Below are 288358 nucleotides of genomic sequence, written 5' to 3' on the forward strand. Positions count from 1 at the left end.
GCCTCCACATGCGTCATTTTGAAAAATTCATGTTTAAAAAAGAAATCAGGTTTACACCTTTCTTTTGGGGTGCATGCTTTTGTTTCTAAACACTTGGAATAGGAAAACAACCCTAGAGGCAGGAGGTAGGAGAGCTGAGTTCAAGTCTTTGCTCTTCTACTCATTCCTTCTGTGGCTCTGAGGCTCTTTTTCCATCAGCAAAACCATCCCAGTGGCTCCCAAATGGTGCTCCATCAAAGCCTAGGGGTGCCCTCGATAGGCCTAAGGCAGAGCTCCCTTGCTTCCCAGCTAGAAAAACTTGGCTTTGGCCTCTTTTACATGTTGAGTTTCTGTATCAAATTCCATTTGAAGAAAAGACTCTGTGGCTTAAAAAAAAAGTCTGTACCTTGTACTGCAGCAGCTCTGTAATCCCTTCCAACCCAAATATTCCAAGATTCTCCATCAGAATGACAAATGTTCTTCCAACAGCCTTCGTCCTGTTTAGAGGTTGTCACTAAGTGTTCTTTCTGCTGACTGCTTCCTGGAGAGTGGCCTCATGTTTATTCACAGGAGCCTTCATCTTCTGGGGCATGATGCTGCTGAGCACGATCTTCATGCTGGGGCCCTGGGGGACCCTGGGAGAGAGGAGAAAGCAAGCAGGGGGACGAGGTGGTGCTCTTTTGAGAGCCCAGAGGCTTGGCATCCCAAGGCTGGGGAAGAGGCTTCAAGGAGAGCAGGCTGGGATGGGCGGGCAGGGTGGCACAGTGGTAAAGCACAGGCTCTGAAGTCAGATCCCAGCTCTGTCTCTTACAAGCCATGTGACTGTGGGCTAAGCTCTTGTTTTCAGTCCTTTCACCTTAAAATGGGGGCAGTAATAAGGCCTACCTCATAGGGCCACTGTAAGGGTTAAGTGGGCCAAGTTCATAAGGTACTGAGCCAGGGCCTGGTATGAGTGCCCTCCACATACAAGGCATGGGTAATTGGTGGTTATATTTATGTGGAGGCTGCTTGGAGTCTCAAAGCGAATCCAGGGAAGGCAGGAGCATTGGATGGACTGGTGCTGATCACTTCCTATCCCAGACAGGTCCTTTCAGGAACCCTGTGCCAACACATTCCCAGATCTCACTACTGTCTACAGACAATGTATCAGCTAGCTATTCCTACATAACAAACAGCCCCAAAACAACAATAACATCTGATTTGAGTTCACAAAACACATGGCTGAGAATTGGCTGATCTTGGCTGAGTTCACCCACATGTCGGAGTGGGCTGGTGTCAACGGATCTCAGCTGCCCTTGGCTCAGATCCATGTGTCACCTCATCCTGTGTCTCCAGCCGGATACCCTGGGCATTTTCTTCTCATGACAACAACAGAAGCTCAAGGGGGCAAGTGAAATGCACGAGGTCTCTTGAGGCCAAGGCTTGGAGCTGGCACACTGTCCCTTCTGCCACATGACATGGGCCGAAGCCAGTGTCCAGGACAGCCCGGACTCAAAGGGGAGGGAAATTAACCCTGCTTGTTTAGTGACAAGAACTGCAAATGTGTGTGGCAAATGGCATGGAGACGAGGGATGAAGACCCAGGCCATCCCTGCAATTCACCACACACTAGTATGTTAAGGAGGTGCCTGTGAGGAACTTTTGGCCCCCTAGCTGGTTGCTATTCCTGATTCTTTCCTTAGGGAATCTGGGGCTTTGGTGTCAGAACACTGTGCTTGCCTCAGGCTCAAACTCTAGCTCTGTCTGACTGCTATCATACTTGGTACCTAATAAATATTGACTTTATATTTGCTGCCCCAATTTATTCTTTTATTAACATATTTATATTTTTAAATTTTAACATTTTGTTTTTGTTTTCTGTTGTTTTTTTGTTTGTTTTTTGTTTTTTTGAGACAGAGTCTCACTCTGTTGCCCAGGCTGCAGGGCCTTGGCACGATCTCGACTCACTGCAACCTCTGCCTCCTGAGTTCAAGAAATTCTCCTGCTTCAGCCTCTCAGGTAGCTGGGATTACAGGCTCCCACCACTACACCCAGCTAATTTTTGTATTTTTAGTAGAGACAGGGTTTCACCATGGTGGCCTGGCTGGTCTCAAACTCCTGACTTTAGGTGATCCATCCGCCTCGGCCTCCCAAAGTGCTGGAATTACAGGCATGAGCCACCACACTCGGCCAATTTTAACATTTTTAAATTTTAATTTCTTTTTGTAGAGACAGGGTCTCACTATGTTGGCCAGGCTGGTCTCAAACACCTGGCCTCAAGTGATCCTCTCACCTCAGCCACCCAAAGTGCCGGGATTACAGGTGTGAGTTGCTGCACCCAGCCTATTAAGATATTTTTATTGTGAAATAGAACACACGGAGAAAAGTGCATAAAAGTGTACAGCTTAGCAAATTATTACTAAGCAAATACTTTTACAACCATCACCCTAGAGTAAGAACTGAGACTCCTCACTGTCCCCATCCCAGTCAAAACCTCCTCACCCCCTCGAAGTGATAACCACCATCTCAACTTTTATAGTAACCCTTTCTGCTTTTTTTTAATTTCAGGAGTTGTGATGGTTAATTTTATGTCAGCTTAACTGGGCCATGGGATGCCTGGATGTCTGCTTAAACATTATTTCTGGGTATGTCTGCTAGGATAGATTAGCATTGGAGTTGATGCCCAGAGTGTGACAGACGGTCTTCCCCCATGTGAACGGGCATCTTCCAACTCACTGAAGGCCTGTTCGGAACAAAAAAGGCAGAGGACCATTGGATTTGCCTCCTCTCTGATCGCCGAGCTGGAGCCTGGATCTCCTGCTCTTAGCATTCTTGGTTCCCAGGCCTGCAGACCTGGACTAGAGTCTACACTGTCAGCTCGCTGGCTCTCAGGCCTTCAAACTGCACCACCGGCCTTCCTGGGTCTCCAGCTTGCAGATGGCAGATGCTGGGACTTCTCAGCCTCCATAATTCTAGGAGCTCATCGCTTATACTAAATCTCATTATATGCAAATATATAGACATATACTATATGTCCATATCCATATCTATCTCTGCTCTTGGTTCTTTTTCTCCGGAGAACCCTAGTACAGGAGTTTTGCCATCTAAGCAAGCATCCTTCAGCCCTCTGGTTGAGTCCGACCTGCCCTTGGCCTTCAGGAAATGGAACCACACAGGCTGCATCCGTCTGTGTCTGGCTTCTTTCATGCAGTCTCTCGTGAGGTTCATCCACTTCCTTGTGTCCAAGCATAGCTTGTTTCATAACTGCCTCATGTTCCACATAAGAATACCACAAGTCCCTTCTCTGTTTTATGGTTCGCAGACACTTGGGTTGTTTCCAGCTGGGGAACAGTATCAGGAGCGGTTCCTGCTGTGCAGTTGTGGTACATGTCTTTTGGTGAGCATGCTTGCCTATCTGTCTATAGGGTATATTCCTAAGGGCGGCATTGCTGGGTACTTATAGGACAGTTTACGTTCAGCTTTGAGGAACGGTGCCAAATGGTTTTCTTAAGTGGTTGTACCATTTATACTCTAACAAGCAGGGAACGTCATTTCTCTTTTCCTCCCAGCCTCCTTCCATTTTCCTTTCTTTTACTTATTTATCCAACCCACATTACTCACAGTCTCTATAGCCCTGTGTGTCTACTGGTGAATTAAAAGGTCACTAGTGGTGTCCCCTGGGTGTCCTCTTCTCACTCCCCCAGTTCAGTAGGCAGATGGGTGGGGAGCCCCCCACGCCATCTGGGTCCTGAAAAGGTGGGAGATGGGATCTGGGAGGAGCAGGGCATTCAATCTCTCCCCCTGGAAAGCGACGTGGCGAGGGCCTTACTGGGGAAGGGCCTCTCCCCCCAGAGCGAGAGAGGCGCAGTTAGGCCCGTTCTCAGAAGCCATGGCCGGTCCTGCTCCTGGGGGCGCTGATACTGGCTATTTGCAGCGCCCTCTCTTGTGAAACCCTGCGGATTCCGCTTGCGGGAAGTGGAGGGCGGCGGCCTCCGCCTTTTGGGGCCTCTGGGCTGAGGGAAGAGGATGGAGGGGCAGAAAGGGAGAGGTCCCAAACCCCAAGTGGAGGTCGCCCGGGGACCGCCCACCAAAACACTTGCTGGGGAGAGGTTATAGAGGCAGCAAAGCTCTTTCCAGCATGATTTCAAATCCCGTCTAAGGGCTTTCAGAAGCCTGGAGAAAGTTTCGGTTTCCCAGCTGTTTCAGCTTTTTCCGCCCGCACCGCGGCGATGCGTTCGCAGCCGCCGAGGCGGCAGCGCCATCTGCTGTCTACTTTTTAAATTGCAGGATCAGATCCTCTCGGTCTCTCCAGACCTGCCCCGTGGAAAGGGGAAAAGATTAAACCAGTAAAAATAGTTTAGATCACCTGAGGTCAGGAATTCGAGACCAGCCTGGCCAACATGGCGAAACCCCGTCTCTACTAAAAAAAGTACAAAAATTAGCCGGGCGTGGTGGCGGGCGCCTGTAATCCCAGCTACTCAGGAGGCTGAGACAGGAGAATCGCTTGAACCCAGGAGGCGGAGGTTGCAGTGAGCCTGTATCACGCCACTGCACTCCAGGCTGGGAGACAAGAACGAGACTCTGTCTCAAAAAGAAAAAAATAGTTTAAAGGCCAGGCGCGGTGGCTCATGGCTGTAATCCCATCACTTTGGGAGGCTGAGGTGAGTGGATCACAATGTCAGGAGTTCGAGACCAGCCTGGCCAACATGGTAAAACCCCTGTCTCTACTAAAAATACAAAAATTAGCCAGGCGTGGTGGCGGGCGCCTGTAATCCCAGCTGCTTGGGAGGCTGAGGCAGGAGAATCAGTTGAACCCAGGAGGCAGAAGTTGCAGTGAGCCAAGATCGTGCCACTGCACTCCAGCCTGGCCACAGAGCAAGACTCCATCTAAAAAAAAAAAAAAATTTAAAATGCCGACAGCCACTGTTATGCAAAGTTCAAGGGCCTCTCTCACACTTAGCTGGTGGAGGAGTGAATACAGCCTTTCTGAAGAAAGAAAAATTAAGTAATAGCAAAATCATTAAGTGTTTATGATTCATAAATACAATTTTTGTCAACTAAAAAAATAAAATATGTAGAAGTCAAAAAAGTGTCTACGATTCAGAAATGCCACCGTTAGAAGTTGCCATAAGAGTGCACACAAAAAGGACATATGGGTCAAAGTGTTTGCAGCAGTGTTGTCCCAAATAAGGACATTTTGCAACATTGTGGGGTGGTTAAAATAACTATAGAATATGCATTAGAATACAATGAAACCATTAAACATAATGTGGAAGAATATTGTATATTATAGGGGAATGCTCATAATATATAGTGACAATTTAAAAAGCAGATTACAAAACAATATGCCAAGACATGATTTCTGCCCAAGTCTGCCCTGATGGGTGAGCTAACCAAGGTTGCTGCACTGTGAGGGCATAGGGGCTGCCCCTCAGCCCCCAGCCACTGGGCTCCTCAGGAAAGGACATGTGAGTGTTTACTGCACATCCTACAGATGAGGAGCTCACAAGGACCCTGGATGGGGGAGTCCTCTGAGGTTGCTGGAGCTGCTGCAGCCATCTTGTCACTGCCAGGGGAGAGCTCTCTCTGAGAGCGAAGGCACAGTGGAGGAAAGCAGAACTAAGAAGAGACAGAGAAAGCGAAAGTGGGAGAGAGAGAGCGACATGAGATGACAAAGTGTGGGTCCTTGGATCCTGCTTGGTGTAAAGCTAGCCTGCTCCTGGACTTTACAGATAATAAATTCCTTCCTCATCAGATTAACCTGGGTTTTTGTGGCTTGTAACCAAAAGGGTCTGCACAGCCCACACACAGGCTCCCAGCTCATTTCCTTTGCAATGAGTGGTAACTGGAGGCGGGCGGTGCATGGACCTGCCTTGCAAGGCTTCTCTGTTAGTGGTGCCTGGAGCCCACTCTCTCAGCTGGCACAGCCAGTGTGACACATCAGTCTGGGTGTGTCCTGGACCTACCCCCTTTCTGGGTGCAAACCAGAACTGAGGATCCCGAGGGTGGTGGGGGGGGGTAGTTTCCTGCCTCAGGGCTGTGCTCCTGCTACCCCTTTGCCTAAAATTCTCCCCTCTCTGTGCTCCCAGGGCCAGCTCCTCTGTATGCTCTGTGATTCTTTGAACAGCGCCCCCTCTGAGAAGCCTTCCCTGACCACCTGGCTGAGGGCATCATTCTGTCCCAGCTTCCATTTGCTTTGGGAGTGGCCTCCTGACACTTCACTTCCATGAGGCAGGGACCAGTTCTGTCCTGGTCACTGCTGTATCCCCAGCTCTAGGTAAGGCCTGAGACATCGTAGGAGTGCCAGGGATCTTTGGTTACTGAGAAAACGAGCAGCTAGATCAAGGTTCCCAACACCAACACGCTGGGGACATGTTGGGAGTCAACTTAGCCCTACCAGCAGGTGGAACTAGTTTTGCTGCTCCAAAACAGAGTTCTAGCTATGGGGACAGCCACTAGAGAGCAGAGCTAAGGCCATGCTATGCTGAGGGGCCACAGTCTGCCCTGAACTGTGCCTCCCAGCCTGGAGCTAGTGAGGGGGCCGAACCTGGGAGCTGACAGATGGGGGCTCGGCGTGGGGACTTTTGGAGGGGAGGGCATTTTCTTGATCTTACCATGGGGGTGACAGCTAGATGGGTGGGGGGACCCACTCAAGGACATACTGCGGCTTCAGGCTTCGACCAGCCCAGAACGCTCGCTCCATCTGAGGGTCTTGATATCAGGGTGTGGCGTCAGGAGCCGGAGCCTACGGCTTGAAAGCCAAGAGTGGGCAATCAAAGCTGAAATCAGGCCCACGACTTAGGAGCTGGAGAGCACACAGGGCTGAACACTCGACTTGGGGACCAGGAAACCAGGGAGCAAAGTCTCCAGGGTGCTTGGGCAAGACCCCAGATGGTCTGCAGCAACGCACAGGCAACACGGGATGATCAGCGCTACGTGGTGAGAAACTTACCTCCTTTTGCAGGACAACATTTTCCAGTCCTTCTGAGTAAATCAAAGAGAAGTCTCAGCTTGGTGATTGCAGGTCCCTAATGCTTATTTCTCTGTCTCCGTCTCTCTCTCTTTTAACAAAAGTCTACCAGTGGCCTCGGGCTCAGGGCCTGTCTCAGGTAAAAGCGGGTTAGGGTATGATAACAGTGATCGGTTTCATTGTGTTTATTTTTATAGCTACTTTCTAATTATAGCAAGTGATTCTGAGTTTCCATTTAGGATAGTAATAGGAAGTTTCTTTTTCAAGTAAATGTGCATAAGTAAAAGGAGACTGCTCAAAGGAAACCAGCTGGTGATTGATAGAACAGGCTGTGGCATTGTTGGGCCCCAGAGGAAAGGGCAGTGTGAGCATGCAGGAAGTTCTGGGAAGGCAGCTAAATGTAGTTGCTGCACAGGGGCCAGGAAGCATTTGGAGATGTGGCTGGGCACAGCTTGGCTTTTGAGCCCAAGAGAGGCCTGCTGGGGATGTGTTGGGAGCCAACCTACCCCTACCAGCAGGTGGAACTGGTTTTGCCGCTCCAAAACAGAGTTCCAGCTATGGGGACAGCCACTAGAGAGCAGAGCTAAGGGCATTCTAGGCCAAGGGGTCACAGTCCACCCTGAACTGTGCCTCCCAGCCTGAAGCCAGAAAGCTCAGGGAGGCTAGCGGCCCTGCCCAGGCCTCAGCACTGACCCTGCACCCCTAGGCCCAGCTGGATGACCCCTAAGAGCTTCCTGGAATTTGGATGCAGGGTTATTCTGTGTGTGCTGCCTCTCAGAGCATGTCACTTTGACGTGGACATCTCGGGTCTGGTTCTGGTGCTGTTCCTGTCTCGCCACGTGACCCTGGGTAAGTCATCTCTCCAGGCCTTGATTTCCCCATCTGTAAACAGAGGTGAGTGAAATGATCTTTAAAGGCGTGTCAGTCCATTTTGCATTGCTATAAAGGAATACCTGAGGTTGGGTAGCTTATAAAGAAAAGAGGGTTATTTGGCTCACAGTTGTGCAGGTTGTACAGAAGCATGGCACCGGCATTGCTTCTTGTGAAGCTTCAGGAAGCTTCCACTTATGGTGGAAGGGGAAGGGGGAGTTCGTGACTTACATGGCAAGAGAGGGAGCAAGAGCCATGTCAGGCTCTTCTAAACAACCAGCTCTCATGTAAACTAACAGAGTGAGAACTCATTCATTACCACGGGGAGGGCACCAAGCCATCCATGAGGGACCTGCCCCCATGAGCCAAACATCTCCCACCAGGCCACACCTTCAACACTGGGAGTCACATTCAGCATGAGATTTGGAGGTGACCACCGTGCATCCAAACCATATCAAGGACCCATTTCGGTGAGGGGACCAGGAACATATCCCTTCCCCTCTCCTCCACATCCTTTAATGTGGAGCTCAGCAAGGAAAGTAGGGCTTTGGTCAAATTAAAGCCTGGGCTTAATTTCCTGGTCCAGTTATTAGCTGTGTAACCCTGGGCAAGTCACTTAACCCCCTCAGGTTACAATGTTACAAATGATCCCATTTTCCTCAACTGAAAAATGGGATAGGAACATGTTCCAAGCAGAGCTGGAGTGACAGTGCTATCAATGGCCCGGCAGTGCCTGGTCACACAGTAGGCCTGGGGAGCCCTGACTTTTACCGCACAGGGAGCTGCTTGCAGAGCTTGTTTTCAATCGTGGGCTTGGCAGGGAACTGCCAGCATCCCAGGGGACAGGGTCTCGTGAGGATGCCTAATCCCAGCTCAAAGTGGAGACCCCAGGACTCCATCACAGCCAGTGGGGGGGAGTGGCTGCTGCAGCAGGGAGGGCTTCATTGGAATGAACCCCTTTAAGCTCCAGGCCAAATGCCCAGAGTGGTTTTGCAGGTATGGTTGTGAGGCTGGCATGGTAGTCCCATCTGCAGTCCCCTGGGATGAGGCACCTGTATGGTAGAGGGCCCGGGTGGAGAGAAGAAAAGGATGGGGATGAACCCAGGACCACAGATGGCCCAGTTCCATGGATGATTTTCACTGAGGTGCCTTCAAGTCAGTTCAACACTGGGCTTCTCAACCTTTGAGTTATGCAGGTAAGAGTCACCTGTGGCAGTGGGGGATGCTCTTGTTAAAGTGCAGACTCCGATTCAGCAGGTCTAGGGTGGGGCCTGAAATTCTGTGTTCCTAACAAGGCTCCATCCTGGGTATGGAGGTCAGGTACCCCTCACCTCTCCTGTGGACCCAGCTTTTGAGGGGTCAGGAGAAGAATGTTCAGTCCCAGCTGCCACCACTCTAAAGTCCCCTAGAAACAAGGACTAATACAGGTGGTGTGAGAGAGGGCCCAGGCAAACAGGGAGGTGGGGTACCCCGGTGGGGCTGCAGTGGGCCCCGCGGAAAGCTTGCTGGAGGTGGGGGCCTAAGGAATTCAAGGACTTGTTCCAGGAACCCAAGGAACGAGTGGGCTCTAACTGCTGCAGCATATGGGAGATGCCAGGAGGAGCTGGCTGTGGCAGGCCATCCCAGGCCATCAGACAACTTGTAGTGGATGAAGATGCAGTGTCCATGGCCAGAAGAAACTCCCATGGATGCTCAGGCCAAGGCTGCCAGCAGCACGAGGAGGGGCAGCATTGAGTGTCATCGGGAAGAGGCAAGGTGATGGTCCTGAAGCTGCCCCATGTGGCCAGTCCCTTTTTGGGAAGCCTGAATAAATCCATTTCCTGTGCACTGTGTGGGAAGCCAACCCCTCTTCAGAGGTACTGATGGGGAACCCCCCATGTGATTCTATAGGCTCCTTTACTCCCATATAAGTATTTTCTCTCTGTGTGCACCCCCCGCCCCCCCCCACACACCCCACACATATCATCTATCTGTGATTTTGAGATGCACTTTTTTTTTTTCACATTTCAGCACCTCTGAACTCAACGGGATCCTACACTTCTTATAGGCCTGGCTTGATGCTGACATCCTTCAGCCCCAGGGAAGACCTAAAGATCTCCAGGTCTTGAGGCACCTGGAACACCTCCACCTGAGACCACTTTAACATGATTTCTCTGCTTGAGGGATTTTGGACCATGCTGTGTTTTAGGACCAGCCCTAAAACATGGGTGAGTGCCCGCTTGCAGTTCAAATTCTCAGAGGAAGTTCCCTGTACTCCACCCAGTGCCAAGTTTAGTTTGTGCAAATTTCCTTAATGTCCCTTCCTGTACAACAGGCTTCTTTGGTGTTAACCCTCATGTCAGGGGTCTAACTCTTCGGTTTTCCAGCTTTTTTGCTGGAATATCCCATTAAACTGTCCATGTTGGGTATTTTTTCTTTGTTAGTAAACATTTGTTGCATATTGTTGATAGCATTTTAGATTTGAAGAAATAACTGACAAAATCAATATCATCTGTTTCATCATTACAAATAGACTCATAGCTCTTTAATTTTTCCATTTAACACTTTAATTTTCCATAGACCTAGATTTTCAAGAAGTCCAATATCTCTCACTTGAAGTGTCTTTTCCCTGGAGTAGATTGGGAGATTTGAGGGATATCTGTCCAAAGATGAGACAGTCTGTTTCTAGTTTCCCATCCAGCCTGATGGGGCGTCTACAGTTGTTACCACAAGGTGTCGCTGTTGAACAGATTCTGGTGCAGTCTAGTGCATAGCTGTCCACTTCTAGAGTGATCACTTGCTGGGCCAAGTTCCTCTCCTTAAGTGGTGTCTCACATTAAGGTTCCCAAATTACAGACTCATTAATTCACCCTAATAAGCTCATCCAGGCAGTTTAGGTCTTCAGGGGCTTCCAGCCTCCAACACACATTGGGCCAAAACCAGCCTGTACCACCAGCTCCAAGCCCTGTGTTGAATCTAGGTCATTGGTCCAGATGCCCCTTCATTCTGGGCCTGTGGTGTCCTTTCCAGACAGCAGACCTCAGTTAAGGGCATCCCAGTCCATCAGAGAGGTTCCAGGATCACAGACCCTCAAAAGGGGCAGTGTTGAGGATTCAGTCTGTTTTCTGCCCAGAGGCCCCATTAAGTATGTTGTATCACCTCCTCCCCGGGCTGTTTCTACATAACCCAGGGAAGCCATTCAGGGAACAGCTGCCTTATGAATGAAAATCCACCCCTAGACAATGTGCTATGCCATCCCAGCCAGAAAAATTGTTGGCAACTTCCCTTACCAAAAATGCGTGGTATCACAGAATCTTATGCCATTATTGCTTTCTGGCCCAGGGTCCTCCCACCCTTCAAAAGGATGGCATACAACTCCCACCGTGTGTGTGTGTGTGTGTGTGTGTGTCTGTGTGTGTGTGTGTGTAGAGGCTGTTCTTGAGGGCAATAGGTGAGCTTTTGTTTTGCTTTGTCAGGTCTACATGGTAAGGGGGAAGGGCTAGAATACTAAGATAGTATTAGGATAATGGATGGAAATATTTTAAAGCAATTCCGAGGTGGAAGGAACAGAGAGAAAAGCCTTGGAGCAGCTGGAGAGAACTGTCTTCAAGGAAATGGACTAAGTTTTGTCTAGAATGTGTGAGGTAAACTTCTTCTCCAGCTTCCCACAAAGACACTGGTGGGGTGGACACTGCTCTGGATGGTTTTGGCAGTTGGTTTTGTGTTTTGGAGATGAAGTGGCCCTGGCATCAAGAGGACGTGGGACACAAGCAGAGGCTTCCAAGGGGTCCCAGGAGCACCTCTGTCCAATACAGCTGGAGAAATTGAGGACCAGAGGAGGGGCTTGTCCAAAGTCACCCAGCGAGTTAGAGCCCCCAGTGGCTTTTCCCATTAAAAATGAACCCCAGGCCAGGGGTGGTGGCTCACACTTGTAACCCCAGTGTTTTGGGAAGCTGAGGCAGGAAGATCATTTAAGGTCAGAAGTTAGAGACCAGCCTGGGCAACAGAGAGACCCTGTCTCTACAAAAAAATTAAAAATTAGCCTGGTGTGGTGGTGTGCACCTGTAATCCCAGCTACTTGGGAGGCTGAGGTGGGAGGATTGCTTGTGCCCAGGAGTTTGAGGCTGCAGTGAGACATAATTGAGCCACTGCACTTCAGTCTGGGTGACAGAGCAAGACTGTCTCAAATAACAAAAAAGAAAAGGAAAAATAAAAAAAAAAGAACCCCAAACAGCCCACTGTGAGCCATGGTGACCCCAAATCTCCAGCATCCCTGCGGGGTCCCAGGCCGGCTCAGTGCAGGTATTCTCGCACAGTGAGCTCCTTCAGGGTGATGCCTCGGGGCGTGGGCCTCCGGAGCTGGCTCTCCTCCAGCCTCTCCTGCAGAGACACGAAGTCCTTGCCCAGCGCATAGGCCAGGCGGACCATGGCGTCCAGCAGAGGCGCATAGTAGCGATGGCCCTCCCGGGCCTGCAGGCGCTGCAGGGCCCTCTCTCCGGCCGCGAAGGCCTCGGCGGGGCGGTCGAGGTCGCGGTGGCACAGCAGCACGGCGCACAGGGCCGGGACGGCGGCCGCAGGGCAGTGGGCGGTGAGCTTCTCCTGCAGCGGCAGCACGCGCAGCAGCAGCTCCAGGGCGCGCGGGTACTGGCCGGCCCGCAGGCAGCCGAAAGCCTCGCGCAGCTCCGGCCGCGTGAGGAAGTCCAGAAACTCCCGGGAGCGGCGCACGCAGCGGATGGCGTAGAGCAGGCCCAGGTACTCTTGCAGGGCGCGCCGACGCTCACAGATCATCTCCTCAGCGAAGTTCCCCGTCAGGTACTTCCTGGGAAACTCCACGTCTTCGATCTCCTCCCTGAACGTCTTCAGCAGCGCTTTCTGGAGCTTCGCGAAGTCGGAATAGCGCCGTTCCAGGACGGCCTTGTTGTTGTCAAAGCTCCCAGTCTGGATGACGATGATTTGGTACACCTAGGGCGCAACCAGAGAGAGCTGTGGCCACCTCCCGGCGGGGGCTGCGGCGGACGGAGCACACCCAGAGTAAAGTTAACCAGGCCGGTGTAAAGCATGCCCTGAAAACGGGCGATCCTTATATGCAATTGTTAATTAATTAATTAATTAATTTATTTATTTATTTTTAGAGACAGGGTCTCTCACTGTTACCCAGGCTGGAGTACAGTGATGCGATCATACCTCACTGCAACCTTGAACTTCTGGGCTCAATTGACCCGCCCACCTGAGCCTCCTGAGTAGCTGGGACTAAAGGCACACCCACTACCTGGCAGATTTTTTGATTTTTTTTAAAAGATGCGGTCTGGCTGTGTTGCCCAGGCTGGTCTCCAACTCCTGGGCTCAAGCAATCCTCCTACCTGGGCCTCCCAAAGTGCTGGGATTACAGGCATGAGCCACTGCACCTGGCCCAATTCTGTTTTAAATTGCTATTGGCATCAGCTGAGTCAACCCTGGAACAACAACACAGCAAGGTGGGGACATCTGGGAGGAGAAAGGGCAGAGGGTCCTGCCCTGCAGGCTGCTGGGGTCCCTCTTGGCTTTACTTGCTAAAACTGGGCCTCTGTTTTCTGAACTGAGATGCTGTGTTTTCCAAATGTTTCACACTTGGGAATTAGTTTTAGGTACAATATAACATCATTTAGGTACACTGGTGATGCCGTTATATGGTAAGAAAATCAATCCTTTTCAATTATCTTTCAAGAGAATCCTGATTACGGGCAATTATATATTAAGGGCAATTATAACCCATGCATCTGACTCCAGAGCCAGATTGCATGGGTTATAATTATAGCCCTACCATGGTCTAGCTATGTGGTTTTAGATGAGAAATTTAACCTTTCCGAGTCTCACTTTTCTCATGCACAAAACAAGGATAGGCATAGTGCCTACCTCACCCAGTGAAGATTAAATGAGTTAATGCACTGAAACCACATGGAGCCGTGCCCGGCATGCCATTGGCATTCAGTGGTAGCTATGTTATTTATCCTGGTCCCAGGTAAGTGAAGGAGAAGGATGAAGTGTGGCTCTTAGGCAGTCTTTAACATCCCTTAACACAAGCTAAAATTCCATTCTAACAGGGAGAGGAGCAGCTCCCAGGCGCAGGGCTTTCCCGAAGCCACAGTAACCAGCTAGAATTTAATAACAGCACATAGCTTTCCTTGTATTGACCTTCCTTGTATCGACTTTTCTAGTATGTTACTTTTGCTTTGTGCCATGTGATATTGGTTTTCCATTTAAGGTATTTCTCTTTGAAATAAATGTGCTTCATGTTTTTAAAAAGTGATCCAATTTAAAGAAAAAAATAAGTAATAATAATTATAACAGATACAGTGATATGGCAAAATTGGTGAAGAAAGGACACAGGTGACCGACACCTGATAAGATGGGATTAAACTGGGCTATTTCCTTCTTGGGACCAAGAAATATGACTTATATGGTTCGAATCCTCACAGACCCTAGCAGGTGCTGAGCCTGAAATCTTGCTCTTTGGCTGTTTTCTCCAGAAGAACGCTGTGAGTTAGTGTGTTGACCCATTTCATAGTTGGGAAACCTGAGGCTCTACAAGACTTATTCAGGGCCAGGAAGGAAGCAGAGTGAAAGAGGCTCCACCATTTCCCAATCTCTGCTTACCACAAACTTAGAGACTTTTCTCTCCTCGATGCGAGCTGAAGCGATCTCAAAGAGCAGTTTGACGTGCTTCCAGTGGCATTTCTCGTTCTGCCAGTACTGCTGAAGCTCCCGCGTGGTCATGCTGGAGTTGGAGCTCAGGCCGCTGTGTGTGTCTGGAAGGACAACACCCTTAAGGATCTGCACCCGGTCGGTGCACTTTCGAGGCACGGGCTTAGGGAGATGGCTGGGTCTATCTGAGATGGCATATCAGAACTCCTGAAGAGTATTGAATATCCCTCTCTCCCACCCCGCCATTTATAGGCCCAATTGGGGCATCAGACAGACCTCTGTGCCCAGCCTGGCAGAATCCACCCTACCACTGACAATCTCAAATAGCCTATCACCCCCAAGTGGTTTCACAGCTGTGGAATGCGGTGCGGGCACTTTGCATCATCCACTTCTGGTCTGTAGATTGGCAATGGTGAAATCCCTGCTCTGGACAAGCAGAGACGGTGGCTTGTGTGTTTCTGTGCTCCCTGCAGCCCTGACTTCGTGACTGTCGCCACGACTCCTTGAGCACACATCAGTGGGCAGGGGAGGCAGTGAGGAGGATGTTATGTTCCAGCCTCAGCGGGCTGGCCCTTCCTAACCTTCTCATCTAACTGCCCACATGCCGGGCTCTTCTCGGACGTGCACTGCTCTGCCTTGCATCCAACCCTCTATTTCCACGCCTGGAAAACGAACACAGTGTTTCTTAAACCCCACTTGAGCCCTGCGCCACTCTGAGCTTCTTAAGAAGCACAAATAATTGTGCATTTTATTGCAAAGGGCATGGGTCCCAGCTCTTTTCCAGTCTACCCTTCAAGACCCAGCCCCCACATCACTGCAAATGCCCCTTGGCATTAGAGTAAGAGCTTCCCACCTTGTTCCTATAGCTTTTTTATTTTATTTATTTATTTTTCGTGGCACGTCTAACTATTTTTCACTGATCTGTTTCTCTACCAAACCTCAGGACTAGTGCAGTGTTTGATTTGTTCCTCTTTCTGTTTCCCCAGTGCCCTGCATAGGGCCAGGAACAGAGCAGGTATTGAATAGGGCATCTCGAAGGACTGTAAGAAAAGATTTGTTCCAGGAGATGGCACTACAGCAGATGCTGTCCATGCCCCAGGTTGGACCATGCCCTCTTGGCACCCACTTTTCCAGAACATGCCACTGGCTTCCCTGAGGGCTTTCTAGGGCCATAGCAGCAGGCCCAGGAGTGTCCCTTCTCCTATGCAGGGCAGGACTGGTAGATAACAGCCCGGCTTCCTCACCCCTAGGATAGGACAACCCAGAGATATGTTCCAGGGTCTCCCAGAAGACCCCCGCTGGGGTTGAGCTTCAGCCACCTACCGTGCCTATCTGTTCACTGATGTCCTGCCCTGGCCTCTTGCCCTTTCCTTCCATTCCCACTCCCCTGCCATGACTCCTAGGACCGTCTCCCGGATAAACAGCTTGCACTAGATCTGTGTCTCAGTGTCTGCTTTGGGATAACCCAAGTTACAAGAGCTGCCCGGGCCTCTTGCTGCATCCCCCAAAGTGACCCACATTTGTACTTTGAATGTCTTCAGACCTCTCCCCCAGACCGAGTCTCAAGCCTCAAGCCCACCTAAGTGCCTGTCGGGTCCTGGGCACAGGAGGTCGGGGCCAGTGGCTGGTGCTTCCTGCTGGGTCCTTGCCGTGCACTGGGTTATGGGTCCCATGCAGCCAGGGCTCCCAGGGTGCTCTGGACTTGCCATGCTCCAAGGCTGCCAGAGGAACAAGAGAACAGTGAGGACCCACTCCAGCTGTGGTTCCCGGTGGCTCCTGGGGTGCCTAGGAGCTGTGTCATGCCCCCTCCTGTTAGGCAGAGGGAATGACAAGGGCCCCACGGCTCAACCTTCCCCACTCTCCCAGCTGCCAGATCCCAAATCTGGGTCTGCCCCTTTGCTGGGCAGGTTATTCCAAGGCAGAGAAGACCCTTCACCTATTGTGATGATCCATGTGTTATTGAGGTGATCCTTACGTATTGCTCAGAGTTTTAAATGAGATGATTTCAAGTAAAAGTATTGGCTTTAGTGATTACTTGAAAGAAAGATGCTGGCTTGTCTAGATACTCAGTTTTATGTTACACATGCGAATGAAGTCTCAGTGTTCAAGCTGAACATGGCCACTCATACCTGTAATCCCAGCACTTTGGGAGGCTGGGTTAGGAGGATCACTTGAGCCCAGGAATTTGAGACCAGCCTGGGCAATGTAGTGAGACCCCGTCTCTAGAAAAAATAAAAAAAAAATTATCCAGGATGCACGCCTGTGGTCCCAGCTACTTGGGAGGCTGAGACAGGAGGATCCCTTAAGCCCAAGAGACTGAGGCTTCAGTGAGCTATGATGATGCCACTGCACTCCAGTCTGGGTGACAGAACAAGACCATCTCAAAAAGAAAAAAAGAAAGGTCAGTGTTCAGAGCAGGTAGATACTGGTATGAATCTTCTATCGATCAATCAATCAATTATCTATCTATCAGCAAAATTAACTGATAGCTTATTATACCCACTTCATACCCACCTAGGTTCTCCATAGCCCCTAATCTAGTTTAATGCTCACAAAAGTCTATCATTACCACCACATAACAGATGAGAAAACTGAGGTCTAGTCTAAAGTCACGCAGCTCGTGAGTGTGCGCAACAAGCAAAGCTGAATTTGTCTCCAGTGCTTGTGACGTGCTGGCTGTGCACTTCACACCCAACGCACACTCTTGCACTAACCTGAACACTGTCTGCACTCAGGACTGTTTACATCTCCCTTTTATGATAAGGGAACTGAGACTTAGAGTTGCCAAAGATGAGGAGCTGGTGAGTGGTGGGCAGGATACAGACCCAGGCTGGGCTGACTTCAGAATTCTCTCCACCTTACTCAGGGAGGGAGAACAGGCAGCTGGGATCCGGTTTACATAATAACTCTGTCTGTGACCCGGATAAGTGGAAAGGATGACCTGGTAGCTGGCAAGTGACTCAACTTCTCTGTGCTTCTGTTTCCTATAAACTGGGGATAATAACAGAACCCACGTTCACAAGGCTGGGGTGAGGATTCAGTCAGGCAGACTCTGAAGCCTCAGCTCAGGGCCCTGTCCATCCCAGGGACTGTGTAGTACCCCCGCTTTTAGTGTCTGGTAAGTGCTAGATGTTTCCAGAAATATTTGTGAAATAAATGACTAAATTAAGGTGGATTGGAATAGAATTACAAATGTTTGAGACAACTTAGAAAAAGGGACAATTAAAACATTAGCTCAGCTGGAGGGAGTAGCTGGTATACTGGTTAGGCATGGAAATTCAAGACAAGGAAGGTGCAAATGACCTGAGGAAGCTGCCAGTGGAACATAGAGGTAGAGCTGGGACTTGAACTCTGGTCTGTTGGATTCTGGGCTCTTGGTCTGAACCCCTGGGCTGACTATGGCCTAGAGAAAGATAGAGCCAGTGCCTCCCTGGCACCCACTGAGCACAGATGGGGGTGGGAGTCATGCATGTCCCTGAGCACAGCCAGTGCCTGTCCCTTGCTCCAGGGGTGAGAGCCCCTGGCCTGGGAGAGGGGAGGTCAGCTGGGGCCTGGAGCCTGCACTTCAGGGGGAAGTGCTTGCTGTGTCGGGTGAAAGGAACCCTGGGGCCTTCTCCGTATGGCTCTGCACAGCCATCCAGTGGGCGGCCCTCAGGGACCCTCGATCCAACCTCACCTTTTACAGATGGGCAAACAGAGGCACGGAGCAGGGGCCTGGCTGGCCCAGGGCTGCACGTTCTTGAGCATGCCGTCACGGGCACCTCTTGCTTGTCTCTTGTGCCTGTCAGGGAGTCAGGAGACATCGCCTTCCATCCTGACCAACCGTGTGTCCTTAAGCAAGTGCTTTAATATCTCTAGGCTTCAGTTTCCCCACCTGATAAATGTGGCTACAAGCCCCGTCCTGTTGATAAGATGATGGATGACTAGGGGTGCGTTCCCTACATTCTGACAGGTGCCTAAGTGAGACAGCCGATGGTTTACGTGATTCTTGGTGGCTGGGATTCTTGGGGGCCCAGGGCATTCCTATGCTCAGCACCTCTGTAAAATGGGTGATGGCGAGTGGCCTTGGCCTCAGGGGCCCCAGCCTTTGCAGATGTGCTTTCATGACCAGGCAGCTGGCTCCAGGTCAGAAGCAGGGCACTATTGGCCCAGAGACCCTGTAAGACCCTAGAAATGATGCCTCGGCTTGACACTCCAGTAAAGACTGAGAAAGCTGATTATAAAACCAGGCCTTAGAATAAAATCAAATTCAGCAGCCACAGTCAGCTCCCTTATGGTTGTCTCTTACAGGTTTCATTGGGAGTCACCCATTTAAAGAGGAGGGGGAAGGAAAGAGTTGTGCACTGGTGTATCCATGGGGCCTTGGGTAGCTTCCCATCCCTCTCCAGGCCTCAGTTTCCTCATCTGTGAAATGGGAAAGCAATCCTGTCACTCTAAAAGCTCTCTGGGGATAGCCACACAGACGGTTCCATGGCCCTTTCCTCCCCTTGCCTCACCCTCTGTAGCAAAGATTTCTTGACTTTATAACAAAATACTAAAAGTGTTGTTGCTGTTGGCCTGGGGGCCTGTAGTTGGCCCAGGGGACAGAGCAGCTTCCCAGCCCCCTCTACCTTCCAGCCCTGTGTGCACAGACAGTCATTGTCCTCCTCCTGTCCCCAGGTGTCCTAACCACCCCCCTCTCCAAGAGCTGACTGCCAAGTCCAGTCCTTCTTCTGCTGGGCACACAGAGGCCACACTATCTTTCTGAGGGCCTGCAGAGGACTTTTCATGGGGGATGAGCCTCTAGGGGGTGAAATAAAGCACGTGGCCCACTCTGGGAGACAGAGATCCCAGGATGTTGGATGTGTGGCTGCCTCTCTTGGGGAAAGGGTGGGTACCCTCCAACAACTGGACGCTCACCTGAGAAGCCTTGCCAAAGCCAGGGGCTCCCAACCCAGTGTGTGTAAGAATCCCCTGGTGGGGTGGGGGTGGGATCCCAGGGGCTTGTTCAAGAGCAGGTTTCCTGGCTCCTAAGACAGGAAAGTGCCATTGAACAGGCCTGGATTCTGCATTTTCTATGAGTCCTCTAAGGCTATGCTGAGGCAGGGGTTCCCTGACACTGTTTTTTGAGAAACACAGGTGTGGTGACTTATTCTCCAGGCCTAAGATGGGTTGTACAAGCGCCTAGCATTTCAAAAGGAATGGAGGTGATGGAGGGTCCAGGAGCTGTCCCTTCCTCTGCCTCAGTGTGCTAAGGAGAGCTCCAGACACAGCGGCTGTCACTAACTCGCCTCAGTGTGCTAAGGAGAGCTCCAGACACAGCGGCTGTCACTAACTCTTCCCCCTCCCACCCTGCCCCCAGCAGGTGCCAGGCAGGGCCCCAGGAGAAGGGGACTCAGGCCACAGCAGGCAGAGGACAGCTGAGCTTGGGATCAAATACTGACCTCCAGTCTCCAGGGCTGTGTGTGTCCAGGGGTCTGGGAGGAGTGTCATATGGCCCCTTCGAGCTCTTGGTTCTCAGCTCCAGCGACAAGCCGAGGGGCTGCTACTTTCTAAGTTCCCCGTTTGAAAACAGGAAACAGGCTGTGTGACCTGCTTCTGATCGCCCCAGCCCATTGGCTGGTGAAACATGGTATACTGAACTCAACTGCCAGCCTGCCAGCTGTACCCACCTCTTCTTCCGGGTAGCGCAGGGAAGGGCAAGGCGGTGTGGGGCCAGCCCTGTGGGATTTAGCTCAGCCTCACTTTCCCTGCCGCCTTGCAGAGGTCTGGCTGTCCTTCGAGTCCCCGTTGATCTCTGGCATTCAGGCATTAGCTCCCAGAGCCCTTTAACATTCATTATTCTACTCTATGAGCTAGGCATGATGGGGGCCGTCATGCCCCTTGAACAGATGGGAAAACCGAGGCTTGGATCACAGAGCTAGTGGGACACAGAGCCAGTGACTGACATAGAAGAGCAGTGGGGTAGAATTACAGTTCCATCTGGTGCCTTTTCTCTGAGCAAAGCTGTATCCATCACCACCAACAGAAAGTCCCAGGGAAGCGAAACCCCAGGGCAGTGGTGTGATTCATGCCCACCCATCTTTGTGGCCTTGAAGGCAAGATACAGAAATCAGACAAAAAAAATAGAACTTTGCTGGCTCGCCCAGAAGTTTGCCATGTGTTTTTTTCTGAGCCATGATTCCCTTCCTCCCTATTAGAGGCAGTCACAGTCCTGATTCAGATGGGGGTTACTTCTTGGCTTTTCCTTAGAAATTTACCACCTATGAGATCCCCAAACAATTCAGTTTCATTTTACTCATTTGTGAATCTTATATAAATTGAACCATGCATACTGTGTGTATTCTCCAGTGCCTTGCTTCTTTCATGCAACATTTATGGGTATAAGATTCACTGATGCATTTCTGTGTAGATACTTTTGTTTCATTTCCATTGTTGTGTTGCTACATTATTATTATTATTTATTTTACTTTAAGTTCTGGGATACCAGTGTAGAACCTGCAGGTTTGTTACATAGGTATATATGTGCCGTGGTGGTTTGCTGTACCTATCAACCCATCATCTAGGTTTTAAGCCCTGCATGCATTAGGTATTTGTCTTAATGCTCTCCTTCCCCTTGGCCCCCACCCCTGACAGGCCCCAGCGTGTGATGTTCCCCTCCCTGTATCCATGTATCCTCATTGTTCAACTCCCACTTATGAGTGAGAACATGCTGTGTTTGGTTTTCTGTTGCTGCATTATTTAAATACATCACCATTTGTCATTTTTTGTTTTGTCTTTTGATGCACACTTGGGTTGTTCCTAGGATGGCCATCATGATCAATGCCACTGATGATATTCTTACACATTTATCCAAGTCCATGTACTTATCTGAGGTGGAATTGCTGGGTCTCAGAGTATAGATAGCTTCAACTGTGCTAGATTACGCCAAATATTTTCCACAGTGGCTGTGCCATTTTGTATTCCCACCAGCAGTATATGAAAATTCCAGGTGCTCCACCTTCTTACCTGCACTTGATATGGTCATTATTATTATTATTTTAAAGATGGGGTCTTGCTCTATCACCCAGGCTGGAGTGCAATGGTACCATCATAGCTGACTGCAACCTAGAACTCCTGGGCTTAAATGATCCTCCCACCTCAGCCTCCTGAGTAGCTAAGACTACAGTTATGTCACCATGCTTGGCTAATAAATTTTTTTTTTTTTTTCTGGAGGGATAGACCATCATGGCCACTATGTTGCCCAGGCTGGTCTTGAACTCCTGGCCCCAAGCAATCCTCCTGCCTTGGGCCCCCAAAGTACTGAGATTACCAATGTGAGCCACTGTGTCTGGTTTGGTCAGTGTTTTTCAGTGTACCAGTGCATTAATGTGCAGTGGTCTCTCATCATGGTTTTAAGTTGCATTTCCCTAAGGACTAATGATGTTGAGCATCTTTTCATGGGCTTATTTGCCATCCTTATACCTTCTCCAATGAAGTGTCTGTTCAAGGTCAGTGCTCATTATTGACTTGATTATTTTTAATGGTTTGTAGGTGTTCTTTATGTATTCATTTGGGTTTATGTGCTTCTCAATATCCTTTTCCATCCTGCAGTTTGCATTTTGTACTCTCTTAATGGAGTTTTGTGACGAATAGAAGTTGTCAACTTTAAAGAACCATATTAGTCCTTTGATATGGTTGAATTTCAACTTTCCTAATTGCAACATGAAATTTAATGAAGTCCCCCTAGTGCCAAAACATTCCGCCTTGAGCCAGTTGCCATCCTTGGAGGGCATGAAGGTTTCTCCTGTATTTGCTTCTGCAACAACCTCATAGGCTTGTGAACCTCAAGAGGAGTTCAGATGAGCCAAACACTTAGAGCAACACTGTTCCGAGCTGTACAAGTGCTGGCAGTTCTTACTATTCTAAAACCGTTGCTGCTTGTCTTTTTCATTGGAGGCTCTATAATGTCCCTGTTTACCTATTGACCTTGCTTATTGACATGGCCCTGCAATTCCACCTCTCTGCAGTGCCGTCACTGTCATTAAGAACCTCCACATCTGCAAAGGTCTGTCTCTGGGCAGAGCTCACGAGGAGCGCCATGACTGGTGTGCCTCTGGCCTGCTAGCTGGGGCACCCCGTAAGTGCAGGGGCCATAGGTCGGTCATCTCCACCTCCCCCTGCCCAGCAGAGGGCCTGGTGGTGTGGCTCCCTGCATACAGTGAGGCTGGAATGCCCTCTCCTCCCTGGGTTGTGTCCCGTAACTTTCCAGTTTTCTCGCCTACTCTCTGCCCAGGCCTGGAATCTGCAAGACACCAGGGTGGACTCTAAGCCTTTCTCTGCAGCCCTGTGAGCCTCTCATGCTGCAGAAGGCAACCACAGGGGAAAAATGTGTGGTTGCCGCCGCTTCCTCTTATGGGGAAAGGAGACGTTTCTTGGAAACCCCCTGACGGAGAGGGGCCTGGCTTATGTAGGTAGGACCCAGCTGAGCCAGAGTGACCGGAAGATGCCACGCATGGCCACCTGTTGGATGTTGCTTTTTCTCTGCAGCCAGAGTTCTCTGTGGTGGAGGCAGAAGGCATAGGTAGTGTCTTAGCTTGGGCTGCTGTAGCAACACACCGCAGACTGGGCGGCCTAAACAACAGACATCTCTTTCTCACGGTTTTGGAGGCTGGGAAGGCCAAGATCAACGTGTTAACAGATTCAGTGTCTGGGGAGGGTTTGATTCCTGGTTTGCAGATGGCTGCCTTCTTGTTCTATCCTCACATGGCAGAATGAGGGCTAGAGAGTGCTCAGGGATCTCTAACCTCATGGCCTAATTACCTCTTAAAGGCCTCACCTTTTTCATTAGGAATTCAATATATGAACTATATGAACTTGGAGGCCACATACTCAGTTCATAACAGGCAGACAAGGTCCCATCGTCATGCGGGGGACACAGGAGTGGGCATCCTCCATTGCAGCGCTGAAGCCAGATGGCGAGGAGGGTCACCACGAGGCACCAGGAGTGAGAAAGGGGAAATGCTAGTAGTGTCTCAGAATCTGATGCCTCTCCTAGAATTCAAAATCAGAGCACCTCTCCATGTTATTTGGACCCTTCAGTGGCCTCCCACCACATTCAGAGTAAATCCGAACTCTCTGCTGAGGCTTCCATGATCTGCCGCTTGTCTGCCTTACCGTTTGTCACTTGGTCCACTCCCAGTGTCACCTACCACACACCAGCCGACCCAGACTGCTCTCTGTTGCTCAAACGTGCCTTTGTTTTCGCAGTTCCTTCAGCTGGAAATACCCTCCGCTTGGTTTTTCCATCTCTGGCTTATCTCATCTCATCTCATCTCATCTCATCTCATCTCATCTCATCTCATCTCATCTCATCTCATCATCTCATCTCATCTCATGAAGCAGCAGCTTCACTGTCGCTCCTCCATGCAGCCTTCTTCTGACCCCTCTGTCGAGATCTGTCCTTGTTTTGCTTATTCGTATACTTGTGCAGTTCCTGTCTCAAATGCCACAATGGCAGGGACTTTGTCTGTATCATTATCTGTGTCTCTAGCACCCAGCACAGTGCCTGCCACATAGTGGGTGCTCAGTAAGTCATTGTGTGCATGAATGAATGGCGGGGTGAATGCAGAGAAGTGGTCACCCAGGCTGTGGCTGCAGCTCAGCCCTGACTCATTGTGTGATTCTGGGCAGGCCACCACCCTGTCTGATTTTTGGCTTCCCTAATTGCAACATGAAATTAAATGATGTACTTTTACCACCAAAGCATTCTACATTGAGCAAACAATTGAGTACTAGAAGCTACCCCTCACTACCGCTCTGGATGCCTGACATGCTTGGAACTGCAACACTGGTACGCCTTCTTTGAGAAATTCAACAAGAGTGTATCAGTCCCAGGTGTGCCTCTCAGCGCTGGTACAGCAAACCACAACTGGCCAGGTGTTTTTCGCAGGTGACACAAAATTTGATCTTGTCAATCTTGTTTTTCTGCAGCTGGATGTGCCTGTATAGCTTTTTATTAAATTTCAAAGGTTCTTAATATTGCAGGATTTAAAAACTGGGGTTGCGGACAGAATGCACTGTGGGGCACCGCTATGGTTATATTGAGACATGGCAGGGTGGGGCTGGGTACAGGCCCATTTATTTCTACACTGCAGGCCGCGGGAGCTTCAGTCACCATTACTGAACTTCCTGGTCTTTGTCAACCTCAGGACTGTCAGAACTGCTGATTGTGTAAAGATTCATGGCTAAGATTAGGGAAAATCCAATTTTTCTGATCAGGAGAACATACACCTCCCATTCTTGGGACATCCGTTTGGGCAAAGGTGCTGATGAGCAGTTTGGGTGGGGTTAAGGGCCATCAGGGCCATTGTAAATCATTTAAGGTATGTGCCTTGCACAGAGGACCTAAAAAAGGGCAGCAGTGGGCCGGGCACGGTGGCGGATCACGAGGTCAGGTGATCGAGACCATCCTGGCCAACATGGTGAAACCCGGTCTCTACTAAAAATGCAAAAATTAGCTGGGCATGGTGGTGCATGCCTGTAGTCCCAGCTGCTCAGGAGGCTGAGACAGGAGAATTGCTTGAACCCAGGAGGTAGAGGTTGCAGTAAGCTGAGATCATACCACTGCACTCCAGCCTGGGCGACAGAGTGAGACTCTACCTCAAAAAAAAAAAAAAAAAAAAAAGAGGCAGCAGTAATGCTAAAAATCCAGCCCTGGCTCTTCTGTTCCAACCCGGCACTTCTGACCATGCAGATGAAGCTGGCACTTGTGTCCACACATTGGAAAAGAAGAATGATGTGGTCTTCTGTGAGTTAATTAATAATGGAGGAGTGAGAAACTGATTTTCAAAGACAACACCCTCAGCCAATGGAACATTTTATTTTGCTGAAGTGGGGTTTGTAAGCTTGGGGCTAGAATGGCAGGGTTTGAGAACAGAGGGGTGATTCTAGAAACAATATGGCGGAAGGGAAGGAGAGAGAGGAGGCACAGCACGGGGTCTCAGGAGGAGGCTTAGGCAGGGGAGCTGGATTGTGTTTTCAGGTGTCTGATCTTCCTGCCCAATGTACTGATGAGCTTGGAATTGGGTTAGGACCTGAGGTGGGGAAGTGACAAAATGCTGGGTCTGGTCTTGAGGTAGGAATGGGGCAACCTCAGAGGCTGCCCAAGAGATGCAGGCACGTCAGGTTCCCAGGCTGGAGGCTGCTCTGTGGAGAGCTGCCTGCTCCAATGTGTCCTTCTTTCAAGCATTGTCCCTCTGTCAGTAAGTCACCCATGGATAGGGCGCAGTGGCTTACGCCTGTAATCCTAGCCTGGGAGGCTGAGGCAGGCAGATCACCTGAGGTCAAGGGTTTGAGACCAACCTGGCCAACATGCTGAAACCTCGTCTCTACTAAAAATACAAAAATTAGCTGGGCATGATGGCATATGCCTGTAGTCCCAGCTACTTGGGAGGCTGAGACAGGACAATCGCTTGAGCCCAGGGGGCGGAGGTTGCAGTGAGCTGAGATGGCGCCACTGCACTCCAGCCTAGGCAACAGAGTGAGACTCCACCTCGAAAAAAAAAAAAAAGTCACTCTGAAAACAGACTTGGCCAAGCACTGGGCCAGAGGCTGAGGTCCAGCAACAAGGAAGGGACAAGGAAGGGATACCTTGAACCCTCAGAGACTGGTGATACACAGGACGGACACATGGAACTTGGGCCAACAGTGTTGGACCGTCTCGGCTGATGGCCAACAGGAGAACAGGCGGGCTGATCTTTGCAGCTGAGAGGACTGGGAGAGCCCACAGGGACTGTGGGGTCTGGAGAGCTTCCTTGCAGGAGGTGGGCATGGAAGGTCCAGATAAAAGCGGGTAGAGAAGGACATGGACTTGACTCATAGTCCCACCATTCCATAGCTGGGTCATCTTAGGAAATTCATGATCCTCTTGAAACCTCCGTTTCTTCCTCTCAGAGATGGGGATGAGGAATGGAACCTATTCCATAGAGGTGTTGTGAGAGTACAGGGCGTGGCATATGGCAAGTGTTCAATAACATATTCACACTGTGGTGTGCTCACTGTTTACCAGGCACCAAGTCCTAGTGTATGCATCCCTCATGACAAGATCTAAGTGGACTGTCATCCTCACTTAACTGTGAGGGAGACTGAGGTCAAGAGAAATGAAATGACTGGCCAAGAGCATACAGCCGCTAAGGAGCAGGGCTGGAATTCAAATCCAAGTTCGCTGGGGCCAGAGTCCTTGCAGTTGCCACCTGTTGCCTCTGCCTGGGGCACAGAGTGAGCAGAAGCTCACAGGTGGGAGTACTGAGAGCTGCGGGAAGTTGGTGAAGCTAGGGGTGCAGAGATGTGGGGAGGGAAAGCCATTCCTGTCTTCATCCATTTGGGCCAGCTTGTGGAAGTGTTTGGACTTTGGTGAGTGGGCGGGCTGCTTGGAGCAGAGGACCACCAGCGTGGAGACTGCAGCCCACTATGAGGCCGGGTTACCACCACTGTCAGCAGCAGCAGCCGTCGCCGGTCCTGGGCTGAGCTCCTACTATCCAGGCCTGCTGATGGGGGCAGTCCTCGCTCCTGGGGGAAGTGCTCAGGCACAGGCAGCTTCCCGGCCTGGAAGAATTTTGAATGACACAACCCAAGGATTTCTCTCCTCTGAGGCCCGGGGGATTCTGGAAGCATTTTCCCTCCGCCTCTTCTGAGCACTTCCTGGCCGGTGCCCATGTCAGAGCACTCAAGGACAGAAATGTCTCCAGGGCATCCCAATTGCCTGTCTCGGCAGAGGGCCCTGCACACAGGGAGTTTTTAACCAATATCCCTTAACTCATTGGAAAGTTTTACAAAATTATTATTAAACAAGTAAATTATGCTTATTAGGAAATACAGGTTAACACAGAAGAATTTTAAAAGTCCAGTTAAAATCCGATCCTAACTTGTCTTTTAGATGTTTCAATGCATATATTCACACATATCTATTACAGAATTTTTGTATAAAGTATGAGGTAGTAGTCCAAATTCATTTCTTTTGCACGTGGATATCTAGTTTTCCCAGCACCATGTGTTAAAGAGATCATTTTTCCCCTTTGAATTATCTTGGCATCCTTGTTAAAAAACAACCTACTTTTTAAATTTAGCCTTATATTCTTTCTACACAAAGCATTTGGCAGCCCAACTGTTTTTCATTGAGATATAATTCACATACCATAAAACTCACCCTTTTAAGGTGTGTAATTCACTGGTTTTTAGTCCATTCACAAGGTTGTGTAACCATCACCATGATCCAATTCCGGAATATTTTCATCATGCCAAAAAAAAAAACAAAAAACAAAACAAAACAAAAACCAAACCTCACGCCCACTAGCAGTCACTCCTCATTCCTCCCTCCTCCCAGTTCCTGGCAACCACAAATCTACTTTCTGTCTTCATGGGTTTGCCTATTCCGGACATTGCATGTAAACGGACTTATACAATAGATGTCATTTTGTGACTGGCTTCTTTCACTTAGCATAATGTTGTCAAGGTTCATTTATGTTGTAGCATTTATCAGTACTTTGTTTTTTTCACAGCTGAATAATATTCCATTGCACAGGTAGATCACATTTTCTTTATCCATTCATCAGCTGAGGGACATTTAGGTTGCTTCCACTTTTTCCTCTTATGAATAATGTTGCTATGAACATTTGTGTACAAGCATTTGTGTGCATATATGCTTCAATTCTGTTGAGTATACCTAGGAGTAGAATTGCTGGATCATATGGTAACTCCATGTTTAACTTTATGAAGAACCCACAAACTATTTTCCACAGTGGCTTCACCACTTTACGCTCTAACCACCAATGTATGAGGCTTCCAGCTTCTCCACATTATTTCCAGCACTTGTTTTCTGTCCTCTGGACTAAGGGCACCTTTGTGAGTGTAAAGTGGTATCTTATGGTGGCTTTGATTCACATTTCCCTAACAATTAATGATGTTGAGCGTCTTTTCATGTGCTTGTTGGCTACTTACATACGTTCTCTGAACATTTTCAAATCCTTTGCTCATTTGAAAAGTTGTTTGTTATTGAGTTTCAGGAGTCCTTTATATATTCTGGATATGAGTCATGACTATTTTCTTCCATTCCGTTGGTTGTCTTTTTACTTTCTTGATCATGTCTTTCAAAGCACAAAAGCTTGGAATTTTGATAAAGTCCAATTTATCTATTTTTTTCTTTGGTTGTTTGTGCTTTAGGTGTCAAATCTGAGAAATCATTGCTTCATCCAAGGTCACAAAGATTTTCACCTATGTTTTCTTCTAAGATTTTTATATTTTAAATCTTGCATTTGGGACTTTGATCCATTTTGGGTTAATTTTTGTAAAAGGCCTGAAGGAGGAATCCAAATTCAGTTCTTTTGCATGTGGACATCTAGTTTTCCCAGCACCATTTGTTAAAAAGACCACTTTTTTCCCCCTGAATTATCTTGGCATCCTCGTTCAAAAAACAGTCTACTTTCTAAATTTAGCCTTATATATTCTAGGCAGCTTTCTATCTGATAAACATACTTATAGCATCTTTAAAAAATAAATATCTATTGAAATATGACAAGCATAAAGGAAAATGTAAATATCATGTGTTTAACTTGGTCAGTTTCACAATGTATTTGCATCAATGCAACCACTATTCAGAGTAAAAATAGGAGATTACTGGCACCCCAGAAGTCCCCTTCACTCCTCCCCTAGTCACTACCTCCAACTTTCTCCCCAGTGGTAGCCTCTATCTTGGCTCCTACCTGTAATGCAGTTTTGCCTGCTTTTGAACTTTATAGAAAGGATACCATTCCGTATGCATGCTTTTGCACTCAGCCTGTTTCACCCAACATTATGTCTGTGAGGCTGCAGTTCTTGTGGGGGTACAGTGATTCATTTATTTTCATTGGTTATTAGAACCACAGCATTATTTTTAGTATATTCACTCAACAAAGATTTATTGCATGCCAGGTCCTGTTCTAGGCCTTGGGAGAAGGCAAGGAACAAGGCAAAAATTCCCTGTTCCCTTGGAGCTCATGCTGTCTTGGGTGAGAGACCAACAACAAAGACAATAAATAAGTAGAATACAAAATGTGTTGTGTGCAGATAAGCACTACGGAGAAAAATACAAAATAAAGCAGGAGAAGGGATTGGAGGGTGTTGCAGCTGTACACTGAATAGTTAGGGAAGGCCTTGCTGAGAAAGTCATATGGAAGCAAAGACCCAAAGGAGAGGAAGGAGGGAGCCATGTAGATTTCTAAAGAAAGAGCATTCCAGGCACAGCAAAGGCAAAGGCCTGAGTGTAACTGCAGGTTTGGCATATTTGAGGAACAGCCAGGTGGCCAGTGTGGCTGGAGCAGAATGAGTAAGGTGAGAGTGTAAGAGGTGGGCAGAGAGGGTGCCAGGGGCCAAACAGCAATTGTAAGGACCTTGGCTTTTACTTTGGGATGGGAGCCATCAACAGAAGAGTTTCAGCAGAGGAGTGATATAATTTGACTTAAAACAGCAACAACGACAACAACAACAAAACCAACAGACTCACTCTGGCTGCTGGATTGAAGAAGGGCTGTAGATGGAGGCGTGGAGAATGGCCACGAACTCCTGCTATCACCTAGGTGAGAGATGATGGAGATGTGGACCCAGGTGGTAATGGTGCATATGGCAAAAATGGGCTGCATCTTGGAAATATTTGAAGGCCAAGCTGAAAAATTTGCTCCCAGATTGGATAGTGGGGTTGAGAGAAGATGGGTCGGGTTAAGTGTTCTAGGTTCAGATGTTCTGTCAGTTTTCTTAATTAATTTTCTGTTACTGGGCATTAGGGAGGTTTCTAGCTTCTCACTGCTATAGGCAAGATGGTGGTGAACATCCTTGTAGATGGTTCTGTGCACTGCCCAGAATGAGTTTTCTAGGGTAGATTCAGTCCTTCTAATGCAGCATTTTCCAACCTTGGCTGACTGTGCACCACCTGTACAGGTATTTACTTGAAAGCGGTATGGGGTAGTGGTTAGAGCATTCATTTGTGCCAGAGGCCTGGGGCAAATCCCCATCTCTGGTGCCAGAGGAAAGGGGGCATCTCGAGGCTGGGGAGGCCCCTGGCAGGAGTGAGAAGTCCTGAGGAGCCCGGGCTTCAGGTCTCAGAGGGGGCCACTGTTTTTTGAGTACCTTCCTCTCTGTGGGACTCAGTTTCCCCATCTTCACCATGCCAGTGAGTGGGTGGGTGTAAGTGAGCGAGTCTGCCTGGAGGATCCTACTGCTGCTCTCTGCACCTCTTAGGGGAATCTCCTGCCTCCTCCTTCTCCCTTGGTGGGCGTGAGATCCAAGTTCAAATTTGTACCTCAGTTTCTGCATCTATAAGTTAGAGGCAATAATAGTCAATACCCTAGAGGTGGAAGTAACTGAGTTACTGTATGTAAAGACTAGCACTTGGTAAGCACTTTCTAGATGCCAGTTATTTTCGTTATTTTTAAAAATTGACTTCACATTTTTTAAAACAACCAAATATGAGTTTCAAAAGGAACATTTACATTAACACGTTAAATGGAAAACCGGTGTCATTTGCTCCAGAGAACAGAAGAATGTAAAATAAAATATATTTAATGGAAACAAAAACAATGCTATTAAAGCTAATTAGATAGTTTCAGAGCCAAGTAATCTAGGCAGTGCTAGAAAGGTACTCAAACCCTATATAAGTACTAAACTGAGAAATAAACTCCATTCAACATAAACGGAAAAATGGAAAGGAAAATGAAAAAAAAGAACCTTAAATGACCAGTCCACTCTTACCTAACATGTAACCTGTCACACTCTGGAAAAGTTTTCCTAGTTTTGGCTGTGTGTGCGTGTGTGTGTGTTGGGAAGTGAGGCGTGTGTGTGTTGGGAAGTGAGGCGTGTGTGTGTTGGGAAGTGGGGTGTGTGTATATTGGGAAGCATGTTTGTGTGTGTTGGGAAGCGGTGTGTGTGTTGGGAAGTGGGGTGTGTGGGGTGTGGTGTGTGTGTGTTGGGAAGTGGTGTGTGTGTGGGGTGTGTGTTGGGAAGCAGTGTGTGTGGGGTGTGTGTGTGTTGGGAAAGCAGGGTGTGTAGTGTGTGTTTGTGTTGGGAAGTGGTGTGTGGGGGGTGTGTGTGTTGGGAAAGCAGGGTGTGTGTGTGTTGGGAAGTGGTGTGTGTGTGTATGTGTGTTGGGAAGCAGGGTGTGTGTGTTGGAAGTGGGGGGTGTATGTGTATCGGGAAGCATGCTTGTTGGGGGGGGAAGCAGGGTGTGTGTGTGTGTGTGTGTATGTGAGTGTTGGGAAGCAAGGTGTGAGTGTTGGGAAGCAAGGTATGTGTGTTGGGGGAAGCGAGGGCTGTGTGTGTGTATTGGGAAGCATGTTTGTGTGTGGGGGGGAAGCAGGGTGTGTGTGTGTGTTGGGAAGTGTGTCTGTGTGTATGTGTGTATGTGAGTGTTGGGAAGCAGGGTGTATGTATTGGGGGAAGCGAGGGCTGTGTGTGTGTATTGGGAAGCATGTTTGTGTGTGGGGGGAAGCAGGGCGTGTGTGTGTGTTGCGAAGCGGTGTGTGTGTGGTGTGTGTGTGCGCGTGTGTGCTGGGAAGCGGTGTGTGTGGTGTGCGGTGTGTGTGTGTGTGTATGTGTATGTGTTGGGAAGCGGGCTGTTCCGAGGACTCCCCGGTTCCCTCCTGGTTGAAACGTGGCCCAGAAAGAGAGGCACACTGGCTAGGGCACACAGCCAGGGCCGTCCAGCCCCGCAGGAAGCCCCGGTCCTGCCCTGTCCCAGGTAAGCCTGGCTAGCCCTGGAGCCGGCGCTGCGGGGCTGCGGGGCTGCGGGGCCACCGGACAGGAGCGGGTGCTGCGGTCCCGGCAGAGCAGGGGCGGGGTCCGGGCGGGGGCGGAGCCGAGCGCCCGCGCGCCCGGAGCCGCAGCCCGAGCCGGAGCCGGAGCCGGAGCCGGAGCCGGAGCCGGGAGTCGTGGCCCGGAGTGGGCCTTGGAGTCGGCGCGCAGGCGGCTCGCGGTGAGTGCTGTGCCCAGCGCCTGGGGGTGGCCTGGGGGGAGACTGTGGGCGCCGAGGGTCCCACCCCCGGGACTTGAACACTTGGCTTCTGAGCCGTCCTGGCTGCAGGGCTTGGGCAAGGGTTGCCTCGGTTTCTCCTGGGGGAGTCCCAGAATGTAGATGGGAAGTGAGACGGAAAGGGGGCATCTCGAGGTTGGGGAGGCCCCTGGGCCACTCTTTTGATTTCCTTCCTCTCTGTGGGACTCAGTTTCCCCAGCTTCACCATGCCAGTGAGTGGGTGGGTATAAGTGAGAGAGTCTGCCTGGAGGATCCTACTGCTGCTCTCTGTACCTCTTAAGGGAATCTCCTGCCTCCTCCTTCTCCCTTGTTGGGTGTGAGATCTAAGTTCAAATCCATCCCTTCCCAGACAGCCCACACCAGGACCTGCGAGGCCACATCCCCCAGCTGTTTGCTCTCCTCTGCTTCTCAGGTTGATGGAGCAGCCATCTGGTCCCGCTTTCATTCCAACAAACTGAAAAGCCCTCCACCCCAATCCCCCTGGGGAGGACCTCCTGAAGCTGCATGAGGGCTGGGGGCTGGACCCCTGCTTCTGAGTTTGCTCTTTCTGAGCCTCTCCTGCCATGGCCTTGGTTTCCCCATGGGCTGTGACCTAGCCTCCTCCAGGGTCCTTGTTCTACAGAGGGGAAACACCTGCCCTGTCACCCTCCCCTGACCCCTTAGTGAAAAAGACCAGAGTGACATCCCCACCACCTGTACTTGCCTGTCCCGATCACTCAGCCATGGGGCTGCTGGGGCCCCTGAGTTTGTTGGCTGCTCAAGGCCCCTTTGCCTCGCTGCACCCTGGGATCTGAGGCTGGAAGCATCCTCATCCAGCCCACTTCCCTCCTACCCAGTGCAGAGCCCCTCTGTGACACATGCCTAGTGGTGGGGAGCTTATTACTGATGAGGTGGCTTTTTAGTGCCTTGCAGCTCTTGTTTCCTTTAGCTAAAATCTGTGGCTTACAGATTCTACACCTTGGTTCCATGTCTGTCTCCCGGAGCCATGCAGAGCACGTCAATTCTTTCATTGTTTCCAGCAGTCATCATTCATGCACTGGATGAGACACGAGACAGAGCAATAGGAAAATCAGGCAAAACCCCCTGCCCTCATGGAGTGCACATTCTAGAAAGGAATGGACAGCAATGAAATAAGTAAATACATGGCATAGCAGGTGGCGGGAAGTACTACGAGTAAAACAAAGCTGGGAAGCAGGATGGGGTGCTGGGGCTGGGTATTGCATTGTATATAGCACAACCAGGGAAGGCTTCCCCAAGACCACGATAGCTGGGCAAAGTCATAAGGAATTGAGGGGTGAGCCACGTGAGTATCTGGGGGGCTGGGAGGCTTTGGTTTTCACTCTGAGCGTGATGGGAGCAGGGTCTGGCAGGCCCATCTAGCTGTGGGGTGGAGAATGGATCATGGGGGGTGGGGTAAGGGCAGAAGGAGAGCCCGGTGAGAGGATCATTGCTGTCATTCTCGGGAGAGACCATGGTGTCTTGCCCATGGCCCAGAGGTGGTTAAAAAAAAAGAAACCCAGACATTCAGATTTGGGATATATTTCAAAGGCCGTGTCGATAGGATTTGGGGTGCAAGAGAAAGGTAGAGTCAAAGATGATTCTGAGTGTTTGGCTCGAGCTTCTGGAGGTTTGAAGCTGCCATGAACTGAAATGGGAGTTGCTTAGCAGGGAGATCAAGAGTTTGGTTTTGTGCTTGTGGAGTTTGAGCTGCCCATTAGGCATCAATGATGAGTAAGCAGTTGGGAAAAGTTAAGGGCGGAGGTTGGAGTTGAAAATAAAACTTTGGGCATCGTCACCATATAGCTGGTATTTAAAGCCACAAGAGCAGGTGGGTTCATCTAGGGATGGAGTGATATGGAGAAGAGAAGGGGTCCAACCATTGAGTGCTGGGGCCCCCAGTGTTAGGAACCAGCCAAGAAGACAGAAAGAGTGAAAATCAGAGTCAGGGTGTCCTGGAGGAAATGAAGAAAATGCCCCAAAGAGGAAGGAGGGAACAAATATGACCAATGCCCCTGGCAGAGCAAGCAGGCTGAGGGCTGAGGATTGAGCAATGGGAGGTCACTGGTGACAGTTTCACTGGAGCTGGATGGGGAACTTGAGGGAATGGGAGGGGATGGGAGGACTTGGGGACAGCAGTACAGGCAACAGACAAGGGGGCCTGCTGTAAAGGGAGCAGATAAATGGGATTGGAGCCAAATGAAGAAGGGGGGTGTCAAGAGAGTGCTTTACTTTTACAATGGAGAATTAGAGTGCATTGTGCACTGGTGGGGGGATTCGATCTCTTAGGGAGAGAACAGTGTTGGGGAGGGAGAATGCAGGATGGCTGGGGGAGGGTGGGGGGCTTGGCCCCAGCAGAGACTCAGGACACTTGGGAAGTTGAGCTTCCCTGGGCTTCCCCTCCTCTCCTGTCTGCAAGGGGTCAGTGGGCTGAGATTTCAGCACTTAAGCAAAGCATTTGCTCTTGGCCCCAGAGAAACCGGGCTGGCTGTGGTCTCAGGAAGGAAGGAGGTGTCCAGGCTCAGGCCTGGGCCTGGGTTTCAGGGAGGGCCCACGTGGGTCGCCACTTGACCCTCTCTTTCAGCAAGGAAGTGATCCTTTCTCTACATGGGCCTCACCTTGGGGAGGACAATGGTGTCTTTGAAGTTGTAGTAACTGAAGTAGAGATCAAAAGGCAATGCAGATAGACTGACAGATTTTGCCTGAAGAGGGGAAGCCCGACCAGGTAATAAAGGAGTAAGAGGAAGGATGTTAAGGACAATTTTAGGAAACAGATAATGAGTGAATATTTTTTCTCTCTCTTTCCCAATTTAAAGTGAAGCAGGAGAAACTGAAGCGAAACTGAAGCTAGACATAATGATTAACTTCCCAAGCTGGTGAGCTTCCTGAGCTGGTTAGTGAGAACAGCACTAAGGCCCGGTTCTCCTCCCCAGATGTTTAAGATGAGACAGGACAATGCCTGCTCAGAGACAGGGGCTGGCTGAATTGGCCCTCAGGATTCTCTCTGCTCTGAGGTTTCTGGAAGAAGGCCAGGGCAGAGGTGTGGTGATGCAGCTGCTGGGAGGACAGAGCTCCGAGTCACGTGGCTTGGGCGGGCCTCCCCTTCCTGGTGTCCACAGAAGCCCAACGTCACTAGCCGGGGTGTGTATGGCTCACACGTAGGCCAGGCTGCCCTAGGCTTGGTGTGCAAGGGAGGGGCCCCTACTTACTTGTGGCCTGTCCCCTCGTGAATGTGTCTCATGTCCCCAGTGGGGTTTTTCAGTGAGGGTCATGGTCTCCAGGATGCACAAGGCTTTGTGCCAGAATTGCCTGGAATTACCTAGTTCTGGAAGGCTGGTTGGCCAACTCTGGCCTCCGGCTTTTCCTCTGGGAATTTCCCTTGAAGGTGGGGTTGGTAGACAGATCCAGGCTCACCAGTCCTGTGCCACTGGGCTTTTGGCATTCTGCACAAGGCCCACCCACAGATGCCATGCCTGCTCCCCCAGCCTAATGGGCTTTGATGGGGGAAGAGGGTGGTTCAGTCTCTCACGATGAGGAGGAAAGAGCAAGTGTCCTCCTCGGACATTCTCTGGGTAAGAGGAGCAGGCATTGTCCTGTCTCAGCTTGATTCTCAGCCTTCTTTCATCCCTGGCCGCGCACATGCTCCCAGGCCTGGGGTCAGATGGGGAGTGCTGACTCTGTTTCTGGGCTGTTTTCTGGGGAGAATGGGTGGGCGGTTTTTTTCTCCAGGACCTGGGCAGGGGCAATGGTGGGGGCCGCTGTCGCATCCTTGGCTGGTGTTTCCACAGCTGAGAACCACTCCAGGGCCAAGCCCAGAGCTTATTCTACCCCTTTTTTGTCCTCTCTTCCCCTGTCCTCGGCCACCCCACCCTCTTGGCTCCTCTGCTTAGATGTGGGCACAAGGAGGAGAACTCCTTGGCCTGAGAGAACTACCTTAGATCCTGGCTTCCAGTGGCCTCTGCAGGGGGGTACACCCTCTCTCCCAAGCAGCCAGACACACAAGTAACCTCATTGCCTCAGTTTCCCCATCTGACCAGCACAGGGCCCCCTGTGCCCCAGCAGCGTTCTGAGAGATTGGAGCTTTCTCCTTTTGCTTACCTTGGCTACCGTATGAGGACGGATACAGAGTGTTCCCCCCACCCCCAGCCCAGGGGATATTTGATTCATGAACATTCCCACAGTGTCTTTGTGGGGGACAATGCTGTACCAGGCTCAGGGATGCCAGGACGAGTAAGACCCAGGCTTCCACGTGGCCCAGGCAGGGAGAGAGACACATAAACAACCATCAGGAAAGAGGTAAAATCCCCAGGCCACTTGGCATCTGCTCCCTTGAGTGTCTGGGAATGTCCCTGATTTATAAAAAGAAGCTGACGGCCCTCTTTGTTGTCCATGCCTACACCCTTTCACTTTCGTTTCTTCGGGGCACTGCAGCAACCCTTGTCCACGGACCCCATGACAATCGCAGAACTGACCATGCTGAGAGATTTTCTTGGCTGCTCAGGGACCCTCCCAGGGCTTGAAGCTCCTGGAGGGTCACTTGCCCTCAAATTCCCAGAACCCACAGCAGGTCACTGATGATAGCAGTGGCAGCAGTCTGTGCACGGTGGTTTCGAGGGCGTGGGAGGGAGGTGAGAGCCCTAGGGCAAGTGTGTGTGGGAAGTGTTGATGGGGGACAAGGCACCAGAACGCTTGGAAACAACTTAGTTTGCACCGTAATTTTTCACTTCGCCTAGGACAGGACCTTTAGAACAATATTCTGAGTCTACCCCTTGGAGTAGCAGTGTGCAAAACACACAGCACGGGCTTGGGGCCCCCGTGGGGAACCCAAATGTAAGAGTTAGAGACATGCATTCCAGAGTCATACGTGGCTCGTGTTGAAATCCTGACTCTGCCTGTCTAGCTGTGACACATCGTACAAATCACTTAGCCTCTCGGTGCCTCAGTGTCTTCCTCTGTAGAATGGGTAGATCATAGGCACTACTTCAGAGTGGCTGGGACGGTTCAGTGAATTCATGCAGGAGAGCACTTAGAATGGCGCTTGGTGTGTAGTTTATGCTTAATTAATATTAGCCGTTACTGAAACTGCTGTAGCCTGAATCCAGACAGCATGAAAGAGCCCCTCTCACCCTGCTTCAAAGAGAATGAATTCCCTGATTGCTTGGAAGATCTCTCTCTCTCTCTCTTTTTTTTTTTTTTTTTTGAGAAAGGGTCTTGCTCTTTTGCCCAGGCTGGAGTGCGATGGCGCCATCTTGGCTCACTGCAACCTCTGCCTCCCGGGTTCAAGTGATTCTCCTGTCTCAGCCTCCTGAGTAGCTGGGATTACAGGCGCTCGCCACCACGCCCGGCTAATTTTTGTATTTTTAGTAGAGACAGGGTTTCACCGTGTTAGCCAGGCTGGTCTAGCGCTCCTGATCTCAAGTGACCTTGGGAGATCTCTTGCTCCTAATGTTACCTCAAGCCTTTTTAAATGTTTTAAGCCGGAGACCAAGCATGGATATGGGAGTTAGGGGTCTTGATTTAATTCTTGGTTGCTTCAAACTCTGTGGAACCTTGAGGTGTTTCTTGCCTTCTCTGGGTCTCAATTTTCACATCTATATGGTGGGGAGCTTGGATTGGGTAATGTCTGAGGCTAGAACCATGGCCAACTCGGGTTCTGCTGGGGCTGACTTGCCCTGGCCTTCCCTGACCACCCTGCATCTGGCTTCTGGAGAAGTCCCGCACTGACCTTGTTCTCCTCCCCAGGTTGTGAAATGTGCTCGCAGGAGGCTTTTCAGGCACAGAGGAGCCAGCTGGTCGAGCTGCTGGTCTCAGGGTCCCTGGAAGGCTTCGAGAGTGTCCTGGACTGGCTGCTGTCCTGGGAGGTCCTCTCCTGGGAGGACTACGAGGGCTTCCACCTCCTGGGCCAGCCTCTCTCCCACTTGGCCAGGCGCCTTCTGGACACCGTCTGGAATAAGGGTACTTGGGCCTGTCAGAAGCTCATCGCGGCTGCCCAAGAAGCCCAGGCCGACAGCCAGTCCCCCAAGCTGCATGGCTGCTGGGACCCCCACTCGCTCCACCCAGCCCGAGACCTGCAGAGTCACCGGCCAGCCATTGTCAGGAGGCTCCACAGCCATGTGGAGAACATGCTGGACCTGGCATGGGAGCGGGGTTTCGTCAGCCAGTATGAATGTGATGAAATCAGGTTGCCGATCTTCACACCGTCCCAGAGGGTGAGGCACTCCTGGCGTGCATCACAGAGTTCCCAGGAAAGGGGTGCTTAGTCACCAAGACTGATTTGTCCTCATGAAGTCAGCCTGTGGGGTAACTTGGTCCGTGGGATTTCCCCTAAAAAGGTAGCCAGGCAGGTAAAATTTGCTCTTGACTCTTGGCAGGAAACATACAACTCTTTCTTTCTTCTTTTCTTTTCTTTGTCTCACTCTGTTACCCTGGCTAGAATGCAGTGGCACAATCATAGCTCACTGTAGCCTTGAATTCCTGCGCTCAAGTGATCTTCTGGCCTCTGAGTAGCTGGGACTACGGGTGCTGTACCACCATGAACAGCTAATTTTTTTTTTTTCTTTTAGAGATGGGGTGTTGCTATGTTGCCCAGGCTGGTCTCCAGCTCCTGGCTTTAAGCAATCCTCCTGCCTTGGCCTCCCAAACTGTTGGGATTGCAGGCATGAGCCACTTTGCCTGGCCAACAGAACACTTCTGCTGAGAGGAAGTTTGTGGTGGCCAGGAGCTCAGATTCTGGACCCAGAATGGTGCAGGCTCAAGGTCAACCCTGTGTGATCTCGGGCTTCCCTATGGAGCGTCTCCAGCCTCAATCTCTCTTGTTTCAGTTTCCTCATCTATAAAACAATGGTAATAGTCAAATGGTGCCTATCCTATAAGGCTCTTGGGAGGATTCAGTGAGTTAATTTGAGTAATGCTTAGGATAGTGTCTATTACCACTGGCTGCTATTTATTGTTTCTGTTATGAGTGATATTCTGTACTTGTACACTTTTATTTCTGTCTGTTTTAAATTAACAGCACAGCAGATCATAACACTGCAGTATATTGAATTTATTTTATAATTAACATAGCATATTATAAACTAATATAGCTTAAATGTTTATGTAGGATTTCTGACATGAAATTGCATTAGATCATAGATGTTCAGAGTTGGTATATAACTGCCCCTGAGAATGTAATAACTCAGCAGAGACCAGAAGGTCAGAGAAATGACCACTGAGTATTTTTGAAACTCTTTTGTTTTCTTCCAAATAGTGATTCTTAGGGCTCCTGAGAGGCAGATGGAACAATCACTAACATTCCACTTTATAAATCGGGAAGTCGAGACCAAGGAAAGTAGTTTGAATAAGCTCACAGTAGTTAATGAGGGGGCCAGTGCTGGACCAATTGGCCAGCACTGGTCATTGACTTATTCATCCATCATTCATTTATTCAGCCAGAATCTATTAGGTGCTTCATACATATTTGCTTAAAGTTTGTTGTGTTCATAGAGCTTTGCACACAGTAGGTACTCCATAAATATTTGTTGATGAAATAAGTGAGTAACTGAATGAATGATTGAATTAGAATGACACTGCAGTGTTAAAATGGGCTGGGTTGGGGAACATTTTAGTTTTTATTTTTGTCTGTTTTCCAAAAATGTATGTGTTGTTCACATGAGTCTGGATAACCCTAGACTGAGATTGATGAAATAAATGAATTTGTCTTCAAGGCTGCACTAAAGCTGGCTCACATGGCTAGGTATTTACAGAGCAGACGTGGTGCAGTCCTCTCTGATTAGGTGCACATACAGAAGACATATTCGTTATTGGACTGACCTTAGTTTCTCTTATAATTTGTTAGGGGAATTGAATCAGCCCATCTGAGAAGTTACAAGATTGTGTCTTGTCATCTTTAAAAGTTCAGCAATGTGATCTGGTACAGATGGTCTGAGGGGTTTGGAGAAGGTAGCCTAGATCCCTAGGGCCCAGAGAAGACAGGATGTGAACAGAGGAAGTACATGGATTGGTGAAGAAAAGAAATGGGGTAACTCATGGGTCAAAGAAGAAATCATTATGGAAATCAGAAAATATTCAGAACCAAACAATAATGAGAATATTATTTATCAAAATCTATCGGATGCAGCTAAAGCAGGACATAGGGGGAAATTTACAACCTTAGGTGCCTAGATTAGGAAAGAAGGAAGGCATTTGTTTATTTATTTATTTATTTATTTGAGATGGGGGTCTCACTGTGTCACCCAGGCTGCTGGAGTGCAGTAGCACGATCATAAATCACTGAAGTCTCGAACTTCTGGGCTGAAGTGATCCTCCCGCCTCAGCCTTCCAAGTAGGTGGGACACAGGCTAGCACCACCATACCAGGCTAATTTTTTTTTTGTAGAGACAGGGTCTTGCTATGTTGAGGTCTCAAACTCCTGGGCTCAAGTAATCCTCCTCCCTCGGCTTCCCAAAGTGCTGGGATTACAGGCATGAGCCACTGCGCCCATCTAAGGCTGAATTTTAATGAGCTAAGAATTCATCTTAAGAAAGGGCTAAATAGACAGCAAAAGCAAACATTGAAGGTTGGGACTGAGCTGAGTGGGTAGCAGGAATGGGAGACAACAGATCTGAGGAGAGCAGGAGATTTTGAAAGGATTGCACTGCCTGAGGTTTAAGCCTTTAGAATCTAGCTCTCTCTGAGCTCCCTTTGAGCTCTGACATTCTGTGACTGTGATTTGGTGGCCTTCCCTTAGTGGCCTTACTGATTTCATTTGGATGGTGCTTGTGGTATATCCAACCAACATGTCTTCCCAAATGGCCTTTTAATTTCCTATAAAGAAGTAGTTGTCATTGATTGCAGGTTAGGGACAGAAAATGCTGTGGAATGAAACAAAATGCAAGTTAAAGAACTAAATTCCAAAAATACCCATTGCTACTATTGACTGAGTGAATTCCTACTGTGTGCCAGGCACTGTACCCAGTCCATTCCCTGTATTGTTTTATTTAAGCCTCACAAGGGTGTAGTGTGACTACACTGTTTCTTAACAATGAAGAAACTGCCCAAATCGCCCATCTGGGAAGCGGCCCAGCTAGAATTTGAATCCAGGCCTGTTTTCCTCCAGAGCTTGTGCTATTCTCTGTCTGTCATAAAATGTGGGGGCTTTGTGTGGTAAACTTGCTCAGTTGGGCATAGCAGTTGTTAGGAAACCTGAGGCTGGTAACACCAGCTGTAATACCAGCTGTCCGTCTGACTCATGCAACTGTTAAAGTTGATAGGGCTGAGGTGTCAGACTGAGCTCTGAATTGCCTGATTCCTATAACAATATTAACTTAAACATTTTTTAAATTGGGAAATGCACCATGCATACAGAAGAGTGTGTATATTTCATATGTATAGTGTAAACTGTTCCCATCACCCAGGTTAAAAAACAGGATGTTGCCAGTACCTGGGGCCTTCTTTAACTGCAACTACTAGAGGTAAACACTGGCTTGACTTTTGTGTAAATCATCTCTTTGCCTTTCTTTAATGTTTTAGCATCTTTTAAAATAAATCCCCAAACAATGTATTGTTCTATTTTGAAAAACTGAGTAGCAAGCCAAAAATAGCTGTGTAAAGAAAGGTCACTTAAATTAGGCTGGGTGCGGTGGCTCAAGCCTTTAATCCCAGTACTTTGGGAGGCTGAGGCAGGTGGATCACAAGGTCAGGAGATCGAGACCATCCTGGCCAACATGGAGAAACCCCGTCTCTACTAAAAATACAAAAAATTAGCCAAGCATAGTGGCATGTGCCTGTAGTCCCAGCTACTCGGGAGGCTGAGGCAGGAGAATCGCTTGAACCCGGGAGGCAGAGGTTGCAGTGAGCCAAGATCGCACCACTTGAACCCGGGAGGCAGAGGTTGCAGTGAGCCAAGATCACACCACTGCACTCTAGCCTGGGTCACAGAGCAAGACTCTGTCTCAAAAAAAAAAAAAAAGAAAGGTCACTATTGCCTTTTCTTAGATGAAGGTTCCCAAGGCAGGGAAAGCTAAGTGGAGTCTCAGGGACTTGGTCTGGCTTTTCCTTCCCTGGGAATTTTAAGGACCTCTTCTGGGAAGTCAGTAGGCAATTCCATGAATGAGTCTGGGGAAATATTGGGCTCATTGCAACTGGAGGGTCTGGTAGGGCTGATGTGAATTAGGTGCTGTGTCCGGAGGAAAATGGCCAGAGGAAGTGGGCTGCTTTGTACAGTCAGTGGTAAAGTTGCCAAAGGCTATTATAGCTCACAGGAATGGGCCAAGGCTAAACACTCCTGTGGAGTGAAATGAATGTCCTCAGCTGACTGAGGCAGTGGGAGTTGAGAAGAAACGATATTAGTTCATGGTGAAGACAAGTCAAATATAGATAAAGGTTAGGGTCAGGCTTGCCTGGACATCTAGGAGATAACTGCCCTCAACTTGTTTGAATCTTGAGTCACTGCTCCATTCTGTTTGAACTGGTGGCCATCTACTTATAGTATACAGCCGTCAACCTGAGATTTCCCTACATGGTCTTCCTGCCTTGGTCTCCTGCATCCTGAATCCTATGGCCTCTTCTTCCCTGGTTTACTACGTTTTGCTAGACCATATCCTCCAGTCAATTCCTTAGAATGAATGTATGAAAGTTAAAATTTCTGAGGTCTCACATGTCTAAAAGTTCCCTCATACTGGATTGATAGTTTGGCTGGGTATAAAATTCTGGGCTGGCCATCATTTTCCTTCAGAATTTTGATTGCATTATTCCATTATCCTCTCTTTTCAATATTGCTTCTAAGAATTCCAAAACCTTTTTTTTTTTTCTTCTTTTTGAGACAGTGTCTCACTCTGTCACCCAGGCTGGAATGCAGTAGTGTGATCTCGGCTCACTGCAACCTCCACCTCCTGGGTTTAAGCGATTCTTCTTCCTCAGCCTCCTGAGCAGCTGGGATTACAGGCACCCACCACCACACTTGGGGTTTTGCTATGTTGGCCAGGCTGGTCTTGAACTTCTGACTTTAGGTGATCTGCCTACTTCGGCCTCCCAAAGTGCTGGGATTAAAGGCGAGAGCCACCACACCCAGCCTCCAAAACCATTTTAAAACTCTTTCTGGAAGCTTTCAAAATTTTCTTTTAGTCCCCAGAGTTTTAAAATTTCAATTATGTGCCTTGGTGTTCTTCCATTGTGTTGGTCACCCAAGAGGTACTTTCAATCTGGAAACTTCCTTCTTTATGTTTTGGGAAATGTTCTTGATTAGTTTACAGGTGATTTCTTCCTCTCCATTTTATTTCTTCTCTTTTTATGAAACTACTATTAATTCAATGTTAGAATTCCTTGACTGATCATTTAATTTTCTTCTATTTTCCATCTCTGTGACTTTTTGCTCTACTTTTCTATGATAGTCACAGCTCTATCTTTAAACTCTTGAATTTTTCATTTTTGATGTCATGATTTTAATTTGCAAGAGGTAGGTTTGACTGTTTCTTTTTTGTAGTATCTTACTCTTGTTTTATGGATGCAACATCTTCTTTGACTTAAGGATCATAAGATAGGTGGGTTCTTTGTTTGTTTGACTGTTTTTCACCCTATGTAAACTTTTTCTACAAGTTTCTTTCCCCTTCCCCCCTTTTTGGCTTCTATCTCCCACATTAGATGCTTTCTCTGGGCTCATGATACTCTTTGGTTTTCTTTCTCAAGATTGACAGGTAGGACTTTAAAACTTGTTGAGCATGTGGGTGAAACTTGTCTACCATGAATTTCACTGTAGATATTTTGGAGATTGACAGTGTTTATATCTTTAGATCTTGCCTCCTGGGTTGATCAAGTTATCTGAGTAGACCACAGACCTTTTGCCTGGGGATAAACAAGAAATCTGTTTCAGAAACCACTTTGATTCAGTCTTCCTTGTTTTAGTCATTTCCCTCAGTTCCGGAGGTCCCTCATGCTGATCATTCCAGAGCCCTTTACAGATCCTAGGGTACACACTGCATGGTTTTCAACTTTCTTGTTCTGGGGTTAAGATTTGGCTTTCAGGAGTCTCCTCAGTCCGTTACTATTCATTCAATCAGCAAGTCCTTGAGCACCTGATTTGTGCCAGACATTCTTCTAGGTGTTAGGGATACCTCAGTGAACAAAACAGACAAAAATCTTTGTCTTGGAAATACACACACTCCAGTCAGGGGAGAGGGACAATAAGCCAAAGGAAGGAGATTACAGAGCGTGCTGGAAGGTGATAAGTGCTGTAGAAAGTAAGTAAAGTGGATTTGGGAGTTGAGAGTTTGGGAAGGGGATAAATGATGGCAATTTTAAATAGAGTAGTCAGAGTTCTCACTTAGAAGGTGAAATTCAAGTAAAGACTTGAAGGAGGACAGGGAATTAGCCACATGGATGGCTAGGGGAAGGCTTCCAAGCTGAGAGGACAGCCAGAGCCAAGGCCCAGAGGCAGGAGCATACCTGGTAGTTTTAGGAAACAGGAGGCCAGGATGCTGAGTGGAGTAACAGGGGGCATGAAAGGAGAAACTGGGGTCCACGTGGTTCTAGACAGGTATTTTTGTCTGTTTTGGGCCCTGAAGGTTACTGTTGGACTTGGACTCTTACTCTGAGGAAATAGGGACGCTATTGGGACGTTCGTACAGGAGCGATGTGACCTGAGTTTTGTTTGTAAAGGATTAGACTCTGGCTGTGGCATTAAGGCTAGGCTGTGGGGGCAGGAACAGAAGCAGGGGAACCAGTTTTGCAGCCTGTGCAGCTTTCCAGATAAGCAGGGATTGTGGCTTGGAGGAGGATGGTATAGAGGAGGTGACAAGAAATGGCTCTATGTCTGGTATGTAGATGTTGGCCACAGATGGCATTTGAGCACTAGAGACCTGGCTGGTCCACATGGAGTTTCCATAAGCACATAATACACATCAGATTTCAAAGACTTAATATGAAAGAAAGAATGAAACATACCTTGCTATTTCTTTTTTTTTTTTTTGAGACCCAGTCTTGCTCTGTCACCCAGGCTGGAGTGCAGTGGTGTGATCTCAGCTCACTGCAACCTCCGCCTCCCAGGTTCAAGTGATTCTCCTGCCTCAGCCTCCTGAGTACCTGGGACTACAGGCACATGCCACCACGCCTGGCTAATTTTTTGTATTTTTAGTAGTGATGGGGTTTCACCATGTTGTCCAGGCTGGTCTGGAACTCCGGACCTCAGGGGATCCACCCGCCTTGGCCTCCCAAAGTGCTGGGATTACAGGCATGAGCCACCATGCTCAGCCATATCTTGCTATTTTCTACATGGATTACATGTTGAAATGGTAATGTTTTGGCTATTGTGGATTAAATAGAATATATGATTAAAGTTGATTTCATCTATTTCTTTTAACTCTAAAAAATGTGTCTGTTAGAGGATTTGAAATTCCACATGCGGCTTGCATTTGTGCCCTGCATTTCATTTCTGTTGAACAGTGCCCTTTGGGACATGCTTTGAAGGTGGAGTCAACAGGATTTGGCAGATTACAGACGAGAGGCTTCAAGGGTGACTCCAAGACTTCGGGGCAGAGCACCTGGAAGAAAGGGGTTAATATTAGCCAAGATGAGGAAGGCTGTCAGTTTGGCAGGTGCGTGGGCAGGTTAGGAGTTTAGTTTTGAATATGTTGGAGGTGTTTATGAAACTTTTAAGTGGAGATGGAAAATAGGCAGTTGGATATGCAAGTCCAGGGTTCAGGGAGACAGTTCAGGCTGGAGATGAAGATGTGGGAGTCTGAGGAGAGATTGTATTCAAATATTCAATCCATGAGACTTGATGAAATCACTTCTCTTCCAAATGATTTACAGCCTGCAGAATCATTTTCCCTATCTGTATAGGTTTATGTCTTCATTTTGTTTCATTTATTTTTCAGTTATTCACTGTTTTAGTGAGTTTTGAGTAGGAGCCAGATTGGATGCATGCGTTCAATTCACCATCCAACACTGTATTAATTACTTGAAACTCATGTGGTTGTTCGGTTGTTTTTCTGACCTTTTATTGGATAGAAGAGAGATGCTTATGAAGTTGCAGTAATCAGTAAGTCTTCCCACATTGCTCCATCAGCCTTCCTGGAAGAATAATGTCTTCTGCCTTTCCTGTAGGCAAGAAGGCTGCTTGATCTTGCCACGGTGAAAGCGAATGGATTGGCTGCCTTCCTTCTACAACATGTTCAGGAATTACCAGTCCCATTGGCCCTGCCTTTGGAAGGTAGGTATATGTTCTCAGTTAATCAGAAAGGGAAGGGCAGTCAGTGCAGATCCATGGTTAAGAGCAGAACACACCTCGGTTAACATCCCATATGCTGGCAGTATAGCCTCCCTATGACTCAATTTCCTTGTTTTAAGGCTAGCACCACCCCGTCTCATTGGGATTTTAGGAGCATTAAAAGGACAAAAGCGTGTAATGTTAGCTATTAGCTTTCATTATCTCCCACACAATATACTGACAATTGGGCTACCATATATTGAGGGCTAACTAAAGGTGTTACTTACCATCCAAACTCTCATTATCTGTACCGAAAAGATATGGACACATGTTTTGAGTTAGGGCTGGTATCTCTTGATCTCTGAAATTTAGCAGCTCACAATTGGAAACTCAAGAACCAAGTGGATCTAGAGACTCTGGTATCCTTCAGTGCCCAGGGTCACCACCCAAACTCAGGAACAGGAGGGGCTTGGACCGCACCACTTGAACATACCAGGCATCCTGCCAGGTGCTTTATGGACAATGTCTACCCTTTGCAACAACCCTGAGAAGTAGGTGGTGTTTTTTTCCACCTTATAGATGTGGAAACTGGGCAGGGAGGTTAAGTGACGAGGGAGGGGATGATGGGTCTGATTGTAAATTGTCCCCACCTACACTTTCTCTTTTCTTGGGAGAAGAAATGTCAGTTGTAAAGAGAGAGTGCAAGCCTGGCACTCTTTAGGGCTTGTTCCTACACCACTGTAGGGAAAGCTCATTGGCAATGAAGCCCCCTAAGCTGTGTGTGGTGCTGGCAGATGGGTCTGTCACCCTGGGCTGTGCCCTCTGGGCAGCAAGCAAGCCTGTGGGAGGGGTGGCTGGAAGTCTGTGCCTGGCACTCGCGAGTGCACCGTCTCATTGAAGAACAGGATCTAAACATCAGTGCACCACAGCAGGGTGCGCAGCACGGAGTGCAGGCCCTGGTTTGGCCCTTGGTTGAGGTTTGCTGTTGACATCATCAAGCACAGCTAGTCACTGTAAGACCAGGCCAGGGTGCAAGATTCCCCACACTTCTAAAGGTGACAATTGGTGTGTTTATTTCTCTATAAAATGACATTTTTTTTTTTTCTGGAGAATTTTAGTATCATTGGTGATGACTGGAAAACCTGCATCGGAAATCAGGTCGGAAGAGGAAGATATATATCTGATATGTATTGGAGAGGAAGATATCTATCTTATGGTCTAAGTTCAGGGATCCTGGTATATTCAGAGGGCAGAAAGCTCAGCAATAATCATCAACTCTGGGAACAACAGAGGTGACATAAACACAGGGCGTCCCCTTTGTGTGACTGCAGATAGTCATCAGTGAGCTCAGAGCTCTATGAAAATTACTTGCGGAGCCAAGATGGCCGAATAGGAACAGCTCCGGTCTACAGCTCCCAGCATGAGCGATGCAGAAGACGGGTGATTTCTGCATTTCCATCTGAGGTACCGGGTTCATCTCACTAGGAAGTGCCAGACAGTGGGTGCAGGTCAGTGGGTGCGTGCACCGTGCACGAGCTGAAGCAGGGTGAGGCATTGCCTCACTCGGGAAGCGCAAGGGGTCAGGGAGTTCCCTTTCCTAGTCAAAGAAAGGGGTGATGGATGGCACCTGGAAAATCGGGTCACTCCCACACGAATACTGCGCTTTTCTGACGGGCTTAAAAAATGGCGCACCACGAGATTATATCCCGCACCTGGCTCGGAGGGTCCTACGCCCACGGAGTCTCGCTGATTGCTAGCACAGCAGTCTGAGATCAAACTGCAAGGCGGCAGCGAGGCTGGGGGAGGGGCGCCCGCCATTGCCCAGGCTTGATTAGGTAAACAAAGCAGCAGGGAAGCTCGAACTGGGTGGAGCCCACCACAGCTCAAGGAGGCCTGCCTGCCTCTGTAGGCTCCACCTCTGGGGGCAGAGCACAGACAAACAAAAAGACAGCAGTAACCTCTGCAGACTTAAATGTCGCTGTCTGACAGCTTTGAAGAGAGCAGTGGTTCTCCCAGTACGCAGCTGGAGATCTGAGAACGGGCAGACTGCCTCCTCAAGTGGGTCCCTGACCCCTGACCCCCGAGCAGCCTAACTGGGAGGCACCCCCCAGCAAGGGCACACTGACACCTCACACGGCAGGGTACTCCAACAGACCTGCAGCTGAGGGTCCTGTCTGTTAGAAGGAAAACTAACAAACAGAAAGGACATCCACACCAAAAACCCATCTGTACATCACCATCATCAAAGACCAAAAGTAGATAAAACCACAAAGATGGGGAAAAAACAGAACAGAAAAACTGGAAACTCCAAAAAGCAGAGCACCTCTCCTCCTCCAAAGGAACGCAGTTCCTCACCAGCAATGGAACAAAGCTGGACGGAGAACGACTTTGATGAGCTGAGAGAAGAAGGCTTCAGACGATCAAATTACTCTGAGCTACGGGAGAACATTCAAACCAAAGGCAAAGAAGTTGAAAACTTTGAAAAAAATTTAGAAGAATGTATAACTAGAATAACCAATACAGAGAAGTGCTTAAAGAAGCTGATGGAGCTGAAAACCAAGGCTGGAGAACTACGTGAAGAATGCAGAAGCCTCAGGAGCTGATGTGATCAACTGGAAGAAAGGGTATCAGCAATGGAAGATGAAATGAATGAAATGAAGCGAGAAGGGAAGTTTAGAGAAAAAAGAATAAACAGAAATGAGCAAAGCCTCCAAGAAATATGGGACTATGTGAAAAGACCAAATCTATGTCTGATTGGTGTACCTGAAAGTGACGGGGAGAATGGAACCAAGTTGGAAAACACTCTGCAGGATATTATCCAGGAGAACTTCCCCAATCTAGCAAGGCAGGCCAACGTCCAGATTCAGGAAATACAGAGAACACCACAAAGATACTCCTCGAGAAGAGCAACTCCAAGACACATAATTGTCAGATTCACCAAAGTTGAAATGAAGGAAAAAATGTTAAGGGCAGCCAGAGAGAAAGGTCGGGTTACCCTCAAAGGGAAGCTCATCAGACTAACAGCAGATCTCTCGGCAGAAACCCTACAAGCCAGAAGAGAGTGGGGGCCAATATTCACCATTCTTAAAGAAAAGAATTTTCAACCCAGAATTTCATATCCAGCCAAACTAAGCTTCATAAGTGAAGGAGAAATAAAATCCTTTACAGACAAGCAAATGCTGAGAGATTTTGTCACCACCAGGCCTGCCCTAAAAGAGCTCCTGAAGGAAGCGCTAAACATGGAAAGGAACAACCAGTACCAGCCGCTGCAAAATCATGCCAAAATGCAAAGACCATCGAGACTAGGAAGAAACTGCATCAACTAACGAGCAAAATAACCAGCTAACATCATCATGACAGGATCAAATTCACACATAACAATATTAACTTTAAATGTAAATGGAATAAATCCTCCAATTAAAAGACACAGACTGGCAAATTGGATAAAGAGTCAAGACCCATCATCAGTGTGCTGTATTCAGGAAACCCATCTCACGTGCAGAGACACACATAGGCTCAAAATGAAAGGATGGAGGAAGATCTACCAAGCAAATGGAAAACAGAAAAAGGCAGGGGTTGCAATCCTAGTCTCTGATAAAACAGACTTTAAACCAACAAAGATCAAAAGAGACAAAGAAGGCCATTACATAATGGTAAAGGGATCAATTCAACAAGAAGAGCTAACTATCCTAAATATATATGCACCCAATACAGGAGCACCCAGATTCATAAAGCAAGTCCTGAGTTACCTACAGAGAGACTTAGACTCCCACACATTAATAATGGGAGACTTTAACACCCCACTGTCAACATTACCCCACTGTCAACATTAGACAGATCAACGAGACAGAAAGTCAACAAGGATACCCAGGAATTGAACTCAGCTCTGCACCAAGCGGACCTAATAGACATCTACAGAACTCTCCACCCCAAATCAACAGAATATACATTTTTTTCAGCACCACACCACACCTATTCCAAAATTGACCACATACTTGGAAGTAAAGCTCTCCTCAGCAAATGTAAAAGAACAGAAATTATAACAAACTATCTCTCAGACCACAGTGCAATCAAACTAGAACTCAGGATTAAGAAGCTCACTCAAAACCGCTCAACTACATGGAAACTGAACAACCTGCTCCTGAATGACTACTGGGTACATAATGAAATGAAGGCAGAAATAAAGATGTTCTTTGAAACCAACGAGAACAAAGACACAACATACCAGAATCTCTGGGACGCATTCAAAGCAGTGTGTAGAGGGAAATTTATAGCACTAAATGCCCACAAGAGAAAGCAGGAAAGATCCAAAATTGACACCCTAACATCACAATTAAAAGAACTAGAAAAGCAAGAGCAAACACATTCAAAAGCTAGCAGAAGGCAAGAAATAACTAAAATCAGAGCAGAACTGAAGGAAATAGAGACACAAAAAACCCTTCAAAAAATTAATGAATCCAGGAGCTGGTTTTTTGAAAGGATCAACAAAATAGATAGACTGCTAGCAAGACTAATAAAGAAAAAAAGAGAGAAGAATCAAATAGATGCAATAAAAAATGATAAAGGGGATATCACCACCGATCCCACAGAATACAAACTACCATCACAGAATACTACAAACACCTCTATGCAAATAAACTAGAAAATCTAGAAGAAATGGATAAATTCCTCGACACATACACTCTCCCAAGACTAAACCAGGAAGAAGTTGAATCTCTGAATAGACCAATAACAGGATCTGAAATTGTGGCAATAATCAATAGCTTACCAACCAAAAAGAGTCCAGGACCAGATGGATTCACAGCCGAATTCTACCATAGGTACAAGGAGGAACTGGTACCATTCCTTCTGAAACTATTCCATTCAATAGAAAAAGAGGGAATCCTCCCTAACTCATTTTATGAGGCCAGCATCATTCTGCTACCAAAGCCTGGCAGAGACACAACCAAAAAAGAGAATTTTAGACCAATATCCTCGATGAACATTGATGCAAAAATCCTCAATAAAATACTGGCAAACCGAATCCAGCAGCACATCAAAAAGCTTATCCACCATGATCAAGTGGGCTTCATCCCTGGGATGCAAGGCTGGTTCAATATACGCAAATCAATAAATGTAATCCAGCATATAAACAGAGCCAAAGACAAAAACCACATGATTATCTCAATAGATGCAGAAAAGGCCTTTGACAAAATTCAACAACCCTTCATGCTAAAAACTCTCAATAAATTAGGTATTGATGGGACGTATTTCAAAATAATAAGAGCTATCTGTGACAAACCCACAGCCGATATCATACTGAATGGGCAAAAACTGGAAGCATTCCCTTTGAAAACTGGCACAAGACAGGGATGCCCTCTCTCACCACTCCTATTCAACATAGTGTTGGAAGTTCTGGCCAGGGCAATTAGGCAGGAGAAGGAAATAAAGGGTATTCAATTAGGAAAAGAGGAAGTCAAATTGTCCCTCTTTGCAGACGACATGATTGTATATCTAGAAAACCCCATTGTCTCAGCCCAAAATCTCCTTAAGCTGATAAGCAACTTCAGCAAAGTCTCAGGATACAAAATCAATGTACAGAAATCACAAGCATTCTTATACACCAACAACAGACAAACAGAGAGCCAAATCATGAGTGAACTCCCATTCACAATTGCTTCAAAGAGAATAAAATACCTAGGAATCCAACTTACAAGGGATGTGAAGGACCTCTTCAAGGAGAACTACAAACCACTGCTGAATGAAATAAAAGAGGATACAAACAAATGGAAGAACATTCCATGCTCATGGGTAGGAAGAATCAATATCATGAAAATGGCCATACTGCCCAAGGTAATTTACAGATTCAATGCCATCCCCATCAAGCTACCAATGCCTTTCTTCACAGAATTGGAAAAAACTACTTTAAAGTTCATGTGGTACCAAAAAAGAGCCTGCGTCGCCAAGTCAATCCTAAGCCAAAAGAACAAAGCTGGAGGCATCACACTACCTGACTTCAAACTATACTACAAGGCTACAGTAACCAAAACAGCATGGTACTGGTACCAAAACAGAGATATAGATCAATGGAACAGAACAGAGCCCTCAGAAATAACGTCGCATATCTACAACTATGTGATCTTTGACAAACCTGAGAAAAACAAGCAATGGGGAAAGGATTCCCTATTTAATAAATGGTGCTGGGAAAACTGGCTAGCCATATGTAGAAAGCTGAAACTGGATCCCTTCCTTACACCTTATACAAAAATTAATTCAAGATGGATTAAAGACTTAAACGTTAGACCTAAAACCATAAAAACCCTAGAAGAAAACCTAGGCAATACCATTCAGGACATAGGCATGGGCAAGGACTTCATGTCTAAAACACCAAAAGCAATGGCAACAAAAGACAAAATTGACAAATGGGATGTAATTAAACTAAAGAGCTTCTGTACAGCAAAAGAAACTACCATCAGAGTGAACAGGCAACCTACAAAATTGGGAAAAATTTTTGCAACCTACTCATCTGACAAAGGGCTAATATCCAGAATGTACAATTAACTCAAACAGATTTACAAGGAAAAAACAAACAACCCTATCAAAAAGTGGGCGAAGGACGTGAACAGACACTTCTCAAAAGAAAACATTTATGCAGCCAAAAAACACATGAAAAAATGCTCATCATCACTGGCCATCAGAGAAATACAAATCAAAACCACAATGAGATACCATCTCACACCAGTTAGAATGGTGATCATTAAAAAATCAGGAAACAACAGGTGCTGGAGAGGATGTGGAGAAATAGGAACACTTTTACACTGTTGGTGGGACTGTAAACTAGTTCAACCATTGTGGAAGTCAGTGTGGTGATTCCTCAGGGATCTAGAACTAGAAACACTATTTGACCCAGCCATCCTATTACTGGGTATATACCCAAAGGACTATAAATCATGCTGCTATAAAGACACATGCACACGTATGTTTATTGCGGCACTATTCACAATAGCAAAGACTTGGAACCAACCCAAATGTCCAACAATGATAGACTGGATTAAGAAAATGTGGCACATATACACCATGGAATACTATGCAGCCATAAAAGTGATGAGTTCATGTCCTTTGTAGGGACATGGATGAAACTGGAAATCATCATTCTCAGTAAACTATCGCAAGAACAAAAAACCAAACACCGCATATTCTCACTCATAGGTGGGAATTGAACAGTGAGATCACATGGACACAGGAAGGGGAACATCACGCTCTGGGGACTGTTGTGGGGTGGGGGGAGGGGGGAGGGATAGCACTGGGAGATATACCTAATGCTAGATGACAAGTTAGTGGGTGCAGCTCACCAGCGTGGCACATGTATACATATGTAACTAACCTGCACAATGTGCACATGTACCCTAAAACTTTAATAATAAAAGAAAAAGAAAAAAGAAAATTACTTGCTAGTTTTTGGGTTGAAAATAGTGGGCCAGTGTTTGGTTGGGGGCAGTGAGGCTGTGATGGCGGGGGACCATGCCAAGCTCCTACCAGCCTGGGATGCTAAACCAGCACTTCCCCATTTCCTGAAAGGGGAACTAAACTCTGACACAGGAAATGGTTTGTTTGCATTACTTTCAGGATGAGAAAGGAAGAGGACTGGCCTTCCAAACACACCCCGTGCATGAAAACTCTCCCTGCATGGGGTGCATGGGGAGGATGGGGAAGTGGAGGCAGGATCACAGACTCTTGTTCGAGTGCTCAGCTGGGGCACCCCGGTGACCCCGAGGCCTTCCCTTGCTAGGTCCACCCAGATCAATCAGGATCATCTCCCCATCTCGAAGTTTAACTTTATCACATCTCAGAGTTCCTTTTGCCATGTAAGGTAACATATTCACAGGTTCTGAGAATCCGGACGTGGACATCTTTGAGGGTCTATTTTTGTGCCTGCTATATCCATGAATAATAATGATAATAAGCACCATTTTTTGAGAGTTTGCCATGTCAGATATTCTTTTAAACTGTATTTTATCTCGCTGCCTCCTGAAACAATCCTTCCAGGTGTATATTGTCCCCGTTTTTACGGATGAGAGAACTGAGGCCCAGAAAGGCTAAGTGGCTTGCCCAAGTGTATGGTGGACCCAGGTTTTCAAACTCAGGTGTGTCTGACTTCAGAGACTGGGCTCCTGAGCCCTTAAGCCCTTTGTTCCCCTTTAGAAAAAGTCAACTGAGGCTGAGTGGTGAAGGGATTTATCCAAAGCCACCCGGCCACTATGGCAGGACAGATATCAGAATACAGGTCTTCCGATCCCAGCCCAGAGCCCCTTCCCGTCATCTAGAACTCCTCCTGGTGTCAGTAATGATAATGGCAGTCACTGATGTCTTTTGAGCACTTACTTAGTGTTGGGCACTGCGCTAACCACTTGACATAGGTCATCTTAGTTGATCCGTGTAAAACTCTGTGAGGTAGTGACCAACATTTCTCCCACCTTACAGAGGTGGAAACTGAGGGTTAGGAAGTTTCCTTGACTGTCCTCAAAGTGCACAGCTTGTGAATGGAGGAGCCAGGATGGGCGCCCGCTGGCTCTCCTATCCCTTCAGTTATGTCAGCGTCCCCCACAGAAGCCCATTGTCTGGTTAGGTCCCGTCTTCACCATGGTGACACCTTCATCTGCCTCTTCTTCTGCCTTCCAGCTGCCACATGCAAGAAGTACATGGCCAAGCTGAGGACCACAGTGTCTGCTCAGTCTCGCTTCCTCAGTACCTATGATGGAGCAGAGACACTCTGCCTGGAGGACATATACACAGAGAATGTCCTGGAGGTCTGGGCAGACGTGGGCATGGCTGGACCCCCGCAGAAGAGCCCAGCCACCCTGGGCCTGGAGGAGCTCTTCAGCACCCCCGGCCACCTCAATGATGATGCGGACACTGTGCTGGTGGTGGGTGAGGCGGGCAGTGGCAAGAGCACACTCCTGCAGCGGCTGCACTTGCTGTGGGCTGCAGGGCGAGACTTCCAGGAATTTCTCTTTGTCTTCCCATTCAGCTGCCGGCAGCTGCAGTGCATGGCCAAACCACTCTCTGTGCGGACTCTACTCTTTGAGCACTGCTGTTGGCCTGATGTTGGTCAAGAAGACATCTTCCAGTTACTCCTTGACCACCCTGACCGTGTCCTGTTAACCTTTGATGGCTTTGACGAGTTCAAGTTCAGGTTCACGGATCGTGAACGCCACTGCTCCCCGACCGACCCCACCTCTGTCCAGACCCTGCTCTTCAACCTTCTGCAGGGCAACCTGCTGAAGAATGCCCGCAAGGTGGTGACCAGCCGTCCGGCCGCTGTGTCGGCGTTCCTCAGGAAGTACATCCGCACCGAGTTCAACCTCAAGGGCTTCTCTGAACAGGGCATCGAGCTGTACCTGAGGAAGCGCCATCGTGAGCCCGGGGTGGCGGACCGCCTCATCCGCCTGCTCCAAGCGACCTCAGCCCTGCATGGTTTGTGCCACCTTCCTGTCTTCTCATGGATGGTGTCCAAATGCCACCAGGAACTGTTGCTGCAGGAGGGGGGATCCCCAAAGACCACTACAGATATGTACCTGCTGATTCTGCAGCATTTTCTGCTGCATGCCACCCCCCCAGACTCAGCTTCCCAGGGTCTGGGACCCAGTCTTCTTCGGGGCCGCCTCCCCACCCTCCTGCACCTGGGCAGACTGGCTCTGTGGGGCCTGGGCATGTGCTGCTACGTGTTCTCAGCCCAGCAGCTCCAGGCAGCACAGGTCAGCCCTGATGACATTTCTCTTGGCTTCCTGGTGCATGCCAAAGGTGTCGTGCCAGGGAGTACGGCGCCCCTGGAATTCCTTCACATCACTTTCCAGTGCTTCTTTGCCGCGTTCTACCTGGCACTCAGTGCTGATGTGCCACCAGCTTTGCTCAGACACCTCTTCAATTGTGGCAGGCCAGGCAACTCACCAATGGCCAGGCTCCTGCCTACGATGTGCATCCAGGGCTCGGAGGGAAAGGACAGCAGCGTGGCAGCTTTGTTGCAGAAGGCCGAGCCGCACAACCTTCAGATCACAGCAGCCTTCCTGGCAGGGCTGTTGTCCCGGGAGCACTGGGGCCTGCTGGCTGAGTGCCAGACATCTGAGAAGGCCCTGCTCCGGCGCCAGGCCTGTGCCCGCTGGTGTCTGGCCCGCAGCCTCCGCAAGCACTTCCACTCCATCCCGCCAGCTGCACCGGGTGAGGCCAAGAGCGTGCATGCCATGCCCGGGTTCATCTGGCTCATCCGGAGCCTGTACGAGATGCAGGAGGAGCGGCTGGCTCGGAAGGCTGCACGTGGCCTGAATGTCGGGCACCTCAAGTTGACATTTTGCAGTGTGGGCCCCGCTGAGTGTGCTGCCCTGGCCTTTGTGCTGCAGCACCTCCGGCAGCCCGTGGCCCTGCAGCTGGACTACAACTCTGTGGGTGACATTGGCGTGGAGCAGCTGCTGCCTTGCCTTGGTGTCTGCAAGGCTCTGTAGTGAGTGTTACTGGGCATTGCTGTTCAGGTATGGGGGAGCACCATCAAGGCTAAGTGTGGGAGCACCGAGTTGGGATCTAGAAGTCTGGGCCCAGCTTCGCCCCTGCCACCCTTCTTTGCAACACTGTCCAGATCCCTTCCCTTCTGGGCCTTAATTTCAATATGTGATGATGACAGCCATACTTTATTGACTGGCCTATGTGCTGGGTCTGGTGCTATGCTTTCCGGAATGACCTCATCTAATCTCTACAACCACCCTGCGGGGTAGGCAGGAATGTTATTATCTCCATTATCCTTGACTTGAGGCTCAGAGAAGTGAAGTAACTTGTCCAGGAAATGGCAGAGCTGGGGTTCACAAATCGCATCATTCTGATTACAGGTTTCCTGCCCCCCACCAGTCTATGGATACACTTCAGAGGCTCCCTGAAAACCTTGAGGTCACTTGCAGAAAGTTTTGTGTAGTATGTGTCCGTATCAGGAACAACACCAAATCAGAAGTGACTTGTGCCCCATCAGAGACTTTAACACCCCAACCAGATGGGAATTTCAGGACCCAAGAAATAGAAAGTGGCTGCAGGGTTACAACTACTCTTGGATTCCTGAGGTAGCACGGTGTCCAAACAGGATTTCAGCACTACCTGTATTGCTTAGAGCCCCAGCCAAAGATGTGAGGTTTTGCCCTTTGGAGAATCTGTGCCCCTGAACTCGGGGGCCTCTTTCCACATCTTGGGGGCAGGCAAGGGCAGAGGGTGTGCCTAGGCCTGCGGATCAGCATGCGACAGATTCCCCAACATCCTTCCAGCTTGAAAGGGGAATGCCCTGCTTCTATTTAGAACCTATAGGAAAGCAGAAGTTCTAGATTGAAGTTAAAATTGATTCCCAGCCTCCAGGGGCTTTGGGCTACACCTGGATGACCTTAATTGACCCTAAGCATGGGACAAACCTCTTCTTGAGAGTATTAGGATGGTATACATCTTCTCTGGGGGCAAAGCAACAAGATTTATTTTTCACCATGGACCAAACACATGGATACCCACTAGAAACTGTGTAGTGAATTTTGTTAACCCTGACATAGGGACCATGGTCATTAGGTTAAAGCATAATAACAACATAATACATAACATATATAGCGAATATATATATATGTATTATATGCAATGAATGTAAATATGATTATACCCATCATGGTCTTGGAGGAAACAGATGATACACTTAAAATGGGTGTTTTGAGGAGAGTTTGAAAAACAGATTGTTTACAAGCCATGGGCAGGAGTTAGGAAGAGTGAGAGGGTTGGTGCAGGGGCCTGGGGTTAGTAACAGCTGGGGGAGGGTAGACTTGAAGGGGGAAGGGGAGGGAGACTAATTAGCTGGGGGGAAGGTATGGAGATGGCTGCCTGAGCCTCTGCAAAGTGGAAGAATACTGCTTGGCCCTAACTCCTCACCGCAACTCTTGCTCCTGGCCAGCGCCTTCCACCAGCTGGACCCATCAGGGAGGCCGAGTGGGCTGTCTGCTGGAGTAGTCCCCAGGCATCAACCTCCCAGGAGCCAGAGACGGGTAGAGAAGGGGGAGAGTGGATCTGGCCAGGCAAATGGAAAACAGCCAGCACCAAACTCTATTTCCCTAGGAGGGAGGATCATGATACTTCGAGTGGGAATTTGGAAACCTGTCTGTTGGAGCAATTTCCCTGATAGAAATAAGAATGTGCATTTTCCTGGGTAGTAGACTCAGTTTTTACCCCAAGAGGCCAGGCATCACTGGCCTGTGTGATCCTCATAGGCCAGTCCGTCTCTGAAATTCTTGAATGGATCATCCATCCTTGATTAGGGATGTCCCCGTGATTACCAGGGTGTGCAGAAGGGTTCTGGGAAACCTGTGGGTCTGTCTCTATGTTCAGAGAAAGGTGAGGGTGGCCTGGTTCTAGCTCATAGTGCTCAGACTGTGGTGTGTAAAGGCAGTCGTGGCAATGCAGATTCCTGGGCCTGCCTCTAGTGATTCCCATTCAGTAGGTTTGGGGTGGGGCCCAGGAAATCTATATTTTTCACAGACACCCCTGGTGATTCTGATACAAGTGGTCTCGCCCTGGGAGAACTACTGGTCTGCAGCAACCAGCTTGGTTTTCCATTAGCAACTACTGTCCTTGAGCGAGTTTTACTGCTCTTCACCTTACACACACTAAAACTGCCAAGGCTGTAGGGAAGGGGAAGCAACCATGAGGTTGCTGTGAGTGCATTGTGTGTGTGTGTGTGTGTGTGTGTGTGTGTGTATGAGAGAGAGAGAGAGAGAGATTGAGAAAGAGAGGAAGGGAGGAAGGGGGAGGGCACAGGCTCCTCTCCTACAGTGCCAACCTGCCTCTCTCCCACTTGAAGTGTTTCCATGCCAACTGAAATCCTCAGCCTCTAGGAAACCCTATATACACAGTGCCCCTATATAGGTTTCTTTAGACTCTGGCTCTCTCAGACTCTAGAGTGATGGCTTTAAAAGTTTTTTGAATGTGACCCACAATGATTGAGAAAGAGAGAGAGAGAGCACGCACCACCATGTAAACATGGAACCTAAGCTTCACAAAATGACTTCGCTTTATGAACTCTGAGGCACTCTGCTCTCTTCTGTTCTGTTCTATTTCCATTTTAGAAATGCTGCTCAGGACCTTCAAAATGATTTGCATGACCTGCAACCTGCAGTCTGAAAAATCACTGCACTACAGAAGTGGCCATAAGAGGCCCTGAGGGAGAAGCTGCACAATGTCATGGTTAAGAGTGGGGTTTGGATCCAAGCCGCCTAGGCTCAAAGCCTTTATGTGCCGTACAACCTTGGCAAAGTCACTTCGCTTGTCTGTGCCTCAGTTTCTTTCTCACAAATGCACATAATAATGGTTCCCATTTCACTGGCTTGTTGTGAGGATGAAATAGTGTTATTATTGGGAAGTGCTAAGGATAGTGATCAGTGCTAGCAATCATGATTCTAGGTGACTTTTACTGTGTACCAGGTGCTCACAAGGCTTTATGTGCACAGCCTGGTGAGGCTGATAATACTATTGTTCCCTCTTTTTTTTTTTTTGAGACAGAGTCTCGTTCTGTCGCCCAGGCTGCGGGTACAGTGGCGCAATCTCGGCTCATTGCAAGCTCTGCCTCCCGGGTTCACGCCATTCTCCTGCCTCAGCCTCCCAAGTAGCTGGGACTACAGGCGCCTGCCACCATGCCCGGCTAATTTTTTTGTATTTTTGGTAGCGACAGGGTTTCACTGTGTTAGCCAGGATGGTCTCGATCTCCTGACCTCATGATCCGCCCGCCTTGGCCTCCCAAAGTGCTGAGATTACAGGCGTGAGCCACCGCGCCCGGTCTGTTCCCTCTTTTATAGATGAAGAGACCAGCAAATAACTAGTAAGTGGCTGATCAGGATCACAATATCCAGCTGAGGCACTCCAGAGCCTGAGCTGTTAACCATTCAGTCAGGGCCTCCCAAGGTTGCCTAAAGATAAAGAATCATGTGCACAGTTGTTAAAATATACAGATTCCTGGGCCCCACCCCGCAGATACTTGATTGCCAGCTCCAGGGTATGGGCCTGAGAATCTGTCTTTTAGGGAAGCTTTCAGATGATGTTGTGATCAGGTGAGTTTTGGGAATGGTGCCCCAAGAGGAGTGGCAGACAGGGCTTGCTCGGCAGGGACTAGCCTGTTGGAGTGGTGTCATTGGGGTTAAGGACTGGGCAGCAGGGCCTCACTAACCACAGCCTATATGCCTGTTTCTGAAGTTTTGGCCACTCTCATCCAGCTGGTCTACTGTCTGCTGGCCTAGATGATGGTAAATTGTACCCAGGGGTAGCCTGTCTAGTTCAGGCTGCACCTTTCACATATATCAGCTCCTTTCCACCATCATCCCCTTTGTGAGGCTGCTGTGATTATCATGTTCCTTTTGCAGAGATGGAAACATTGCCTCAAATTAGCTCTGTCATTTCCTAAGGATTCCAGGGTTCTTTAGTAGGGGGTCTGGATCCTACGTCCTGGGCCGTCCCCATCATAGTGCACCACGTCACCTCCCTGGCCAGGGACGGTGGGGTCTCCACTTCTTTGGGGTGCTCCATCTATGCAGGGTTTCCTGGAAGCACAGATGCTGGCACTTCAGGGATGAATGAAAGTCTTTTTGGGGGATTTGTAGATTTTTTTCTTGTCTTACTAGCTCCATTTTCAAATGTATTTATTTTGTCTCTTTAGTTTGCGCGATAACAATATCTCAGACCGAGGCATCTGCAAGCTCATTGAATGTGCTCTTCACTGCGAGCAATTGCAGAAGTTAGCGTAAGTCAGCCTGGGCTGTGGACAATGGGCTCCAAGTGCCCTGGTCTCACCCCAGGTCGTGCAGCCTGTGAAGCTGTGAGTGATGGGCTGGGGCAGGGGCTGTTTGCATGATGGGGGGTGCAGGTGATTCCTGCCCAGAGGGGAAGGGCAACCCTGGGATTTGGTGCTCACCGTCCAATGTGCTTTGCTTCTGTGTCTCCTCTCTTCTGGAACTGAACAGTCTATTCAACAACAAATTGACTGACGGCTGTGCACACTCCATGGCTAAGCTCCTTGCATGCAGGCAGAACTTCTTGGCATTGAGGTGAGCCCAGGTTTTCCTTATTCCCTGGAAACTATTTTTTGCCCTATACCTGAGTCAGTCTGATCTGGTCTTGGCCTGACACTGCCCACACTGGCTCCTGACCTCCTGATTGAATGCAGGGACAGTGTCTCATTTTAAGCAGGGGTTCTCTAATGCTGTGATCTCCCCAGTAAACTCTGGACTAGCCCTGCTGAGGACTTCCTGTCTTTTGACCTTTAGCCCGTAGGGCAAGAAAGCTTTTCTAGGCCCCTTTCCTTTTCTGTGTCTAAGAGTGTCACAGCTTTCTGGGGTTACTGAGTTCCACGACGCATGTTGAGCTCGTTCTGGTGGGGGAGGCATACACAGTTACTTGCCACCCCAGCTGTGGCAGCGAGTTGCTGCAACACTCCCAGGAGGTCCTTTCACCACTCAGAGCATGCAAGGTTTGCAGTCCATCTGGTTCTGCATTTCTGCTACTCCAGTGTCTCCCAGTTTCAACAGGAGTCTCTCTCTCTCCTACCTGATGCCTTTAAATTGCCCCTCTAGCTGGCCGCTGGGTTGGCCTGGCTTCTCTCTCCTTCTCTCTCTCTCAGATATTCTTGCCTCCTGTGATTTGTGAGGCAGTAAAAAAAGACAAAGTAAAGAATTGCTTCCATCTATTCTTTTACCTCTTGGGCTGGGTTTGTGGATGGGAGCCGCCATTTTAAAATGGCGGGCCACATAGCTCAGTCTCGGCGAGGGCTACTGAGATCAGAACCACAGGTGCCAATTTGTACAAAGGACTCAGTCCTGCTACCACTGCCTGCTCCTTCAGACTCACAAGCCTGGAATAGGCTGTGGCCAGACCTGGCTGGCCCATCCCTGAGAAGGGTGCTAGTTTCGGAAATGGAGGCTGAGTCTGTGGCCAACACAGTAGTCCTCTGGTATGTGCAGGAGAGACGTTCTAAGACCCCAGTGGATGCCTGAAACCATGGAGAGTACCAAGCCCTACACATGCCATGCTTTTCCCAATACCTACACACCTGCAATAAAGTGTAGTTTATAAATTAGGCAACGTAAGAGAGTAATAGCAACTCATAATAAAATAGAACAATTATAACAATCAATATACTATAATAAACACTATGTGAATGTGGACTCTCTCCGTCTTCCTCAAAATATCTTCTTGTACTGTACTCACCCTTCTTCTTGGGAAAATGTGTGGTGGTAAAATGCCTGTGTGATGGGAGGAAGTGAGGTGGATGACCATGCAGCACTGTGCTCTAGCGCTGGGCTGCTGTTGACCTGACCACACTTCAGGAGGAGAATCATCTGCTCCCAGAGATCCCGAATCTTTGAGCAACAATGAGGTCGGCAGCTGGATGTCAGGAGCAGAGACGATCTTGATGATTACCAAATGGGAGCGTATAGAGCGTGGATGCGCTGGATGGGGGGCTGATTCACGTCCTGGGTGGGATGGAGCTGGATGGCACGTGATCAGAATAGCATGCAATTTAAAATGTATGAATTGTTTATCTCTAGAATTTTCCATTTAATATTTTTGGACTGCAGTTGATTTCAGATAACTGAAACCATAGAAGGCGAAGCTGTGGATAAACGGGGCAGGGATTACCGTATATCATTGTAATAGAGAGCACAGGCTCTGGAGCCAGACTGCCCGAGGTTTGAACCCTCATTAGCTGCGTGACCTCAGGTCAGCCCAATGTCTGTGTGCCTCCGTTTCCCCTTCTGTAGAATGGAGGTAATAACCCTGGCTACCTCACAGGCTGTAGTGATGGGCAAGCAAGTTAATCCACATGAAGGGCTGCACCGTCTGGCAGGGGCTTTATATAGTAAGCGAGTGGCTGAAAGATGATGGGTAAATCACACAAGCACTCAGCTTGTTTCTCCTTATGTGAGTCCGGTCCTCCAAGCAGGGATTCAATGTGCCACACATTTATTGGGGAAACGTCCTAAAAGGGGAAGTGGGGAAGGGAGCTGGGGGAGGCTGGGAGGTGTGTCCCTGAGTGAAGGAGAGAGGGAAGGAAGGAAGATTGAGACTGGGCACCTTGGACTTCAGTGCAGTCCTAAGACATCTTGGCAAGGCTGATGAGGAGTTCTTGAACCAAATTCACCAGGCAGGGGAGCCTGATGTCTCAGGCAGGGGCTGGCAAGTGCAGATGCGAGGATGTTAGATTTTGGAGCACAGCAGCTGGGGCCCTTGGCTACCTCCAAGGAGCTGAGGCTGGAGACCTGAAAGGCGAGTTCTCCTAGCTGCCACACCCCTTCTCCAAGGATACAATAATATCTGCCTTATAGGATTGTTGTGAGCTGAGTGGCTTGACGTTCCTTGAAAGAATGAAAGCGTATAGTTATCCCAGGAAGCCTAGGGTTGCAGGTGAGAGCTCTGGGGCTTCTCCGAAGCTCTCCGAGGTGTCTGGTTTCGGTTGCAGCAGGAGCCTTCCTTGCTGGGATCTTCCCCCACCCCTAGCCTTGGCCCTCCCTCTCTCCTTCCTTCCTGGAAGGCTCAGTGGGCCCCACCCCTCCCTCCAGCCACCTGGACCTGCCCAGCGCTCTTGTGCAACAGGTAAAGCCTACCTGTAGCAACAACAGATCTGGGAAGGCTGCAGAGGGCACGATGGGGTCTGGATTGAGGGCGGCTGAGACCAGAGGGAAAGGTGTGACCCTGAGTCACCCTCACTGTCCGGGGGAAACCACCTCCCAGGACAGCTGCCTACTGTGGCTCCTGCCTGGACTTGTCACACTGCTGTGCAAACAGCGTCCCGCTGCCCCTTTCCCTTTGCTGGGGGAAAACGAAGTTGTGGGAGCTGCTGAGTAAACTGGACCGAGCAGCGAGGGCACCTGCTATGGCTGCTGCCTCCCGGGCAGGTCCTCAATGCTTTCTTCCTGTGTTTCCCTGGCCAGGGCACAGACTGCCTTCCTTTTCTGGCTGCTGCTGTGTTCTCTCAGCCTCCTCTGTCTTCCCTTCCAGGCTGGGAAATAACCACATCACCGCCGCGGGAGCCCAAGTGCTGGCCGAGGGGCTCCGAGGCAACACCTCCTTGCAGTTCCTGGGGTAGGTTGGATTCCAGGAAGAGGGACCTGCATGGAGGGGCTTGGGACTTTTGAGGATTTAGGGGCAGGTGAAACTCTTCAGCCAGGAGGCCCCAGAGGCAGCCCAGCTCCAGTGGGGAGGACAAGCCAGGGAGAGAGTGGGCGGCCCTTGACTGCCACCTTCACACTTGGTCTATGCCTGACAAACAGGAAGTTTGGGATGTTGGGGCTAGGGGAGGACAGTGCCCACGAGCTGGTGACAGGAAGCCCTCTGATCCTCAGGGGGCGCTAGGGCTGTACTTTGGCTGCATATTAAAACCACCTGGAAGCTTCTAAACACTATTGCCAGGCCTCCCACCCCAGACTGATGAAATGCAAATATCTAGGTGCAAGGCCCAGGTATCAGGAGTTTTAAAAAGCTTCCCAGGGGATGTACAGCCAGGGGTGAGGACCCCTGACCTAAGAAAGAGAAGGAAATGGGGAAGGATAGGAAGGCACCCAGGATAAGAGGGGCTGTGCTAGGTCCCTTGGAGCTCTTGCTCCCTGTAGGACCATGCTAGGGCCTGCCAGGGAGGGGAGTACCCCAACCTGCAGCCCCAGGGTGGGCTTCCTCTGTTTGCTAGGCACCCAGGCTTGCACCTGTGCTGTTTCCAGCAGCCTCTCTTCTATCCTGTCATGCCCTAGTGTGAACTGGAGTCCATTTGACAAGAACTGGGAGTTTTAGAACCTGGGACTGTAGGAAGAGAGAATAACCTTAGGGCCTAGGTGTTCCAGCCCATTTCACAGGGAGGCAAGTTGTCCCCAAGCTCAGTTTTTTGTTTTGTTTTGTTTTGTTTGAGATGTAGTCTCACTCTGTTGCCCAGGCTAGAGTGCAGTGGTGCGATCTTGGCTCACTGCAACCTCCGCCTCCTTGGTTCAAGCGATTCACCTGCCTCAGCTTCTCAAGTAGCTGGGATTACAGGCACCCACCACCACGCCCGGCTAATTTTTGTATTTTTAGTAGAGACAGGGTTTCGCCATGTTGGCTGGGCTGGTCTTGAACTCCTGACCTCAGATGATCCGCCCGCCTCGGCCTCCCAAAGTGCTGGGATTACAGGTGTGAGCCACCGCACCCGGCCCCCAAGCTCAGTTTGAGCCACAAATGGGACTATGTTGCTCTAGAAATCAACATCTTTTCCACACTGCATTAGTAGCAACAGAGTCTAGAACAAAGGAGGCCACAGCCCCACTGAACTCTCTTCTGCTTGAGGTCACATCTGCCACATCAGGGGTATTTACCTCTTTCAACACATATTTATTAGGGCACCTGTCTGGGCCAGGCATTGTGCTAAAACCCCCAAATGCTGTCATATGATGCAAAGTGTTCTGTAACTCGCTTGGTTTTTTTTTTTTGTTTGTTTCTGTTCGTTTTTGTTTTGTTTTTTTTTGCTTCACCATATATTACAGGAATTTTTTTAGGTCATTATGACCTCTTTATTTACTTAATTATCTATTTATTTATTTTACTAATATTAACAGAAAGGGTCTCACTCTGTCACCCAGGCTGGAGTGCAGTGGTTGCAATCATAGCTCATTGTAGCCTTGAACTCCTGAGCTCAAGTGATCTTCCTACCTCGGCCTCCTGAGTAGCTGGGACTACAGGCACACTCCACCATGCCTGGCCGATATTTTTATGTTTTGTAGAGACGGGGTCTCACTATGTTGCCCAGGCTGGTCTCAAACTCCTGGGCTCAGGTGATCCTCCCTCCTTTGCCTCCCAAAGTATTGGGATTACACAAGTGAGCCACCTTGCTCAGCCTGACCTCATTTTTCAAAGAGCTGCAGAGTGTTACATAATGTATTTAACTGGTCACTTTTTGATGACTATTAAGTTGTTTTCAGGTTTTTTGTTATTACAGTGTCATATCCCTGGGGCACAGAGCAGTACTGGCACATAGCCAGAGCTCAATCAATACATACCTAATGAATGAAAGTGCAGTGGACGTCCTAATTCAGCCATTCTTTGCTAACTTGTGTACATACCTGTAGAATACAGTCAATAAGTCAGAAGGTGTGAGTTGGGATCTACCTTTTGGAAAGGGATGTTTTCAAACTACAGTGAGTCAGAGGAGGATGGCCCAGAAGCTGGGGGAGTTGAAGCTGATGGCGTGAAGGAATTAGGGGTGTTAGGAAGAAGCAGGAGATAAAGAGCTAGCTTGCAGAAGAAGTGTTAGACTTGTTATGGGCAGGTACTGGAGGGTAGCTAAGGACTTGTGGGTGGCAGTTACCAGGAAGCATATCTGAACTAAGTGTCAGAAAAAGTGTCACAACTGTAAATGACTCTTGTCGGTGAGTTCCTGTCGTTAAAGGTTAGGGCTGGGTAGCCCTCTACTATTCTCTAAGTCTGTAATGTAAAGCCACTGAAAACTCTTGGGTTAAGTTTGGCCATCCCACCCAAAAGATGGAGGCAGGTCCACTTTGCTGGGACCAGGAGCCCCAGTGAGGCCACTCTGGGATTGAGTGGTCCTGCCCCTCTGGCTGGGACTGCAGAGGGAGGAGGACTGTTAGTTCATGTCTAGAACACATATCAGGTACTCACTGACACTGTCTGTTGACTCTTTTGGCCTTTTCAGATTCTGGGGCAACAGAGTGGGTGATGAGGGGGCCCAGGCCCTGGCTGAAGCCTTGGGTGATCATCAGAGCTTGAGGTGGCTCAGGTAAGCTTCAGAGTCTATCCTGCAGTTTTCTTGGGGAGATCAGGTGAAGAGGGAGGAGCTGGGGCCAGTTTTGAAGGTCTTTGAACTTTATTTCTACCCCACAATGTTAGGCAATGGAGTAAGGAAAAAAGACCATTGGATTTCAAGAGAGGACACTTGAGTCTTTCTGGGTGACTTGGAAATGTCCCCTGTCCTCTCAGGGTTTTGATACAGTATCTGTAAATTGAAGATATTGGGCTGGATCAGGTACATTTTATCTTAAGGACCAGTTCCAATCCATTGGTAGTGGGTGCCCAGTGCACCACATTAAAAAGAATTCTAAGGCTGCACCTGGGCTTAAAGAGCACTATAATCAGTTAGTGATGTCTAAAAAAGCTAAAAAAAAAAAGAGCACTGCATTCAATTAGTGATGTCTAAAAAGGGTAAAAAAAAAGAAAAAAGAAAGAGCACCGCAATCAATTAGTGATGTCTGAAATGGAGCAGACCAGGAGAGCACCACGAATTTTGCCCTCCATAGGTTAGCTCATCTCTGAGGTCTTTCCCTGCTCTGACATGCTTTTGTTCCATGATTACCTCCAGCCTGGTGGGGAACAACATTGGCAGTGTGGGTGCCCAAGCCTTGGCACTGATGCTGGCAAAGAACGTCATGCTAGAAGAACTCTGGTGAGTTTGGGGGATTCTCTGCTCTGGGGAAATGGATCACAATCTCTGTTGATCCCCTGGCCTCATCCATAGGAGCGGTTGTGTGGACAGACAAAGGTGGATGATTGAGTGATTGACTGATTGATTGATTGTGTTTGTCTTTATATGTACTGAGTGGTATGAAGCTTATAGAGCATGGTATGTACATGCTAATTTTTTTATTTAATAAAATATATGGGTTTGCTGGTTTGGTGACTGCCTCCACATGGCATAAGTGTTAAGAGCACAGACTCTGTAATCAAGCAGGCCGTGATCTTAGGCAAGTTAAATAACAATTTCAGAATCTCAAGTTTCATATCTGTAAAATGAGGGTAAGAATACTTCCAACCATAAAGGATTTTTGCAAGAATTAGATAAAGTAGTGCCTGTGAAGACCTTAATATAGTGCCTGGCATATTTGTAAGTGCTCCATAAATGTTAAATTAGAATAATGGCAGGGTTACTACTACTATTACTGCTGCTGCTGCTGCTGCTCCTGCTACAACTACTATAGTACTGTGACTACTACTACTAATAAAGGTTTGTTATTTTAAAGTGATTTTGAGTTCCTAGGAGCACTGGGTATTCAAGTCATAGGTCATTTTGGAAGGTGTAATGGAGTTTTGATAGTTGAAAGAGGAACCATGAATCATGCTTATACTGTTGACCTGAAGCAGATTCTAAGTTTCTCATCCTTTAGATGCCACTAGTATAGTTTTCTGACATGTTCTGGGCAGCTTCACATTACGTCAGGGAGATAAAATGCTGAATGTTTGATTTTCCCGGGAAGCAGAAAGGCACTGCAACATATGGGCATTGCCATAAACAGATTTTATGGATGGACCTCGGCTGTTGCAGGACTTACTAGCTCTACTCAAGTATGATTGATTCTATCCTGACTGGATTTTGCCACTTGGAATTTCTTAGGAGAGGAGAACCTTATTATGACAGCATCAGTTATGATTACTGTTAAAAGAAAAACTTTAGGCAAATTAAATTTAGCAGAGCTGGTTTGAACATACAGCAATTTATGAATTGGGCAGCATTCAGAACTGGGAGTGCTCCACCCAGCAAGGTAGGCAAGCAGTATCTATAGACAGGAAAAGGAAGTGATGTACAAAACAGCTTGATTGGTTGCAGCTGGGCATTTGCCTTATATGGGCATGGTGTGATGAGGCATTTTCTTTATATGGACGTAGACTGATCAGCTGGTAGACTGTGACTGACTGAAGCCTGGCTGCTGTGATTGGCTGAGACTTAGCTGTTTGTTATAAGGATATATTGTTAGGTTGCAGTTTGCTACATAGGAACTCAAAGTATGGAGGCAGTCTCAGGCCAAATTTAGTTTAACTATATGTTAAGCTGCAGGTGACAGAATACCTCCATCTATAGAGGTTTAAACAAGGAAAGGGTTTATTTTTTTCCTGTATAGGCAGCTGGAGGTAGGCAGTGTAGGGTTTGTACAGTGGCTACAAGAGGCCAGGAGGGGTCTCAGCTCTGTCTCATTCTCTTCCTGTTCCATCATCCTTAGCCTGTGACTTCATTCACATGGTTGGTTGTCTCATGATCACAGGATGGCTGCTCCAGCTGCAGCACTACTTCTGTATTCCAGGATTCGATCTATATACCCAGGAAAGCCATCTGGGTTCTCTCCTTTAAAAAGCATTCCTGGAAGCCCCACCTGTCGACTTCCCCTTATGTATCAACCATGTGTATGTCACTTGACCAACCCACTTGTATGTTGTTTGACCAGCCCTGGCTGCAATGGAGAGTGGGAAATATAGTTTTTTCACCAAGTGCATGGCTGTCCAAATGAAATGAGACTTCCATTAATAAGGAAGAAAGGAAAGATGGAGATCAGGAAGCTGGGGGATGAGGGAACTTATTACATTGAGAGCCCTTGGAGTGAATTCTCTTGCAAATATGTCCCTGGAATTGAGAATCCCCACAACGTACTTTATCTGTTCTTTCTTTATCCATGAGTTTGGGTTTTCAGATGTTGGATTTCCTATATGGGGGGCATGTGAGTTCATCATCTTCCATAATCAATGTTGTATCAACTGGATTTTCTCTCTTCTTCTCACCAGCCTGGAGGAGAACCATCTCCAGGATGAAGGTGTATGTTCTCTCGCAGAAGGACTGAAGAAAAATTCAAGTTTGAAAATCCTGAAGTAAGGAACCCATAAGCAGAAAACAGGACAATAATTGCTGGCCTTTGGAAGGGGCATTTCTGAATAAGATCTGGGCTGCTCTCCGCTGGGGTAACTCATGTGAGGTGGCCTGGTAGAACAGCTTGCCTTGGTCTAGGTGGACAAGGATTCCAGTGCAAGTTGTTTATCTGGGAGGTGGTCCCAGTAAATGCTGATAGGAGAGTGGTGAAGTGAGATGGGGAAGTGAAGGTAACCAATAAAGGGGAGTTATCAAGCCAGTTATCAATGAGGGAAATTGGAGCTCAGTACTCTGGGGCACTCCTGGAGCCAGTGCAGAACACACATGGTCACCTACCCAACCAATGGGCAAGAAAGCCATGGCATTTATCCACCAACCCTCTGTCCTTCCTATGTTGATGTGTGCTCGTGGGGCACTGATTCTCCAGCACTTCCAGCTCACCCTCACCCAGCTGAACATGCTTCTGGGGTCAGGAGAATGGCCTCAGGCAGAGAGTGGCAGGTCTTCTCTGCAAGCAGTGGCTGGGGAGGTGATGTGATGGGGCGTACTGTGGCCTCCTCCAGTGGCTGACTCAGTGGCTTGGGACTTGTGCCACAAAGAGATGGACAGCTGAGGTGAACATGAACCCACCTAGTGACCATCATGGGTTTGTCAGGGTGCTCTCTGAGGCTGATGCCAAAATTCTTATTTCAAGTAGACCTCAGGAACCCCATCAGATGGCTCCTTTTGCTGGAGGAAAGTGGCATCTGCCTAGGCAAATGTGGTCCTAGGAAAACGCTTGCCTTTAGAGACAGACAGACAGATAGCTGCCTCTGTGAGTGCCAGCTTTGCTGCCAGGCTGCTACCCACTCTGGTGACACTCGTTTGTGTTGCTTTCACAAGCTAGGAAGTTTCCAAATATTTGGAGAAAACACTTCCACTAATTATTTGGGTGGAAATGGGCTGGGAAGTTGGGGTGAAGCCCAGATGTGTCTGAGCCAGATGCCAGCTTTGCACTGAGGGTGGGCCTTTGGGAATACCAAGCCCATTATCAACCAGGTGTGGATATGGCAGGTTTGTCTTCCCTCTTTGTCACAGCCTTACTCCACTTGACTCCCGTGGATGCCAGGCAATGAGGCTGGGGTTGGTCCCATGCCACCCTGTCATCAGCCTTATTTTTCAGCATCCTAAACTATATCATCCCCCACAAAAATTGAACTTCTGGTATATCTTTTATAAAAAAAGAGAAATGCTACATCTTTCTTTTCCAGGCTTAGTTTCTGCCAAGAGTTGGTTGAGAGCCCAGGCTTGCTGGGTGCAGAGGCTCACACCTGTAATCCCAGCACTTTGGGAGGCTGAGGCGGGTGAATCACCTGAGATGGGGAGTTCCATACCAGCCTGACCAACATGGAGAAACCCCATCTCTACTAAAAATACAAAATTAGCCGGGTGTGGTGGCACATGCCTGTAATCCCATCTACTCAGGAAGCTGAGGCAGGAGAATCACTTGAACCTGGGAGGTGGAGGTTGCCATGAGCCAAGACCACACCATTGCACCCCAGTCTGGACAAGAGAGAAACTTCCATCTCAAAAAAAAAAAAAAGGATGAGAAAAATAATAATTAAAAAAAAGGAGTCCAGGCTCTGGAACCAGACAGCCTGGGTCTTACCGCTGCTCCACCATTACCAGGCAGTTCTTCTTGGATGAGTGCCTCAGTTGCCTCAAGTGTAAATGGAGATAATGGCTGGACCTTCATTATAGGCCATGAGCATTCACTGAGAGAATGTAGGTAACAAAAGTAAGTTGTAGGTTGGAGCAAAAGTAATTGTGGTTTCGGACCATGAACTTTAAATTATTATAACTAGGCTAAAATACATCTTTATTAATCAAAATAGGAACCATTAAAATCAACACATTTTTGCCAATAAGAAATAAGTTTGTTTATTCCTGTAGCATAAAAATTCATGCTTCGGGATTCAACAAACTCTTGGAAAGCATTTTCTGCATCCTCCTGGTTGTGGAAGCATTTTTCCTGCAGAAAGTTGTCAAGATTCTTGAAGAAATGGTAGTCAGTTGGCTAGAGGTCAGGTAAATATGGCGGATGAGGCAAAACTTCATAGTCCAATTCATTCAACTTTTGAAGCTTTGGTTGTGCGACATGCAGTCAGATGTTGTCGTGGAGAATTGGACCCTTTCTGTTGACCAATGCCGGCTGCAGGTGTTGCAGTTTTCAGTGCATCTCATTGACTTGCCGAGCATACTTCTCATATGTAATGGTTTCGCAGGGATTCAGAAAGCTGTAGGGGATCAGACTAGCAGCAGACCACCAGTGACCATGACCTTTTTTTTTGGTGCAAATTTGCCTTTGGGAAGTGCTTTGGAGCTTCTTCTCGGTCCAACCACTGAGCTAGTCATTGCCAGTTGTATAAAATCCACTTTTCATCGCACGTCACAATCAGATCAAGAAATGGTTCGCTGTTGTTGTGTAGAATAAGAGAAGATGACACTTCAAAATGACAATTTTCTTGGTTTACACTCAGCTCATGAGACACACACTTATCGAGGTTTTTCACCTTTCCAATTTGCTTCAAATGCTGAATGACCATGGAATGGTCGATGTTGAGTTCTCAAGTAGTTGTAAGAAAATCAGCTTTGATGATTGCTCTCAATTGGTCATTGTCAGCTTCTGGTGGCCTGCCAGTACACTGGTCATCTTCAAGGCTCTTATCTCCTTTGCAAAACTTCTTGAACCACCACTGCACTATACGTTAGTTAGCAGTTCCTGGGCCAAATGCATTGCTGATGTTGTGAGTTGTCTCCGCTGCTTTACGACCCATTTTGAATTCGAATAAGAAAATTGCTTGAATTTGCTTTTTGTCTAACATCATTTTCATAATCTAAAATAAATATAAAATAAACAGAAAGTATTAAGTCATTAGCAAAAAATCATAAAGTGAGAATTGTGTATTAAAATGATGTATAGCATAACCACATTTATTTAAGAATGTATTCCAATATCAAATGGCAAATTTCAACAATGCAAAAACTGCAATTACTTTTGAACCAATCTAATAGAAGTTCAACAAATACTGGCAATTACAATTGGCATTGCCTTAGGGTCAACTTTTAAGACATTCCTGAAATTGTGGGAAAGGGGGAGGACCTGGAGTGGACATTATTGGAAGACAAAGCTATAACCAAAAGAGCAACATGGGAAACACATGACTCCTCTGTTGCTGTCCCTGGCCCTATCCTGTCTCCCCTCCCTGTTGTCAGCTACCTCATATGTTCTCTAATCTCTGTCTCTGTGCCCTCAAATACCCCCCTGAAAATGGAAATATTACTGCTCATTGGTTATTTTCTATCAATTAAGTACTGTATTAGTCCGTTTTCATGCTGATGATAAAGATGTACCCAAGACTGGGCACTTTATGAAAGAAACAGTTTTATTGTACTTACAGTTCCATGTGGCTGGGGAGGCCTCACAATCATGGCTGAAGGTGAAAGGCACATCTCACATGGCAGCAGACAGGAGAAGAGGGCTTGTTCAGGGAAACTCCCCTTTTTAAAACCATCAGATATCATGAAACTTATTTACTGTAATGAGAACAGGATGGGATTCAATTACCTTCCACCGGGTCTCTCCCATAACACGTGGGAATTCAAGAGATTTGGGTGGGGACACAGCCAAACCATATCAAGTACTGTGCAAGTGTTTTAGGCATGCAGAGAGTGGTGGGTCTTCCCAGCAAGCAGAGTGTGGGAAGGTAATGGGGGACTGGTGGCTGACTTAATGGCCCAGGACCCAAGCCACAAGGAGATGGATGGTGGATGTGAATAGGAGCCTGCTTACACCCATCACAATTTAGATTCTTATGCTCGATGGCACGGGTACTCTTTTAGGCCCATTTTACTAATGAGGAGATTGGGACTAATTTGCTCGAGATCAAAAAAGAAGTGGTGTAGGTGGGATTTAAACCCAGGATGTCTAGCACTAAAATGCAGGTACTTAACCACTATCCTAAGGGAGTGGCTACTTAATTTGATAAACTCATCTAGTGAATGGAAGAGAGACGGGTACATTTCACTGACGGTACTGAGCCTTTGTTGATGAGCTCATTGGGAATCTCAGACATGAGCAGGATGTGTCTAAGGGACAGGTGGGCTTCAGTAGACTGGCTAACTCCTGCAGTCTCTTTAACTGGACAGTTTCAAGAGGAAAACCAAGAATCCTTGAAGCTCACCATTGTATCTTCTTTTCCAGGTTGTCCAATAACTGCATCACCTACTTAGGGGCAGAAGCCCTCCTGCAGGCCCTTGAAAGGAATGACACCATCTTGGAAGTCTGGTAAGGCCCCTGGGCAGGCCTGTTTTAGCTCTCTGAACCTCAGTTTTTCTATCTGTAAAATGGGGTGACGGGAGAGAGGAATGGCAGAATTTTGAGGATCCCTTCTGATTCTGCCATTCAGTGAGAATGATTCTGCATGTGAAGGATCTGATTCTCTGCCTAAGAAAGAAGTCTTTACATCTTTAAGTAGGGAGCAATGATTTCATTTTTAAACCTTGACTATTTATTCAGCAACTTCTCTGTTCTATGAGATAGTGTAGGAATGGGGATGTGGTTGAAGAATGAAAAGAAAAGTCAGCTCCCGCCCTCCTAGAAATTGCATCTGCCTTCACAGGTCAAGGATATTGGATCAGACCTTCTGCGGTTCTGAATGGAGATTACACAGGTTAGGAACAGGTTGCACAGTATTTCCAATTCTCTATAATTAAAGCCATAGACTTTCATGTATTTGAAAAAAGCAAGAATTGCATTCTTGACAGATTCTTTCATTGCCTTAAAAAGAATGACTAGCCTTGGGAGTCTGCGCAGCTGGGTCCAGTGTTGTAGACTTTCTCTCTGCTGAGCCACAGCTTCAAAGATTTGTCCTTCTTGTTTCCAGGGATCTATTTCTCAGACAGTAAGTAAAGGTTTTCCCTGGCCTAATGTGCTATAAGTGAATGCTACTATATATGTTCCAGGCACTGGGCTAGAGACTAATGTTTAAAAGCCAGGAAATTTCCTATAGAAAATCTATATCTCAGGGTTTTCTCAAAAGAGCTGGGAACTCTGGATGCCCATTCATGATTCCAGTAGTTAACCAGAGTACAAGAAGGGCTGAGTCTTCTCAGATGGGCAAACCCACTCTGGCTGACTGCAGATCCACCAAGCCTATTGTCTTACACCAGGACCCTTTGGCAACTCATTCGCATAAGCTTGTGACCCTTGCTTTAAATATGCAGGCCTTGTCTTCTCTCAAAAAGCACATCAAGGCTGCAGCGAATGCAGATATCAAATGATGAAGTTAAAAACAAAAGCTTTGCTGGGCGTGGCAGCTCACACCTGTAATCCTAGCACTTTGGGAGGCTGAGGCAGGAGGATCACTTTAGGCCAGAGGTTCGACACCAGACCTTGTCTCTCAAAAAATAAAAAATTCAGCTGGGTGCGGTGTAGTTCCTAGCTACTCGGGAGGCTGGGATGGAAGGATCCCTTGAACCCAGGAGTTCAAGGCTGCAGTGGGCCATGATTGCATCACTGCACAGGCGACAGAATTAGATCCCATCTCTTAAAAAAATAAAAAATGTAAAAGTGACTTCAAAAATCTATGCTGTGATGGAGAGATTTTTCCTTCTGTATGATTGTGACAGCTCTGTGGCCTATGATGTCATCAGGTTCTGGGCAAAGTGTAGGTTTTCTGTTTCTTTGTTTTTGAAACCATTGCACAGTCCTAAGAAACATCACATTCTGGGTCCTGGGCACCAGCCAACATGAGGTTGATATTTTAAGGGGTCTGATGTTATTTGCTGCCTGTTGATGGAACTTGGGAGGGCACCAGGGTTTGCTCATTGCATTCTTGACAGATTCTCTTGTTGCCTTAAAAAGAATCACTGGCCTTGGGGAGTCTGTGGCTGGCTGGGTGCAGTGTTGTGGACTCTCTCTGCAGAGTCATGGAGCCTTGTTCAGAATGCTTCCTGAGCTGCCCTGGTTGGCCAAGGGTAAAAACAGCCCTGACTTCCCTGCAAGAAACACTGCAGCTGGGCCAGAGAGTCAGCCCATCCCAGGCATGGGTTTAAAAAGTGGAGGCTTTTGTTTGAAAGCCCTGCTCTAATTTTGTCCTCACTCAAACCTCTGTTCACTTGATCTGCTTTAGGCTCCGAGGGAACACTTTCTCTCTAGAGGAGGTTGACAAGCTCGGCTGCAGGGACACCAGACTCTTGCTTTGAAGTCTCCGGGAGGATGTTCGTCTCAGTTTGTTTGTGAGCAAGCTGTGAGTTTGGGCCCCAGAGGCTGGGAGACATGTGTTGGCAGCCTCTTCAAAATGAGCCCTGTCCTGCCTAAGGCTGAACTTGTTTTCTGGGAACACCATAGGTCACCTTTATTCTGGCAGAGGAGGGAGCATCAGTGCCCTCCAGGATAGACTTTTCCCAAGCCTACTTTTGCCATCGACTTCTTCCCAAGATTCAATCCCAGGATGTACAAGGACAGCCCCTCCTCCATAGTATGGGACTGGCCTCTGCTGATCCTCTCAGGCTTCCGTGTGGGTCAGTGGGGCCCATGGATGTGCTTGTTAACTGAGTGCCTTTTGTTGGAGAGGCCCGGCCTCTCACAAAAGACCCCTTCCCACTGCTCTGATGAAGAGGAGTACACAGAACACATAATTCAGGAAGCAGCTTTCCCCATGTCTCGACTCATCCATCCAGGCCATTCCCCGTCTCTGGTTCCTCCCCTCCTCCTGGACTCCTGCACACACTCCTTCCTCTGAGGCTGAGATTCAGAATATTAGTGACCTCAGCTTTGATATTTCACTTACGGCACCCCCAACCCTGGCACCCAGGGTGGGAAGGGCTACACCTTAGCCTGCCCTCCTTTCCGGTGTTTAAGACATTTTTGGAAGGGGACACGTGACAGCCGTTTGTTCCCCAAGACATTCTAGGTTTGCAAGAAAAATATGACCACACTCCAGCTGGGATCACATGTGGACTTTTATTTCCAGTGAAATCAATTACTCTTCAGTTAAGCCTTTGGAAACAGCTCTACTTTAAAAAGCTCCAAATGCAGCTTTAAAAAATTAATCTGGGCCAGAATTTCAAACGGCCTCACTAGGCTTCTGGTTGATGCCTGTGAACTGAACTCTGACAACAGACTTCTGAAATAGACCCACAAGAGGCAGTTCCATTTCATTTGTGCCAGAATGCTTTAGGATGTACAGTTATGGATTGAAAGTTTACAGGAAAAAAAATTAGGCCGTTCCTTCAAAGCAAATGTCTTCCTGGATTATTCAAAATGATGCATGTTGAAGCCTTTGTAAATTGTCAGATGCTGTGCAAATGTTATTATTTTAAACATTATGATGTGTGAAAACTGGTTAATATTTATAGATCACTTTGTTTTACTGTCTTAAGTTTATACTCTTATAGACAACATGGCCGTGAACTTTATGCTGTAAATAATCAGAGGGGAATAAACTGTTGAGTCAAAACAGCCATCTTCCTTGTGACCAAACATTTAAAAATATTCTGGCCGGGCACAGTGGCTCACGCCTGTAATCCCAGCACGTTGGGAGGCTGAGGTGGGCAGATCACTTGAGGTTGGGGGTTTGAGACCAACCTGACCAACATGGAGAAACCCTGTCTCTACTAAAAATAGTGGAGGTTGCAGTGAGCCAAGATCACACCATTGTCCTCCAGCCTGGGCAACAAGAGTGGAACTCCATCTCAAATAAATAAATAAAATAAAAAATAAAAATATTACTAAAACTTGTCAAATTTTAAAGCACAATTTTCTACTTGAAGCGGGGGAAAATGATGTTTTCAACCCGATAATGTATAGCTTAAGGCAAAAGCAATTCTTAGAAAATAGCCAGGCAATCAAAACACTTTTGGCTTCAGCTTAGAAAAGTTTAACCCCGTGAAGTTTTCAGCTGTGCAGGAGCCTCCCCGTACCTAGCCTAAAAGGCTGCAACACATGTGAAAAGGCCCCTTGGCCCCCCTCGATTCCCTCAAAGTGGCTCCGGGAGTCTTTAACAGGAGAAGGATGGAGAAGGTTTACTTATGGCTGGCTCTCCACAGCAAGCAGCCTCTCATGCAGGCCTTGTGTTAAAATAATGCTTAGCTGCGTTTAATAAGCAAGGGATCAGGGGGTCGCCCAGCAAGGTGAAATCCTACTTCCTTGAAAGGTTTTGTGTCTGGCTGACTCGGTGGTGTGGCATCTCCCTGGACCCTGCATGGGAGTGTGTCTATGGGTTTTCTTTGTGATTGGTGCCCTGTTCTGCCCAGACCATTGTTTCTGATATAGCAGATCAGGAGGAAGGTGGTGTTGAGTCTCCTTTCGCTGAGGAGTACACACAGCAGCCCATTTGCATAGCACTGTGTTGGGTTGTCAATTTGTCATCTTTAAATTCATTCAGCAATGAGGCCAGGCATGGTGGCTCATGCCTGTAATCTCAGCACTTTGGGAGGCTGAGGCAGCTGGATCACTTGAGGTCAGAAGTTCAAGACCAGCCTGGCCAACATGGCAAAACCCTGTCTCTAAAAATAGAAGAAGAAAAAAAAAAGTTAGCTGGGTGTGGCAGCGCACGCCTGTAATCCCAGCTACTTGGGCAGCAGAGGCAGGAGAATCGCTTGAATCTTGGAGGAGGAGGTTGCAGTGAGCTGAGATCATGCCACTGCACTCCAGCCTGGGCGACAGAGCGAGACTGTCATAAATAAATAAATAAATAAATTCAGCAATGATTTATTAACCAGTTATATTAGGACAACCAGTGGATTGACAAAACAGACATGGTCCTCAAGGTGCTTAGGTGAGGGTAGAGGGAGAGGCAGGCAGAAAACAAGTCAGTTGAAAAAGACATGAAAAAGTCTTCATCCAGGCACTGCGGCTTATGCCTGTAATCTCAGCACTTTGGGAGGCCAAGGTGGGCAGATCACCTGAGGTCGGGAGTTCGAGACCAGGCTGGCCAACATGGTGAAACCCCGTCTCTACTAAAAATACAAAAATTAGCCGGGCATGGTAGCAGGTGCCTGTAATCCCAGCTACTTGGGAGGTTGAAGCAGGAGAACTGCTTGAACCCGGGAGGTAGAGGTTGCAGTGAGCTGAGATCACACTACTGCACTCTAGCCTGGGCAACAGAGCAAGACTCCGTATCAAAAAAAAAAAAAAAAAAAAAAAAGTCTTCAGGCTGTTAAGGGGCTGGTCCGAGACAGGTTGTCTGAGGAGGTGCCGGGTAAGCTGTGTCCCCAAGAATGAGAAAGATATGGCCAAGCAAAGAGTGAGAGGGAAGAAGGGAGCATTCTAGTAATGGGGGACAAGAGGTACAAAGACCCTGGTGAGGGAAGGAGCGTGGTATGCATGGTAGGCTCAATAGTCACTCCCGAACATATGTAGATCCTAATCCCCGGGACCTGGGAATGTTGCCTTACCTGGCAAAAGGGACTTTGGAGGTGGGATTCAGTTAAGGGTCTTGAGATGGGAAGATCTTCTTGGATTACCTGGGTGGGTCTTAAATGCAATCGCAGTTTCCTTATAAGAGAAATTTAAAGGACAATGTAAAGCAAAGGGAAATATGACACCGGAGAAGAAAGAAATGTGATCACCAAGTAAGATGCTACACTGCTGGCTCTGAAGGTGGAGGAAGGCGCCATGAGCCAAGGATTGCAGCTCTAGAAGCCAAAGAAGACCAGGAAATAGATTATCCCCTAGAACCTCTGCAAGCAGCATAGCCCTGCCTGCCTTGGCTCCAGCCCATTTTGGACTTCTGGCTTCCAGGACTATAAGGGGATAATTTGTGTCATTTCCTGCAGCAGCCATAGGAAACTAATACACTATGTTGGAGGCAAGCTAAGGGAAAGGTGTCACTAGATGGGTTTGCAGAGGTAGGTAGGACCAGTTCAGGAAAGGTCTCACTGGCCACAGTCAAGAGTTTGGTCTTGATCTTGGAATAATGTCAAGGCCTTGGAAAGTTCTAAGCAGGGGAGATGTGAACCAATTTACAGTTAAAGAAGATCTTGTTTGCTTCTGGATGGAGATAGGACAGGAATATGTAGGGGTGGGGATGGGAGGCAGAAGAAGTAGGGAGGCTGCCTCAGAGCTATTGCAGGTGAGAGGCGGTTGGCAGTGGAGGTGGAGAGAAGAGGATGGATTCCAGAGACATTTTGGAGGTAGATTCCCAAGAGCCTACGAATGGGTTGGATGGGAGGGATGCGGGAATGGCAAACATCAAGGATGACTCACAGATTTCTGACTTGAGAAACTGGGGGCCTGGGAAAGTTGGGTAGGAAACCAGTTTGGAAGTGGGAGGGAGTTCTGTTTTGAATTGTCAAGTTTGAGACACCGAAATGGAGAAGTTAAGTGGAGACGTCAAAAGATGGTGTGAATTTGGAGCTCGTGGGAAAGGTCACAGCCAGAGATAATAGCGTGGGTGTTCTCAGTGACAAACTGAGAATGGGGCCCTCGAGTCTGGATGACATGAGCTAGAAAGAGATTATGGAGAAAGAAGAAGTCAAGAGGGTCTAGGTGAGATGGTACTGAGATCTTGATATGTGATTCCTGGTAGAGTTCAGAGTAGGAGAAATTCCCTAATTTTCAAAAGTCCAGCGGATACCACCAAAAGCCTCCTGGGCCTGTGTAGGGAACTAGGGAAGTAGGATTCTTGATTGTAAGCTTCTCTGATAGGGAAGTTACCTGAAAGGTACATGCTCATGGCCAGAAGTTTATCCATGAGCAGACAGATTCCAGTTTTGCAGCTAAGAATACATAATTCTTATGCACAGAAAAACAACGTATTAGAGCAGAATTTTAAAAACAGCCTCAGACTTTCATAATATTCATCATCATCCTGGAAGAAAAAGGATGCCAGTCTGAGGGCCCTTCCCTCCCCATAGCACCAAACAAAAAGCTGAAATGAATACGCCCCACAGAAATGTGAGAGTTGGAGTCATATTCCAAGTGGCTGAGCAGAGACTAGCGCTTCATTCCATTGTTGTACCAGGACAGCTTCAAGCCTCCTTATTCACTCCGGTGAGTGGTCCAGCCCAGTGTGTGAAGTGCCCAGTACTCAGGGCAATGCCTGGAAGTGCCCGGGCACGAGAGGATGTGCTGCCTCGGGCCCTAGGTGGAGGGTTCCAGGTGAGCTATAAGGTCATAAAGGACATTTCCCCTGGAGAATCGCAGGCGGAGATCGCAGCAGGGAAGACTGGCAATCCAGGCTTTTTGATTGGCTTCCCTTGGATCGTTTTTTTCCCTCTAAATTTAATCCCAACCTATTATTATTTCCTGAACAATCCACAGATCCAGTCCCCTAAGCATCACCACTCCCCTGATCACTCACCCTGAAAATGCTTCTTTTCAGGAGTGCTACATCTCTTTCTGCTTTGTAACAACTTCTCGATATCTTCAGGTCCACATCCCCCTGCACCCCTCCCTCTCACCTGCTCTGCTTCCACCCCCAGGAAACAAGGGGGTCCCTTTGGGATCCACCCTTGCCTGGGTTACTGCATCAGTCTCCCTGTTACTGACTTTGACCTGAGGCATGAACCTATTAAAACATAAGTCAGATCAGCTACTGCTCTGATGTAAACCCTCCAGGACTTCTTGTTGGTGCAGGGTAAAAGGCAAGGTCTCATCTGACTTGGACCCCCTGTATCCTCTCTGGCCTCCCCTTTGCCACTCACAGCTGTTCTCTGGGCTCCAACCTCACTGGCTTCTTTGCTGTTCCCTGAGCATACCAGGCACATTGCTGAGGACACCAGGCACATTGCTGCTTCCAGACCTCTGCACTCGCCTTTCCCCTCCTATGGGAACACTGTTCCCTGAGACGGTGGTATGGTTGGCTTCTTCATTTCCTTCCAGTCTTAGTTCAAATGCCACCTACATGAGGTAGTCCTTCCCTGAACAATCTACTTAAATAGCAGTTTCCAGCCACTGCCTGCCTTCCTTTGTATTGTCTTCTCTGCATGAACTACCTGATGCATGGTCATTTTTCCCCTCCCCTAGAATGTCAGCTTCTTGAGAACAGGAACCACGCTCACTGCAGTGTCCTCAGAGTCTACAAAGGTGCCTAGCACATAGTAGGTGCTCAATACATATTTGTTGAATGAAGGAAGGATCCACTTTCTTTATTAAAGGGGGCAGAAAATAGAAGTTGGGGCAGCTTATAAGAATGAGTCACTCTTTTTCTGACATCGTTTGTGTCTCCTTCGTAAAGGAGGAAGATTCCCTGGGACATGGAACAATCCCTAATGCATCAACTGCCCAAAATGGGATCCAGATGTAGCAGAAAGTTCCCTTTAATAAAGAGCTTTCTGTGTGTGTTTTAAAAATCAAACATAGAAATTATTTGTCATTGATACCAGCAAATAGCTCAAATGGGAGAGCATGGATTTATAGTTCGGCTGGATTAGTTTAAAGATGATTAAAGTAATCCCCTTTATCTTATCAAAAAGAGCTTTTAGGTGGTCAGAGTAAAAGTCCTCAGACAGAATGTTCAGTTGCACTTGGAATTTCCCTTCCCTAAGAGATAAGCACATCTCAGAGATGGAAGACCTCAGCCGGTTATCCATGGATCAAAACACTGTGCTGGGCTACTGTGGAGAAAGCGCCTGTGACGTATCCTTGCTTGTGTGGATACCTGGTCCAGTTAGCCACTTGGCCTGGTGTTCATTCTGAATGCCCATATTCACAGGATTGGTGGGAAAATGGCTGGAACCATGGGAGGTTGGATGGACATCTGGGAGTTGCCATTTACTAAGATGGGGAGTGCAGAGGGATTGCAGGGGGTGGTGGTGGGGAATATCAGGAGTTCGCTTTTGGCTGTGTTGAGTGGAGATGCTGAGAAGGCAGTAGGATATAAAAGAGACACCAAATTTGGAGAGACTGCAAGTAGGAGGTACCCCGTGGTAGGCACTGGAAGCATGGAGCAGGGTCTAGTCAATAACCATGACCGGTGCCACTGAGCAGGTTCCCTTGAGTCCTGACGGTGTGTTACTCTATGTCCCATGCCCCTAGCAGGTTACCTGGAGTTCACCATCCTCCGTGGGGAAAGCTCCATTCAATTCAATAGCTTTATGTTAGGGTCCTGCTGTGTGCAATGAGAGAACTACGTAAGACAGCTTAGAATCAGTGTTAGGTCAGGCACAGTGGCTCATGCCTGTAATCCCAGCACTTTGGGAGGCAAAAGCAGGAGGATCACTTGAAGCCAGGAGTTCAAGACCAGCCTGGGCAACATGGTGAGACCCTCATCTCTACTCAAAAGAGAAAAGTTAGCTGGGCATGGTGGTGCGTACCTGTAGTCTCAGCTGCTCGGGAGACTGAGGTGGGAGGATCACTTGAGCCCAGGAGACTGGGGATGCAGTGAGCTATGATTGTGCCACTGTACTCCAGCCTAGGCAACAGACTGAGACCCCATCTCAAACAAAAAACAAAAAAAGAACCAGTGTTATGTTCCCTGCAAAACCCTTCAAAACTTCCCATTGCTCTTGGGATGGAGAACAACCCCTGTCCTTGGCTCCCAAGGCTCTTTTGTGCCTTCATTGTCTGCGCTCTGCCTCTTCCAGTTTCTTCAACAGGTCATGCACTTTCCTGTTTCCTATTTCTGGAGTGTTCCCCCTCACTCCTGCCTGCCAGTTATCTTTCCCATCTCATCTCAAAGGTGACTTCCTCAAACAGGCCTTCCCTGAGTGGCCAACCTCCCTTTAGGCATGCTCAGAGAGATTCTTCTTCTGAGGCTTACCACAGCCATAATTAAGTAAGTGATCATCTAATGAGTATTTTAGTTTGCCTTTTTTTTTTTTTTTTGCCAGAGGGAGTGTGGCATCTCTTGTACACTGCTATGTTTCCTGGAACCTGCTCAGTAACACAACCGCTAGTTCCATGAACCCAGGACCAGGCTGGATGGAAGAGGCTGTGGGGTGGTGGATTGAGACAGGTCATTAGTGAGGGCTGGAGCCCTCTGTGAAGACATGTCTGTAAAGGACTTTGACTAGGTCCTCCATGAAGGGAGGATTTGGAAGGCAGAGATGATGAGCATTTCAGTTGGGGAATCCATTTTAACAGAGGTGGAAAGAGTCTTGGCTTGGAATCAGGGTCTCAGCCCATCTCCTGAGTGACAGGGGGCTTGTAATTTACTGTCTTTGGGCCTTCATCTCCTACCTGTAAAATGAGAGGCTGGTTTACCAAGGACTGCAAATAATAGCACCATGACACTATCTCCCCATCTTATACCCTGGCAGATATCTCTCTTCCCGGTGAGCCTGAATACAAGTTCAGAATTAGCTTTAACACAATGTTCTAAGCAGCCATTCCCAATTGATAGGAAATGATAATTGAGATAAGCCCCATTTGTCAGGCTTGACTTGGATGAAGATCCCTTAGATGAAGTCAGGCCCCCGCACTGATTCAGTGAACGTATGACAGGACAGAGCCTGGGGATGAAAGCCCTATGGAAGTAGAGACCTCAGCAGCACCAAACACCATCAACAGAAAGGACACAAAAATAGGCCGGAAACATTGGCTCATGCCTGTAATCCCAGCACTTTGGGAGGCCGAGGCAGGCAGATCACTTGAGGTCAGGAGTTTGAGACCAGCCTGGTCAATACGGTGAAATCTTGTCTCTACTAAACATACAAAAATTAGCTGGGTGTGGTGGCAGGCACCTGTAATCCCAGCTACTTGGGAGGCTGAGGCAGGAGAATCGCTTGAACCTGGGAGGCGGAGGTTGCAGTGAGCTGAGATCGCACCATTGCACTCCAGCCTAGGCAACAGAGCAAGACTCTGTCTCAAAACAAACAAACAAACAAACAAACACCCCAGCAACAACAACAACAAAAACAAAAAGAAGGGACATGAAAATATTCTAGTCCAGAGTAGCAAACTCAAATGCCTTAAGTGACCAGTGGATGTAGATCGTGCAGATAAGAGAAGTGGTCCCAGTGGTATCATGAGAATGTTTGCCTTGCCTAAAAGGACCCCAAATCTCTCTCCTTCACATTCTTTTCTCCTTCCTCCTTATTGTATTGGTTAGGCAAAAACAAATTTCAGCTGAAATTTTCTTCCAGACAGTTGGACTGTGACCTCTGAGTCCTACCAGCTTTGTTGGAGAATCCAGATGTAGATGAGAACGGTGTTGCCTAAGGCCACACTTCAAGCCAGGCCTGTTGATTTCCAACTTATGACTTCCTACAGCAGTGTGGTCATGAAGCCTGGAAAACAGGAAGATAGGAGTGACAAAAGAGGGACAGGAGTAGAATGAGGCTTAGGTTTTCAAAAGATGCTCATTTCATTTTGGATGACTATGGCAAGGAAGAGTGGTGGCCTGTCTACTGCTACTGTTAGTCATCACTCATGTGACTGCTTTTATGTATTCATTGGTTTAAATTCCCTGGATCTCCAGAAACATGTCACTTTCCACTGGGGGAAATTTGTGTCATGATTAAACACACACACACACACACACACACACACACACACACACACACACCCCTCCTCCTTTCTCAGTGTTAATCACCTTCTCCTATAATTAGCACTTAAAATGTCAAAGGAGAAGAAATTAATTAACAGGAGTATCCAGTGCAGCAAGGCTCTAGGACTGATTATAAAAAGCACTTCCTTAAATATTTTGAGTGCTTTTGGGAATCAGAAGCCTCCCTTCTAATTGAAAGATCCTTAACTACACCCTAAGTCCTGGCTGGTGGCCAGGGGTGCGGGGCTGAGTGAGGCGGCGTGTGGAAATCCCTTCTTCACCATCCTTGGGAAAATTCCCTCCAAACTGGGATAGGTGGCAACAGAGGTTCGGAAACAGCAAGCGTCCCAGGCTGAATCTGCGGAGGAGGAAGAGATGAACCTTTCCTGAGCTGGTACTGCGTGCCAGGAACTTTAGCTCGGTATTTTGCCACAATCCTGTAAGACAACCGATACTATGATCTCCATTTTACAGACGAGGACATTGAGGCTCAGCGTGGTTGTGACTTCCTCAGGTCACGCAGCCACTGAATGAAAGCGCCAAAGATTCAAACTGAGGTCTGATTCTAAAGCTTTGCTCTCTCACGGCATCCTGGAATCCTATTTCAACCTTCATCTGGACTCTTAACCCAGCCCAAACCTAAGCGTCTACAGTTTTGACAGCTGAGGCAGGAGCACGGGAGGCGGAGCTGGTGGCAGCGCAGCGCCCCGCCCCGGCTCCAGCATCAGCCAATGGTGACGCGGCACTCGCAGCCTTTTGCCCAATCAGCTTGAGCTTCCCGCCTCCATCCGCCGCTCTTCTCTGCCCCGCCCCTTCGCTTTCCCTTTGGTTCCACCGAGCTTGACAGAGCGGAAAGTCCCTTCGGCCGGCGCCGGGCCGGCCGCCATTGGAGGAAGGTCTGTCACAGGGAGGTCCAATCACGGCCCGCTCAGGAGCGCAGCTCGGCCTACGATTGGCTAGCGCGGCGGCTGCCCCCTCCGCCCCCGCTCCCTCCCTCTCCCCTGTGCGGTTCGGAGGCGGGGCAGGTGGGGGCGGGCCCAGGTAGCAGGTTTGGCTGCGCGGGGGCCGCGCGTCGGAGGTAAATACTAGGGCGGTGGGTGTGGGGAGCCGGGGCCGGCCCGGGACGCGGGCTGGGGAGCCGGGGCGAGGGGCGACGCCCCGCCGCCCGAGGTTAGTGAATGAGCGGGCGGCTGGCGGCCGGCGGGCGGCCGGATCCCCTCGGCGCAGCCGCCTGGCCTCAGGGCGTCTGGAGCCGCCGCGGCGACCATCGGGCCCTCGGCGCCGGCCCGTTAGTTGCCCGGGCCCGAGCCGGCCGGGCCCGCGGGTTGCCGAGCCCGCTGACGTCAGCCCGGGCTTCCCCCCCCACCGGGGCTTCCCCAGCCCCCGAGGCTTCCCGGGAGGGCTCCGAGTCCGGGGAGCGTGCGGGGTCGCCACCGTCGGGACCCCCGGAGGAGAGAGGACTTGGGGCGGGAGCCGCGCGGGACGCTGTCCCCCTCCCGCCCCCCACCCCATTTACAGATTGGGAGACTGAGACACAGGCCGCGGGCGGGCCCCGACGGCCACGGTTGGCCTCAGGAGCCCGGGGCTGTGATTCCTACCGACCGCGCCGCGGGGCGTACGTACCGATCGATTTTGCGGGTGTTGGTGGCTCCCGTCCAGGAATGGCAGTCGGGGTTCTGGCCTTGTTAATGGCGTGTTCTGCTTTTTCTTTCAGTTTCCCCCTTTCCAGGGTGAGGATGGTTCTACACAGCCACCCGGAGTTCCTTAGTTGAAAGGTGCGCCCTGTTGTGACAGGTATTCTTTCTTTATGTTTTTCTTTCATGTTAACAATCGAGGGGGGTGGGGGGCGAATGGGGGGCGGGGGCGAAGTCATGAAATCTTCAGGAAGATGGTGTTGAGTTTGGTACTCAGCTGGGTCAGCTGCCGGTTATTCATGTACTTGGCATCGTTTCTCTTCCACCCCTTGGCATTTGAATGTTTTAGGATACTTGTCATCTTCCAGCCACCAAGCCTGTGGCCTTGCAGTCTCCCAGCCCCCATCATCCCTGCCACCTTCTTCTCCTCAATTTTTCCTGGAAAGTTTTATCCTTAGCTCAGCTAAGGAGCATGCCTACCTTGCTTTTGAATTCGGGCTAATTAGGGATCTTAATAAGATTGTTCATTTTGCAATCATTGGCTCTCAGAGAAGCACCCAGGCCTTGAGAGGGTGTTCATTTGATTGGTGGCTTTCTACACACCCCCTCATGCCCCAAGTAGACTGAATGGCCTTAAGAATTTAGCCTCCCATTCCCCACTGAGCAGTAGGTGGATTTGAACTAGAACAGTATTAGGAGAAAATGATTTGCTGGAAATTCTTATTGAAGTAACACCCAGAACATTCTCTAATATTCTGCTGCAAAATTGTATAGTATTCTTGCAAATAAACCTTCCTCTGGGTGGTAACTTTTGTGAGAAGCAGATAAGGCTTGTTATATAAAGCACAACTAGCATTAAGCAGCAATGATTTTTATAGTCTGGCACACCTAAACTGTGGTTTTGTTTGATTTAAGGAAGTCTCCAACACAAGGAGAGAGAAAGGAATAGTTATGTTGTTTATCAAACTATTAGTATTTTGTTCCTGATTTTCACACTATGATTTAAATTAGATTTTTTTTCATTGGTTGTACAGAATTTATAAGCATCATACATGCTAGTGAGGCTGTAGGAAGCTAGTATCAAATAAACCTCAAAACAACTTGGTTTCGTAATTGTGAAATTTTCCGTATTTGTTTCTTCTTATATGTATAACAATGAAGTGGTTTAGCATGATTTCATTTTATCTAGAGAATTAGTGAAGTTTTAGGCAAAATTCATTAAATACTCCCAATTCCTGAGTCTTTTTCTCTTCTCTTTCTCTTGGTTTAATCCCTTAAACAGGAGGAGGAAATGCAATTTTGTTTTCACTGTTACGACTTGAGTCTTTCATTCATTTCTCTGTATTCAGTGCCTAGCATATGCCAGGCTCTCGTGTGGGCACTGGATAATATAAAAATGAAGGACTTGGGGAATTCACAGTTTGGCAGTGGAGTGGCTAGGTTTAACACTAGAGAGGCAGCAGTATTCCTTGTTCCAGTGGGAATATGCAGATGTGAGAGGCTCTTCTTTTCTTTTTTTTTTTTACCTTATAAATCCCACTTGTATTAGGGACTGTGTACTTGTGACACAAATTAGTCATTGAGGAAAATTAAAATGGACTCAGTCTTTTTTCTGGCCACAGAATCTCTGTATCTCTATTCTTTAGCTGTTTAGAAATATAACAGCTTTGTCTTTTAGTGAGAGATGTTCTTTTTTAAAAGGATGATCATTCTAGCTATCCAGAAGCTTTTGGAAAAAGGCCCACATGTCTTCTTTCTTTGGTGTTCAAGCTGACCTTCCTACCTCTTTGCCATTTATAATTAGGGGCAGAATTAAGTATTGTAAGTTTTATTCTAATTTAAATAGCTTCCTGTGGTTTTTAGAACAAGCAGGATATCTTAGGAGATGCAAAAAGCTCTTGAATTGGATCTGTCTTTGTGAGATCCTTATGAACAATATAACCTGATAACTTGAGAATCAGAAAAACACTGCATCTTCTGGATAACTGCATTGTTAGTTTTCTGTAGCTACTGATGTTCATTTGTACTATATGTTGCCTTTCAGAATGTGGTAATTGTAATCTTTAACATTTTCATGTAAAATGTATTTCCTGATCATCTTTCCATTGTCTTCATGGAAAATTGATAAATATTTGTGCCTTCCAACTCTCGTCTTGGTTGAATGACTTTATCTTAATACAAATAAGTTCCCCTTTACTCAGAATCCAGACCATCAACAAGCTCAGATAACCAGAAATGTTTTCAAATCTATGTGAACCTGAACTGTTCTCCTTCGTCAGCGTCCTCAAAGGAAAGGCCTTCTGTTCAACATGACTTTAGGGTTAAACATATTATTGTGTTTCAACTCGTTGGTAATTTTCATTCAGTATTTATTACCAAGATATTCATAATCACACAGTTATCCAGCCTGAAGTAAGATAGTATTTAGATGAGTCATTTGTGATATACTCACTCAAAGTGATTCAACCTGCAAAATAATAAGAGAATACAAGTGAAAATTTCTCCCTTCACACTGACTCCTCACCCCCACCTGCCCTACGGTGACTTTGAATTTAGCTGTGCTTCTTTTTCCTTCAGTTGTCTTACTGTTCCCTAGGCCTTTACTTAAAGGCAGAAGCTGAGTGAATGTGGATTGATGTTGGGGTTTTTTTTTGTGTGTGTTCTCTCTTTCCTCTTTGTTTTTGTTTTTTTTTTTTTGAGACCAGGTCTTGCTCTGTCACCCAGGCTGGAGTGCAGTGGCGTGATCATAGCTCTCTTCAGCCTGGACCTCCTGGGCTCTAGCGATCTTCCCATCCTCCAGAGTAGCTGGGACCCTGAGTAGCTGGGCCCACAGGCAGACACCACCACACCCGGCTAATTTTCTTTTCTTTTTTTTTCTTCCTTTTGGGACAGGCTCTCATTCTGTCACCCAGGCAGGAGTGCAGTAGTGCTATCACAGCTCACTAAAGCCTTGAACTCCAGGGCTTAGGGGATCCTCCCACTTCAGCCTCCAAAGTGCTGGGATTACAGGAGTGAGCCACTGTGCCTAGCCTAGATGATGTAGTTTTCAGTATCTAACTCTGTACTGAAAGCGTAAAAAATACCAAACTAAGAAACCAACCTTCTTGATGATAAATAACTCATTTACAATGTGATTTAGATCTTTCCCTTCATATTGTGTTGAGTCAGTTTTTACTGCTTGGAGTACCTAAGACTTTAACTATTTAACTACTATGCACATCCCAGTGAAAGTAGACTGTTGGTGTTATATTCACTTCTACAGTGGGGAGAAATGTATGTTAGCATATTTTTATTGTAATACTGGTATTTTGAGTACATAAAATAAATAAATAAATAAATATATATATATATTACGGAGTGTGTATATATGTGAGAGAGTGTGTGACAGGGTCTTGCTTTTTCACCCAGGCTGAAGTGCAGTGGCGTGATCATGGCTTGCTGCAGTCCCTTCCTCCAGGGCTCAAGCCATCCTCCCACCTCAGCCTCACAAGTAGCTGGGACTACAGGCACATGCCATCACACCTGGCTAACTTTTGTACTTTTTGTAGAAATGAGGTTTCACTGTGTTGCACAGGCTGGTCTCAAACTCCTGGGCTCAAGCTGTCCACTCACCTTGGCTTCCCAAAGTGTTGGGATTACAGGCGTGAGTCACTGTGCCTGGCCGAGAATATTAATGATCATTCAGTTGATTGCCTTGTATATCTCTAGACTCGAGCCGTAAAGTTTCCCATTCAACTTTCTGTATCAGTTACAGTGAAGAGAATCAATTTTTAATAAGAGAGTTTCAAACTTGTTCTTAATATATTCTTTCTGAAAGAGGAAAGGCTGTATCCTTTATTTTTGGATAATGCTTTTGAAATATTTGATAACTTGTGCTTGAGTATTTTAGTTGTCTAACATGACCCATCCTGTTGCTAAGTCTAAGCTCATTTCCACTTGTGCTAATGAAAGTTAGGAAAAAAGTTACCACTCCTTGTAGAGTTCACTTTAAAATATGGTACTTGAAAGCTATAGTTTATTACCCTAAAACATTTTTATAAACCTAGCAGTTATATCAATTTTTACTGTGGATTCTTTTCCTTAAATTATTTCAGAAAGCAAGCTTATAATCAAATTTATTTAACATAATGTCCTAATGCACATATAGTAATTTAGTTTTGTCTTAATAATAGATTATTAGCATTAATGATTTTTGTTTTAAATTGTGACATGAATAGTTAAGCTACAGGACCAACAGAGTAGGAGCTGTTGGTATAAAGCAATTATTAAGATTCAGGGAAGTTTCTGATTGTAATATTTGAAGACATTATTCTTAGGGATTTTAAAAAAGAATTTCTTTTCAAAATAGAATTACTTTACCTTTTTCAAAAAAATTTTGGCCCTAAAAATCTAAATTCATTTTAAAGAGAACCAAAACAACAGCTCATTTTTTTGAAAGTTGCTTTTTGACTGTCTTAACCTTCCGCGAGTGACCAGAATCTCTATTCAATAAAGCCTATGTGCGCTTTGCTCCTAAAGACCCTTTCAGAATGTATGCATTCCTCTTTTCACGATTGTTGCTTTGTTTTTTCAAACACACAAACATATTTCACTACCTGGCTTCTCAGAACTGATTCGAAGCGATAAGTTGGAAAGCAACAAGGCCGTAAAAGGAGTCAAATGCATACAGCAGGAAACCACAGAAAATGGCTGATTGCAAGGGAAAACTCTAGACAGTAGATCTGTAGAAAGCATTCGCGACCTCAGGAAGCATAAGATACAGCCTTTTAACAAAATAACAGCCTTGCAGATCAAGAGTTATGCAAAATAATTTACAGTCATAATGATACATCAATGATCAAGAAAAAAATAAGGACGTTTTCTTGTGGAAAGTGTTGACATGTTAAAAGCATTTTGGTCAAAAAGAACCAACACTTCAGTTTGATCCTTTAAAGGAATAGAACCAAATTGAGGGGTTGGATAGCTGTTTGGGCAGCCCTTATAAGGAGTTTTGTTTATATTGTGTCAAGATAGAGGTTTCCACAGGTGTCTTATATAAGTGGCAAATATAAATTGATCCCATTCTTGCTGAAGTAGACAGTGCCCTCAAGTGGAATTAAAACAAACACACCACAAAAAAGAAGAAAAGAGAACCACTTCATGCTACCTCTGCTTTTACCCTCACTGAGTGTTACACAGGTATTTCAGTCATGTTGGTTTGAAGGAGGTGCCTAACCTGTATCCTGTCTTGGCTAAACCACATGTCTCATGCTGGCTTGTAGAGGGAGAGACTTTTAGAAATGTTACCATTATGGAATACTTCATTATCTAGCAGTGCTTTCTAAAAGAAGTGTTCCACTGTGTATAGATTTGCCAGGTTGTTTGATCATTAAGTGATTAAATCTAAAATTTGGTTCTTTAGGAGTATTTATTTTTTAATTGCTAGAATAAAATAAATATGATAGTGCTATCAATTGCAGCCATTACCCAGAATAATGGAAATGGATACCTCTATCTCAAGGAAGGATGAAATGAAAGTACTGTCTTTGGAAACCAGATAGCCACATTCTTATGACAGGGATACCTAGGAAGTATTGTTTTCAGCAGAAAATTAATTAAAATAATGAAGTAAAGTCTCAGTTTGAATTAATGAAATTGTGTAGTTTTTTAACCATCAGTTAAAATAGGTTTGAGAATGAGCCTACTTCATTGGAAAGATTATTATTCTTGTAAAAATTTTAAATGAGGACCAGGTGCAGTTGCTCATGCCTGTAATCCTAGAACTTTGGAAGGCCAAGGTGGGAGGATCACTTGAGTCCAGGAGTTTGAAACTGCAGTGAGCTATGATCGCACCAATGTACCCAAGCCTGGGTGACAGAGCGAGACCCTGTCTCAAAAATAAATAAATAAAATAAAAATAAATGAAAATTTGAAAAAGAAATAATAGAAAGAAATTATAATGCAGTTATATCATGATATTCCCTTGCTATGTAGTACAAGTTTTGATGCTACAAAATTGATTTTTAAAATATTTTAATATAGTCATATTATAATATCTGATATTTGCGATTTGAGAAATCAGATAACTATGATTAATGTGATGAACATTGCCCATCTTCAGATAAAATATATGAAATGAAGTTGAGTCAGAGGTAAAATGTTCCATTATCACAATATGGCCATATCATAGCTATCATTTATAGGCATGAGCCACACAGCTCAGCCTGAATGCTACTTTTAAAAGTTTATTAGTGTCAGAATATGGGACAGGCCTGGTGGCTTACGACTGTAATCCCAGTGCATTGGGAGGCCAAGACAGGAGGATTGTTTGAGCCCAGGAGGTCAAGACCAGCTTAGGCAACATAGTGAGACCCTGTCTCTACAAAAAGTAGAAAGCTTAGCTGTGTGTGGTGATATGCGTCTATAATACCAGTTACTCGGGAGGCTGAGGTAGGAGGATCACTTGAGCCTGGAAGGTCTTGGCCACAGTGAACTGTGATTGTGCCATTGCAGTCCAGCATGGGCAACAAGAGTGAGACCCTGTCTCAAAACAAATAAATAAAAATAAATTTAAAAAAGTTAGAATATGTATATAAGGGTAATCTTTAAAAGTTTTTACTAGAATCTGATTTTATAAATTTCAGTGTCTTGGAAGCAAACATTGTGTTGTCTTTGAAAGTACTTTACAATTGGATTTCATTAATTAAATATGCGCAGTTACAGTAGATAAAAGTAATATACTGTATGTCTTTTAGCCCTTTTAGATATTTTTTGAAAATATTTGTGTGTATGTGTTTACTGGTCAAATGAAAATTTTAAAAATCTTCAGTCTTAATTTTCAGTCATGTAGAATGAAGTCTAAAGTTTATTTTTGCTTTTTCACTAGGCATTTTGATTTCCTTTCTTTTTACAGCATGGACACCACGTTGCTGAAAACATGCTTTGGGACTGCCACTGAATTTATCTTTTGTGGTTTTGTGACAAAGTTATTAGTAGTTTCCCTTTTTTGAATTAGTATTTTGAAGTTAATATCACAATGAGTTCAGGCTTATGGAGCCAAGAAAAAGTTACTTCACCCTACTGGGAAGAGCGGATTTTTTACTTGCTTCTTCAAGAATGCAGCGTTACAGACAAACAAACACAAAAGCTCCTTAAAGTACCGAAGGGAAGTATAGGACAGTATATTCAAGATCGTTCTGTGGGGCATTCAAGGATTCCTTCTGCAAAAGGCAAGAAAAATCAGATTGGATTAAAAATTCTAGAGCAACCTCATGCAGTTCTCTTTGTTGATGAAAAGGATGTTGTAGAGATAAATGAAAAGTTCACAGAGTTACTTTTGGCAATTACCAATTGCGAGGAGAGGTTCAGCCTGTTTAAAAACAGAAACAGACTAAGTAAAGGCCTCCAAATAGACGTGGGCTGTCCTGTGAAAGTACAGCTGAGATCTGGGGAAGAAAAATTTCCTGGAGTTGTACGCTTCAGAGGACCCCTGTTAGCAGAGAGGACAGTCTCCGGAATATTCTTTGGAGTTGAATTGCTGGTAAGTTTGATAAACCATTTTAGTAGTGTGTTTGTGTTCATGTGTCTGTGTATTTGTATGCACATACATATTTTTCTCCTTAAATACGAAATAAATTTTCCCAAGAGTCTTCTGTAATTTTTAATATTCATCATCCTTGCTGATGAATCCATGTTATGGTTGAATCCATAATCCAAAACTTGCTTATAGTTGTCACTGATAATATGTGTGAAAATCACCTTGGCGTTTATTTCTGTTGGAAAGAGACCCAAGAACTCTGTGATATGTTTCCAAGCTTAATATTCATTCTTGAGAACTTAAATGTCAATTATATTTTGACATTCTTGCAAATAGAATTGTATGCCTTCTTTGCTTCTTGATTTAATTTCTTTTGTTTACTTTTTAATGATGAATTGTGAAGATGTAAGGATGATGTCGAAACTTTTAAAAAACTGTGTACTATGGTAGGAACATACAAAGAGATTCACCTGGTTATTGCAGACATATATATTTTAGAAATTTTAACATTGCCTGTATTAAACATGAACGCTACCAGTTGTAAATAGTTACATCAAAAATTGTTAATTACCCTGCGTTATCATCTATAGGTTTCTTAGTTCTTCTTAATGTATGTTATTAAATAACAATTTAGATATAAGATTTTTGAAAAAAAAGTTGCAGAAATTTAAACTTGCTTATAATTGTCCCTGATAATATATGTGAAAATCCTTAGAATTTATTTCTACCGGAAGGAGACCCAAGAATGCTGTGATATGTTTCCAAACTTAATATTCATTCACAAGAACTGAAATGCCAATTACATTTTGACACTCTTGCCAATAGAATTGCATGTCTTCTTTGCTTCTTGATTTAATTTTTTTTAAAAGCAGTGATTGTAAACAATTAGGAATTTGAATCCCAGTTAAGCCATTTACTAGCTGGGTTGCCAGGTTACTTAACAAAGCTACTTAACTTCTCTAATTCTGCATCCTTACCTGTACAATGGTGTTAATAGTACATGACTTGTAGTGTTTTTGTGGTACATTGATGCAAGATTTAAGCACAGTGACTGACAATAAGTGCTTAATGAATGGAGCTAGCATTATTGCTATTTTAAAGTAACATTTTCTTTTTATAACCAAATTAATGTTAGAATCACAACGTGGAATTCAGCCTAGCTTTCTCATGATAGAGTTATGAATTGAAATTATCAGATAATATTATTTTAGCATCAGATACAGCTTCTTATTTTTTAAAACACTCTAAATCCAACAGAAACTGCTAATAATTGTATTTCTTATTATATGTATCATTTAGAATTTGTCCAGAGTGATTTTCCTGAAATCCCTAGAGTGAACCCCTTTTCCTATGGATCGTCTTTCTATATCTATTTCTTTCCCTTCTCTCTTAAAAACTAGGAAGAAGGTCGTGGTCAAGGTTTCACTGACGGGGTGTACCAAGGGAAACAGCTTTTTCAGTGTGATGAAGATTGTGGCGTGTTTGTTGCATTGGACAAGCTAGAACTCATAGAAGATGATGACACTGCATTGGAAAGTGATTACGCAGGTCCTGGGGACACAATGCAGGTCGAACTTCCTCCTTTGGAAATAAACTCCAGAGTTTCTTTGAAGGTTGGAGAAACAATAGAATCTGGAACAGTTATATTCTGTGATGTTTTGCCAGGAAAAGAAAGCTTAGGATATTTTGTTGGTGTGGACATGGTAAGAAAATTTTGGATTAAATATCTTTGTGATATATATATTAGTTTATATATATATGTATATATATATAAACATATATATACACACATATATGTATAGTTTATATATATATGTATTAGTTTTAGGACCAATTTACTTGCAAATTGAACACTTTGAATATTTAACGTGATCTAATTTGGAGTACTTTAAAGAACATGTTCTAATTTATCTTTGGTAAAGGAGCATTGAAATAGAACAGGGGTCTAGATACAGATTACATTTACTTTTTTTTTTCCCATTTGAATAAACTAGAATAATGTTCTCTATCTTTAAATTTGCCTTATTGTAGCTGACCAGTAGACAAAACAAAACAAGACAAAACACAATTATATTACTTGAAGTCCTATTTTTCTTTATTTTGAAACAGTTTTTTGGGGTAATCTATTTTTTTGTGATATTCTACACAATTTAATGGCTGATCTGATTTTAATAATTAGTATAAAAATCATTTATAGAAAATACCTGAGTAGAGGAAAACCACATTGATTTTGAGGAATAGACAATCAGAATATCTCATAGGATTTCATTCATTTTAAAAACCTTTTTTAATTGTGGTAAAATATACATAACAAAATTTATCACTTAAGCATTTTTAAGTGTACATACGGTGGCATTAAGTGTATTCACGTTGTTGTACTGTCACCTGTTCATCTCCAGAACTTTTTCATCATCCCAAACCGAAACTCTGTGCCTGTTTAACAGTAACTGCCCACTTTCCCCAACCTCTGCTAACCACAGTTTCTTCTGATTTCTCTGTCTGAATTTGCCTGTTCTAGGCTCCTCATAAGAGTGGAATCATACAACATTTGACCTTTTGTTTGTGTCACTTATTTTTAATGTTTCCTTACAATCATACTTTTTAATAATGGATCCATTCCAGTGTGGTTCATTGAATTATACCTGTGGCATTGAAAGAATAAGAAGAGAAAGGCTGAGACCATTTTTATCATATATTGAACACATGGGCAAGACTTTGTTATGTATAAAGAAGGAAATTCATATGGAATTACTGAACACTAGAATGATTAGGAGGCGATGTGAGTAGTAATCTCTTATACTCACAATGGGGATGCTTTTAGTCATCATTTTTATCTGTTCAGGTATACTTTTTGGTTGGTAAGGTAATGTTCTAGTGTAATGTTTCCTGTGCTTGAAAATTCCAGGAAATTCTATTTGATACTCATTGGTTAGTTACTAAACAAACGTTTACTCTTAACATGTGAAAAGTTAGAACCAGAGTAAAACATGTATGCCCCTCAGGATAGCTGACAATAAAGCACTCCTTTTAACCAATATTCTTTAAATAGTAATTCAGTCTTTATTTCAAGGAGAATTGTGGCCTTCATGGAGGGAAGATTGGAGAAAGAGGGCCACTGGTCATTGGGGTTGGTCTCCCCTTGCGTCAGGCTCTTTACCTTGGGCCTCAAACTTGGCAGAAGCTGTTTAGGGTTTAGGCCTTGCCTTTTTCAGATGGCGGTCTGGGGTCAGCTTGTTTACCTGAGGCAAGCTGCCTAGAGATTTGCCCTGCCAGCTTCTCTCCCTGCCTCCATCTGTCCCATAGCTGACTTGTGCAGATATTCGTTCCAAACACTTCTATTATAGTCCTTGAGAGGAAAGTTCTGGCAAATGCTAGAACTTCTTTCTTTATCTCCTTTTCCTTCTATTCATGGTTTATTTCCAGGGACATTTTAGCATGCCATGCACATTGGTGCCCAGGGCAGTTGTCTGACTGGCCCGTCTACTGATGTAGTTCGCTGTACAGCACAGTGCTAGTTGGCACTATATTAGAATATCAGATGATTAAATATAAACATCTCCATCTTGGAGAAGATTCCTATATGCTCATAAATGACAAAAGAACAATTAGAAAATAGACTTTTTATGTACAGAAAGGCATACAGAAGTTCAGATGGACTATTTAAATGCTTAGGAAATATGAAGAACTTAGGGCTAATTAGAGGCAGGTTTCTGGGTGAAATAATATATTATTAATGAAACTTCCTGTGCAAAATACTGTCTTTTTAAACCTCAAATGGGTGTTATCCTACAGATTAGTATTTATTGTTCAGTAAAGTATGAAAAAAACACTTTCAATTCTTTGGTTATCTGGGGGTTTACTATCACTTGGTTATTCTTGACTCTCATTTCCCTAAAGAAAAAAATGAACAAACGAATGAAAAAAGCAAAGCCTTATTACTATGGCAACTATTCCTAACGTATTCTTTCTTTCTTTTAGGTAAAATTGTTAACATTTACCAATGTAAAATATTTTGGAGGATTCTTTATGGAAAATACAGACTTCCACATTTACATTTCATTGAGGAGGATTTTAATGTTTATTATTTAATTTCTAGGATAACCCTATTGGCAACTGGGATGGAAGATTCGATGGAGTGCAGCTTTGTAGTTTTGCGTGTGTTGAAAGTACAATTCTATTGCACATCAATGATATCATCCCAGGTATGTTTTCTTTGTTTTATACATTTATAAGGCAAACTTTTTTTTTAATTTTTTATTTTTTTATATCAATAAGTTTTGGGGGAACAGGTGGTGTTTGGTTACATGAATAAGTTCTTTCATGGTGATTTCTGAGATTTTCGTGCACCCATCACCCGAGAAGTGTACTCCGTACCCAATGTGTAGTCTTTTACCCCTTGCCACCCCCCATTCTTTCCCCCTGAGTCCCCAAAGTCCAATGTATTATTCTTACACCTTTGAATCCTCATAGCTTAGCTCCTACATATAAGTGAGAACATACAGTGTTTGGCTTTCCATTCCTGAGTTATTATACTTCTCTTAGAATAATAGCCTCCAATTCCATCCAGGTTGCTGCGAATGCCATTATTTCATTCCTTTTTACGGCTGAGTAGTATTCCATGGTGTATGTATATATATATATACACACACACATATATATACACACATATGTGTATATATACACACATATGTATATATACACGCATATATACATATACACATATGTGTATACACACATATATGTATACATATATGCATATATGTATATATACATATAGATATATACATATATGTATACATATATACATATAGATATATACATATATGTATACATATATACATATATGTATATACATATAGATATATACATATATGTATATATACATATAGATATATACATATATGTATATATACATATAGAGATATATACATATATGTATATATACATATAGAGATATACATATATGTATATATACATATAGAGATATACATATATGTATATATACATATAGAGATATATACATATATGTATATATACATATAGATATATATACATATACACACATATATACATACATATATACATATGTATACACATATATACATACATACATATATACACACATATACACATATGTGTATATATACACACATATACACATATGTGTATATATACACATATATATACTACGTTTTCTTTATCGACTTGTTCATTGATGGGCATTTGGGCTGGTTCCATATTTTTGCAGTCGCAAATTGTGCTGCTGTAAACGTGCATGTGCAAGTATCTTTTTCCTATAATGACTTCTTTTCCTCTGGGTAGATTCCTAGTAGTGGGATTGCTGGATCAAACGCTAGAGCTACTTTTATCTTTAAGGAATCTCCACACTGTTTTCCACAGTGGTTGTACTAGTTTATATTTCCACCAACAGTGTAAAAGTGTTCCCTTTTCACCACATCCATGCCAACATCTATTCTTTTTTGATTTTTTGATTATGGCCATTCCTGCAAGAGTGAGGTGGTATCACATGGTGGTTTCGATTTGCGTTTCCCTGATAATTGATGATGCTGAGCATTTTCCCATATGCTTGTTGGCTATTTGTATATCTTCTTTTGATAATTGTCTAAAAGTGGGCTAATGTCCTTAGCCCATTTTTTGATGGGATTGTTTTTTTCTTGCTGATTTGTTTGAGTTCTTTGTAGATTCTATGTATTAGTTCTTTGTAGGATGTATAGATTGTGAAGATTTTCTCCCACTCTACTGATTATTTCTTTTGCTGTGCAGAAGCCTTTTAGTTTAATTAAGTCTCATCTATTTATCATTTTTGTTGCATTTGCTTTCGGGTTCTTGGTCATGAAGTCTTTGCTTAAGCCAATGTCTGGAAGGATTTTTCCAATGTTATCCTCTAGAATCTTTATGGTTTCAGGTCTTAGATTTAAGTCTTTGATCCCTCTATAAGGCAAACTTTCTAATATGTATTTTGAGAACATAAATGTAAGCTTCAAGATATATTTTTAGAACTTGACTTTTATATTATGGAATTATTAAATAGGATATCCTTTACCCTCAAATGAAAATAATTAAGATTTTTGTTTCCAGACGTATATGAGTATAAGGGTGGCATTAATATGTTTTCATTCACTTTTTCATCACCTGTCCATTCTTGGTGGGGGAAAAAACCCTTCCTGTTAATTAGAAGGATCGGAAAATGTAATAAACTGCTACCTGAGTGAGAGCTTGGTTTAAACTAGAAGGCTTTACACAGACATTGGTCATCTAATCTAATCTAATGTACTGTGGGGAAGATTCTTGCTGGATAACCTGTGAGATCCGTTTTAGTTTTGAGAAGGTGTGATTGATCAGGGATCAGGACTCTAGTCAGAAATAGATTGCTCAACTTTACATTTAGAAGAAAAATCAAGCAATCTTTTATTTTGCCTCAAACAAGTAGCACCTAGTGTCTGCTGTCAGGTAATTGACAATTTCTGTTGATAACAGCATCAACAGTTTCATCCCCCTGCTGTTAGTGGAACTCTCTGTGATACAGGCTAGTGCAATAAAGCCAACAGTGGCAGTCAGAGATGGTGATTCTCATTGAGCATTATGCAACTCTGATTAAAATGTCAGAAGGCCTGCAGGCAGACTGTAGCCAGGAATGTACCAGGCCCTGAGTTAGACGACTTAATACTTTTTTACATTCTTAACAAACTTATAATGTAGGTCTTAATGATCCCCATTTCGCTGATAAAAAGCTGGGGCTCGGATGGACAATTACCAAAATCAAAGTAAATAGTAGAGCCAGAATTTAAATCCACACCTGTCTGATTAGAAAGCTGTGCTCTTTTCAGTACCTCCCCACCCCAAATCCTATCTGTATATTTAGGATGTGAAGACCTGCATAGAAAAGCATACTTCTCAGTCTCACATGTATACTTGGGAATATTGTTTCCATGGAGATATATTTTGTCTCTAATTCTATAAAAGCTGAATTTTGCTACAGCAAGGATCACAATTGAATAAGCAAACTGAATTGTTTTTTTTCAGGTCATTTCAGGTCCTCAGTTTCTTTTGTTGTAAAAATGAAAGGGCTAATACTAGATGATTCTTAAGGTTCCTTTTAGCGTGCACTGTTTGCGCTTCCTGTTTTCCTGTTGCTGAGGCAAGTAATCAATGCTTGTTTTTCAAGTTAGGGCATGCTTTCTGCTTTAGTTTTTAGCTTTACAGCAACAGCACATTAATTTAGTTGGAGGTATAGGATTCAAATGATAGCTTTATTTCAATTTTACTTCTTCAAAGTGTGACATACTTTGCTTTACTTGATGTTTGTAAAATCAATTTTTAATTTATTGCAAATTGAATTCCTAGCTATTTTTTATTTTGCTTCCCTTTGGGAACAAATGATTTACATTTAGGAAAAAGCATATATGTGCTTGATATTTTACTTGGCAAAATTTAATTTAGTTTTTCATGATTTTTTTTTTTTTTGAAACGGGGTCTCGCTTTGTCGCCCAGGGTGGAGTGCAGTGGCGTGGTCTCTGCTCACTGCAAGCTCCGACTCCTGGGTCCACGCCATTCTTCTGCCTCAGCCTTCCGAGTAGCTGGGACCACAGGCGCCTGCCACCACGCCCGGCTAATTTTTTGTATCTTTAGTAGAGATGGGGTTTCACCGTGTTAGCCAGGATGGTCTCGATCTCCTGACCTCATGATCCACCCGCCTCGGCCTCCCAAAGTGCTGGGACTACAGGCGTGAGCCACCGCGCCCGGCCTAGTTTTTCACGATTGTTAATGGAGATAATACAATTTATTTTATGAATTAAAGTACTTTTAAATATTATAATAAATGCTTATGGTTTACAAAACAGTTTAATAAAAGGCCATTCCTTCATTCAGATATTATTAAGCCCTTACCTAGATGTTGGGGATATAGTAGGAAGCAAAACTGGTAAAAATTCTTCTCGTGTGGAGTTTTCATTCTAGTGAGTGGAGACAGACAGTAAATATGTAATGTGTATGATCAATTACATGATAATAAGATGAAAAATGATAAACACAGTGAGGAGGAAGGGAGCACTGGGTTGTAGGGCGGGATTTTTCGATTTCATGTGGGGTAGTTCTGATGAACCTTCTAATAAGGTGACAGTTGAGCTGTTGACATGAAGGAAGTTTGGGAGAGAACATGTGGATTCCAAGGGAGAGCCCAAGGCCGCAGCCAGTGTGGCCAGTTTGAGCAATGTGAAGAGTTGACTGTGGCTGCAGCAGATGGAGTGAGGGAGAAAGTTGTAGGAGCCGCAGCGGGAGCTGGAACAGGTAGTGCTCAGTGGGCTGTTGTGTGGATTCTTGGCTTTCATAGTGACAGAGGTGGGGAGCTATAGGTGGGTTTTGAACAAAGGACAACTCACCCTAATTTGCATTTTTAAATGATCTCTCTGGCTGCCTGTTAAGAATAAACTAGACAGAGGACAGAAACAGGGAGACCAGGAAGGAGACTGTTGTAGTTATCCACGTGAGAGACGGTGGTGGCTGGGATTGGGGTGGTATGAAGAGGATGGTAAGTGAAGGATTTGGATATAATGTCAAGATTTGCAGATGGGTTGGGTGTGAGGTTTAAGAGAGAGAACAGAATCAAGGATGATTCCAAGTTTTGGACTGAGCAACTGGTAGGCTGGAGAGGCAATTTACCCAGGTGGGAAAGACAACAGGAAGAGCATGCATGGGGGAGTGGGAGTTGGAAGTCAGGATCTTGGTTTTGATCATGTTAAAATTGAGTTAGCTATTAAACAATTTCATTTGAATGTTTATGTTAATATTATACAAATTCATGTTTAATCCTTAAAAATGGGCAATGTGCTCATCATTTTCATATTTAAGAAACTTTTGGCTGGGTGCAGTGGCTTATTCCTGTAATCTCAGCACTTTAGGAAGCTGAAGTGGGCAGATCACGTGAGGTCAGGAGTTCGAGACCAGCTTGGCCAACATGGCGAACCCCCCCGTCTCTACTAAAAATACAAAAATTAGCCAGGTGTGGTGGCGGTCACCTGTAGTCCCAGCTACTCAGGAGGCTGAGGCCAGGAGAATCACTTGAACCTGGGAGGTGGGGGTTGCAGTGAGCTGAGATTGTGCCATTGCACTCCAACCTGGGTGACAGAGCGAGACTCCATCTCAAAAAAGAAACTTTTTACTGTAGAATGTATTTGCAAAAGTATATATAACAACATATATTAAGAATAATAATGAACACTCATGAAACTGACCATCTAGGTTAAGGAACAGAACATTAGAAGTACCTTGAAAACCACCTGCAATACCTTGTTTTCATTATAATTGCAATCTCTCCCTAGAGGTGACCGCTATTCTGATTTTTTCATTAATTATTTCCTTGCTTTTTATAATTTAATTATATCTCTGTAGCTAAACAATATACTGTTTAGCCTGCTTTTGAACTTAATGTAGTTACAATCTTACTGATTTTTAAATTACTTGCATCATTTACTTAAAATGTATTTTGAGATTCTTTTCTGTGGATGAGGGCATTAGTAGTTTGTTCACTCTCACTGCTTCATAGTATATTTCGTCATGTGACTATCCCACAGTTTGGTGCCCATTGTAATATTAATGGACGCTTGGGTTTTAGGTTGTTTCCACCTTCTTTTCAACACTTGGTACTGATTAAAATTTTTGCCAGCCTGACAGCTGAGAAATGGTATCTCAAGGTGGTTTAAAAGTTTGTAGTTCCCTGATTACAAGTAGGATCGAACAGCCTTTTATATGTTTATACAACATTTGTGTCTTCTATTAAACACGTATTTTTTGCCTGTTTTTCTGTTGAGTTGCTCATTTATTGATTCATGAGTTCTCTAGTTTTAGAATTTTAATAAAACATCTTTTAATGTTTTGTTATGACATTTTAAACAGAAAAACTGAAAATTTTATATTGAGCATCCTTATGCTTATCATCTAGATCCTACAATCAACATCTTACTTGCTTTATATGTATCTGTCCACCTCTCTATTCACATACTTATCCATCCATCACGTTTTCTTGTGCATTTCACATTAAGTTGCAGATACCAGGTCACTTCCTCCTAAATACTTCAGTGTGCATCTAATTAACTAGAGATAAGTATTTAGGGTTTTCTTTTTCATTTCAGATAGAAGTCACACATATAATGACATACATATGGATTTATATGGGTTTTAACTAATATATATATACCCTTGAATTAGAAACCTCTATCAAGTTATTAAAACAATTTTAAGAAGAAATCATTCATGTATCTCAAATCAAAATTAAAAAGTACAATAAAATATCTCATTTCCATTTTTATCCCCTCTGCCTCAGTTGCCTGCTTACTCCATCCTTTGTTTCTCACTAGTCACAGTTTTTATGAATTTCTTATATATCTTTCCAGTGTTTCTTTATACAATATAAATATTTTTATTCCCCCTTCCCTTTTAATTCAAGAAGTGTAGTAGATACACTATTCTGCTGTTTGCTTTATTCTCTTAATTTTATATGTTAGAACTCTTTGTATATTTGCAAACAGAGGTTCTTGTTTTTTATAGTGTATAATTTTCCATTGTATGGAAAAAAATTCCATAATTTATTTAACCAGTTTCCTATCAATGGACATTTGGGTTGTTTCTGACTTTTTGATATTGCACACAATGTTACTGTAACCTGTACATGTCTGTTTCCCACATGTGCTAGCATATCTGGAGGATATATTCCCAGAAGTGGAGTTGCTTGATGAAAGGGTGTATGCGTTGGTATTGTTCTGGATATTGTTAATTGCCTTCAGTCGTAGATATAACAATTTATATTCCTGCCAGCAGAATACAAGGGGGAACTTACAGCTTTCCCATGAGAGTGTTATTAACTTTTTTTCCAATCTGATAGATAAAAAATATATTTCAGTGTATATAATACATCTGCAAATAGAAATTTGCATTTCTCTGAGTGATGTTGAACATTTTTGCATATGATTAAGGGCAATTTTTCTTTCTGTGAACTGTTTGCATCTGTTGCCTATTTTTAAATTGGGTTAGGTTATTGGCCTTTTTTCTCACTGATTTCTTCATGTGTTAGGGTGGCAAACTCTTCTGTGATGCGAGGTGCAAATGTTGCCCACTCTTCCACCCTCATTTGTCATTTGTCTTTTTTTAAAATTGCTTATTTTTCTGGTCACCCACATTTGTTTTTATTGTGGTAAAATATACCTAACAGGATGTACCATTTTAACAGTTTTTAAGTGTATAATTCAGTGTAAGTATGTTTACAGTTGTGCAACCATCACCACTATCTATTTCCAGAAATCTTGTTCATTATCCCAAATAGAAACTCTATACTCATGAAGAGATAGCTGCTGGTTCCTCTTTCCCTCCAGCCTCTGCTCATCTCTGTTCTCTGCTCTCTGTCCTTATGACTTTGCTTACTCTGGGTATCTCATATTAGTGGAATCATACATTTGTCCTTTGGATCTGGTGCATTTCACTTGGTGTGATGTTTTTGACTTTGGTGCTTTTTGCCATGCAGGATTTATAAAATTTTTATGCTGTTGTATTCTTTTTGTTTTAATAGATTCTGGATTTTGAGTTACTCTAAGGTTATAAAGGAATTTCCCTGTGTTTTCTTCTAGTACTCTGTGGTTTTAGTACATATCTCTATATCTATCTATCTATCTATCTATCTATCTATCTATCTATCTATCTATCTATCTATATCTTTGACCCATTTCTGTTTTATGTGGTATATGATGTGAAATATAAATCCAATCTAGTTTTTATTTTTGCCCACAGGTAGAAGATACCCTGTTGTGTTAGTATCATTTATTAAAAAGTCCCTCTTTACTGGTTTGAGAGGCCACTTTCATCATACTAAATTTCCACGTGTAGTGTGGTATATTTCTGGACTTTCTATTCTGTCTCCCCACGTTTCAATACCACATTGTTCTTAATGATTTTTTAAAAATTGTATATATTCATGGGGTAAAAGTGTAATTGTGCTACACTGCTGTATTGCATTGTGGTGAGGTCAGGGCCTTCAGCACATCCATCACTGGAGCAATGCACATTGTACCCACCAAGCAACCTCCCATCATCCACCCCCCGCCACCCCAAGTCCCCTTTATTCATCTTTCCACACTCTGCTTCCACGTGTGATTCTTTATGTGTTTTAATATTATTAACACTAGTCTCCTCTCACTGTTCTTTTGAATTTTCCTGTTTTATACTGTTTTCAAAACAGTAGTCTTCTTGATAGTTTTGCGTTTTCACGTTTAAGTGTGTTATTCACTTAGATTTGGTTTTGAACAGGATATGAAATATGGGTACAGATATCCAATTTGACCTTCCATGCTTGCTGTGTATAAATCAAGTTTCCAGATGTACACGTGTGGATCTTTCTGAGCCCTGTTATTTCCCTACACTAAAGCCTATCCATAGCTTTAGAAGTCTTGGTAGCTGTGAGAGTACATTTCCATTGTTCGTTTTCTTAATGAATGTCTTGGCTATTGTTAGCCTTTGGGCTTCATTGTAAGTTTAACTATCAGCTTCTCAAATACTATAAGAGAGTTCTGTTAGGATTTTGGAATTGCAATTAATCTGTAGAACAATTGGAGGAGAATTGACATTTCTATGATATTAAAACTTCTAATATATAAACATTGTGTATCCTTTCATTTATTTAATTTCCTTTTGGTAAAATTTTATAATTTTCTCCACGAAGAGCTTACTTGCATTTTGATGCATTATAAAGCATATTTTCTAACAGTGTCATGCTGATGTAGAAATACAGTTGACTTTTTTTTTTTAGAAAACAGCTTTACTGAGATCTAGTTTATAATTCACTCAGAGTGTACAAATCAGTGCATTTTAGTGCATTTACAGACATGTGCAATTGTCAAGATAATTTTAGAACATTTTCATCACCTCTAAAAGAAACGCTGCACCCCTTAGTGATCATCTCCCAAACCCTTCATCCTTGTTAGTCGTAAGCAACTACCAGTCTACTTCTGTCTCTGCATATTTGCCTTTTCTGGACATTTCATTGAAATGGAATCACATTATATGTGGTCTTTTGTGATTTACTTTTTTCACTTAGCATAATGTTTTCAAGGTTCCTCCATGTTGTAGCATGTGCCAGAATTTTCTTCCTTCTTAAGGCAGAATAATATTCCGTTGTATGGACACATCACATGTTGTTTATTAATCAGTAGATAGATATTTAGGTTTTTTTTTCACCTTTTGGCTAAAATGAATAATGCTGCTATAAACATGCATGTACAAGTTGTTGTGTGGACATATGCTTTTGTTTCTCTTGGGTTTATATCTAGGAGTGGAATTGCTGGGTCATATGATAACTCTATGTTTAACCATTTGTGGAACTGCCAGACTGTTTCCCAAAGCAGCCACACCATTTTACATTCCTACTAGCAGTGTGTAAGGGTTTTGGTTTCTTCATGTCCTTGTCAATACTTGTTATTATCTGACTTTTTTATTCTAGCCATCCTAGTGGGAATGAAGTCATTTTCAATTGACTTTCGTGTGCTGATTTTTCTTACAAACAGACTTATTAAAATATCTTATTCACAATCCATGGGTTACTTATAAAATATTCAGTCATTATAGTTTGCACATAATAACAGTTTTGCCTCTTCTGAATTCTTTTATTTTTAAAAATGGTTTCTTACTGTCCTAGCTAGGACCTCTAAATACAATATTGAATAGAAGTAGTGATGGAAGGCATCTTGGCCTTTTTTTCTGATCTTAAAGAAAATGCTTTCAACATTTCATTATTAAATGTGATGTTTGCTATAGAGTTTTATTGTTGTATCTGTCATTTATCAGGTTAGAGAAGTTACCTACTGTTCCTAGTTTTCTAACAGTTTTATCATGAATTGATGTTGAATTTTATCAACCCCTTTTTCTCTATTGAGATAATCCTATTTTCTTTTAATCTGCTAATTTTCTTATATTGAATCAACCTTACATCCATGATGTAAACCCAACCTCCTCATGATTCATACTTTGCTTGGTCCAGTTTGCTAGTATTTGCATCCTGTTTTTAAAATCTCTGTTTATAAGAGATATTGGCCTATACTTTTTCCCTCTTAGCTGTCCTTGTCTGGTTTTGGAATCAAAGTCGTGCTTGTCTCATAAAGTACCTGGGAAAGGTTTCTTTTATTTTGTTATTTGAAAGAGTTTATGTAAGATTAGAATTACCTATTCCTTGACTATTTGGCAAAGCTTCTTTTTGTGGAAATGTTTAGCTACTGATGAAATATCCTTTAACATTTGTTTGTTTTTGATTGTCTTTTGCAAGTTTTATTTTTTATGAATGTATCCATTTAATTCATTTTCAAAGCTTTGGGCATAATGTTGTTTATAAAAGCCTCTAAATTTTCTGTTCAACCTCAGCAGCATCTGCCCTTGTGTTCCTATTTTCATCCAAAATATTAATCATTTGTGCTTTCTTATATTCTTCACCAATCTTACCAGTGTTTTCTGACTTTCATTTTTTCAAAGGACCAACTTTTGGCTTTCTTAATTCTTTCTAGATATACTTGTTATTGTTTAAAATATGCTATTATTTTTACTGTGTAACTAGTGCATTTTTTAGGTCTAAGCCTGTAGTTCTCAGCCTGGGATGCTTTTGTCTCCTGGGGACATTTGGCAGTGTCTGGAGATTTTTGATTGCCACATCTGAGGTGAGAGTACTACTGGCCTCTAATGCATGGAGACCAGAGATGCTTCTAAACTTCCTACAGTGCACAGGGCAGCCCTACACAACACAGAATTATCTGGTTCAGAACCTTAGTAGAACTGAGCTTGAGACACTGTGTCCTAAGCAAATTCTAGGAGTTATGCTCATTTTATAATGTTAACTTGCTGGATAGCTATGGGGGAATCACTTGAAAAATAAATTTTCTTTCATTATTTATGTATTCTTGCAGGGATAACCAATTCTGTGCTAATACTGTTTTTCCCAGAGTAAGATGGCTAAATGTAATTTCACTTGTCTTACGAAATCAAATACAGGCATACCTAATTTTATAGTGCTTTTCTTTATTGTGCTTCACAGATATGTGTTTTTTATTAATTGAAGGTTTGTGGCAATTCTGCTTTGGGCAAGTCTGTCAATGCCGTTTTTCCAATAGCATGTGCACACTTCATGTCTCTGTGTCACATTTTGGTAATTCCTGCAATATTTCAAACGTTTTCATTATTATTATATCTGTTAGGGTGATCTGTAATCAATGATCTTTGAGGTGACTATTGAAATTGTTTTAGGGCACCACAAACCACACCCATATAAGATGGCAAACTCCACTGATAAATGTTGTGTGTGTTCTGACTGCTCCACTGACTAGTGGGGCCTCTGTCTCTCTCACTCCTTGGGCCTCCCTATTTCCTGATACCCAAAAATATTAAAATTAGGCCAAGTCATAATCCTACAATGGCCTCTAAGTGTTCCAGTGAAAGAGAGAGTTGCATATCTCTCACTTTAAATCAAAAGCTAGAAATGATTAAGCTTAGTGAGGAAGGTATGTTGAAAACCCGAGAGAGACTGAAAACTAGGCGTCTTGTGCCAAAGTTAGCTAAGTTGTGAATGCAAAGGGATATTTCCTGAAGGAAATTAAAAGTGCTACTTTAGTGAACACATGAATGATAAAAAAGCAAAACAGCCTTATTGCTGATATGGAGAAAGATTTAGTTATCTGGATAGAAGATCAAACCAGCACATTCCCTTAAGCCAAAGCCTAATCCAGAGCAAGGCCCTAACTCTCTTCAATTCTGTAAAGGCTGAGAGAGGTAAGAAAGCTGCAGAAGAAAAGTTGGAAGCTCGCACAGGTTGGTTCATAAACTTTAAGGAAAGATGTCATCACCATAACATAAAAGTGCAAGATGAAGCAGCAAGTGCTGATATAGAAACTGCTGCAAGTTATCAGAAGATCTAGCTAAGTTAATTGATGAAAGTGGCTACATTAAATAAAAGATTTTCAGTGTAGGCAAAACAGCCTTCTATTGGAAGAAGATACCATCTAAGACTTTCATAGCTGAGATGAGTAGTCAATGCCTGGCTTCAAAGCTTCAAAGGATAGGCTGACTCTTTTGTTAGGGGTTAATGCAGTTGGTGACTTTAAGTTGAAGCCAGGATTCTGAAAATCCCAAAATCCTTAAGAATTATGCTAAATCTGCTCTGCCTGTGCTCTATAAATGGAACAACAAAGCCTGGATGACAACACATGTGTTTATAACATGCTTAACTGAATATTTTAAGTCTACTGTTGAGACCTACTGCTCAGAAAAAGGATTCCTTTCAAAACATTACTGTTCATTGATGATGCATCTGGTCACTCAAAAGCTTTGATGGAGATGCACAAGGAGATTAATGTTGTTTTCATGCTCGCTAGCACAATAACTGTTCTGCAGCATATGGATCAAGGAGTAATTTCTATTTGCAAGTTTTATGTAAGAAATACATTCTGTAAGGCTGCCATAGATCAGGATTCCTCTGACAGACTGGGCAAAGTCAATTGAAAACTGTCTGAAAAGGATTCACCATTCTAGATGCCATCAAGAACATTCATGATTTATGGGAGGAGGTCAAAATATCAACATTAACAGGAGTTTGGGAGAAGCTGATTCCAACCCTCATGGATGACTTTGAGGGACTGAAGATTTCAGTGGAAAAAATAACTGTAGATGTGGTGGAAGTAGCAAAAGAGCTAGAACTAGAGGTGGAGCCTGAAAATGTACTTGACTGAATTGCTGTAATCTCATGATCAAACTTGAGCGGATGAAGAAAGGAAAAGTGGTTCATTGAGATGACATCAACTCCTGGTGAGGATATTGTGAACATCGTTGAGATGACAACAAAGGATTTAGAATATTCCATAAACTTAGTAAAGAAGCAGCAGGGCTTGGGAGAGGATTGACTCCAGTTTTGAAAGAGCTTCTATTGTGAGTAAAATGCTATCAAGCAGTATCACATGCTACAGAGAAATCTTTTATGAAAGAAAGAGCCAACTTCATTGTTGTCTTATTTTAGGAAATTGCCACAGTCACTCCAACTTTCAGCAACCATCACCGTGATCAGTCAGCACCCATCCACACTGAGGCAAGAGCCTCCACCAGCAAAAAGACAATGACTCCTTGAAGGCTCAGATAATCATTAACATTTTTTAGCAATGAAATATTTTTAAAATTAAGGTATATACATTATTTTCAATAACATAATGGTATTGCACACGTAATGGACTACAGTATAGTGTAAACATAGCTTTCATATGCACTGGGAAACAAAAACACTTGTGTGACTTGCTTTATTGTGATATTTGCTTTATTGTGGTGGTCTGGAACAGAACCTACAATATCTCCGGGGTGTGCCTGTGTGGGTTTGTGGGTTTCAATTTTTTTTTTTTTTAAATTTCCAAAGGGTACTTTTGAAAGCTCAAAAAATAATTAAAAAAAAAAAGCATTTTAGATTGAAAGTAACCGTTCTCTTTACCTACCTTAATTGCATTTCTTTGAATTTTACATTTTACAACTGAATGCAATTCATTATATTGAATAAGTTAGGAGACTAGGGAAATCGTTAGTTTAGTATTATAATTTAAGACTGAGATACCTGAACTATGAAGTTGGCTTATGTATAATTGATTGTTTTTCTCAGTTGGCTGTAGAATAAATACTTGAAGTGCTTTCTCCCACACACACACTCTAGAGCTGTATTTCCTTATGTCTATTTTTTCCACATCTCAATTTGGTTTGAAATGTAAATTATCTTGGGTTCTACAGTAGCACTTAAAAAGAAAAGCAAAGAAAAAAACCACCCTTTCTATTTTTCCTGGAATATAACCTGACAAGGAATTCTTCATTAGTAGTATTTATCTTAAAAACATTTACGGTTTTGTTTTATTAAAATATTGGTGGAGGATTAAGATAATAAAAATTAGTTACATGAATATCTTGGGCGTCACTTGTCAGGCACACTTTGATCTTCTAAATCAGTAGTTATCATTGTCATTATTGCTGGCTCAGAGCAGTGAAGAGAAAGGAAAAGAATGGTATTTTTTTTTCTTTTAAAGCTTGATTTTCATAAACCCTCAATAGGAGATAATTAAGAATGATACCAGCATTTATAACATAATACATAAATTACACTTATTTGTCAACAAAATAAAGCTTGCAAATAGACTTTAAAAACTAAAGTTGTTTAAATGAAAATTAATTTAGTTTACTTAAATGAGTCTTCATCTGCCTTTCATGTCATCATTAGGACTCTTTTCTTGAGGGGAAAAAAAAGTCAAAGTGTCTCCTTTAGTTCCTTAGTTTCTTTTTCTTGCCCAATTACCTTCATCTGTAAAACAAAATTAATATTTACAGCATTTAAAAAAGAAAAAATATTCTTTTCAGAGCAGTTGAACGGCTGGGAAGCTTAGGAAAGAATTCTTTCTAGTCAATTGCTTGTAATAGTTGGCTTCTGAAGGATACCTTTGATTGAAAGATGCAGGAATCTTAAACCTGTTATAAAATTGTTTCTCTCTTATATTTCTGTTCTAAATGGTTAAAAACACTGCTAACATATCTAATTTGACATTATGTTCATGTTCTTGAAGTTGTTATGATGAAGCATATCAATTAGCACCACCCCAAAATTATACATTTTGGTTTTTCTAGTTCAAGCTGTGTCTTCTGTTCTAGTTGTGGGGGTTGGGAGTATAATGCTGTTTTTTTTGACGATCTCTACAATCAAGATAGTGAACATATCCATCACCCCAAAATATGTCCCTTGGGATCCCTCCCTCTGCCTCTTCCTGTCCTCTCAACCCCCTACATTCAGATGACCACTGGTCTTCTTTACATCAGTATACACTTGTTCACATTTTTAAGGATTTTACAGAAGTGGAATAACTCAGAATGCATTCTTTTTTGTCTGGCTTATTTCACTCGACATAATTATTTTTTATTCATCCATGTTGTCCTTTTTATTGTTGATATGGTTATATTAGTTTCTATATCCATTCACTTGTTGATGGACACTTGAGTTGTTTTCAGTTTTTGGCTATTATGAATAATGCTGCTATGAAAATTTGTGTATGAATCTTTGTATGGACATATGCCTTCATTTCACTTGGGTACCTACCTAGATGTGGAATGGCTGGTAATATCACAGGTGACTGTTAACTTAAATAAAACCCCCAAACCTTCCAAGCTGTGTTTCCAAAGTGGTTGCATTATTTTACATTCCCAGAAGCAGTATATGAGAGATACGGTTCTTCCATATCTTTGCTAACACTTGGTATGATCAGTTTTTTAAATTTTAGTAACATCTAATTGTGGTTTTACTCTGCGCTTCATTGGTGACCAGTGATATCAAACATCTTTCCATGTGCATATTTGTTATCTGTAGATCTTCTTTGGTTTAGTATCTGTGAAAGTCTTTGGCCGATTATTAATTGTTTCTTTATGATTGGGTTTTGAGAGTTATTTATAAATTTTGAATACAAACCCTTTTTCAGATATATGCTTTACAGCATTTCAGATTATTATAGATTCACATGCAGAGAGAGGGATCCTGTGTGCCCTTTAGCCAATTTTTCCCAGTGGTAACATTAACATGTTGTAAAACAAGACGTGTGCAACATCACAACCAGAATGTTGACCCTGATACAATCAAGAAGCAGAACATTCCCATCCCACAAAGATCTCTTATGTTGCCCTTTTACTGCCGCACAAATTCCCTCTTCCTCCTGCCCCATCCTTAACCTCTGACAACCACTCATCTGCTCTCGATTTCTGTAATTCACTCATTTCAAGAATGTTACACAAATGGAGTTGTACAGTATGTAACCTTTTGAGACTGGCTCTTTTTTCACTGAGCATAATTCTCTGGAGATTTATCTACATTATTTTATATATATCCATGGATTGTTCCTGTTTATTCCTGAGTAATATTCCATATTATGGATATATCAGTTTGTTTAACTGTTTAGCTGTTGAAGGACATCTGGTTTGTTTCCAGTTTTTGGCTATTATGAATAATGCTTTTATAAATATTTGTGTGTAGTTTCCTGAGTGCACATAAATCTTTATTTCTTGACATAATTGTCCAAATGCGTATTCGCTGATATTTGCAAATTTAGTTTCTTAAGAAACCGCTAAACTGTTTTCCAGAGTGACTGTACTCTTACTTTACCACTGGCAAGGTATGGGTAATCTGGTTTCTCTGTATCCTTTCCAGCATTTGATGTTGTCCCTATTTTTAATTTTAGCCATTCAGAGAGATTTGTAGTTGTATTTCATTGTGATTTTGATTTGAGTTTACCTGATGGCTGCTGATGTTGAACATCGTTCCTTGTACTCACTGTCATCTGTATATATTCTTTTTCTTTTTTTTTTTTTTTTGAGATGGAGTCTTGCTCTGTCACCCAGGCTGGAGTATAGTGGCGTGATCTCGGCTCACTGTAACCTCCACCTCCTGGGTTCAAGCGATTCTCCTGCCTCAGCCTCCCAAGTAGCTGGGATTACAGGAGTGCGCCACCGAGCCCAGCTAATTTTTGTGTTCTTAGTAGAGAGAGGGTTTCACCATGTTGGCCAGGCTGGTCTCGAACTCCTGACCTCAAGTGATCCACCTGCCTCGGCTTCCCAAAGTGCTGGGATTACAGGTGGGAGCCCCTGCGCCCAGGCTTCGTATATATTCTTGAGTGAAAGGTGTCCTCATCTCTTTTGCCCAGGTTCTCATTGGATCCTGTGCTTTTTTACTGTTGAGTTTTGAGAAGCCTTTATGTATTCTAGATACTAATTCTTTGTTCAATATATGGTTTGCACATTTTATTTCCCAATGTGTAGCTTGTCTTTTCATCCTCTTAATAGGGTCTTTCACAGAGTACAAGATTTTTATTTTTATGAAGTCCAATTTATAGTTTTTCTTGTGTGGGTCAAGCTTTTGTGTCAAGTTCGACAACTTTTGTTTAGCTCTACATATGGAAGATTTTCTCCTAAGTTTTTAAAAATTGAAATGTAATATGTTGTGCAACCCTCACCACTATCCAGTTCCAGAACATTTTCATGGGAACCCAGTACCCATTAAGCAGTTACTTCCCATTGTCTCTTACCCTGAGACCCTGACAACCACTGATCTGATTTCTATCTCTACAGATTTGCCTATTCTGGACATTTCACATAAATAGAATAAAAGATATGTGGCTTTTGTGTCTGGCTTCTTCAGTTAAGCATAATCTTTTCAAGGTTCATCCGTATGATAGCAAAATCAGTACTCTAACCTTCTTTATGGTTGAATAATATTCCAATAAATGGATCTGCCGTATTTTGTTTAGCCATTTTTCAGTCGATGGACGTCAGTTTCTAGTTTTTGACTATTATAAAAAATGCTGCTGTGAACATTCATATACAAGTTATTCTGTGGACATCTGTTTTCAGTTCTGTTGGGTACTCCCTAGGAGTAGAATTGCTGGGTCATATGGTGACTGTGTGTTTAGTCATTTGTGGAACTGCCAAATGGTTTTCTGAAGGAGCTGCACCATTTACTTTTCCAGCCGCAATGTATGAGGGTTCTAAATTCTTTGCATCCTTGTTCTCTGTTTTCCAAAAAGTTTCATAGATTTACTTTTTACATTTAAGTCTATAATCTATTTTGAGTTAATTTGGTATAAGTTGTGAGACTTAAGTAGAATTTCTTTTTTTAAAAAATCTATGGATATCTAATTGTTCCATCACTATTTGTTGAAAAGACTCTTTCTTCCATTGAATTATTTTTCTACCTTTGTCAAAATTTGGTTGGGTATATTTATGTGGGTCTATTTCTTGGTTCTCCATTCTGTTCCATTGATCTGTGTGTCTGTCCTACTGCCCATACCACAGTCTCGATCACTGCGGCTAACTAGTAAGTCTTGCAATCTGTTAAACTAATTCCTCCTACTTTATTCTTTTCCAAAATTATTTTAGTTATTCTAGGTCTTTTGCCTTTCCATATGCATTTTAGAGTAATCTTGTGTACATCTATACAAAATCTTTTGAGATTTTGATAGGAATTACATTAAACCTGTATATAACTTTGGGGAGAATTGATATCCTTTGGCTAGAGAGAGCAGAACTTTGGTTGGGGCCTTCTTTTGTCTATGCCTATTGATGTTTCCAGGGTGCTGATTTTTTTAGCTCTAAGTATGGGATAAGAATGTAGTCAAGAAGAAAACCCAGAGGGAAATCTCTGTGATGTTATTTCTTAGGTCTTGAGGTTCCTAGCTGGTCTACCTTCTCATCTCTACCTTTCAAAGTCTTCTTATATTTGTTTTATATATTATGTCTAGAGATTTTAGTTGTACTTAGCAAGAGAAATAGGAAGTACATCTACTTTGTCTTCCCAGAAGTAGAAGTTGCACCTTCCTTTTTAACTTAACAATAGATATTAGAGATTATTTCATATTAGTACATAAGTTGTATACTTGGTCTTTTGTTTAAATCATTGCATTGTATTTCATTTTATGCATGTACCATAGTTTTTGAACCAGCCTCCTACTGATGAGCATTTAGGTTGTTTTCAATCTTTTGCTGTTATAAACAGTGCTTCAGTGAATAACTTTGTATCTATGTATCAGTTAGCATGTGTGCCAGTATAAAAAGATAACTTCCTAGGAGTAGAATTGCTAGGCCAAAGGCTATATGCATTTTACATTTTGATAGACAGTAATACATGGCTTTCATAGAGATTGCTTGTCAATCGGAGTCACCATGAATGTTGCCTGTATAGGCAGTACTCCTGGTCCTATGAGACAGTTAGAGCTGGAGCCCTGAAGAAGGATAATTTGAAGCACCAGATATCAGCATGCAACTTTTGGTGTTATCTATATGGCACCTTCAAGCATTTCTTGAAGAATTTTTCATATACTATTATGGAAAATATTTATTCTGATCAGGAACCCAACCTTTTAGAGATTTTTGAATAGTTGCTATGTAGGATATTTCTGGCATTGGGTTTAATAATACCTCATTCTACTCAAGTAAGCTGTATTTTCTTCACAAGATTTCTGTGGATGTTAAATTCTCATTTGAGTCTGAATTATGCTCTTGTGGCGGCTGATGTTAAGCGGTACATTAATTAAACAATTTCTCTTAATTTACTGGGTCATTCAAATTCATAGACATTTCATTTGATTTGAACAATAACTTGTTCACTAGTTTATTGTTATGATTTCCTGCTCAAGATTCTCCAAGGGATTTTTCTTTTTCTGGTTAAATCAACAAGTGATGGATAAGCTGTGAATTTTATCATTTAAATGCAATCTTGCTGTGTATACATAATGGATACTTTTGGTTTGGTTTCTTTTGCTGAACATAATGTCCATGTTGCCCTGTTTATCAGCAGTTTATTCCTTTTTTATTGCTATGTAGTATTCCATTGTATGAATAGACCATAATTTGTTTCTTTATTCTTCTGTAGAATAGCTTGTTTCCAGCTTTTGATTAGAATGAATAGGGCTGCTCTGTACATTTTTACTCATGCTGTTTGGTGGAATTATCTTCTATATCTTTTAATATCTTTAATCAGGATTGTTTTAATCACACAAAATTGCCAGCTGAATTTATCTTACCTTGTTTTCCATCCCATATTTATCTTTTCCTGAGTTGGTAATCACTTATAATTCATTTAAGTTTGAAAGCTTTGCTTCATGACCCAAGTAGTTTTGGGCCATGAACACAGTTGTGACAAAGTAACAAGAAATATTTGGTGTGTAATTGCTGGAGGGCAATTAGAGGTGGTTTGTGCCCCTTTGTCTGTATAGAATTCTGATGGAATGTCTTCTTCTTCAGAACTGATATTTGACCCCCTCTCAGACAGCCTTTGACAGAAGGTAGCCACAGTTTCCAACTCCAGTGCCCCCCTGCTCACATTCCTAATCTTTGGAGCTCCTCCCTAGTGTCACCTGCAGAACTGTCACCACCGGCCATCCAGTTGGCCCTCCAGTCCTGCCAGGCTACCTTCAAAGCCTAACAAAGGGAAGAGCACTTGCTTCATTTATTATAATGGTTACTAACTATATAATGGATCTAATCGTGGTATACATGTGAACATACTTTAAAAATGTTATATGCAGTTAATTACAGTTAATAGTGGGAGTTGTTTTTCTTTAGGAAATTTATATGCTATAATTTAGGAACTCTTCTCAGTGACTAAGATTTTCCTTCTGAAGTATCTGTCATGGGTGCTATTTAAAGATATCTGAATGACAACATCATAAAAGAACCGTGGTCTCCTCTTTCATCAAGGGATACTTCCAAGACCCCCAGTGGATACCTGAGACTATGGATAGTACTGAACCCTACATATACTGTGTTTTTCCTCTACATTCATGCCTCTGATAAAGTTTAATTTATATATTAGGCACAATAAGATATTAAAAACAATAATCAGAGAAGAGACAATAATAACAATATGGCAACATCACTACTCGTGTACTTCAGGACTATTATTAAGTAAAATAAGGGTGACTTGAATGTAAGCACTGTGATACTGCAATAGTTGATCTGATGACTGAGGTGGCTACTAAGTGACTGACAAGGCAGGGAGTAGACACAGTGTGGAGATGCTGGACGGGGATGGGTTACGTCCAGGGGTTATGGATTAGGATGGTGCAAGATTTCGTTATAATACTCAAAACAGCATGCAACTTAAAACTTACGAATTGTCTGTTTCTGCAATTTTTTATGTAATGTTTTTGGACGGTGGTTGACTGTGGGTAACTGATACCATGGAAGGTAAAAGTGTGGATAAGTGGGGACCACAGTATTAGTACATAGCTTTTCTCTTATTATATCACTTGATCAAAATCATGGTTAATTGGTATAATTTTTGAATTAAAATATTTTCATATTCTATTGGATCATATTATGAGATGTTTAAGATATAGTTTAATAACACATCCCCCTCCTCTTTCAACCATGGAAAAAAGTTACCAAGTATTTACATATAATTCATTTAGTATAATTTCCTCTTTTTTTAAGAAAAGTCTTTTCCTTGTGTTTAAAATGTAAAAATTTTCCTATTTCTTTCTTTCTGTCCTCAAATCCACTGTGGGTGATATCGTTTTTGCTGACACACAGCTTTATCAGGTATGACTCCTAAGTGTCGTGTTGGACTCCACGGATGTATTGTTGAATTTTTCAAAGGAAGAACTTTTCACGCTGCCTCTTCTACATTCCCTTGATCAGTATTTAGGAGTATTCTATGATCATTGCTGGGCTTTAAGGTCTAGAGTGGTCTTTGTATTCAAAACAAGTTTGCCACACTTATTACACCTATATTTCAGAAATAATTGTGAGTGTTTTCTTCAAATATATTATTGTCGTATGTCTCTGGCTTTCTGTATTTTTAATCTATGCATAATTCTCTATGTTTTCCTCTTTTATATGTATAAGTGTTTGTATACACATCTGTGTTATTCTTAACATATATGTTTTTAAAAGCAGATATATGTTCTTAACCAGAACTTTCTTTCCTAACCATGATACATATTCCTAACCAGGCTTTTTTCAAACTGTGTTCATGAAATAATATTAATGTGAGATGCTAAGCAAAGTGGCACAAAAATTTTTATCAATAAGTTTATTTTGTTTCTCCCTGAGCAGTTCACAATGCACATTAGCATATTAAAGGCTCTGGTTCCGTGCAGTAAAGAAATTGTTTATCTTTGTTTATCTCAGCATCTTCAAGAAATATTTGAGTTCGAAACACTTCATAATACACAGGGGTGTTCTAAGCCTGCTGATTTGGGAAATGCTGTAAAAAACCGAGTAAGATTTTCTTTGTAGTGTTTTAAGAGATCAAATAAAATTGACTATAAGCGATTAAATTTTCAAGAGGTTAAAGCATTTAGCTGAATTGTATTTTGAGAGGGTATTTTCTTATAGAAATTACATTTTGAAATACAGCATTGATTTTTTCCCCCATAGTATTATCTTTTTCAATACTTTTGATGGCCTTTAAAAGGCATTTGTAAAACTAAAAATTCTGCCTTTTTGTGGAAAGAGGGTTTTTTTATTTTGTTACTGTCATTGCTTCCTTGTTTCTCTTCTATAAGAATTTGCCTTTATCTTTAAAAAACATGTTTACCGTTTCAGAGAGCGTGACACAGGAAAGGAGGCCTCCCAAACTTGCCTTTATGTCAAGAGGTGTTGGGGACAAAGGTTCATCCAGTCATAATAAACCAAAGGCTACAGGTATGGATTAATAGCATATAACCTTTAGTAATTTGCATAATGCCTAACTTGCCATAGCATTAAAAAAGATTATAAGCTATTACTTCTGAACATGTATGTAGACTTTTTTTTCTTTCAAACATTTTTAGTAGTGAAACTAAAGTTAGTATATAAATACTGTTGCTTAAGCCAAGTGTTCCCAGCCTTTTTTACCTCAGGAAGAGTTCCCCATAAGGTCTTGTGTGTTTTGCTGGTCTATAATCAAATGGTTTTTGGAACTCCTTACTTGGGATATTTGTATGTATAGTTTAGGATTGCAACCGTGTAAAATAATCCTATATGGATAATGTTATATAGGATAAAGTGTACTACAGGTTAATTAAATGGATTTTGCTAACTAGATGTGGTACAAATTAAATCCCAAACTGCTAAGCAAAAATTTCTTCTCTTTCCCAGAAGCTTCCTCACAATTTGTGTGGAGCTTACAGCTTTTTTTTGTTAGCTTCCACATACTTCATAGATTTATAGAATAGTAATTATACAAGCCAAAAAGCTCATTAAAAAGGCTCTGAGAATTTTTGTTAACTCACATGCGAGTTAGGAAAAGAATATTTTTTCCTCAGTTATTACAATTTTGGCTCATTTAAAAGGAAATTGTACTTTAAGAATTATTTTATGTGACATTGGGGCCTGGGAGACTTAGGATTAATTGCAGGATATATAGGTAACAGTCTTTTTTATGTTAACCTATAGATCTATATAGGATAGCTCAAACTTGCTACTCTCACTTAAATAGAAACAGACTAAAGATTTTCTTAAGCTATGGCATGTTAATTGTATCGTAGTAGATCTTAAAGTTATAAAATGTACAGCTACCTGCTTTAATTTGAAAAGGGAAATCAGCTTTTTTGTGGGTTCTGGAGAGCCCACTGCCCCCCACTGTGTGTGGCATGTCCTTGAATTAATACTGAGGCAGGGTAATGTCATGAAATGGCTGTGGCATAGCTACACTCGCCCTCTCACGTATAATAAATCCAATCTGTAGGAAATAATAGTGCTTGATTTTTTCAAAGACACAAGGAATTTGATGACCAAAAATTCCAAAATGTTTAAAACTTAACTATTTTTAAATGTAATTTGTGTATTGATTTATATATAGAATTTGAGGATTACCTTCTTTTAAAATAATAGGTTAAATTTGTGAACCAATGGGTCTATGAAATGAAGCTGGAGAATGGTGATTTTGACATTTAGAAATAAGCTGTGGTACATGGAACAATTTCTTAAAGCAGTTCATTTTTTTAAAAATGAGTGGGCTTTTCTTTTAACTTACTCCTGTTTCCCTCCTATCTTGACTTTTGGGCTGAAAAATATTTTTAATATTGTCAAAATGGTTACCAAATTTTTAAAAGCTGAAGACAGTTAAAAAACATAGTGTTTATATACATTTATTGGTTATGTAAACAGTTATTAACATCATATTCATAATTTCTCTTACTAAAAAAAACTTTGATGCTATATTGACTTTATTTTTAAATGAAACTTTTCTTGTTCCTATAGGATCTACCTCAGACCCTGGAAATAGAAACAGATCTGAATTATTTTATACCTTAAATGGGTCTTCTGTTGACTCACAACCGCAATCCAAATCAAAAAATACATGGTACATTGATGAAGGTAATCAGTAATTTTAGTGTTCTTTATAGTGATCCTTTCTTTCTAACTTATCAAAGAAAAATGGTTTTTTATACCAATATTTGTAGTTTTTGGAAACAGAATAAGTAGACCACTCTGTAATATTGCTGAACTAAAATATTGTACACAGTTTGAACTGTACTGCTGTTAAGATTATTAAAATGTTTAAGAAATGTATTAGTAATTTGTTCTTTTCCTTTAACTGCTGATCTATTTAGGGTGGAAGATTTCTGTCTGGTTCCTTCCTGACCTCTTTAAAGCACTCCCTTTTAAAAAATTTTATCTTGCCTTGGTCCTGGGACATCATTTTCACCTAGTTTATTCTCTTCTTTGTTCATTTGTTCAACAAATATTTATTGAGTGCTTATGATTGCCAGGCATTCTTTTAGGCATCAAGATGAAAATGGTGAGAAAAAAATAGACATGGTTCATGCCCTTTGTAAGTTTGCAGTTGTTAAGTTGTTGAGATAGAAATTAGTCAAACAACCACAGACACAGTAGAGTTGCCTTGGTGGTGTGTGCAGTGAAGGTGCATGATGCTGTGAGAATACACCAAAGATGATTTTTCTCAGGGTCTTAGGGGTGTTTCTTTAGGGCAGTGACACACGCTTAGGTTTACCAGAGGAGTGACAGATGACAAAGTGAAAGGGGCTAGAACCTCCTCGGGAGAAGAAATAGCATAGGGAAAGTCCTCCTGGAAGAATGGAAGCTAGTGTTTGCCAGGGACTGGAACACAGAGAGAGGCATGACACTCATGAGATGAGAATGGAAAGGCAAACAGTCCTGACTCTGTGGTCTCCCAGCCTTTAGAGTTTTGCCTGCCACGTTTGTTTTTAAGGCACTTGGAGCTGATTTTCGTGTAAAGTATGAGTAGGATTCCTGTTTAATTTTTTTTAAAAATATGGATAACCAATTATCTCAACAGCATTTAGTAAGAAGTTCATTCTTTTGTCATTGATCTGCAATATCTGCCTGTCAGCTGTATTAGTCATTTTAAGGAAATAGCTTTTGGCTGTGGCTCTCTTTATCATGTGTTTGGTTTCTCTTAAATTACATTCTGTGTTTGTGTTTATTCTGGCTTTGAACTTCTTATTGTATGTTTGTTTTCTCTCTTCTGTTATTTCTGTTCTTTAGTTTATTCTTCTCTACTTTTTTGAGGGTTATTCTGTTCTTTTAACTTCCCAAGTTGTATGCTGAGTTCATATTTAGCTTTTGTTTTTTTCTGAAATAAGCAATGAAGTCTATAAAATTCCCTTATAAGTATTAATTTAGCCATGTTCCACAAGGATTCTTTCTTTCTTTGTTACTTTTTCTCTCTTTTTTCTTTATTGTTAAAACGTATTATTTCTTTTTTGATCCATTAGTTATATAGAAGCGTTTCTTAAGGTTTTCGGTATCTTTTTGTACTGCCTTCTCAATTAATTGTATTTTGGACAAAGACTATCACGTATACGATACCCGCTGATAATAGATTTTTTTGGTTTGAACAGTTGGGTGCCATTGACTGAGGTGCATAAATATGGAGGTGGAGAGACGAGCGAGAACACTGTTGGAGATAATAACTTTGTGATGCCTATGAGAGTACTATTAATAGCAGGGAGGTCAGGTGGGCAGTTGGACTAGATCTGTATATTAATTTTTAGAAATGTAAGACAGAGTCAATATCCTTGAATACATTTCTGTAATTAGGAATAATTTTTTAGTTGCAGAAGACCCTGCAAAATCTCTTACAGAGATATCTACAGACTTTGACCGTTCTTCACCACCACTCCAGCCTCCTCCGGTGAACTCACTGACCACCGAGAACAGATTCCACTCTTTACCATTCAGTCTCACCAAGATGCCCAATACCAATGGAAGTATTGGCCACAGTCCACTTTCTCTGTCAGCCCAGTCTGTGATGGAAGAGCTAAACACTGCACCCGTCCAAGAGAGTCCACCCTTGGCCATGCCTCCTGGGAACTCACATGGTCTAGAAGTGGGCTCATTGGCTGAAGTTAAGGAGAACCCTCCTTTCTATGGGGTAATCCGTTGGATCGGTCAGCCACCAGGACTGAATGAAGTGCTCGCTGGACTGGAACTGGTAATTTAACTTGACCCAAAAATTTCAATTTTTTTCTCTGTGAGGTTTTGTGCAGATTTCATCCTATTATATGCTTTTTGACAAACTGTTACATTTGTCAGAAAAGCTATCACTGCAGAATAATTTTCTCACCATGTTTTCTGACTTCCCTTTGCCGCCCCTGAAGCTTGCGACCCACTTGTCCTAATGTTAGTTGATTTACGTTCAAGGAATGAAAGTTGATTTTTAGGCCAATCGATTTAGGCTCCTTATATTAAACAGAATTTAGTAAATCAAGCAAATTTGCCATCAGCTTTTCTCTTTCTTATTCAGCCCCTTCCCCTGGTCAGTTCTAATAATTTTATCACTGGCTTTAAAGTTAATCACCATTTTTAGAGATCTTTTGAGACCTTTGCTAGAAGGAAAGGTTTTCCCTTTAGAGATCAGGAGAACATATCATTTGATATTCTGTAATCAGGAAAGGAGAAGTTGAGTATGTTTAGCATTTATTTAGAGATGGGGTCTCACTCTGTCGCCCAGACTGGAGTGCAGTAGCACGGTCAGGGCTCACTGCAGCCTCGACCTCCTGGGCTCAAGCTATTCTCCTGCCTCAGTCACCTGAGTAGCTGGAATTACAGACATGTACCATCATGCTTGGTAATTTTTTGTATTTTTAGTAGAGACAGGGTTTCGCCATGTTGCCCAGGCTGGTCTCAAAGTCCTGGACTCAAGTGATCCGCCCTTCTTGGCCTCCTAAAGTGCTAGGATTATGGGCATGAGCCACCACACCTGGCCAATTTAAATATATTTCTTTTTTTTTTCTTGTTTGTTTCCATGCTAGTGAATACTATCTTATGGGGCATGGTGGGGAGGCAAGAATGAGGTTTAAAATAAATAGCCTTCTCCTTCCCTGCCTGTTTTAATGCTTGTAGAAATGGTGCGGGAAAGCCCGTTTAACCAGGGGAGGTTGAAGCATATATTCTGAAAGGAAATACAAGAAGGACTTCATGCTGGATTAAGGAAGTCACTTCTTAAATCAGTAGCTGTGGGCTGAAGCACTGATTACTCAACTCCTTTTTCTTGATGAGGTTCTCAGTACAGGTGCGAAGAGGGAGTGGTGAGAAAGGGTATACTAGAAACAGGTCTTAGAAACCTTAGTTCTTTGTATACTATCTCTGTAAGGCACGGTATAATGCATATTGAAGCATTTCTTTTTCAGGAAGATGAGTGTGCAGGCTGTACGGATGGAACCTTCAGAGGCACTCGGTATTTCACCTGTGCCCTGAAGAAGGCACTGTTTGTGAAACTGAAGAGCTGCAGGCCTGACTCTAGGTTTGCATCATTGCAGCCGGTTTCCAATCAGATCGAGCGCTGTAACTCTTTAGGTATTTGGATGCTTTTTGTTTACTTAACAAACTGGAATGACTCTAATTCTAATCTCATATCATGTTATATTAGGTGATGGTGACAGTGTTTTAATATATTTCTTGCCAACGCTCATTAAGCTTTAAATCAGTAAAAATGTTGCATGGTGTATAAGAAAGTTGTTTTAAGAGGGGACATCTTAAAAAAGTATTAGGACGTGCGTTTGGGACTTATAAAGTGAATAATAGTGTGGTTTGTTTTTCTCTTCCTGTTGATGACAGACATTTAGTTTTCAGCAATACTAGTGGTAGAAATTGAAATGTAACCTTCTTTTTTTTTTTTACTGACTTCCCTCACAGTGTCTTGTTTACAGCAGTGAGTGTATCTTACAAAGAAATCAGCATTTTAGTGTAAGAAGTAGATTGCAACTGATTGCTGGAGGACAGCTCTCCTCATCACGTGTAATTGGTGGCAGTTTCCTGGTGCTGTTCCTTTTCACTTCTACATAATAGTCGAAAAGCATCTTGGGGCTTCAGCAGGTGCAAACAGGAAAGCCATCTTTATGAAAAACACTCTTATTATGTTGAAATAGTACTTTGGAATTTTCATTTTCTTTTCAAACTTGAAAATGAAGCAACTTCAGATAAATAGTGAAATATTTGGGAAACATATTTTACTTGACAGATGCTTTTTACACATAATACTCTAAAGTGTGTTTTTAAATCTTGGAGGAAATGAAGTTGAAAATGAACAATAGCAATTTTTATAAGCCAAGTCGAATAGCAGTTAACCAAAGCCTACTTTCCACTTAAAGTTAAGAAAAAATTTTGCATCAAAATACAAAAACATTTTAAAATGAAAAAATATTTATGGGAATACATATTATAATAGTTTAAAAGAATTCTTTTCATTTACTTTTTTTAAAAAAATCTTTTCAGCATTTGGAGGCTACTTAAGTGAAGTAGTAGAAGAAAATACTCCACCAAAAATGGAAAAAGAAGGCTTGGAGATAATGATTGGGAAGAAGAAAGGCATCCAGGGTCATTACAATTCTTGTTACTTAGACTCAACCTTATTCTGGTAAGTTTAAAATGAATGCAATAGGTATAGATAGTGCCATGAGGCAGGGACACATACTGGTGTGTGTGTGCGTGTGCGTGTGAGTGTGTGTGAAAGAAACTGCCATCTCCCTCTGAGTAGAGAAACTGGATGACTGTGGGTCAGGATTGAAAGGGAGATTTGCTTTTCATGACATACTCCTTTTAAGCTTTTGAATGTTGTCTCATGTTTCTGTGTCCAGAAAGGTGAATGATATTGGTACAATGGAATAGATATACAGAGGGTATCTGGGAAATCTTTGTGCATGTATCAAACAACATAACTTGCAGTAAAGCCATTGGCTGTTATGTGCTGTATTTCTTTTAGTAGGTAAAGGCAGTCATAAAACTACTGTCTTTAAAAAAACGATTTTCAGTAGCACACTGCTGCCCTCATATATGCAATTTTTTCCAAAGTGGAACAACTTAACATTGCAAGATTTTTTTTTTTTTTTTGAGACAGAGTCTCACTCTGTCCCCCAGGCTGGAATGCAGCGGCACAATCTGGGATCATTGCAACCTCTGCCTCCCAGGTTCAAGCGATTCTCTTGACTCAGCCTCCTGAGTAGCTGGGATTACAGGTGTGAACCACCACTTCCGGCTAACTTTTTTTTTGTATTTTCAGTAGAGATGGGGGTTTCACCATGTTGGCCAGGCTGGTCTCGAACGTCTCACCTCAAATTATCTACCTGCCTTGGCCTCCCAAAGTGCTTGGGATTACGGGCATGAGCCACCACGCCCAGCCTTAACATTGCAAGGATCTTTAAGCTCTGGAAATTGAACCAAGAATCTTTACGCTCTGAGGATTGTAGACTGGGCTAAACTGAGAGTAGCCTGCCAGTTCTGTAGCCATATGATAAGAATTAGGAAGTTAATATGGGATGTTAACATTTTTAAAGAAGGAAGAAGAATAAAGTGGCGGCCATTTTATTTGCAGAATACTTTGACAAAAACAAACCTTATAGCATTGATATAATATTCTTTAGATTTCCTGATAAAAATCTATATTAGCTAAATTTTCTTTTTCTTTGATAACAGCAAGTTACTGCTGTCACTCGTTTATTTTTTTGAGAAGGAGTCTCGCTGTGTCGCCCAGGCTGGAATGCAGTGGCGTGATCTCGGCTCACTGGAACCTCCACCTCCCGGGTTCAAGCGATTCTCCTATCTCAGCTTCCTAAGTAGCTGGGATTTCAGGTGCACTCCATCATGCCTGGCTAATTTTTGTATTTTTAGTAGAGACAGGGTTTCACCATATTGGTCAGGCTGGTCTCAAACTCCTGACCTCAGGTGATTCACCCGTCTCGGCCTCCCAAAGTGCTGGGATTGCAGGCATGAGCCACCTCACCTGGCCTGTTAGTCACTCATAAGTGATTTTAACATTTAAAGAAATTTATTAATGTAATAGATCTTTGCAAAGGGGCATGGGGAGAGGGAAGTGGGGCACTGAGTAGTGCTTGCCTCGGGAAGTCATTTCCAAATGCTGTCCTCTGTTGTCTGTTTGTAATTTGACTGATATTTGTAGTCTCTCTATCAACTTTTGCAAAGAAGTTTTCTTTCTTAATATTCTGTTGGCACGTTGTTATTCTTTAACACTGCCAATCTGCCGTTTGCTTTCTCAGTATTATTGGTATTGTCCTTAACATGGAAGGATCTGCAGGTCCTGATGATTGAACCATGGGTATCTTCACAGGGGTCCTGGTACTTGTGTTAATGAAAAACACAAATTGTTATGTTATTTGTTCTCCAGACTTTACTTATTTTCCTCTTCTAATTCTTTTAAAAATCTGTTTCTTGAAAAATATGTTTACAGCATGAAGAAAATTATCCTTTTTCTTTTGCAGCTTATTTGCTTTTAGTTCTGTTCTGGACACTGTGTTACTTAGACCCAAAGAAAAGAATGATGTAGAATATTATAGTGAAACCCAAGAGCTACTGAGGACAGAAATTGTTAATCCTCTGAGAATGTAAGTAGAAGACAAATTGCTATTTTGCCTTTACATGGTGTTCTATTTGCTGTTTTCTGGTATAGTAATTAATTTAATACCTTGTCTTCATATAATAAGAGATGGGTGAAAATTAGTTCTTATGGTAAAATATTACATTTTTAAACCTTTGGTCCTTGTACTTTTTTGCTTATTTAATTTCTTAAATCTGGCCAAGGTGTAGAACATAGCATATTCCATGAAATGATTTAACCTATTTTGCTAGAGTAAACTATAATTTAGCAATTGCAGTACGTTTAGGAAAGCTAATACATAATAGTTAGGATTCTTATCTTTTGAAATAGTTTATTCCAACACTTCTGCTACAAGTAATCATGCTTATTAGTTAAATTGGTGTAGTCTAGCTTCTTAAATCTGAAAGAAAAGGAGAAAGGGAAATTCTTTATAGAATAGCTAGTGTTTAATACTTTGGACTAGCAACAGATGAGATGTATTTTAGTACCATATTTTTTGGTTAAAGGAATATATTTGGCCTCTTTCCACCTGCCTTAAAAAGGTGATTCTTTTTCCATTTCCTACTTTAGGAATTATAAATATGTCTTTTTATGGCCACAGGAAGCAATTTGTAATGGTACAAGCACAAGTGACAGGAGATATCTAGTAAAGACTTTGAATAAGTGGTAGTAGTGATATGTGATAATGTCACATTATAAAATTTAAACTATGAAGAATTAGGACCATAGATCATAAAATAAATTTGTTCATTCAGGAGTATAGAGAGAAAGTGATTTATTTAAAGTCCATATTAAGATAAATTTGAATCCTTTTATATACTGCTCTTATTTATCAGTTAAAGTAAAAAATAGTTTGATATCAATTTTGAACCAAAAAAGCAGAATACTCAAATACAATGAGGATTCCAAATTATCTGCTATATCACATGACTAGGAAAGTAAATTATAAGAGAATAAATTTCCTCACTTATATCTTTTGCTTTCCTTAAATTCTGTAATGATTTCTCTAATGATCTTACTGTTTAAGGTAATTGTGAATCTTGATTTTCACATCAACTATTTTGTCTTATGCAAATTTTTAAACATACGATTTTTTCCCCCAAGTAATTGATACTGGAACAAGACAGGTCAAACCCGAAACTCTAAGGCATGTTAACACCTTCTTCCTAGAAGAGAGGAAGAATAAGCATTCTTTGGATCCTGTTGTTCAACCAGTTAAGAATCATAGTTAATCACACTTTCTTATTACCCTGTCCACGGTAAGAAACTGGTCAGATGCCCTGTTGTGATCAGGATTCCCTGTGTCTGTAGCATTCATATCTGTATATAGCTGACTGGTTTTATTTGGTGCTGAAATCTCTGCTTTTCTTCAGAGACCCTGTCTTTTTAACCTTACTCATTTTGTATTCCCAGTGGCTGACAGGTTACATTACTATGTAAGTGGTAGATTCTCAGTCTGTATTGGTTGCAGGAAACTAATGAGTGAATGAATAGTATAAAAAGTGGATATAAAATTAGCTAGTTCTGACTTGTCCTTAGTAAACTTATGGTAGCCGCTAAGTTCTCCTCTGAAGCCATTTTTAGAATTACAAAGTTAAAGTGATATTAAACTTATTGAATGTGTCTTGCATTCAGACAAAGAAGAGAGAAAATGTCATCATTATGCCAATTGGTTTGATTGCAGATTTTAGATTTTCAGTTTCTTACAAATTCCCTTTCCCATTTCCCTTGGTGGCTGTTTCACACTTCAGTATTAAAAGGATATTCTCTCTCAAAATTGTATATTCTGCTTTATAAAGTAAATGCTTTAATTTCCCAAGCAAATATTATTTAAAAAATCAGTCACAGCAAACCTAAAAATTTTTTATCTTAGTGTATGACAGTTACTTGTAGAGCATATAATAGTGTCTAGGATAATTCTGGTTCTAGATCTTTAATTTTGCAAACTTCAAGAAGAAGCTTATAATTGTTTTCTTCAAAAAATAATTGTCTAACCTATTGATTTATGACATACTGGAGTTGTATAAGAAATGTGTTGGCCAGGTGCGGTGGCGCACACCTGTAATCCCAGCACTTTGGGAGGCTGAGGTGGGCGGATCACTTGAGGCCAGGAGTTCAAGAGCAGCCTGGCCAACATGGTGAAAGCCTGTTTCTACTAAAAATACAAAAATTAGCTGGATGTGGTGGTGCATGCCTGTAATCCCAGCTACTTTGGTGGCTGAGGCATGAGAATCTCTTGAGCCTGGGAGGCGGAGGTTGCAGTGAGCCGAGATCGGGCCACTGCACACTCCAGCCTGAGTGATAGAGTGAGACTCTATCTCAAAAAAAAAAAAAAAGAAAAAAAGAAATGTGTGATTAAGATGTGTTATATAATTTAATACATGCCAATATCAATTAATAGTTTTTTACTAACTTAGATATGGATATGTGTGTGCCACAAAAATTATGAAACTGAGGAAAATACTTGAAAAGGTGGAGGCTGCATCAGGATTTACCTCTGAAGAAAAAGGTGACCATCTTAACTTATATGTGTTAAAAATAACTGAAGAGCTTATTCACATGTCAAAGTATTAGCTGAAATGTGTGTCTGTGTAGTTGGGGGGTTTTCTTTTAAATTAGAAATGTCTTTTTATGTGATATATGGTTAGCTCCTCTTTTTGTAAATTCTTCCTCTCTTCTAAAAGTGATTGATGATGTGGAATAATGAACTCCTTTAAGAAGCTGGCTGGTTCTAGTATATTAAATGCTTAAATAAAAAGTCCTTTCCTTTCCACCCAGCAATGATATTCTCAGTTGTTTCTCTCTTGTGGTGCAGAGTTGCACTGGGTTTTCTACATTTTCCCACTGAGTTTTCCCTGTTGTAAAAGGGAGTTAGAAAGCTGCTGACTAGGATTAAGTTTATAGTCAGGGAACAGTGTTATAATCTCTTCCTAGCTAATGGGCTTACTCGAAGATTCACCACCTGACTTTGAATTTGTCAGCAGCATACTGTAAACAGCTGTAATGTTCAGAGGCTTGCAGGAAAAAACAGAGCATACTTCAGATTGTACTCCATTTACCTTAACCCCTCCAAAGGAAATAACAGCTATTTCATTATGTGCGATGTGTTACACCCTTTCAAATGTAATAAACTTACAACAAAATTGAAACATAATACTTGATTATAACTTTTAAATGTCTTTTATGTTTTTCCTTTGTCAGGAAAACTTGAAAACTGTGCTTTTAATTGAAATGATATTGGATGAATGAAACTGAATTCAGTATTAAAATTTGACTGTAAGAAATAAAAAATGAAATGATTTAAAAATTTTGCCTGTGACTTATTTGATTTTTAAATTTTCTCCTAGATCCTGAGGAATTCTTGAATATCCTGTTTCATCATATTTTAAGGGTAGAACCTTTGCTAAAAATAAGGTAACCTTTAAATTGTTCTAGAAGCATTGGAAAAATAGACAATTCTCATTTCTACTGCCATTATTCAACAGACATGATTTCCAGAATGATTTCTTAATATTGTATTTGTTTAGGGCTCTTAATAGGCTAGGGGAATATCATGCAAGTTAATTTTATTTGTTGTCCTTGCCACAGTACCATAGTTTACTTGAAGATCAAATCCAATGTAAATTTATACTACAATTTTTAACGCTAGAGATAAGTATTATTGCAAATCATTTTCTTTTGAAACTGTGTATATATTTTCATAATTTCAATGAATGAACCTTTTAAGAAAAAAAAATCTCATTCTAACTTAATCAGACACTTCAAGAAGACTGTTTTCTGTCTACTCATCACTCAAAAAATTTAGTCTTAAATTAGCTTTCCTGTTTTTAGTTGTATAACTTTGTCTCGCCTCCCCACCCACCATGTTGAATGAAAGCCTTGTTTAATGTAGTAAAGTTCTTAATGAAATGTTCTAAATGACTGAACGTTCCAGGTAGTTTGAATGTTCTCAGTCTAAACAATGGACCTTTTCACATTTTAGCTTGGGTTTCTCTGTTGAGAATCTTAGTAATATCCTATACACTTCCCTAAAAGCTAAGCATAGACGAGTACTCTTCCTCATCTCTGTGTCTTAAAGTGATATTGTTTGATGCCACTGTTGAACTGATGGGCGAGGAGAAGAGAGGGAGGGTGGATGGTGCCATGGCTGTGGTTTGATATTGTTTGGGAAGTTCTTATGAATGAAATGAGACTGATACATAACCATCAAGAGTTCATATTATCTATTCAAAGATGATAATAGCCATATGTACACCTAAAAATCCTAGAGAATGGCCTAAAAATTACTACAATTAGCAAAATAATTCATAATTTGTCTATGTAAAATATCCATGGAAAAATCAATAGCATTTCTGTATACCTTCAAGCAAATATGAAAAAGTAATTTAATACTTCATGAAAGTATAAAATACCAAGAAATCAATTTTATTGAGATAGATTTTTTTTTAAAGACTTATACGGAGCTAAAAGGGTTTTGATTAATTAGTGAGAAATATTACGTTCTGGGTAGGACAATTAAATAATTTAAAGATGATTACATAATAATTTGCACACAAGCAAGATCTTAACATACTTCAGGAAAGTGGATTTAGAGTCCTCTACAAAATGAAGTGGGCAAAAATCTTGAAGAATGCTTTTAAAATAGATTTCTATTATAAGCTATGAAGGCAAAGCAATAGACTTTAAAATAGTGTGTGATACTAGCATAAGATTAGAAATATGGATCAATGGGGCCAAATAGAAAGCTCAGAAATAGAATTAACTGTATGTAGAATTTCAGTATCTTATAAGTCAACTTTCAAACAGAAATGGGAAAGGAAAGACATGTTTAATACATGATGTAGGAAACCTAGAAGGCACTTTGGGAGAAAAAAGTCAATTTGGTTTTTCATTTTAAAGAAATAAATTTCGGATGCTTAAAACAGTTGTTTTCATCGTTTTTACCCCTTTTCTAGCCTACACACTTATGGAATGTAATACACGCCCAGTAATAACATAGGTTGAATACTGAGTGATCCTCAGAGTGGGTAGGGAGGGATCAGGGCATCTCTGAATATATCTCAGAGTCTGAATGCCTTGTGGGACTTGAAAGGGCCCTGGGAAGTTCTTACACCCCCTGAAGGGTACACTGTCCCCTTCACCCCTACAAACAACCTCTTCATATTGAGAACCACTTTTTAAAGATTATAAATATTCTAAGTTGGCTCTTTTTCAGGAGTAATTCTTCCCCTCTACTAGCATTTCATTTTGACAGACAGAGTCAGCAGATGCAACAAATAGGAGGATAAGTACCTTAAAAAATCTAAAATAATTGAATAGTCTAAAAGAGACTATAAGATGTTCTTAAATGATTGAAGAGACAAAAGAACTAGATGACAATGAAAGGTAAAACAGATTTGATGAACAGAATCAAATAACCAAAGACAGAATCTCCAGAAATAGAAACCATATCATGATGTTACCTCATTGATGCAGTGTGCACAGCTAAAGAGAGAATTGCTCATTTGGAAGACAGAGTTGAGGCAAGTACCCAGAATGTTGCACAAAGGGATAAAGAGTTAGAAAACAAGAAAGAGAGGATAATAGACATGGAATATGGATTCTAACTGGAGTTCCAGAAGGAGATACTAGAGAGAATAGGGAAAAGGCAATGTTTCAACAGATAATAGCTGAATAATTTTTAGAATTTTTGATAGACTGAAATTCTAAGAATAAAAATATTCAGAATTTCTGAGCAGGAAGAACCGGGACTAAATTACCATTCAGAGACTTACTATAGGATGTACTTCAGTAAAACAAAACTGAGTTTAGAATAAAGGAGTGGGATGCAAGAAACAAGGGAAAGTCAATAAATTAGTAAATTGTCTTCTCCATCCTCATTTCTGCCTCCTTTCCCTCAGTGTTTGCAATGCAGTGGTCCTTTCAACCACCAGCCCTCCTCCCCTGCTGCCATTATTATGATTACAACTACTTACCTCTACTACTTCCTGGTTTCTTATTTTCCTCTCTTATTTTTTTTTTCCTGTAAACTGTTAATTTTCTATGCTTTTTGGCTTTCACAGAAAAATTCTGGTCTTTTGTCATAGTCATCAATAACTGATTAAAACATTGGTATATCATAGCCTTCAGGTTTTTTGATTATCATCTGTTTGTATTTGTTGTGGGTCTCCAGAATCTCCTGTTTTGTTATCAATTAAGTTTTGTTTATTTGGGGATATAAGTTGCTTTGGGAAGCTGAGGATTTCTGCAGGCTCATCTCTTAATAGCTGAGTTTTTTTTTAAGTGAAAACTATGTTAATATTTTCCCCTAAAAATCTTAAAATCTAGATATAAGTTTAGATGTAAATAGTCTAACTTTACATCCAGAAATTCTGCTGAAAAGGTAAATAGTAAACTTAAGGATTATTAGTCCTTCTGGTAGAGTTAAAGACTAATGGCATGCTATAGTAAAATATTTAGGAGGAAAGATGCTCAAAATATAAGAGTAACACTGTGATTGGCATATGGTAGGTGCTTACTTGGTATTTGTTGAATAAATGAGTGACTATCAGACAGCATGCTTTAGCAGAAAGAATGGTAAGCAGTGGTTAGGGCCCCTAGATTCTTTACCCAGCTCTGCTTTTGACTTGCTGAGAAGTCATTCTCCTTCCCTAGATCTCAGCGCCTTCATTTTAGAAATGAAAAGTTCGATCTAGAAGGTCTGCTAAGGGTCTGTCACATCCAGCATATAATAATTTATTTTCAGGCATTAAATACAGTTTGCTGCTTTCTAGATTTGGGCAGTGAAGTTGCACTAAGTGATTTACCTTTTGGTTAGTTCTGTTCACACAGTGCTTCTTGATTGAGATTATTATTCCATTATTTTTTTCCTAATCACTAGGAGAACTTTCCAGTCTAAAAACTAAACAAAATAAATCATTTATAAGGTCTTGTGCCTAAGCACATTTAATTATTTTATCCAAATCATTTATTTCTCTCTGTTGTTCTGACTATCCAAAGCTACACCATCAATTTTATGGTTTTTCTGTTCTCAAATACTGCTGGGACAACTTCACATTTTGATTTAAGCATTTGATAAATAGGTTGTATGTATTTTTTTCTCTGCGTGTTTTTAGATCAGCAGGTCAAAAGGTACAAGATTGTTACTTCTATCAAATTTTTATGGAAAAAAATGAGAAAGTTGGCGTTCCCACAATTCAGCAGTTGTTAGAATGGTCTTTTATCAACAGTAACCTGAAATTTGCAGAGGTTAGTGATACTCACCTGTGGTATTTTATATGAAAGTCTGTGGGAGTCTTAAGACTATTGGTAGTTTCAGTATCTATTGATTTTAACTAGCTGAGAACAGTTTGAAACACAAACTGTTAAGAAACACAAATTTTAAAAAGTATGCACTGTTTCAACTTTGCCTTTACAGAAAATGTCTTAGAATTAAGATTGAATTTTTTGGATTTCTGCTGCCAAAGAAAACACCAAGCTAATTTGCGTAACTTGAAAACTTTTAGGTAGTTTAAAGCAAAAGGAGACTTACGTTTTTTAAAATGCCATTTTACCCAAGCATATTATCCAAATATATCAAAATATAATGTTTACTTCCCCCCTCATTAAGAGACAAAATGTCAATAAATTCATTTATATTTGCTAATGAACCAGTGATAGAAATTATTTTTCTTTTATTGTCCAAGAATCTCAATAATTTTAATAGTATATGCTTGTGGTTTATTTTGATTGTATTCATTTCTGAAGTCATTTTTGGTAAAACCTTAACAGCCACAGTTATTTATTTGTTGAAATATAATGAGTAGTGTCCTTCTGTGATGACATTTTCTGTATTATATTTGCAAAAGCAATCTGTCCAAAACCTTTAATAAATATAAACCCAAATAAAATGCCATGATTTTATTTGAGACTCAAGATTATTGAACTCCGTGACCTCTAGGTGCTGGTGTGCCCCTGCGATCATGAGCCACTTGAAGACTTGTGGCTTGTTGGTGTCCTCTGTCCACAGCCCATGGTCACGTGTGGATCCTGTTTCATAGGACACCAATATTAAGGCAGAACTCACTGTTTTGTTTGACAGCCATGACTATTTTGGTTTCATAGGGAAAAGTTTTTTTTTTAACACTTTGATTCTAAAAATATCTGTCTTTTTTATAGGCACCATCATGTCTGATTATTCAGATGCCTCGATTTGGAAAAGACTTTAAACTATTTAAAAAAATTTTTCCTTCTCTGGAATTAAATATAACAGATTTACTTGAAGACAGTAAGTATGAGATTTTTTTTGGTTTGTTTTGTTGGTTTTGTGGAAATTGTCAGATAATTCTCATCAGTTGTGGGTTAGACTCTAACTGGACACAGTATTTCCCAAGGCAATTCAGTATCTGAAGAGCCTGGAAATATGAAACCAGTCATTTTATTTCTAGGAATTTATTCTGAGAAAACACAAATGAAAATAAATATTTGATATGCAAATATACTTATTATTATATGATTAAGAAATTAGAAACAACTTGAATGTTAACCAGAGGAGAATGGTTAAATGAGTGTGTATCTAACAATTAAACTACTGCCATTAAAATTCATGGTTTTGAAGACCAATGTGTATGAAATGGTCATGGTGTAATATTAAGTGGAAAGGTAAGTACGTTGATATATTCTACAAAAGGAGCCACACACACACACACACACACACACACACACACACACATACATATATACCTATGTAAATATTCAGTATGAAATTATTAGAGAAAATTCATAATCATATTGACAGTGGTTATCTCCTGCCGACTAAAATTGTAGATGCTTTTAGTTTTCTCCATTATACTTCCTTGTATCTTTGAATTTTCATCAATGGGTATTTTATAATGAAGGGAAAAATACTCTAGGAGACACTATTTAGAAAAACTATTTGGTCCAAAAAAATGTTTTTAAAGATATTTCAAATACTAACTGAGAGCTTAAGCAGATGGAACAGAAAGAGACTTTTTTGAAGCCATGAACATTGTCCTTTTTAAAGCCTAACTTTTCTTTACATCTTCTTCATGAAAGAATGCATTTTTTTTAAAGTCCTCTTAACTTCCCTTCCGCTTCCCACATTTCAGCTCCCAGACAGTGCCGGATATGTGGAGGGCTTGCAATGTATGAGTGTAGAGAATGCTACGACGATCCGGACATCTCAGCTGGAAAAATCAAGCAGTTTTGTAAAACCTGCAACACTCAAGTGAGTTTCCCTTCACTTAATGGATGAACTTTTGTTGAACAGTAACTTAAGTTGAAAACACAATGCTCGTTTTGGAAAGTTTTTTAAAATCATAATTAACGGTTAAAAATTCACAATAAAATGGTATTGCTTTTGGCTTTTCTGTTTACTTGAGAGCTGTTGGTGAAGTACTTGATTGCTATAAGGGATGTATTTAATAAGAGTAAGGAAGCCCATTCACTTGACACATTGAGTTTCTCTCATTAATGACATTTTTTGTTTGTTTGTTTGTTTTTTGTTTTTTGAGACTGAGAGACTGAGAGAGACTAATGCCCAGGCTGGAGTGCAGTGGCACGATCTCGGCTCACTGCAACCTCCGCCTCCGGGATTTAAATGATTCTCCTGCCTCAGCCTCTCGAGTAGCTGGGACTGCAGGCGCCTGCTACCACACCCAGCTAATTTTTGTATTTTTAACAGAGACAGGGTTTCACCATCTTGGTCAGGCTGATCTTGAACTCCTGACCTCGTGATCCACCAGCCTCGGCCTAATGACATTCTTTTCATGGTCCATTTTAGGTCCACCTTCATCCGAAGAGGCTGAATCATAAATATAACCCAGTGTCACTTCCCAAAGACTTACCTGACTGGGACTGGAGACACGGCTGCATCCCTTGCCAGAATATGGAGTTATTTGCTGTTCTCTGCATAGAAACAAGCCACTATGTTGCTTTTGTGAAGTATGGGAAGGACGATTCCGCCTGGCTCTTCTTTGACAGCATGGCCGATCGGGATGGTACTGAAAACGCCTTTCTTCTGCATGTGGCACAGGGTTCTGGTTTGTAGTGGGACAGTTCATAGTGGGATCGCCTGTTCTGAGTGATATGATATTTTCCGAGAAAATCCTTTCAGGATTATTCTGGTGACAACAGTCTTATATCTTGGATTGCACTAACAACCTTGCTAGCTGAACTAAGGAATAATATGCTGTGTTTTTTTTTTTCCTTTTTTGAGATGGAGTCTCACTCTGTCACCCAGGCTGGAGTGCAGCGGCGTGATCTTGGCTCACTGCAACCTCCACCTCTCAGGTTCAAGCAATCCTCCCACCTCCGCCTCCTGAGTAGCTGGGACTACACGCATATGCCACCATGCCTGGCTAATCTTTGTATTTTTAGTAGAGATGGGCTTCTGCCATGTTGCCCAAGCTGGTCTCAAATTCCTGGCCTCAAGTGATTCACCCTCCTTTTCCTCTCGATGTGCTGGGATTACAAGAGGAGCCAGTGCACCCAGCCTTATATTGTGATATTTTGACATGCATATGCTCTTTTTTAAAAAAAAGAATCCTAAAATTCTTATTTCAGCCCTGGGGGATCTTATTTCCAGCTTCGTTGTCTTCTTTCAGGCCCCTCTCATTTTTGTAGGAGCCACGGTAGCTGTTTATTGAGCACCATTAAGTCATTCTACCTAAATCCTGGCAAGATGGGGATTATTCCTGTTTTTCTGTTATTAAAGCTGAGGTTTAAGGGGCTTGAGGTATTGTAGTTTGTGTTTAACTCAGTCTTTCTGATCTCAGTGCATATGTTTTTTTGTACTAAACCATGTTATCTTCCAATTGCCAAAAGCTGAGAGCAGAAGTAAACATCCTTTTTAGAAAAGTAAAGCCTCTTCTGCATGTAGTATGTTTCTCCCTGAAGTGGGGAATAGGCTGCAGTTGCCAGGCCACTTTCTAGGATGCTTAATCATTATTTAACTAATGCTTAATGAATGCCAGGCGGGATAGTGGGTTTTAGGTAAGAAATGTTTGTTAAAGCAGCCCTGCCTCTACCTATAAGGAGTTTGCAGGTTAAGACCAGGCCTGGGCAAGGTTGTGAGGTGTGACTCTCATGTTCCTCCATTCTTATACCCTATTTTTCCTTTAGCTGCTCTCTCAGGTCCAGCCCCCACGGCCTTCTGGTGTGGCCCTCCAGTAGCCTAAGACATTCCCTGTGGCAGCCTCTTGAACAGAGGCCCAGGCCCTAGATCAAGAGTTCTCCACCTTTTCTCAGTTCTCTGATGCTTGAGGGATACATCCCAGCCCCATCTGTAGATGTGCCTCCAACCCAGTTAACGTTTGCACTGAACAGCGTAACACAACAGCATAGGTTTGGAAAAGCCACTGAGGTAACCCAGAGGAGCCTTTCCTGGAATCTCTGAAATCACACCCCAGAGCACCTTCATCAGGGCCTGGTGATGTGTCAAACAAACTGTGTTAGAGTTGCGTAAGGATGTGTTTAAAGTGTAGGGAGCTATAATAGCGTTCATTTGACTAGATCTGTTCCAAATTGGACAGTCTTATGGTGAAGTGTGCTGGCTGGCTTGTGTCTGGGAGGAAATGAAATGTGAAGAACAGAGTGTCGTCTACATATGTATTGATAATATGATTCAGAGAGAAGTCTGGAAAGTAGGTTGGGGGCTTACCTCAGAATTCGTGTCCTTTTACCAGGTTTATTCACTGTTGGCCCCAGAATCCTTTCAGAAACCAAGAAATGAGAATATGTCAAGGGTTAAAGGAGGCTTTCACTTCCAGAAATCAGAAGTAAAATAAAGGCTTTTAGAGCCTGCAATTAGCTTTTTGGAAATGATAGGATTATAAAATCACTGGCAAAAGGGTTTAGAACTTGACTGCCCTATAAAGAGTTCTTCCTCTGTGCCATAGGTGGTCAGAACGGCTTCAACATTCCTCAAGTCACCCCATGCCCAGAAGTAGGAGAGTACTTGAAGATGTCTCTGGAAGACCTGCATTCCTTGGACTCCAGGAGAATCCAAGGCTGTGCACGAAGACTGCTTTGTGATGCATATATGTGCATGTACCAGAGTCCAACAATGAGTTTGTACAAATAACTGGGGTCATCGGGAAAGGGGAAGAAACTGAAGGCACAGTCCTAACGTTGCATCTTATTCGAGCTGGCAGTTCTGTTCACGTCCATTGCCGGCAATGGATGTCTTTGTGGTGATGATCCTTCAGAAAAGGATGCCTCTGTTGAAAAACAAATTGCTTTTGTGTCCCTGAAGTATTTAATAAGAAGCATTTTGCACTCTAGAAAGTATGTTTGTGTTGGTTTTTTAAGAAGTCTAAATGAAGTTATTAATACCTGAAGCTTTAAGTTAAGTGCATTGATCATATGATATTTTTGGAAGCATACAATTTTAATTGTGAAAGTTTAAAGCCTCTTTTAGTCCATTGAGAATGTAAATAAATGTGTCTTCTTTATGGACCAAGGATATGAAATCATTTTTCTTTTGTAGCTAACGGTTGCCTTGAGGAAGAAATAATTTGGTTTTATGAAGAGTCTACTCTCAATCCAGTTATTAGAGATGTACTGAGTTTGATTTGTTAATCCTTTCTATATACTGCTGATCTTGCATGTCTACAATCTGCTCAGTTCTTCTGTGTTTCTGCAATAGTGGTCAGAAAAATACTTAAATTCCCTTAATGGTGTTGTTTTCTATTTGTTCTGGTTTTGAGATAAATGAGTGATTCTGTCCCCAAATGTCCATTTTTGAAGTGATTTTCCTGGAGGATTAGGGTATTTAGCAGTTGAAGCTCTTCATTCATAGTAGTTACTGTCAGCTAACAGGTTTTTTAAGGCTTTTAACTATTAATATTTTATGGAATGGGGCAAAGTAAATTGATGAAAGAATTGGAGTGATAATAGTCCTATACAAACATAGAGTCCATAAGAAAATGAATTTGGCATATAGAATTATTACAATTTCCTGGGAGAGATGGATATTTAAACTATTATTTTAGACAAGATTGTCTAGAACTTAAGTTTGATCTGTCAGCCAGTACTCCCATTAAATTCAGTGTAGTTTCACTTGATAGAATCAGATATGTCATCGAAATGTTAGCAGCAGCTTCATCCTCCTTCTGATTAAAGTAAGTAGAAATGGGATGTTTTGTTTAATAACAGCCATAGTGTGTGTTTAGACCACAGTGGATGTTGTAGACCGGGACCATAGACGATACATGTCAGTGCTGTGGAATGTGCATTCTCTGAGTGTTGTTTTGTGGTATCATTGTCTTTCCTGAATGACTTTCTAACTGTGCAGAAAGGCAGAAAAGTCATCATATGTATATGTCATATGACTTTATAAAATATTTAATGTGACAAAAAGTGGAAAGAATCTTTACAAACCCTGCAATTACTTTTTTAAAGGCACTTTTACTCTTTGGTTTTATCATTCCATTTTGCTAATATTTACTAGCTTTATAAATTACAGTAAGGTACAAAAACTCATCTTGTAATATTTTCATTTTTGAAGTGAAAAAGTACATATATTTTGCACAAGGTTTTATACTGCTAAGTGCTTGGTTGGGGTGGTGAGATGATGATTAGATCAGGGGTGAGGCTGAGAGACTCTGGGTTGAGGGCTAGCCCTGCCTCCATCTCCCTTGGGTAAAATGAAGGGTGTGGGGTAAAAGATGCGTAAGGCCTTTTCTAGCTCTGACCACCTAGAAGTCCAATCACCCTGTAATAAATATGTGTTGAATGAAGAAATGGGTGAATGAGCTTGTCAATGTGATTTTAAAAAATTGACTACCTGGAGGAATGATTAGGAATCTAAATGGAGCCAGCCCTCGGTATCTGCAGGTTTCTCATCCATGGATTCAACCAACTGCAAATGGAAAATACGATTTTTTTAAAAAAAAGGATGGTTGCATCCGTATTGAACATGTACAGACTTTTTTCTTGTCATTATTCTCTGAACAATACAAGAACTCTTTATGTAGCATTTACATTTATTAGGTATTATAAGTAATCTAGAGATGATTTAATTAAAATATACAGGAGGATGTGTGTCAGTTATATGCAAATTCTGTACCATTTTGTATCAGGGAATTGAGCATCTTCAGATGTTGGTATCTGCAGGGATCCTGGAACCAAACCCCTGCAGATACTAAGGGCTGACAATCTAGGTAAGACTGGATTTAACAGTTGGAAAAAAAAAAAAAAAGGAGAAGACAGTTCCTTTCCTGTAGAAATTAAAACGAAATACAAATTGAGGAAGCTCTGCTACCCAGGCTGTCATGGTAGAGAACTTGAAGAAGACCTGTTTGGATGGACACCTGGTTTCAAAACTCAGGTGTGGAGACTGTGTTAAATGGGAGGGCCTCATCCATAAATGATTTCTGGCAACGTCTTCTTCAGGTGGAGCTTGACGTCTTTTTAATGTTACTTGGGGAGGGAGTGCTCATTAAGGGATGCCAGGGCCAGCTCTGGTGGTTCCTGGGGAGGCTGCGTCCTTCCCTGCTTCTGCATGTCATGAGGCAGCAGGAAGGTTTCCCCTGCACCTGTCTGTCCTGGCTCCCTCTGGGTAGCCCCCTACTGTTCTGTGCTTCAGCACAGCCTGGTTTGTCAAGAGGCACATAGTTGGGGCCGGGCTGCATGGCGCAGGGGCTGATGTGCCTGCTGGTTATTTAATTTTTAGCCTTAAGTTTTCTTTAATATTTTCCTGTTGGCTATTTAAAGGTTTTGGTTATCTTTTATTCCTTATCTACAATCAAGATGACAATGTAATTGAATTATCTCATTTATAACACGGTTCATGATTCATGATTACAAGTAGAAAATATGTCATGTTCCTCACCTCCAAATAAATATGTGTGTGTCTGTGTGTGTGTATATATGTATGTGGCGGAGAGGGAGAGAGTGGGGAAGGAGAGCAGTGTTATCATACATAGAGAGGCTAAATGTGTCCCATCCCTCACTGTCAGCTTTATAAAGGAGTTTGACTCCATCCACAGAAGAATGTTTTATAAGACTAGGAAAACACGTTGAAAACTAGGATAAACAGCAACAAAAATCAACTAAATATGTTGTTACTGTTGCTAAGGATTTTCTCCTTAGAATAATTTAGGATTTTTAAAAATTTCTGTTTGCCAAATGCTGTAGATAAATGGCCAGATTCTTCCTATCCCTAGGATTCCTTTATTATTTTTTTTTCACAGATTTTGAGAACAAGGGGGAGACATAGTATGGAAGATTAAGATTCCATTAATCTTATAGAACTGTGTTGTCACCCAAATTCCTGCTTGTTTGAACATGGCATCTTCATAGATTCAGGATTCACTACCCTCTATAGCTGGATCTTGAAAATTATCTGGCCAGATAATTTTGCATCTGCTTGGATAATTGTAGACTGAGATGTGAGTGGAGGATAAAGTATTAGACCTTTGCTGAGTAACTGCCAACCAAGAAGTATTTATCGGACACTTACTAGGTGCCTAGGATTGTATCAGAGGGAATATGAGATGTGTCCCTGCCCTACCTAGTTTTAATGACAGAATATCTATTAAAGGCTACTTAGCTGAAGGGTAAGGGTGACAGGTCTAGGGGAAGCTTTGGGAGGTGGTGTGCTGTGACAGAAAAAGTGGCAGAGTAGGGACGAGAGACCTGCATTCTAGCCCTGTTTCTGTCACTTGCTCTGTACACTTAGACAACAGCTTGACCTCTTGAGCTTTAGTTTCCTCCTCTGCATAATAAGAGGGTTAGACTACTGAATTGTATGGGAAAAAAATAGAAATTCCTGGGTCCTAGGCCATGCCTGCTGAATCCGACTGTTCAGGAAGAGGCCTAGGAAATCTGTGAGGGAATCCCCAGGGGAATCTCGTGACCAGCCAGGTGTGAAATCTGCTAACTGGAAGATCTCAAAGCTTCCTTCACTTTTTGTGATTTTGTGGTCATGTAACGTTACTGTATTATTCTACGTAAATGTGGGTACTTGGATGTTTATCATACTGTTTCTCTGTGTTTACATATTAATTTGTGTAAGAAATGCATTTTAGTCTGTGTACCTCAACCTGCTGTTTGTTTCCTAGAGGTGTTAGTAGTCTTTAAATACAAGTAAGACTTAAGAGGATATTTGATGTTATTTACCTGGATATTTTCTTCCCCTTTTATTTATTTAGAGGAAATTGAGATTCTAGGAGCCAAAAAAATGAAAACAAAATTCTAAGGCAAAGTTAAAGAAAAAAATTACATTATTTCTTACCATTTGCTACTTTATAATGAAAATTTAAAAATTATATGGGAAGATTTTTCTCTGGGATAACAAATCCTTGTCATAAAGTAAGAGGTCTTTTTAAAGTAGGTAGGCTATAAGGCCTGTAATTTAAAATAATACTCCTTTCTCTAGGGGTTGGTGCAATTCTCCATTAATGAAGATAACATTTGAATTCCCCAAAGCAGGTGAGGAGTCGGGGAGGAGAAAGGGATGTTAAAATGAAAACTCACTGCAAAAGAGGAGGCAGAGGAAGAAGGAATGTAAACCCCTTAAAGCAGATGTGTGTGGGGCCTTATGAAGACCAGGATTCTGCGGCTGTCAGGGGATTGCCCTTCTTGACAGAGACTAGGGTTTTAGACTGAGGCTTCCTGCAGGGTGTTCGCATTGCCCTTCTCCATTCCCCTTCAGACCTTTCTGGGGAGAAGAGATGGGAGGAGGGGAGAAAGACTGTTCATCTTATTCTAAATCCTGGAGCAGCTGAAGGTTTTCTCTTGAGTCAGGATGCAGTGGTAACACATTAACCAGCAAGTGTGGCCAAGGATAATGAAAAAGTGGGAAAGGAAGGTCTTCCTCCTCCCTGATTGTAGCATCCAGCAGTCTCTGTAGCCAGGTTACTCAAGAACCACATTTGATTTCCTGGCCCTTTGCCTTGGCAGTGATGGCATTTTTATTTCACTGTGTTTTAAAGTCTTCATTTATTTTTATAACATGGGTTAGGGAGAAGGGCCACAAATGGAGGGATTGTCCTTTCAAGCACCACAGCTTCAGATAAAATTAGTACTTTGAAATATTGTCCACTTTAACTTAAAAAATTCTAGAGGGATTATATTGGAGACTCAACTGCCCTTGGTTTTAGTTTATAAAATGGCCTAGTACTGTGGAATTTTAATTTTAGAAAGTCTTAGCATCAGATCGTAAACATTAAAAGAACTCACATCCCATCTGAAACTTCCCAGGGGAGTTGGGATTCTTAGTAGATTGGTAGAAAGGGGCTCATTTTCTACTGCATTTCCCATTTTTGGTATCTTGTTCAGCATGTTTTATTTTTATTTCTTGTCTGCAGAACATCCTATATTTATGAGAACATTCTTTAAGAAGACCACCACATAGAATACCCCTTCCTATCAGCTCGCTCTGATTTAGCCTTAATTTTGTTAAATTTTTTAGAGATGAATGAAGTGCTGCTGTGGAAAGAAATGTACATATACTATTTCTGTATCATTAAAATTACATTTTTATGGTTCCTCTTCCTGGATTTCTTTGAGGGAAGGGTTTTGGGTTATGAGAAGGCTGGAATTGGGTCTCTACAACACTTTAAGTTTTTGCTGTGGTAAGATTTCTTTGAGGAAATGCTATCCCTGGGCACATCTCTGTGTCTTGATCAAGCCTCTACCACCACTACAATTGCTTTAGAAAACCTCACACACTTACCCTGTTCTGGGAGATGTGCCAGCGGCATTATGATGCTGTGTGGCTTCTTGATCTAGCCAAGTAATTCTGACCTCTGATGCTTGTTAAAGCTCAGCTGCTCCAGCCTCCAAGCCACTCCAGCCAGAAGTTGTCCCCCGCTGCTTCATTCCATCATCTATAAACGTGAACCCAACACTGTTGCCTAAGGAGTAGTGTGTCCCATTCTTTTTTCTTTTTTTTTGAGATGGAGTCTCGCTCTGTCACCCCAGTTGGAGTGCAGTGGTGTGATGTCGACTCGCTGCAATCTCTGTCTTTCAGGTTCCAGCGATTCTCCTGCCTCAGCCTCCCAAGTAGCTGGAATTACAGGCGTGTACCACCATGCCTGGCTAATTTTTTTGTGTTTTTGGTAGAGACAGGGTTTCACCATGTTGACCAGGCTGGTCTCAAACTCCTGACCTCAAGTGATCTGCCTGCCTGGGCCTCCCAAAGTGCTGGGATTATAGGCGTGAGCCACCACGCCTGGCCAGTAGTGTGTCCCATTCTACCACAGCTTCCACAGAGGCAGTTAAATATTTTACTTTTTTGTGATAACCAGAGGAATGGTCGCATGATGTACGGTGTATTGAAATTCCTACTTAGTCTTCTTTTAGGTAACAGATCAACCTTCCTTGGAAATTATTTGGAGTTTAAGTCACTTAATGTGCCATGATAGGAAAGCTAGAATGGTCTGAGTTGGTAATACTGGTATTGACAATACATTGAAGAACATTTCTGTTTCAGAACCCCATGGGTGGATATGCGTGCTGATATCCAAACAATGCTGTTCTGACATCACTGATCTTCCTTGTCAGATTCAAGGGTTGGCACACTTTTTCATAGTCCCCACTCCTTGTGACTCTGTTTGGGTCTGTTACTGTGACGGCGACAGTACATACCTTGTGCCCATCTGCGGATCGGGACAGTTAAGTGAAAACAAGTCCTTGTCAGAAGAAAGCTGGCCTGGCCGAAGGAGGAGCCACTGGCTCTCCCCTAAGCCCCTTTTTCTGACTTGCTGAGGCATGTTCTTCCTCATTATCACCTCATTATCAAACTTCGAGCAGCAGTTCTCCATTCAGTCCTGGTTGCATGTTGAATTCACATAGGGAGATTTTAAAGACGCCAGTGCCTGCGCACACCCCAGACCTATTGGAATCTCTGAAGATGGGGCCAGGCAGTGGGTCCTTGTCAAAGCTCCTTATGCATTTCTGTTTCAGAATCCCATGGGTGGATATGCGTGCTGATATCCAAACAACGCTGTTATGACATCACTGATCTTCCTTGTCAGATTCAAGGGTTGGCACACTTTTTCATAGTCCCCACTCCTTGTGACTGTGCAACCAGGATTGGGAACCAGTTGTCAGGAGGAATGGAGTTTTCTGAGGGAGACAGAATCAACTTGGCATTCCCTGGTGGAACATTCTGCCCTGCAGAAAGAGAATGTGGACATGAACGAGCTCCTCAGGGAAAGTAGAAAATTTATTGTAAAGCTACCAGCCCAGTCCCTTGAGGAAGAACCCAGGGAATATATGGGGAATGTGTTCCAGAGGCAGGAGAGAGAATTTAGAAGTAGGATGAAAATTTCACTATTTGTGAAGAGGACTTAAAAGATGTCCTTAAATGGGCATGATGATGACGCTAATCTCTTTGTTTAGGAAATATTTCAGAGATAAGCCTCAAATGTATAAAAAGAAAGGAGAGAGCTCACCAAGTTGATTAGGGAAGAAAGAAGGCAGGAGAATTCTTGGGGAGGGACTGTTTTGGGGCAAGCTTTCAAGCCTGTCTTTGCACTGAACTGTGGGCAGTCAGGTCTCTGTGGGCTGCCAGCTTCAGTAGACTGCTTGGAGTATGGATTTATTGGAGAGGAGGTAGATTCTGAGGTCTAATTAGAGTAATTAGGTGAGTGAAGACTGAAATGGATATTATAAGAATAGTGTAATTCTCCCAGCAGACTGACCCTTACTACAAACGCGCGACTGAAATTTGCAAGTTGCGTCCACTCTTTTGACTGTACCCCTTTACTAGGAGTTAATGAAAACCTTTGAATTCCGTGTATGAAATCACCTTACAACTAACACACAAATCTGTTTAAACACCTAATATGGCCTTTTCCAAACTAAGTAGTTTGAAGTTACACTGGGGTTTGAAGAGTTGGTGAGGAAGTTGACTGTACCACGGATGCCTTCCTGAGTCCCTCTCCTCCAGTCCTCCCCAACTTTAGCAGACTTTGGAAGCGACCCCTCAGGCCTTGCCTTGCAGGTTCTATTTGGTGGCAGGCAAGACTCAGCAGCCTGTAGTAAATGCAGTCAGGCCTCAGGCCATGATGAGTGGCTTCTTTGCTGTGCCTTCTTATTGACTCCAGGGAGGCGAGGCTGCTCCTGGGTTAGTACGTGGTGGGGTGATGACACTGGAATATACTGTGTTTTAAACAAACGTGTGTTTTGTTGGGTCTGGCCATCTCCGTAAACTTCAGACTGTTTTGTTCCGATGTATTTCTGAACTGTGCCCTGTAGGTCGCCCATTGGCGGGTGGGATGGGCCTCTGTAGGTTGGAAGGACTAAGTGCAGTTTCAGGTTTCTGTTCAGAGGTCACCTCCCTGAAGAGGCCTTCACAGACCACATTAGCCAGGGGTGTGCTGGCAAATGTTTAACAACCAGCTCTTGGGGGCTGAGGGGCAGCCCTGTTTGTAACCTCTGCTGATTTGGTGGTATAAATACCCCCACCACGGCCAATTGCAAGCTACCAAAATGACACCTTTCAAGGAACTAGGGAAGACTTATATAGTAGGATTAACACAAGTACATAGCATTTCCGCCATACAGATACGATAGACATAAAACCACGGTGGCAAACAGCAGCCCGTGAACCAAACCAGCTCAGCACCTGATTTTGTGAATCACATTTGATTGGAACACAGTCATAACCATTTATCTAAGTAAAGGTTGAATATCCCTTATCTGAAATGTTTGAGACCAGAAGTGTTTCAGGTTTCAGATGTTTTTGCATTTGGGAATATTTGCAGTACCAGATGAGCAGCCCTAACCCAGAAATCCAAAATCCAAAATGCCCCAACGAGCATTTCCTTTGAGTATCATGTTGGTGCTCAAGAAGTTTTGGATTTTGGAGCATTTCAGATATTTGGATTAGGGAGCATTTAAGATTTTCAGATTAGAGATGCTCAGTCTATATTATCAATGCTTTCGTGCTACAATGGCTGAGTCAAATAGTTTTGACTGAACCCTTATGGCTCACACAGTCATTAAATGGCCCTTCCCAGAAACAGTTTGCTTACCTTTGGCACAGAAAATGGTAAAATATAAAATAATTAGGAAGTAATGAGTTGCGAGTATTTGTTACCTTTATTTTAAGTATAATTTCATTTTAAGTTTATATAATTTGTAACTTTATATAATTTGTTAGCTTAATAATTCAATAATAGATCCATCCAAGAACTGACTCGCAAAATTCCTGAAAATTTTAATAATGGGCTCTTGTGAGCCATGGATGCCAGCTCCAGTTTACTTCTGCCATCATCTCAAACACACCTACAGGCACATATAGACTCCTGTGCACTTCATTTTCTCCACAGCACTGATCCTCTGGCCGCATGGCTTATCGTGGGCTCCTCAGGACCTCCCCTAGTCCCTTTAATTGTCTTTCCTTACCACCTTGATCAGTGCCTGGCACAAACCTCCCGCCTCAGCCTCCTCAGTAGTTGGGACTGCAGGTGCACACCACCATGCCCAGCTGGCTTTTTACATTTTTGTAGAGAGGGGGCTCTCACTATGTTGTCCAGGCTGTTTCAGCCTTTTATTCGTGGAAGCCCCACTGTCTATTGTCAGTGTGCTCAGAATTAGATTACTGTCCCCATTTCTTTTGAGAAAGCACAAGACGTCTCAGTCTCTAGTTCCCCAAATAATGCTTCCTCTCAGAAGTGGAGACATCGTAGGACTCCCCTGCTAGGGCTTTGATGAACTTTGAATGAAACCATGCACGGAAAGTGCTTATCACAGTGCCTGGCACTCCGTAGCCCCTGAGTAAACAGCAGCCACCAGTGGCAGCAGCAGCAGCATTAGTACTAATATCATAAACATGAACTTGAGAGACAGGGTGCAAGTCTAATCAGCAGTTCTCTTTCTGCCTCTCATCTCCCTCCACGATTCTATTTTAAGCCACACTCTTGATCCTTTAGATGGTTTTATGAGATTGAGATTTTTCTCAGGCATCTTGGCCCTGAGTGCAGCAGCGCCATCTTGTGGTCATTACTGGTTATGCCGCTGTCCTAGATCTAAGCTCCCAGACTCCGAGCCGCAGCCAGAACCCAGGCTTGGGAGGCAGCAGGGATTTTGAAAGCCAATGTGGCAGTCGGGCCAACACACCAGATTACACACTACACCCAAGAGGGTTTAAGTTTCCTCTGCGTCATTTCGGGACAGCTGCTTAGTGTTGGCCATTTCTGTTTGTGGCTGTCCTCTCTCATAATGGGCTCTGTCTTGCCCTTTCTCTGCATCTGCTGCTCCCTCTGTCTTGAGCTTTCAGGCACCGTCTACAAACGGGGTTTAAAATGAGCTAGCTCCATCTACTGGGCGAATGCCGTAAGGTCGGTTGTGAGGTCCCGGAATCTGCAAAGGAATGAATGAATTACAAATCTGTGGCTTTATCGGGGGAATGTCGGTACGTAATAGGATTCTGGTGTCACCTCCCTTTATTTGCGACCCTTTCTCGGTGTAAGCCTCATGTCTACTGTGTTAACTTTAGTACAGGTTACTTTGTCAGGATCCCAATGTGAAAATCAACCACACTGTCTTCAGTGCTTCCCAGAGAGGGGCCTTTGGACCAACCTGCGTCGTAGTCATCCAGGGACATTTAAGAATGCAGGCTCCGGCTGGGCGTGGTGGCTCTCACCTGTAATTCCGGCGCTTTGAGAGGCTGAGGCGGGCAGGGCTTGAGGCCAGGACTTTAAGACCAGCCTGGGCAACACAGCAAGACCTTGTCTCTACAAAAATACAATAATAACAATAAAAATTAGACAGGTGTAATGATGCACTCCTGTAGTCCTAGCTACTTGGGAGGCTGAGGCTTGAGGATCACTTGAGCCCAGGAGTTGGAGGCTGTAGTGAGCTATGATCACACCACTGCACTTCACCCTGGGTGACAGAGCAAGACTCTGTCTCTAAAAAAGAGAATTTGGTCTTGGAGGCCCTGTGCAAAACCTACAGCATCAAGCTCTCAGGGTAGGGCCCTGGAATGTGCATTTTGAACACTTCCCCCTTTTCCCACCAAGAGAATCGGGCACACGCTGAAGTGTGAGAACCACTGCCATTATGGAGAAGAGGCTTCCTGCCCCCTCACCTGCCACTCTAGAAATCCAGAGAAGAGATTCCCCTTGGATTAAGACTTGCATAAGTGGGGAGTTGAGTCCAGTCTCTTTCCCCCACTGCAATACCCTGTTGCGGTGACACGTAATAATAATAAAAAGACTTGCATGAACTCCTTTCTGTGCAAATGAGAGCAAGCATCTCTAACAAAACCACAGTGCCCCTGTCGCTCATTTTGTGTGTGGTTTCAGTGATAACAGACCCAAAGTCCTGGGACCAGCATCTGGCACACCATGGGGGCTCAAATGGGTCACTACTGCTGCTGTTACCTGTGTGAGGCCAGCTGGAGGCCTCCTCAGCATTTCTCACCCCCTCCCATCCACCTCTGCTTGGGAGGTGGGGGAAAATGGTTTATACTTTCATATCAAGGCTCGGCCTGCCACCTCGGGCCCTTCTCCCAGAGCAGGGCTCACTTCAAGCAAAGCACACAGCCATGTTGGAAAGATTCCAGTACTGAGGTCACCCCCTTCCTGGGTGGCACCTCTCTGAGCCTCAGTTTCCCCATTCCTAATACAGAGAATTGTATTAGAGTCTGTGCTGTCCCTTCCAGCTCTGACGTTCAGGGTGGCTCAGTGCTTTGGAAGCCCCTTCCCCATGTGGCACTTCCATGGTGTCTGGGTCTGGTGTGTGCAGAGAACCCCCCTCAGAATGCCAATTTCTCTTGCTTTGGTTCTTTCTCTGCCTGCTACCCCTAACCAATTTTGCACAAATTGTGAGTCATGTAGGTGCCCGATACATGAGTGCTTGTTTTTCAAAAGCCTTCATGTTGTGCATACCTCATCCCCAGCAATTCTGTTGCTGGGAAATTTTTCTAAGGCAATCATGATCACAGATGTGCCCAAGATTAGCCATCAGACTCTGAGCAGCACTGTTTATAATGCTGGCCAAACCTGAAAAAGTTAAATGTGCAGGACTGTAATAAATTATGGTACAGCTAGACTATACCATAACCATTAACCATGTGCAGTCATTAATGATTCTTCTGGAATGTAATTTTTTTAAGGACATGAGCAAAAATTCACACTATATTAGGTGAAAAAAGTGGATTATTAAAAACTTATGTATCGTAATAGATTTAATTTTGTGTATACAAAAATTTGTGGCTGGGCATGATGGTTCATGCCTGTAATCCCAGCACTTTGGGAGGCTGAGGCGGGCGGATCACCTGGGGTCAGGAGTTTGAGACCAGCCTGACCAATATGGTGAAACCCCATCTCTACTAAAAATAAAAAAATTAGCCGGGCTGTGGTGGCATGCCGGTAATCCCAGCTACCCAGGAGGCTGAGGCAGGAGAATTGCTTAAACCCAGAAGGCAGATGTTGCAGTGAGCCGAGATCGCGCCACTGGACTCCAGCCTGGGTGGTGACAGAGGGAGACCCTGTCTCAAAAAAAAAAATATATATATTGTGCATGTACTGAAAAATTTGCTTGCAGGGAATACATTGATTCCTGAGATGACAGTGACTGCGGATGACTTTCATGTTTGTGTTTTTCTCTTGTCAGTATTATCTAAATTAAAATCCGTGGTTGGCTGAATGGCAGGATGTGCAGGGAGGGTTGTCAGGAAGGGGCCATTTATCAGAAGGAGAGAACAGACACCAGAAAGGGCATGGGCTGTCAATCAAATACCGTTGAGGTGTTTGGGAGTGTGGAGTGGTCACCTCCGAGGTCATTTGCATGATAAAGACCCACGTGGACTTCCACCAGTTTTGAAAAGAGACCTGGCCATCCTGGGAAGAAAAAGACTGTCTGGAAGGGCAGTGGCTGGGCCCCTGGAGATCAGAGGCTTTTATGACTCCCTGGAGGGAATGCATTGCAGCTGGCATGGAGGCTGAGGCTGCCAAGAGCTCACCACATCAAAGGGGTGGGCATGGCAGTTGGGGGCTCTGGGGTGCACCAATGGTTTCGATCAAAACAGAAGCCATCCCCAGACCAGGAGGAGCGTTCTGTGTGGTGAGGGTCCTGTAGAGGATAGCATACGGCATAAACGTCAGGATCACACTGGGGAGACTGAGGCAGCTGAGCCAGGAGGCAAGGAAGAAAGAGGAAGACTGTATTCTGTCCAGTTGGTATAAAAATCAAGCTCAGCCAGCATCGCCCTCTGCTCTATGTTCAACCCTCCAGGTAGCCGCCTAGAAAACCTTTTCACACCCATTGTCCCCACCCTCTGAGTAGACAGAATGGAGAGTTTTATTTCACAGCTGGAGAAACTAGGGCTAAAGGAGCTCAATGATCTCACTGGTGTTACTTCCTAACCAGACCTGTGCTGTGGGACTGTCCCGCAGGAGGAAAGCAGCAGCTAGGCGTGACCATGGGGAGCCCCCTTGCCCCATAGGTAAATGCCGTCACCCTTTCCCAGCCTCAGATGATAGGGGTTCTGGGACAGAGAGACCCTGAACATAGAGTGCTATGGGGAGTGGCGCATGCCTGGAACATGCTGTGTGGACAGAGGAGGTGGGAGAGATGGGGTGGTTTGGGCTAAGTAGAAAAGCAACTGTGGGAGGGACTGCATTCTGGAAACCCCAGAGCAGGGGATGAGGAAGAAATTGATCAAGCAATCCTCCCAGCTCGACCTCCCAAAGTCCTAGGATTACAAGCTTGAGCCACTGTGCCTGGCCTACCTGGATTGTGGTGTATCTGCTCTCTGGGCCTCAGTTTCCCCATTTGGTGAACATTGGGCCCTGGGTTAGGTGCTTCCTATATATGCTCCCTTATTCTTGTGAGAACTTCATCCCTAATTATCTGATGAGAAAGCTGAGGGTCAGGCAGAGCCAGTGGGACTTGAAGTCAGGGCCACCTGCCTCTAGTAGCCTGGCATTGACTCTAAAAATGACGAGTGGGAGGAGGGCAGGTTGGTCCAAGATGATTCCCTCAGCTCCTGCCTGCTTCTGCGGTCTCTCTGGAGATGCCTGCAAGGCTCTGCTGGGCCCCAGCACTGTCCCCTCAGCTAGGGAGCAGTTGGCAGGGTTCCCACTGTTCAGTCAGGTGAGGGCCTGCTGCTCTTCAGTGTGGCCTGTGTTTGGTGCCCATCCTATAGCCCAGAGTGCCAAGAGAGCATGCCATCTACCCTGCCTGGGAGGGCGGCCTTGTGCTTAGCTTTATTTCCTCCAGCCCCTGGTAGCCCCTTCGCCCCTGCCAGCCTATCTGCTGTGGGTGTGGGCTCCAGCTCTGTCATATTCTGTCCGTGTCCAGGGCTATGCACAGAGCCGCAGTGCTGGTGAGGAGGGGCGCTGCCAGGGGTGGCCCAGAATCTAGACCCTGAATGGCACTGCGGAAGCATGGGCTGCTCCCTTTTCCTTTCTTTCTTTGTTACTGAGATGCACCTTGTTATCCTAAAGGGCACTGGGCCCCTGTATAGGGCTCAAGGAAATTTACATTTCCACACACTCTTGCAGCCATACATTAGGTCAACCTGGGGACCTTTCCCAGCACCTCCAAGGCTCCTTCTGCTCCCCCAAGTCAAGTTACCTCCCTGCACCAGTGATTACCACTATTTTGACTTCCGTCACTGTAGATCCCTGTTGCCAGGTTTTGAACTTATGTAAAGGGAGTCATAGATCGTGCACACTTCAGGTGGTGTCTGACGTCATGCTGTGTGCATCCTTCAGACTGTGTCTGTTGTGTATGTCAGTGATTCTACTTCATAGCTATGTGATGCTCTCTTACGTAAATATACAATCGTTTATTTATGGTTCTCATACTGATGGAAAGGGGCATTGCTGACAGTTTGGGGCTACTACACATGACCCTACTGTGATCCTTCTTGAATTGGTGGATTTTAGCTTTAGGAGAGACAGCTGCAGACTTTTCCAAAGTTTACACTCCTTCCTTCTTTTATTATTATTTTTTAACCGACTCCACTGAGGTTTAATTTACATACAGTAACATACACGTATTTTAAGTAAGCAGTTAGATGAGTTTTGACACATTCATGAATTTATTTTTTATGAGACCAGGATCTCACTATGTTGCCCAGGCTAGTCTCGAACTCCTGGGCTCAAGCGATCCTCCTGCCTCAGCCTCCCAAGTATCTGGGACTACAGGCATGCACCACCATGCCCAGCCAATTTTAAAAATTTTTCGTAGAGAAGGGGATCTTGTTATGTTGCCCAGGCTGGTCTTGAATTCCTGACCTCAAGTGATCCTCCTGCCTGGGCATCCGGAAGCTCTATTACAGGCATGAGCCACCACTCTGGGATCTGACAAACTTTCTTTAGTGTGCTTAGTGTTGAAGTTCAGTGACTTGGAGTAGTCACCTCCAGCTCAAGGTGCATGTGCCTGTGTGTTTTCTCCTTTTTTTGATAAAACCCAGGCTCAGTACAGGGTCGAGAAAAAGACTGAAAGTGGACCCAGAAAGCAGCGTAGAAAGTAGAAAGCTAGTCCGGACTACCATTAGCATCAAGGACCTCAGTCACTGGAGCCATTGAGATGGGTCTACCCCTTCTCCCTCTCTCTCTCTCTCTCTTTTTCTTTCTTTAATTCATTAGCAACAGGGTCTGTCTCACTATGTTGCCCAGGCTGGAAAACCTGGGCTCAAGCAACCCTCCCATCTCAGCCTCCCAGGCCCAGCTCAATCTTTCTTTTTAAAGTTGGAGAATTTTCTAAAGTTCTCCAACTTTAAAGGCTGCTGCCTAGGGAGGCAGGGCTGCACCCACGGGCAGAGTTAGAGGCAGAGCTGGAACAGAACCCCAGCATGGGAAGTCCGTGTTCACAGGGGGGCCATTTCACCCTGGGACATTGTAGAGCAGCTCGAGGCTCTGACTAGGGAGGCCCAGCGCCTGGGGCTGGCGCTTGGTCCGAGCTCTGCAGGCTTTCCTGGGTGGAGAGGAGCCTCTTCCTGCCATGCACACCAGGCCTTCCTTAAGTGACTCAAACACCAATCTTCCTTGGGCTTCCTGAACTGTGAGGATTCCACAGTCTGGCAGGGCTGGTGGCCTCAGCCGTACACTCTGCAGCCAAGAGGGCTCTAGCTCCTGATTCCACCCCGTCCCTCAGCGGCTCCCCAGTGCTCTTCCAGGCCTTAGGCCTGCACCATCCCCACCTCTCCCTCCTCACCAACCTGCCACCTCCTGCCTCAGGTTGACACACTCAGGAGGAAGTCAAGCCTGTCCCTATAAAAAAGCCATATTCCCAGGCACTTGCCTGAGTAGAGATGAAGTCTCAGCTCACTTCTACGTGAGCCCGAGGTGCCTACGGTCCCCACACCCCCTCCAGGAGTCCTTGCATTTGCGCAATGCTTTAGACTCATCTGTCAGCTCGGCAGTGGGGCCCCCAGAGGGTGAAAACCACATCGTCCCTGTCTCATCAGCAACCAGCACAGGGGGCACCAACTGTGGCCTCCTCCCATATTTGTCGGGAGACTGAATGATTCTCAGGAAGCTGCGCGGCCACCGGCCATTTTACATGGGCATTTCCAAGCTGGGTGCTTTTTGCACCGTGCTATTTTGGGCGGGAAGACTTTTCCAGTCCCTTTTTCCTTGGCATGCCACAGAAGAATTTCCTTCACCCACATCTGGATCATCTAGAATTACCCAGGTCAGCCTGTTGCTTTCAATGGCAAACGTCCAATGCATGGTGTTGGCTCATTTTCATCCCCACTGTCTGGGAGCCCTTGAGCCTTGAGCTTTGGTTCACTATGGGCAGTCTCTTCCCTCCAGGCCTTGGCTAGAGCCAGGCAGGGACAGTGCCCACTCAGGGGCCAATCCACCTCGCTGGGGGCCACCAGCGAAGGTGCTCTGTGAAACCAGTCATACCCAAGCTACTGGACTCTGGTCACTCCATGATCCTTGGCAAGACTGTCTGTCTATGAACCTCAGTCCCTCTATCTGTAAAATGAAGGATGCTAGACTGGGACTCTCAAGCTCACTTGCCTACAGGGGCCAGGCAGGTACCTTAGGGAAGGGAGAAGGTTGGAGTGTTGGTGGAGAGCTGATATGGTAAAGGAGAGGAAGAAGCAGGCCAGTATATTCTGATTTTTTTTTTTTTTGAGACGGAGTCTCGCTCTGCTGCCCAGGCTGGAGTGCAGTGGCGCGATCTCAGCTCACTGCAACCTCCATCTCCCGGGGTCAAGCAATTCTCTGCCTCAGCCTCCTGCATAGCAGTGAGCGCCACCATGCCTGGCTAATTTTTTTGTATTTTTAATAGAGACAGGGTTTCACCATCTTAGCCAGGCTTGTCTTGAACTCCTGACCTCATGATCCATCTGCCTCGGCCTCCCAAAGTGCTGGGATTACAGGCGTGAGCCACCGCACCTGGCCTATGTTCTGATTTTTCAGACGAAGTCAGAAATTTCTAAGAGAAGCAAAAGTTCCCAATCTGTAAAAATCTGGCAACTTTTTTTTTTAAAATCTGTATGTGCCAGACGCGTTTAAGCCAGAGCAGCTCCACCTTGAATAAGGGCTGGGTAAAATGAGGCTGAGACCTACTGGGCTGCATTCCCAGGAGGTTAAGGCATTCTAAGTCACAAGATGAGATAAGAGGTTGGCATAAAATACAGGTCACAAAGACCTTGCAGATAAAACAGTTTGTGGTAAAGGAGCCGGCCAAAACCCACCTAAACCAAGATGGCGACAAAAGTGACCTCTGGTTGTCCTCGTTGCTCGTTATGAACTAATTATAAAGTATCATCATGTTAAAGACACTCCCACCAACGCCATGACAGTTTACAAATGCCATGGCAACATGTGGAAGCTACCCATATGGCCTAAAAAGGGGAGGAACCCTCGGTTCAGCGAAATCTCTGCCTCCTTCCTGGAAAACTCATGAATAATCTACCCCTTGTTTAGCATATGACCAAGAAATAACTATAAGTATACTCAGTCAAGCAGCCCATGATGCTGCTCTGCCTTTGAAGTAGCCATTCTTTTATGCCTTTACTTTCCTAATAAACTTGCTTTCACTTTACTCTATGGATTCACCTCAAATTCTTTCTTGTGCTAGATCCAAGAACCCTTTCTTGGGGTCTGGATTGGGACCCCTGTCCTGTAACATATGGACCAGCTATTTGAGCTCTGGCCTAGACATCCTGCTCTATATACCTTCCCCCTGGGGGATTGGTGGGTGGTGGCAGGGCAGGAACCCCAGAAAGGTGCAGGGCTTGAATTCTGACTACACCCGCCTCTCCCCACACGCCAGCTGTCATGTCGCAGGCACCCTTTGCAGTGTGATCGCCTTCCTTTCGGGGCGCCTGAGCTAGCATATGAATTTTTGATCAGCTTGCCTTTTGAATGAGTTGACTGTCATGAATAACAGGGCAAAGGGCGCCAGCATTGTGTCTTTAACTATAACTGTTCCAATTAATTATGGGTGTAATTAGCATACATCGTGAGCAGCCCTGGAAAATAATACTTCATGGGTTATAGATGCCCTGGCAGCTGTAACATGAAGTGTGATACCGGGCTGGGGTAGAGATAGTTATTAATAAATTACTCCCATTGTCAGAGACCCTTATTTATACAAATTAGCAGGGGATACATAATCAACTTTAACTGTATAATTTATAATAATTGATTTCATTTTGACTGACCACCAGTCGCTTACCAAATACCCTCGGAAGAAAAATTGCCCTATTAGGGTAAGTTTAATCCTAAACATAGCTAATGAATCCTATTACTTTAAGGTCATATTTGAAGCTTTTGTTAATTGTCAGAACCATTTTAAATTGATTAGAGTTAAATTAAATCAATGTAATGTTTAGAAAAACAATATTTCTAATGGATGAGGCCAGGCTGACCTCGAATAAACATATTTATCAGCCGATTCCTGGTGACGAGAAGGGGAACAGCTGGGCCCATAAGTCACATTTGTCTATAATATGGGAAATGTCACCAGGCAATTAGTTATGTCAGGTAATGAATAGGGAGCACGGGGACTCCCCTCTGGCAGCTGGTGTGGATGGGGTAGAATGTTCCAGACCTGAGCCTCTGGCTGCTCCCCTCTGGATGGTCTTTGTTTCCCCAACCTAAACCCAATGCTTCTCAGCTTCCTCATTCACCTCCCTGGATGCTCACCTGGTCCACATTCCCTCCCTGTCCTGTCCCCAGTCTCTCAGGCTCTAGTGCTCTGGCCTTCCACCCGGAGCTGGGAAGCCACCCGTCTTCCCCATCCACACCTACTCATCCTGTTACAGGAAAGGGGTCCCGATCCAGACCCAAGGGAGCATTCTTGGATATCACACAAGAAAGAATTCGGGGCAAGTCCGTAGAGTAAAGTGAAAGCAAGATTATTAAGAAAGTAAAGGAATAAAATAATGGCTACTCCATAGACAGAGTAGCCCCGGGGGCTGCTGGTTGTCCATATTTATGGTTATTTCTTGATGATATGCTAAACAAGGGGTGGATTATTCATGCCTCCTCTTTCTAAACCGTATAGGGTAACTTCCTGAGGTTGCCATGGCATTTGTAAACTGTCATGGCCCTGGTGGGAGTGTAGCAGTGAGGACGATCAGAGGTTACTCTCAGTGCCATCTTGGTTTTGGTGGGTTTTGGCTGACTTCTTTACTGCAAACTGTTTTATCAGCAAGGTCTTTATGACCTGTATCTTGTGCCGACCTCGTACCTCATCCTGTGGCTTAGAATGCCTTACCATCTGGGAATGCAGCCCAGTAGGTCTCAGCCTTATTTTACCCAGCCCCTATTCAAGATAGAGTCGCTCTGGTTCACACACCTCTGACAGTCCCTCACCATCCCCTGGGTTTTGCTCAGGTATCACTGCCTCGGGGAAGCCTTCCCTGACCCCCATTCTCCAACAACCTCCCAAGGATGAGCTGTCAGGGCAACATGGGTACCCTTTTCAGCTGTCGTTTTTCCATCCGTGTGATTCCAACACCAGGCTTCAAGCCCCATGAGAGCAGCCCTGTGTCACTTCCTTAGCCCTGGGTCTCGGATTCTGAGCCCTGATGGAATGCCATGAGGACCTGCTGAATGAATGAAGGAGTGAAGGATGCAGGACTGATATTGGGCTACTTGGAGAATGCCATCTACTGCTTACAGAACAATTACCAAACACCAAGTATTTTACATACATTCAGCTAGTTTTTGAGACATTCTTGAGAGGTGGGGCCTGGTACTTCCATTTTATAAAAGAAATAACTCATCCAAGATGTCTTGGCTAAGCGTGAAGAAGATAGGATTCAAACTCAGGTCCAAGCTGGGTGCAATGGCTCATGCCTGTAATCCCAGCACTTCAAGAGGCCGAGGTGGGAGTGTTGCTTGAGTCCAGGAGTTCGAGACCAGCCTAGGGAACATACTGAGTGAGACCTTGTCTTTACAAAACAAAAGACAAAAAACAACAACAAATTAGCTGGGCATGTGGTGGCATGTACCTGTGGCCTCAGCTACTGGGGAGGCTGAGGCAGGAGGATCGCTTGAGCCTGGGAGTTGGAGGCTGCGGTGAGCTGTGATTGTGCCACTGTACCCCAGCCTGGATGACAGAGCAAGACCCTGTCTCTAAAAATCAGTCAATCAATAAACAAAAAAACTCAGGTCCAAGAAAATCCAAAGCCCTTTCTGAAGCCTTTGCCTGGTCAGCCGGGATTCCTGCAGGAAACAGCATGGGGACCTCAAGGAAAGGTTTGGATTTCCAGAGGGAGGCCGAATGGATCCTCTGGGCTAACTCCTGAGAGAACCAAATCTGGGCAGGAGAAGCAGATGTCGGGGAGAGGAAAGAGCTGGTTCATTCCAGTGGCCCCTGCTTCTTCCCCAGCCCAGAGGGGTGGTCCCTGGGTGGGGTGGTGCATAGGGTGGAATTCCTGCCAGACATCCGGACCTGTGGTAAGTCCTCAATGGGAAATGTATTCACCGTGTTACCTTGGGAGCATCACTGTGGCCTCGGTTTCCGGGGCTGTGAAATGAGTTCCCAGCCACAGCACTGCTCAGAGGAAAGGCATGGCGGGAGCAGGCTCATGATGTGCACTGGGGAAGCCCCTCCTCTCCTCTGTCCCCCTTACTTCTGTCACCCTGGATTAGCAGCAGGAGGTGGGGATCTCTGCCTTTACCTAGCTTCTGCTTGGCACCTTGGAATGGAGGTGGCCAGCAGGCTGGGATCTTTCAAGCCTGCTGAAGCCTGAAAGAGGGGCCCTCAAATGGACCAAGGTGCTTAGGATAGGAAAGGCACTCAGACTCCCCACACAGGGAATAAAGATTCAGAAAAGATTCAGAAACTCACAGGCACATGCCACCACACCCAGCTAATTTTTGTATTTTTAGTAGAGAAAAGGTTTCTCCATGTTGGCCATGCTGATCTCAAACTCCTGACCTCAGGTGATCCACCTGCCTCGGCCTCCCAAAGTGCTGGGATTATAGGCATGAGCCAGTGCGCCTGGCCTTGTGTGTACCGTCTCTACAGTTGGTTCTGTGCTTCGCTTTATGAATTGAATCATACAATTCGGAGACTGCTGATCAATAGTAGCATATAATAAGGGTGTCTTCATTTTTGTAAGCAGTTGCTTGGTGTTTTATTGCTTGGTTGTGCTGTCATTTATTTAGCCATTTAGATTGTTTCCAGGCTATAGCTGCTGCTTCCTCTTCCTCCTCCTCCTCCTCCTCTGAAATGGCTTTTCCAGGTGCTTTTTGTAGTAAACTCACTCTGGGCTGTCCTGAAAATCTGCCCACATGCCAAGTGGTCATTGAGGGAAAGAACATTTCTTTTGAGGCAGAGTCTCACTTTACTGGCCAGGCTGGAGTGCAGGGGCATGATCTCGGCTCACTGCAACCTCCACCTCCCAGGTTCAAGCAACTGTTATGCCTTAGCCTCCCAGTAGCTGGGATTAAAAGTGCCCGCCACCATGACTGGCTAATTTTTGTATTTTTAGTAGAGACAGGGTTTCATCATGATGGCCAGGCTGGTCTTGAACTCCGGACCTCAAACAATCTGCCCGCCTTGGCCTCCCAAAGTTCTGGGATTATAGGCTTGAGCCACGGTGCCTGGCCAGCATTTCTTTATCAAACCCGAATCCTTCTACATCCCACACCTGCCGTTGGAGGAAACACGATGTCGCTTTGCAGAGGTTGCTGTGGTGGGTGGGAGGGATCGTGGTGGGCAGGTGAACAGCTGAGGGATAGTAGGGGCCTCAGGCAGAGGAGTCCTGTCTGTTATAAGTGGCCCCTGAGTGTGCCAGGCACTTCACAGCCCTGTACTGATCAATACAGGGCACTTTGATCAGCTTATTCCAGATACAGCAAGGGCTAGGTTCTGACATGTGGTTACCTGGGAGGGAGGGAACAGGAGCCAGGGAGGATGTAACAGGGAGTGCATCAGAGAGTTGAGAAGAGTCTGGTGGGTAAGGGCTGCAAGCTCAGGCTGCCTGAGAAGTCCCACAATCTGCCATCTGCAAGCCCTTTGGGTTTGGGCTGGAACTAGACCAGCGGCTCAGAGTGTACCCTCAGGGGCCCCATTCCTGCCCCTGAGGGTACACCATTCCCTCAAGGGCTGGAATGGGGTGGTCTGTGTCTCCAAGGAAGTTCTACCCCTTCTAGGAGAAGCAATAGAGATTGCGAACCATAGCCTTTCCCCTGTTTTGTGGGTCAGAGAGTGGAGGTTGCAAACTCAAGGCCTGCCTGCATGAGGCTTGCAAAAACTTGTGAAAAGTTGCCAGCCATGGTGGTTAATTTCATGTACCAACTTGAGTGGGTTAGTGGGTCCCCAGATTAAACACTGCTTCTGGGTGTGTCTGTGAGGGTGTTCCAGGCAAGATTCGCATTTGCATCCGTGAACTCGCTTAAGCAGTTGTGGGTGGAGGACATCCGATCCTTTGAGGGCCTGAATAGAATTTTAAAAAGAGAAGAAATCCACCCCCACTTTTTTCTGGCCTCACAGCTTGAGCTGGGACATCTCATTCTCATCTTCTCCTGCCCTCAGACTGGGATTGACTCCACCTGCTCTCTCAGGACAGCCACTGGTGTAGTTCCAGTCCAAGCCCAAAGGGCTTGCAGATGGCAGACTGAGGGGCTCCTTGGGCTCCCTAATAGAAGGAGCCAGTTGCTCATAATAAACCCCTCTCTCTCTGTCTGTCTCTCTGTCTCTCCCACTCTCTCTCTTTATGGAAACACACACATGTATATTCTATTGGTTCTGTTTCTCTGGAGAACTCTAATTAAATCAGTGTTTAAGAAAATGGAAGATTTCACGCAAAATCTGGATCTTCAGCCTTTCTCGAAAAAACTGGAGGAGCTGGCACATCAGGCACTGTTATCTACAAGGGCACCCAGGGGCAGCAGAGGACCCCCACGATCAGCCCTGAGCTCTGCCATTCTCCGCAGTCCCCACCTGGCTGCTTCCTAGGGCCTGGACACCAGACATAATTAAGTTTGCAATCCTTAGCATAAAGGGAAGGCCATCGGGGTCCACGTATCCTGCCTCCCAGGCTGATTCCTTCTGAGGGGTATCAGGGAAGGAACTGGTCCAGGCCTCTCTCCTGGGCTTGCGGATGGCTGTCTTCTCCCTGCATCTCTTTACAAGGCTTTCTGTCAATGCCTCTGTCTCTCTGCCCAAATGTTCCCTTTTTATAAGGACATCAGTCATATTGGATTAGGGCCCATCCTAATATGCTCATTCTAACTTGAGTACTTCTGTAAAGACCATATGTCTGAATAAGGTCACATCTAGCGGACTGGGGAATAGGACTCTAACATGTCTTTTTTTGGAGGGGAAACAAGTTAACCTATAACAGGTGGCTTTAGGAATCTACTTCATTTGTCCAAATGAATTATAGTTATCTCGCTTTCTCCTCCATGACATCGAACTCTGCTGACACCCTAGGTCAGGGATGACTTGTATATCACCGCTCTCACAGCAGACATCATTAACTGATCATCGAACTTTTGCATTGAGCCTGGCTGTGACCTCAGAATCCTTCTAAACACAGCTCTCCTGGTACCTACTACAAATCTGTTTATCGTGTCTGACCTGTGCCTTGCTCTGTTATGTGTTGCTTCTGTCTTGCTTGGTTCAATTCTGTTTCCTCTGCTTAGGAATGCTCTTAAAGCCCAATTTAGGTGTCTGCTTTCTCCCTTTGTATAGCCTTCCCTGATTATCCAAGCAAAGAGTATCTCTCCTTCCATGTGCACCAATGCACTGGTTCTGAAATTGTCCCTGTAGGAAGGGCCCTCATTGGAAGAAAGAGACTTGGGGATGGGTTTGCATAAACTTTGCCCGGGAGTCAGAAAAGCCCAATTATTTACATCAAAGTAAGGGGGATGGCCTGGTGGAAATGGGAAGGAGGACCAACACCCCCAGCCCCTTATGCTCAGTACTTAGTACTCACCCTGCTTGTCTCATTCATTGCATCCTGAAAATTATCTGTGCAGAGAATGAGAATTTATGTCAACCTGAAAATGACAGCCTGCTTTCTCTTTGAAGGAGGGCTTCGGCCTATTCCTGGAGTGGTTTGAGGGGAGGGTGGATGTTCCCCAGATATATATAAATTACCCTCTCCTTCAGAGAGTGGAGATTTAGCAGTTGTGTTTTCCTAAGACAAGGCCTTCCCTGCTCTTAAGAAATGGGAAATTCAGTTTTTGGCTTTCTAATAACTTGAGCTCTGGGTTCTAGTATCACATGGAGATTTTTTCTGATTGGCTACTTAGCGGAAGGAGACGAGGTAAACCGGGGGGTAGGAGCTGATCCCTCCAAGCCATTCTCCAAAAGTAGAGTTTGGGTGAGGTTCAACAGCAGCTTCCCCAAAGATATGTCCACTCTGAACCTCAGAAGTGGCCTTATCTGGAATAAGGATTTCTGCAGATGCGATTAAGACTAGGGCCTCAAGGTGATCTTATACCTGGATTAGGGCCCTAATGCTGATGACAAGTATCCTGATAAGAGACAGAAAAGAAGACACACAGGGCAGGTGTGGTGGCTCACACCTGTAATCCCAGCATTTTGGGAGGCTGAGGTGGGTGGATCACCTGAGGTCAGGAGTTCAAGACCAGCCTGGCCAACATGGTGAAACCCATCTCTACTAAAATTACAAAAATTAGCTGGGCATAGTGGCGGGTGCCTGCAATCCTAGCTACTTGGGAGGCTGAGGCAGGAGAATCACGTGAACCCAGGAGGTGGAGGTTGCAGTGAGTTGAGATGGCGCCATTGCACTCCAGCCTGGGCGACAAGAACGAAACTCCATCTCAAAGTAAATAAATAAATAAAAATTAAAAAGAAAAGCAAAGAAAAGGAGACACACAGGAGAGAAACAGATGTGAAAATGGAGACAAAAATGGGAGCACTGAGTCCACCAGCCAAGGGATGCCCAGGGCTGCCAGCAGGCGTCAGTAGCCAGAGAGACAGGAACTGTTAGCACTTAGGGAACCTGTCTGAGTCACGTAGCATCAAATGTCACTGACAGCAAATCCATATGGATCTGTAGCAGCCTCATTTCTTGCCTCCTCAGAAGAAAGAACTCAACTGAGGGGCAGAAGGCAGAGTGAGAGACCAAGGCAAATTTTAGAGCAAGAGTGAAAGTTTATTAAAAGGTTTTAGGGCAGGATTGAAAGGAAGTAAAGTACACTTGGAAGAGGGCCAAGCGGGTGAGTTGAGAGTCAAGTGTGTTATTTGACCTTTGACTTAGGGTTTCATACTTCCGGGGTCTTGCATTCCTTCTCCCCTGATTCTTCCACTGGGGTGGGCTGTCCACATGTGCAGTGGCCTGACAGCACTTAGAGGGGGCCGCATGTGTGTGTGTTTACTGAAGTCGTGTGCATGCTCAGTTGAGGCGTATTCCTAGAAGGTCATATACCAGGTAAATTGCCATTTTGCCTCTGAGTGCTCATGCTTAAGCCCACTCGCCCACTCCTGAGATCTTATTGGGAAGCTGCTGATCACCAGTTTCAGGTGTTTCTGTCTATTGGGAGACAGACTTTCCCTGGCGCCGGCTGTGACCAATTATTATTTTAGAGAGACAGCTTAATAACTATCTGACCATCACCTGATGGTCGCCTGACACTCCTGGTGGGGGTGACCCTCTCCTGCTCTGCTCGTACCTGACTAACTACCGGCTATGACAGAATAGATTTTCCCACCAAGCCTCAGAAGGAGCGTGGTCTTGCCAATACCTTGATTTCAGGCTTCCTGCCTCCAGAAATGTAAGAGAACACATTTCTGTTGTTTTAAGCCACTAAGTTTGTGGTCATTTGTTACAGCAGCCCAAGGAAACTAATACACTGGGTCACCATTTTTATTGACCTCACAGTAGTTAACACACTGATGAAAAGACTCTGGGTGAGGCAGAACTGTGAGGCCCACAGCAGAGGTTCAAAAAGGGTGGTGTGTTTTTGTGCCCTTCACAGCTTCTCAAGCCCCATGCGCTGTCTTCTCTGGGTATCATCCGGGTTTGCTGTCTGCCCTGTCGGATCCTGGAGTGGCTTCAGACAGAGGGCTTTCCTTCAAGAGGGCAAAGGAAGATAGCTTTCGGAGGAGGGAGAGGGAGTAGGGCAGAGTGGACACTGGCGGAAAGGAGAAGAATGGGGGTATGGGGAAAAAGGGAAGAGGAGGGTTGGGTGCCAAAGCTCATGCCTGTAATACCAGTACTTTGGGAGGCCGAGGCAGGAGGATTACTTGAGGCCAGGAGTTCTGAAGCCTGGGCAACATAGCGAGACCTCCATCTCTAAATAAAATAAAATAAAATAAAAAATCAGCTGCACGTGGTGGTGCACACCTGTAGTCCCAGCTACTTAGGAGGCTGAGGCAGCAGGATCACTTGAGTCCAGGGAGGCAGTGAGCTGTGACTGTGTCACTGCACTCCAGCCTGGGTAACAGAGTGAGATCCTGTCTCTAAAAATAAAAAGAAAGAGAAAAGAAAAGGTTGACTGGAGCTCTGAAGTCTGAGGCCCCCCAAAATGAAGCTGTTGTTCAGGTCCAGGTTGGTGGTTGTAAGGGGTACTGCAGGGTGCCCCAAGACCAGTTGGGTCTGAGCCCTTGCCCACCTGATTCCAAATAGCTCCTTTGTGCTCATTGCAGACCCTGAAATTCCACTATTAAATTCTCTTGGAAGACCTGGGGTGGAGGTGAGTTCTATAGCAATTACAACTCAGTGTTGTCTTCCTTTATAAATCACATCCGCAACGCAGGTTGGCTACATCCAATTCCGGCATTTTAAAGGCTGAGTGACAAAGACACATGTGAAGCAATCTGAATACATAAGCCTGGATTTCTATGACATTTTCTCCTAACATTTATACTTGTCTTGTTCATCTTTATTTCCATGACAATTTTTTTGTCCACTGCTTTCATAGGGAACGCAACATTTTAAAAGCAAATTATCATTATGGAATCTTTTACAAACATTCAAATTAGTTTAAAAAATGTTTTCCACTCATATTTCATGGGTTGAATGTTATTTAATTAATGCTATAGAAACTCCAAAGAATGAAAAATAGAACTAGCATTTGACCCAGCAAATACCACCACTGGATATCTACGCAACAGAAAAGAAATCATTTTATCAAAAAGATATCTGAACTTGTATGTTTATTGTAGCACTGTTCACAATAGCATAGTTATGGAGTCAACCTAGGCACCCATCCACGGTGGACTGGATTAAAAAGATGTGATACATATACACCTTGGAATACTTTACAGCCATTAAAAATGAATTCATGTCCTTTGCAGCAACATGGATGCAGCTGGAGGTTATTGTCCTAAGTGAATTAATGAAGAAACAGAAAATCAAATACTGCATATTCTCACTTATAAGTGGGAGCTCAAAAATGGGTACACATGGGCATAAAGATGGAAACAATAGATACTGGGGTCTCCAAAAGTGTGGGGAGAGAGGGAAGAGGGCAAGGATTGAAAAACTGCTTATTGGGTACTATGTTCACTGTTTGGGTGATGGGTTCAATAGACGCTTGAACCCCAGAATTATGCAATATACCCTGTAACAAACCTACACATGTACCCCTGAATATAAAATTTTTTAGAAAGCCACAGAAACTCAGTAAGAAACGCCGGCATTACATGGGTCTGGGAACATATACAATTGATATTGGTCAACTTCCAACTCAAATGGCGGGTGGGGACAGAAGTGAGTTTGTGACTAGAGCAGAGCTTCCCAACCTTAGATTTGAATGATGAGAGTGTAACTGGGGAGTTGGGGAGGGAGTTTTATATATATAGGAACACATCTGGGGAAAATATCATGGGAACAATTGGGGGGTCTGATTGAAAATGAAGATTCGGAGTCCGCTGGCCTGAGGTGGGGTGTGCGGGGCTGCATTGATGAAGCCCCCCAGGCTGTGCTGGTCCTGCTGGTCTGGAGACCCACACTTTTGAGAAAAGAGGGGGAAGAGCAACTTCTCAGCCTTAGTGGTGAGTACGCTCCGGGTGGAGAGGGAGAACGAGTCAGTTCGCAGTGGCCATTAGGAGGACTCTTGCGCTGAGCCCACTTCTGCTTTCCCATCCTTTTCCCGTTCATTGCTTTCAGTTCTGGTCTTGGAACCATGCAGGATAAATCACTAAATCACATAAGCTTCGTGAGAATAGGGTCAGCTTAGAGCCTTGCAGGTAGCTAGAATGCCTTAAAAGTTTTATTTTTTTCAGGTTTATTAAGGTGTAATTTACATACAGTAAAAATCACTTTTAAAATGTGTACAGTTCAATGAGTTTTGACAATATATATAGTCATGTAACAGCCGCAATTGAGAGATAAAGCATTTCCTGCAAATAAGAAAAGTTCCTCTTGTCCCTTTTTTGTTCAGTCTCCTTTCTTCACCCCCAGTCCCTGGCAACCACTGATTTGATTTCTGTTCTTACAGTTTTGCCTTTTCCTGAACATCATATTCACGAAATCATACAAATTGGGTCTGGCTTCCTTTAGTTACCATAATGTTTTTGACATTTATTCATATTGTTATATAGATCAGTAGTTCGTCCTTTTTATTGCTAAGCAGTATTTCATTATATCCATCTATTAATGGGTTTGGGGGTTGTTTCTACTGTAAGCTAATGTAAGTAATGCTGTCATGAACATTTGGCCACAGATCTTTGTGTGGACATAGGTTTTCATTTCTCCTGGTAAAAGCCTGGAAGTGGAATCACTGGGTCATGAGGTCAGGGTATGCATCACTTTACCAAAGACTGGCAAAATGGTTGCCAAGAGAGTTCCAGTTGCTCCACGTTCTCACCACGGCTAATATTGTCAGTCTTTTTAATTTGAGCTATTTTAGTATGTGTGTCATAATATCTCATTGTGGTTTTCATTTGCATTTCTTTAATGACTAACAGTGTTGAGCATCTTTTCATGGGGTTATTTGCCATTCTTACATCTTTCTTGGTGTAGTATCTGTTCATATTTTTGCCCAATTTTTAAATCGAATTCTTTGTCTTCTTGTAAAGAGTTCTATATATTATTCTAGATACAAGCCCTCTCTTTATCCAGTGTTTCTAAATATGTTTTAAAATATTGCCCCTCAAGAGCCTTTTTAGACATTTTTTCCTAACATCTCCCCCCATCCACTATGAAATGTAATATAACAGACATATCATATATCTATTTATATACCGTGATCCTTTGCAGGCTCACATATCATTATAATATCTAAAATTTTTAGCCACCGAGAACAAATTTTTGCCCCCTCAATGGTATCACCTCCATTGAGAATGCATACAATTATCAGATATGTGTTTTGCAAACATTTGCTCTCAATTTGTGACTTGTTTTTTTCATTTTTCTTAATATCTTTCGAAGAGCAGAGTTTTACATTTTTATGAAGTCCAATTTATCATTTTTTTATGACTTAAGCATGTTGTTTTCTATCTAGGAATTATTGGTCAAAACCCAGGTCATGTATATTTTCTCCTAGAAGTTTTAAATCTTTAGCTCTTACATTTAAGTTGGTGAACCATTCCAAGTTACTTTTTGTATATGGTGCAACATAAGGGTTAAGTTTCCACTTCTTTTGAAATGAATGCCCCATTTTCTAGCACTATTACTGAAAATACAATATTTCCTCATTCCGTTACCTTGGTACTTTGTCAAAAATAAATTGACCATGGAGGTGTAGGTCTATTTCTGGACTCTTCATTCCATTCCATTGATCTATATGACTTTCATTATGCAAACACTACACCATCTCATCTGCAATTAGATAGCATTAATCCTCTAGCTTTGCTGTTCTTTTTTGAAATTGTTTTGGCTATTCTAGGTCATTCATTGTTTTATGTAAATTTAGAATCAGCTTGACAATGTCCACAAAAAGCTAGCTAGAATTTGGACTGGGATTACATTGGATGTACAGAAATATTTGGGAAGTGTATTAGTCAAGGTTTTCCAGAGAAACAGAACCAACAGGATGTGTGTGTGTGTGGATGTGTGTGTGTGTGTGTGTGTGTATAACATATATATTTATATTTATTATAAGGAATTGGCTCACATGATTATGGAGGCTGGAAATTCCAAATTTGCAGTGTGGTCTGGCAGGCTGAGACCCAGGAGAGCTGTTGGTGCAGATGAGGTCTGGAGGCAGTCTGCTGCAGAATTCCATCTTGCTAGGGTAGGTTGAACTTTTCGTTCTATTAGGGCTCCAACTGATTGAATGAGATCCACCCCCACGAAGAAATGCAATCCGCTTATCAAAGTCCACCCATTTAAATGCTAATCTCATTCAAAAACATCCTCCAAGTTGACACCTAGAATTAACTATCGCAGGGAGGATTGACATTTTAACAATACTGAGTTTTTTGATCCATGTACCTGGTTTATCTGTATTCATTTTGGTCTTTTATAAAAATTTTTTTTCAGCAATGTTTTATAGTTTTCAGCATATAAATCCTGCATAGATATCATTAGGTTTATCCATAATTATTTCATGCTTTTTGAAGCAACTGTAATTTTTTTAAATTTAAATATTCAATTGTTAGTTTCTAGTATACAGAAATGTCATTGATTTTTGTACAGTGATCTTGCAATCTGTGACCATGCTAACTAAACTCACGTAGATTTCTTTAAATGTATATGAGCATATTGATTATAAATAAAGACAGTTTTATTTCTTCTTTTTGAATATGTTTGTTTATTTCTTTTGCTTTCCTTATTGCACTGGCTAGAACCTTTAGTACGATGTTGAACAGAAGTGGTAAAAATGGGAATTTTTTTCTTCAGTTTTTGTCTTTTTTTAATATTAACCAGGTCCTCACCAGACAGATAATGAGAATTTTTTGAATCTCTGTTATTAGATCTTTTGAGATGATCATTTCATTTTCTTTCCAGCTTATTGATGTGGTGAATTTACACATTTTTGGATGTTAATCCAATCTTGTATTTCTGGGTTAAACCCCACTTAGTCATGATGTAGTATCCTTTCTATATATTTTATTTTATTTTGCTGAATTTTATTTGCTCATGTTTTAATAAATATTTTTGAGTCTATGTTCATGGGTGACATTGTCTGTAGTTTTCTTGTTGTATCTTTGTCTGATTTTGGTATCAGAGCAATGTTGGCCTCAAAATGAGTTGAAAAGTATTATCTTCTCTTCTGCTTTATAGAAAAGTAGTGTTTCTTCATTGAATGTTTGGTAGATTTCACCAGTGAAACCATCTGAGCCTGAAGTTTTGTTCGTGAGAAGGTTTTAAACAATGAATCAAATTTCTTTAAAAGACATGAAAAGCTATTTCTTGTCAGATAAGCCCTGGTGGTTTGTGTCTTTTAAGGCTTTTTTCCATTTCATCTAAATTGTCAAATTTGTTGGCAAAGTCACCCTTAATATTACCTCTTTAACATTCTAATTTCCATAGGGTCTATCGTTGTGTACCTGCTTTCATTCCTAATATTGGCAATTTGTGTTTTCTCTCTTCTTTCTTGATCACTGTCTAAAGGTTTGTTGATTTTATTGAACTTTTCAAAGAACCAGGTTTTTGCTTTATTGATTTTTCCTATTTTCCTATGTTTTATCTTACTGATTTCTGTCCTAATTTTTATTTACTTTCTTCCATTTTGGTTTAATTTTCTCTCCTTTTTTTTCTTTCTTTTTCTTCCTCCCTTCCTTCCTTCCTTCCTTCCTTCCTTCCTTCCTTCCTTCCTTCCTTCCTTCCTTCCTTCTTCTCTTCTCTTTCTTTTCTTCTTCTTCTTCTTCTTTTCTTTTTTTTTGACAGAGTTTTGCTCTGTCACCCAGGCTGGAGCACAGTGGTGTGATATCAGCTCACTGCAACCTCCACTTCCTGGGTTCAAGCAATTTTCCTGCCCCAGCCTCCCGAGTAGCTGGGATTACAGGTGCGTGTCACCATGCCTGGCTAATTTTTGTATTTTTAGTAGAGACGGGTTTCACCACATTGGCCAGGCTGGTCTCAAACTCTTGACCTCGTGATCCACCCGCCTCAGCCTCCCAAAGTGTTGGCGTGAGCCACATTTTTCTAGTTTCCTAAGGTGGAGGCTGAGGTTATTAATTCGAGATCTTACTTCTTTTCTAATGCCAGTACCATGGGGTCTATGGAGTCACATGGTCCAAGCAACAGAACTTGTAGCACAGCCTGGACCTGCTGCAGAGCCCTCTCTTGCTTTGAGCCTCACTTAAGACTAGCATCTTTCCTTACAAGTCATTGAATGGGCAAGAGCAGTATCCCCCAGTGTTGGAGTATGCATCCTTCAATTCGGACTGGTCTACCAAGCACTGGGGTTTTTTCCTTAGTGGTAGGAGTTGCACAGTACAATAACTTTACTTTATTTTGGAGGGGATTGATATTGTTTGGATGCATGTGCCCACCCAAATCTCATGTCAAATTGTAATCTCTAATGTTGGAGGTGGGGCCTGGTGGGAAGTGACTGGATTGTGGAGGCATATTTCTCATGAGTGGTTTAGCACCATCCCCTTGGTGCTGTCCTCATGACAGTGAGTGAATTCTCTCGAGATATGATTGTTTAAAAGTCTGTGGCACCTTCTCTCTCTCTCTCTCTCTCTCTTCCTCCCTGCTCTGGCCATGTGACATGCTTGCTCTCCCTTCTCCTTCTGCCATGATTGTAAGCTTCCTGAGGCCTCCCCAGAAGCTGAGCAGATGTTAGCACCATGCTTCCTGTAAAGCCTGCAGAACCATGAGCCAATCATACCTCTTTTCTTTGTAAATTACTCAGGTTCAGCTATTTCTTTACAGCAATACAAGAATCACCTAATACAGGGATGCTCCACTGCTGCAGACCACTGGCCCCTAGAAACTTTGCTGATACATACCTGGGATTTCTTACTTCCCATCCTTTGGACAGCATGTATCTTACCCAGGCATCCCGATGACTTGTCTCTTCTTGCTCATCTGATCCAATTAACATATCATTGATACAGGGAAGTAATTTCAGTTTCTTTGTGAAGTGTCCAGATTGCCTAGGTCACATTATGGACTACATTATGGCAGAAATCAGAATTACCATATTCCAGGGAAGGATTATCAATGTATGCTATTATCCATTGGATGTAAATGCAAACAACTTCTGATCCTCATTTGTGATGGGCACGTGTAGTGAGTTAAATGATGCACCTGCCCCCACCCCGCCAAAGAAAAGATATGCCCACCTGGAACCTAAAACTGTGGACTTATTTGGAATAAAGGTCTTGGCAGATATAATTAAATAAAGGATCTCAAGATAAGATCATCTTGGATTAGGGTAGGCCCTAAAATCCAATGATAAATTTCCTTATAAGAGAAGAGAGAGGAATACATACAGGAGAGGACAGAGATTGGAGTGATGTGTCTACAAGCCAAGAAATGCCAAGGACAGCCGGCAGCCACCAGGAGAGGAAGGACTCTTCCCTAGAGCCTCCAGAGGCAGCCTACTGACCCCTTGACTTCAGACCACTGGCCTCTAGAACTGTGAGAGAATAAATTTCTGTTGTTTTAAGTCATTAAGTTTGTGGTAATTTGTTATGGCAGTCCCAGGAAACAAACAACAGTATTGGAAAGAACACGTTTGGCAGATCAGAAATAAATTGCAAACCACATAGCTGAGGTTGTGTTAGTCTGCTGTAGTAAACAGACCTCCTTTGGCATAGGAACTGCAATTCAGCTACCACTTGGTTGATCCTTTCGTCCCTCATCTGCAGTGAGAGCTCTGGCATCTCAGCTTCATTTAATGAGGGCCAATGTGAGCTTTTTCCAAGCTTCTAAGAGCCATCCCAGCTATGTATTAGACCCATCCCTGCAAGCCTCGCCAGGGTGTTAAATTCCATGGCAAAGGAGAGGGCTCCCTTGTCAACAAATGTTCCTTTATTCAGTGATAAATTCTGTCCACCTTGACCCAGCATCCTCAGGATCCACTCCTGGGCATGCCCTCCCAGTCCTGCCAGGGCATGTCCACTAGTACCTGCAGAGTCTTTTACTTAGAAACTTTCCCATTCCTAAGCAGGCCTCACACAGTTGACTCATGCTGAGACTTGGCCCTACAGATTAGACTGGTGGCCGGGAGAGGAGGTGACAGCAGATACTGAGGAGGCCAGTTCTGCTTTATAACAATCCTCATTTGAGGCTTCTTGGATAGTCTCCTAACAGGGTGGACGGGCCACTTCTGCGGACCCAGAGGACCCAAAGTTCTCAAGTACATGTACTCAAATGCACTTACCCCAAGTTCCAGATTCCTGCAGCTTCTCCATCAGAGGTCTGACTTTGGTGTAGAAAACTTGCCTAGGCTTAGAATTAGAATTTAAATTTCCTTAAAGTTGCAACTCTTATCCTTAAGTCCTTTCCTCATATCCTTAAGGCCAGGGCCTGGGAGCCAGCTGTCTGCCTCCCCAGCTGTGGGAGATGAGAGTTTCTATAATGCTGGCAATGGGGCTCTCAGACCCTCATGTTTTGCTTCACATTGTGATTGATGGCCCTGAGTCTGTCTTTTCCTCTTCTTAAGGCATGATTGGCATTCACTGGTGGACACCCAATTCTACAGTCTTTATAAGAACTCTTTTTTCCATACCTCTCAAACATCAAAGCTCTTGCACAGGGCAGTACACCTTTTCCACCTGTATCCCATGCCCTGGGTGTATTACAGGTAGAATCTTAGCAACAATCACTAACTGCCATTTACCACTGTACACTAAGCACCGGTGATGGGGCTATGATTTCTAGCCAGCTAGGGACTTCAGAATCCTATCCTTCTCATCTATTTCCTAGGATCACTCCTGGTGCCAAATATATTAGCTTGGGTTCCCTAAAAGCAGAGCTTGAGAAAGGAATTCAAGGAGCACATGATTAATCAGGGGAGTTTTTCAGGAAAATCCTGTAAGGGAGGGAATTAGGCACAATAAGACAAGGGAGAGAGCAGAGCAAGGAAGCAAACCTTAAGCAAAGCCCAGTCTTGGTCTGAGCCGTGGTGATAGCCCTGAAGCTCTGAATCACATTGATCAGTCAGTCATTAGCTGTGGGCTGCCCTTGCTGTGTATTGGGGTCCAACTTCCAGGTCATGGTCCCTGTCATGAGCTGAAGGCAATTCTCGAGGGAAGGGTGCAGCTGGTGCAAACTCACTGGAGTCCAGAAAGGCGATCTGGGAGGGGAAAAACAGCATCCTACAGACCCCATGTAATTCATAGCCTCCATAATTCACAAGTTCTTTCTCCATGAGGTGGTAAGTGGCAATTTTGTATTCTTGGAATGCCACATACTTATAATGATAGTAATTTTTTTCAGCAATGTTTCTGACATTTTTACAGAGCATGCACTTCTAAATTAGTGACACACTATGGTGATCTTTGGCCTTCTTCAGAATAACTTTATCCTTTCCTTTCTGTGGCCCAGAGCTATTGATTTTTAGGTGGTTATTTTATTTTATTCTTTTTTTTTTTGAGACGGAGTCTCTCTCTGTCACCCAGGCTGGAGTGCAGTGGCACAATCTTGGCTCACTGCAACCTCTGCCTCCTGGGTTCAAGCGATTCTCCTACCTCAGCCTCCTGAATAGCTGAGATTACAGGTGTGTGCCACCACACCTGGCTAATTTTTTGTACTTTTAGTAGAGACAGGGTTCCACTGTGTTAGCCAGGATGGTCTCCATCTCCTGACCTTGTGATCCACCCACCTCGGCATCCCAAAGTGCTGGGATTACAGTCGTGAGCCACCGTGCCTGGCCTATTTTATTCCTTTTTTTAGCACAAACTCTAGCACAACCACGACCCTTGAATCAATGCTTGGATAATGTTCCTAGAGGATTACAAAATATTTTGAATCACAAGATCAGTTAATGTTAAAGATAATATGCACTAGTCACCAAAGGTACTGTTGGAAGTTGTGATAGGGGAACAATAGCATGGGTCACACAATAATGACAAAGGACAGCACGTCCTTCTTTTCACCAGCTAGAGGCATTGCCATGTTGCACTTGGAAATGCAGTTTCAACTCACCGGCCTACCAGTTTGAAAGTTATGGAATTCTTGATGAGTTGCCAAGTTATGCAATTCTTGATGAGTTGTCAATCCCCCCGTTTGGGAGGATTTCACATTTTGTATGTAACATGAGGACATTATTATTTTTATATTACATAGTTTCAAAATCACATCATTCAAATGCACATGTGGTGTTGTGTTCTAATACTTTTCTGGATTTGTCTTTTATATTTAGCTTCTTAATCCAGTAGGAACTTACTTTTATATATGATGTGAGGTAGGGATCCAACGTTTTCTTTCTGTTTTCCAATGGAACTCTAGATGTCACAATCTCATGTATCGGAAACACCATAATTTTCTTGATTTTTCCTATAAATAGGCTTCCATTCTAGACTTTCTATTCTGCTTCTTTGATTTCTTTGCCTGGTCTTATCAGCTTCATGTTCTTGTATCCACTTAATGGTCTCTTTTAAAATTTGGTAGAATATGCAAACACTTGTTTTTCTTTTTCAAATTTTTCTTGTCTATTCTCTTACATTTTCTTTTTCAAATGAATTTTAGTGTCGACTTGCCCAGTTTCATAAAAAATCCTGTAGGGATAGTGGTTGGGATGGTATTGAACTTATAGTTTAATTTGAGGGGATTTGACATTTTTACAATATTAAGTGTTTCCATCCAGGTGTATGGTTATGCCTTTCCATTTATTCAGGTCTTCTTTTATGTCCCACAGTAAATTTTTATAGTTTTCTTCACATAGGTCCTGAACGTTTCTTGGTAGGTTTATTCCTATGTATTTTATATATATTTTTTGTTTTCATTGTGAATGAGACTAGAGGGTTTCTGGGATTGTACTTACATTATAACAGGATTGTTTATGCTTGGAGAAAAAGAAATGTTTCTTGCTCCTGAATGAAGGTGCCTGTACATCACTGTGGCAAATCAGTGGATAAAACTGATTGCAGACGCGGGTTCCCTTTTTTTACTGTGCAATCCTTCAGTTTTGACCTGGACCTGGAGCTAAATGCTGCCGCAGTCTCCTGTTTGGGTATGGGGGTGGGTTTTGGCTCCATTGGTTCCAATGAAAACCAATTCTGAACACAGTTATTTTGCTAATTTCTCTGCCGATCGCTCCACCCCCTCCTCTTTGTATTTGTTTACTCTGAACCCAAGTACCCTGGATCTTCTCTTACTTCCTCAGTAGCTCTGGCCATAGTGGTTGGCTGTGGTTTCCACCAATCCTGCCAACCCAGTCCCATCTGCTTTCCATCTTCCAGGAATTGCAGACAAGTTCTTGTTTTTCCACATGTGGTTATAGATTCATTTTGTCTTTTAAATATGGCTTTTCTTTTGAGGAATTGGGGCAGGAGGACAGGTAGCTGGCTAGGCCTGGGTTGTCCTCCTGAGTCTATCATCTTGTGTACTCATTTTTCTTAAGTCAGGAGAGTCTTAGCCATGTTTCCATGGCGATGTGGTGGCCAGTAGGGGAAAAGGGAGGTTGAAGATGCAGAGAAGAGGTGACAATGGCTGCAGCGAAGTCCCTGGGAGAACATGAGGGCTTGAAGTTCAGGTGGTGGGCTAGCTTAGGACAGGCAGGACAGGTCAAGAGCAGGCATAGGTGTAGGTGTGTTCCCAGGTTTGGTGGCAGGAAATGAACTGTGCTTCCATTTGTTCCTTCTGTGTTCCCTGTGAGATGGAACTTGAGGTTGTCATAGGCAGAAGGAGAGAGTTGAAGAGTAGAGCCAAGGAGCTCTAGAGAGGGGAGGATGTTTGAGATCACCCCTGTGAAGAGTGTGACAGAGAGCCACTTAGGGACACAGAGGCTTCCTGGGTCACCCTGAGGCCACCCCTAGGATCAGATGCCCAGCCCAGAGAGGCTGCCCTGGCCAGTCCGGAAATACTCTTAGAAGAGTGCTGGTTGGGATGTGGAGAAGCTTGACAAGGTTCTGATTAACCTTTTCTACTGGGGATTCTCTTCACAAGGCCCAAGTGGACCAGAACTCAGCGGGCTGGGTTCAAGTCCTCATGGGGCCGCTTAGCAGCTGTGGGATGCTGGGAAGCCATGGCCCTCTCTAAGCCTCTTGTTCTCTCCTTTACTGAGGCAGTGGGGGCATTGGCCTCATGGGGCAGCTGTGAATAATTTACTGTGAACGACACTGGGACATGGCAGGGGGAGAATGTTGAAAAATTTGGTGGGGGCATTGTTATGAACTGGGCGGGGATACTTACGCCCTTATCATTTATTTTTACTTATCGAAAAACATTACTCATAAAATCTGGAAAGAGAGTGATTGAGATGGGTAATACCATCACCCTCTGGCTAAGCTATGAAGCTGCCTCTTTTTTCCACCACACTTTGGGGGCCCTTTCCCCCAGTGCCTTGGTGTCCCCTCAATGCCAGCACGTCCAATTTCTCTTCCGTCCTCTGCTCACAGATATGGATCTGGTATCAGTCATCTACATCTTAGGGGCAGTTTCTTAGACACTTGGGGGTCGGAGGGGACACAGAAGCTCTTACTACTGATATTGCAAACCACTCTCCCATCCCCAAGCATCCAGTTTTGACATGGAAACCTCTTGAGGCCAGGTTGTTTTGCAAGGTAAGCCCAGAACACTCAAGCCCAAGCAGAAGACCACGCTCCTTTGAAACTGCATTTCTGCCATTTGGTTGTGGGATTGTTCAGGGGTGGTGTTTGAGATTGGGCGCCTTCTCCCTGCAGGCTCACCAGGCAACCACGGATTCCACTTGCCCCTGAATTAGGTGGGTTGCTGGGGGTGCCCAGGCTTATCCCTGTGTGCCCACCTTGACAGGTAAGCTGTGACAGGGCCTCTCTGCTTTGGGCATAACTAACTTTATCCATAGAAGTTCTCAAGCATTGCTGGCTGTATCTGTACCTTACTCCTAGAAAGCAGGAGCTGCTCAAATACAAGTTGGTGTAATCACAGGGAAAGCCGAGCTTTGGCCGGCACGATCTGAAGTTTCTGCTGCCTGGGCCATCAGCTCAGAGCCGGTGCTGTTTGTCAGCACCAAGCTCAACCACTGAGTGGGACTTTCTGGAGCATCCCAAGAGAAAACTGAGACTTCAGTAGAGGACACAGAAACCTGTGCCCAGTGGGGGCAATCGGGAAACTTCAATGTGTGACTCGTTCTTTTCCAAAATTCCTCTTTTCCCCTTATTTAATTTTTTTTCAGAAAAACGTGTGATTTTATATGCTTTTCTCTGCATGTATTAAACAAATTGCACAGCTGAATAGCTTTTCTTAAAACCTGGACATTCACCAAAAAGAAGTTTGCCAGCACAGACAATTAAGCTTTCTTCTTTGAACAATGGAGTGACTGACTGGCACATTTGAAATGCAAGCGTGTTTTTTTATTCCACTGTTCATCCTTCAAGCTGATAAACAGCAACAATGGGAAACAGCTGGGACAGGAAAACATTTGAGTTTGTATTTTCAAAGCAAGCAAGAAAGAAACCCGTCAGTGTGGGCCAGATCCCGTCTTCCGCCTGAGGGCGAGCCGGCATTTGGGGAGGGAAAAAATACTATACATATTTCTAATCAAACATTACATATTTATTAATGTGCAGCTGGTGCATTGTATTCTGAGGGTTGGTGGTGGGGGTGTCTCTCCCCCCACCCCCATGCCACCCGCCTTGTTCCTCTAATGTGTCTTGCCTGGCAGGCTGGTATTGTTCTGTAACTGACATTACTTTATAAGAATCAGAGCTGCGCACATTTAATAGGAGTTATGGAGACAATTGCTCTCTGAGCGGTTGGGGTCTCTGTGACGTAGGTGCCATCTGAGCCTCAGTTTCTGTTCTGGGAGTGGACAGAATGGGCAATGGAGGTATTTTTAGGCAGATGTACCTGAGATACTGTTGATGGGGAAGCCCCCAGCACCTTCACTGCCACCCCTACACCACAGCCTGGGTCCCGTCCATGAAGGCCACGGCTCCTGCCCACATGTCTGTGCTCTCTCTAAACGTGGGAACAAATTTATTTTGATGCTTATTGAGATTAAACTTGCTGCGCATTTCATCGGGAGCAGGGGTTGGATCTGTTCATTAGGTGGGGAGGCTCACCTTGTCAATTTCCATTGAGCACTGGCAAAAGCGACCACTTTATCATCATTTGTCAGCAGCCTCGACAGGTTTTACTCAGCTCTGATTCCTCCTGGGCCCTGCTGTCATAACTTCATTGGCTTTATGGTAGCAGCTGAGTTCCCTTAGGTAATTGTCTAATAGATCTATTTTGCCTTAATATTGGTAATTCACTAAATGTAAAAGAACGCAGAAGAGAGGCTGAAACATTAAACACCAGACATGCCACACACTCCTGCAGCAACCCCAGCCCCACCCTAAACTACAGTCTCCATCCATCTTTGGAAATCCCATTATATTTAGTAGGAGGGGATTGGTCTTTTTCAGCTTTGAAAAATTGGAGCTGAGACTTCAGCCTCCCTCTGGTCTTACGGGCCAAAGGAATTTAGCATGGGAGTGTGGAAAGGGCTCTGGGCCAGGGCTCAGGGGCATGTGGCTCCTGGGGCCCAGGGCTGGCAGCACCTTTTTCCTTTCTGGGCCTCAGTCTTCCTATCTGTTTATCAGCAGGATGCCAAGGTTCTCACCCTCAGGATCACATGGAGACCAGGCAGCAATGGAAATGGGCTAGTGAGCTGGATGGGGACGGTGGCAAGCTGGAGGGCACATGCCTCTCTGCCTGGAGGGGCAGCCACTACGGGTTGCCTTGGGCCAATGCAGGCCTGGTGGACCCAGAGGCTTAAGTTTTAATTTTATTTTACTATATTTTTCTTTTCCTGTTTTTATTTGGTTTGTTTGTTTGTTTTTTGTTTTGAGACATGATCTTACTCTGTTGCCCAGACTGGAGTGCAGTGGTTCGATCACAGCTTACTGCAGCAATTGTAGTCCCCCTGGGCTCAAGCAATCCCACGACCTTAGCCTCTGAGTAGCTGGGACTACAGGTGTGTGTCACCATACCCAGCTTTTTTTTTATTATTTTTTATTTTTTGTAGAGATGGAAACTTACTATGTTGCCCAGGCTGGTCTTGAACTCTTGGACACAAGTGATCCTCTCTCCTTGGCCTCCCAAAGTGCTGGGATTACAGGCCTGAGCCACTGTGCCCCACTGAGGTTTGGATTTTTAAACAAAAACTAGGATTCTAAATTTATATGTCTACTGTTTTAATGTTTTAGTACTGGCACTGAATTTAAAAAAGCATTCTTAATAAAATAAAATGTCTGCTGGCAATGATGAGTTATGGTGATGACAATGGTGATTAATGATAGCTAACATTAGTGAGCGCTCATCATGTATCAGGGTCAGGTTTGGACTGGTTTCATCCTTACAACAATGCTAAAAGACATGTCCTGGTGTTGTCCCTGTTTCACAGGTGAGGAAATGGAAGCACAGTGAGTAACTTGCCCAAGGTCACTGTCTTTGCTGTTCCGTTGATTGGGTAATTGACTTCCGGGAAATTAGAGATCTACTGACAAGGTACCCTGGGCCTGCATGGAAAATATGACATCAAGATAGATTTCCTGGCAAAGGCCAACTTATTACAACATTCCACTTAGAAAAAAAATCTGTGCACTTAAAAAAAACTACAGCCAGGCACAGTGGCTCATGCCTATAATCCTAGCACTTTGGGAGGCTGAGGCAGGAGGATTGCAGTAGATCAAGAGTTTGAGACCAGCCTGGGTAACATAGCAAGACTGTCTGTACAAAAAATATTTAAAAAACCAGCCATGCCTGGTGGTGCACACCTGTAGTTCTAGCTACTTGGGAGGCTGAGGTGGGAGGATAGTTTGAGCCCAGGAGTTCGAGGCTTCAGTGAGCTATGACTGCACCATTGCACTCCAGCCTGGGTGACAGAGTGAGACCCTGTCTCAAAAAACAAAAACAAAAAAAACCAACACACTTGTTTTCTGGAAGATTTTACCTATATACTACCACTGTCCTTCAGAACCATGGGTTTTCCTTAAGTAGCAGGGAATAACCATGTTGATTACTAAGTCTTAGGCCAGAAGGAAAGAACTTGACTTGGGATTTCCTGAATTTATTACAGCGTACTTTATTTCATAGGCTAAAACTGTGTCTTAGGTTCAATGAACTATGTGAAAACTCTGGCTGGTCCACTCCCCATAACTCAGCCCTTTGGCCTCCTGACTGGACATTTCCCTGAAATACATTAGGTCCAGCTGGGCATGGTGGCTCATGCCTGTAATCCCAGCACTTTGGAAGGCCAAGGCCAGAGGATCACCTGAGTCCAGGAGTTTGAAAACAGTTTGTGCAACATAGTGATACCCTGTCTCTAAAAAGAAAAAATAATTAGGTCCTTCATAAACATTTGTGGGATGAATGTTTTAATTAAAAATTTTAATATAGGGTGTTTTTAACAGGATTTCTTTCTTTCTTTTTTTTCTTTGTTAAACAGTCACTGTGTTTATTTCCTGCCATTATCTCTGGATGTCATTTTTTGCACAGACTGTCATAGACCAACATGTGTGCATACATTTATGTGTGGTTCGATATACACATATGCGCCTGCAATGCTTCTGTGTGAGTCAACATACATGTATGCACACACTTACATGTAGCTCAATACACATGTGCATGTGCAATGCACACACCAACATGTGGTTTAATATACACGTGTGCACACACTCACATGTGGATCAACACACATGTGCACACACATGCAACTTAACACACACATGCACACTTACATGTGGTAGAACACACACATGTAAATCCTTGCATATGGCTTAACACACGTGGGCAATGTGCACATTTACACATAGTCCAGCCTATACATGTGCACATGCTTACATGTGATTTGATATGTATGGGTGTATATACTTCATTTGGTTCAGATATACCCGCAGGGTGGGGATTTTATTGTATCCCTGAGTGATTTCTGTCCCAGGCTTAGCAGTGATGAAATCAGTTTCTCTCACCCTAGCACCAGGGAGAAGGATAGGGAGCTATTTCTCTTCCTCACTTGAGCCAGGATCTGCGGCTGTCCCAGTGAATGTTTGACATTGGCCGATACTCAGCATTACCAGGAGGTGGTGGACGATGTTCACTGGTTGGCATCACCATTCCGGGGGAGAACCCTTCGACTGTGCACCGTTCTATGCATAGAGTTCGTCAGGGAAGTCCAGTTCCAACATTGCTGATGGGCCAATGAAGGGAGGCGGGGTTTTCTGGGCTGCGAGGTTTTCTGGGCTGCAATGTGGAGGTCAGCCACACAGTGAGCCAGCATCCCGTGTGTACAGCATGTGTACATGCATACAATGCAGTGGATGCTGACGAGGGTGTGCAGGCCACTGCAGGATGGCTCTGGGATGGAAGGAGCATCTCTCATGCACATGTGCAGGTGCAACGTGTCCTCTGCTGGCTTGACGTGGACGCTCCCCAGTACCAGAGAATGGCAGCAGCTCTGTGCCCCTGCAAGCCCTGATTCGGCAGGAGGCTGGAGGCGTGCTGTCTCCGGCTGAGGATGGAGGTATCTCCCTAGGGGAAGCAGGGAGTGGTCAGCACCTTGGGGAATGGGAGCTATTAACCTTTCAACCTGGCTTGCATTTCTTTCCAGGATGTCCTGTCCTCTGGTAAAGGAGGTGGCAGATCTTCAGGCAGGGGGCAGCAGATTCTGTTAGACTAAGACTGTGGCAGTAGGCAGGGTGGGAGCAGGAGGTCCTGTCCCTCAAACCCACTACAGATGCAAGGGTAGAAAGATCAAAGGGGGTGCAGTTGAGGAGAGGGGAATGGTCACCCCAGAAGATAACTGAGTAAAATAATAATAATTGTTGATAATGTCACCCCAGCCCTTACTATATACCCATTTCTGTGCTAGGTGCTTTTCATAGATAATTTCTAAGCCTGCCAAAGACTCTTTGAGTCGATATCTTTAATATCTGGGCACATTTCTCCATTAATGTAACCAAGAAGTTAAATCAATCTATGCGAAGGTCCATGGCATGTATGTGCAGACTCTGTTTTGGAAGCCAGGGCTATATGACTTCACAGCCCTTTTCTGTCCCCAGAAGACCACCACGTCCAGTCCCCCGCGTCATTTCAGGACCTGCCACTCTGGTGTCCTGGTTCTTAAGGCTGGTGGAAAAGTAAGCTGGGTTCAGGGACCAGCCTGTCTTGCTCAGGACCTCCAAGGAGGCCAGAGCTGTTTCTCCCGTTTGGAGAGGGAGATCCTAGCCTTTCTCAATACTTTTTGATTTCTGGGAAAGGAGAAGTTGGAAGGCCGCCTCGCCTCCTGTCTCGGTGGCGTTCAAGGTTATCCAGACAGCGGTCTGCGGGTTTCATTTGCAAGGCACTGCGCGGCGCATGCAGAAGCAGCCGCGGGCCGGCAGGGCGCGCAGATAAGGTCTGGGGGCGCGGGTTTCGGGCTGTACCTGCATTATCGCGGCTTCCCTAAGCTCGGATGAATATGTAAATCTCCCGCTGCAGCCTTCCGGTGCCGCAGTCGCAGTCGTGGGGGCCGCCTCCGCTGTAGCAATTCCGAGGGTAAAATTGATTAATATTTGTTTTCAAAATGACACGCGGTGATGTATGGACCCTTTTACAACTTAAATTAATACTTTAAAGAGATGAATGGTCTCTACCGAGGGTGTTAAAGTTCAAGTCCAGGGAATTTGCATATTTATATTACAGCCAACTGATAGTAATTGTGGGAACGGCCTGTAATGCTGTTCGTTTGTCATTTTCAGCGGGGTGTGCTTCTGCCGGGGACCTCATTAACTCAGAAGGCCTCAGCCCCTCAGCCCTGCAGGACACGGGCTGGCGGCCCGGCGCCCAGGGCTTGTGGTCAGGGCACGGTCCTGCCTCGTGGGCTTCCGGAGGCTGAGTGCCTTCAGGCCTGGGCACCTGGCTTGGGAGGTGAAGACAGGTGCCCCGAGCCTGCCGACCCCACCTCCTGCTCGTCTGTAAATCCCTTCCTAATGTAGCCAGAATCCCTTCTTACTATGTGTGATGCCAACCACCATCTGAGCCACCTTCGAGTCACTTAAGTTATGGCCATACTTCCCTCTTAGCTAAAGTTCTCCCAGAAGTACATCTTCAGACAAAAGTTTCCCCCAAGTGCTTTCTCCCGGAGGTGGTCCCAGGAAGCAGTGGTAGAGGAGAGAAGGAACGCACACGGGGTACGTCACCAAGCAGGTGACAGCTGTGGGCAACTGGGGTGCAGTCCTGCTAGGGATCCTGGGGCGGCACTGTGGGGCACACTTTGGGATTGTCCCACCTGGAGGTGGGGAAGCTGCGGTCTTCTCTTCAACTCCATTTGTCATTGGCTGAGGGCTGTTCCCTGGGGGTGTTAATTCCCAGCACCTCCTGCTGCCTGAGAACCTGCTGCAAAAGCCCGGGGGTGGAGAGTCCCGGATGCTGCTACCGGGCCGATGGCCTGTGCGGGATGACGGGTGGTGGGGAAGGCCAGCATCTCCTAGCGGGCCTCTCCGTGTCCGCCATCCCCACTTGTCCTCCACTCAATAGCCAGGCTGATCCTTTAGAAACAGGAGTCAGGCCAGGTCACTCTTCCGCTCAAAACTCTTCCCTGGCTTCCTCTTTCTCTTTGGAGTAAAAACCAAATTCCTTGCCACGGCCGGCGGCGAGGCCCCTGTGGTCTGGCCCCGCCTTCCTCACCGACCTCGCCTCCCCCTCCATCCCTCTCTCTTCCTCCCCTGCGTCCACAGCAGCCTCCTTGCAGTTCCCCCAACACTCCAGCCAAGCTGCTGCCTCAGAGCCTTTGCTTCCACTCTCCTCTTTCTCCGGAACCTGCCTCTGCCTCCCAGTCACTGGACATGACTCAGTCCCCCACTTCTACTCAACAGTCACCTTCTCAGTGATACTTCCCCTAACCTCTGCAGTTATGATTTCACCCCCTACCCTGGACCCCACACTGCATGCATCTCCTCTGCCCTGCTCACTGTCCAACAGATGACATATTGATTTATCTTGTTTATTGTTTGTCTCTCCCTCTGGAATTTGAGCTCTGTGAGGGCAGGGACTTGTATTTTCACTGCTATGTCCCCAGCACTGAGCACAGTCCCTGGAGTGTCATAGACAGGCGTAAATCTGTGTTGAATGAATAAATGAATGAATGAAGGTGGGCCCAGTAGTGACTGTGTGGTGGCTCCCACTGCCTGGGTGTGATGGCCAGTGTCAGGCCAGGTGAGGAGACCCAGCAGACAGGACCAGCTTCATGTGAGTGTGACCCATGCAGGCCCCATGCTTAGTTTAATGTCCTTAATTTAATGTAACTGTCTTGAACTTTTTTAGAGACTGTATTTTTAGAGCAGTTTTAGGTTTCAACAAAACAGAGCAGAAGGTACAGAGATTTCCCTTATTCACCCCACCCTACACAGGCACTGCCTCCCCCATTAGCATCCCCATCAGAGGGGTCCATTTGTGTCAGTGAACCTACATTGATTCATCATTATCACCGGACTCCGTAGTTTACATGAGGTTCACTCTGGGTGTTATACATTCTATGAGTTTGGACAAATATATAATGACAGGCATTCATCATTATAACATACAGAAGAGTTTCACTGCCCTAGAAATACTGTGCTCTGCATATTCATCCCTCCCTACCCCAACTCCTGACAGTCACTGACCTCTTTACTCTCTCCACAGTTTTGCCGTTTCCAGTATGTCGTAGAGTTGAAATCATATCATATGGAGCCTGTTCAGATTGGCTTCTTTCAGTTAGTCACATGCATTTAAGGTTTCTCCACGTTGTTTTATGGCTTGGGAAGTCATTTCTTTTTAGTGCTGAGTAATATTCTGTTGTCTGGATGTACCATGGTTTATTTATCCATTTGCTACTGACAGATACCTGGATTGCTTCCAAGTTTTGGCAATTATGAATAAAGCTGGTATAAACATCTGTGTGCAGGTTTTGGGACAGACATAAGTTTTCAACTTTTTTTGGTAAATACCAAGGAGTACAATTGATTGTTGTATGGTAATGGTATGCTTAGTTTTCTAAGAAACTGCCAGACTGTCTCCCACAGTGCCTGGACACTTTGTATTCCCAATAGCAATGAAGGAGAGTCCCTATTGACTCCATCCTCACCAGTATTAGGTGCTATCCCTGTTCTGGATTTTGGCCATTCCAGCAGGCACATAGTGGTATCTCATAGTTTTAATTTGCATTTCCCTGATGACATAAGATGCAGAGCATCTTTTCATAGGCTAGTTGCCATCTGTGTATCTTCTTTGACGAGGTGTCTGTCAGAGTCTTTGGCTAATTTTTTAATTGAATTGTTCATTTCTTATTTTTGAGTTTTAAGAGTCCTTTGCGTATTTGGGATACTAGTCTTTTATCAGACGTGTCTTTTTCAAACATTTTCTCCAAGTCAGTGGCTTGCCTTCTTATTCTCTTGACAGTTGTCTTGAAATTTTTAACAATTTTAGAATAAAGGACTTTGCATTTTCATTTTGCACTGGGCCTCACAAATGATTAGCCAGTCTGGCATGCAGGGTTACTAGAGGTTAATTCATTCTATGACTGTGCTAAGCATCGGGTCTGGGAAGAAACTTTGCAAGGAATTTCTAGCTAGTGCTGCCACTAGTGATAGTAGTCTCCCTCTTAGAGGTGTTTGGGGGGACAGAAGAGCCCATTGCCAACAATCTCAGAATGTGTGCCATCTACTACCTGCCATGTGGTGAAAGTGAAGTTGCTTTATTTCTCATGTGCATGCACCTCCCAAAAGCCTAGGTGGGCAGACTCATGGACACACACATTTTTTTTTGGTATATTTTGCAAAATTTAATTGCAAAATTAGCTGCAGTTTTCTACCCTGCTCTCCCTCCAGGGCAGTGTGACTTTGCAACTTTTCCCATCAAGAAGTGGAATCTGTTTATTTTTCCACTACTTGAACTGAGTTGTTTTGGCCAACAGAATACATTAGATGTGATATGTGCCTGTTCCCAGCTATCTCCTTTGTGAACTTTGTCTTCATCTTGAGAACAAGCCTGGGCTAGCTTGCTAGAGGATGAGAGACCCTGTGGAGCAGAGAAGAGTCAGCAAAGGCATCCTAGCCAGAGTGAGATCAGTAAAGCCATCAGCACTACTGCAGCTGACCACAGATGCCTCATGGAGTCCTATTGTGCCTGGCTTAGATTAAAGAACTGCCCGTTTGACCTGCAGTCTTGTGTACAATAATAAATAGTTGTTAGATAAGCCACAGAATTGGGGCCTGTTTGCTATAAATCATTATTGTGGCAATAGATAATTGATGTGCAGCTCCTACTTCGCTAGCCACTTGTTTGCACATGAGCCCATGACCACATATTTGCACATCTATACTGAACCAGCTCAGACCCCCAGTGGATTTTGTGGGTACAGAAGGGGGCCAGTGGAGCAGAGGGAGACTGGGTCTCACCCTCACGCTTGGTGGTAGAAGAAATCAAGTCTAAGGGGAAGAAACATGGAGTACGTGTGGGTGTGTGTGCTATTGGCCTCTGCCTTGCTTGCCTTGGAGTCCTCTGGATGTGGGGAGAAGGAGAGGTTGCTTCTTGCCTGAGGGGCTGGGAATTAGTTCACCTTGAGGAGGGTGTGGTGTCACTGGGCACAGGGGGCTATGCACTGTTGAGGTAGGGGCTCCAATCTCTCCCTTGAAGATTGAAGGAGGGGAAAGATAGCCCCAGGTTTGAAAAAACTGGTGGGAAGTGGGGAGGAAAAGACATGGCCCTGTACCCAGAGCAGTTCCATGAGCAGTTTCATGGGAGCAGGAGTCTGTGACAAGTGACAAGGTCTGAGCTGGTGGTCACATCACTGAGAACTGTCTAGGGCCAACCTGTACAGGATGAGCCAGTTTTCAAAGGAGAGGCCGGAAGATGAGGACTGCCCAGCCCATGTCACCAACTGGGTGGTGGGCACAACACTCACACACACTCATATACACACACTCACAAACACACACATACACACACAAAGCATAAGCATGACAGAAGGCAGATAGCACTTTTAGTTTAAAAATATCTTTTTTTGGGGAAAAATTTCAAGTCTATCTGAAGTTGCAAGGATAGTACAATGAATGCCCAGCTACAATTACCTAGATTCAACAATTGTTAGCATTTTGTCACATTTCTTTCTGTCTCTTCCTACATGTGTATATTATTGTTATGATGATTGCTGATGCCTTTGAGAGAAAGTACAAATATCATGACCCTTCACACCTACACACTTCAGAGGATATCTGAGAACAGCACTTTCTCTTAGGCATCACAGTATAATGATCAAACTTAGGAAAATTGACACTGACTTTATTGTTATCTAATGTAGTGTTCATATTCAAATTTTGCCAGTTATTTCAGGAAAGACCTCTAAGGCATTTTCCTCCCAAATATAGACATATATTTGAGACAGGGTCTCACTCTCTTGCCCAGGCTGGAGTGCAGTGGTGTGATCATAGCTCACTGCAGCCTTGAACTTTTGGGCTCAAGTGATCCTCCTGCCTTAGCTTACTGAGTAGCTGGCAGGTACCACCACACCCCATTAATTACCTTTTTTTTTTTTTTTTTGTAGAGACAGGGTCTTGCTATCTTGCGCAGGCTGGATCCACCAGCCCAGATATAACATGCAGCTGAGAGCCAAGAGTGGCATTCACACCCCTTTCACCTGGAACAGTGCCTGAGCCCCCATGTCCTGCTCTCCCCTTTGTCATTCACAACTTTGGAATTGCTAGTGGTTCAGGGAAGTTGCTTTGTTGGATGTTCCTCCACCTGGATCTGTCTGATAGTTTTCTTGTGATTATATTCAGGGAATGCACTTTTGGCAGAATGCTGGACGCATTTGTGAGAACATCCTTTAAGATGGCGGAGTGTGTGTCCTGGCCATGGTGAGGCTTTCTGACCTCTGGCTCCAATTTACCTCTCCAGATTACCTTCCTGCCCTGAGGCCAAGAGGTCTTCTCCTGAGTCCATCTGATAGAGTGACATGGGTCTGGAGCTTAAGTCTTGGGCTCAAATTCCAGCTGTAACACTCTGTGGTCTTGGGTACATTACATAATGTTGAGTACATTGGACCTCCATTTGCTTAACTGCATGATGGGGATAATAGTCCCTGCCTCCTATGATTGTTATCTGAATGAAATAAACTAATTTATGTAACATATTTGGGTGGTACCTGAAGTAGCAAATATATATGATAGCTATTAATGCAGTTTATTAAATATTTCTGGCTTCCTGACTTGCACAAATGTGGTAGAATTGCACTTTTTACTCTCCTTGAAGCTAGGGGAATGGTACTAGCCTTGGCTAGTGAATTATTTGCATAAATTATGGAAGTCATTTTCTAGACCAGATTATTTAACTGCAGGTATAAGATACCCCCGATTTCTCTTTCTTTGTGGCACAGTGACCATCAGCTTTTGAGATGGTGGCTGCTTCACTTGCCCTGGTCTTTGAGTAACTATAATGGGCAGCGTTTCCTCCCACCCTTCCTCCAGTGCCAACCTGCAATGAACAAGTAGCATGAGCAAGAAAAACTTGGCTGTTTTAAGCCACGAAAATTGTGGGCTTGTTACTGCAGCATAACCTGGTTTATCCTGCCTCATACAGCACTACAAGAATGTTGGACATTGTTACCATCACTGTCGTTCTTAACATTATCCTTCCTATTTTCTGTGACCATCTTGCTCAAAGCGTTTCTACCATGCTGCGATGATCTGTTCAGGTTCTACCTCCTCTTCCCATCCCTTACTGTGAGTTCTTGAAGCACAGGATCCATGTCTCTCTCTCTCTCTCTCTCTCTTCTTTTAAATTAGAGACAGGTTCTTTCTTTGTCACCCAGGCTGGAGTGCAGTGGTGTGATTGCTGATTGAAACCTCGAACTCCTGGGCTTAAGTGATCCTTCCACCTCAGCCTCCTGAGTAGCTGGTTCTATAGTAGGTGTGCACCACCATGCCTGGCTGGTTTTTTGTTTTTTGGTTTTTTTTGGTTGTTGTTGTTGTTTTTGAGACACGATCTCACTATGCTTCCCAGGCTGGTCTTGAACTCCTGGACTCAAGCAATCCTTCTGCCTTGGCCTTCCATAGTGTTGGGATACAGGCATGAGCCACTGTGCTCAGCCTCTTTTTGTCTCCGGAATCCTAAAACCCCATCATAGGGCCAGTCACAGACTTGATGGTCCATGCTCAGTAAGTGATTGTTTAAATGTCACTGGAGAAATCTGAGTTATAACTGTTCTTAAATGGCTTGGCTTTGATTTCAGCATTTTTAATTGTGCAAACAATATCATAGCAACAGCCATAAAAATAAAAGGCAAAAAAAAAAAAGTCATTTGCAATTCCCTGAAAATTAAGGCCTTGTCCCATGCTTTTGTGTCTGTCTTCCCGAATGTATGTTTTGCAGTTGCATTTTCAGCCAGACAGCATTTTGTATCCTGTCTTTTTCTCCACTTCAAATACTACCAGGGCCAGGCATGATGGCTCACGCCTATAATCGCAGCACTTTGGGAGGCTGAGGTGGGGGAATCACTCGAGCCTAGGAGTTTGAGACCAGTCTGGGCAACACAGTGAGACCCCATCTCTAAAAATAATACTTTCAAGAGGACACATTTCTATCAAATACGTAAGACCTTTATTTTAGAGGCTGCGTATATTCCATGGGGTAGATGCACCCCTGATGGCTTAGAGGGGCTCTGACTTTTTGGACATTTGAATGTTTTCCAATTCTTTGCTGCTTCAGCCAACACTGCTGTGAATATCTGTTCATCAGGTGTTTTCACTGACCCCATACCTCTTCAGGAAGGATGGATCTCAAGACACTCTCAGACCCCCGACTTTGAATACAACATTCTAGTGTATCATGTCTCCTTCCCCCATCTCCCATGCTCAAGGAGAAAAATATTAGGGGGTCGTCTAAGTGCTGCTTCCCTCACTAAAAGATTTAATCGTGTTATTAAAATAAGCTCTGTCACTTTTAAACTTTGCCTAAAGTTTTCCTTTTTATTTGATGAGTTATCTACTCATATTTGGAGCCCTTTCTGAAACAGTCTCATGATTTGCTTTTCCCTGTTTCCATTTCAAGCGATGTGGACATAACATTGCTCAAGCCCAGGTTAACATAGGTTGTAGCTTTTAATTTATCCCATTGTTTACTTTCTTAAACTGCTTCTCTTTGTATTCCTTCTTGTATTCTCTTTGTTCCTACCAACAGCATTAGCAGTTGGCATTCTTTCTTGGGACTTTTTGTCATGGAGAAACAAGCTTTCAACTTTTCACGAGAATGGTCCTGTATAGGTAAATGAGTATTGAACAACCAAGACAGGTGGAGTCCTGGAGTTGGTGGGAGGTCCACTCTGCTTCCTCCAAACTGGGTGGCACAGGAGGCCTCTTTGTACCTCAGTCAAATGGCAAATCAGCCACTTCATTGATCGCTCCAGTAGGAGGTGGTGTGTGGTGCCTCCCTGAAAGTTCAGAGCAGAGCATGTATCTGGGAGGAAAGGTCAAAGCTCCTGTCCATGGCCCCTGTGCAACTGTGAGTGCCGTAAGCTTAGGGCCCACATCTGTCCTGCTGTGTGTTGCCAGGACCCAGCTCAGGGCCTGGCTTAGAGCAGATGCCCAGTGATTGATTGTTGAGTGAATCAGCGACTGATAGGAGAAGACTTCCAGAAAGAGCAGGCATCTGCACTGGGTCTTGTCAGGTGGAGTCTATGGAAGGGAGTGGGGAGGGAGGATGAAGACAGAAAGGGATTTCAGTAGGGCCTTGTTCAGCACATAGCACAGATTGTGTGTGTGTGTGTGCATGCGTGCACACGCGTGTGCATGGCTTGGCTTCAGTTCCACTTGGGGTTGGGTAGAGAAGTCATTCATTAATTCATTCAACAAATGTATTTAGCCCAACAAATGTTGGGAAAACCAACATTATCTCCTTTCAGTTCTCACCATGTGTCATGTACTGTGCCAGGGCACAGTTATTACAGGGCCTTCCTTGACAGTGAGAAGGGTCAGGCGTTGCCAAATCCAAGGTCATGAATATTTACTCCTATGTTTTCTTCTTAGAATTTTATAGTTTTAGCTCTTACATTGAGGTCTTTGATCCATTTTCAGTTAATTTTTTTTTGGGGGGGACGGAGTCTCGCTCTGTCACCGAGGCTGGAATGCAGTGGCACTATCTTGGCTCACTGCAACGTCTGCCTCCTCGGTTCCAGCGATTCTCCTGCCTCAGCCTCCCGAGTATCTGGGATTACAGGTGACCACCACCATGCCCGGCTAATTTTTTTGTATTTTTAGTAGAGATGGGGCTTAACTATGTCGGCCAGGCTGATCTCGAACTCCTGACCTCAGGTGATCTGCCTGCTCCGGGCTCCCAAAGTGCTGGGATTACAGGTGTGAGCCACTGCACCGGGCCTAAATTTTTATATATAGTGTGAGGTAAGTGTCCGACTTCCCTCTTTTTTATGTAGATGTCTAGTTGTCCCGGTACCATTTATTGAAAAGACTGTTCTTTCCCCATTGGATGGTATTGGCACCCTTATTAAAAATCAGTTGACCATAGATGTATAAGTTTACTTATAGATTCTCAATTCTCTTCCATTGATCTATATGTCTGTCCTTATACCAGGACCACACTGTCCTTGATTACTGTTGCTTGTAATAAGTTTTGAAGTCAGGAAGTGTGAGTCTACCTTCTTTCTTCTTTTCCAAGATTGTTTCAGCTGTCTGTGGTCCTTTGAAATTCTATATGAAGTTTAGAATCCCCTTGTCAATTTCTATAAAGAAGTTATCCGGGATTCTGAAGGGGACTGTGTTGAATCTGTAGATCAGTTTGGGGAGTATCATCATCTAAATAGTGTTAAGTCTTCTGATCATGAACATGGGATGTTTTCCCAATTATTTAGATCTTCTTTAATTTCTTTCAACAGTGTTTTGTAGTTTTCAGGTACAAATCCTGTGCTGCTTTTGTTACATTCATTCCGAAGCATTTTATTCTTTTTGGTGCTGTTGTTAATACAATTGTTTTAAAAATGTCATTTATTAAATTGTTCTTTACAAGTGCAACACAAATTGATTTTTATGTATTGATCTTATGTCCTGCAACTTGCTGAATTCATTTATTCATTTTAATAGCTTTTTAGTGGATTCCTTAGGATTTTCTATATACAAGATCATGTCATCTGTGCATAGAGGTAGCTTTACTTTTTCATTTCCATTCTGAATGTTTTCTATTTCTTTTACATCTAATACCCTGGCGAAAAACTCCAGTACAATATTGAATAGAAGTATTGAAAGCAGAAATCCTTGTCTGGTTCCTGATCTTAGGGGAAAGCATACTGTCTTTCACCATTAAGTATGACATTAACTGTGGATTTTTGGGTAGATGCCCTATAACAGGTTGACGGAGTTTCCTTCCATTCTTAGTCTCTCGAGTGTTTTTTATCATGAAAGAGTGGTGGATTTTGTTAAGTGGATTTCCTGTGTTATTTGAGAGGATCTTGTGATTTTTGTTTTTTATTCTATTATATGATGTATTATGTTAATTGATTTTCAGATGCTGAAAATCAACTTAGCATTCCTGAATACATCCCACTTGACCATGGTATATAATTTTTCTTATATGTTGTGTACTTGGTTTGCTAATACTTTTGTTGAAGATTTTTACATGCATACTTGAAAGACATATTGGTCTGTAGTTTTTTTTCTTGTGATATTCCCTCTGCCTATAATCTTCCTAGAATTCCCCCCAGAGTTCAGATCAACCGTCTAGGCTCCCATGTGCTACAATAGCCTGGGCCAAATTACCAGCTGCCCCCACTGGGAAGAGCACCAAAGCATCTTTGCAAACATCTACCCAAGTGTCTGGGGAGGCAGGACTGACTGGCATTGGCTGACTGTTGGGTCTTTTTACATGTATTCTCTCATTTGACCCTCTCAGCAACTTGTGAATGTAGTCATGTATGCCCATGGTACTGGTGGGGAAGCTGTGCATGATAGATCCATGGACTGCTCCGAGAACAAAGGCTTTTGATGATATCTCACTATACAACAAATCTGTAGTCAGTTTTATTTCAGTTTATTGTTATTTCAGAGAATAATGTAACAAACATCCCTACTCGCACCATTCAGCCATTAACATTTCTCATATTTGCTTTCAGTATTTTTTTCTTCAGTGAAATAAGGTATTGTGAATAAAGCTGAAGGTCATTTAACTACTCTCCTGCTCCAATTCTCTAGAGACCATGATTCTTCCATTTTGGTGGTTATCCTTCTAGATAGACCATTTTTCTACTTTTATATATGTAAATATGTGTTTAAAATAGCAGACACTATTTTTTGCATTTATGTTGTCCATAATTTTCATTTCTGCACACAAATATTTACATATCTTTATGAATTTGGAGTTTTTAGGTTGTTGTTTCTGTTACAAAAATGGATCATTTTGTACATACTTTTCTGCTTTTTGCTTTTCTTACTCATCAGTATCTTGAGGAAATTCCCTTCTGTTTGGCATAGCTCTAATACATTCTTTTTAGTGTCTGTATAGTATTAATATTATCCATCCATTTGCCTTTTGATAGGCATCTCCTAATCTGGTGAACAACAGTATGACAAGCACATATCTATTCCCAGGTACCAGGGTTTTAATTTTTATAAGATACATTTCCAAGAGAGAGAGTTTCAAGTCAAAGGATATATGTATTTTTACATTCTAATGGCTGTTGCTGGAATGCATTCCAAAAAGCCTAAAATACTTCCCATTTACCCTGGTTTTGAACAAGGGTACTCATTTTCCCACATCTCCTTGGCAGTAGATGTTACTTAATATTTTTGCCAGTCTGGCAGATGAAAAATGATATCTCACTGTTATTTCAATTTGTATAGCCCTGAATTTGAACATCTTTTCATGTGCTTTTTGACCTTTTGAATTTGGTTTTCTGTGATTTGCTAATTCATGTCCTTATCTCAATTTAAAATTAAAAAATAATTCTTCTATTGGTAACAGTTCATTAATATATTATAAATATTAACCTTTTTTCTTTGTATTGCACATATTTTCTTGACTCTTTTATGGTCTAAATTGACCGTGTGATCTGATGCTGTATAAAAGTTTTAATTTTTATATTATAAATTTTTTTGATCATAGAAAAATTATTTTTCTTCTGAGCTTTGGGGTTTTTCTAAGAAAATCACCTATATTTATTCTTGAAATTGTTGAAAAGACCAATGGAGTAGTATACTGCTGGCTTTGTTATGTAAAACTGTAGTGATTCATTTTGGTGTGTAAGGGCCAATTCAAGGAGGAGGAGGATGATGATTCACTCAGTAAATATTTATTCATGCTTTACTATTAATGAGGTTCCTCGTATAAGCACAATACATGTATTAGTTCATTGATTTCTCATAACACTCTGTGAGGTGGATGCCATTATTACTTATTTCCAATTTATAAATAGGAAAACTGAAGCACAGAGAGGTTAAGGAACTTTCTTAATATTGCAAAGCCATAAGTGGCAGAGCTGCCTTTTGAATCCTCACTCCCTCTCTCTACAACCCATACTCATAACCACTGGGTGTTTAGTTAAAGAGGAGGGTGGGGGTCTGCACAGCCTCAGAAACAGGCTCTGACAAAAGAAAAACAGGCTGTTGATGAAAACAGAAACCAAAAGGGTGGTTGGTATGGGCTCATCAGAAAGGGCTGCACTTACAGGGGATGAAAGCTCTACCTAGGATGGGGATCTTGCTAACTGCAGATTGACATCTACCCCATGTTATGTACAGCTCCTGGTTTTATGGGCCCAGAGGCAGGGCTGGTGATTAGGGGCACTCCATGTGCCATGTTGTCAGCTTGATCAATATCACTGTCTTGGATGGCTGGCAACCCATACTCTACCTACTTGTGATGGTTAACTTTATATGTCAACTTGACTGGGCTACGGGGTGCCTAGATATTCCGTCAAACATTATTCTGGATACTTCTGTGAAGGTGTTTCTTGAGGAGATTAACATTTAAATTGGTAGACTGAGTACAGCCATCTGGCCTCTATAAATGTAGATGGGCCTCATCCAATCAGTTGAAGAACAGAATAGAAATAAAGGCTGATCCTCTGCCAAATAAGGAAGAATTGTCCAGCAGACCGCCTAACGACTTCATCAGCACCACTGGCTGCACCTGCTGGCCCACACTGCAGATTTGGACTTGCCCATCTCCATAATTGCATGAGACAATTCCTTACAATAAATTACTTTATCTATCTACACACTCACACACACACACACACACACACACACACACACACACACACACACACACACACACACACTATTGCTTCTTTCTCTGGAGAGCCCTGACTAATACACTGCTGAGCTGAAGATATTTGCTATGCTCCTTAGGTGGTGTGCATGGAACAGGCTCTAGTTCTAATGGGAAGACCATCTGTAAAGTTTCTTTTCTGCTAGGCAGGGGCTACTAGTTTGTAAAGGCAAAGACTTTTTTTGGGCAGCAGCATGACAGATTTGGATTAGACATTGCGAAAAACTTCCAGAAGGTGAAAAGTACTATGGCACATTCAAAGGGAAGAGTAAAAGGAATTCTGTTTGTTTGTGGTTGAGGGCATGAGGGCAAGAGGACAGAGGGATGACTGAAATGATCTTTTTAGAGCTTTTCTGGTTTTGGGGAATGATCCAGGAGGCAGCAATTGTTGCCCCTAATAATGTGACCACCTAGAAAGGGTCATGTTTTCATTCCCCACACTCAAGAATGAACACTCCTGCTAAGTTGCAAAGATGCTGAGGGGTTCCCAGGGTCATGATCAGATGGGATTACCAGGCTTGGGCTGGGCCTCCTGGGATGCGGACAGTGAGATGGACAGTTGCAGCCTCAACCCTCTGGTGGGCTGTTCTGTACAGCATGCACATTCTTAGGAGAGAAAAAAGGAAAGGGAGGGAGTTTTATATTTTTCATGTGAGAACTCCACTCCAGGCCTGGGTAGGTGCTTTTCTTACAGTGAGAATTTTTTTTTATTTTTATTGTATTTATTTATTTATTTATTTTTGAGATGGAGTCTTGCCCTGTCACCAGGCTGGAGTTCAATGGTGCGGTCTCAGCTCACTGCAACCTCCGCCTCCCGGGTTCAAGCGATTCTCCTGCGTCAGCCTCCCAAGTAGCTGGGACTACAGGCATGTGCCACCACACCTGGCTAATTTTTGTATTTTTAGTAGAGATGGGGTTTTGCTATGTTGGCCAGGCTTGTCATGAACTCCTGACCTTGTGATCCACCTGCCTCGGCCTTCCAAAGTGCTGGGATTACAGGCGTAAGTCACTGCGCCCAGCCTACAGTGAGAATGTTAATCCTCATATTATCTCTTTGAAGTGGGTGTTGCTGTCACCATTGAAAAATACACATTGGTTTATATGATTATTGCAAATTTAATGCTTGTTCCTTATAAGATGGTTAGAGAGCACGTAGGTACATAAAGTAAAAAGTGGAATTCCTGCCTCCTGTTCCATGCCCCTACCCCTTATAGTGACTATCTTGAGTAATGTTGAAGGCATCCTTTTCAACTTTCTACAATACAAGTACAAACAATATGTGCACATAAGGGTTTTAAAAAATAGTGTGGGAGAATAGACATAACATACAATTTACTATTTTTACCATTACTGCCATCCTTCTCCAGAACTTTTTCATCTTCCCCAACTGAAACTCTATTTCCATTAAATAATAACTCCCCATTCCCCTCTCTCCCAGCCCCTGGCAACAACCATTACTTTCTATATCTATGAATCTGATTACTCTCAGTACCTCCCGTAAGTGGAATCACATAATATTTGTCCTTTTATGTCTGGCTTATTAACTTGGCATAATGTTTTCGAGATTCATCCATGTTATTGCATGTATCAGAATTTTATTCCTTTATAGGGCTGAATAATATTCGATTGTCTGGATATACCACATTTTAAAAAACCCATTCATTCATCAATGGACATTTGAGTTGTTTCCACCTTTTGGCTACTGTAATAAAAAGCTACACGAGCTTTTATAAGGGCTCATGTGCTTAGATAGGGCCCACCTGTTTAATCCAGGCTGCCCTCCCCACCTCAAAGTCCACAGCCTAAATTCCATCTGCCAGTTCTGCTTGCCATGCTGCTGTGAACATAGGGGTATTAGATATCCATTTGAATTCCTGCTTTCAATTCTTTTGGGTATATGCCCAGAAGTGGAATGAATAAATCCACATAATTCTATGTTTTATATCTTTAGAACCTATGTAGCATATTCTACAGTAGCCAAACCATTTCTCATTGTCACTAGCAAGGTGCAAAGGTTCTAATTTCTCCAATGCTTGTTATTTTCTACTTTTTTGATAACAGCTATCCTAATGAGTGTGAAGTGGTATCTCATTGTGGCAACAAAGGGTTTTCATTTCACAAAATGGAATCGTATGGTGTACGTTGGTCATCAATCCTTCACTTAAAAATCCAGCCTGGTGCCTTTTTATAGCAGCACATACAAGTTGCCTCTTTTATGGTCCATATTCTTGTTTTACAGGTGAAGAAACTGTGTCTTGGTGATTTCAGAGGACACAGCAGTTCCTTCTGGGAAAGGGGTTGGAAGCCCCCGATTCAGTTACTAGAGCTGCGCAATACCTAAATTGGCGACAGAAAACAGCCATTTGTTCACCCCCTCTGCAGGTCAGGAGTGGGAAGAGAGCTTGTCTCTGTTCCCTGATGTCGAGGGCCTCAGAAGGAAACCTCGATGGCTGCTATATTTTCAATTGCTGCTGTGACAAATTACCACAAACATGGAGACTTAAAACTATCCCAGTTTATTATCTTACAATTGTTGTGGGTTGGACGTCCTGTGGGCTTGAGTGGGTATCTGCTTAGAGTCTCACAAGGCTGAACTCAGAGCGTGGCAGGGGAGAGTCCATTTTCTTGCTCATTCAGACTGTTGGGAAAATTAATTTCCTTGCAATTGCTGGGCTGTTTTCTTGCTGGCAGTACTCCAATGAAGAGGCAGCCTGCATCCCTTGGCTTGGAGCCCCATTCCTCCATTTTCAAAGGTAGCCACAGCAGGTCGAGCCTCTCTTCCTTTTAAGTCTCTTCTGCCCTTTCTGATTACATCTCTCTGCCCCTCCAATTCTGTTTGCCAGCTGTCTGGCAGCTGAGGAAATGTTCTTTGCTTGTGTAAGGGCTCATGTGCTTAGATAGGGCCCACCTGTGTAATCCAGGCTGCCCTCCCCGCCTCAAGCTCCACACCCTAAATTCCATCTGCCAGCTCTGCTTGCCATGTGATGTAGCAGATTCATAGGTTCCAGGAATTAGGGCATGGAAATCTTTGTGAGACGGGAGGGGGCATTATTCTGCTGGGTGCTGGACTCATTTGAAGGCTCATTCATACACGTGGCTGTGGGTAATCTTGGCTGTTGGCCGAAACCTTGGCTGGGGCAGCCAACTGGACCCATATGGTCTGTCCATGTGACTGGGCTTCCTTACAATGTGGAGCCTGGGTTCCAAGGGTAAGAAGAAGGGGAGAAAAAGTGAGAGAAAGAGAAAGAGAGAGAAAGGGAGAGGGAGAGGGAGAGGGAGAGAGAGACAGACAGAGACAAAGGGAAGCTGTATCTACGTCCTAGCCTTAGAAGTCACATAGCAAGACTTCCTTCTTAGTGAGTTTTAAGGAAATAGAAATAGACTGTAATTCCTCCAATTCTTTTTCCTTTTTTATATTTTTGTAAGATGGGATCTCCCCATGTTGCTCAGGCTGGTCTCAAACTCCTGGGCTCAAGCAATCCTCTCGCCTCGGCCTCTGAAAGTGCTGGGATTACAGGCATAAGCCACACACAGGGCCTTTCCAGTCCTTGATGGGATGTGATGATGTTCTCTTCAAGACCACATGGGACTGAAAATATTTTGGAAAATACAGCTTGCCATATCCTCCTAGATAGCACTAATGACAACAACACAACATTCACTGAGTTCTTACCAAGTCCCAGGCTCTGTTCTAAACATTTTACCTGCGTTCTCTAATTGTAACCCTCACTGCCACCTTGCGATGTAAATATTCGCCTTGTTCACATATGCAGATGTGGGAACTGAAGCACAAAAGGGGAGCCCTAGCAGGCTTGGTGGATGGCTGGGTATAGGGGAACAGATTGCTGAAGAAGCACAGCTGGGGGAAGCGAGGCTGGGGAATGTGAGGGAGAGGAAGAATACAGGGAGGAGTCTGGGGTAAGAGTGGTGGGCAAGGCTGGGCAGCCCCACACTGGAGCCAGGCTTTGAAGGACAGATCAAACTTGGGTCAGTGGTGGTGGGAAGGGTGTTCTGTGTGTAGGGCATGGACTGAATCAAAGTACGCATTGTGGCGGTGTGGGCACACTGTCTGAGTGTAGAGAAGTGGTGGGGTATTAAGGAGAAGCAGTGGAGGCCGGGAATGTCGGCTGGGATGTGCAGATCTTCTGCTGGGGGACCTGGGAGCTAGAGCAGGTGTAAAAGTAGGGCTGATGGCAAGAAGGGCTTTTCTGTCCTGGAAGGGCAGTCTTGGGGTCAGGGACAGCGACTGAATTTGGGATCATGTTTAGTGTGAGGCCATATCTTTATCTCTAAGCAATGCCCACTCCACTCCCCATTCTCTTCAGTCCTGGAGTGAAGAAAGCTCTGTGGGCCCCCTAAGGTCTCCACACAATGTGCTGAAGGCCAGCTGGGCATGGGGTCAGTGGGAATGCATAGTGAGTTGGGCTGCCAAAGCCTCGGGCTGCCTCCCTTTCCTGCCCAGCTGGGAGACTCGCCTCATCGTGCTTTGGCGATGGTGGCAGGGCTGCCTGCGTCCCCCAGGTTCTGCAGGGCTGTCTCTCCTCTTTGCATGCCTCTTTTTGCCTCTATGTCTCTGTTTTCCTCTGCAGTTCTCATCCCCTCCTCCCACTTGCAGCAATGCGTCTCTGACCCGAGTCTGAGCCCCTTTTAAAGATGAAGAGATGGAGGCCCAGAGAATCTTGGTCCCAGGCCTCTTCAGGAAAGCTGACTTCAGGGCTTTGGGGCAATCAGTGTGCTGAACTCCCTGTAGAATCTTCTGTGCTAGACTGAAAGCCATCCAGCAAAGCTCACAGCACTTGCCGGGCTAGCTCTGAACTCAGAGTGGCATCAGAGGCACCTCCCCCCCACCCCCCGCCAAGGAGCTTGGTCGGGCACTGGCAAAGGTTCAGGCTCTGCATCCACATGCCTAGGTGCCAGAGCTCTGCCACTCACTAGCTGTATGACCTTGGGCAAGTCATTTGATTTCTCTGTGCCTGAGTTTCCTTATCTGTAAAATGGGGGTAACAAAAGTATCGACCTCATGGGATTTTGTGAGGATGAAAAGACTTGATGCATGTAAAGTGCTTTGGAGAGTTCCTGGCCCCTGGTAAGAACTACAAAAATATTTCTAGGCAGATAAATATAAACATATTTTTAAAAATATACAATAAAGCCTAGTGGTTTAGAGCATAGGCTCTTCAGTTTGATGCATTCAGCACTTCCTGTGAGATCACAGGCAGGTTATTTAGTCTCCCTTAACATCTCTGAGCCTCAATTTCCTTATCTGCAAAATGGGAATTAGACAGAGTTGGAATAAGAATCGAATGAGATCATGCAACTAAAGTGCATAGCAGACAGTGAGCGCTCAGTGAACAGGTTCATCAGGTCCCTCTCCCACACCAGGCCAAGGGCAGGAAGAGCTGCCGCTTTGGCCAGTGGAGGATGGGTAGAGGTGGGTGGTATCTCATTGGAGCATCAGGGGCAGGCCTGGTGGGAGCCTAACCCTAAGCCTTCCTCATCTCCCTCATCAAGATGGGTGACAGATGCTGGGGACCTGAGAACCGGGGCCTTCCATGCTGACCTGGCCAACAGAGCTGACCTGGCCAACAGAGCTCCCCTGGCCTTCCTCTGGGACATCTGAGCCAGGAGCCGGAACCCGGGAGCTGGCTGGGGCACGGCTCTGACCTCTGAACTGTGAGGTGCACTTGGGGCCTCTGCTCCTTTTGCACTGTGTTTTCTTCCTGCATGGCCTCCAGACTGGCTCTGCCTCACCCTCAAACTCCAACCCACATCCCCAGCGGCTGCCAAAGGTCTCTGCTGCTTGTCCCACGGTCGGTCCAGACTATGCAGCCTTTGCCCTCCTTCCCCAGACCTCATTTCCAAATGGAAAATCTTGGCATTGGATGTGGCCTTCAGGTATTTGTCCCTTATTCCCTTCGCCTCTTTTGGGGAATCTCCTTCCAACCAAGGGTCCTGCCTCCCTTCCCCAGGGCAGATCATGTGACTTTTATAGGCCAATCAGGAGACCTCTCCTGCCTGGAAACAGGGATTGGTCCAGAACTGAACATGTGATTCGAGGATGGCCAATTGGAGTTTCTTCTGGGGAGATTGCTAGGGATGTAGGGAGAGAGAGGGTCTTCGAAATCAGCAGCTGAAGGACCATCCTTCCTGTTATTGGGAACCAGCCCGCCTGGTGTCATAGCTGATGCAGAGGAGAGCTGAGACATGGAGAGAGAGGCGGGTTTTTGAGGACACTGCTTGAACCCCTGAATCCAGCCATGCCTGAAGGTGGTGTTTGGCTCCCAGTTATATAAGTCAATCAATTAATTCTCTCTCGCTCTCTCTTTTTTTTTTTTTCTGGAGCCGGTTTGAATTGGGTTTTATTACTCTCAGCCCAAAGAGTTCTGACTAACTCAGAGCCACATTTGGTGCCCCTTCTTCTACCATCCATCTGCCCATGTCCCTTCCTAATCTTTTTCTTTTTCATCTCCTGATCCTTCACTGTGGTTCGAGCTTTTAGGCTACTTCTTGCCAGTGGGTAGGAGAGGAGATGAGGGAAAGGAAGACAGAGTGGAAGGATGGAGGTGATGGAATGGGGAGGCAGAGGTGTGTCATACGAGTCCAGGGAGGCTGAAAACCAAGGATGTGGCTGCAGCAACCCCACAGATGTGCACAGCTCTCATCAGCTTGCTCATTTTAGAGAGAAGAAAATAGACACAGAGAGGTCGAGTGACTTGTTAAAGGACACACAGCTAGGAAGTGGCAGAAGCGGGATTAGAATCTGGATCTTTTGACTTTAAACTCTGTTAACACAAAGCCTCAGGCTGTCAGAGGGAAAGGGCCCTCACTCAAGCTTCTCATTAGGCAGATTAGAAAATCTGAGGCCCAGATGGAATAGAGGCTAGGTCACTGTCCCCCCAGTGGTGATTTATGGGATGCATGGCAGAGGTGCATATGTGTACACACACACACATAGGCACACACACAGACAAGCCCTCCTATCCGAGTTCTCAGGGAGTCAGTAAAACCATTCAGGGTGATGGGAATGGGTGAATTGGAGGCACAGTCAGGAGCATAAACAAAAGCTCCTTAATAAAATATTAAACAAAGGCCAGACCCCTTCTCCACCCATCCCCACCCATGCCTGCTCCCCAGAGGCCTCTATATTAACTTCCAGTCTTGTCTCCACACCAGTGCCCCATATCTCTAAATAATGCATGTCTGCCACTATTTCCTGATTCATCAGTTTTGGACATTATCTATTGACTTTCCAAGATGATGGATGAGAATTTTGCTCCCACTCATACCCCCTCCACTCCGCCACATTCTCCCATTATTAATTTTTGGTGCTTCTAGTTGGAGGCACTAGACCTTTCTAGTGGAGGACTAACTTGGAGGACTAGACCCGCGCCTTTGTTTCTGGGTCATGCAATGCTAGAAGCATCTCCTGAAGCTTTCAAAGCTCTTCTTGGTAAGATGAGGCTCTCCAGGCCCTTGCCCTCCCTGCAGCTCTACAAGCCCCCTCTCCTGGTGGCCAATCACATCCTGCAGGGACCAGACAGTCATGAGTGTCATAGGACCCTGGGCCTTGGGTCTCTGAGCTCATGTTCCATCACTCCACTCAGTCTTTTCTCTCGTGTTCTGTCTCCCATCCCGGGCTCTGCCACAGCCCCCTGCAAGGAGAGGGAGTATCAGCCTGGTCAGAAATCCTGTGGCTTTCCTGGGGACATTCTGCTTCTTGGGGTCTTATGGCCCAAGGATTTCTAATGTTGCCTCCCCACTCCTTCCGCATCATCACTTTGAAATAGAAATGAAGGTCTCCAGTGGGCTTGCTCTTCTTTTGAAATTATCTGGCTTCATTATGTCATTAGAAAAAGAGAGAACCAAAACACCCCAAAGACTGACAGGCAGTTTGACAAGTGTCAGCAGTCAAAGTCTGAATCCGTCCTCTGAGTTTGCAATCACTTAGCTCCCTCCCCTTTACCTTTAAAATATGAACAATGGGGTCTTTTGTGGGGTTTGTTGCTTCTGCTGGGCCCTTCTGAGTCACTGCATATTTTTATGCGTTCAGTAATATAGTGTGAGTCATTCTCCAGCTTGGGGGTATTTTGGGACTTGTGGTGTTTTACTTACAATTGCAGAAAAAAATCAAATATTACAGAGGTGATAAAAAATACAGCAAATTCATATGACCCAGCTCAGTGTGCATAAAATTCCAGGACGGGAAAGAGAGCCACGGCATGAGGTCATTGCCAAGGGTTCTTTGGGGAATGTGGTTAAAAAATGGGTACAACCCATTTTTTTTTGCTGAAGTCAAATAAGGGGGTGATTTTAACATCCCTAAGAACTCTTCTTAGGCCAAAGGTTGAAGGTGCCAGTCTTCATCCCATTCACAAGAGTCCAAAGAGGAGAGGAAGTTCCTCCCTCAACGAGAGCTGTTTATTCCAGATTTTCTAGTTTCTAGACTGGGGTGTTGGCTGTGGGAAGGGGGTTGGATGGAAGCAGGGATGGAGAGGATGGTGCTGAAGCTGTTTCCCCAAATGGGCCATGGCTTCAGCTCACCCGGCTCTGACAGAGCCCCCATCTCAAGAAGCTGGGGGTGACAGTGGCTGAGTCAGGCTGGTGAAAGGGCTGAGGCAGGTGCATTTGCCTTGAGAAACTTTAGGGGGAGATGAAGGAATGCTGAGTGTCCCCAAGGGGATTCTGTCATAATGGAGAAACCGAGTCACAGTTGAGCAGCTCCTGACAGGTGATGTGTCATGGAACCAGGCACTAAAGCAGGGATGAATATCACTTTCCCCCCCACCAGAATGTCCCCCTTACTGCTCTGTTCCCTCTATTATACCACACACCTTGGACGAGCCACTTCCCCACTGTGGGCATCGATTTCCCCATCTGTAACAGTGAACTAGATGATTGACAAGGCTGACCCAGCTGGATGCTCTGCTTTTCTGACATGATCTAGGCTGCTGAGACTAGAACGCTTGTTCCTCCGGGAGCCCAAGTGTGCAGGGCACCGAGGCAGGTCCTAGGGAGTGAGGTGTGGCCCAGGTATTGGGGTTTCAGCATTAATTGCATTCTGAGCACATGTCTACCTCTCAGAGCTGCGGGGCCTGTCTCTTTCTATTAGTTTAACAAGCCCTGGTATTAATGAGATTGCTCTATAATTGAACCTTTTCACGGGTCCCTCGGTAATGAAATTATGCTAATTTGCATTCAGCACCACCAGGCATCCATCATGCGGGACCAGCCGGGAGCGGCCGGTGAGGCGGCGTGAATGCGCCGCTAATTATCACCGAAATGAACAAACCCAGCAGTATTATTATTTCATCTTCTGCCCCATCCCTTCCTCACTACCCGCCTCCCCCACCCCATCTATATTTTTGTCTTTTCATTCACATGACTGCCGGGGCAGGGGTGGGAGAGGATGGGAGAGGGTGACGGGGAGGATGCCGCCTCTCCACTGTGTGGCAGCATGGACCAGGGAACAGCACAGGCCCAGGACTGCCCGCGGGCTCCGTGGGTGCAGGCGTGGGGCATGTGTGCACGTGTGTGCAAGAACCCATGCTGACTGTTTCTCAGCCCGTGTGCAGCGTGTGCTGGTGTCTGGGTGTGCAAACCAACTGCATTTATTCGTGAGGCTGGGTATGTCAGTGTGAACCTAACCTTGGGTGTGTGTCTGTGCTGTTGCGATGCAGGCATGCTTCTGTCTGGGCAGGTCTGTCTGCTTGTGTGGGAGTGTGTGTGTGTCCTTGTGAAAGCGGTGTGTGTGTCACTGTCCTGGCTGGGGGTCACAGTGTGTGTCTCTGATGAGGGCCTGAGTGCGTGTGTGTGTGTGTTTTTGCCAGTGTGCATATCTGTTTTAGTGGGAATCTCAGCAAATATCTGTGCTTGTGTCATTGTGTATGAGTGTGCGGTATAGACGTTAGTACATTTGTGCATGGGGCCTGGCACATCAGTGTGTGTTATAAGGTGTGTGTTTGGGATGACTGGTGTGGTCTCTGTGTTGGTGTGAGTAGGTTCTCAGTGTGTGTCTCTATGTGCCTATGTCAGTGTTTAGATGGTGTGAACATGTGTGTGAGCATCTGGCCTTGTGTTTGGGAACATCCACTTACCTGGCCTTGGAATGGTGTCTGGGAAACCCAATGGCCTGGGAATGGTGGCTCCATGAAATGGCTACACCCATAATGGCTCTTGGTGAAGGGACAGGGCCACCATGACAAGGGGGCAACTACAGTGCCCTCCTTCCCATTCGCTGAGCCCCAAGGAATCCTTCTGGTCCCTCAGGTGAACAAAGAATAGTTCAGACTGATTTTCTGGCCAGGCCTGCTGGATGGAGGCTTGGAGGAGAAATTTTATTTGATTCAGAGAAAATATTTTGATATTCCTTTTTAACCTGAGTATGTGCAGTAAGATTCACTCTGGCTTCGTTGGGTAAACATTTCTTGGATGCCCCTCTGTGCCAGGCCTGCTGGGTGCTTGGGACCAATGGACTGGGAGGGAAAGAGGCCACTGAAATCCTCTCTGGTGTCTATTAGGGCAGAGGCGAAGCTCCTAATAAGAACGTGTCCTGGTTCTGCTAGCAACCAGGTATTGACTTTGGGCGAGACTCTCTCCCTTCTCAGAGACTCAGTTTTCCTGGCTATAAAATGGGAGTTGGAGACACATTGGCTAAGATGAATTCTAAGGTCCCTTCTAGCAATGGAATGCCATGGCTCTGAGAGTTGTACTTGGGGAGCTGCTTTTACTGTGTGGTGAATAAAAGTCTGGACTTTGGAGACAGTCAGCTTTGAGCTTGAGCGAGTTAATTAATTTTTCTGATTCTCCATTTCCTTTCCACAAAACATTTATAATAATATATGTTATTATATGTTTGTGTTGTGGCTAAATCAATAATGTGCTGGTAAATGTATAGCAACCAGCTTGATAAAAAAGTTGCACATATATATGTAAGTTAATTATAAAACTTACTGATACGAAGGAATGTAATACAGAATTTACAAATAATAAAGTATACAGTTCTTTTTATGATAAATTCCATATGGCCAGTTGATTCTCCAAGAATTCCTTTGTTGATTTTTGTCAAACTCTCCTATTCATAGACAACCTACAGTTGCAATTGACAAATGAGTATAGTTCTGACATGAATATTTGTTAGTATTTTTGTTTTAAATGAGGAAGATATAAGTGAAACAACTAAAATAGCTATCAAAAATTTAATTTTTTGTCATCAGCATAAGAGACTTCTTGTAGAATTGATGATTAATATCGTTTTCTTTGTTTTCTTTTTTTTTGTTTTTCCAGAGACACAGCCTTGCTCTGTTGCCCAAGCTGGGGTGCAGTGGTATGATCATAGCTCACTGCCGCCTTGAACTCCTGAGATCAAGCGATCCTCCTGCCTCGGCTTCCAACTAGCTAGAACTACACACGTGTCACCCCCTATGGCTAATTTTTAAAATTTTTTTTAAGAGCTGGGGTCTTGTTATGTTGCCCAGGCTGGTCTTGAGCTCCTGGTCTCAAGTGATTCTCCTGCTTCAGCCTCCCAAAGTGCTGGGATTATAGGTGTGGACCACTGCTCCCAGCTCTCATCAGTTTCTTGAAGTCCAGATCATCAATAAAACAATAAATCAAGCCCTGCTTTGTGGTGTTTGCTGATTTCCACGGTGTAAAGACTTCTACTATGGCCAGTTTAAAACAACATGATGTCACTAACCCTGACGTGGGGAAGAGATGCACAGGAGCACACAAGCACATGCTATTTTCACTATAAAGGTACAATAGATATAAATAACCCCAAGAGCACGGATCATAGGAGAATAATTAGAAAGTGATGATTTTTAAGAATTACTTTTGTTTTTAATATAATTTATTTGATTGTGAATTTATATGATTTAATTTTTAATGGTAGATGTATTTAACAACCCACTGACACTTTTTTTTGTTTTTGCAAAATTGAACTATTGACCATTGCAAGCTGGTATGAATGACCTCCAGCATAGACACTGAATGGGATAAAATAATGCAAGACCTAATACATTTTAGTTACTCAAAATAATGTAGCTATTATAGTTAGTAGTAGTAGTAGTAGTGATAGTGATACTACATAAGTAGTATTTTAACACTACTTCTTACCCACTAAGAGATATCTGCCCTGTAACATGTTGATTTAGTCACAAATTGTGACTAATTTTCTTCATTTGTGAAATGGAGTTCACAATCCTGTCTCTATTTCCTAGAAGTCGCAGTGAAATGTATGGAAACACTTTGGGAATGCTATGTGTCTGGAAACTGGGTAGGGCCAGGTAGAGCCACAGAGACAGCAGCAAGTATAGGCAGCTTATACTTGTGATGTGTGTGTGTATATGTGTACAAATACTTTTAAGATATTGAGATAAAATGTCAAACACTGGAGTGCACATATCTGAAGTCTACAATTTGGGCTTTGACAAGTGTGTGACTGATAACATTTCCATCACTGTAGGGGGTTCCCTAATGCCCTTTTCCAGTTCAGTCCTTCCACTCCCACCATAGGCTATGAATGTTCTTATTTTTGTCAACATAGATCCATTTTGCCTGTTTTTGAACTTCATATACAATCATCCGTCATTTAACAACGGAGAATTGCTCTGAGCAATACATCGGTAGGTGATTTTGTTATTGTGTGAACATTACAGAGTGTACTTACACAAACCTGGATGGTATAGCCTACTACATACACACCTAGGCTATCTGGTATAGCCTATTGCCTCTAGGTTACAAACATGTAGTGCATGTTACTGTACTGAATGCCACAAGCAATTGTAACATAGTGGTATTTGTGCATCCAAACATAGCTAAATATAGGAAAGGTACAGTGAAAATATGAAATAATCTTACGAAACCATCATCATTGACTGAGACATCATTATACAGTGCATAACTGTAAATGCAATCATACATGTGTAATCTTTTATGTCTGGCTTAGTTTGCCCAATATTATGTTATTGAATCCATCCATATTTAGCATGTATCAGTAGTTCTTTAGTTTTGCTTGCTGAGTATCCCACTTGTAATTCACTTATTAATGGACATTGGGGTGGTTTCCAGTTTGGGGCTATTATAACTAAAATTTCTATGAGCATTCTTACACGTGTATTTGGGGGACACATATATTTTCATCTCCTTTGGGTAAATACTACCTACGAGTAGAATTGCTTGGTCATTGGTAAGATTTACTTCAGACACCTACCTAGGGTGGTTGTACTAATTTATATACCCACTATCAATGTGTGGGACTTCTGGCTGCTCCAGATTTCTGCCAATATTTAGTGTTGTCAGTGTTTTTAATTTTAGTTATTATCGTGGGTGTGTAGAAGTATCTCATGTGGTTATAATTTGTATTTCCTTGAAGACCAATAACATTGAGCAATTTTTTGCAAGTGTATTCTATGACATTTACATATGTTCCTTCATTAAGTGCCTATTCAAATTTGTGCTTATTGTTTATTGAATGGTTAATATCTGTTATTATTGAGTTGTAGGCATTCCTTATATGTCATAATTTTTAGCCTTTCATCAAGGATTTGTTTTGCAAATATTTTCTCCCAGACCATGGCTTGCCTATTAATATTATTAGCAAGACCTTTTGATGACCATTTAAAAAAGTTGATGGATTCTAAGTTATTATTTTTTCTCTATTGTTATTGTTGTTTATATCTTATCTAATGAATTTTTGCCTACCCCCCAGGTAGTGAAGATAGTCTTCTGTGCTTTTTTTCTACATTTTTATAGTTTTAGCTTTTACATTTAAGTCTATGATCTATCTCAATTTGTGTATGGTGTGAGGTAGGGGTTAAAGTTCCTTTTTTACCTTCTATTTATACAGTTGTTTCAGCACTATTTGTTGAGAAAACTTCTTTCTTTAAGTTGCCTGGATGACTTTCTTGAGAATCAAATGATTGTATATGTGTGAATCTTCTTCTGGTCTCTCTATTCTATTCTATTGATCAATTTTTCTATACTTTTCATTACTGTACATTTTGGTTATTATGGCTTTATAGGAAATCTTGAAATCAAATCATATGAATGCTTCAATTTTGTCTTTTTTCTCTCTCAAAATTGTTTTGGCTATTCAAGCTCCTTTGAATTTTGATGTAAATTTAGGAATCAACTTGTACATCTATACAAAAATAAACTTTCTGGGATTTTGATTGAGACTGTCTTGAATATTTATATTAATTCTGGGACAATGGACATCTTAACAACATTGAACTTTCAATCTATGAACATGGTATATCTATTTATTGAGGCCTGATTTCATTCCCCACAGCAAAGTTTTTTAGTTTTTGGTGTGGAGTTTTGTTCATATGTTGTTACATTTATTCCTTATTATGTTTTATATATTATGGCAATGGTATAATTTTTAAATTTATTTACAATAGTAGTATTTTATTTACTATTATATACAAATATAATTGTTTTTTGTATATTAACCTTGTTTCCTGCAATCTTATTCAATCCACCTCTTAGTTTGAATAGTATTTTTGGTAGGTTGCTTAGGATTTTTCTAACTAAACAATCATTGTCTAAGGCAGCTCAGGCTGTCAAAATAAAATACCATAAACTGGGTGGCTTAAACAACAGACATTGGCTGTGTGCCATGGCTCAGGCCTGTAAGGCCAGCACTTTGGGAGGCCAAGGTGGGTGGATCACCTGAGGTCAGGAGTTCAAGACTAGCCTGGTCAACATGTTGAAACCCTGACTCTACTAAAAATGCAAAAATTAGCCAGGCATGGTGGTGCACCTCTATAATTCCAGCTACTCAAGAAGCTGAGTGGGAGAATTGCTTGAACCTGGCAGGCAGAGGTTGCAGTGAGCCAAGATGGTGCCACTGCCTTCCAGCCTGGTCAACAGAGCAAGACTCCGTCAAACAAAAATAAAAACAAAAACAAAAACAAGAAAACCTAGACATTTATTTCTCGGTTCTGGAGGCTGCTAACTGTATCACCAGATTTGGTTCTTGGTGAGGGCCCTCTTTCTGGCTTGCAAATGACTACCTTCTCTTTGTAGCTTCACATGGCAGAGAGAGGACACTGATGTTTCTTCCTCTAAGAAGTGGTGGCAGTACTTATATGGGTACTAATCCCATCATAAGGGCTTCACCGTCCTGAGCTCATCTAAATCTAATTACCTCACAAAAGTCCCACCTCCTAATACTATCACATTGGGGGTTAAAGCTTCAACATAGCCTCCTCCTCCTGAGGAGGAGACATAAATATTTAGTCAATAATAATAATGTAATCTAGAAATAAATGTAACTATTTCTTCTTGATATTTATGGCTTTCAATTAGTTTTCCTCTTCTTTAAAAAAAAATGTTTTTTAAGCCTACAGCACCTGGTATTCCCTTGAAGTCTCCCATCCAAGCACTAACCAGGCCTGACCCTGCTTAGGTTCATAAGATCAGATGAGATAGGGCATATTCATGGTGATATGGCTAATACACACACACACACACACACACACACACACACACACACACACACACACACACACGATATTTTAGGACGAAAGATGTTGCTAAATAAATTCTTTTTCTTACCTCCATTGCACTGACAAAAATCCCCAATACATACTGAATAGAAATACTTAGAAGAGACGTACTTGCCTTGTTCTCGATCTCTGCAAGGAAGTATTAAATATTTTGTCATAAGTATGATCCTTATGGTAGGTTTGTTTGTTTTTAGTTTCCTTTTATTACGTAGAGGAAAGTTTTCTTCTATTTCTAGTTTCTTGCTAGCTTTTGAGTGGGTGTTAAATTTGTTAAATGATTTTTATGAATCTATTAAGATGATCATATAGTTTTTCCTCTATTTTGTTAATGTGGTAAATTACATGGCTTGCCTTTCAAATATAAAATGAATCTTGCATGCAGAGATACATTTCATTTTGTTGACATAATGTATTATCCTTTTTATATATTGCTGTATTCTATTTGTTAATATTTTGTTAATGATTTGAACTTATGGATATGAGGGAGATTGTACATATTGTGCAATTTTCTTTTATTATAATATTGGCATCTAGATTTTTTGTGGTATCTTATCTTTTTATTGTGGTAAAATAAACATAACATAAAATTCACCATTTTAACTATCTTAAAGTGTACAATTCAGTGGCATTTAGAATTTGCATAATGTTTTGCAACCATCACCATGATCTAGTTCAAGAACATTTTCACCAACCCCAAAGAAAATCCTGTATAACAACTCCTAATCCTTTTCTGCCTTTTGTCTTGTAGCAACCAGTAATATGTTTTCTGAACCTATGGATCTGTCTTTATATCCTAGATATTTCATACAAATGAATTATACAGTATATGGCTTTTGTGCCTAGTTCTCTCACTTAGCATTATAATGTTTAAGACATGTATCAATGTTGTAACTTGTATCAGGACTATATTACCTTTTATGGCTGAGTAATATCCCATTATATGAATATCCCATATTTTGTTTATTTATTCATCAATTGATGAACATTTGGGTATTTTTACCTTTTGTCTATAGTGAATATTGCTACTATGAACATTTGTGTGCAAGCTTTTGTTTGAAAACCTATTTCCAACTCTCTTGGGTATACACCTAGGAGTGGACTGGCTGGGTCAGACGGTAATTCTATGCTTAACTTATTGAAGAACTGCCAAACTGCTTTCCAAAGTGGCTGCACCATTTTACATTTCCACCAGCAGTTCATGAGGGCTTCACATTCTCCACATTCTCACCAAAACTTGTTATTTTCCATTTGCTTTATTATAGCCAACCTAGGGATAACTCATTGTAGTTTTGATTTGCATTTTGTTTATGATTAATGCCATTGAACATTATTTCATGTGCTTCTTGGGATTTTCTATATCTTCCTAAGAAAATGACTATTCAAATCCTTTTCCCACATTTTGATTGAATTGTCTTTTGCTTGTTGAGTTATAAGATAATACCTATTAGACATATTAGATACCATACTTAGCAGATATATTATTTACAAATATTTTCTTTCATTTTTAAGATTTTTTATCGCTCTCTTGGTAGTGTTCTTTGATGCAGAAGTTTCTAATTTTGATTAATTCCAATTTATCCATTTTTTTCTTTTGTTGCTTGTGTTTTTGGTATTATATCTAAAAAGCCATTGCCAAATTCAAAGTCATGAAGACTTAGCCTTATGTTTTCTTCTGAGAGTATTATTGTTTTAGCTTTTACATTTAGGTCTTTGATCTATTTTGAGGTAATTTTTGTATAACATGTGAAGCAAGGGTCCAACTGAATTCTTTTGCATGCAGATATGCAGTCATTCAGCATACTTGTTGAAAACTCCATGCTTTTTCCCATTGAATGATCTTGGTTGGCACCCTTGTCAAAACAATTGACCATAGATGTAGTGGTTTTATTTTCATGTTTTGATTATAGACCATTCTCAATTCTATTCTATTGACCTATACATGTATCCTATGGCACTACCACTCTATTTTGATCTATGACTTTGTGGTGAGTTTTGAAAACAGGAAACATGAATATTCCAAATGTATTATTCTTTTTCAGGATTTTCTGGTTATTAGGGGTTCCTTGCAATTCCACATGAATTTTAAGTCAGCTTTTTCATTTTTTGCATAAAAGGCCATTGGGGTTTTGATAGGGATTGCATTGAATCTGTAGATTACTTTGGGTAATATTGACATTTTAACTATTTTAACTCTTCAAATCTATAAACACAAGATTTTTTTTCATTTATTTAGGGCTTCTTTTATTTTTCAGCAGTGTTTTATAGTTTTTAGTGTCAGTCTTGCATCTCCTTGGTTAAATTTATTACTAGGTATTCTTTTTCATACTATTAAAAATGGAATTGTTTCTTTTTTCTTTCTTTTTTGAGATGGAGTCTCACTCTGTTGCCCAGGCTGGGGTGCAGTGGCAAAATCTCGGCTCACTGCAACCTCCACCTCCCAGGTTCATGCAATTCTTCTGCCTCTGTCTCCCTGGTAGCTGGGACCACAGGTGTGTGCCACCACTCCTGGCTAATTTTTTATATATTTAGTAGAGAGAGGTTTCACTGTATTAGCCAGGATGGTCTCCATCTCCTTACCTCGTGATCCACCCGCCTTGGCCTCTCAAAGTGCTGGGATTACAGGCGTGAGCCACTGACCCCCGCTGGAATTGTTTCTTAACTTTACATATTATTCATTGCTAGTGTATAGAAATAACACTTATTTTTGTGTGTTGATCTTGTATACTACAACTTTGCTGAATTTATTAGCTTCACTTGATTATTTTTGTAGATTCTTTCGAGTTCTCTATACGTAAGATCATGTCATTTGTGAACAGAGTTAGTTTTACTCCTTTCCAATTTTGGTGACTTCATTTCTTTTTCTTGCCTAATTACTGTGGCTAGAACTATTTCAATTTTGAATGTAAGTGAGGAAAACAAGAATCTTTGTCTTGTTCTTGATCTTAGGGAGACAGCTATTAATTTTTCACCTTTGACTATGATATAAGCTGTGGGTTTTTCATAGATGCCCCTTAACTGGTTGAAAAGCTTCCCTTCTTTTCCTAGTTGTATTATAAAAGAATGTTGGATTATGTCAAATACTTTTTCTGTATAAGTTGAGATGATTGTGTGGGGTTTTTTTGCCCCTTCATTCTGTTAATGTGGCATATTACATTGATTTTCATATATTGAGCCACTCTTTCATTCCAGAAATAAATATCACTTGGTCCAAATCCAAATATGCTGTTGGATTTACATATATATTTATAAGGTATATTACCTGGAGCTTTCTTTTCTTGTGATATTTTTGTCTAGATTTGGTGTCAGGGAAATGCTGACCCCATAGAATAAGTAAGAAATGCTTCCTCCTTTTCAAATTTCTGGAAGAATTTGAGAAGGACTGGTATTGATTCTTCCTTTAATGTTTGCTAGAATTTACCAGTGGGCATGTCTGCTTCTAGGCTTTTCTTTTTTGGGAGATTTTGATTAACTGATTTCATCTCTTTACTTGTTATAGGTCTGTTGAGATTTCTATTTCTTCTTGAGTCAGTTTAGATAATTTGTGTCCTTCTAGGAATTTGTCCATTTAATCTGGGTTACATGTTTGGCATGTAATTGTTTACTTAATCTCTTTTTAATTCCTTTATTTCCCAGTAAGGTCAGTAACAATTCCCTTATTTTCATTCCTGTGATTTCTTCTTTGATTCATGGGTTATTCAGAAGTGTGTTGTACAATTTCCAAATATTTGGGGATTATTAAAGTATCTTATTGTTATTGATTGCTAAATTAATTTCATTGTTGTCAGAGATTATACTCTAAAATTTCAATCGTTTGAAATTGATTGGATTTATTTTCTGGCCAAATATATAGTCTATTTTGGTAACTGTGTCATGTGCACTCACAAAAGATGTTTATTATGCAGTTGTTGGGTGTAATGTTTTCATGAATTTCTAGTAAATCAAATTGGTTGATATTATTTTTCACATACTCTTATATTTTGTCTAACTAGTATGAGAAGCATTTTATAATAAGTTACTATGATTGTGGATTTGTCTATTTTTTCCTAGTTATGTCAGCTTTTGTTTCATGTATTTTAAAATTTATTTTTAGGCATATAGGCATTTATAATTGTCATATCTTTCTAATGAATTCCCCCTTTGTAATTATGAAATGTGCTCAGTTATTTCTAGAAATACTCTGTCTTAAAGTCTATTTTTCTGATAATATAGCTACAGCAGCTTTCTTATGTTTATTGTTTGCATAGTATATCTTTTTTCTCTTTCCTTTTAATTGTTGTCTTAATATTTAAAATATTTCTTTTGTAGGAATAGAGTTGGTCTTTTTTGTGTGATTCAGAATGACAACAGCTGCCTTTTAACTGGAGTGTTTAAAGCATTTACACTTAATGTAATTATTGCTATGACTGGATTTAAACCTATGATCTTATATTTGTTTTCTATTTCACTGACTTTTTACTTCTGTCTTCCCTGTCTGCTTCATTTTGGGCATACAGCATACTTTTATATTCTATTTTGTTTTATTTATTCTCTTTTTAGCTCTATCTCTTTCTATTTTTAGCTATCCTACTCATCATAGCCTACTTAGAATTAATACTCTATAAATTCACTTAAAATTTAAGTGAAATTTTAACTTTAATTTTAATTTTAACTACGACTTCACTTTAAATTTAAGTGAAACCCTGTAACACTACAATTCCATTTATCTTTCATGTTCTTTCTGTTTTCACATATACTATTTCTATATATGTTATAATTCCACAAAACAATGCTATTATTTTTGTTTTAAATTGTCAGTTGTCTGTTACAAAACTGAACAGAGGAAAAGATAATCATTTATGCTTAGCCACTTATTTATTATTTCCAGTGCTCTTTATTTTTTCCTCAATAACTGAATTTCCATCTGATTTAATTACCCCCAAGCCTAAATTACTTTTGAAAGCATTTGTGTGTGTGTGTGTGTGTGTGTGTGTGTGTGTGTTGAAAGTCTGTTGACAAGGAATTCTCTCAGCTTTTGTTTATCTGCAAATGTCTATTTCACCCTTATTTTGAGCAACATTTTTGCTAGATATACAATTCTGAATACATATGTATATATATGTGTGTGTGTGTGTGTGTATATATATATATGTATATATATATTTCTTTCACCATCTTAAAATATGTCCTTTAGAAACATTTATTGTATTTACTCTTGGGGTCTGCTGAGATCTTGGATCTTTCAGCTGATGCTTTTCATGAAATTTGGGAAATAATCTTTTAAACATTTTTCCTGTCCTATTCTCTCTCATCACTCTGGGACCTCAATAGCATGTGTCTAACTATTCAGTAAACTACTTAATATTATCCCACAGTTGATGGGGCTCTGTTAATTTTTTAAGTGTTTTCTTTCTGTTCTTCAAATTGGATAATTTCACTGATCTAGCCTCAAGGTCATTGGCTTTTTCTACAATATCTAATATGATTCTAAATATTCACTAATTTTAGTGAATATTTCATTTCATTATATTATGTTTCTTAGTTCTAGAATTTCATTTTGTTCTTTTGTAGTTTGTATTTGAGTCCTTATTTTTCATTCATCATGTCCATGTTTTTGTTTAAATTGTTAAACATATTTATAATAGCTGTTTTCAAGTCCTTGGATGTTAATTCCAACTTCTGAACCTCTCAAGGTTGTCTGTTTTTTTGTTGATTTTGGGTCACTTTTGCCTACATTTTTGCATGTGTAGTAATTTTTATTGTGTTCTGAATATTCTGAATTTTGTTGTCATCCTTTAAATGATGTTGATTTTGTTATGGAAGGCAGTTGAATTACTGGTGGAGTCTTTTGATTCTGTTGGACTGAATTTTATTTTTTGTTAGAGTACATCTATTTAGGTTTTGTCCTTAGTGTTAGGACATGGTTCTTTCTCTAAGATGTGGTCCTTACCTTTTATGCATAGACTTTCTGATTTCTCAGCTGAATGGCTGAGGTGCTCAGCGAGGGTTTCTTCATTCTGGCTGAGCCAGAACCCCCTACACTTTGTAGCCTCTGGTATCACCATTCAGCACTCAGCCTTCAGCAGCAGCTGTCAACTAGGCTTGCAGAGGCTCACTGTGTATATCCATAGCACATCTATTGGTCAAGGATCTTCAGGGAGTGTGTCCCAAAAGAAACTTCAGGGTCCTATTGTTAACACATCCCCCCATACTCTAATGTCCTGGCTTGAAAACCCGGAGTCATTCAGGCTGGTGAAATGCCCAAGGGAAGAACTTGGGAAAGGGAAAAGTCTTCTGCAGTGTGCTTCCTACCACTTTCCAGCTATGTGAACAGGACAACTTGCCTAATTTCCCCATGACTCAGTTTAATCACTTGCAAAATGAGGATAATAGTAGCACCCAACTGATACGGTCATATTGAAAGCTAAATGAGATAATACACGTGTGATGCTTAGAACAGGGTCTAGGACATAGTAGGTGCTGTCTAGGAATTATCTGCTATTTTTCTTCCTGGCCCTGCAGAGCTTGTCTGTAGCTCATGCAAGTAGTGGCAGCATTTGAAAGATGAAGCTTCATGGTAAGAGAAGCTCATTCTGTACCCTTGTGCTGAGCAGCATTAGAAGCTTTCTGGGGCATTTATAGGCTAGGAAGGTGTCTTAGTTCATTTGTGCTGCTATTACAGAATACATAAGACAGTGTTTTGCCCAGCATACCCAAGAGAATGCTGGATTTGTGCACATCTGTAACAAAAATTGCCATTTACTGGGCGTTTGACATGGGCCAGGAACCTTGCTGACAACTTCTGTGCATTACCTCCAGTCCTTAAAGCATTTCTGTAGGTGGCTTTGATGAGCCTGTGTGGGTGTGTGTGTGTGCACGTGTGCGTGCGTGTGTGTGTTGCTATTTAATCCTTTCATTTCCAGCATACAATTCCCTGTTAATTCCTTTGGGCAAAGAGCATTTAGCTGACTTCTTCTGATTTTTATTCTGCAGCACTGGGGACAGACCTGCACATATAGGAGTAGACACAAATATTATTTGGAAGAGAAAAGTGGACAAAAACAGCCTTGGTTATCCTCACACTTCAGCATTCTCAGCGTGCCAAGCTCCAGATTAATCCTAGTCTGAAGGAAACTTAGGACCAGAGGTCCTTGGAGGCCACTATGTATAATGCTTTCATTTTAGAAAATGGGGAAACTGAGGCCCAGAGGGGGGAAGCCTTGTACTAGGCCGAGCAGAATCATAAGTGCTTTCAATGTTCAGATGTTGGGGCATATAGAACAGGGCTTCTCACGCTTGGCTGCATTTTAGGGTCATCTGGGAGAATTTAAAAAACCCTGATATCCAGGTCACAGCATAGACCAAAGAAAATGACTTCTGGAGTGAAACCTGGTCATCAGCAGTTTTAAAATCTGCCCAGGTGATTCCAATGTGGGGCCAACTTTCAGAACCAGTGCTTTAGAGAGCACAGGCACCAGCAGTTTCCAATCTGTCTCCCAGGAAACCCAGTGGTTTGCAGAGTTATTTCAGAGGGTGCTGGCAGATAGGATAAGGACAGGGAGTCTCCAGACCTTCTTGTTTTGCCTTAATCAAAGGCTCTGCTTGCATCTGTTTTGTTTATTGCTCCCTTATAAAGTATCACTTGATACTTTACAAAGTGGCCCCTGCAATGCATCCCTAGGTCCATTCCTCCAACTTTGCAGATGGAGGAAGAGGTGACCTGTTCAACACCACATCAAGACCCTGAGAGAACCAGGACTTAGACCCCATCTCCTGACTCTCAGCCCGAGTTCTTCAGCTACCCTCTGATCCCAAATTCTTTTCTTTTGAAATGATGCAAGTCCTGCAAGTTCCCCCCCAAAGCATCCACATGTTCCCTCTTAATCCCGCTGGCATATCCATGCTCTCCTGTGGACCAAATTGTTTGTTTTGGGTTCTGCAGATTAATCAAGGATAGCTGGTGGTCATGGGGCATTTTGGATATAGAGATTATGTAGGAGGCTGTGAGTTGGGGGGGGGTAGCAACTGACATCTAATTAGCCTTCATTTTAAGTCTCGATGCAGCAATTATGACTTCTGAATAGCAGTGGTTGTTACTGAGGATGGTCGCTTAAGCAGTGCACATAATTATTATAATTACTGTGTACCTAATGATGCCTAATAAGGAGCAACATTGCACAGAGGCGCGGTTGCTGCTCAGCCTGGTGGTCTGGGCTCTGGAGGGGGAGCAGCCGGGGTTCCGATGCTTGTGTGGGACTGTTTTGTAGGGACACCAGGCTGCCTGTTGGAGACTAGGGGCTGCAGAGTGCACAGGAAGGGAAAGCTCCCAGAGTGCACAGGAAGGGAAAGCTGTGCTGGCATCAGCTCAGAGGCAATGAGTGTGGAAGTTGCTAAGCTGGAGCTGTCCTCCTTCAACCATTGACTTCAAGGTTTTACTTAGATCCATGCTAATTCCAGGCCTTACGGGGACTCTGCTTGGGGAAGGCACAAATGGATAGCCTTCATGGATGGAGTGTGTGTGTGTGTGTGTGTGTGTATGTGTGCGTGTATTAATGAAAAATAACCACAAATCTTTATAGAGGGTGCACTACGTGCAAAGCACTTTACATTTGCTATCTCACTTAATTTTTACAACAACCCCATTTCACAAAGGGGGTAATTGGGGGTCCAAGAATAAACACAGCTAGCATTTATTAAACACTTGAATATCTGCCAGGCGCTGTACATACATGATTTCACCTGATTCCCACAACAATGCCATGAGATAGAAATTATTGTCATTGCTTTCTTATTTATTCCTGTCCTACAGACGAGAAGCTGAGACACAGAGAGTGAAGACTTCCAAGGTCATTCAGCCGATACGTGGCAGAGCCAAGATTTAAACCCAAGCAGCTGAACCTTCCTTCCCTCCCTAACCAATACTGTATTTATTAACTAGCATATGTCAGGCACAGGCCAAAGCAGATTACATTCTAGCTTAGGGACACCAAACAAAATCAGATAAGCAAATAAATATATATTATCAGTTATAGCAGGATATATAGTAGGATAGCAGGATGAGGAGGTGGACAGGAAGAGAGATGAGAGGAGGGTCTATTGTAAGGAGGATATACAGTGAAGAACTCAATAATCACGCGACATTTGAGCAGAGGCTTGAATGTAGTGAGAGGAACAGCTGCGTATTAGGCTGGTGCAAAAGTTGGAGCCTGATCCTCTAAGGCCTTCTAGAACAGGATAATCTCTTGGTATTTTATTCTAAATGTATTGGGAAGCCCTAGGAGGGTATTGAGCAGGACGTTGTGTCTCAGAAGATGGCATGAGAATATTCCCAATGATCTGGCTAAAAATCTGGTGTAGCTCACCCCATCAGTGCCCCGCCCATATCCCCTGGGCACTCACCTTTAGACCTGAAGGCTGCTTACTGCAAAGTCCAGCAGCTCTGCAGAGTGCGACAGAGGGGGACCCAGCTCCTTAGCTGCTCAGGTCTGAGATGGCTGCTCCACTCTGTCTCCCCAAAGTTCTCAGCAGGAGTAAGCTGCGCCCCACATGGAAGTCCTGTGCCTTCTCCATGGACAGAGCGCTTCCGCAACGTTTGCAGAGCTTGTCCTTCTCTCACTTCCACCTGCCCCTGGCTTTGGGCACCCATCAGGCAAGCGTGCTGCTCCCTCAAGACCTTTCCTCCCCTGCTCACCCCCATCTATTTGGCCCAAACACTGTTCTAATTTCCAGTTCCTTGAAGAGAGGTTCTGATTGGCTCATCTCGCTTGGAAGGCCCCGCCCCTTCTGCACAGTCCAATCAATGGTGCTGGGGGTGGAGCCTGGTGGTAGAAAGGGGCCTCTTCTGCCCTGTGGTTGGGGCCGACACTCAGAGGAGGCGGGGCCGGGGTTTCATCAGGTTCTGGGGTTCCGGGACCCCCATTTGCCCAGTTTACAAACTCCGCATCTGGTACTTTCACTGCGCCTGGCACAGAATGAGTGCTTAATACAAACCATAATTCAGATAATCCGAGTTCCTGCCTCTACTTCTCCATCTACTAGCTGGGTGACTTTGGGTAAATCGCCTGGGATCTCTGTCAGTTTCCTCTTACGTTAAGTGGGAACAAGGACTATATCCCTGAGGTTGGCAGGTGGAGGCATCTCATCAGGGATGTGAATCGGCATGAGCTCTCATGTACTAGGCATCTAGGAGAAGATGCTGATATTCATGTTGGGCTAATTATAACCATTAGTACTAGGGACTACCACCCCCGACCTAGGATAGCTCTGGAGCTGCCCTTTTTCTCCCCGCCCCCATCCACGCCCCTCCCCAATCCATGCTCTGCGCTGCTGTGCTGGGACCTTGCCTTCCAGTTAACGGGGGTATTGTCCCCGCCCTGCGGGAACAAGGCGAGCTCAGCTGGCCTTAGTCACAGGTCAATTGCTTCATACAAATCCGCAGGGATCCGCGGATGCTGTGACAAGGGGCGGGCGAGGGAGGGCTCCGCGTCAGGGGCAGACAGCTCCAGGTGCTGGAGGCTGCCGCGTGGAGAGGCCCGCCCAGCCAGGATGTGGGTTTTCCTGCGAATCGAATTACCCGGAACCCCAGAGCTCACCCCCTCTGAAGGAGAGCAGGTGCCTCCTGAGAGCAGGGCTTCTCTACCTTGGGGCACTATGAACATTCTGAGTGGGGTAAGTGTTTACTGTGGGAGGCCCTATTCATGGCAGGAGGTTTAGCAATCTCCCTGGCCTCTAGCCACTAGATGACAATAGCACCCCTGCCACCCCCACTGTGTAACAACCAAAAACGTCTCCAGACATTGCCAAATGCCCCCTGGGTCAGGGACTAGAGGGCAAAAGCAGCCCCAGTTGGGAGCCACTGCTTTAGAGAATGGAGCTTGGAGCTGATTTCTGGGACAAATCCCATGGGACAGCCAGGAAGTGCACCTGGGTAAGGCTGGAGGAGGGTATGAAAAAGGGGAGGGCTTAGGCCCTGACCAGAAAGCATCCCAGTGCCGGGTAGAGATGAGGACCCCAAGTAGTGCTAAGTGGCAGCACTGCAGATGCAGAGGGTTGGAGCATGGCTTCATGGGAGGTGGTGTTCCTGGAGGAGGTGAGAAGTAGGCTGGCCTCAGGCAAGGGGGTCTGGGGGTGCAGTGGAGGGGATACTCCAGGTGTTGGAAACAGCCTGAGCAAGGGCCCTGGGGGATGAAGTGAGCATGAGACCGTATGAAGATCGGACACAGGCTGGGATCTGTCAGGGCAGGGAATGGAAATAATATTAATAGCAATAAACTGTGACCTTGATTTTTGAGTACTGGCCATGTGCCACATTCTGTTCTGAGCAGGTTACTTGTGTCATTTCATTTAGTCCTCAAAAATCTCTACAAGGTAGATTTGATTATTATTCTCATCTTGCAAGTGAGGAAACCACGGCTCCAGATGTTTCGGGGTTCACCAGTGCACACAGCCTATAAAGGCAGGTTCACACTTCAAAGCCAGGCTATTGACCTTCTGGCTTCACTCCTTGCCCTCAGAGCCACACCCCTCTGGGTGGGCTTGGGAGGGTGAACACAGCAGCCTTCTCCTAATTCCCTGAAGGTGGGATCAGGGCTAATCCATCAAGTGAATGAATGAACACATGAATAAGTGAATGCACGAATAGAGGAAGACTCTGGTCTGCTGTGTGTCCTGCTCCTCAGGCAGAAATCACCTTCCCACCCTACTCTTGGCCCCACCCAGAACCCTCAGCTCTCTCCCTAGGTACTCTTTCACTTTGGAAACATTCACAGGGCTTGGAGCATGCTCTGGCATGAGTGCCCCACGAAATGTGGGTTTTCTTTGATCCCCTAGCTGGGTCATGTAGAAAGAAGAGAAAGAGAGAAAGATCTAGACACCAAGAACTTCTAAGTGATGTAAACACCAGAGCAGCCGCCGAGAGCGCTCACTGCTTGTGTTGGTCTCCTAGGGTTGCCACAACAAAATACCATAGCCTGGGTGGCTTAAGACAGAAATGCATTTTCTTAGAGTCCTGGAGGCTGGAAGTCTGAGAGAGAGGAATCAACAGGGGCAGTTTCCTCTGAGGCTTCTTTCCTAGGCTTGCAGATGGCACTCTTCTCACTGTGACCTCACATGGTCATCCCTCTGTCTGAGTGTCTGTGTCCTAATCTCCTTTTCTTTTAAGGACGCTTGTCAGATTGGATTAGCGCCCACCCCAATGACCTCATTTAACCTGAATTGTTTCTTTAAAGGGCTTATCTCCAAATACAGCCACCTTCTGAGGTCCTGGGGGTTAGGACTTCAACATACAAAGTATGAGGGTACAATTCGGTTCATAATGTTGGTTTATTTCGCAGGTGCCCTGAACGAGTGCCCAGATGCTTGTGAGGCCCAGATCTTGGGGTGTGCAGCCAGGAAGGGCTCTGCTAGCTTTCCCACCTCCCTTCTGACCTCTTCTGCCCCTCGCTGGACCCAGCCCATTGGCTTCAGGATGGGCCCCACGGGACATGCTTTCATGGAACCTGAGGAAAGAATGCACTTACAACAGCGCCGGGAGCACAGAGGCTTCCCACTACCCTTTCCGAGAAGCACGTCTATTTTCTCTAATTTATTCAGTGCCGCTGTGCGTGTGTGGCCTCTCAGGTGCAGAGTGATTTCAGCTAACATGCACCATGCCTGCCACCTACCTGTACTGGAGATTTCAGCCTGATGCCTCCCTTGGGTCTCCAGGGAACTTTCTGATTCAAATTCCATTTGACGCAGATTCTGAAAGTGTGCCTTGCGAGGGCCCTGGCCTACCATCCTCATTATACTCAGAAGCTCAGAAGTAGCAGTGGCAGGGGCACCCTGGAAGCCCCGGGGGTCTCATTAGGTGACAGATGCCACCACAGGCCTCTGCCATTTGCCAAGCTTCCTATTACAAGCCACCTGGGAACATTCACTCAGGGCTTTTTCAGACAGAGCTGCACATCTGACACTATCTTGAGTCTGTGCCTCTGGGGACCCCGTCTGTACTCAGTTTCCCTATCTGCAAAATGAAAAACATAATACTTATTTCTCAGGGATGAATAGAGATAATTCAGTGTGTTTTTCAAATTTCAGTGTGTTGCCTGCGCCCTCATGAGTTTTACTATGACCACATGCCACCTGTACCATTATGTTTATTTTATTTTTTAGAGATGGAAGGTCTCATTCTGTTGCCCAGGCTGTAGTGCAGTGGTGCTATCCGTAGTTCACTGCATCCTCAAACTCCCGGGCTCAAGGGATCCTCTCACCTTAGTCTCTAGTACTACAGGTACACACTACCAAACTTGGCTGACTTCTTTATTTATATAGAGATGAGGTCTCGCTATGTTGCCTAGGCAGCTCTGGAACTCCTGGCCTCAAGCCATACTCCCATCTTGGCCTCCCAAACTGTTGGGATTACAGACATAAGCCACCACACCCACCTTCATTATTTATTTAATTAATATTTCCTTAAATGAATCCATGTTGAAAGACTTGAGCTGATCTATTTCAAAAGGAAATTTTTATATTATTAGCATTAGAGGAAAATTGATATCACTTGTCACAAATGCAAAGCAATAAGAAAAGACAAAGAAGACGACGTCATAACTGTTTATCTGTGTACCAACTAAACTCATGATGAAGAGCCGTGCTGTGCCTCCTGTGCTTTCGGAAGCACATGAATATAAAGGATGCCTAGGGTCTGGCACATAGTAAGAACTCAATGAATGATCACTGCTATGAAGGAAATGAGGCCAATGTGGTGTCTGCCCTTGGAAACATTTCTCTGAGTTGGTCAAGGGGAACAATTTTGCTCCAAGAAACTGTCATATTTATTCTTCTCTGATAATTAGAGCTCCACAATTTATCATGGTGGTAAGTTGCAAAAATGGCAACAACCGTCACTCTTCCCAATAAGAAGTGATGTCCATTTCCTGCCCCTAAAATCTGGTCTGGCCTTGTGACTTGCTTCAGCCAATGGAACATAGCAGGAGTGCAGGTATACCAGTTCTAAGCCTAGAGGAAGAGGCTTTCCAAGGGGCCTGACAGCTTCTGCTTTCTCGGGCCCCTGCTATCACCATGTGAACAAGCCTGGGCTGGCCTGCTGCTAGATGAGAACCTGCTGTTTCCCAAGAGGTGTCTGCTGCTTCACTCTTGCCCCCTGGAGTGGCATCTAAAAGGTGCAGGTCAGATGAACCTGTCTTCTGCCAGGGCTCCCGGCTTAGCCAAGGAAAAGCGCAAGTCCCTGACCGTATCCTGCAAAATTCCACATCTGGGAACTCAGGCATATCAGGCCTGGTCTCCTTTTCTTCTTCCTTTTAAAATAACAAATATATTGACATGCCCCTTATTACACCATGCTGAAATGAAATTCATAGGCAATATCACCTATCTATAGACACAATTTACATAAATCCATGTAAGCCACATAATGCCCTAATTGTATTCTAGAGGAGAATTAAAAGGAAACTAATTTATAATAAAATAATAGTTATCTCAGCATGTAAATATTCCAGGCCATGTAGAACCCAGCCAAGGTGTCCCAGTTAAGGCCATCTCAGAGCAGCCAACACCCAGCACCCAGCAGCCTGCCATCGGTCTCCAGATGCACGCATGAGCCCAACCAAGATCAGCCAATCATGCCTCAGACCAGCAGAACTGTGCAGCCCAGCCTGAGATTTGTGAGGAGTGACAAACGGTGTTTTCAGCTTCTAGATGTTGGGGAGATTTGTTATGCAGCAACAGCTGGCCTTCCCATTTTGTCTTATTTGTTGCGATGGTGCCCAGTCACAGCAGCTCCATTTGTGCTAGAATTATTTCTCTGTTTCCTCTTTCTAATTGTCTTCCCTTCCTTTTTCACTCCTTTGCGTGTGTTTTTGAAAGACACCTCAAGTATCTTTGGAAAGGAGCTGGATATAGATAATAAATTGAAAATCGAACTGAGAGTTGGTCTGAGAGTCCCTGCCATTCTTGAGGCTAGCCTGTGGGGACACGAGGAAACATGGAAGATGGACAGCGGTGCTTTTGGTGACAAGGGGATCTTTTCTCTGCAGTGCCCACTTTGTTCACCTCTGCTCACTGGGGGAGCCAGGACACGGATCCAGGTTTTCTGACTCCAGGTCTCAGGCTTGCTCCATAGCGCCACCTGCTGGTGACGGCAATCGGTGTGGCGGGATGGGCTGGGGGAGGCGGGATGGGGGTTTGCTCCTGGCATTACCACTGTGCTGTTTCTGTTTGCTGGGCACAGGTGGGCACCCAAATCAACACTCAGATTTCCTCATCTCAGAAGTTGTCCACTTCTTCTCCGACCTCCACGGTAACTCGGAACCACACCGTAGAGTTATCCCTGTGTCCTCTTTCTCGGAAGTTCCACATCCAACCCCTCAGCAGGTCTCAGCGGCACTCTCACAACCTCCTCTGCTCTGTTCCTGTTTCTCTTGGGTGGCCGAATGTTTCCTAAGGGGTGTCTGCTGCTTCACGCTTGCCCCCTGGAGTGGCATCTAAAAGGTGCAGGTCAGATGAACCTGTCTTCTGCCAGGGCTCCCGGCTTAGCCAAGGAAAAGCGCAAGTCCCTGACCGTATCCTGCAAAATTCCACATCTGGGAACTCAGGCATATCAGGCCTGGTCTCCTTTTCTTCTTCCTTTTAAAATAACAAATACATTGACATGCCCCTTATTACACCATGCTGAAATGAAATTCATAGGCAATATCACCTATCTATAGACACAATTTACATAAATCCATGTAAGCCACATAATGCCCTAATTGTATTCTAGAGGAGAATTAAAAGGAAACTAATTTATAATAAAATAATAGTTATCTCAGCATGTAAATATTCCAGCCCAACTCTTCTGAAAAACACAATGAAGGTGTCAAAGCCCCCTCTGCAGGTAGACTTTCTAAGAATGGGACACGACAAATACAGTTTGGCGCCCACTCAGTGATTCAAACTCCATGAAGGGCATGGCTTTCACTGATGGGGTCCTCATGAAGGTGATCAGCTCCTGATAAAGCCCCCAGAATAACAGAGCATAACCTCTGCTTGATCCACACACAAGCAGCAGCCCCAGAAATCTCAGTGTTTAATGAAATTGAGCAAAACATGAACACAAAACCAAAAATAACCCCACATTCCTTTGGGTTAAGTGTGAAATCAAGTTAGGTTCCAGGCTCCAAATTCTATCTAGGTTTTTTACCTGCCTTGATATATGGTGGATAATTCTTTGTGTGAGGAGCTGTCCACACATCACGAAGGTTCTAGCATGTGGGCCTCTACCCACTAAATGCCATTAACACCCCCAATCTTTGTGATGACCAAAAACAGGCCTACAAATTTATAACCTTCCCACCATTCACCTATAATCTGGCTGTTCTGGATTCCACCCCAACTTCTTTCCTGCTATATTCCTCCTCACCTTCTGCATTCCAGCCCTACTGGCCTCCTTACCTATGAGTTTGTCTGGGAGAAGAATGTTCTAGGCAGAGGGAATATTCAGTGCAAATGTCCTGGGGTGGAAATGTGCCTGTCTTGGTCCAAGAACAGTAAAGAAGCCAGTGTGGCCTTAGCAGGGTGAGTGAAGGGTAGAGAAGTCAGAGATGAAATTAGAGGCAGCAGGGCCCAGAATGAGGGACCTGCGAGGTCGTTAAAGGGACTGACATTTTAAATTCAAATTGATGGCTTATTTTGAAATGTCAGGAGATTTTGCAAAACTGAGCCTGCATTTCTGCATAGCAACCATTGGTGAGGCTTGTTCCCTGTGGCAGGGGTGTCCCCTCTTCAATTTGCCACAAGCCCCACCCATCCCTATTGCCTCATACATCCACCTGCTTTGCTCATGTACATTGCCTGTCTGCCCCATAGGGATTTGAGGTTACAAAGTCTCCCCACAGGGGAAAGGGTGTGGGGAAAGATAGTGAATATGGCTGTGGAGGTAGAAGGCAGTTTTCCCCCTTCCCTCCTCTGGGGAGCACAAGCCCAGGCTTCTCTGGGAAGGGACTCTGGGAGGTTGTGGGTGAGGTCTCCTCTCTGACACTGCTCTGCATGCTCCACTCCCAGGCCACCTGCTGAGAAAGCATCTCTGCAGGGGAGGCCAAGGCAAGGGCACCCATGGGGACGCCTCGAGGAAATAGTGAAAATATTTTCCTAGGGAAAGCCAACACTGCCATTTGTTTTAGTTGCTTAAATTATATGTGTTATTTATTTTTTAAGTGGTCTGTCATTATTGGTGAATGGGGAAGCCACCCGGCCTCACAATGCAACCAAAATTTTAGATATTGCTATGTAGTTATTAACGAATGAGCTTTTCATCTTTGGAAAATGTGCTGTGCATGAAGCCCAAGGGGCTGGGTTTCTTGTTATTGGGTAATTATAGACCATGAGGAGGGGGTGGCCTGGGTCTTCAGCAGCAGGCAGGGTGGGACTTTTCAGGCTCTCTGCATGGTGGCTCAGCCATCCATTCGTATATTTATTCAAACATGCACATTGGGCGCCTACTGTGTATGAGGTGCTGCTCCAGATACTGAGAGCAATGATATTAATATAAAGAATAAAGCCACCACTTTCATCATGCTTACTGTGTGCCAGGCACTGTTCTGAGTGCTGTACCTATATTAACTCATTTCATTATCCAAACAACCCAGCAGGTAGCATTTTCCCCATTTTACAGATGTGGAAACTGAGGCAGAGAGAGACAGGAACAAGAGACACAGGCTTCATGTATGCATAAGAAATTTCCATGCAATGGAGAAAAATCCAGCAGAATTATATGACAGAGAGGGCCTGGAAGGGGCCACCTGCAGATAGGGTGGTCAGGGAAGGCCTCCCTGGGGGAGGTGGTGGGGAGAAGGAGACAACTATGGAGAGATGTTAGTGCTACCCGTGGCGAATCCCTATGGGTCTGCAGAACCTCAATTCTTGCCTCCTCAGAAGAAAAAATCCCACCGAGTAGGCATAAGACAGAAGGAGAGACCGAGGCAAGTCTTTAGAGCAGGAATGAACGTTTATTAAAAAGTTTTAGAGTGGGAACAGAATGAAGGCAAACATATTTGGAAGAGGGCCAAGTGGGCAACTTGAAAGACAAGTGCCCTGTTTGACCTTTGAATTGGGGTCTTATATGTGGGCATACTTCTGGGGTTGGGCTTCTCTTCTCCCCTGATTCTTCCATTGGGGTGGGCTGTCTGCATGCACAGCAGCCTGCCAGCGCTTGGGAGGGGAGCATGCACAGTATATTTACTGAAGTTGTACGTGTGCTTACTTGAGGCGTTCTTCCCTTACCAGTCAAATGTCCCTGGAAGGTCATATACCAAGTAAACGCTGCCATTTTGCCTCTTAGCGTGCATGCTTGAGTCCACTTGCCCAACTCCTGGGATCTTATCAGGAAGCTGCTGATCACCAGTTTCAGGTGTTTTCAGCTATTGGGAGACTGCTTTTCTCTGGCGCTGGCTGCGACCAGTTATTACTTCAGAGAAACAGAAAGAAGGAAGCTGGGGCCGAGGGAATGTGGTTTTGCTGTAAAAATCTGACTGCACTCAGAGCCTGGGGCTTTCTAACAGGCATGTGATGGTCCTGGGTGGGGGGCCTTGGCTGCTAAGCTGGAGGCCGGGGTCAGGGCATGGCTGGGAATAGCGGTCTCTCAGGGTGCAGAGAGGACACTCAGGCACTTGAGTTGACCCTCCCTTGTGGGTGGCTGGACAAGGAGGTGCTGCTGGCCTCAGGCAGGGTTTCTCAAGGCAGAATTAAGGGCCACCTCCCCCATCCCCCACTCCCACCCTCTCCACTTAGGAATTCCCCGTGGTGTTTTTTTTTTTTTTTAACATATGCAGATTTACGGGCTTCACCAGATCCTTCTAATGCTAAATATTAATGGCATTTGCAGTCTGGAGCGGAGGAGCTGGGTGGGGGCACTGGGAGCTGAACGCATCCCTGGACACGGCTGTCTCACTGGAGGGGGCTGAGTTCTGCAGAGAGAACCCTAAATGCAGAACCAGGGCCGAGGGGCACAAGTTCTAGGAAGAAATTTTAATTCAAGTTACTCAAGGATTTTGTAAAGGCTGGAGCTGTCCAAAAGCTGGAAGACGTGGACTCTAGGGTCAGGCAGACCAGATTGAGTCTTTGCTTGACCACTCTTGGTTGTCAGACCAAGGGACTTAACTTCCTGTTGCCTGAGCTTTCTCAGCAATAGAATGGGGACAAACACAGCAGCCACTCATAAGAGTGAAATGAGTTAACACATGGACAGTGCCTAGAACACTGCACACAGTAAGTGCTCAATAAATGTCAGCTGAAGTCATCAGCACATTCTTATTACTGGCAATAGAAGGACTTGCCTTTACAGGCAGATCAACCTCTTGTGAGGACGGAAGCAGACTCTAATGCCCCTTGTTGCTGATTCAAGGGGCCTCTGGAAGACCCTTCCACCCTAAAGTGATATTTCCAACTGTCTGCTATTGCCCCGGGCTAAAATGGCAATGGCTTTTGCTTCCCTGCTCTGGGGTCTCTCTGGGATGCTGTAGAAAACTGGGAGAATAAACAGATCCAGCCTGGCCACAAGGGACTCTCTCACCATCAGATGCCATTAGCCAACGGAGTGTCCTTCCCCATCACTTGGGCATCACAAAGTCACCAGAATTCTTAACGCCTTTGAGAAAGGGTGTGCCATGCCGGTTGGTAGTGTGACTTGTACTGGATCCAAGTCTCTCTCTGGAGGAAGCTGGGCCCAGGGACTTTGCTCACTGCCAGAGAACATTTCAGCCTTTCCTCTGAGACTGAGTTCTTTCTGCTGAGAGCCTGTGGAGGCTGAGATGGCCAGGTGGGGAGTGATGATTGATGATGGTGATGATGATGATGATGATGATGATGATGATGATGATGGTGACGGTAAAGATGAAAAAGAAGAGAAAATCATAAAGATGGCAACCATTACTATTGTTCTTTCTCACTCCGCTGAGCACTCACAACGTATCGGACACAGCATTCAGGGTGCTTCCCCATTCATTATCCCAGCTAATCCTTGCAGCAACCTTTATGAGGTACGTGCTGTCGTCTCTACTTTATTTAAGAGAGAAAATGAGGCTGGTGGAGTTGAAGCTCCATGTTCAAGGCTACCAGGCAAGCAGGAGGTGGAGCTGGGTTAGAGCCCAGTTCTGGGCATCCATGCCCTTAACCGCTAAGCCATGCTGTCTGAATGTAGCCACCCCAGCAGCCTTGGCCCAGTGGGCCGGTAAGGCTGGCTTGTTGAGAAAGGGACACTGGTATAGGGCATACCCTTGGTGTCAATGGGGTGAGTTTGAGAGATGGGACCCTTGAGGACTGAGGAATGTGAAAGGCAAGACTTTTTAGCAGAAGCTGCCTCTAAGGAGAGGCCTCCTTCATCACCCTGCTCAGACTGCACTCCACCCTTGGCATTCCACACTCCCTTGGTGTTGCAAGACAAGGCAATGATAACCACTCGATTTCTACTGAAATCACTTGTTTTTTCCCCCTTCCCAACTGGGCTCTCCCCTGAGACCCAGGTGTTAATGAAATCAAACAAATGAAAATGGGTAAATTATTGCAAAGCTGTGAACACCTCTGCAGGGCCACGCCTCACTAGTTTCCAATACCACCTCATTCCGGAGGCTGCCGGAGGAGCTGAAGCAATTTTGTCCCATGGGTGAGGTGGTGGAAGGAAGGGACAAAAGAGACAAGATATTGCAATCAGAAGGTCGCTGACCCAGGCTTTTGTATAATTATAGAATTTCATTTCGGGCCAACTGGATGGACGACTGAACTTGTTGGCAAATTAGTGGTGAAAAATAAAGCAATTTTTAGCGTCCTTGAAAGAGTTGCCACTCCAGTGGAGTGTCAGGGCCCCAGAGTCGGGGAGGAAGGGATGGATGGAGAAGAGGGGCCTAGGTTGGAAGCAGCTAATCATTTGAACTCATGAGGTAGAGACGTTTTAGTTGGGGATCTGGGTGAACATGCCCCTTGCTGCCCAAGGGGATGATCCTGACTACCTTTGGGGTGTGTCTTCAGGGTAGAAGGTGCTGAGACATGAATCTGGCCTGAACTGCGCTCTTCCTAGAATGATTCTCCAAGAATCAGGTGTGGAGATTTTTCTTTTTTCTAAGTAGTGTCCAGACCAGTCTGACATATAACCCTGGCTTTGCCTTGACATGACCAAGGACAAGCCTCTTAGTCTTTCTGAACCTCAGTTTTAATTATTTTGTTAAAATGGAGAACAGGAACATTCACCACATGAGATTAGCCCAGTTGATTATAGATGAGAAAGTACTTTACACATTAAAATGAAATATGGTTTTGCTCGATATTATTCTTTCCACGCTTTTATTATGAACATTGCTTTTTATTTTTAGCAAATAGATTTGGCCTCTTGCCTTATCACCAATTACCTTTATTATTATTATTGTTGTTGCTATATCTGCCCATGCATCCACTCTATAATTATTTTGTTGACACTTTTTTTTAGATTGTCTTACTTTTGCAATTTTCACTTAAATACCCCTTCTAGCTTTATGTTAAGCCAAAATATACATGAACATACTGGTTTCTTTTTCTTTCTTTCTTTCTTTCTTTCTTTCTTTCTTTCTTTCTCTTTCTTTCTTTCTTTCCTCCTTCCTTCCTTCCTTCCTTCCTTTCTTTCTTTCTTTCTTTCTTTCTTTCTTTCTTTCTTTCTTTCTTTCTTTCTTTCTTTCTTTCTTTTTTTCTGAGACAGAGTCTCTCTCTGTTGCTCAGGCTGGAGTGCAATGGTGTAGTCTTGGCTCACCACAACAACCTCTGCCTCCTGGATTCAAGGGATTCTCCTGCCTCAGCCTCCCAGGTAGCTGGGATTATGGGCATCCACCACCACACCTGGCTAATTTTTTGTATTTTTAGTAGAGACGAGGTTTCACCGTGTTGGCCAGTCAGGTCTCGAACTCCTGACCTCTGGTGATCAGTTCGCCTTGGCCTCCCAAAGTGCTGAGATTACAGGTGTGAGCCACCGTGCCCAGTTCACAGTCTGGATTATTAATGACCCTATTTCAGATCAAAAGTTCCCGAGGATTGGAGAGAGGGACAAGACTTGCCTGAAGACATACAGTCAGGCAGTGGTAGAGCCAGGACTCGAACTCAGAATCCTGTGACCCCCAAAATGCTGTGTCCTCTCCATGAATGGACCAGACCACAGAGGCTGGGAAGTGGTGTCATTACTCTCTTCCTCTCCCCATAATTAACCAGTTGGGGAAGGTGAGATAAACCAAAGCTGAACTAGGTACCCACAAGGGTTTACATTAGCCTTAGCCCATTCAGGGTTTTCCACTCATATCACACAGAGCTTTTGTGTGTTGGTGAGCCAGGCCAGGTGAGCCTTGAGAAGTGATGTGGTTCTTGATGTTTCAGGGGAAGTCAAGAGGGAAATTGTGATGTCTTTGAATTTTAGGACAAGATGGGGGGAAACTGCAGCTGGATTTATATATAGGCTCTCCAGTGGGGCCATATGTGGGCATCTAGGGATAAGTGGGGGCAGGAAGATCACCTGCCGTTAGCCCATTGATAATTTGATCACAGATAGGTACCTCTGGGAGGCTCCCAAAATAATTGGAGACATAAGAGCATTCCCAGGAAGAGAACTAAAGAGCACCCCTGCTCTCTAGAAACTGGGAGCAGAGGGAAATCATGGGATGGTTAGAGAATAGTATGAGATGGCATGTGAGAAAGTAACAGAAGATGTTACAAGATCCTAGGAGCAGTTGGCATTTTGAGGAAGGAGAGACTGGGACATTGGGGTAACCTGGGATGGCTGCCTGGAGGAGGTGAGACTTTATCAGGGATTTGGGAGGAGAGTACATTAGCCAGAACGTTTAGCTACAAAGATCAGAAAGTGCATCTTGACCTGGTTAAAGCAAAGTTAAAAAAAGAAAAAAAAGAAAAAAAAACCTTATGTTTTGTTTTGTTTGTGGCTCATATAAACAGAACGCTCAGGGTGAAGCCTATGAACCCAGGTGCTACAAAACTGTGGTCCACGCTGTGGCCGTGTGTTCATTTCTTAGCTCTGCCTCCCCTGGGTTGGGGTGGTTATTTAGCAGCTTGCTACATGGGGCTGTAAAGATGCCCCTGGCAACTCCAATTTTCAAGGTCCTTGTATCCTGTGTCTCAAAGCGTACCTGCAGGATTTTAATATATGGAGGTGGCCACGGGATGACACAAAGGGGTCAATGGCATTGAAATAAGACCTTTATTACTGAACAGCTCATGAGAGAAGGGGCATACTACACCACAAGAGGCCTCAGAGAGAAGCATCAGTTTTGGTCAGGAGGCAGAGGGAGTGGGGGGAAGCCTCTGCCAGAGCCTTTATTAGGGTTTCCTCAGGCAAGGCAAGGCATTGGGTATGGGTGTGGGGGGTAGTTAGTTTAGAATTGGCTATTCTGAATAAATCTGTCAGGCTTTGGGGCATAGGGACTTGTGTCCAGTGGTCTGGTACTTGAGCTTGGGTTGATTTGGGGCAGGAGAAATATTGCCTTGGGGCATGAGAGTTGAATAAAGGAGGTGTTTAGGGGTATGGATTCAGGGTTGGTTGGTTTGCATATGAAAGGTGTATAGTCAGGTGGAGTTTATTATCTCTAGGAATCAGCTAGTCCTGGGAGAGGCAGTTTCTCTCCAGTTAGAGAGGCCACAAATGCCAGAGCATCAATACTATAGAAAATAAGCAAATATTGTTAATACAATTGGCCCAATGAGTGGATGCCCAATAGATGAATACAGACTCTAAGAAAACACAGGACATCCTGCGAGCATCTTTTTCTTCCTAGCATTGATGGGATGGAGTCCTGTGATTGGTCAGTCCTGAGAGACGCACCTACCCCGGGAAGGCCAGGCCAACCTCGTTGGGAACACAGGAACATGTTACTGCAATGGTTGGAGGGATGATGATGATGATGCTTGGCTGAAAACCCTGTGTCTAGGGGAGAGAAAGGATTCTGCTGTGGTGGGCTGAGGGCAGGGGCATTTCAGACATAGGAGGAAGAGGCAGGACAGAGATGTTAGCCATTTATGAAACAGTCTTCATACATTACTGTCTTCAAACTATCTTGCCTGCTCCTTCCCTTGTCAATATCTCAGATGGATGGGTTAGCTTTCCTGTTAACTTCTGTAATTGACTCATTTTCAGGTATTAAAATGTCCAGCCTAGTTTCTATCAAATCCAGTCTTGCAGTCTTTTCCAGTCTTCTTCCTTCCTCTTGTCTCAGATTGACTTGAGCTGGAATCCTGGAGGAGGGGAGGTTGGGGAACTGGGACTGTCTGGCATCTTCCTCCCTCCTTGCCCTCTTATCTGCTGCTGTGGGTGTTCTGTCCCCTGTGTGTGAGCCCTGAGGTGAGAGGACAGATGTTATCCTGGATAGGCTGTTACAAGGCATCAATTCTATTAGGGAGTGGCATCTTCTGTTGGCTTTCATGGGGCATCATGGTTTTCTCAGGAAGGATCTCTGTGTGACACTATTTCTGGGTATGGGTTGCCTGTTCTCTGGCTGACCTCATGGGACCTTTCTCTTGCTCCCCTTTCTTGCAGGATACCCTACAACTAACAGGCATGATGCCATCAAGACATCTTGAGCCTGGCTACCTCCCGTGGCCTGTATTTTATCCACAGGAAACTCGCGCAGTCTCACTACAGCAAATTGAGGTTGTATGGGGTGCCTGCTGCTGCCTCTCTCCTCACCTTTCCACAGAGGGCTGCCCCAGCCTGACTCCCACTTCCAGAGTTTCTCCAGGTAAGAAATGGGTGTGAATCTCTGTACATATATGCTGTGGTGGGCATGCACCTCTCCTTGCTGTCATATTCCATGGGGTGAAAGTCACAGTTAGCACCTGTGACTTTCTTCCTGTGGGCTCTGCTCAATGTACCAGGGGAGCTGACATGCCTGGGAATAGGAGTCTGTGGATAAATACCCCAGCTTCCTTGCCTTTATTTGGGACACAGTGTGTGCATGATAGTCATCAATGGGTTTGAGCTCCAGTTGCCCACAATGGTCCCTTCTCATTAATGCATGCTGTATTGGCTTCCTTTCCATCCCTCTCTCATTTTCCTACTTCCCTCTCAGTACTTCCTGGAATATTTCTCAAACTACTGTACTTGAGTCTTTAGCACAGGGTCTGATTCCAGGGGGAACCCAGCCTAAGACATGTGTCCTTAAGCTCTCAAGTACACACTCCCAGGATGGTTCTTATCTCATCTCATCCTATCCTAGTTGAGGGTGGAATGGGGCTCCCAGACTCCGCAGCTCGGCAAGCCACCAGCCATGGGTATCAGGCTGGTCCCTGAAGCTAATCTCTTGAGCAACCTCCCAGGCTTGGTGGCTGCTGTGCTTTCCATGCCTTGTCCCTTTCTGTACCTCTTCCTGAGTCACAGTGCTCTCTGCCCAGGGTGACAACTCTCAAAGCTGACTATCTTTTTACTTCCCCATATTTCTCTCAAACATTTACTCCTCTCCTTATATAGATTGGAGTGGGTGATGGGGATACTCTTAGGTCTTAGTGGGTGACCTGTTAGGCCACCTCTTAAGAAGTCTGAGGGGGTGTGTCCTGCAGCTCCTCTATAGAATATGGGGCACTTATCACTTATCTTATGACAAATTTAGCTCAGGGACTTAGTCAGAGAGAAAAGTCCCACTCACCAGCTTGTTTCAAAATACAGTTGATGCACATACACCTACCCTGAGACCCCGCAATTCTACTCCTTCATATGCACCCAACAGAAATGTGCTCATATGTTCACCAACAGACACATACAAGAAGGCTTATGGCAGTGCTATTGGTGTTATCACAAAACTGGAAAAAAAGCCAATGCCCATAAACTGTAAAAGAGATTATTATATTGTGATATAATCATACGGTGGGTTACTACTCAGCAATGAGAATTCATGAACTACCACCTCATGTAAAACCATGGATGAAACACACAAACATGGTTGAGGCAAAGAAGCCAGACACAAAGGCATATATACTGCGTGATTCCACTTATAAAGAGTTCAAAGTCAAACAAAATTTACCTGTGATGTAGAAGTCAGGCTTGTGCTTATCTTTAGAAGGGAGTCATTGACTGGGAGGTACCATGAGATGAGCTTCTGGAGAGCTGACCATGTTTCATTTCTTGACCTGGGTGATGGATGTCTGGGTGTGTTTACTTCATGCAAATTAATCCATCAATACACTCAGGATTTATGCATCTTTATTACATATGGCATGCTTCAATTTCTGTATTAATATATGAATACCAGGCCAGTATAAACCTGCTGGGAGCATGCTAAGCCTGACAAGAGGAGAAAGAGGCCTCATTCTGAGGGAGTTGCATGAATGAGCAAGTAAGTACTGTCAGGAGGCAAGAGAGTACCTCTGGGATAGGATTTCTGCAGTGTTTGATCAAAAGGTCCAGAACATATAACTGAACAAGTAAGAATTCATTGAATTGACATCACTCTCTTGGAATGTAAGATTTAATACCCTTGCAAAGGCCTGAGGAGATGGGACAAACTCACTCCTAAAGAAGCTTCTCGAAGCCTAGAGAAGGCAATGGCCCATACTGAGATGAAGTAGAAATAGCTGATTTTTCCCAGCAGGAGGAAAAAACCTGAGGGAAAGGGACATGCAGTATATGATGCCAGAAGGCCCATAGAGGGTATGTTCCATTGGAAGACCCAGAGGACACACCATTCACCAATAACATTAGGAGTGCACTGGTGAGAAGCACACCAGTCTCCCAAGTAACTCATTGTTGGCTCTCCTCTGCAGATTAAGGCTGCTGATAGGAGAGACAGATGCAGAACTGGACCATTAGGAAGATGATGACTTCCTAATATATCAGAAGCCAGAGGGCTACAATTATCATAAAGACTGGCAAGGTCAGAAGGGCTGCAATGGTGGCTTGAACTGAGAGCATGGATAACAGAGCCTGGTGTCCTTAGAGGCAAAATATTTAGGCAGCCAATAAGGCTGCTGCCTAACATTTACAAACAGAAGGCAAATATGGAGGAACAGAGGTGGAGAACTTCTGCTTTCAGCCAAGATGGAGTAGCAAGTTTCAGATTTGCTCTTATTCCTGAAACAACCAAAAATACACAAAATAAGTGAAACATTAGTTTTCTATACATGAAAATTTAGGCAATGAAGAGGAATAACCTTTCAGAAATGGGAATCAAATGAAGGGAGCCCTATGAGTGCCACATCTTATTACCTTGAGAGATTTTCCAGTTTATGGCACAGAAAGGGGAAACTCAGGTAGACTCTCGAGTTTAGAAGGCAGAGTTCAAAGTTGGGAGAGAAAAAGGCAGTTAGAGTTTGTAGGATGGTACACTGGAGAAGAGAATGCTGCACAGGGGGATAACTCTAGAGGTCTACAGAAGGATTCCCTCAAGTATTCAGAAAAGAACTGATAAATACCTATGTGTCAGGAAACTGACTAGGGCTAGGGATAGAACCATCCGAAACGATTGTAAGGAATAGCACTCCATACTCACACAGGGCTGGAAATAGTGCTTGTTTCCATTAGCCATAAGGGAAAACCTAAAGATTCATGAGGCATTGGTTAGAATACACAGAAGCATCTTGACTCAGTTGTGTGGAATAATTTGCTGTAGATTGGACATTGTTCTGGTTCTGCCTAATGAATCTTAAAAGCAAGACCCTGAAGGATCAAACTGTTTCTGCATAACTGAACTGTATCCAAAACAAAGCTCAAGAATATTTTTAGGAATTAAAAAATCCAGCATACACCAAAGTGAAATCCACAATGCTTGGCATTCAATAAAATATTACTAGGCATGAAAAAAAGCATTAAAATATCTCCCATAATAAGGAGAAAAATCAGGCAAATAAAATTGACCAAAACTGACACAGAAGTTAGAATTAGCAGACATTAGTTAATATTTAATCATTAGTATTGTACATATTTTAAAAGTTAAGTAGTGATATGCAATAGAAAAAATGATCCAAATTGAACTTCTAAGTCTCATAGTACAATATGTGAGATAAAAAATACACTGCATGAGATCAATGGTATATTAGATACTGCAGAAAAAAAGATTAGTGACTTGAAGACATAGCAATAGAATCTATCTGAGCTGAAATACACAGAAAAAAGGCAACAAGAACAAAAACAAACAGAGCATCAGTGAACTGTGGGACAACTTTATGTGACCTCTTATATGTAGAGTACTCAAAGGAGAGGAGAGAGAAGTATGGATAAAAATTTTAAAAAGTAATGGCTAAAATATTTCCCAAATTTGATAAAAACTATAAACCCATGGATTCAAGAAATTCCACAAAATTGAAGCACAGGAAACATGAAGAAATCCATAACAAGGCAGATCATAATCAAACTACTCAAAACTGGTTGTAAAAGAAAGTCTTAAAAGCAGCCAGAGGGGAGAGAAAAAGAGTCTTGGTATACACAGATAAAGACAATGGTGACAGAAGATTTCTTGTTGGAAACAATGCAAATGGGAAGATAGTGGAGCAATATTTTTTAAAAGCAAAGGAAAAAACATATCAACTTAGAATTCTATACCCAGAAAAAATATCTTTCAAAGGAAGGAGAAGTGGCTCAAGTTGAGAATATGTAGAGATTCCTGGACAGAGGCCAATAGCCTGGCTGCCTGGTCAGAGTCCTGGAAGGAAAAGGATGAAAGGATTGGAGACACGGAGGTCTGAGGTTGAGACATATGGATGGACATATGGACATTGGTGTGAACTCTGAAGATTTTTTTTTATCACATATTAACTCTGACAAGAAGCTATCCACCACAGAAGAGGCACTGAATAAGAAGACAAAATGACTCAGCCAGTTGACTTTAATCACCCTTCATCATTGGCCACCCCAGAACTGGCAGAATGGACAAATGAATAGAATGGTCATGATTGTAGAGACAAAGGTTAGTATGGGTCTCATTATGAATTTCCACTAAGGAAAGACAATGTAGCTACTGCTGCCACTGAATACCTAACTTGCCAGCACCATGGACCAATACTGAGCCTCTAGATCTGGCAGATCTGGCACTATTCCTCAAGGAGACCACTGAGCCACTTGATAGCAAGTTGACTACATTGGGCCCCTTCTATTCTAGAAGGACCAGTGGCTCAACATTATAGGATAGATACCTATTACAGGTATAGTTCTGCCTTTCTGCCTGCAGAGTCTCAGCCGGCACAACTATTCAGGGATTTGTAGAATTCTTGATTCACAGACATGGAATCCCACACAATGTAGCATCTGTCTAGGGAACCCATTTTATAGTGAAGAAGGTGTAAAATTGAGTCAGTGACCACAGGGTCTACTGGTTATATCGCATACCATATCATCCAGAAAGAGCTGGCCTCATATAATGCTAGAATGGCCTTCCAAATGCACAAGTAAGTGCCAGCTTGGAGGCAAGGCCATCAGATGCCATCTTTCAGAATGCAATACATGCATTCTATCAGAGATCCCTGGGTCCCAGTTAGGAAAAGTACATGGACTCAGGAACCAAGGAATGGAAACATCCCTTAACATTATTCCCACTGACCCTGCAGGGAACTTTATACTTTCCATCCTCCCAACTGTGGACTCTGCTGGGATTAAAGATTTTGGTTCCCAAAGAGGATATACTCTTGCCAGGGACACAGCAAGAATACCATTGAATTACAAAACTACCACTGCTACAAGGGTGCTTTAAATACTTTGCATCCAGGGGCAGCAGGTAAGAGAGGAGTCACCATCATGGCAGAGATAATTGATCCTATCATCAGGAAGCGATAGAGCTGCTAGTACACAATGGAGATGAAGAGGAATATGTGTGGAACTTGGTATTCCCTTTCCCCTTTGTAACTGTGAAGGAACACATGCAGAAAACACAACGTAAGAAATGCATGATAAGGCTGGTTATGGTGGCTCACACCTGTAATCCCAGCACTTTGAGAGGCCAAGATGGGCAGATCGCTTGAGCCCAGGAATTCAAGACCAGCATGGGCAACATGGCAAAACCCCGTTTCTACAAAAAATACAAAAATTAGCCAGGCATGGTTCACCTGTAATCCCAGTTACTTGGGATTTGTTGCTTGGATGCATCTGTAATCCCAGTTACTTGGGAGGCTGAGGTGGGAGGATGGCTTTAGCTGGGAGGCAGAGTTTGCAGCGAGCCGAGATCACGCCATAGCACTCCAGCCTGGGTGAGAGAGCAAGACTCTGTCTCAAAATTGTACCTAAATTGGTACACCTTCTCTGCCCAACTCTCCTAAACACCTTCCCTTCTATATTTCTTCACTGTGGGGTTCTATTTTCCCTTTCATGGATCTGATCCTAATTAGTGATTGTTTTATATTTCCGTGTGTATGTGTGTGTGTGTATGTGTGTGTGTGTGTGGTCCTGCTCCTTCGAAATGTGAAGTTTGTGTGGACAGGATGCTTTGAAGGATACCTGCATTGTTTACTGCTGTGCCCATGGTACCTGGCACATGACAGGCATTCATAGTTCCCATGGGCCTCTCTTTCTGAGGGGACACTTAGAAGAAGGGAGGTGGCAGGATGAGCTACAACATCCATTGCTCCATTGATCTCAGGACCACAAATGGTACCCATCTTCTTCCTCTTCCACTGTCTTTCCTAAATTCCTCCCACCTTCTCCAGGTCTTGATGACTTGTTGGTGGTGTGATACCTGTTAAATGAATGTTCAATAAATGGTGGGAAAATTGAGGAAGCACACATTAAACATATAACAATGCTTTGAAAAAACCCAAGTGCTCTACTTTCCAGAAGTGCCCACTCAGTGATCTGGTAGTATTTCCAGCCTCAATCACCAAGACTTTCCCTGTGGCTGTTTGGAGCATGGGCCCAGGCCCCAGCATGGGGAGGCACCAGCTGGGAGGATGCTGAAGCCTCCTGGCTGCATTTCACCAGAGGCCAGATACACATTCATAAGGTTGAGGTGATGAGCCATCCTCTTGCTGGAGTGGGTACTTTAGGAACATTACCCCTTGAAAAGCATCTCCCTGGGATAAATGCTGAACAGGGTGTTTATCTTCAGAATGCGAAATGTATGAAGTGCTGTAATTAAACCAGCAGGGGTGGGGATGGAGCGCTAGCTCCAAACAGTTTCTTTGAAGATGAAAGTCATTAGATTTCAATGAAAATCTAGGATGCAGCATCCCACTGACACAAGAATATTTAACCTACATCCTAGAGCGGGGCAAGCAATTGATAGTATGATTGATAATAACTTGATTGCAGTAATTGCGAAGGGGAATTTGAAAATGGTTAGATTAGCAGGAAGCAGGCAATGAGTTGATGGTATCTTTGTGGAGCCAAATTTTCCTAGAATGTTGAATGTTGAAGTTTCTCCACGTTCTTTTTTTTTTTTTTTTTTTTTTTCAGCCAGGAGAATCCTGAAATCTCTATAAATAAGCAATCCAGGAGCCAGAGAATCATGGGATCTCATATAAACAAATCATCCAGGAAAAACACAGCCAGAGTCTCCGTTTGGTAAACCTCCGTGACTGGGGATCCCCTGCCACCCAGAAAGCAGTATTGCCTGCCATGCATGTCATCACTGATTTTTACTGCTGCAGCAGACTCCGTCAGACCTGCCTGCTTCTTCAGCGAATTGTTCAGTGCACACCACCAGCTACCTGCTGTAAGCATTCACACTCCTCTACCTGCCTGGCAGCATTTCTCAGCTGAACACAGGCCAGGCCAGAAGTGCCAGGGATTTAATGCCCTTAGAAGCAGCTCTCTACCAATGACAAATGGAGCTGGTGGACACATTCTCAGCTTCCTCACCTCTCAGGTGGAACAGCCCTGAGATGTGCTCTATGCAATCTCCCACAAGTCCCCAGCAGGCTCAAGCTCCCATTGTCCAACCCTGGTAACCTGCTCATTGACACCCCTGTCTTGCCTTCCCTTCCTGGCCTCACTTTCTCTCTCTCTTACTGTTGCCTCCTGAGATCGCATCCAAAATAAATGACCTCACCCAGATCTGTGTCTCAGAGTCTGCCTCTGGGGGAACTCAAAGTAAGATAACTGTCGAGTGTTTTCAAGGGTGAGACGCAAACCATGGACAAGTGGTTCAGCTGGGCCACTGGCCAGTCAGAAAGGGCTGCTAACTGCAGTACCAGGCCTTACCTCCTGACCTGTGCATGGCCATGGGAGGGTGGGGATGCGTGAGGAAGTTATCTCCTGACTTGCATCACTGCAGAGGGCTGGAAGTGCCGGAGACTATGGTTAGGCACCAGGGGAGGCCCTCAGGGTTTCAGGGCAGTGGTAATGAACCAATAAGCACAGAATTATTTCAATATTTTGTCTGATGGAGCTATGCCAATGATTGTTGTTTATCAATTCTGAATAAATTTGAAATTTATAAAAATTATTTCAGTCACTTCTGGGGTCAGGGAAGTAATAGAAGTGAATGAAGCAGGCTAAGTGTAAGAAAAATCAAGCAGCTGACCCAGTGTGGTGACTTACGCCTGTAATCCCAGCATTTTGGGAGGCCTAGGCAGGTGGATCACTTGAGGTCAGGAGTTCGAGACCAGCCTGGCCAACATGGCAAAACCCCGTCTCTACTAAAAATACAAAAATTATCTGGGCATGGTCGTGGGCGCCTGTAATCCCAGCAGTGAACCAAGATCATTCCACTGCACTCCAGCCTGGGTGACAAAGCAAGACTGTGTCAAAAATAAAGAAAGAAAGAAAGAAAGAAAGAAAGAAAGAAAGGAGGGAGGGAGGGAGGGAGGGAAGGCAGGCAGGCAGGCAGGCAGGAAGGAAGGAAGGAAGGGAAAGAGAGAAAGAAATAAGAGGAAAGAAAGAAAGAATGAGAAAGAAAGAAAGAAAGAAAGAAAGAAAGAAAGAAAGAAAGAAAGAAAGAAATCATGCACCCACAGGGACACATGGATATTTATTTTTCCATTTGATTGGCAGGGGTAGAGAAACACAGCAGCCAGCACAAGCTCGCTGACAAATGTCAGCGATGGCAGGGTGTTGGGAGACAACAGGGTGGAGACAGGAGTGTCCTTGCCTTTCTTAAATGGGCGACCATGTCTCACTCCAATCAGTTGTTACCTTGTGGGATATGGGCCTAGTGGTGCCAGCTTTCTAACAGACTTAGAAATTTTAGATTCTTGGCCAAGCATGGTGGCTCACGCTTGTAATCCCAGCACTTTGGGAAGCTGAGGCAGGCGGATCACGAGGTCAGGAGATCGAGACCATCCTGTCTAATATGGTGAAACCCCGTCTCTACTACAAATACAAAAAATTAGCCGGGCGTGGTGGCAGGCGCCTGTAGTTCCAGCTACTTGGGAGACTGAGGCAGGAGAATCACTTGAACCCAGGAGGCAGAGGTTGCAGTGAGCCGAGATCACACCACTGCACTCCAGCCTGGGTGACAGAGTGAGACTTCATCTCAAAATAATTAATTAATTAAAAAAAAGAAAGTTTGGATTCTTATATGACATTCTTCAGTTTCAAATAATTTAAAACCACTATGTGAGCCAAATGAAACATAAGTGTGTGCTGGTCCAATGAGCAGGCTGCCAGTTGGTGACCTCTGTCTTAAAGAGTGGATTTGAATTCAAAATTGCCTCCCATTAACTGGCATCCCCCACTGGGTGGTGTTGCTGACCTTGCCTCTGTCTCTACCCTCCTCTCACTGAGCTTCCTCCTAAGTTGCTTGCATCTGATCCCTTGCACTTTTGTACGTGGAGACACCGAATGCAAAGGGCTGAAGCCCGGCTGGGACCTGCCTTCCTTGGTTATCTGTTCCTAACCAGATATACTGCAGGACCTCTCTGCACATGGAGAGAGTTCTGTCCAGGAGGCCTGAGTGGAGACTTTCTGAAAATGATGCTACTGAGGGAGGAGGGGCTGAAGATGGGTCTGGATTCGTGGTTGAGGGAGCTATGGAGTTTAGCTTGGAGAAGACTCTGTGTGTGTGTGTGCATTATGTGTGTGCAGGTGTGTATATGCATGTGTGTGTGTGCCTGTGTATGTGGTGTTGGAGGCGGAAGAGTGGCAGAGGAAAGCAGGCAGATAGCTGAGAGTTACCTTCATATGTCTAAAAGGAGAAGAAGGCACAAAGGAGAAGAAGGCACCTTTCTTCCTACAACTCAAAACTAAGATTAAAAGTAGAAGACAGAAGGTCAAGCTTGCTGGTTTTTTTTTTCTTTTTTTCCCATTGCACAAATTCTCAAAAGCTTAGTTGAGAGTGACAGATTTGCAACTCAGGCTGACCTAAGCAGTAAAGGGAGATTACTGGTTTATGTTACGACAGGGGAAGATGGACTTCAGGGATTGCTGGATACAGGTGCTCAATTATATTAGCATTTTCTCTCTCTCTCCCTCAGTCCCTTCATCTCTCTGCTCTATTTTCCTCTGGACCAGCTCCATTTTCAGGCAGGTTCTCCCCTTTTGGTGATAAGACAACTGCAAGTATCTCTGGATACATATCATCACAACTTTCATTGCTTCCCTAATGGCTCAAGAAGTCTCAAGTAAATCTACCCATAAGTCAATCCTAGAGCTAGGGGGAATGGAATGTGCCAATCAGGTGGGCTTAGAGCATGCACGCATCCCTGGAGCTAGTGGAGGTGGGCTTAGCTCCACCAAACTACATGAATTGAGAATAGGGAGGGATGGTTTGGAAAGGAAAAGCAGAATGCCTTTGCCAGAGGAAGAAGAAGAAGGCATGGCCAATAGTATGGCAGAAACCACCAAAATCTACTAGATCCATCATGAAAAATCAAGTGACATTACAGAAACCCTGAAAGAGGAGAGACAAAAATATTCATCTCTAACCTTATCACTGGAACTCAACTATAGGTAATGTTTTAAATTGAATTTTGCCCCCCAACAGCTTTACACGTCTAATGTATTTTAAATTTATGTGTAAACATAGTAACACACATTTGCTATCTTGCTTGTTTTCCAACCCCGAGTCTTTTTTTCCCGAGTTGCTAAAGATTCCTCATTGACATCATTCTTTATTTATTTAGAGGCAAGGTCTTGCTCTGTCACCCAGGCTAACGTGCAGTGGCACAATCACAACTCACTGCAGCCTCAAATTCCAAGTGACCCTCCTGCCTCAGTCTCCCAAATATCTGGGACTACGGGCGTGTGCCACCACTCCCAGTTAATTTTTCTATTTTTTATATAGGTGGGGTCTAGTTATGTTGCCCAGGCTGGTCTCAAACTCCCAGCATCAAGTGATCCTCCCACCTTGGCCTCCTAAAGGGCTGGGATTACAGGCATGAGCCACCATACCCAGCTGGATTTTCTATTTTTGAATGGTTCTCATATAAATGCCTACATAGTGTCCTTGATTTTGCCTCTTGACTTGAAAAGCTGGAAAATATTTATTATCTGGATCTTTACAGAAAAAGTTTGCAGATCCCTGGCTTGGAAAAACACCAGATAAGAGATTCCTCTCATGAAATGGGCAATGTGTTTATGATCACTAGGGAGAAATAAATATTCCTCCTTTTTAGGGGAGAAACAATGAAATAACCATCATTCTTAATGAACGAAGGTGGCAACCTCCCAGACACTGGAGGGGTACTCCTGGGTCTGCACAGCCTCTTGTCAGGGAGGCTATGGAGGGAGGAATCCCGTCATGAGTGGGAGGCTGGAACCCAGGCCTTCTGAGGATTTGGTGATGTGACTCCAAGTCTGTGACCTCCTTTCTCTGGTCACCACAGAGGGAGGGCTTGGGAGAATGGCTTTGGCCAAACGGGGCAGATGCTGCTCCAGTCCTCACCCTCTCCTGGAGTTTGACTCCAAGGCCTGGAGGGGGCCAGGTGTTTGCAGGGCTCAGTGGCTGGGCAGCACTTTGAGGAACTGTTACCTGCAGACAGCATCTCAGTTGAGAGGCCTCCCAGATCTCGTGCTCCACCACTTCACGAAACAGGAAACTCCAAGGCCTGTGGAAAGAGCTTGCTCTTTGGGAAAACTGAACACCCAGCTCAATGAGGAGCCACCATCAGGAGCTTTGGAGACTTAGCCTAAACTCAGAGGTAGTTATTTTGACAGCTTGGTGATTTGAGGAATAATGTTACAAGCTTTGTGGATCAAGCGTCTCATAATACCTTGCAATTTTTTTAGGAGAGGCAGATGGCTGCAAGGAACCTCAAAAGGTCAACCAGTCCAGGAATGATAAGTCATCTCATGTGTTAATTCTGATTAGGTGCACGGTGTTAAGAGAGATTCTGAGGCTGCATTCTGGTTCAGGGGAAATCAGATTGACTAGTAATGTCTGCCATGGTCTTTGGATGCTAAAGTGATGGTGTGCGTGTCAAGAACTTGGTATTCTTGGTAGAGTTTAAACTGTGTTCCTTGCCCAGAGTCACTGCTCCTTTCTCTGCTCTATTATTTCTAGATTCTCCATCCACCCATCCCTTTAATGATGCAGTTTTGTGTACCTTTATGCACTAAGTGCCAGGACATAGTAAGGAATAAAACACATACCAGTTCTCAAACAGCTCAAGGGTCCCATCAAGGCTTTTAAGAATCTGCACATTAAAGCTTCACTCCTTGGGCTGGACAAGGCGGTTCATTCCTGTAAATCCAACACTTTGGGAGGCTAAGGTGGGAGGATCGCTTCAGCCTAGGAGTTCAAGACCAGCCTGGGCAAGATAGTGATATATTATCTCTACAAAAAATAAAACAATTAGCTAGGTGTGGTGGGGCATGCCTGTGGTCCCAGCTACTTAGGAGGTTGAGGTAGCAAGATTGCTTGAACCCAGGAGGTCAAGGCTGCAGTGAGCCATGATCACACATGCACTCCAGCCTGGGTGACAGAGCAAAACCTTATCTCATATATATATACCTCACACCCAGGAAGCCAGCAGGGAGGAGGAGAACTCGGCCCTCAGGCAGTGGAGATGAGGTCTCCAGAAACTCAGCAGCCTGGAGTGATAGTTTAGGGAACTTACCAAAAACCTATTTGGAAAGTGTGATGATGGCAGATATTTGACAGCCCCAGAAGCACAGGAGGGTCCCTGCTTTGGTTAGACTGGAACTTCCTTTCTCTGAGAAGTGACAGATGGGGCTGCCGTAGGGTGGAGGGTCTGATTTCTTCATCCTATTTCATCCAGTCATCCCCCATTTGGCAGTAGAGCTTACACTGTCTTTGGTATAGAGTGGGTCAGAGCCTTGACAGTTCCAGCAGCTTCTGCTTATGAGAACTAAAGAACTTTAAGAGAAGCACAACGTCAACCCTGTACATGCAGCGGTCCACCAGGCTAGCCTAGCTGGACCAACCGACTGCCCAACCTTCTGCGTCACATCACATCACATCACATCAGCCCACTCACATCAGCTTAGAGATATACAGAACCTCTCCCAGCCTCAGTTCCCCTCTCTGTCACAGGGAGGCTGGGGAGGCCTCCCTCATAAGGCAAGTGAGAGGATGCAGGAAGACCTGGATTTATCCAAGAGCCAGGCCCTCCTGGCCCTCGCCCCCCTCCCCACTTTCTGCCGCCCTTGCCTGTGGTTTCCGTTTGGGGGGATTATCAGAGGAACCCAGTCTCAAAGTTAATTCTCTTAATGAATTGTAAATAACCAGGCCAGTATGGAAAATGCTAACGATCCCCTTTGAAATTCTAAGCATGTCTGGTTCCAGTTTACAGGCAATCCTCTGAAGAGGCTTGGGGTTGATGCTGTCACTGTATTAGGAGGGGTGTGTGGAGCTCTAGCCGGCGTGGCCCAGTGGGGCCCAGCAATGCCAGACAAGGCCAGGGCTTTGAAGAGCTCCGCTCAGTGCCCTGCAGGGGTGCGTGTCCATGGCTGTAGGGCAAAGACGCTGGGGTCGTCTGCATGGCCAGCCCACCCTGACCTTCCCCCAACCCCCTACTCTTTTAAAAATAATTTTAGCTTTTATTTTAGATTTAAGGGGTACATGTGCAGGCTTATTACACGAATATATTATGTGATGCTACGGTTTGGGGTATAATTGAATCTGTCACCCAGGAAGTGAGTATAGTCCCATCAGTTAGTTTTGCAGACTTTGCCCCTCTCATTCTCTCCCCCATCCACTAGTCCCCAGTGTCTACTGTTGCCATCTTTATGCCCATGAGTACCCAATGTTTAGCTTTCACTTATGAGTGAGAACATGCAATATTTGGTTTTCTGTTCCCACGTTAATTCACTTAGGATAATGGCCTCCAGCTGCATCCATGTTGTTGCAAAGGATATGATATTGTTCTTTATTATGGCTGCATAGTATTCCATGGTGTATATGTACCACATTTTCTTTATCTGATTGACCATTGATGGATACCTGGGTTGGTTCCACATCTTTGCTGTTGTGAATAGCACTGCAATGAACATATGAGTGCATGTGTCTTTTTGACAGGACAATTTATTTTCCTTTGTGTATATACCCAGTAATGGGATTGCTGGGTCGAATGGTAGTTCCATGTTTTTTTTTTTTTGCTCTTATTAAGAATATATCATAGTAAATTTTTGAGTTTCTTTTGTATCTTGATGTTGGTATGATAAAAGGACATAGCAATGTCAGTATTGATGAATGGTAGTTCTGTTTTAAGTTCTTTGAGAAATCTCCAAACAGCTTTCCACAGTAGCTGAACTAACTTATATTCCCATCAACAGGGTATAAGAGTTCGCTTTTCACTGCAGCTTCACCAGCATCTGTTGTTTTTTGACTCTTTAAAGATAGGTAGGCCCCCACTCTTTTCCAGCTATGTCACCCACCATTTTGTTGTCATCCCTTTCTTTCCCATCAGCCTGTGAAGCCAGAGATAGGGCTGACTTTGGTCTTGAGTTTGCCATTAATTGGCCTGTGAACTTAGGCAGGTCATTTTCTCTCTCTGGAGCTTCAGTTTCTTCATCTGTACAAGAAACTAGACCAAGGGTTGCAAACTTAAAAGCCTCAGAGCTGGGCAGGTAATGCAGATTGATGAGAGCAGGCTGTGGGCCAGCTGCCAGTCAGCGAGAGCTGATGGCTACCACATGAAAATGCCGACCCAACATCATCAGTTCTGATTTTTTAAAAGAGAAATTGTAATTTTTATGCAAAATCTCCTCATTGAAAAATACTGGCAACTAATGTTTAAGCATTTAAACACTACATAGGTCAAGCAAAACCTGGGTGTGCGCTGATTACTGTCTGCGGATCTCCAGTTTGAGACTCTGGCCCTGCAGCCCTGCCTGTCAAAGGTCTTTGGATTTATTTTTAGGGCTGAGGTCCTCACTCTGCCCTCACAACCCCAGGTACCCCCAGCTCTATTCCTCCTGCTTGGAGCACTGTACTAGTTATGAGATTTTTTGGTGGTTTTTTTTGAGACAGGGTCTGGCTCTGTTGCCCAGGCTGGAGTGCAGTGGCACAATCTCTCCACTCACTGCAACCTCCACCTCCCAGGCTCAAGCAGTTCTCCCACCTCGGCCTCTCGAGTAGCTGGGACTATAGGCTCATGCCACCACGCCCGGCTAATTTTTTTTTTTTTTTGTATTTTTCGTATAGACAGGTTTCGCCATGCTGCCCAGGCTGGTCTCTAACTCTGTAGCTCAGGGGATCTGCCTGTCTTGCCTCAGGCTCTCAAAGTGCTGGGATTACAGGTGTGAGCCACTGTGCCCGGCTGGTCTTAGATATTTGGTTTCTACTTTCGCATCCTCTTGAATTCAGGTGTAGTCATGTGACTTACTTTGACCATTAACGGGAACAGATGTAACATGTGCCACATAGAAACAGAAGCATGGAGAACTAGCAGAAGCAACCTCATGCTCTATTTCCCTCTGCCACAGGGCCTAGGATTGTTCCAGGTGCTGGCAACCCATCTACCGGGCTCCCAGAGGACAACAATGCAAAGCAGAGCCCATTTTGCCCTGCAAGGGACCCATAGAGTGAATGAGAGTTCATGTATGTTTGTTATTGCAGCATAACTGATCCTATCCTGACTGTTACCATTTTCCTCTTACCCATAGCTGTTGGGTTCATGGCTGGTCTTCCAGAGGCCAGAGAGACAGCTGGACAGTAGCAGCAGATGGCAATGGCAGCCCTCAATTTGATTTGTTTTTTTCTCTGCTGTGTCTCCAGTGTGTGGCCCAGGGCTTGGCACATAGCAGGTGCTCAATAAACATTTGTTAAATGAATGAATGTATTGGCATGTAGGAGGGTTTCAGCCATCTGGTTGAGTGGCCATGAAGGCCAAGGGAGGCTGCAATCAACTGTTGTGTATGGGTGGAGCTTGGCTGGGTCTCTGACAGTCTTTTCTTGGTTTTCAATATCTCCCAAAGTTCTGGGGGAAGTCAGGCCCTGCCTTCAGGGTTCATGCTCCTAATCCCTAGGCTATGGGCAGACTGGAAAGGTCTGTGCATGTGATTCTAGGGCAAGCTCTGTTCTTTGCATGCCATGAGGCCCAGGGCAAATCCCTTGTTCCTTCTCTTCTCTGCTTCCTCATCCCAACCTCCACTCATTTGAGTGCTGCCTTCACAACTACTGTCACAGTTGTGTGTCACCTTAATGAGAACTGACTTAATGCTTTTTATTTCTTTCCTTACATGCTTTATTTACATCCTAAGCAACATTTCTAATATGTATTAAAATAAATCTATACCTGGGCAAAACTTAACATCATTCTTGAATCATTTGTCTCCTTTTCTTTTTTTTTTTTCTTTTTTTTTTTTTTTTAGGAACAGAGTCTTGCTCTGTTGCCCAGGCTGGAGTGTAGTGGTGTGATCACTGCTCACTGCAGCCTTGAACTCCTAGGCCCAAGCAATCCTCCCACCTCAGCCTCCTGAGCAGCTGGGATTACAGGCATGCACCACCATGCCCAGCTAGTTTTTAAATTTTTTGTAGAGACAGGGTCTTGCTATGTTGCTCAGGCTGATCTTGAACTACTGAGCTCAAAGGGTCCTCCTGCCTCGTGTTGGGATTACAGGCGTGAGCCAGTGTGCTTGGCCCATTTTTCTGCCTCTTATGCCATATTAGATTTCAATGTTCTGTCAACACAGCCTCAAAAACATGTCCCTGCTCTCCAGCTGCTGTCATTCTCCGCCCTGCTGCTGGGCACCCTTAAGGTCCCTAACTCCAGCCACACTGGCCTGCCCTATGCCCCTGAAACTTGCCAAGCTCCTTCCTGCTGTGCCGTCTTTGCACAGCTCTTTTCTCTGCCAGTAATGCCCTTTCCCCAAGTCTTCTCCTGGCTGGATCCTTGGCATTATTTAGGTTTCGGTTTAAGTGCCACCTCCTCACAGAGGTCTGCCCTGATCTTGCCGTCTAAAGTAGCTTTAGAATACCCATCTCACCTCCTTATTTTATTTGTTCATTGCCTTTATCACTGCCAGCTATTTTCTTGCCCATTTATAGGTTAATTGTCTCTTTCCACTAGAACAGGATTTCTCAACCTCAGCTCTATTGACATTTGGAGCCAGATCATTCTTTGTTATGGGGGATTGTCCTGTTTGGCAGCTTCCTCCAACACATTCTCTACCTCCAGAAGCCAGCAGCACCCCCTCCATGGTTGTGACAATCGAAAATGTCTCCTGCAGGGGTGTGGACAAAATCATGCCTGGGTGTCAAGAATCACTGCTGTAGAATGTGAATGTCACCAAGACAATGATCTCCCTTGTTCAGCTCTGCACCCCCCACGCCCAGGGCACTGTACAGTAAGTAATAGTGGAACTGAATAAATTGGTGAAAGAATCATTAAAATGGAGGGAAATAACTTGAGTAGCGCCTGAAGTAATGTCGATGCCCTCAAGGGTCTGCAAGTCACGTTAGGGGAAATGCAGAGAGTGTCACCTCTAAGGTCACGTCCAGCTTAAAGAACAACTCTGAGATTCTCCCAGACCGAAGGTCTCCATGGAGGCCGGGGCAAGCCTGAGAGGGCTGGCTCTAAGCATCCTGATGGGCTGTCAGTTTTTAATGCAAAACTGAAAGAAAAGTTTGCAGCCACGACAGGGCACAATCTGAAGAAGATAAATCACAGTTACTTGCGGCCGGCTGACAGCAGTTTAAGCCGCTGCAATCATCGGGCTCCAAGGAGAAGCTTCTTTTATCTTACTAAATGCAAAAAGTAGAGCTGAAATTGGCAATATCGTGGCCCTCTCAGCGGCTGGGCTTTTTACATAAATATCAGCAAGCAGTAAGTAAATTCTGTTGACGAAATGTAATAAAACAAAGACTGTTTCAAATATGACCATTCCCTGATGTATTCTGAAGCCTCGTCCCACTCACTTATTGCACGCTGCTGAGATTATAAGGTTTGCTTTTATCTGTCAGAAATCAATATTTCAAACATCGGATAAAAGAGGAAATTGAACTGGGAATAGGCTGAAGTGCTGTAAAAACTACAAAGCACAATTATCAAAAAGCACTTAAAGTGCTTAATAGGACACACATATAAAAATGCTCAAATTAATGTCAGGGAGCCATAATGAGAACTTTTCCTATGCTTTTTCATCTCCACGCAGTGTAATTTGAAGGCTGGCCAGTCCATCAATATGGTTTTCAATTTCTATGATGCCCCGAGGACCCTGATCTCTGCATTTGTTAGAAATGAGCCATTACATATGATTGGTTAATATTTCAGTTTATTGAAGATACATTATTTTGTATGGAGTGTTTAAGTTGTTGAGGTTTAACCATTACAAACAGTTATGACAAAAATAGATCCAGGGGTAAACAGCCTCCACAGTCATGCTTTTAATAAGCACAGCCATAACTAGGAAATTGGATTTCCAGGAGCTGGGAGACAGGAGGGGGGAAAGTTGCAGAGACATGGGAAGGAATGGGAAGGAACCTCAGTTCTTCTCTGCACCCATAACACTTATCAGAAAATTGATGAGGATATCTTTTTTTTAAACCAAATATTGTTTGGTTATTTTGTTGATTTCCTCTTAAAACAGAGGAACATTTCATCGCTTCTAGTAATCATAAACATATTTGCCCCTTTCTAGAGAGGAATCTCTTCTCTGGTGTCTTTCCAGGCGAGGGATCTGGAAACTTTTTCTGTAAAGAGCCAGATAGTAAATATTTTCATCTTTGTAGCTCAAGAGGCAAAATCAAGGATACTACGGAGGCACTTACATGAGAACCATTAAAAAATGGAGAAGCCAGTCTTTGCTTGTGGGCTGTATCAAGATAGAGGGCGACCCCTGTTTGTTTGAGGATCCCTTTGCTAGGCAGAAACGTGTGCTTACATAACTTTCATAATAGTTTGTGTCATTGTCGGGGTGGAGGCATAGGATAAAATAAATCTACAGCCACCTGGCCTGGCCTGTAAGACCCTGTGACCTGTTACCCGCCCTGCCCGACACCTTCCCCTCCACCCCTGCACCCCTCACCACTGTGCTCCAGCCCCTGGGCCTTTGCTCTGCTGCTTGGTTTCTCTTCCCAAGACTTGCATTTTTAATTCCTTCTGCCTGGCATATTCTCTCCCCAACACCTTCTGGGGTGGCTGGTTCCTTCTGGAGCTTCAGATCTTGGTTCAAATGACCCTTACTTGAGAGGCCTTCCTAGGCCACCTGGTTCTGCCCTCCAATGCACTCCGGCGTGCATTCCCATTCAGATTTTATTTACTTGTTCAGTTGTTTCTTATCTATCACCTCCCTCCTTCAAGAGCAGCCACCACATCTGATTTGTTCACCTCTGTATCCTCTGGACCAAGCACAAAATGTTTCTGAATATGGTTTCCAATGTCTATTTCAACTGTTTCAAGTTCAGAGTCTCCAGGCTCAATAACTATATGCTGAATAAGTGAATGAATGAATGACAATTTATTATCCCTCTTGGGTAGCTGGTCCCAGTTTGCTGACAAGAAAGACCGTAGTCAAGAGACTTTCTCTCATTCCGAGATGCATGTCTCTCTAAGAAAGGTAATTTCTTGCATTTTGTTCATGGTGTTCCTTTTGCCTGGGGTCCAATTTTCCTCTCTTCCCTCCAACCCCAGCTCATCCATGCATATCCAAATCCTCCTCATTCCTTACCTGGGTAAATGACCATTCCTCCAGGAAGCCCTCCTTGATCTTCCAGTCACGATAATGCTGGCCTGCTTGGGGCTCCTCATGTGTCCGTGCCTCACACACAGCCTATCATGTGGCTGGGCTCACCTGGGGGCAGGGTCCCCTCCATTCCTCTCCCTTACAGAGCCTTGCATGCAGGGGTTGGGTCAGGGTCAGGACTAGCAGCTCGACAGCCAATGGGTGATGGCACCAAACTCCAGAGTCAAGACCTGCACTCGGATTTGTCTCTAAATCACGCCACCAAGGATTCATACAGCAAAACTGGTCTTGGAGCTCAAGCCATGATCTATGTCGTGGTGTCAATAAATGTTCTTCAGGCCTGCAGTCAGGTGTGAGATCTATACAAGGTTCTGCATGGAAGCGGGGTGGGAATGGCTAGGGAGAGTCAATCTGAAAGTTGTCTGGAAAAGAGGCATGAAGTTAGGGAATGTTCGTCTATGTGTTTGGTAACTGGCCTCTGACAGCTGAGCCTTTCTGTTTACACCTCTGCAAACATGCAGGTCTATGTCCTTAGATTTGAAGGTGTCCCTCTTAGCATGTAGACTGCGGAAGGAGGAGGCTCTATTGCTGCTGGAAGGAGGTGAGGGGGAAGGGTAAAGGTGAGCTCTCTTTGCTCAGTTGTGTACTTGAACATGGGATGCAGAGCCTGTGTCTGCCTGGAGCTCACATCTTCTCCAGAAGAAGTTTTCTCTGGCTTGGGGGAGAGAATGCCGCTGTTCAGAAAGAAATTGCCTTTGATGTGAGCAGAGAAAAGGGAAGGATGTCAAATATGAACAGAGGTTTTCCTCAGGAGGCTGGTGCAATGTGAGCCTTACTTTCTCTTGGTGTTCTATCAGTCTACAACAGCTGGCAAGTCCTCGCATCATTTTTGTTTTCTTTAAAATGAGAAGGTGGAGGGTGAACCTGGTGCTCATAAGCCCTGACTCTCCTGGTGCACATTTGCTGGCACGAGGTGGAACAGGGTGGGTATTCATGTAGCTACAATATCAGAGCTCTATAGATTGCAATTGGCAGAAACCAAAGTCAAACTAGCAGAAGCCCAGAGAGGCTGAATCCGAGAAGGGCTGGACAGTCAAGTGCATAAAAGGACGGAGATACATCTGGGCCTCAGGACAATGAGACCAGGGGCTCAAACTCTGTCCCCCATTAATTCAGCAATGCAACAAGCACCTGCTGGGTGCCTTCTATGTGCTGGGCACCTACCAGGATCTGAGTAGACAGGAGTGAAAAAAATCAGTGTGGCCCTCGCCCTCATGGGCTGACAACCAGCTTCTCTGTGTGCATCGACATCTTTCATGCTCATTCCTTCCTGGCCAGCCTTCTGCACCCAGTGAAAACATGGCTGCAGACAATGGGGACAACTCACAACTGCATGATGCTATCTCATTCCAGGTCCAAACATCCGGGAGAAAAAAGGAAGCAGTGCCCATTGCAAGACCAATCCCTTAGGACCAGGGCTGAAGTCTCACTGTATGAACATGGAGGTTTCATTAGGTACTGTGGATAGAACCCCATTTTAGAGTTGGAGAAATCAAGTCTCCAAAATGTGATTAGTTTGCCAAAGATGACACAGTGTTAGCATCAGGATTCAAACTCCAGTCAATCTGACCCCATACCCTATGCTGTCTCTATAACAATATAATCAAGGAGATTGGATGCTACAAGTCTGCAGACTTGGACAAGAGGGTTGGCTCCTCCAGTAGGAGGTGCAGGGCCATGGTGGAGATGTGGAGGAGAGACAGGAGTGTGCTAAGTGAGGTAGCAGGGGCAGTGGCCAGGCATGTCTTTGTCCAGATGGGGAGGGGCAGGTTGCAACCTTAGGGTGGGTCAGAACACAGGTGAGAATGCTCCCGGGTGCCATGGGGGCCAGTGCTCGCCCTCTAGATGAGAGACTTTCTGCAGCATCACACCCACCCAGAGAAAGAGCCTTGGCACTGCAGAGCTGGGTCCCATGCATTGTTCCAAAGTCGCTCTGCCCCACAGTAGAGTGAGGAGGGCTCATCCTGCAGGGACCATAGAATTGCACTTTTCAAAGCCACAAAGTGCCTTTCAAGGAGGAGATAATGAGAGAAAGGAGATGTCTGCACCCACAAAGGAGGAGCATTACTCTAAGTAGAGGATTTTGTAATTATATCCATTTGAAATAATCAAGCATTTCCACCTATTAAGGGAACTTAAAGGAGGTGCTGGAGAAAGTGATCCAGCCATTTCCCAGGGCTGCTCCTCATTGTTCACATGAAGAAAAGGAGCTGCAAATATAGATTGGTCTCTCGGTGAAAGGAGGCGGAAGTCAATGGAGCAGGGGAGGAGGGAGGGCTGGGTCACTGTGCCCTGGCAGCCACAGAGCCTGCAACAGGCCAGGCATTTGCTTGAAAGGGATGGTTGGGCACTGTGGTGGGGCCAGCAGGGTCCATGGGGGGAATTTAGAGCAGTGCTGTCCAAGAGAACTTTCTGGGATGCTGTACATAGTCTCTCATACTGTGCTGTGGACAGGGTGCCCGCTACCCACCAGAGGTTGCTGAGTACTTAAAATTTGGCTAGTGTGACTAAGGAGCCAAATTTTTAACTGTATTTAAATTTAATTCATTTAGTGAATTAAACTAGTGGCTCCCGTAGTGGACAGTGAAGAGGCAGAGAGAGTTGCAGGTAGTGGGCTCTGGTTGGTCATCTCCTAAGATCAGTACCTGCAGGGGCGAGGCCTCAAGTGTCTACAGGGTCTGCACAGGTGATGTCAAGATGAGTGAGGTTATTAGGTAAATAAACAAAATTCTCATTTCTCTTGTAACATGCCACCCTTTTGGCCCATCTTTGGTTTTCCCATGTTTGAGAGACATCAGATAAGCAATAGGCCTGGTTCTCTATCAAAAAGTGGGCTCAGGGCTACAGAAATCAGGGAGAAGTAGAGGCGTACACCACGAGGACTAACAGAACTTCTCTGTGGTCAAATCCAGAGGAAAAGGCTACCAGTTGCAACCTCTGCTGCAACACCTCTTTCCATCTTAGAGAGGAGGAAGAGGAGGGTCAAAGTGGGTCAGAGACTTGGACAAAGTTGGTGGTAGACCCACCTAGGACTAAAGTTCAGATTTTTTTTCATTCTCAGCCAGGGTAAAATATTAATAGTGAACAATCATCATCATAGCACTAGACTATTATTTTCCATTGTGGCCTCAAAAATGGGAAGATTGTTTACTATGCTCATACTACCTGCCTGACCTTGTGCTAGGTGCCAGGAAATCAACCATGAATTAGAAGCATAAGAAGCTTGACAGGCATTCGGCATCCTGGATCCTCCTCCAGCAAAAACAAGATCAGGCATGAGATGGGAACTCACCTACCCTTCCAAGGACCCTTCTTCAAGTGTGTCTTTTGGAGTCATAGCAGTAGAATGAAGAAAAGAAAAAGAAAAGCAAACCCTGACCCAGGTGCTTTTAACCTGTGTGATTTTGGGCAACTCCTTTTATCTCTCTGAGCCTCAGTCTCCTCGTCTGGAAATTGGGATCATAGTCCTATTTCATGAGGGAAGATCGAATGGCAAAACATATGTGAGAGTGTCCAGCATAGCAGGTGCTTTATAAATGTTAGAGGAAAGGGAAGTAAAGACATGATTTAAATGTATCCCATCAGTAGAGGCCAAGGTAAAATCTTAATAGTGAGCAATCATCATCACTATTAATATTTCTCTCTTTCTGGGGGATCCCCAGCCATAGCCCTCTTCATATGCTAGGAGATTCCACTCCATGTGACCCTTGGGGGACAGAGTCCGTCACCCACCAGAGTGGCTGACACTTTCCTGCCCCCCTTGCAGGAGGCAGAGGCATATAACCTGGTCCTGACCAATGACCTGCATCTGCCACAAATTTACCAGGACCCATGCCAAGAAGAAGCAGGAATGGACTGCTTCAGCAGTGCCCACAGTCTTGGGTGGCCAGAGCCTGGTTCCAGCTGTGGCAGCTGGTATTTTGTGGTGGCAGCAGGGACTACCCTACTGGACTGGGGAGACCTTCACTCTGGCTCCTTGCACATACTTCCTTCCCCAGCCCTCCCAAGAAGTCTGGGATGCTTTCAACATAGTCTTAAAAATTCTCTTTCTGCTTAAATCAGCTAGTCCATTTCTGTTGATTGCAACTGGCGTTCTAAGTGATACACTTTCCTTTAAGGTTTAATCTGAGCAACCTTGTCCATCAAGTGCAGGAAACGAGTTCAAGGGCATTTGACTGTTTGCCACCCTGGCCCCTCTGTCATGAGGCTGCATAGGTAAGTGGGCATTGCTAGAAGACACGGAGACATTCATTAGCGAACTGACCCCTTGTAAAATGAGTCCTCCTCGAACAAACAGCCCTCTCCTCTCATCTTGATACCCATTTGTTGTGTTAAAGAATCCTGGGCTCCCACACCAAGCCACTGGCCAATGATGGGCTGCTAGAGGAAGAAAACCATTGTCGGGAACAGCAATAGGCAAAGGGATTCAATATCCCATGTTCAGTAATTGATCGCCAAGTCATTTAAATGTCATAGGTGAAGATTGGATTTTGGAAAACTGATGCAGCCTTTGAATAGTTTTGCCCAAATCGCCCTCTATATAACTGTGAAAATCTATCACGAGGGGAAGGATGATATATATATAGTGGTGAAATAGTTTTGACTTAAAAAATAATCCCCAAATTGATAGTTTTCTTTATTCTAAGATTTAACACTACTGTATTACATTTATTGCCTATATTTTATTTCATAGAACATAAAATGAAATTTTTCTAAGTTTTAGTTTCAGTTTTCAAGATAAGGCCCCAATTATTTATCTACTGACGACGAAGAAATGCTGGCTTCCATGTTAAATAGCTTTTAACAGGAACCTGTTGCCCTTGGACAACAAAGATATTTGGGAACCGCCTCTCTGTGCCTAGCTCTAGCCAGCCCACATCCCAGCTGACCACAATGTCCTCCAAACTGTGACCTACTTGTCTTCTGGTACATCATCCCCCTAATGAGGCCCTTCCCAGTCTGGCTGGTGTCCCACGCAGACCTGGGCTGTAAAGACCAAAATGCTTGGCTCTCTGGCTGAGTTTGCCCCCAGCCCTTCATATTACAGCCTGACCCCTCCATCTTGAGCAGGAACTAGGCAGGGCAGCCGCAGCTGCTCAGCAGCCCCGGGCCACCCAGGAATTCTGGTCACCACAGCTGCTCTAATTACTTTTTCCTCCTGCCTCCTGCTCGGGCCGTCTGCATGCTGATGGTGCAGGGCCGGGTCTCCACTGGATTGGAGTGGTATTTTTTTAGTGTCCCAACCAGTGTGTCCGGTTGACTGAGACATTTCAGGGAAGAAGCAGGTGCATTTACTTTTCAAGTATTATTTTACTAATCAATTGAAAAATTACCTTCATGAATGACAGAAGTGCAGACCTTTGGAGTATTTCATTAAAGGGAGCAAACATTAATTACGAATCCAGCCCAACCTTGCACAGACATAAATTATGGGCCTGATCTATTTTCTCTGTGCTTAATTGCAAGCAGTGACTAGTTCTTTAAATTATTATCTGCTAGGCCTCCAATGAAAAGAGAATTTATGGAGTGATATCCCGAGGCCTTGCTGGTGCCTACGCTGCTGCTCTGTGGGGATAGATGGAGAAGGAGAAGGCCACATCAGAGGAGCCGGGGTGGCATAGGTGCCCTAGGGAATGTGTCACATCCTTTCAAAGAATGGAGAAGGGAACAATTTCCACCACTGTATTTCTAAGTCTCTGATCTGGTGTCTCAGGAGTTGGCCTGGGTCCCACAGAAACGGGTGAATTAGAGACAGATGCCCCTCCCTCGGTTCCCTTACAGCCATCTGCCAGAAAGCAGGCATAAAAACTGTACCAATCTAGGCTAACCATGCAGTAAGTGGTGCCCCCTGCAGTTGTGCAATGCAACTTGCAGAGCTGTACAGGGTGGCCCTTGGGGATGGCCACTAGTCCAAATTAAGCTCTCTCTGCCTTTCAGATGATATCTGTCTTGCTGTAACGCCCATCCTTGCTTCATTGACACAACTGGTGGGTAAATATCTTTGAGTGGGCAGAAGTTTAGGATTTATCCTGGAGGAACTGACCTCTACTTTAAAGGCATGACTCAAATCATGAAGACCTTTGAGTTTTACGGGAGCACCCACTTGTAGGCAGGGCCTGGTCGTAGTGACTCCTGTCTTGGACGCTTTCTCTGGAAGTTAGTAGTCCCCATATTGGGCACCCCAGACAGCAACATGGAGGATCAGGATATTCCTAGGGGAGAAATTTGGCCAGAGTTGGAGATGAGATGGGGAGGGACAGCTGGCCTGGGCTCCTGGCTTTTGCTAGGGGAGTGGATGCTGGTCTCTAGTGAGCAACTCCTCTGTGAGCCCGGAGCAGGTATACTTGCTGTCCTAAAAATAGTCCTGGTGAATGTGAGTCCATCGATTGGGAAGCACACTCGCAGCCCCTTCTCTCTGAATGGGATAGGGGCATGGCGAACAGTCTCAGCTGACTCCTTTACCACTGGCCTGAGGTTCCTGGACAACCTGGACTCACCAGAGAGGGCCCCAGGCCACAGAACTGCAGGGTGAGACCAGGGTAGGATGAGACACTGCCTCTCACTGTCTGAGCCTGGGCCATTTGCCATTGGGTTGAATGAAGAATGGCCAATGGGAGAAAGAGTGGGTGACCCTCTTCCATGTGGGTGTTCAGGCATCTACAGCACCAGGTATGTCAAGAAGCCCTTCCAAACCTGAATCCAGTCATGGCTTAGCTCCGGCCCTCTCATCATCCTGGTGCCTTTAAGGGTTTGGCATCTCAGGCTATTTTTTAGCCCCTGGAGTGGATGTTTCCATGACGTTTTCCCTCAGTCATTTGGTTTATGGCATTTTCCCCAACAATGACAGATCTAAGGCCAACTGGACAGGGCCCAAAAGTAGCCAGAGTACTGCAACAAGATTACCAGGTGCCAGGGGTCTACAAAAAAAACCCACGAAAGTTCTGGCACAAGTGTGTTTGACTGCCTGAAAAAAATAAACGGAAAACATGATGGAAAAATGATATTGTTCAAAATCATGAAGCAGATGATCTCTTAGTGGGATCCACATTTCCTTCTATCAGTCAGAGTCTTGGCTGAAACCAATGGCACACTCGGACTGGGCAACTAAGATAGTTTAATACAGGGGCTCTTTACAGAGGAATGGGCCCACCTGGGATGGAGCAGCACACGGGGCTCGGAACAGCATTGAACAATGACCTCCCCTAGACCTAACACAGTGAGGGAAGAGGACAATTGCTAGATGCTGGAGGCAGAGGGCTGTGTGAAGAGGGCAGCTGGCAGGAACCTTGGTGATCCTGGTGGGGGCAGGGATGTGGTCATGTCCACGACAACTCTGGGGGACAGGTCTGCTAGTGCTGCCCATCAGTTGAGTCCAACTAGAAGCCAAAAGGCATGGGATCCCAGGTCTCCAGTTTATTTATCTGAAGGGGCCCAGAGCCGAGAGGGAAAGCATGGAGAGAAGATTTGAGCAGCCAAAGAAGATGCCCAGCATATTTGCCCTTGACTCAGTTTGGAGGTACCACTGACATTCATATTGACATTGAGGTGTTGAGCTCCCCTGGCTCTTGACCCCACCTGCTGCCACACGGCCTCCTCAGTCCTGTAACTCTCTCCCTCTCCAAGTATTTCAGAGAGTTCTCAGGGGAAGTCTTACGTGTGCTCACAAACAAGTCTTTTCTAGTTGGGTATGACCACTGCTCTGGGCACCACTGACAATGCATTGGAGCCTTGCTGTGCAAAGCTTCATGGTGGTCTGCAAAGAAGTGAGGGAGAAGGCCTCTCCCACCCTGAGCTACACCTGCCAGAGGAGTCCCAAAGCAATGACAAGTTCTCCCACATCTTGAGTACAGTCTGGAGCGAAATATCCTTTGCAGTTTTTACCTTCAGCTCTCTTGCTGTCAGGACTCTGATGCTAGTGTGCAAAGCTTCCCCAGAAGACATATCAGGGACAAACTGCTCCCCTCATCATATTCAGAATCTTAATTTCTTCCCTGATACCCTATAACCAAGGTTTTCTTCCCTGATCGAGCTGGTCCTACTTGAATCTCTTTATCAGGATAGGCTGTCTCAGGACGCCATGGAACTTGTAGACCTACCACCCAGTCTTCAAATTCATCTGAATCCTGGTGTGGTTTCAAACAAGGAAGCTCACTATATAAGAAACTATCACATGTTACCTTGTCTTTTGCGTTACAAGATTTCATCATATCCCTGCTACATGAATTCACACAAATAAATTTTTTCTTCAGGACTCAGTTCCTTCATTTGCTAAGTGGGGATAATAGTTTCTACCCTCTTGGGGTCATTGTGAGGATTACGTAAGATGATAAATGTCAAGTGCTTAGCACAATCTCTAGAACATATCTATTTTCTATTTTGCATAAAATCTGAAGCATATTAACAGTACACATTATCAGTCAGTTTCTTTCAGGGATAGAAACCCATCTCACGGTGACTGTAGCATACATTTATCAATCCTTTAGGCTGTCTTATGTTTGAACCCCCTTCTCACGTTTGGGGAATTCCCCACGTTTTGAAGCAAAGCCTGTCTTCCACTGTAGTAATGGGAAAATGCCCTCTGTTCACTTTCCCAGCCTCCATTGCAGCTAGAGTATGGTTGCATGACCTAAGCCTTCATCGGTAAAGATATACCTGCCCTAGACTTTCCAAAAGACAAGGAGAAGCAGGCACTTTGTGGAATCCATTCCACAAAAGACAGTGACCATGGTGGTAGCTATATTCAACCCCAGCAGCAGCATCAGGGGTGCCAGTGAGCAAGGTGAGATACAAGTGCTCAGTGTCACCTTCAATGGTGTCCCCCCAGTTCCAATTCGGTGGCATAAATCTGGCATTGTTCTGAGCGGTGTAGTCCCAGTCCTGGCTCTCCTGCCCTCGTGGAGTGTCTGTGAGCAATTACTACCTTTTTAATGCATTCCTTCTCAGTTTTGAGTTAGCCAGAGGAGATTTCTATTGTTTATGACTAAAAGCCCTGATTGAAACACTAGCTGAATTAAGGAAGATAATGGTAGCTCTTATTACAAAGAGGCTTAGGAATTTTGGTGGCTTAACATATAGGAAGTTTACTTTTCATTTACCTCAGTCTCAATGGCAGTGGACACAATCTTCCAATGTCATTTTCAGCATGTGGCTCCCAAGATCATCCTAGATGTTTTGACATTTAATCAGTGGATGGAAGAAAAGAATGTGAAAGATTGCATGGAAGGTTTTAGTGGAAGTGCTATACTTCACTTCTGCCTCCAATTGCATTGGCCAGAACTCAGTCGCCTGGTACCACCTAGTTGTAAGGATGCTGAAAAATATTGTCCTTAACTGGGAAATTGCTTCCCAGTGAAAACTCCACAAATCTCTGCTGGCTATCTCTGCCATTGGGTAAACCAGTTACAGGGAATTTATTGCTCCCTATGACTGAAAAGTGCAGAGGATTTAGTCTCAGGAATGGCTGCATCTACGAGTCCAAAAAACATATTCCATCAAGACTCAGTGTCTCCTCAGCTCTTATTTCCCTCCCCATCATTGTGTGGACTCATTAAGAGAGAGGCTCTCTAGCTCAGTAGCAAGATGCCTGCCAGCAGCTCCAGAATAACATCTTACCGGCATAACGAAACCAATGGAAATACAGTGTCTCTTTCCCCATAGTTTCAGCCAAAGTCCCAGGGCTGACTCTCATTGGATCATCTTGAGTCACATGTCCTTCCCTGAACCAATCACTATGACCAGGGAGATGAAACAAGCAGATTGGCAGGCATGTGCTTACCTGGCTTGGAAGCAAACAGATTCAACTGGTACCTAAATCTCATGTACTCAGAGTGGGAAGGAAGAGGGTGGCTCCCCAAAGAGAAATGTAGTTGCTTTTACCAGAACAGAAAATGGCAAAAGCAATCATTGTCTACCAAACGTACATACACATTTGCTCTTGGCTGTGGCTCTCGGAGGAATATTCCTGGTACTTGGCGGGGCTCATCCTGGAGTTGAGCCTTAATTAATACATGGAAGATGTTTCCAACATTGGGATTTTTAACATAGAGAATAACAGCCTAGGCATGTCTAGGCACCCCAAACAAAACATTTCCTTTTTTTTTTTTCGTTAATTTATTATCTGTGTCCTGGCTTTGGCTCTATCACTTTTCTCACATGTGACCTTGAATAACTTTTTCCCATTCTGTGAAGTTGGGGAAGATATGATGTGATAACATCTGAGCTCCCTCCAACTCTGACATTCCAGGGATCTATGGAAAGCAGTCTTTCTGCTGGTTTTTGTTTAAATCCAGCAAACCCAGCCTGTGTCTTATCTGCACAAACAGGAAAATTAAATGAACACTGGGTTGGTGGTGGGGATTCTTGCTAATCTTTGCTTTGTTTTTGTAGAATAATTCAATTTAGCAATTCAATTCTACAAATATTTATTGATTGACTACCAGAGTCAAGATAAGCCCAGCATTTGGATAATTATTTTTATGTTTAAAAAAAGCTGTTCTCTGTTAATTTCCAGTGTGAGCTGTACATGTGGGAAAGAGCCAGGGCAAGTGGGGAGATTCCATTCTACAGATAAAGATGCTGAGGCCATGTGCAATGTTAAATCCAGCTGGTACAACTTTTGTCTGCCTCTCCTGGGCATAGCTGTAATTTTACATTTATGCATGTGATAATTTGATTACTGCTGGTCTTTCCCATGAAGGCGTTTGCTCTAGAAGGGGAGGGATCTAGGCTGTTTCTGCACCTAACACAGTGCCTGGCACATAGCAGATACTCAACAAATGTTTGTTGAATAAATGCATGAATGAAAGAGAGAAGGAAGGAGGGATGGAGGGAGGGAGGAAGGAAAGAAGGAAAGAAGGGAAGAAAGGGAGGGAGGGAAGAAAAGAAAGACAGAAGAAGAGAGGAATGAAAGAAGGAAGGTAGGAAGAAGAAGGGAAGGAGAAAAAGAGGGAGGATGGAAGGAAAGGAGAAAGGAAGAAATCAAGAAACTATTAAAAGATCTGCTTGTAACTCTCTGTGGGATCTCGGCCAAACTCTTTTCCTCTGTGACTCAATTTCCTTCTCTGTCAAATGAATAGTGATTTCCCAGCAGGCTTTACATCAGGGTTGTGCCTGACACTGAATGGCAATGCGATTGCCCTGGCTGCGCCCCAGATTTCCTAATTCAGAAACACGAAGGGTGGGATCCAGTTGTCTGCATTTTTAGCAAGCTCCCAGGTGATTCTGAAACCATCCCCACAGAGTTGACAAGAATTGCATGCCAGCTTCTAGACAGAAATAGAGTTAGAATTAAGCATTTATCAGGCTGTACTTTGGCCCACCTCCTTGTTGCTAATAAGTCATGTAGCACTAGATCCTGACCATTGCAACCCCATTGTTGCTATAGATAGGGTTTGTGACACTGGGATCCTAAGACTGTTTGAGAACTGATTTGCATCCTCATTGTTCCTACAGGCAAGATCTCTGACATTAGAATCATAAGACTTTTGCCTAAAGATTGCTTAAGATGTTTTTGGACCCCGAATTCCAGCAACCAGTTTGGAGACCCTTCCAGAGGAACGGGATCAGCATGAGAACACGGCCTCATCCTCTCCCAGTCCCATGACTTCACCTGCACTCTTCAACCAACCGGCCCACTACAAAATCCTTAAAACCCCAACTCCAAACTCCTCCAGAGATGGATCTGAGGTTTCCTCTCATCTCATTCGGTGACCCTATGACTAAATCTCTTTCTCTGCTGCAACCCGGTGTTTCAGTATATTGATTTGCTGTGTACATCACGCAACAAAGCTGTTCCGGTTACAGTTCTACTGCAGCTTGCTAGTCCCCAGACATTTGTAACTAGTAGGCAAGAAAGCCTCTCAAAACCTGTCCAGTTCTGACATCCGGGGATTTCCAAGTGATGCCCACACCAAGTCCACATGAGCTCCTCCCCCTCCCCCACTCCCCACCTGCCAGGCTGGCCTCTCTGTTCTACTGAAATGATACCAGCTAGACTTGCCCTGGCAGCTCCCATTGCCTCATCCCCCTCCAGAAAGCACCAGGTAATTTGAGTCAGATTTTATTCTCATCTCTTTATCTTTCCCTTCCATCTCTGGGTTTTTTTGGGGGCAAACTCCTGAATCTCACCTTTAGATCACAGTAGTCCCATGCTGTGCAAATTACATGGGGACTTGTTCACACCAGTTGGGGCCCACCACCTTCTCAAGGAGCTGCACACTTTAATCAAGGTGCAAGGTAGAGCTCAGCCATTTCCGTAGCTGGAGAGAGACAATGGGTCCAGCAACTGGCAGGCTGCAAATGCCAGGAAAGGGAGAAGGCACTCTGGCACCACAACAAGCACAAATGGCAGTATTTGCCAAGCCCAGAGTCTTCCCCTTTGGACAGACAAGCAGCCCTGGGAGGGATCATAGCTCAATCATGTACCTTTCAGAGTGCAGAACCTTCTGCCACACTTTCGACGGTGGTGTGGGGAGTGGGAAGAACCCTGCAGGGAGCATCGGCTGTACTCGGAGCCTCAGTTTGCAATCACACCCCATGATCTGCCCACATCATGGACACATGTGAAAGCGAAAGAGAAAAAGATGGAAATGTGATCAAACCGTCCACATGGTGCTCATGCTAACTTATCTCACCTCCCCAATCAAGTTGTACCCCTACTGACCACAGCCCAGTAGTGCGAACAGATGGCTATTTGCGCAGTTACTTGGGCACTTGTTATTTCTATCCCAGTGAAGTGCACTTCCCAAGGACAGGTGGTCCTCACGTTGTTCATCTATGTTCTCCCTGAATATATCAGGCAGTGAGGAAAAAGTGACTGAGGACAAGGCTGAAAGTCAATGGTCCTGCCGGCTGACTTTCTTTCAGGGTGACTGACTATGGTTCCAAAGTCCCGCATCTCACTCTCAGCACCCATGAAGCAGACACCCTGTATTCAAGGAAAATTGACTTTGGATTGAGTTCATACAAAACCAGGGAGTGGGGAGCAATGTTTCTCAGAACTCCAGTGAAAAAAACATAATGTAGTTAATATTAAATAAGGAGATTGGGCAACCCTATCCCCCCGTTTCTTTTTCATGGTTTGTGCTGATGTGTCCTTGATCAGGGCCTGTTTTTCTTATGATTAATGAATGACTCACCTTGAGCTGCTTTCTGCGTATTCCATACTCATTATGAATTTGAAGCAGTCATGTCAAACTTGGCACCCAAAAGAAATGCTCAGGAATTTAAGGAAAAAATGTTGATAGCTCAGAAGCCTTCCAGGGGTAAAAGGATGTTGGGAGAGCACCTTCCCAGCCTACAAGTTCCCAAACTATGATCTCTAAGTTTGCAATTATGCCAAAGCCATGAACTTATTGGATGTGTATCATATGCCAGGTACTGTTCTGTCCTCACAGAAGGCTTGAAATAAATAAATGAAGTCACCACCAACATGCACACACAAACAAGTCACATTTTAGCTTGAGCCCTTGTTCTGCCTGAAACTCTACTTTCTGAGTGAGCTTGGCAAGTTTCTTCCCTTCTTTGGCCTCAGTTTTTCCTCCTGTATAATGGGGCTTTCTCTAAGGTTCTTCCAGCTCTTCTATGCCTAGATTTCCTGAGCTGAAAGAATAAACAGAAGATGTTCTAGGTATGGGCAGAGCTGGGCTGGCTCTCCTGCTGCTGCTGATCCCTTACCACTAGGCCCTGAGGGGACCCCATGAGTTTCCATCAGGACAGTCAGGGAATTGGATTAGATGGACATGAGATGGAATGTGGCCCACCAGGCGCTTTGTATTTTGTTCAGCATTAAAGGTAATGATGACCGAATGCATCCAGTCTCCAAGTGGGTCCATAGGCCAACCACTCACTGGAGGCCAAACACTACTTTGTCCAGTCACCCATGCTGCTTACCTGTCTGGTCCTGAGTGTGTGATCCCGGATTAGCCATCTCTTTGAGTCCTTACTTCTCTATCATTTTGTGGTTCTAAGAAAGGGTAGAGAGAGGTGTGAGATCTGGCAGTGCCCTCCCTGCCAGAATGAAGGTCTGGATTCCTAGTGGAGTGCCTGCAGGGCACCTCTCCAGCTGTCAGGTCCTCCTGTCTGTGGTCTCCACTCACCAAAGCTCAGGGGTACTCAGCAGCTCCCAGCCACCTTGCTCATCTCCTACCTGCCTGCTCTGGAGGACTGCACAGCCTGGGGACATGGAAAAAACCTGAGTTCAGAATGAATGGTGTGCAGTCATCCCTGCTTTTCCAATGGACCTTCAAACTGGCTTCATTAGGGCAGAGGCTGGGCACAGGAATCCCTGGGGCCTGATGCTGATGTGCAGCGAGGCTGGAGCCAGTCTCCAGAAGCAGCGTTGGAGCATTGCTCTCCCATCCCTGCTCCAAAGCTCCCTTGATCTTATATAAGCCTCAGGGCTTCTGTCTTCCTATCTGCTGTAGGAGGGGCTTAAAATAGACCCACTCATTCATTCCTCTAACAATCCTGGAGTCTGAGTGTCAAGGTAGGAGGGGCCTTGAAGGTCCTTTGGCTAAAAACACTCTTATCCTGGAGGACGTAACACACCCCTCTGAGTGCCCACACAACTCCAGCTTGTTTATTAAGTGCCTACCATGTGCCAGACAGGTGCAAGTCACTTGGACGAAGAAGTTCCTGCCTTTTAGGATTTAAATTGCAAATGATTACCAAAGGCAAAAGTCTATGTGATGTCAGGGAGAGGCATTCTGTATAGGACTGAAGTTTTGGAGAAGAGAAGAGCTCCATCTTCTTGGCAGATCAAGGCTGTGGCATTTGAGGGATGGGTTTTCTGGTGTAGGTAGGGAATGACCTGAGCAAATGTGTGGAGGCAGCCCTATGTCCAGTGTTTGCCTGGAAGGGTGAAGAGTTCAATGTGGCTGGAGCCCAGGATGTTTGGGGTGGGTGTTGCGAGGCAGCTGAAAGGTGATTTAGGGACCCGAGGACTTGCATAATAATCTGCTGAATGAATAGAACACACTCCAGTTTCCTAAGTTCTTCACAGACATTCTCTCATTTGATTTCTGAGGCAAGACTGTGGGATTTGGGGCTGGGCTGGCTCTCCAGTGGAAAGGATTCCCTAGAACCACAAGACTGATGGTTCCTGGAGCCGGGCTGCCTCCTGCATGTTCAGGACTGATGGTTCCTGGAGCCTAGGGGCTGCCATAACAAGGGATGGCACACTTCCTTTTTTCTGTTGTTGTTGTTGAGACAGAGTCTTGCTCTTGTCACCCAGGCTGGAGTGCAATGGCACGATCTTGGCTCACTGCAACCTCTGCCTCTCGGGTTCCAGTGATTCTCCTGCCTCAGCCTCTGGAGTAGCTGGGACTACAGGCGTGCACCACCACACCCAGCTAATTTTTGTATTTTTAGTAGAGACGGGGTTTTACCATGTTGACCAGGCTGGTCTCGATCCCCTGACCTCAAGTAATCCACCTGCCTCGGCCTCCCAAAGTGCGGGGATTACAGGCATGAGCCACTGCACCTGGCCATGGGATGGCACACTTCTGATGTCTGAAATTGAGGTGACAGCAGGGCCATGCTCCGTCTGAAGACTCTAAGGAACAATCCTTCCCTGCCTCCTCCCACTTCCGTTGCATGCTGGCAATCTATGCATTTCTTGGGTTGCAGCTGCATTGCTACAATCTCTGCCTCGGTCATCACATGAATTTTTTTTCCTCCTCTGTGGCTGTCTCTGTATGTCCTCTTCTCTTCTTTTAAGGACACCTCATATTGGATTTAGGACCCACCCTCAACCAGAATGACCTCGTCTTAACTACAGTGGATCCTCATTCTTCATGAATTCCATATTTGCTATTTACCTCCTCACTAAAATTTATTTGTTAAGCTCGAAATCAATACATGTGGTCATCTGCAGATATACACAGAGCAGTGGAAAATGTGGGTTGCCCACTGTGCATGTTCCCAACTGAGGTCCAGTAAGGTGGTGCTCTGCTTTCTTGGTTCACCTCTCTCAAAGACAAGTGCCTTTCTTGCACTTTATTTAGTGCTGTGTTTTTCGCATGTTTGTACTTTCTGTTGGTGACTTCGCTGTTTGAAATGACCCAGAAGTGTAGCGCTAAAGTGCTGTCTAGTGTTCCTATGTGCAAGAAGGCTGCGATGTGCCTTATGGAGAATATATGTGTTAGAGAAGCTTTGTCCAGGTACGAGTTATAGCGCAGTCGGCTTTGAGTTCAATGAATGAATCAACAATGTGTATTAAATAAGATGTCCTCAAGTGGAAGCACGCAAAAAAATGCACATGGGGCCAGGAGTGGTGGCTCATGCCTGTAATCCCAGCACTTTGGGAGGCTGAGGAGGGCAGATCACCTGAGGTCAGGAGTTCGAGACCAGCCTGGCCAACATGGTAAAACCCTGACTCTACTAAAAATACAGAAATTAGCCAGGTGTGATGGCAGATGGCCTGCAATCCCAGCTACTCCGGAGGCTGAGGCAGGAGAATTGCTTGAACCCGGGAGGCAGAGGTTGCAGTGAGCCAAGATGGTGCCACTGCGCTCCAGCCTGGGCAACAGAGCTAGATTCCGCCTCGAAAAAAAAACAAAACAAACAAAAAAAACACAACACATGATTGGTTAGAGAAAACACTGTGACCAGAGGCTTGAAGGAAGTTAACTCTGTTTCACCTAGGAGAAGTGGTTTAGAATTCTCTAACTCAGTGTTTGCGGTGACTTCATAGAACATAACTACTATAATAACAAAAACAGACTGAAATCACATTTCTAAAGGCCCTGAAATAGGATAAGTTCCCATTCTGAGGTTCCAGATGGTCATGAATTTTGGGGGGACATTATTCAACCCAGTCTAGACTCCAATTTTAGGCTCTGTCTCCGTTACACCAGTAATTTTCTGAACTGGCCAATCATCCAAGTCTCCCTGGGACCTTGTTAAGAATGCAGAGTTTTAGGGCTCACACCCAAGATTATAATTCAATCAGTTCGGAAAATACAATTGAAATCTACATTTTCACAAAACCCTGGTCAGTGTGATGACTGCTACTCAAGCCTGGGGACCCCTAGATGTCACTTACTCCTCTCTGGACTTCAGTGTCTCTTTCTTTTTCCAATTCCTGCAAGAGAAGGACACAGGAACAACCCTCTCTCCTGGGGACTCTTGGGGCTCAGCCTCACCCACTGAGTTTATGATGAGGAGGAGATTCTAACAGTCCTTTGGACCCTACTTCAGTCATAAATAGACACAAAATTATGAGCTCGAGGATCTCAAGCCTCCCAAGCCAGTCCTGCTATTTCCGGACAGTTGATGGCCTCGTTTTTGCCAGGGTAGGTTCTATAGGAAGTGTAACCTGTGCTGAATTCCTCCAGGGGAATCTTGGGTGCCAGCCATGAGAAACGCAGCAGCAAGTGCTCCAGCTCTGTGACAGGGATCCGGTGTACCAGTCTCAACTGAGCAAGCCCCTAGCTCTTGCTGAACTGGTGTTTATTTCTGCAATATGAACATATTGATACTAGCTGCCACAGAGGGTTTTGTGAGGATTAAATTAGAAAATGCCATAAAATCTCCTTGGCAGCATCATGAGCTTGGTATAAAGGTTAAGCACTGGCAGCAGTACCATATTCTTAAATATCTGTGTCTTCACATTGCTCTATTTTTTTCCCAATGTACTTTCGTGTTTATTTTCTCATTTGGTTCTCTTGGGAACCCTATGAAACAGGCAAGTTGACATTTTCTTATCTGAATACCACCTCCTCCCCGCATTTTAACTTTCTGGATTCATTTCCTGAAACCAAAAGAATTTGTAAAAAAGAAAGACCTCTGGAGGAATCAAAGGAGATTGCAACTAATTCACAAATGCCCCTTCTTGCTTAGAAACTCTTGACTCTCACTGTACACCCAATTTTAACAGAACTGTTTCATGTTAAAAGTAATTAGAAGTGGTTCCTTAGAGTTGAATTGGTGTTAGGTGAAGGTTCCTCAATGACAGCAGCAAGGAAGGACAACTGAATATGGAGGCAGGGGAGAGGCAGATCATGCTTCAAAAATAAGACAAAGTGACTCAAGAATGACTATGGGGCTTTTTTGTTTAAGGGTATGGAGTTTCACGCTTGTGAATGACCATGAGGACCTCACTGCACAGTCACTTTTTGGAAGATGAGAACTTTGGAAATGGTGTAATTTTGGGAAGAGCATACGCCTTCAGTTAGGCTTACCTGGGATTGAACCCCACCCCTTCAGTGTCTTCAGTACCAGCCCTGTGATCTTAGACAAGTTAATCAACATCACCAGAGCCTTTGTTTCTCCATCTGTACAATGGGAGAATAGTACCCATGAGGCAGAGTTAGATGATTGGAGGTAATGATGTTTGCAAAGCATCTATCACAGTGCCTGGCACTAGCATTTTACAATGATGTATTACATTAATATAATATTTAACAATTTCCAAAGCATTTCCACACATGCTCTCTCATTTGATCCTCACAATAACCTCGTATCCATCCACCCACCCATCCATCTGTCTGTCTGTCCGTCCATCAGTCCATCTGTTCATCCATCCATTCATCCATCCATCCATCCCTCCATCCATCCATCCATCCATCTATCCATCCATCCATCCATCTATTCATCCTTTTATCTATCCTGTGATTGGCACTGTCTAGTAATGCAGTTGTGAACAAAACACACAGGAAGCCCCCACCCTTGAGAACTTAGCAACTGGTAGGAGAGACAGACCACAGACAGGTGAGGAATCAATTTAATAGTTATATGTAAGGTGCAGATTTTGTAACAGAACTAAACAGAATGCTGAGAGAGGGAAAGGGATAATGAATGGGGAAACCCTAGTGAGAGAAAGTAGGCACAGATGGCCTGGCCAAGAGGATCATATTTAAGCCAAAATCAAGAAGGGGCAGCCTTCTTGATTGCAAAATCAAGAAAAGGGCATTTTAGGTAAAGGAAACATATCCAAAGGCCCTCCAGTGGAGAAGCTTGGATTATTGTATTCATTCATCACCCAGCTACTTAGAATCACTAAGGCATAGCTAGTCTGTGAGGCTTTTCTTTTCTTTTGTATCTGAGGAACCCAAGAAGTTACATGTGAGCTCAAGGTCATGGGCCAGGAAATAGACCACTCAGTACTTGAGCCCTGGCTATTGCTCCCTAGACAGGCCACTGCAGGAGATCAGGAGTGGCCTCTGAAGGCATCAAGATGCCTTCTATAATACTATAAGAGATTTCCATCGTTTGGCTAGAAAAAGATGAATTGGGGCATCTGTTGAGGATAAAAGATATTGTTGTCTGGTGTATTACCTGAAGGGTATAAATGCCCCCCTCCTGATCTCTCCCTGGTATGTGATGTGTTGCTTTACAATTATCCCCTTGCGCATGCAGGAGAAACTGAGGCCAAGAGAGACAAAGAAACTTGGCCCCATCACGTGGAGGGTTTCAGATGGGGTCCAACCCTGGCTTCTGGCTGCTTTTCTAGGATTGCCTCCTCCACTGATCAAGCGACAGCTTACCTGCCCCCTTCATGGGAATCCCAGAAGGCCAGCCCCAGTTGCCTCCTGTCTCCAACCAGTGTGGCTTTTATCACATGTTCCTTTGTTGGTTTTCCAACCCAGACCAAACCAGGTCACTTAGGTGTTAGTATGACAAAGTACAATGGCCCGCATTCGTGTCCTTTCTTCCAAGAATGATGCAACCAGGATTATTGATAAGCCAGGCTGCCTGTTGATCTTTGCTGATGCTAGTCATCCTGTGGTTTCTGACTTTTCACCAAAGTTGTCCAGAATGATTTGTGCTTTGGCCATTAATCTGTAACCAAGTATTTCCCTGCTGATTTGAAGAAAGCAATGAAACCTACTGTCTGTGCAAAGGGCTAACAGTAAAGCAACACATCAGTACATCACTTACTTGGCCAACATGCGGATGTCAGCTGCTCACAGGAGCCTTTCCTAGTGTTTCCAGGGACCCTGCTTCTTTCCGAGAAGGGAGCCTTCAGGGACAAAGATGTAGGAAAGGAACAGTGGTAATGACCCCCATCTGTTTTAGTCTAACTTAGCTCTTGCAGCAGATGAATGCCAAGTTTTGTGTGTCCCTGACATGCCAGGCTGTGTTCCAAGGCAAGAGAGCAATGATGTCCTGACTTGTGGCCCAGTGGCGCGTCCACAGGCTTGGCATGCCTTGGTCAAGCCATTGCACCTCTGTCAAAGCGGTTGCCCTGGGCCCATCACTGCAGACCCCAGATCCCCCGCCTCCTTTCCGACCAGAGAGCAGGGGGATGTGTAACTCTGACATCAACTCTGATTGGATCTGTACCAGATCAGTGGTGATTGTGGCTGTGGGTGAACGAGGTACTCCTGGGATGAAACTTTGGGCTCCTGGCCTCGCCTGCTCACAGGGGTTTCAGAGGCTGCCCTGCAGGGATCATTCTTCAGAGCGGCTCGGAGTTGAGCTTCAGACTCAGATAAACCTAGGGTGCTCTCTCTACCACGTGATGGTGAGTGAGTTACCCCTCCTTCTAGTGTCTCAGTTTCCTCATCTGCAAAATGGGAAACTTGTGGCACTCATTGCTTAAGGCTTCTGTAAGGATGAAATGAAATAACATACCCATTAGCTGGTATAGTAAGCTGTAAGCAAATACCAGTGAAGAGTCTTATTTAGGCTGGGCATGGTGGCTCACGCCTGTAACCCTAGCACTTTGGGAGGCCGAGACGGGTGGATCATGAGGTCAGGAGATCGAGACCATCCTGGATAACATGGTGAAACCCCGTCTCTACTAAAAATACAAAAAAATTAGCCAGGCATGGTGGTGGACACCTGTAGTCCCAGCTACTCGGGAGGCTGAGGCAGGAGAATGGCATGAACCCAGGAGGTGGAGCTTGCAGGGAGCCGAGATTGCGCCACTGCACTCCAGCCTGGGCAACAGAGTGAGACTCCACCTCAAAAAAAAAAAAAAGAGTCTTATTTAAGGGTCGATTTTCCCAGCCCCTGGCTCCTGGCCACTGGCTTTGAAAGGGGTGATGAATGAGGGAGAGTTGGCTTGGCCTTGCTGCTGTCCAGCAGCCCATGGCCCTGGGGACATGGAGCCACCCAGAGGACACACAGGAGCTGAACCCACAGCAGTGGCTATTGACTCAGTTCAAGATGCCGTATAACTGCCCCAAGTCCATGATCACAGCAGCTCTCTAGCAGATTCTGTGGATGCCTCATCCTCCATCCCCTTGGCCCATCTGAGCTGACTTGAAGTTGCAGATAGCTCCTGGTAGGCAGCCAGCATCCACCCAACACTGTCTTCCTCTTTGTCTTTCTTCTTTTCTTGGGCACCAAGGGAGCTTGCTTGGGTTAAATACCTGCATGCACCCCGGCAGTGTGTGTGTGTGTGTGTGTGTGTGTGTGTGTGTGTGTGTGCATGCACGCACACATGCATACACATGCATGCATGCATGCATATGCTTCAGCCAATGGGGATCAGAGTCAGTGGCTAAATGGCCCAGCCTCTCCATCCTCCAGGACATGATTCTGAAGTGTCTTTCACACAGTTCCTCCGAGGGTCCCAGTGGGATCAAGCCCCAGTTGCTCACGGCAGTACCAGATCATGGACAGACCTAATATGGCTTTCCTCCCTTCATTGTCTCGGTTTCTCCCTGCCTTGCTTGTGCTTCCTGGGATCACCTCCCAAATAAACCATCTGCATCCAACTAGGGTCTGTTCTTAGAGGAACTTAAGACAGCCCTGAAAGGCCTGCCCCAAGTTTCTGGGACCAGGTGTCCCCTGGAGCCTCAGCTAAGGGCTTCACCCTGGCCCTTCTGTGGGCTGGCTGTGCCAGAGGACAGATATTATGTCAGTCTCCTTCTAACGGGCACTCAGCACCTCATCCCTCCACACTGTGTACCATGATTGGGCCTCTTGCTCCGAAACTGTCCCCTACCCATGCACAGCAAGGCCACTCTGTGACCTGGCTGAACCCTCAGGGTTGGTGCACAGGTCAGCAGACACCTGGTGGGAAGGTGATACTTCTGCTCCTCTCACCAGAGGAGAGAGGGCAAAGGCCGGAGATGCCTTTCTGTGTACAGACTCGTGGATAGATGGATGTCTTCAGAAGCCTGAATTCCTGGGTTTTTAAAGGACTACGTGAAGCATGGCCTACATGAAGCATTTTGAAGTAGGCAGAGCTGCTCTCAGACCGACAGCCTCTTTCTTATGCCTCCATCTAGCAGTGTTCAGGTGTCATGTTACTCAGAGGGGGGTGGTCGAGTGAAATTGGGACATGTGGAGCTAAGAAGGCGTCACATTGGAGGGGCTTCTCAGAGACAGACAACACCTGTGGCTCCGGCTGCCACTCTCCAAGTCCACTCTCATGATCAACACAGCCCATTGATTCCCCCTTTTCCCCTCTGGGTCCCATTGTCACTTTAGGGTCTCCTTGGACAATGAATGGGAGGGCAAGGCCAGGAAGAGGCAGGCAGAGCTCTGGGGAGACAGGGATGAACAAGACAGACATGTTTCCTGCTCTGGGGCAGCTTGCAGACTAATGAGAGTAGATAAAAATGAACACACATGCAAGATCATTTCAGGTCGTGTTGGGTCCCATGAAGAAAATAAACCAGAGTAATGTGAGAGAAAGTGATGAGTGAGGGAAAGAGTACTTTAAGTAAGCAGGCCAAAAGAGATCAATCCGAGGGGGTGACTTTGGGCTGTGGCCAGTGTGACCTGGTGGAGTCAGCCAGGTAAAGATCTTGAACGGTGTTCCAGGTGAGAGGCATAGCAAAGGCGGAGGCCTTGAGGCTGGAGGCTTGGGGTGTTCTGGAGCTAGAGAGTAGTACAAATGGGGACAAGGGGTGAAGGTCATAGCAAGAAATGAGATCAGGAAGAACAGCAGGCCAGGTGACCAGGGGCCATGAGGACGAGTTGCATAATTCCATCGAAGGACACAGAGAAGTCACTGGGGAATTTGCAGCAGCGGAATTATATGACCGTATTTGTGTTATTTACCTTTTTCATGATTAAGAGTTGAGGTATAAAATACATTCAGGAAGTGTGTAAGTGCACACATCTTAGTGAGCATGCAATAACTTTGCATCATATGTGCACCTGTGTTGCCTTAGGGTCAAAATCCAGGATATTTCTAGCACCCCAGAGATTAGTGTTTCTAAAAGATGCCTCTGGCAACTCCGTGGAGAAAGCATTGCAGGGGGCCGAGAGTTGAAACAGGGACACCAGTTAGAGGCAAGGTTTGGTCATCTAGGCTTAAATTAGGGCAGATGCAGGGATACAAGGGACGTTCAAGACTTTTTTACTGAAAAAGCCAAGAAGAGTTGCTGATGGGCAGACAAAGATGACTAAGAGCAAGAGGATTAGAGAAGACACTCAGATTCATTTGGCTTCAAGAATGAGGTGGGCTCGTGCACTCTTGTTAGGAATGTAAATTAGTACAGGCATTAGAGAAAACAGAAGGCTCCTTAGAAAACTAAAAGTAGAACTGATCCAGCAATTGCACTTCCGAGTTGATACGGTTCGGCTGTGTACCCACCCAATCTCATCTTGAATTGTTGCTCCTCTAATTCCCACCTGTTGTGGAAAGGCCCTAGTGGGAGATGACTGCATCATGGGGGCTGTTTCCCCCATACTGTTCTGGTGGTAGTGAATAAGTCTCACGAGATCTGATGGTTTGATAAGGGGTTTCCCTTTCACTTGACTCTCATTCTCTCTTGTCTGTCACCATGTAAGATGTGCCTATCACCTTCCGCCATGATTGTGAGGCCTCCCCAGACACGTGGAACTGTGAGTTCGTGAAATCTCTTTTTCTTTGTAAATGACCCAGTCTCAGGTATGCCTTCATCAGCAGCAGGAAAACGGACTAATATATAAGTATATGTCCAAAGGACGGGAAATCAATATGTTGAAGGGATATCTGCACTCCCGTGGTCACTGCAGCTCTAACCACAGTAGCCAAGATATGGAAGCAACCTAAGTCTTCATCAGTAAATGAATGCATAGAGAAAATGTGGCATATTTGCAGTGAAATACTATTCAGCCTTAAAAAAGAAGGAATCTCTGTCATTTGCAATAATATGGATGAAATTAGAGCACATGCCAAATAAAATAAGCCAGGCCCAGAAAGACAAATACTGCATGATCTCAGTTGAACTCATAGAAACAGAGTAGACTGGTAGTTTCCAGAGGCTGGAATGTGAGGAGATTGGGAAGATGTTGGGCAAAGGATACAGAGTTTCAGTAAGACAGGAGGAATAAGTTCAAGAGATCCATTGTATATAGCATGATGGATAGTGGTGACTGCAGTTAATAACAATATATTGTATACTTGAAAATTGCTAAGAGAGTAGATTTTAAGTGTTGTCACCACAAAAACAAAAGATGTGAGGTAATGAGTATGTTAAATAGCTTGATTTAGTTATTCTACCATGTATGCATATATGAAAACATCATGTTGTATACCATAAATATGTATAATTTTACTTGTCTATTAAAAATAATTGTAATTAAAAATGGTACAGCAAACTATGGAAAACAGTTTGGCAGTTCCCCAAAAGACTTAAAAAAGAAAGGAATGGGCCAGGCATGGTGACTCACACTTGTCATCCAAGCAATTTTGAAGGCCGAGGCAGGAGGATCGCTTGAACCCAGGAGTTCAAGACCATCCTGGGCTACATAGTAAGACCCTGACTCTACAAAATATTTAAAAATTAGGGCATAGTAGCACATACCTGTAGTCCCAGCAACTTGGCTTAGGTGGGAGGATCACTTGAACCCAGGAGGTTGAGGCTGCAGTGAGCCGTGATCATATCACTGCACTCCAGCCTAAATGACAGAGAGAGACTCTGTCTCAAACAAAACAAAACAAAACAAAACAAAACAAAACAAAACAAAACAGAAAAAAAATAATAAAATAAAAGAACAAGGTGAATTGTAGGGCCATGAGGCAGAAAGAGGAAGGAATGTGTTGGGGTCAGATGCAATAGCTTAGGTGGTTAAGGTAGGTAGTCCCTCGAACTGGCTAATGCAGGAGTGCCTCTGGCCACCCTCTGCCTCCCCCTGACCCCAGAGCAGAGTCCCCAGGAGATGAGCCCCAAGATGGTGGGATCTGACAACAGAAGTCCCTGATGGCCTTTAGGACATAAGAACACCGCCCCTGGCTAGCCTGATGGCATCAGCAGAGGTGGGGAGGACGGCTTTGAGTGGACACTGCCTCCCTCTCGGCTGTGTCCCTTGGAAACCTGGGTCACTGGAAGGAGAGGTGGTGGGCGGGAAGGAACGTCTGCTTGTCACCCATGAGCCATCTGCTCACTAATGCAAACAGCCCTGTTTGTCAGGTGAGGCAAGGAAAAATGACTGGGGCAGCCCCACCGCGTAGCCCAGGGAGAGGGGTCTCTGGACCCATGAGGTAATCCTGCCGATGATGTATGGCCCGGAGAAGAGTTGGGTTAATGATCTTCCGCGGGACCCGGGAGTAAAACACAGTAATTTCATAATACAGCCTGTGATGGATTAAGGCGTGTTAATACCAGGAGTATACATTAAGGGAAATGATCTCACTGGCATACTAAATGGCAAAATAAAAGCACTTTTAGAAACTTCCATGATTAATTAGTCTGCCCTTTTAGTTCTGTACCATGATAAAGTAAAGCTCACTTCTCCTGGTCACCTCCCAGGCAATTCCTCTAAAGCTCCCTGGCCCTCCCACACCCCCGAGGAGGCCAGCCTGGGGTGAGAGCTCAGACCTGCAGGCTGGGACATGGCCTCACATCCTCTGCCTTGGATGCAAGTCATCATCATCGTCATCTTCATCATCCCCATTAGGAGAAGTTACCAAGCTCTTAGTGTGTTGATCCTCCTGAAACTGCCAGTGTTTGATTATTTGAGATTGATTTGAGATTCCACAGAGATCGCAGTTCAACCTAATCACATGGTTTGGTTTATACTGTGGGTGAAGCTCTTTGTAAAGGAGAGGCATACAGAGCTGAGAAATGTGGACTCTGCTGTCATGCTGTCTAGTGTGGACCTCAGCTCCTCTACCTGCCAGCTGCACAATCTTGGGCAAGGTATAGAACCTCTTTATGCCTCAGTTTTCTCTACAAAATGGGGATAATATGAAAACTACACCATGTGGCTATGGAGATACAAGGAGGTGATTTATTTAACACGAGTTCATATGGTATTTACTGCATAGCGGGCACTGCAAATGCATGCCCAGGACTTTCAGCAGCCCTGCCACATAGTAAGTGCCCAGTCAATGTTAGCTACTGATATGCTGGCTCTATCAATACCTCTCAGCTGCCCAGAGAGGCAGTAACCATTGACATCCCCATTTCACAGGTAGGAAAAGCTGAGGCACAGAATTCATGGGTTGATGAAGCTCCTATTAAAGGGCAAGGTCAGAATTAGATCCAGACAGGCTGACCTATGAGTCTTTCATCAGTGTGCTTCCTGAACACCCTTGTCCCCAGCTCCCTGTCCTTGGGAGGAAATGTCTGCTTTGGTTCTTCTCAGAGGTGGCAACTCTAGAATCTGAGTCAGGAAGAGCCTCTGAGCTTGCATTGAGGCATTTCCCATCTGGATGCTGCTTTTGTTGTTGGAAGAGCCTCCTGGAAGCCAGATCCACACCATTGAGGATCCCCATATTGGAGACAGCTGCCAGAGATCCAGAGTAAAGGCTCAACACCGCCACTTACTCAATGGGATACTCCGGGTGAGCCGCCTGCCTTAGTCTCCTCACCCTCCAGGGTCATGGTGAGACATTAAAAAGACAAGGCAAGAGGAGGCTTTGCAGCCTTCACAGTAAAGAGCAGATGTGAGGTGGGATTAAGGATCCCTGCTGACAGGCCAATGGGGAGCCTTCCCCACAGTCTTGCTGCCTGCCCTCTGCTGCAGGAGCACTAAGGAAAGTTATTTCCTGAGCAGCGGCGGCCATGGCAAGCAGCTGGCTTCCAGCCAAGCCTACCTTCCATCTGGGCCTTCCCAGCCTCTCAGTCTACCTGGCTGGCATCCACAGGAGTCTTCATGCAGATTGCTTCACCTGCTGAGATGCCAATAACTCATGGCTCATCAGACAGCTCCCCTGTGTCACCCTGGAAACTTCCTGCATCTTATAGACCTCATTAGCCTCCTTCTTAATCATTCATCCCTTTAACAATGACTGGGTGTCCACTCCTGCTTGGGCCAGCTGGGGTGCATCAAGAATACAACAGAACATTTCCTGGCCCTTGTGGAGCTTATATTCAAGTGGCAGTAGGCAGATACTGGCCACCCATTTCAGGGCTTATTGAGAGAAGATAGGAACAGAATTCTATCTCCAGAGAATATCTAGGGCAAGCATGGTAAACTCCTACACTTCCCACGTCTGGGCAAGGAGCATCAGTGGATGCAGCAGGTCAGATGGGATGCAAAAGGGAGTGGTGAGGACTGCAGTGCTCTGAGACCACATTTCTGTCTATAGGACGTGGCTATTGCTCAACTCCAGCCAATGACTGCCATGTGGGAATGTAGGCCCAGTGGTCCTATCTAGAAAATTTGGAAATCCTGATATGTTTCTGGAAATTTTCTGATTTTTAAATATTAGCAATTAATTTAAAAATGTTTTAACATCATTGAGTTAAGTGAAACCCATCTGCTCACCAGATCTGGACCACACCCTGGCAGTCAGTAACATCTGGTTCAGGGCATCATTGTGCACCACTGTTGATTGACTGGACCCTTTGCTTGTGTACAGCACTCTACAGTGTGTACAGCACTCTACAGTGTGTACAACACTTTCCCAGAGAAGACCTCATTTTGTGCTCGTAACAGCCTGGGGAGGAACAGTGTCACCAGGTGTCCCCTCAATGAATGTGATGTGAGACCAAACATGCACCAGTCATTCTACTAGGCAAGGGTATATTTGGCAAATGATACATCAGAGGAGTTGAGCAACTCAAATGTGCTGTGACCAGCAGGGAATTCTTTCCGGTATTGAAAAGGGTTTCTTTCTTATCTCTGCAAGACCCAAACATAAATCCTGTAGCTGCCGCTGAGATTGAGAGGCCCAGAGCTTGACTCCCTGGGTTCACTCCTAGCTGTAGTGTTCTGTCATGAGCATGCAAAGTGGCAACGATAATAGCAACAGGACCTACGTCATAGGGCTGTTACGAGGATACACCACAACGATGCACTTAAGTGCTTCCTTCAGTGTCAGCACTCAGTGAGTATTGCCATTCTTGTGGGGGATTTTACATTTTTGGAAATGGTGTTAATTGGAAATTTTAATGATATGAGCCAACGCCTATTATGCAATGTTAAATTTTTAAAAAGCAGGCACCAGATAGGCTAACTTTATTTTTGTATTCATAGGCCAAATGCTGGAAAGAAGTAGAAAGGGAGATGCATAAAAACAGGAGTAATTTGAGGTACTAGGATTCTGGGTGATTTTAATTTTCTACCTTATAACTATCTAAGTTTTCTATAGTCAGCATGTGTTGATTTGAAATCAGTGCAGGATAATTTATTTTTTATAATTAGGTTCCCAGTCTTCCGGAAAATGAAAAAATTCAGCTTCAACCTTTCCCTCCCTACCTGGCCAACTGCTTTCCAGAGAACCCCCTACTGTCAGAAGTCCCACTCTGTCTTGAATTCCCAAGGCCATCTGAAGGGTAGGTTCCTGGGCACCATTCTCTCTGCAGTCCCTGAGGAGACGGGTCCCATGACTTTCTGACCCAGTCCCCAAACCAGAACATACACAATCCAGTCCCAAACCCAATCACCCTTGCTTGCCAGTAGGTCCCACCAGGGCAGGGGTCTGTCAGAAGAAGTCATCCTGCCCCATCCTCCACAAGCCAGAAGACAGAGGAGCCCGTTGCAGATTCATCCTTCCCACTGCCCAGGGCAGAGGCACCAGAATTGGCCTGTTAACATTAATGTCTCAGAAAGTCCTTAGATTATTTGCTGGCATAGACTGAGTACTATACAGTTTGATTATTTATTTCCTACTTTTTACAAAGCTCCTAGGAGTACCAAAAAAAAGGAAAGGAGAAAAGCAGGAGCAACCTGTCTCTCTTTCTACGTGCATGTGCACTAATGAATGAATGAACGGATGAATGAGTGATGCAGGCTGCTGTGGAATCTTTGCCTTTGCTGTGAGACCATGAGCTCCTGAAAGCGAATTCATTTCCTCTAAATCACATACCTGTTGGGTGGGGGGAGGGGGGAGGGATAGCATTAGGAGATATACCTAATGCTAAATGACGAGTTAACGGGTGCAGCACACCAGCATGGCACATGTATACATGTAACTAACCTGCACATTGTGCACATGTACCCTAAAACTTAAAGTATAATAATAATAAAATTAAATTAAAAAAAGAGAGAAAAAAGAAAAATAAATCCACGGTCTGAATGTGCTTCTTTTAAAAATATGGAAGATGTGCAGATTGTACAGACAGACAAATATAGCTTTTAAGAGCATAAAGTTCTGGCCTAAAATTACATTTAATCATTGTTACCTTTTAGACTTTGTAGGAAATAACAGTACAGAAGTGTGGCTTTCAAATTAGCATTTGAAAGTGTCTGTGAGGTAGGTGAGGGTTTTCACAAACTTTTTTTATTTTTCCTGAGCCTTGAACTGCATGCCAAAAACCATGGGGTTTTGAGCCTAAAATTGTATGACATTTATTTGCAATAAAAAAATTAGGTTGATCAGTTATTATTCAAAGTCATTGGTTAGACTTTGAATACAAATTTTCCACCCACCCACCCCAAATTTATTTTTTTATAAAGGGCAGGTGAATTTTGAGCTCACTCCTCGTCTTGACCTATCATTGGTGCTGAGGCCCAAGAAGAAATGCAAAATATGATGGAAGAGTCATTCACCTCATTATAGGACAACATCAGTGGTGCTTCCTTAGCCTCTTAATTCATTTCTTCTAGTTTTTCTTGTCACATCCGCTTGCTTTATAGCTTACTAACTTGCAAGTTATAGTTGTAATTTATGGT

The 288358-nt window shown here is 44.2% G+C and overlaps 5 protein-coding genes and 1 long non-coding RNA gene across 24 annotated transcripts; 4 read left to right on the plus strand and 2 right to left on the minus strand.

Annotated features, from left to right (window-relative positions):
- Positions 1 to 4964: 4964 nt before the first annotated feature.
- Positions 4965 to 20381, minus strand: SNX20 (sorting nexin 20). 3 transcript variants are annotated; one of them, XM_019011366.4, is made up of 5 exons: positions 19881 to 20010; positions 16587 to 16679; positions 16037 to 16175; positions 14410 to 14561; positions 10288 to 12738 (listed from the first exon to the last, which is right to left on the minus strand). In XM_019011366.4, the coding sequence occupies exons 3-5, from the start codon at positions 16164 to 16166 to the stop codon at positions 12070 to 12072; spliced, it is 951 nt and encodes a 316-aa protein (XP_018866911.2). In that variant the 5' UTR covers positions 16167 to 16175; positions 16587 to 16679; positions 19881 to 20010; the 3' UTR covers positions 10288 to 12069. The 3 variants fall into 3 exon arrangements, with proteins under 3 accessions (XP_063556268.1, XP_018866911.2, XP_063556267.1); XM_063700198.1 differs by lacking the exons at positions 10288 to 12738; positions 16587 to 16679 and adding an exon at positions 4965 to 7809; XM_063700197.1 differs by lacking the exon at positions 16587 to 16679 and having other exon boundaries at positions 10290 to 12738; positions 19881 to 20381.
- An 11930-nt stretch (positions 20382 to 32311) lies between these two features.
- Positions 32312 to 77783, plus strand: NOD2 (nucleotide binding oligomerization domain containing 2). Of its 2 annotated transcripts, none has more exons than XM_019011413.4 (12): positions 32312 to 32413; positions 38210 to 38676; positions 46547 to 46652; positions 55308 to 57123; positions 61336 to 61419; positions 61640 to 61723; positions 64674 to 64757; positions 67348 to 67431; positions 68011 to 68094; positions 70200 to 70283; positions 74525 to 74608; positions 76455 to 77783. In XM_019011413.4, the coding sequence occupies exons 2-12, from the start codon at positions 38218 to 38220 to the stop codon at positions 76525 to 76527; spliced, it is 3042 nt and encodes a 1013-aa protein (XP_018866958.3). In that variant the 5' UTR covers positions 32312 to 32413; positions 38210 to 38217; the 3' UTR covers positions 76528 to 77783. The 2 variants fall into 2 exon arrangements, with proteins under 2 accessions (XP_018866958.3, XP_004057684.4); XM_004057636.5 differs by lacking the exon at positions 32312 to 32413 and adding an exon at positions 35847 to 36039.
- A 7599-nt stretch (positions 77784 to 85382) lies between these two features.
- On the minus strand, positions 85383 to 87714 carry LOC134757509 (uncharacterized). Its single transcript, XM_063700200.1, has 3 exons — positions 87381 to 87714; positions 86039 to 86115; positions 85383 to 85497 (listed from the first exon to the last, which is right to left on the minus strand). The coding sequence occupies exons 1-3, from the start codon at positions 87628 to 87630 to the stop codon at positions 85489 to 85491; spliced, it is 336 nt and encodes a 111-aa protein (XP_063556270.1). The 5' UTR covers positions 87631 to 87714; the 3' UTR covers positions 85383 to 85488.
- On the plus strand, positions 86584 to 141760 carry CYLD (CYLD lysine 63 deubiquitinase). 15 transcript variants are annotated; one of them, XM_055366066.2, is made up of 18 exons: positions 86584 to 86835; positions 87472 to 87551; positions 94257 to 94910; positions 96308 to 96610; positions 99004 to 99109; positions 121047 to 121145; positions 122685 to 122801; positions 124523 to 124902; positions 126101 to 126266; positions 127185 to 127326; positions 129185 to 129307; positions 131718 to 131809; positions 132648 to 132714; positions 136416 to 136548; positions 137458 to 137566; positions 138408 to 138526; positions 139082 to 139298; positions 141198 to 141760. In XM_055366066.2, exons 3-18 carry the CDS (start codon positions 94407 to 94409, stop codon positions 141380 to 141382), a joined length of 2862 nt encoding a protein of 953 aa, XP_055222041.1. In that variant the 5' UTR covers positions 86584 to 86835; positions 87472 to 87551; positions 94257 to 94406; the 3' UTR covers positions 141383 to 141760. The 15 variants fall into 15 exon arrangements, with proteins under 15 accessions (XP_055222041.1, XP_004057685.1, XP_055222024.1 ...); XM_004057637.5 differs by having other exon boundaries at positions 86712 to 86835; positions 94284 to 94910; XM_055366049.2 differs by having other exon boundaries at positions 86773 to 86835; positions 94284 to 94910; positions 139082 to 139340.
- A 63260-nt stretch (positions 141761 to 205020) lies between these two features.
- LOC134757461 (uncharacterized) lies at positions 205021 to 210538 on the plus strand. Its single transcript, XR_010131451.1, has 2 exons — positions 205021 to 205195; positions 210212 to 210538. It is a non-coding gene; the product is annotated as an uncharacterized lncRNA (long non-coding RNA).
- A 14458-nt stretch (positions 210539 to 224996) lies between these two features.
- LOC129527673 (uncharacterized) lies at positions 224997 to 246371 on the plus strand. 2 transcript variants are annotated; one of them, XR_010131450.1, is made up of 6 exons: positions 224997 to 225340; positions 226746 to 227031; positions 229449 to 229559; positions 229643 to 229908; positions 238943 to 239144; positions 245774 to 246371. XR_010131450.1 is itself a non-coding variant. In XM_055366073.2 (3 exons), exons 1-3 carry the CDS (start codon positions 234198 to 234200, stop codon positions 245797 to 245799), a joined length of 456 nt encoding a protein of 151 aa, XP_055222048.2. In that variant the 5' UTR covers positions 233803 to 234197; the 3' UTR covers positions 245800 to 246371. The 2 variants fall into 2 exon arrangements, 1 of the variants encoding a protein (XP_055222048.2); XM_055366073.2 differs by lacking the exons at positions 224997 to 225340; positions 226746 to 227031; positions 229449 to 229559; positions 229643 to 229908 and adding an exon at positions 233803 to 234425.
- The last annotated feature ends 41987 nt before the right edge of the window (positions 246372 to 288358 follow it).

The sequence above is a fragment of the Gorilla gorilla genome, chromosome 18, assembly GCF_029281585.2.
Source record: "Gorilla gorilla gorilla isolate KB3781 chromosome 18, NHGRI_mGorGor1-v2.1_pri, whole genome shotgun sequence".
NCBI lineage: Eukaryota > Metazoa > Chordata > Mammalia > Primates > Hominidae > Gorilla > Gorilla gorilla.

Coding starts and splice junctions, on each gene's coding strand:
- LOC134757509 (XM_063700200.1), bottom strand. CDS start 87,630: ATGACTTCGCCCCCGCCCCCCATTCGCCCCCCACCCCCCTCGATTGTT. Junction 86,116..87,380: donor AACACCCGCAAAATCGATCG/GTACGTACGCCC, acceptor CCTCCTCCGCAG/ATTCAGCCTGGGACGCTTGC.
- SNX20 (XM_019011366.4), bottom strand. CDS start 16,166: ATGGCAAGTCCAGAGCACCCTGGGAGCCCTGGCTGCATGGGACCCATA. Junction 14,562..16,036: donor AGGACCCGACAGGCACTTAG/GTGGGCTTGAGG, acceptor TTGTCCTTCCAG/ACACACACAGCGGCCTGAGC. Junction 12,739..14,409: donor GAAAAGTCTCTAAGTTTGTG/GTAAGCAGAGAT, acceptor GTTGCGCCCTAG/GTGTACCAAATCATCGTCAT.
- LOC129527673 (XM_055366073.2), top strand. CDS start 234,198: ATGGCCAGGTGGGGAGTGATGATTGATGATGGTGATGATGATGATGAT. Junction 234,426..238,942: donor CTTGCAGCAACCTTTATGAG/GTACGTGCTGTC, acceptor CCTTTCTTGCAG/GATACCCTACAACTAACAGG. Junction 239,145..245,773: donor CACTTCCAGAGTTTCTCCAG/GTAAGAAATGGG, acceptor TTTTTTTTTCAG/CCAGGAGAATCCTGAAATCT.
- NOD2 (XM_004057636.5), top strand. CDS start 35,967: ATGGGGGAAGAGGGTGGTTCAGTCTCTCACGATGAGGAGGAAAGAGCA. Junction 36,040..38,209: donor CCTCCTCGGACATTCTCTGG/GTAAGAGGAGCA, acceptor TCTCCTCCCCAG/GTTGTGAAATGTGCTCGCAG. Junction 38,677..46,546: donor TCTTCACACCGTCCCAGAGG/GTGAGGCACTCC, acceptor CCTTTCCTGTAG/GCAAGAAGGCTGCTTGATCT.
- CYLD (XM_055366049.2), top strand. CDS start 94,407: ATGAGTTCAGGCTTATGGAGCCAAGAAAAAGTTACTTCACCCTACTGG. Junction 121,146..122,684: donor TAATAAACCAAAGGCTACAG/GTATGGATTAAT, acceptor TTGTTCCTATAG/GATCTACCTCAGACCCTGGA. Junction 132,715..136,415: donor GAACCTTTGCTAAAAATAAG/GTAACCTTTAAA, acceptor GCGTGTTTTTAG/ATCAGCAGGTCAAAAGGTAC.